Consider the following 288,358-nt stretch of genomic DNA (forward strand, 5'->3'; position numbering starts at 1 on the left):
GGCAGGTTTGTCTGATGCAGTTCCCAGCTTGAATTTTCCCTTTGGCTTAGTGATTCTGGAGTCTTGAGATTTATTTTCCTTTCATGGTTTTTCTCATTTTTTTTTTTTGTTTGCTTAAAATCATGTTTGATAGTTTTACGATTGTGGTGGTGGTTACTGTCTCAAGATTCATGAGGACTCGCAAAAGCAAATTTTAATAAATAACAACTGTTCACCCCAGATAGACTTCAATATTTTTTTGTTCACGGAGAGATTCCGATATACCTGGTTATAATCATACTGGATACGTAAATCATTTGCTTTCATGTTTAGCATCTGTCATGAGCATTTTTCACATTATTCTATGTTTACCATAACCATTTTGTTAGCTAAAAACTCATAAAGGGACAATCATTGTGTCAAACTTTTGATTTTACTGTGAGGATTAAGTGAAAAAATTATAAAAAGAGCCAAGTACAGTGTCAAATCTTAGTTTGAGTAGAGATACAATATAGTGCTTTGCTTTTTTCCATTTCTAAAAGTTTATTCAAAATTATTTACTATGATAAATGCTATGATGGACATCTTGATAGAAGAAGAAACTTTTATTATTATTATTGTGGATTAATAATAGTCCTAAAATTTAAGATTATTGTTTTTCAGGATAGATTCCTTGGCATACAATTACTGGGTCAAAGGTTATGACTAGTTTAAAATGTTTTAAATAAAATATAAAATTGCTTCCCCAAAGCATAAAAGCTATTTTAAATACTACCCCCCTTGTGTTAGAATGCCAGTTTCACTCTCCGTCATTTTTTGTTTTCTAATTTGATATATTTTTTACTTCTGTCTATTTAGCATTTTTTTTTCCCACGACAGTCTCACTCTGTCGCCCAGGCTGGAGTGCAGCGGCATGATCACAGCTCACTGCAACCTCCACCTCCCGAGGTCAAGCAATCTTCCTGCCTCAGCCTCCCCAGTAGCTGGGATTACAGGTGTCCTCCACCATGCCAGGCTAATTTTTGTATTTTTAGTAGAGATGGGGTTTCACCATGTTGGCCAGGCTAGTCTTGAACTCCTGACCTCGTGATCCACTCGCCTCAGCCTCCCAAAGTGCTGGGATTACAGGCGTGAGCCACCGTGCCCAGCCCACTTTTTACATTTCTAATGAGAAATAACAATGAAAATCTTTAAGAGCATGTTTAACCCACACAGGTTGCCTCCAAAGTCCCTGAGTTCTTGGTTACCGAGTGCTCCTGTTTTCTCTTTTGTCTTCTGCAGACCCATGTCTGTTGCTCCTTTGTCTTGCTGTAGTTTGGTGTTCTTTTTATTGGATATTGTCAAATGTGTAAAGATTAAAGATACTAGCCCTGTAGCTGTTGTTTGGATGACTCTTAAATCTTGAGACCAAATTAGTTTTCACTTTTATGCTGAATTGCTAACATTCAACGTGACCTTCCTGCCCCACCCATGAAGGAAAGGGCGCAGGAAGTGACAACCCCAGGGGCCTTCCCTCTCCCCTGTATGTCCAGAGAAGAGCATCCCCACTTCCCAGTCACTCCAGCAGGAAAGTATAAGGAAAGGGCAGAAGAAGTGAGGGGTGGACGCTGGACCGCTGGGACTAGCTCACAGGGCGTGTGGGGACTAGGTGAGTGGGAGAAGCGGATCACACTGACTCCACTGGATCCAGTGGGAGTAGCCAAAGGTGGAGTTATCATCTACATGAATATGGGGAACGAGTTACCCATTTGTTGTCCCCTACTTGAGGAGGGAATCAACCCTGAAGTCTGGGCAGTGGAAGGAACAAACTCAAGCTCCAGCCTTAAGCCTTCCCACAGGACAAAACTTTCCTTTATATGTCACAGAGAGAGCAGGGATAGCTCTTGGAGTCCTTACTCAGACTCGTGGGACAACCCCACATCAGTGGCATACCTAAGTAAGGAAACTGATGTAGTAGCAAAAGGCTGGCCTCACTGTTTACAGGTAGTTGCGGCGGTGGCCGTCTTAGTGTCAGAGGCTATCAAAATAATGCAAGGAAAGGATCTCACTGTCTGGACTACTCATGATGTAAATGGCACACTAGGTGCCAAAGGAAGTTTATGGCTATCAGACAACTGCCTACTTAGGCGCTATCAGGCGCTACTCCTTGAGGGACCAGTGCTTCAAATACGTACGTGCGTGGCCCTCAACCCTGCCACTTTTCTCCCAGAGGATGGGGAACCAATTGAGCATGACTGCCAACAAATTATAGTCCAGACTTATGCTACCCGAGGTGATCTCTTAGAAGTCCCCTTAGCTAATCCTGACCTTAACCTATACACTGAAGGAAGTTCATTTGTGGAGAACAGGATACAAAAGGCAGGTTATGCCATAGTAACAGTACTTGAAAGTAAGCCTCTTCCCCCAGGGACCAGCACCTAGTTAGCAGAACTAGTGGCACTTACCTGAGCCTTAGAACTGGGAAAGGGAAGAAGAATAAATGTGTATACAGATAGCAAGTATGCTTATCTAATCCTACATGTCCATACTGCAATATGGAAAGAAAGGGAGTTCCTAACCTCTGGGGGAACCCCCATTAAATATCACAAAGAAACCATGGAGTTAGCAGGGCAAAAACCCAAGGAGGTGGCAGTCTTACACTGCCAAAGCCATCAAAAGGGAAAGGAGAGTGGAGAACAGCAGCTTAAGCAGCTGGCAGAGGCAGCATAAAGGAAAGAGAGAAAGAGAGAGACAGACAAAGAAGAAGTCAAAGAGAAAGAGATAGAAGTAGTAAAGAAAAAACAGTGTACCCTATTCCTTTAAAAGCCAGGGTAAATTTAAAACCTATAATTGATAATTGAAGGTCTTCTCTGTAACCCTATAACACTCCAAGACAAAACCTTGTTGTCAGTGTAAACAAGGGCATAGCCCAAAAGCATTGAGGCCACTGACAACCCATAGCCATCCTACCAAAAATCCTTAACCCAGCAGGTTTCCTAACAGGGAATCTAAATCTTAATTAATTACCATACAAAGGTCTGACCAGACATAGGAGGAACTCCCTTCAGGACAGGATGACAGATGGTTCCTCCGGGCCATTAAGGAAAAAAGACACCATGGGTGTTCAGTAAGTGATAAGGAAACTCTTGTAGAAGCAGTTAGGAAAATTGCCTAATAATTGGTCTGCTCAAACACAGGAGCTGTTTGCACTCAGCCAAACCTTAAAGTACTTACAGAATCAGGAAGGAGCCATCTATACCAATTCTAAGTTAACATGGACTGAACGAGGTTTTATTAACAGCAAAGAAAAATTAAAATCCCAAACTTACAAGGTTTTCAACAAAAGTTTTGCTAAAAGTTAACAGTGTAACATGTATTATCCTAACTTCTAATTTTACAGAAATCAGACCCTATCTGTGCCCCTCAAAGCTCAAGTCCATCAGCACGGAGCCATACAGCGCAATACCCCTACTTATAGGGTTAGGAATGGCTACTGATACAGGAACCGGAATAGCCAGTTTATCTACTTCATTAGCCTACTACCACACACTCTCAAAGGATTTCTCAGACAGTTTGCAAGAAACAACAAAATCTATCCTTACTCTACAATCCCCAATAGACTCTTTGGCAGCAGTGACTCTCCAAAACTGCCGAGGCCTAGACCTCCTCACTGCTGAGAAAGGAGGACTCTGCACCTTAGGGGAAGAGTGTTGTTTTTACACTAACCAGTCAGGGATAGTATGAGATGTCGCCCGGCATTTACAGGAAAAGGCTTCTGAAATCAGACAACGCCTTTCAAACACTTATACCAACCTCTAGAGTTGGGCAACATGGCTTCTCCCCTTTCTGGGTCCCATGGCAGCCATCTTGCTATTACTCACCTTCGGGCCCTGTATTTTTAACCTCCTTGTCAAATTTGTTTCCTCTAGAATCGAGGCCACCAAGCTACAGATAGTCTTACAAATGGAACCCCAAATGAGCTCAACTAACAACTTCTACTGAGGACCCCTGGAGTGACCCACTGGCCCTTTCACCAGCCTAAAGAGTTCCCCTCTGGAGGACACTATAACTGCAGGGCCCCTTCTTCACCCCTATCCAGCAGGAAGTAGCTAGAGCGGTCATCACCCAATTCCCAACAGCAGTTGGGGTGTCCTGATTAGAGGGGGGATTGAGAGGTGAAGCCGGCTGGGGCTTCTGGGTTGGGTGGGAACTTGGAGAACTTTTCTGTCTAGCTAAAGGATTGTAAACACACCAATCGGTGTTCTGTGTCTAGCTAAAGGTTTGTAAATGCACCAATCGGCACTCTGTAAAAATGCACCAATCAGCACTCTGTGTCTAGCTAAAAGGTTTGTAAAAGCACCAATCAGCACTCTGTAAAAATGGACCAATCAGCACTCTGTAAAATGGACCAATCAGCAGAACATGGGCAGGGCCAAATAAGGGAATAAAAGCTGGCCAGGGAGCCAGCAAGGGCAACCAACTGGGGCACCCTTCCATGCTGTGGAAGGTTTGTTCTTTCGCTCTTCGCAATAAATCTTGCTGCTGCACGCTCTTTGGGTCGGTACTACCTTTATGAGCTGTAACACTCACTGAGAAGGTCTGTGGCTTCACTCCTAAAGTCAGCAAGACCACGAACCCACTGGGAGGAACGAACAACTCCGGACGTGCCACCTTTAAGGGCTATAACACTCACTGTGAAGGTCTGCGGCTTCACTCCTGAAGTCAGCAAGATCACGAACCCACCAGAAGGAAGAAACTCTGGACACATCTGAACATCTGAAGGAACAAACTCCGGACACACCATCTTTAAGAACTGTAACACTCACTGTGAGGGTCCGTGGCTTCATTCTTGAAATCAGTGAGATCAAGAACCCACCAGAAGGAACCAATACTGGACACCGGAGGAAACAGAACTGGTCTCTGGAAACTTGTCTCACACTCCCCTATGGTCTGAAAGTGTGTCTCCCCAGCATTCATATGTTAAAATCCTTGGCCAGGCATGGTGGCTCACACCTGTAATCCCAGCACTTTGGGAGGCCAAGGCGGGCAGATCACAAGGTCAGGAAATCAAGACCATCCAGGCCAACATGGGGAAACTCCATCTCTACTAAAAATACAAAAATTAGCCAGGCATGGTGGCACGTGCCTGTAATCCAGCTACTTGGGAGGCTGAGGCAGAATTGCTTGAACCAGGAAGTCAGAGATTGCAGTGAGCACAGATCGTGCCACTGCACTCCAGCCTGGCGACAGGGCGAGACTCTGTCTCACAAAAAATTCCCCAAAGGTGGGCCTTTGGGGAGTGACTGGGTCATGAAGTTGGAGCCCTTGCGAAGAGACGTGAGAGAGACCCCTTGTCCCTTCCAGCATGTGAGGACACAGCAAGAAGGCATGGTCTATGAAACAGAAAGCAGGCTCTCAAAAGACCCTAAGTCAGCTGGCATCTTGATCTTGGACTTCCCAGCATCCAGAGCTATGAGAAATAAGCTTCTGTTGTTTATGAGCTACCCAGTCTATGGTATTTTGTTATGGCAGCCTGAACAGACTAAAACGCACCCCACCCCAGGTTCCTGTCTCCTCAGCCTGTTACACAATCTACATGAGAGGTGAGGGTCCTCCAAACAGTTGCATGAGAAAACACCGTATGTGATTAGACTATTTCAAAGAGCAAATTACACATCCACACTCACACATTGCACCCTACATTTACAACCTCTCTCAAACACATGGGCATACTATCAGACACCACTACGCACACACAAACATATATACACGTACACTTTCCTTGTATTTTATCTGTGTGAAGGGAAAATAAATCTTGGGGCCCCCACATCACTAAGCTGAAGGGAAAAGTCAAGCTGGGAAGTGCTTAGGACAAACCTGCCTCCCATTCTATTCAAAGTCACCCCTCTGCTGACTCAGATAGATGCATATCTGATTGCCTCCTTTGGACAGGCTAATCAGAAATTCAAAAGAATGCAATCCTTCATCTCTCACATACCTGGGACCTGGAAGCTCCAAGCCCCCACCTGCTTGGAGTCTTCCTGCCTTTGCTTCAAGTTATCCCGCCTCTCCAAACCAAACTAATGTACTTCTTACATATATTGATTGATGTCTCATGTCTCCCTAAAATGTATAAAAGTAAGCTGTGCCCGAACCACCTTGGGCACGTGCTGTCAGGACTTCCTAAGGCTGTGTCACCGCGCGTCAACCTTGTAAAAAGTAAAGTAGAGGTTCCTCTTCAAAGACTTTCCTTCCGTCTAATTAGGAATAAACAGTAACTTCTCTTAAAAGCAAAATTTATTCAAACACCTGTGCTAACATTCTTAAATATCTGCTAACTGTAATAAAGAAATCAATATACTTTATGTTCTTAGCTCCCACAATTTAGCCTAAATATTTGCCCTGGCATGCTTATATTGGTCTAAGCAAGCATTAGGTCATAGCCTGCTCCTCTTCCTTATTTAAAAGTGTTTTTACCTTCCTCAGCATTCCACAAGTTACTTCCTCCTTCCTTTGTTCCCCTCTACCTTTGCCTCTTTTAAAAAGTTCTAAGCTGCTAGCCAATTGGGACAAATACATAATGTGAAGTGCCCATTCCAGCCAATAGAAACCAGACACAGCAGTAAAGTGGACATGTCAGGTTATAAATGACCCTGTCTTCTTTGTTCGGTGTACTCTCGTGGCAAAACTGCTGGCGAGTGTACCCTTTCTGCAGGAAGTAAAAATGGCCTTACTAAATAAAATTTATATTCAAGTACTATTTCCTTACGGCACCGAGGAACAAACGTTTCAAACAACCTTGACAAAATAAACTTTCTCAATTAACTAAGACCTGTCTCAAATTTTGGGGGTTCACATTTGTATACGTATTTTATTTGTATATATAATTCAGGGAGGAAAAAAAGGAAGTAATTACATGGTATTAAGCCCATGGAAAGAGAGCCCTGAATATAAACAACATGTTTCTTCATAGGGCACTGTGGCTATTTGATTATTTTTTCTCTACTTTAAATATATAAAAGTATTTACACTTATCTACTAAAATCTATGTTTCATATAATTTTACTTCCATTATTTCTGTTCAAAAAGTATTGACACTTTCAAAGGTTTGATGAAGATTCACTTATATTTTGTCTTTCTATAATTTGATTTTTTATCACTTTACTGTAATACATCTGGAATTTTTTGATGATGATGTTAAGGAACACCCTATGCACTGTCCCCCACAAAACTATTTTATTCGTATTTTCATTGGAAATTCATTTATTTGGTTAGAGCTAACATCTTCATGGTGTCTGTTTGTTATGCATTGAATTGTGTCCCCACCAATATGTTGAAGCCCTAACTCCCAATGTGATTGTATTTGGAGAAGGAGTCTGTCAGGCTTTCAGGGAGGTTATTAAAGTTAGATGAGGTCATGAGGGTGAGGCCCTTATCCAACTGCAATATTGTTCTTATAAGAAGAGGAAGAGACACCAGAGAGCTTGCTCTCATCACATGTACAGAGAAGAAAGGCCACGTGTGGAAACACCAAGAAGGCAGCCGTCTGCAAGCCAGGACCAGAGCCCTTACCAGACCCTAAATCCTGCCAGTACCTGGATCTTTGATTTCCCAGCCCTCAGAACTCTGAGAAAATTATTTCTGTTGTTTAAGCCACCTGGTCTTAGACTATTGTTTCTGCTTTAACAAAATACTATAGACTGGGTAGCTTATAAACAACAGAAATTTATTTCTCATAGTTGAAGGCTGGGAGGTGAAAGATCAAGGTGCCAGCAGATTTAATGTCTGGTGAGGGCCTCCTTCCCCACAGATGGTGCCTTCTCACTGCTCCTCATATGGTGGAAAGGGCAAGGCAGCTCTCTGAGGTCTCTGGTATAAAGGCATCAGTCCCCTTCATGTAGGATCCACCCTTATGACTTAATCACATCCCAAAGGCTCCACCTTCAAATATCATCAGCTTGTGGGAGAGAATTTTAACATATAAATTTGGTGGAGCAACAAACACTCAGACCATAGCATCCCCAGTTTGTGATATTTTATTATGGCCACCAGAGTAAACTAATAAACATTGTCTAGTTTCAGAGCAAACGAATAAACTTCTTTCCATTCAGGAATGTGTTCTAATTCTCCACTGATTTAGGTTTTCTTTTATATATCACAAAAAGTGTGTTTCAATCTATTTTAACGAAGTTCTAGCCATTTCTCACCAGAATTACTTCTAGAAATGGCTGTTTTGTTTTCATCACTATATATACAAAATTTTCTTTATCAGGATGTTTTCTAACAAATTGCTGATAATTAGAAAACCTGTTCCTTTTGTATGCCTTAAATATGGCCACTTGATTGAACTTATGGGAGATAATTATATAATTAAATTAATGTATACAATTGATTAATGCAAAAGCTAAAGAGGAATTGGAAACAAAGCCAGAAATAATGTTAAAGCTCATTGCTCTCTATGGGTCAATGTCATTAGAAATGGGCCTCAAATCTTCATAGTCAGTTCAAAGTGACTATAACTAGTTGCTACAGTTACTAATCCTTTCTACTTCTAAAGTCTTTCCTACAACTAAAAGCAATTTTCCTCATAAAGTTCATAAAGAGGAGACAGATTCCTCACAACAGAGATGACTGTGTTCTTTAATAAGCCATGACTTAAACACGTTGACTTTTTCAAATAAAAGGACTACAGTCTTTGTTTTCAAAGTTTCTAGCCATCTTAGAATTCCAGGCAAAAAGGAAGACTAGGAATCTTGACCCAAAAGGGAATTCACGGTAGACACGAATATTATATAGTTTTCCTGCAACAACAGGTTTTTCTGCACCTTGGGCTCACAAATATTCAACTTACTCAGACCCTAGAGAGGGAAGTTTGTAAAAATTTCAACGAATTACTGGATCAGACCAACTCATCCTTATTTTGTTTGCTTTCTTCTGTGATGATGCAGCTGATGAACATTCTATCAGCTTCCCCAAACTACAGCCATGCTCCTTCATTTTCCCAAAATAGAAAGTGCAATCCTAAATATATGGTGCTTATGGCCTGGACTCATTCAGCAGTCTTCCTCCATACAAAGTCACTATTTCATGATGGGAAACATTTCCATGGAAACCGGGAAGCACATCGGTGTGGCAGTCTTCCTACAGAGATTTCTCCAGATTTCTATCAGTCGTGGCTCCTAAAAGTGGACACAAACTGCCCCCCCGCCCCGAAAGAATGCAAGAGCTAATAGATAAGAATACACAGAAAGATCTATTGTACATCATGGTGACTGTAGCTAATAACAATATATTTTACACTCAAAAATTGCTGAATTAATTTTAAGTGTTCTCATCACCAAAAAATGACAAGTATGTGAGGTTATGCTTATGTTAATTAGCTTGATTTAGCCATTCCTTGATGTATACATGTATCAAATATGTTGTACATTATAAATATATACAGTTTTTGTCTGTTTTTAAAAAGAATACACAGCTATACAGGAGACAATAGGGAAACATGCATAACCCACTTTGTACTTCATTAAATTTACTCATCTGCATCTTACATTCACTGCCTAAAACCTAATTAATTGGTACTTTATTTATAATTCCTTATTAAAGACATACTGTTGGTTTTGTTTCTTCTTGCTACTTGTAACAGCAAACACACTATCCCATAATTTTTAAAGTAATTAATATTACAACCCATCATTATTTTAAAAAACCATTAAAACAGATGAATGCATAAACAAAACATGGTTTATCCATATAATGGAGTATACCTCAGCCATAAAAAGGGGGAAAGTTCTGATGCATGCTACAATATGGATGAACCTTTAAAACATCATGCTAAATAAAACAAGCTGGACACAAAAGGACAAATATTGTATGATTCCACTTATATAAGGTACCTTGAGTAGTGAAATTCATAGAAACAAAAAGTCTAATAGTGGTTACCAGGTGCTTGGGGGAGGAGAGAAAGGGGATTTTTGTTTAATGGGTATAGAGTTTCCGCTTGGATGATGCATATGTTCTGGAAATGGATAGTGGCAATTGTTGCAATGCTGCAAATGTACTTAATGACATTAAATTGCATTTAAAAGTGCAAAAAATGCTTAAAATGGTAACTTTTGTGTTATGTACATTTTATCACAGGAAAACAAATACAACTTAAAATACAAACACATTGCAATATACAGGGAGTCTCCTACCCTAAGCCCTTTGGCCATAATAACACCACTAAATATAGTTTTAGCCATATTCCTCTAACTAGACTATAAGAATTTTTTTTTTGAGATGGAGTCTCCCTCTGTTACCCAGGCTGGAGTGCAGTGGCACGACCTCAGCTCACTGCAACCTCCACCTCCTGGGTTCAAGCGATTCTCTTGCCTCAGCTTCCCAAGTAGCTGGGATTACAGGCACATGCCAGCACGCCCAGATAATTTTTGTATTTTTAGTAGAGATGGAGTTTTGCCATGTTGGCCAGGCTGGTTTCGAACTCCTGACCCTAGGTATCCACCCACCTCAGCCTCCCAAAGTGCTGGGATTAAAGGAGTGAGTGACCACATCCATAATATTTTGAGCAACCTTATGAATAATAATTTTTAGATGTTCTCAAACCACCACCAAGAAGTTTGTACCAGTTTACTTCTCAATGAATAGTGTTCATTTCTTCACACAATTGTTGACTTCAGTTACCACAATCTTTTAAATCTTTACCTATAAAACTTTAGTTTTATTTCCATTTCTTTGGTTATCAGTTGAGTTTGAAGACCTTTTCATACATCTGTTGGCCACAGCAGGCCACGTATCTCTGCCTACGCTGGTTCTGCTTTTCTACGTCTCACCTATCACCTCATCTAGTTGACCACCTCATCAACAGGGGAGACACTTAATCCTTATCTTTAAGCCTTCCTCCTTACTCCTTCCTGACACTGCTCTTCCACGTATTTGTTTGTTTGTTTGTGTTTGTTTGAGACAGAGTCTCACTCTGTCACCCAGGCTGGAGTGCAGTGGCATGATCTTGGCTCACTGCAACCTCCACCTCCCAGGTTCAAGATTCTCATGCCTCAGCCTCCTGAGTAGATGGGATCACAGGCCTGTTCCACCACACCCAGCTAACTTCTCTATTTTTAGCAGAGACCGAGTTTCGCCATGTTGGACAGGCTGGTCTCGAACTCCTGACCTCAAGTGATCCGCCTGCCTTGGCCTCCCAAAGTGATGAGATTACAGGTGTGAGCCACCAAGCCCGGCCTATTTTTATCTTCTGATCTTCCTTCTCCTCTGGTGTTCCTTATCTCCTTTGTAGGTTCTTCTTTCCCAATCATCAGGATTCCTTTGGGGTTTGTCCTGGACTATCTCCTCTTTTCACCACACACACTCTTTTCAGGCAAGCTTTTCCTCTCACACAGCTTCAAAAGTGGACCATATGCCAAAGGCATAAATGTAAAGCTTTGGCCCAAATCTTCTTCCTGAGCAGAAGTCTTACATGTCAAACCATGTCAACATGGGTGCCACACAGCATGCCTCGCCTGAAGTATGGTCATCACTGAATTTAACACCTGGTTCCACAAACCTGCTCTGACCTCGTGTTCACCATCGCATTGAATAGAAACATCTTCCACTCTGTTGTCCAAGAAAGGAACCTGGGGATTGTCTGTGGTTCTATCTTTTTTACTAGCTCTTTTTCTACCTCAGGTCAGTCACCTCTGCCATGTTTCATGCATCTGGCCACTGTTCTGATTTCCCACAAACACATCCCTGGTCCAGCCCACCTAACTTCTTGTCTGACTACAGCCTTCTTACTGGTATCTCCCATTCTACTCTTCCCACTCCACAATACATTCTCCTCACCGCAGCCAAGACAAACTGTGAAACACAGGACTGATCATATCACACCTTTCAAAAGTTTCCCACTGTCCTTAAGACAAATGTCAAACTTCATCATATACCTGAGAAGATCTGGACTCTTCTCACCTCTCTCCTGACTCATCACATGTTACTCCTCCAACCTGGAGCCCTCATTATCCCCGGCCACACATACATGGCATGCAACCACACCAAACATCTTTCAGTTCCACAAATAAACCATGAGAGGCCCTCTCTCATCCCTCAGCCTTTGCATTTGCAATTGCCTTGGCTCAAAACATGCTTCCTCTTCACCCAGCTTCCTGCTCATCTTTTAGAGCTCCATTGGTTGACCATGAGCAATCCCTCAGCTTCTGCACCTGAGGGTAAATCTCAGATTTTCTCTTTCAAAGCGGCCTCCCTCCCCGGCAGAAGTCCTGCTGAATAGGATCCCCTTGGAAATGACCTCAAACAGTCCTCATTTAGGTTCCACATCTGGTGGCTGAAATCCTATAACTTTGACCCCTACCAGTGCCAATTCTACTTCTTCTCAAATGCCACTCTATTCTGCTGCCACGGAAGTTTCATCCATCTACTCAAGCAATATTTTTTATGCATAACATGCCAGTCCTTTGTGTCCCCCAAACTCTAGGTGACTCATGTCAAGGCTTTTTTAGTGGGCATCTCATAGCCCCCCCCCCCCCACTAAGATTAAGAAGGTTAGAGTCCCAGCACCACCACATTTTCTAACAAAATTCTCTATCTTCTCCAAAAATCTCTTCTTAGTCTTTTCAACCACCTCTGTAGGCTGGAGGTGGGTGGTCAGCTAAGAATTCCAAAAACACTTCTTAGCCAGTTCCTTTTCAAATGCTGCATAAGAGATAGAGGTGAATTTTGGCAAGTTGGAGGAAGACAGAGGAGACCTCTGACTAAAAGGTACTAAGAAAAGAAGGGGGTGACATGTGGCATGTGGCTAGTGGGTACTGAATTGGATGGTACCATTCCATATAAGAAGATGAAAGCTTATTGCATGCTAGCTGTGTACATGGGGCCTTCTGGTAGACACTCTGCCATACATTTTGTTTGATTCTTACTACAACCATACAAGGGATTCATAGATGTTTGTTTTTTTCTTGTTATTTCCTCTATTTTTTACTTATGACTTAGTCAAAAATAATTTGCACGGTATAACCACTAAAACTCACTTCACCTCCTTCAGTTCTTACATCTTCTCAGTAAGACCTTCCATTGCCACTTCTTAAAAAACTGCAACCGGCCGGGCACAGTGGCTCACACCTGTAATTCCAGCACTTTGGGAGGCCGAGGCAGGTGGATCACGAGGTCAGGAGTTCAAGGCTAGCCTGGCCAACATAGTGAAACCCCATCTCTACTAAAAACACAAAAATTAGGCTGGGTGCAGTGGCTCACACCGATAATCCCAGCACTGTAGGGGGCCAAGGCGGGTAGATTACCTGAGGTCAGGAGTTCAAGACTGGCCTGGCCAACATGGTGAAACTCCATCTCTACTAAAAATACAAAAATTAGCCAGGTGTGGTGGTGTGCACCTGTAGTCCCAGCTACTCAGGAGGCTGAGGCAGGAAAATTGCTTGAACCTGGGAGGTGGAGACTGCAGTGAGCCAGGATCGTGCCACTGCACTCCAGCCTGGGTGACAGAGCAAGACTCCATCTCAAAAAAAAAAAAAACAAAAATTAGCCGGGTGTGGTGACACACACCTGTAGTCCCAGCTACTCAGGAGGCTGAGGCAGGAGAATCACTTGAACTCAGGAGGAGGAGGTTGCAGCGAGCTGAGACTCCAGCCTGAGCAATAGAGCAAGACTCTGTCTCAAAACAAAAAAACAAAACAAAACAAAACAAAAAATGCAAGCAATACCATTCTTTAGTACTTATTTTTCTTATGTCACTTTTCACCATCTAATACGCTATTTGCTTTATGCTTCTGTTTACTATCCATTTGTCCCAGCTAGTGGAGGCGGAGAGTTTTGTCTATTTCCTTCTCTAAGGATACGTATCCCTGGAACCCAGGACCCTAGGCATTCATAGATGTTTGTTTGTTGTTGTTGTTGTTTTGTTTTTGGATGAATGAACGAGCTGCCTTTTAGATGGGGCAGATTCTGCTCCATGAAATGCCTTCTCTGTTTTGCTGAGCCCTTGTATGGACTTATAAGTGAAGATGGTCAAAAGCCAACCTCAGAGGCTGAGACTGGGAAGAGTCAAACTGCTCCATATATTCCAGGGAGAGGAATGAGAGACTCCTGGGGACAATTAAGGAGTAGGATGGGGGAAGGAAGCCAGTGGGGCAGAATAAAGCTTGGAGACAACATGAGGTTGAGTGACAACATGAGGTTGGGCAGCCTGTGAAAATCCCCCAAAGGGAGGGAGGATCTTATGGCAGGGCTGTCTAACAACGTTCACTTTCGCGCCCTCTGCATTGCTGTGATATAAACACAGTATTTCCCAAATCTTCAACAAAGCCTGCGCTACTCATCAACGTCTAGTGCCAGAGGTATATCAACTATTCTTTCATTTATTTGTTTTTATGGAACTCGAGGAAGTGGTTGAGTTTAATGTTTCCATCACCCACGTGTAAAGCACAGAAAAAGGCAACCGAGAAACTGAACAAATTTGATGGAAGCAGGCACCTAAGACAGAGTGACCACGGGACTCTAAGCCAGTCGTGCCACTAATACTCACGTTTACACTCCAGGAATCATCCCCCAACCACTGCCTCAAATTAAAGAGGATATTCAAAAAATATGCGGTGAATTGATTTGAATTTTCACAAACTGTGAGTAGAAGTTTGAGTCAGTCTTACTTTGAACTCAAGGACCAGAAGTGCCAATACGAAAGACATACATGGAAGGAAATTCTGTCTGAGAGACATTAAGTAATTTTCCTTTGGCTATACTGTGGCTAAGCATCAAAACCAGGCTTCAAAACTTGGTCTGGGCCAGGAGCGGAGGCTCACATCTGTAATCCCAGCACTTTGGGAGGCCGAGGTGGGCGGATCACTTGAGGTCAGGAGTTTGAGACCAGCCTGGCCAACATGTGAAACCCCGTCTCTACCAAAAATACAAAAATTAGCTGGATGTGGTGGTGCACGCCTATAATCCTAGCTATTCGGGAGGCTGAGGCAGGAGAATGGCTTGAACCCAGGAGGCAGACGTTGCTGTGAGCTGTGATCGCACCACTGCACTCCAGCCTGGGCAATAAAGCGAGACTCCATCTCGAAAAAGAAAAAAAAGAACTAGGTCTGTCTCACCGCAGGTTTATGTTCTTTCTATTCCTCCCCACAGTTCCTGTACTTTCTGAAAGGGCTTGGATTTGTAACTGAGTCGTTGCCTAAATTTGTGCAATTCTTTTAGTCCTTAAGTGCATACTTCATACTCACCCTATTAAAAGTATGCTGGAAGCTGTCTGCTCTCCCAGACCCTAGTGAACACAAGTTCAGGCTATAAAGTGCTTTTACTAGCCAAATTCTCCTACCTTATCTTAGCAGCTACGTGCTCTACTCCTCATTCCTGTGTTAAACTCCATCCTTGATTCCACATTAAGGATCCCTCCCAGATGTTACTGTTTAGCTGAAACAGAGCTGTCTGAGCAGGTATCCAAAGTTCTCAGAATGGTATGGAACACTTCTTGGCCCATCAGATTTTCCACGGAAACCTGAAACACAACCCCTCAAATATCAGATGTTGAGCATAGCAGATGAGGTCTTCTAAAATCCAGAGTAAAAGCTCAAATGAGATGAAAACACGGTGTTTAAAAAAGGAATTCTTTCTTCAGAAAAGCTTATACTTAAGGTTGTAACAGTCCTGTGCCCAACAGTTAAGGCTATTATTTAAATCAAAGCAAGGAAAACATAAGCATGCTTATTTCACAAAGGAAGATTCTCTGAAATTAATAGCTCAAAGCAGAACTACTGTCAGTTTCTGAGGCGGACCAAAGAGGTATTACTTTAGAAGGCTTAAGTTAGAGTAGATATTTTCATATAGGGTGCTGGGTATTATTAACAGGATCTACTGCCAAGAGATTCATATCACATGGGAAACCTGCATATCAAGATGTATCTGGAAAATTATTTAAGTCCAGTCTCCGAAAGAAGGAAATTAACTGTTTAGAAAACAGCTGACTTTGGGGACAGTGATTAAGTATAAACTAAGAGTGGAGAAGGAAAATAGTGTCTGCTTTAGAAGATGGCTGTTTTAAAGTGAAAAGGTAATGTGCTGTCCTCAATTTTTAAATATTTTCCATGATCTTTGCATTTATACTTTAAGAATAATGTGGATCATAGAGATGCGGAAGAGGAAAAAGAAGTGTTTGCAGCTAAACACGAGGTCAGGCTTGGCTTTTAAACCTGAACCTATGTTCCCACTCGTAGTAGAGTATGCAGATGAGAGGGCAAGTTCGTGGCTTTTGTGGGAGTCTGCTTCTCTTCTGGCGTATCTTTCTCTTTCTCTTCTTGCAAGCTTCTCAAAGCCCCCACCTAGACTCTGCCTCCACATTATTCCTTTCCACATTCTTTCCTTCACTTTCTATACTCTGACCCTGGAACATGATCTTCCCTCAACCTCCTTGCTCCTTCATCCGTGCAGAGATGGAGTGTGCTGGTTGATTGATGAATCTGAACATAACTGGTTGTCCTCTGCCCTGCATGGCCATTCTTCCTCTTGGGATGTGCCTGTCTCCAAATAGCACCACTAGCACCCTACGCCTCCACACCACCATGCTGAATAGCGGAGTATAGGTGGTGCTCTGCTGCCCAGAGGAAAATCTCCCTACGTGGAAACCAAGGGTGGAAAAGTGACTTCCCTCTAACAAGAAACAACCTGATGAGGTCCACTTGCCTCATTATGGAGTTTGCACTAGGCTCTCACGCTAAGCTACTCCATTATCTGCAACTGAGGTTTTGTTCTGGTTTCCCATCTACCATTCCTTTATTTTCTCTCTCAAATTCTTCATAGTTCAGGAACTCAGGAAAAGAATATGCAATGTTCCTTTGGAAACCCAACATTTGGCAGGGCGGCATTGTATAGAGACACTGAAAAATCAAAACCAGAAGAGCAGAGTTTGGATAGTAACAGACACGTGTGATTAGGCGTCTTGTAAACCACGGGGTGCGGCAGAGGCCAGGGCATTTTACCTTCGATTGTACGTGGAGGTTTGTATTAGGCCAGGTGGGTTTTTACAGGAGTGACACTGGTCTGGGTAAGAGGTTCTAAAGCAGGCTGTGAGCATATTGATTCTAGAGGATTGTTGTGGCTTATGGTGTTTTTCCTCAGAGAATGACTTTCTGTGGAGCCCTAACTGGTCTCCTTAAGCCTTTGGAGAGGCTTGGAGCTGGTGGGGGCATCTTAAGTGAAAGGTGCAAGGACTTCAGAAGAGATATGGGGTGCCTCTCGCAAGCATGGTGCAATTCCTTCAGGGACTCAGGAGTTTAACTGGCTCAATGCCAAGAGTCCAAGTGGCTCGGCGTTCATAATGAGACACTCACAAGATTATCACAGCATTTGCATCACCTGTTTTGAAATCAGTCCAACCCCCAGCCATGAGAGCAGCTGTCCAAGAAAAGTTATGTTCTTAGAACACGGTACCTAGTGCGCCCAAAGGCTGTGGAAGGTACTCAGTGGTAACTGAGGCAAGGAAAGCCGATGGGGAAAATCCTTACATTAGCTTTCCTCTGATGTCTGTCAGTCAACACTCACTTTCTGGAATGTACTACCCAAGATCTTAAACCCAACTGGCAGAAATTCCCTCCACACTCCCCATGGACTGCAAGAGACCCTAGAAAGTGGGTGCAACATGGCATAAATTAAATGTGGGCAGCAGCCTGTGGGTCCCTCTCCATCAACAGCAACACAGCAGTTTCACAGGGAAAGGCCCAGCGCCCACAGGTGCTTGCAGGGCAGGCAGCCTCAAGATGCCACTGCTGCAGTTTCCAGGGGAAAAGCAGACCTCACAGGCCTTTTAGGTGTAGCTGGGAAAAATAATAGGTACTGATTTTCACCTATTTTCAAGGCAGCTGGGTTCCAACGTACTACAGAGTGCTTCTAAGGTTCTAGCTTCTAACTGGTAGCGCCAGGTCACTGTGGCCCTTGCTGTATCAGCCACCCCAAATTCCATTCTGCATTCAGGCGCAAGGAGGAAACCATGAAGGGAACCTGGATCCATGTGGTTCATCTATAGTTGATTCTGGACTGCTTAAATCTATGTAGATAGATTTCAGATGCCTCCTCCATCCCTAGGAGGTAACTTTCTTAGGCCTAAATATCCATTGTGGCTCAGGCCTGAAAATGCCTGTATACAGGGATGTGGGCTCAGAGCCCCTAGAGGGAGCCCTCACTCAACAGTCCCAGGTACCAGAAACCTAGCTTGTTGGAAGAGGAAATGTAAATTATGGTGTCTTGCAATGGTGGTCTTTCTCCCAGGAATGATCAGTGTATACGGCCAAAATTAAGCCCTTTTTGAGTGTCCTTCCAATAGAAATTAGGATCACAAGTTGTGAGTTACAGAACACTGGGGCATCTTTGGGGAGCTGACACCAAGAATTTTTTTTTCCACATACTATTGAGGTTCTACTATGGTCTTTGGCAGCACTAGGTACTGAGTTGTGGGAGCAGCGTTGTATGGGATGACTGCTTTAGTACCTGGGAATTAGCTTGTTTCAAAACAAGTGTGGTTGTGGGGCCAAGGCTATAATTTTGTGGTTTCTTCTTCTGACTCTAAAGCGAGCACACCAGAGACTCAGCCTCGAACCTAGTTCCTTCTGGAGCACGGCAGGAACAATCACCCTCTTAAAGACAATTTCAACTACAACCTCTTGAAAGAATCTCGACTGGACCGAGGCATCAAGAACTCCTCTGGCTAAGGCTGATCTGAATGAGAAATCTGGCAGTATAGTTTTGGGATTTATTTTTCTTAGTTTTTTACTTGGAACTCAGGTGGACAAGATAATTTGATTTGTTTTAGTTCCTTTAGACTTTAATGCCTTTAGATTTTTTTAATCCAAAGGGACTTAATCTTTGAATTTTTCTCTAAAAGTTGAATAATAAAAGTTGAACTTCCATTCAAATTTGGGTATCATTATGTTGCTACAATTTTATTCCCGGACTTTCACACATTTTCTTATGGGAATGTTCTGTTGGGATTTAATCTCAGTGCAGAGCCTCTGATATGCTATATGGGATGATGAGGTAGGAGAGAAATAGGGATGGGAAAAATGTTCAGTCTTTGGTACAGTGTAGCCTTTGAATTCACTTACTTATTAGTATACTGCTGGATCCAGAGCCTTCTTAGACCAAATGTTCACTGACAAACATTCACTGACAGCCCCAGGGAGTCACACCTGCAAAGGCTGGTGCTGGGAAGTGGCCTCAAAGGTGAGAGGAAGTCTGCCTTCTGGAACAGCTGCTCTCCTCCTCCAGGCCATCAGTCACACCCCTGGTTGAGCACTGGGGCCAATGTTTCAAGAGAACTTCAACTGGGGAGTGTGAAAGGGGAACACTCTTCTGTAAGACTTCCCTAGTTTCAATCTCCAGGGCAAGAAACACCCTCTGGCCTTTGTACTTCCACTGGCCCTGATGTAGTAGTCTCTGATTCTGATGAGTAAATTTTGAGAGCCATTAAGTCTACTTGGCTCAGCCCACCCCTTACTCGTGGAATTTGCCCCATTTATATTTTTCCACTCCTCTAAGAGCTCTGCCCCTTTTGGGGTGGGTCAAGGTGACCGGTGGATAGATTAAGTCTGCCTCATTCCAGAATGCACTTCTAGCAGGTTCACTGGGCTAAACAGCTAGAAGGCCATGGTTCCAAGCTGGGTTCCATCAGTGATATGGATTTCACCTACTCTTTAATTTCTTAAATGGTTCAAAACTCTGGCCAGGGAAAAGATGCTATTTATTGGCCTTCCTCTAAAACCTCAATACCCACTACTTATACTTCTATTGTTCTTAAAGCCCTTACAGTCTAACCTCAGACCTTTGGTAACTTAGTCAATCTGGGTAGGGCAAGATGCTGGGACACCCACTGGTGAAGAACACTCAAGTGGGGGCCTCCTCCTTCTCTCTCTCACTGTGACACAACCTCCTTCTGTTCCTTTAACACACCAGGCTTATTTGTGCCAGGTGGCCTTCTCTCCCCAGAGACCATCCTTCTCCCTATTCAGACTACCATCTTTCAAAGCTCGGTGAAATCTCACATTTCTCATCCTGTCTCCTTTGAACTCTTGCAGCCACCACACTACCTCACACAACTGAGCACTTTCTTACAAGTCATCTTGATTCCATCGTTGGTCTAGTCAGGGTTTCTCAATATCAGCCTGATCAATACCCTGGGTGGCTAACTGTTGTGAGGGCTGTCCTGGCCTCTGCCCCTAGAAGCCATATCCTATATCCTGCCCCCACGATTTCTGTCTCTGGGAACTGCCAAGTGTCCCCCGGGCAGCAAAATCATTCCCAGCTGAGAATCACAATGACTAGACCAGAAGACTTTGCCCTGGATGGCCAATACCGCTGAGCAGCTGCCCAAAGCTTGGTCAGAGGGGCCTGGTTGGAAACTGAATAGAATACAAAGAGCTGACTCAACAGATAAGTTTTTAAAACTTAATGACTGATAGAGATAATACCCCTTAAGAGTCCCTATACTTCTCTATCTAAACTAGAATTAAGTAAAATCAGAAGCAAAGCTAAAATCTGTGCTTCCTAAAACACCTGAATGCTGGAATTTTTTTTTTTTCCAGGCATGATTATCAACTAAGGAAAGATTCTCTCCTACAAATTCAGATATACTAATTACCGATCAAAAGACTAAACTGAGTAAATCCACATGAGGTGAGAAAATGAAAATAGAACGTACAATTCTATTCAATTAGAAGCAATTTTAGAGAATTTTATTTAACTGTCAATTTATCACCAACATCTAACATTTTATAGTTCAGGTACATTTGGGTAAGAACATTAGGAAGAAAATGTAAATTAAATACTATGAAAGTATGCTTTTAATGAAACGTGGTCTCAGTAAAATATGGACATAGAAGTTTAGTGGTTTTATTGCATTGTTAGAAAATTATATTATGAAAGATACAAAAAAAATCAATGTTTTTCTGCTTCTTTTATAATCAGTATGCCACCTTTTACCATTATGGCTTTAAGTTTTCATTCTACCCAACAAGTTTCAAAGAATAGTTTATTACATGCCTTAATAAAACATTTAAAATATTTACAAATTCAAAATAGATGTTTTATAACTGAAAAAAGTTCACCTGAGAATTCACTGTAACGTTGCCATTGTTTTCCCCAAGTTGTTAATGTGGCTGGGTGTCCACATGCAACCTGTATCGTCTACTGCATCTAACATACTTAATTCCTTATTTAAAATTCGTTAAGCAGTAAGCTATAGCAAACTGTTTAAAAAAATTACAGATGGAGAACCAAGACTGTATCCACATTTGTTCTGAATATGACAATTTAACAAATTATTTGCTATAATTCCAGAATGAGTAAGAAAAAAAAATAAGGTAATGTTATTTTACTGAATTCAACATAACAGCTTTTAAAAAAAATCATCAAGCATTGAGATGGCCGGTTCATAAAATAGTGAACAATGATCATGTGAATATGCAATATACAAACTGAAAACATTTCAAAATTCTGCATGAAGGAAAAGGCATACACTGTATACTCATAATCCTGTCACTTGTCTTCGGCAGCCTCAAAAAAAAATATTGCCTTGAAACATTTTCTTAGAAAAAACTTCTTTAGAAGTTAATGTTAAAATAGGCATAAATGTGTAATGCTATGCAATATACAGAAAACTTCCCCACTTATGGCCAAAAGACAAAGATAAAACCTTTTTTATCTGTCCATCTGCATTACAACTTGAAAATCATGTAGATATGAGGTAGTGTAGTTACTTGTATTACATGCTGGCTATTTAAAGTAATGCTAAATTTTAAGAAATTACACTTGGCCAATAATTATATGTCATTAATAGAAACCCTTAATGCTAAACTGTTCATAGGTAGAGAGAAATTTAAACCAAGTGCTTTACAAATTATATTTAAGATCTGGAGACAACTACGTTTTATCATAAAATAGTAATCTTTCAAAGCAAGTACAGTAGCAATTAAAGCAAAAGATTATTTGACATTTGCACATACACAAACTGATACGACCAATAGTTGAGTGTACACTGAGGTAGGAAATCAAGGGTTCCATTGGCTTAAGATTTTACATTTTGTAAAACCACAAGTTATTATATTATTTTATATTGTGAAGTTGAAATTTAAAATTACAAGTATCAAAGAAATACCTATATGGGGAGATATATATGTATGTATACACACACACATATAAACACACACACACACACAAATTCTTTTGCAGTATGGGATGCATTATTAGAATTATTCTCCCTAACAAATTCTTGAGTGTACTTATAAAAGCTACTAGAAAATAAACAAGTCCAACTAATTTTCTCTTACAGATAAGTCAATAACAGAGATAACATACAAACTACTGAAAATACACTAGCAATATCCTCCCCCTACATCCTGATCAAAAAGGGTAACATTTGACAAATCACTCCAAGACATGAAGACTGGTCCCCATATACTCTCACAGGCAAGGCCAACTTGCTTCAGATTTCATACACAGTGGGTGGTGGTTGCCCACATTAGCTAGACAAGCCCTGCACTAGGCTCAGGATGCAGTCCATAGAAGTGTCTCTTTCAGCCCTCTGATTTTGGTGAAATCAACACTATAAACTACTCCTCTGCACCATTAAAACTGGGTTCTGCCAACGTTTCTGTGAATGTGAACATACGCATTTTTTTTAATTGCTGAGAAGATCCATAGCTTTCATTTGACTCTCAAACAAATCTAACTCCAACATGACTAAAAGTCACTGCAAAATGTTTTGCGATAGGTGCTCAATTATCTATTTTGTAACAGGACTGAACAAGACTGATGTTTAAATGCCCAAGTTAAAATGATTTGTGTGTCTTTATACCACACCAAATTTGGGGAAGAGAGCAAGGATTAAACCTGGTTTTCAAATGCAAACCCACAATAGGAAAAGATTGAGTTTCATCCTATTTCACAAACCTGCAGAGTTGCTGCAAATACATTTTTATCTGTAACAATGCTTTTTACAAGTGAACCATACGACTTCAAAAACAGGATGAAAAAATGAACTGCACTCCTGGTAAATCGTAAGCAATATTCTTTCCCCATGATGTCTGCTTTTCCGGCATTGGTGACCCATGGTGGCAAAGTGGACAGCTTTACATGTTGGTAAGCTCTCCAGATTCTAGGGAGCCTGAGATAGTGCTGCCAGTATGATCACTCATGCCACTGTACTCTGAGTCCTAGTTCTTCTTCCAAAGCGACAAGAACGCCAGGAAACAGGAAGTCCATGATGGGACCAGATATGGTAAAGACTGAAGAGGGGGGAAAAAAAGAGGGAAAGTGACACTTAATCTGTTTATGCAGCCAGACTTTCTAGAGTCCATACTGAAGAGAAGAAGCCCCCATCTTAGGCCAACCACTTGCCTGTTTACGAAATCTTCCCAACGTAGCTTAAAACCTAATTTTAGGAGCCAAAGAGCAAAGCCCTAAGATTCAGGTAAGACCATCTATTTTTCACAATGCAGTTCTACAAAAATATTCCCAGTAGCTGACACCCTGTTTCAGCTGAGAACAGAACTCTATTAGCATTGCTTGGGCAGAAATTTTCTTTCAATCTAAAATATTACAAAAATGTCAAATTATTAAACTTCTGCAGGCCACTTCTTTTAGTAGGAACTATCTGTAGACGTTTCAAGCTGTTAAACTGCTGTCTGATATGCTGCAGTTTTCATTCTCCTACTTGTTCTGAATAGCAAGAAGAGTTATTACTAGAGTTATTATTCTTTAAATCATGAGTTTTAAAGGTTTACATTTTCACATGGATTTTTCTGATATCCAGGAGGCAAAATCGTTTCTTTGTCTCTTGTGGAAATCAATGAGAAATCATGGTTGACTTAAGAGAAATTCCTTTATGGCAAACTACTAAAGGGAAAAACAATATTGTTAAGCAACAGATGGTCATATTAGGCTTTCAAGACACTGCCAAAACTTCAGTAGAAAATTAGATGGTTTGAAGGAAGTGAATGCAAGTTTACTCATCAGTAGTACATTTATCAGTCATCTGCTGACAGAAGTCTGAGATTCCACCACTCTGACGACACTGTTCCGCAGGCCCGGCTTGCTCAGAGGTGGCTGTGGATGTCTGCTGGGACTCCTGCCCCCGCGTGTAGCCGGACTCACTGTTTCCTCTGGCACAAGGAGGCAGCACTGCTGGAGGTCCGTCAGATAAACTGAAAATTGATGGTAAGGCCAGTTCACCATCAGGAGTACTTTTATCTTTTTCAGAAATTAAAAATGAAAGTGGGCAATCTGAAGCTGAGTACTTGGCGAGTATCTGTATTTGTTCTTGACTCAGAGCTGCTTCTTTACAAACTTTCTGGCAAAGTCCAGTTAGGTTCTGCTTTGTCTCGCCCAGAGTTGACAAAATGTGATCTCTTTCCTTCAACAAGCTCTCCTTTTCATTTTGCTGTGAAGTGGGGAAAGAGAACACAATGGCTTGTGTTTATTAGCTCACTCAACATTTCCAAGGTGATCAAATAATATACAGTGTCTTCTCATCAAATAAGATCACATGGAGTTTATCCTTTCAATTCCATTCAGTTACACATTAAATACTAAAGGCCCAGAATGTCCCATCCAAAACTCTTGGGGCGGATGTATTTTGGCATAAAGCATTTTTCAGGTTTTAGAAAGATAGTATATATGGGTGCACACATAATTTCTCTAGCAGGTCTGGGGCAGCACTTCACTATCAACTATCTTTACATTTCTAAGTAAAACATTAAAATAGCAAATAATGAAGAAAGTAGGATAAAGACTACGCATTCTAATGTCAATCTGGGGCAGTTTTTTGGTCAAAAGAGTCTGTGACAAACTTATATGGTTTTTGGATCTTTCTGGATTTACAGACTGTACATAACAGGTATGGATGACATTTTGGATGAGATACAACAAGAAAAAAGTAAAAGTACAGTTAGCGTAACTTAACTACTGAGACTCAAAGCATTGCAAGATTCAACTAATGATCAGCATTTGTTGAGCAGATACTCTGTGCCAGATACTGTGCTAAATGTTTTCCAACATGCAATCTCAGCTATGTAATCCACACAACACCTCTCCTGACTTAAGCACATCAAACCCACTGAAGGGATGGGACTGAGTTTAACATGCCTAGAGACAGCTGCTGGGTGAGTTACTAAAGTGTGGAGAATTCGAGGGGGAATTTTGTGTTTGCTAATTACTATTTTTGTTATTATTATAATCTTATTACCCCTATAAGAAAGTCTACCACAGAATTTTTCAAAAGTTTTTCTGGGTCCTGCCTTGCTGTCCACGTCACTTATCACTGCTGATAGCACGTCTTTTCTATTATCGTCCCATCTCATCCTTCGTGTTCTAACATTTTATTGCTTCTAATCTATTATGAGCCAGGAAACCAAATAATCAAGGTATTTATAAGAAAAGAGTAAACAAACACTTGCTAGAAAGTCAAAGGTTTTTCTTGTGAAATTTATCACAACTCTCAACAAGTCAGTCTTGTTCTGCTTGCTTTCTGCTCATTGGAGGGTTCTGGAGAGTGGAGGCTGCCAGTTAACCTTGACACAAGTTAGTTCATAGTGCTAATCTAGAAGTGCCATCCTTTAATCTTGTATGACACAAAAGTCACTAAAAGAGTAAAATGAATTTTGCTTTATACAAAAGTACTGTTATGGTTTTATACAAAAGTATTACTACAAAATTATGTATGAATCCAATTATTGTTAGTTCTAAAATATTTTAAAGCCATGTAATATTTTGAGAAAATATACAATAAATACAAAATACTAAATTTTTATATGGCAAAGTATTCTCCAATCTGCTCAGATTTTTATATACAAGTTCTTTTTTTTTTTTTTTTTTAAATAGATGTAGGCCAAGAAAGAGTGTGTTAAGTATATGTAACCAAAATCAGTGTTCGGCCGGTACATTTTCTCTTATGCAAAGTTTATCAGTTGCACTCTTCTGATAAAATAAGTCTGCAGATAACGAAAGGGCAAGAATGGCACCTACTGCTTGTTCACAGAAGGAACCATTAAATGCAATCAACACCCATTTCTTTTTATGGTCTCCTGGAAGCCAATCCAAAGGAGGATGGAAACAAAGCTTCCAGAAGAAAGTGAGAAATAATCTTTTTTCAGTCACAGCAACATTCAGCCACGGATTCCTCTACCAAAGTTGGGATGAATATATTCTAAACAGCAATAGAAAAATTTCAACTGCTGGTTGGTCTTTTAAACAAAATAAGGATTACTTGAGCTTCCTCCCAGAAATTAGAACCACTACCTAACCTACAGATACTATGATTACAAATATTTTATGACTTCTGTATCTTAATATCCACATGATCTTTAAATACTCTTACTCCTCCCACCCCACTAAATTAGGGATGACATCATTCTTTAAGTATACAAGATGGCTTGCTTCTTCACAACTACAACAAATAGGTACAACCCTAGAACTCCATCAGAATTATTTCTATAAATTAAATGTTCCCATCTGTTCCCCTGCACTTTAACTCCCACACAGCTAAGCTTCTAAGCAGTTAGCTAATGTTTCCATTTCATTCTAACTTTAAAACACATCTTTACTATAATAGCAGTCAGCTTAGTAACTAAAAGTAAAATACAAGTAATTCAAGTTAATCACTTAATGACATCAGTATTTAAGATATCTCCGAAAGTCACTACTTATAGTCATGAGTGGGAGTCACTATTGGCATCCTGCTACCTATTCCTACAATATATTTCCATTTTCCTATAAAAACAACTGTATAAATCATGTTTGAAGTGCTGCACCTTTAATTACAGATCTTTTTTTTAAAAAGGAATAAAAATCGCATTCTGGTGCCATTCTGGATTTTATATCAACCAAAAACCTTTAGTAGGCTGGGCACAGTGGCTCACGCCTGTGAGGCTGAGGTGGGCAGATCATGTGAGGTCAGGAGATCGAGACCAGCCTGGCTAGCATCGTGAAACCCTGTCTCTAACAAAAATACAAAAAAAATAGCTGGCATGGTGGCACACACCTGTAATCCTAGCTACAAGGGCAGGTTGAGGCAGGGGAATCACTTGAACCTGGGAGATGGAGGTTGTGGTGAGCCAAGATTGCACCACTGCACTCCAGCCTGGGTGACAGAACAAGACTCTGTCTCAAAAAAAAAAAACAAAAAAAACAAACAAACAAACAAACAAAAACCTTTACCTCTAAATCCTTATTTTGAATAGCTAGTGGACAATATTTATTCAAATACAATTTTTTTAAAGATTATAAATACGACTCACCCAATAAAGATATGGAATAGAAGAATTTGACACCAAAAGAATGAGTGACAATTTTATGATAGGGTAAAGAGTACTCACTGTTAGAAAATGGTCACTAATAGTTCCTTAGTAAAACCTCTGAACAGACAGTTCAGAGAAATCTACAAACGGCACTGACAAATATAAGCAAAAATGCTCATTTTCACTCATAAGATAAAAATAAAAGCTACCACGAGATATCATGGTATCTCACTATCAGACTGGGAAAAAACCCAAAAGCTGACAACAAATCTTGACTGAGGGTGTGGACAGACAGACACACATATACTGCTGATGGAAGGCCAAATATTACAGTTCCTATGGAGGAGAATCTGTTAATATCTAATAAAATTATGTATGTATTTACCCTTGATAGAACAATCCCACTTCTAGGAATGTGTCCTAGAGACACAGCTCCTTAAACATGAAACAACAGTATACAGTTATTCACTGCAGGATCCCAAATGTCCACCCACAGAAGACTGGTTTGAATTGTATTACAGCCACAACTGAGTACTATGGAGCTGGAATACGAATGAAAAAATATTTCCTAGAAATCAATTCTTAAGTTTAAATAGTAAAGTACAGAACAATGCATATAAAATACTTCTATGCAGCAGGATGGATAATAAAAGTAGACATAAAATGTTAATATGCTTTTAGAAAAGAAATACAGGGGAAAAAAAATCCAGAAACTAATGAAAGTGGTTACCTGCAGGAAGCAGCTATGAATAGGATATAAGGAGAAGATGAGATCAAGATTTGGAATATATGTTTTTTAAAACATAGTTTTAACTTTTGAGCCATATAAACGTTTTACATTCAAAAATAAATAAAAAATGTAGGCCAGGCATGGTGGCTCATGCCTAAAATCTCAGCACTTCGGGAGGCCAAGGCAGGAGGATCGTTTGAGCCCAGGAGTTTTGAGCAACACAGTGAAACCTCATCTTGACAAAAAACAAAACAATTACCCGGGCATGATGGTGCGCACCTGTAGTCCTGGCCACTAAGAAGGCTGACGTGAGAGGATCACTTGATCCCAGAAGTCAAGGCTGCAGTGAGTCATTAATTGTGCCACTGCACTCCAGCCTGGGTGACAGAGTGAAACCCTGTCTCGAAAAATGTAGAGGAAATCCCAGTAATATAAATAGAAAAAAAATTAATTGTATATCAAATTGGTAACACAAATATTTCAAATAACTTTAAAGCTTCACACTGGGAAATACGTAAGCACAAAAAAAGGCAAATCTCAAATTTTGCTCCATCTGTTTACTGTTAACAGTAATACTGATTGTAATTTTTTTTACTTTTTATACAGTGTGCCTTCACTTAAAATCATTGACAGGTTCTTGGAAACTGACTTTAAGAGAAACAACCTACAGCAGGTCCTTTTGTTCAACAGCCTTTATTTTTTATTATACTTTAAGTTCTAGGGTACATGTGCACAAGGTGCAAGTTTGTTACATATGTATACATGTGCCATGTTGGTGTGCTGCACCCGTTAACTTGTCATTTTTTTTTTCTTTTTTTTTTGAGATGTAGTTTCGCTCTTGTAGCCCAGGTTGGAATGCAATGAATGGCATGATCTCGGCTCACTGCAACCTCCACCTCCTGAGTTCAAGCGATTCTCCTGCCGCAGCCTCCTGAGTAGCTGGGATTACAGGCTTATGCCACCATGCCCGGCTAATTTTTGTATTTTTAGTAGAGATGGGGTTTCACCATGTTGGCCAGGCTAGCCTTGAACTCCTGACCTAGGGCGATCCACCTGCCTCGGCCTCCCAAAGTGCTGGGATTACAGGTGTGAGCCACAGCGCCCAGCACCCGTCATTTACATTAGGTATATCTCCTAATGCTATCCCTCCCCCTCCCCTCACCCCACGACAGGCCCCAGTGTGTGATGTTTCCCACCCTGTGTCCAAGTGTTCTTTGTTCAACATCCTTTCATTATAAAGTCGATGAGGAAAAAAACTGGTTTTATTATCCATCATTTCATGTTAAGTGAAAACTTACTGTATATTATAGAATAAAGGAAACAATACGGAGCCGAAATTTTCCCTGTAAGTGATGAGAGATTAAACATAAACATATAAAAGTAGTGAAGACAAAAGCTCTATACTGTTAAATTTGGACTGGAAATACTACATAAACTCAGGATTTCTAATGTACTTTTTACTTTCATTTACTGAAGCCTGATATATGAACTCATGATATAATGAACTCTTTATTTTATACACAGACGCATATATTTCCTAGCTCTGTCCACCGAAAAAGGCCCAGAAGGAATAATGCTCCTTTAGCAGGTAGGCTTTCCAAAGCCCAACATATCTGCTAAAAAAAACAGGAGTTTTAAAGAAATGGGTGATTCCAAATCTTGAAACAACAGAGGTTAAAAAGTGAGATTATGGCAGCAGGACAAGAGCTGGCTTGAACGAGCTCTTCCTGGCCAAATCTGAAAAATGTCAACATCAAAAAGAATAATGACTATTACTTATTTTAACAAGTTGAATCAGAAAAAATTAATCCATGAGTCCACAGTGATTCCAAACAGTGGGAGGGAAGGAAAAGAGAAAAGAAGGAAAGGCCAGGCATGGTGGCTCATGTCCGTAATCCCACCACCTTAGGAAGCTGAGGCAGGCAGATCACTTGAGGTCAGGAGTTCAAGACCAGGATGGCCAACACGGTAAAAACCTATCACTAATAAAAATACAAAAATTAGCTAGGTGTGGTGGTGGGCACCTGTAGTCCTAGCTACTCGGGAGGCTGAGGCAGGAGAATCACATGAACCTGGGAGGTAGAGGTTGCAGTGAGCTGAGATCATGCCACCGCACTCCACGCTCCAGCCTGGACAACAGAGTGAGACTCTGTTCCAAAAAAAATAAAAAAATAAAAGAGAGAGAAAGGAAGAACAATCCTTTTTAATGAGGAATACTGACTAAACTAATGTAAACAGAATAAAAGAATTAGAAAAATCATGATTTCGTAATCATGGTAATCACAGTAAAGGTCATCAACGTATTCTAAAAGATGCAAGAGTACTGGGGAATAGGATAATTATAAAGTGCCCAAGTAACACATCACAGACAACTAAGCAACATAGGCTGAAAAAACACTACTTTGAAAATGGAGCAATCTGGTACTTCCACCCACCTACATGGGACAACACTGACACTGGACCTCCTGCCTCCCTAGGTGACACAGTATAAAGGACAACACCAGTGAATGTTTAAACACAGTCTCCTCAACTCAAACATTTCCAGTTTATAGGAAATAAAGGGATGGAGAAATGACTTAAAGCCACGGGGAAGCAATCAGACAAATACTTAAAGTAAGACATTTATGAGAAATCTGGCCTGGATACTTCAAAAAGTTATTGTCATTAAAACAATGACAGCACTTTAGATTAAGAGACTAAACAGGTTTAATCAAAAGCATTATATGATGACTGTGATGACTGTATCCTTATCTGAAAAAAAAAGCATCTATGAAAGATGGAAAAATCAGAGTAACTTGAATAAAAACTAGATATAATATTCAGGATGTGTTAATATTCTCAGGCATAATAAAGATATTAGTCATATCTAAGAATGCCTCTTTTTAGAAGATGCATATTTAAACATTTAAGGATGAAGTGTCATAATATGGTAGCTTTCAAACAATTCAGAAAATAAAAGGAGAGGAAGAGAGCCAGAGAGAGGAATGACAGCCAGCAAGACAGCAGGACAGGAATGACAGTGACACCAAGGGGTGAGAGACCAAGATCAACCGAGTGGGGTTAAACAAAGACCAAGACTGACAGATGGAGACAGAGATTCGAAGACTGACAAGTCAACAGGTACAGACAGATGATCTGAGGTGGAGAGACAGAGGCAGAAAGATCAAGATAGAGAAATAAAGCAAATGTGGCAAAATGTCAAAAATCAAAGAATCTACATGGAGAGTTATACAGTTATTGTACCATTCATTTAACTTTTCTGAAAGCTTGAAATTTTTAGAATGGGGTGGGAGGCGTTGACATGAAGCTCAAGAAAAAATGAACACACTTGAACTTGGCTCCCCATGAGACTGTAAGTAAGCGAGGATTATGTCTTACTCATTTCTGACGTCCTGGTACCAAGCACAACATTTAACATGTAGGGTGAACAGCAAACACTTATAGAAAGAATAGAGAACCACTTTTATGTAAAGTACAACTAATACATATTGAGTCCTGAACACATGCTGGACAGTACAAACAGCTTTCCATCCCTGATCTCATCAGATCCTTGCATCAACCCCGCGGTGGCTATTACTCTTATCCCATGTTAGTAATGGGGGAATGTGGGTACTGGAAGTTAAGCAATTGCCCCAGGCCACAAAGTTACCCAGTGGCCAGGCAAGCTTTCCAGTCGTTTGTCTCCAGAGCCTCCCTCTGACCTCAGTGCTATTGTGCAGTGAGTTCTCAGAATTTAAAATGCACATAAAACTTATCTCGGGCTTGTATAAAATGCATGGTCCAGGGCCTTGACGACAGCTCTGGGATAGACTAAGAAACGTCCACCTTTAAGGGGCACCCAAGATAACTATGATGCCAATGGGATACACACCACATTTCAAGAAATGCTACCCAAGGACAACACGGAATGACAGAGGGCAGGTTCCGGAAGGGTCACTGGGGTGCACTTTGGTAGAACAGCCAGTAAATTGGGACTAGTTGTGAACAGGTTTATTTTTAATAAAATATAATCTTCACCACAAAATGCAAATCACTAACAACAGATGAGGTCGTTTTACTTCTGTGCCATCATAACGGACAAAAGTAATGAAATAAAATGGTGTCTGAACACCTCAACCCTGAGCGTTTGTGAATATTCTGATCGCTGATCACTTATAAGTTGGTATCAAAAACAATATTTGATACTTTCTAAAAGAAATACATCTTGGTAAATATTTTCCCACAAAAAGCAAGGCTCCCTTCATTTCAGGGTTACCTCTGAGGTTAAAATGGTTATCAGAGATATGTGTATTTTCTAACTTCTGAATTAATCTTCCAGAAGAATAAACTCAAACCTTGTAAAGAAAACTACATAGACAAGAGCTTCATAAGCCAAACACATGAACAGAAGTTGAATCCAAAGACTGTAATTACTAGTTTTAAAAGTCGGCCGGGCGCGGTGGCTCATGCCTGTAATCCCAGCACTTTAGGAGGCTGAGGCAGGTGGATCATGAGGTCAGGAGATTGAGACCACCCTGGCTAACATGGTGAAACCCCATCTCTACTAAAAATACAAAAAATTGGCCAGTCATGGTGGCGGGCGCCTGTAGTACCAGTTACTGGGGAGGCTGAGGCAGGAGAATGGCGGGAACCCGGGAGGCGGAGCCTACAGGGAGCTGAGATGGCGCCACTGCACTCCAGCCTGGGCAAAATAGCGAGACTCCGCCTCAAAAAAAAAGAAAAACAAAGTCATGTTACTGGCTAATGCATTATGTACATTCAGTCCTTACTGTAAAAGCAATGCAAAATTAGTGTTTAACCTCTAACATACTATAAAATTCAAAATAAATCCTAAAGTCAATACCATCAATTTTTCCACCAAATAAATACGCACCTTTTCTTCAAAGGTTCTATTAGACTCTGATAGAACTTCTTGTTGAGAAATACATTATTTAATGAATGCTAACTCACATCTCCCTTTGTCCCAACAGAGACTATAAAAGTGTCCTTTATTCCTTTATACATGATTATAATACTAACCCACTTTGCAAACATTTTAGAATAATTATTCTACTGTAATCAAACCCCTTTTATCACATGCTGATCCATCCAGAGTCTATTATGCTATTACCCTCAGGACAAACTGCAAAAAGTTCCAAGATTTCTCTCTAGGAAAACAAACAGCCAAAAGCCAAAGACCAAACTGACTAGAATATAGGGCCCTCTGCCTGAATATTTTCAGACCAGGGCAATAAATACTGTGAATCTATTTATATGTTAAAGCCAACTAGTCATTCACTATGTGCAAATGGCTGTTTAATTATTAAACAAGCAATTTCCCTTAAATAGGTTTGTTATAATCTTTAGACTACAAAGACGAAGAATACTGCTTGTCTACTGGCCATGTTACTTTCAAAAAGTAACATCTCAATGAGATTAAAATATACACAAATACCTGTTCACATTCCGTCCTCTGTATTCTCAACTCTCCATGCTACTAAGTATAAACTTCTGACTGTAACTCTCCTAGTTTTCTGTTTACAAAAGACAAGATCCATAACATCACCCAACAACCAGGGTCCAAGTAAACTTCTTACCATAATAAATATCTTAAACGTCAAATTCTTTTACTTCTAGATGAGCCAGCTCTCTTATTCTTATTAGCTAATAAGCAGCACATCTTCTGTTTATGTTTACCTGAGAAAGACACCTACGCAGGACAGAAATTTGTAATGTACCCCTCACGCTGCAACTGGAGTTTGCCTACAGAAATCACTAGAACTGAGAGTAGTGTGGAGGACTGAGTAGGGAGTTCAAGGAAGATGAAACACAAACGAGTCAGTCTGATACAAAAACTCCAACATGACTTCTCTGCGGTTATTTTGGAAGTCAGACTGGCGCCTTTCTAGGTGCAGGAGACACTATCAGATGTCTGCTGTGCCTGCCCAGAAAGGAAGGTCTTGACTCTTCTATTTGCTCTCTAGCCACAGAGGAGGATACCTGAGTGAATTAGGCCAGTAAGATGCTCTCCTTGGGAATTCAGAACTGACGAAAACAGTAGTCTCTGACTGGATTAGTCCCTGGACAGTGAAATTATTCAGGCACTGTGCCACAGTCACCCTTCCCACGTGCACTTAGTGGCACAAAAAGCCACTCTCGGGTATAGAGCGAAGAAGGTGCAGAGAGAAGTCCCTGGGTTCCCAGGAGTCTTCCACTTTTGTTCCCTGTTATTTATGAGGCCTGGCTCCATTCTCTGGCTTCTAAATGAGAGGTACCTATCTCCCTACAACAAACTCATTCATTCATTCATTCATTCATTCATTCATTCATTCTTCACTCAGGAGTCTGTTTCTTGAAGCCAAAGAGTCCAAATTAATGTAACAGTTAAACAAGATACTGACCACTCTGATTTTGGATTTCATAAAAACTGCTGAGAAACAAATGTTACTTTGTATTGAAAATTAACCAGCAGTTATTCACTGGCCATATGAAAGAAACCTTACTATGATGACAAAAGCAATACAACAAACACAGAGTTTACAGTTTAGGCAGAGACATTAGGAAGGTCAATTAAGAAAGGGAAAATAGAGCCCAGGCGCAGTGGCTTACGTCTGTAATCCCAGCACTCTGGAAGGCTAAAGCGGGAGGATCACAAGGTCAGGAGATCGAGGCCATCCTGGCTAACACGGTGAAACCCCGTCTCTACCAAAAATACAAAAAATTAGCCGGGCGTGGTGGCGGGTGCCTGTAATCCCAGCTACTCAGGAGGCTGAGGCAGGCGAATTGCTTGAACCCGGGAGGCGGAGGTTGCAGTGAGCCGAGAACATGCCACTGTACTCCAGCCTGGGCAACAGAGCAAGACTCCATCTCAAAAAATAAATAAGTAGATAAACCAAATAAAAAAAATTTTTTAAAAAGGAGAAAATGGAAAATCAATAATACTATGTAATATTTATTGAGTAGTTACTATGTGCCAGGAATTGTTCTAAGTTCTTCAGATTAGTATTAACTCAATTAATTCCCCAAAATAAGCACCTAATCTATAAAGTAGGAACTAGTATTATCCTATTTTTTAGATGAAAAAAAAAAAGTCACAGAGAAATTAATCTGCCCAAAGTTACTAAGCATCTGATTCAGAGCCCACAATTTTAACCACTGTATCTGCCACCTCTCTCCTAAGAAGGCAGAGGGAGCAGAAAGTCCAAAGACAGCAAGGCTTCATCATCCTAGCTATCTGAAATTTAGTAAAAATATCAATAATCTAGCAAACCAATGTCTGATTTGTATCAAAAAAATAACACCTGTGAGCCAAGAAACAGAGTTGTTCTAAAGGATAATAGCTACTCTCAAACATATTTGCTTAGTATCCATTTATAAAATAAAGTTACGAAATAAACTAGAACAGTCTTGTTTCGCTTTTATTTTTATTTTTAGAGGAGTAAGAAAACTGGATAAACTCTACGAACTACTATAAATTATAACTGGCAGACGGGAAAGAGCAAGAAGCAGAACTAAGAAGTAGAACTAAGAACTCCAGTAGTACAATTTTATGTAGATTTCATTCCACTGGCTTCACATAACCTAACAGTGTAAACAGCATCTCTGTATTGCAGCACAGAATAATAACTGAAGCTCAAAATGCTATACTCCGTCTAAAGGCAGGTAAGGGTTTAATTCAAAACTGAGTAAGAAAGAACACCAGTGTTTATTAAAGGTATTACTGACATACACTCCAAAAGTACTAAGTACTATAGAATTCAAAACTTTTCCTCCTTGGTTTTAACAATTTTAACTATTCAGCAATATCATATCAGTTGTTTGTTTGTTTGTTTTAAACATCTCTCATGCCTCTATTTGTAAAACATCTGGTTTCCTCCTTTATTTTTTATTTAGTTATGCTTCATCTCTTTAATATAGTTATGATTTTTTATCTTTTTACATAAAGTATATGTACAATATATAAATAATAAATTTTTATTTTTCAACTTCTCTTGGAGGCACAATTTTTTTTCCCTAAATTGTTGCTGTTTAATTGCCATTCATAGCTAGAACGTTCATGCTTGAAAACTTGCCACAATCCCAACTTTAAACTTTCACCAATTAACAAAGACACAAAATTGAATATTCAAGCAATGCTTTTACTACTTCTAGGCTGTTTCCTTGCTATCTTTAACCATATCTTAGCTTTAGCTGGCCTGTACTATCACAGTTGTCCTCTTTCATACAATGCTTCCTTCCACCAACAGAAAAATGAAACAGAGGAGTAAACTAATCAATTTTTCAGTTAATTTGTGTCTTGACGCTAGAATAGAAAATACGATTCAGGCCAGGCATGGTGGCTCACGCCTGTAATCCCTTTGTGAGGCCGAGGCGGGCAGATCATGAGGTCAGGAGATCAAGACCATCCTGGCTCACACGGTGAAACCCCATTTCTACTAAAAATTAAAAAAAATTTTAAAAATTAGCCAGGCACAGTGGCGGGCGCCTGTAGTCCCAGCTACTCGGGAGGCTGAGGCAGGAGAATGGCATGAACCCAGGAGGCAAAGCTTGCAGTGAGCCAAGATCATACCACTGCACTCCAACCTGGGTGACAGAGTGACTCCATTTCAAAAAAGAAAAAGAAAGGAAGATTCAAAAAAAAGCACTGTTCTCACTTAGGATCTCATTAGATATTAATATTTTCAATTCATATCTTATCAGAATTTTTTCCTTAGATGAAAGATCCTGGTTGGTCTGGTTTTGGTATCAACTAAAACAAGTTATTCAGGTCCACAGTTCATTTAAATTAACATCTGTAATATTAGCTCCTATAGACACAAAACAGAGAAATTAAAGTGCTTTATAATTTCTTTATTCACAACCACTAATGATTAGGTAGACAATAAAGTCATTCTTAATTTGAAAACCTTTTTAAAAAAAAAAAAAAAAAACACATATTGTAGCATATCATGGTAAAAATGATAAAACGGTAATTGATACATATTAAAATATGTTAATGAGCATTATATTTGACCCAGAAATTTAAAAAGTATTTCCTTGACAAAAAAGAAAGTGGCAGAATTTAAATAGTAATAAGAAACTTGTACACTTACCAGCTTCTCAATTTCTGATTCAAGATTCTGTATACAGTCAAGTTTTCTCTTGCGACAGCGCTGTGCAGCAATTCTGTTTTTACTTCTTCTTCGAATATCATGGATACAATCCAGCTGTTCTGGAGTAAGCTTGTGCATTTTCAACAAGGACTGAAAATCATTTCGAGAGAGTGAAATTATCCGTTGTGCATTGAATGGCAGTTTTACCTAGAATATAAAACAAATATTACTAATTATTGCTGTATTTTATAATTATACTCAAACCTAGGAAGATGAAGGTATACATCTAGGTTTTTCAGAGAACTTACTTTACATTAAAGAAAACATAGGCTATTCCCAATTTCTATATAATCAATTATAATAAACACTGATAATCTAATTTATATTTATGGTCTATTTCAAAAGACAAATACATTAAGCAGATTTTTTTTCAGCAAATCAAACATATTAACACACATACTGACATATGTAAAATGTAAACACAATTTCATTTTACTAAATAAACATTATTTTTACTTTTTTAAATTTTACTTTATTTTTGCATGTTAATACAGACTTTTTACTCAACCCAAAAATAAAATCTATTTTATTTTTTGAATGAAATGACTATGCAGCATTGGTTTTACGTTAGTATAATTATGCTACTAATTTCTACAGCATTTCAGAAAATTTATTTTTCTATCAAGAAAATGGTAGCCTCACATAAATCACTCTAAAACATACATGTCTCTTGCCAATACAAAAAAAGTTAGAAAAGTCTTATGACTATGTTAAAGTCACTTCAACATACTTAAATTTGGAAAAAGAAAATATTTTCTAAAACAAAATTGTGTGGGTTTAATTATATTATCAAAAATGTAAATGAAACACTGGTCAGTGTGGCAACCTACTTAGTTTACCTTTTAAGCTTATAGATATTTGTTACATAAAATGTTTAAAAATTTTTTAAATGTTTTATTTTTAATATTCTTTTTGTAGTAATTCCAAATGCTACATTTATAATGTCATAAAAGTCTATATATAACCCAAACATACATACTGCTTCTTAATCACCAATCCATCTCCTTCCAAAGCCAAGATTTTTTTTTTTTTTAAAGCTTCTTTCAAAAGCCATGTCATCTAACAGCTACGAAACCAAAGAAAATGCCAAAGAATGGGATGCGGAGAAATTGGAATCGTTGTACACCTGTGGGAAAACAGTGCAGCTGCCATGGAAAATGGTATGGAGGTTCCTCAAACCATTAAAAATCATAGCACTGTATGTCCCAGCAATCTTACTCGCGGGTATTTATCCAAAAGAATTGCAATCAGCATCTCAAAGGGATATCTGCACTCATCTACACATATTCTTTTTTTTGGAGACAGGATCTCTGTCATGCAGGAGTACAGTGGTGCAATCACAGCTCACTGCAGCCTCAACCTCCTGGGCTTAAGCGATCCTCTCACCTCAGCTTCCTAAGTAGCTGGGGCTACAGGCACATGCCACCATGACTGGCTGATTTTTGTTATTTTTTGTAGAGACAGGGTTTCACCATGTTGCCCAAGCTGATCTGAAACTCCTGGGCTCAGGCAATCCACCCACCTCACCCTCCCAAGGTGAGGGGATTACAGTCATGAGCCACTGTGCCCAGTCTGCACTACCATCCATATTCATTACCGCATTATTCACAATAGCCACGATATGGAAACAACCTAAATGTCCATGGATGGATGAATGGATAAAGAAAATGTGGTGTACATACATAAAGGAATACCATTCAGCCTGATAAAAAGAAGGAAATCCTGCCATTTGCTAAAATATGGAGAACCTGGAAGGCATCATGCTAAGTGAAATAAGCCAGACACATAGGAGAGTAAATCCAACACTATTTCACTCATACAAAGTAGACAGAACAGTCAAACTCATAGAAACAGAGAGTAGAATGGTGGTTGCCAGGGTCTGGGGAGAGGGAAAAAAGGGGGAATTGCAATAGGATGGGTTAAGTTTCAGCTACAAAAGAATAAGTTACAGAGATCTGCTGTAGAATATCATGCTTATACTTAACAATACTGCATCATGCACTTAAAAATTTGTTATAAGGGTAGATTCTGTGGTAAGTACTCTTACCACAGTAAAAAAAAATAAAGCCCAAGAAAGGGGAAAAAAATGCAATGGATAAAATAGAAAAATAATTTTTAAAAAGAATGTAAATTGCGATTATAACGAGAAAAGTCAACTATTGAAAGGCAAACAAAATCATATAAAATATAAAAACAAAAAAAAAGAAAAAACATTTTAAATAATATATTTTTGGAAGGAACAGGCCCTTATCATTATCGGACTTATAAGTAATATTTTACTGAAGGGAGCTAACAAATACAAACTTTTATGTACAGAATACACAAATCAAGCTTGTTTTGATCATACCAGCTACACATAATTCATGCTAAATTAAGACATTCATCAATAGTTGAAATGGCCAAAGAAAAATTTAAAAATCAATGGCCATGAAAAACTAGATCCAATAAACTTTACTCCACTAAGAAGCCACATTCCTACAACTAATCACTGTTAAACCATTGCTCAGGGACATGTCCCAGGTCTAGAGGTTCTTGTCGGCAATGAGCAAGACTGAATATATGCTGCATTTTTCCGGGAGTTATCATGTAATGAGCACAGAATCATTATTCTTTTCCGTCTTGTGGCATGGCATTTGATTTAAACAATTAAATGGCTGACGTGTGAACACAGCCAATGTGTGAACCTACTTTATGGTTAATATATCTACTGGAAATAAATGAACACAGAAGTTCTTCAAACTTCATCTATCTCTTTTAGTATTTATCACAGTCTTTTTAAAATTGTTTTTGAGACAGAGTCTTGCTCTGTCTCCTAGGCTGGAGTGCAATGGCAAAAACCTGGCTCACTGCAACCTCTGCCTCCCACATTCAAGTGCTTCTCCTGCCTCAGCCTCCTGAGTAGCTGGGATTACAGGCACAGGCACCCGCCGCCACGTCCAGCTAATTTTTGTAGAGATGCGGTTTCGCCATGTTGGCCAGGCTGGTCTCGAACTTCTGATTTCAGGTGATTCACCCTCTCCTTGGCTTCCCAAAGTGCTGGAATTACAGTTGTGAGCCACTGCGCCCAGCCCCATCACACAGTCTTAAAATTAACTTTATATGAGTTTCCTCCCCATTCCCTGAACCTGATCATATCCCTAACGATGCAAAGGGAGCTGATCCAGAGTAAATCCCAATTAATAGTTATTAAAACAATGAATTAAGAACATACTCCTGCTCACCTCACATTCTTGTTCCCTGGCTGAACAGGATTCACTGTCTCCTTCAGTGTCCGTCTCTGAGTCGTCTCCCAAGCTAATGACACAAGCATATGGGCAAGGTTCTTGCTGGGGTTCTGAAACATAATCATCGTTTCCAATTTCCAAATTGCTTGAACAGCCTTCGGTACTCAGAGTACTTATAAAAGGGCAGTTGACAGAACTTAACGTCGTAAAAGTCCTTTGACCTGGTTCTGGGCTCTCGCTAATCCTGATACCTAACCAGGGACACTCAGACCGTTTCTGTGAGATCTGTTCTGAGCCATCTTTGGCCACAGCAGGTGATAACTGCATTTGGCAAGGAGAGTCGGTGCTGCAAATGTCACTCCAGAAGCCTTTGGCTAGGTGTTCTGCCACTTCGCGCTCCACACTACTCCTATCACTAGATGCAACACTACTATCTTCCCTGGGGCCCAAGTCGGATTTCAAAGGTAAATCCTGACTTTCGCCAAATGTTTTTTCTTGAACATCTGTACCTGACAAAGGCTTTTCTGTTAACACTGTTGTGTTTTGCATACCAGCAAAATTCAAGTCACCATATTGGTCATATGTGTGTAAAAGAGACAGAGAATAAAGTCCATGAGGGTCTATGGAAGAATTGTGGGGGAAAGGAGTCACTTCTGATTTTTCAGTTGGACACTGAGAAGCAGGCTCTTTCTTCGTTTCTTCGGGTTCCATTGCTAATTTACTTTCGTCACATTTTAACATCACCTGGAAATCTCTACACTCCGGGACTCCTCCCAGGCATTCATTTTCTGACGTTTCATTTGGCTGAACAGAAGCATGAATGTCTTTGACACTAGATTCCCCAGTACGGACTCTGTCAGTTCCAAATGCTTTTTGGAATTTTCTGTATTTGGGGCATAAAGAAGGCAAGGCCAGAGCAGCATCCTTCTCTAAGCACATGGACTCATATGTCTGACTGGCACTGTCTTGTAGAGGAGGCGAGGCTTTTGCATTTCCTTGATACCTGCGGAGTTTACATTGAGGAGTCTGAACATTCTTATTTTCCACAAATTCCTCCACTTCATCTGTTTCTAGATCCCTCTGGTCCAAAACTGACAGTTTAAGATCTGTTTTCTGACAGTGTGATGAAAAGCATTTTTTTCTTGGGCATTCTTGCTGGTCTGCAGTGGAGTCCAAAAACTTAAATTTCAGAAACTGAAAGCAGGATTCCTCAATATTGTGTACACTTAAAAACTCCACACATTTGCATACTTCATCCACATTCTCTTTACTTAAAATCAGTTTAGCAGTGTAGGCAAACTGAATTAAAGGTTCAAATCCTTTAACTGTCACCTGTTGATACACAAAATAAAAAACACATCATTTGAAAGCTGTCTAGTACATAAAAACGAGATAAGTGGAAGAGAAATAAATGTGTAACTTATTTGTGATAATTATAAAATATGTACTTTAATTTAAAGAAAAAATATTCTTCTAAGAAATGTAAAAGGAAAGGATCCTGGAAAAGCATGCTTTTCACACGGACCACACACTATTTTATAGAGTCCACTCTTAATTGCACATGAATTATGGTTTACTCACATAAGTTAAAGACATTAAGACATTATAAGTTTCCCATGACAGTGGGAAAAAAAATCATCTATGAATTAGAGCAGGACGAAGACGACCTGCCACACATACATAGTGAGTCTACTGCTGGCCCAGCTCCACATGGCCACTGTATTCCAAACAACTCCAACTGCTACCAGCTGCAAAACCAGAACTTTTAAGGATAGACAACAGTACCTGTAAAGAAGTTACAAAGTCCTGATCCATGGTAAATGCATACTAACTGGTAACTATTAACTTTACTGTCCTAACAGTAAAAGTTTTAAAGATACAGATTTTTTAAAGTGATCTAGGAGAAGTTATAGAAATCATGCCTCAGTACTGTTTCAGCAAAAATTCATGGACTCAAAGTAACAAAACTTTTAAGTAGAAACCTGCACATTTACATTAAACTTGCCTCTTAAAATGAGAGGCAAATGGAACCAGCTGAAGTACACAGAAAGTCTTATCCTGGGTTAAAAGTACAAAATTAATTTGAAACCACTGAGTTCTTATAAGAGTGGTCAAGATAATATTTGTGATCTTAAAAATCTAAACATGCTAAACCATGTTTAGGCTTTTTAAAGACTCAAATAAAAAGCAATGATACCATCAAATGCTAATGAGAATGCAGAGAAACTAAATCACTCACATATTGCTAGTGGGAATGTAAAATGGTACAGACAATTTGAAATAAACTTTCTTATAAAACTAAACATGCAACTACCATATGACTCAGCAACTGCACTCCTGGTCTTTTATCCCAAAGAAATGAAAACTTATGTTCACACAAACACCAGTACACAAATGTTTACGGCAATCTTATTTGTGATAGCCAAAAACCGGAATTAGTCTGATTTCCTTCAATAGGTGAAAAGCTATACACACACACACACACACACACACACACACACACACACGGTATATCCATACTACGGAATACTACTCAGCAATAAAAAGGAAAAAATTTCTGATACACACAAACTGGATAATCTCAGCTAAGTCAAACAACATCAATCCTAAGAGATAATATACTGCATAATTTCATTTATATAACATTTTCAGAATGACAAAACTTTAGAAAAGGAAGAAAGGTAAGTGGTTGCCATGGATTAGGGATGGAGGAAGGGGGCAAGGGAATGAGGGCATGGAGTGTAGGCAGGAGATGTCTGTGGTTATAAAAGGACAACATAAGGGATCTTTGTGTGTTGGCAAGTTCAGTCTCTTTTTTTTTTTTTTGAGGCGGAATCTCACTCTGTCACCCAGGCTAGAGTACAGTGGTGCAATCTTGGCTCACGAGTAGCTGGGATTACAGGTGCCTGCCACCACGCCTGACTAATTTTTGTATTTTTAGTAGAGACGTTTCGCCATGTTGGCCAGGCTGGTAAACTCCTGACCTCAGGTGATCTGCCTGCCTCGGCCTCCCAAAGTGCTGGGATTACAGGCGTGAGCCACTGCACCCAGCTGAGCATCTTAACTATGGTGGTGGATACACAAACCTTCACAGGGGATAAAATTATATAGAACTTAACGCGCGTGCGAGCGCGTGCACACACGCGCGCACACACACACAGAGACATTATTAGTACAAGCAAAATTGTGGCGATCTGAACCCTATGGGGGACTGTATCAATATCCTGGTTGTAATACTATACTACAACTTTGAAAAATGTTATCAATGGGGGACACTGGACAAAGTGAAAAGAAACTCTGCACTGTTTCTTATATCTGTACATGAAAACATCAATGTGATAGTTAATATTAAATGTCAACTTGACTGGATTGAAGGCTGTGAAGTCTTGTTTCTGGGTGTGTCAGGGAGGGCGCTGCTAGGGAAAATTAACATTTGAGTCAGTGGACTGGGAAAAGATGACCCACCCTCAATATGGGTGGGCACCATCCAATCGGCTACCAGCGAGGCTGGAACAAAACAGAAGGAAGAAGGTGGGATAGGTGACCTGCTGAGCCTTCTGACTTTCACCTTTCTCCCCTGCTGGATGCTTCCTGCCCTTGACATCAGACGCCAGGTTCTTTGGTCTTTGGACTCTTAGACTTACATCAGTGGTTTGCCAAAGGCTCTGGGGCCTTTGGCCACAGACTGAAGGCTACAGTGTTGGCTTCCCTATTTCTGAGGAAAATGGACTTGGACTGGGCCACTACTGGCTTTCTTCCTCCTAAGCTTGCAGGTGGCCTATCGTGTGACTTCACCTTGTGAACGTGTGAGCCAATTTCCCTTAATAAACGCCCCTTCATATATACATATATCCTATTAGTTCTGTCCCTCTGGAGAACTCTAATACACTCAATAAAAATTTCAATTAAAATTTTTAAATTAGTTAAAATAATCTAAAAAGGTCTTTAGGACAATGAGTTATAAGGTATTTTGACACTGTGACTATAATGAAACACTTCCAATATTTGAAAACTTATGATTTACACATTAGAAAGAATGAATGAATGCATACACACATGCATGTATGCACATACCTTTCCTCCTAAATCCATGAATCAAACTTTGCTTTACTTGGAAAGTCTCATTCAATAATTTGAAAATATGAACCATAATTAATATATCTCCATTATAAAATGTGTTGGTCTTTTTTTAAAACAATGGCCAGTTCACAGGTTGGCCTTTTTTACCATTTTCTTGGTATTGCACCATTGACTCTGACCTCTGCCACAAAATTGACAGACAACCTATCTGTTCCCAAAACTGTAGCTGCAGTTTCATAGAAGTAGGCATGGACAGCAACAAGCTAAACTGTAGACTTAGTTTACAGTTTATCCAACTGTATCTAACTGGGAACATCCCACACAGACCTGTCATACACAAAGAATTTCTACATTCTTTCTCCATATTCCTCCTAACTTCTATCTGTGTCCCAATGCCACAGCTTTGATACTCTGCTAACAGCAGTTACTAACTAAATAAAGCAAGGGATGCTGCTAAGAGTCAGCACAGCCAGCACATCCCCACCCAAACAAGAGTTCCTCTTAAAGGCAGGACATTAACAAGGACCCAAACATTTGTTAGCCTGAGCTCCACAACAGACCAGGGAAAAAGATATATGTAAAAATAGGGCTCTATAAAAATGACATAACACTTTATTTTTTCTAATCAACACATAAAGACAAAGTAAAGAAAGAAAGAAGGGGAGACAGAACACTTATGGAATGCCTGAAAATAGGAGAAGTCTTGGGAAAACGGACGTTTTATACAACCCTAAACATAGTGATATGGTTTGGTTGTGTCCCCACCCAAATTTAACCTTGAATTGTAGCACCCACAATTCCCATGTCATGCGAGGGACCCAATGGGAGTTCACTGAATCACGGCGGCTGGTCTTTCCCATGCTATTCTCGTAATAGTGAATAAGTCTCACGAGATGTGATGGTTTTATAAGCGGGAGCTTCGCTGCACAAGTTCTCTCTTGCCCACCACCATGTAAGTTCCTTTGCTTTTCCTTTGTCTTCCACCATGATTGTGAGGCCTCCTCAGCCATGTGCAACTGTGAGTCAATTAAACTTCTTTCCTTTAAAAAGTACCCAGTTTTCAGGTATGTCTTTACTAGCGCCGTGAAAACAGACTAACGCACCTAGCTACAGTTGCTGATCACTGGAAAGGGCCTCTAGAAGACAACGTCACACAGCATGGACTCTCAAAACCATGACTTTTCCAACTGCCTATAATCCACTGGGTGTGTACTGATTTGGTCATTTCATCAAAAAAAAACATAACAGTGGGTGTTATGTTATATCCAACTTCTCAATACTGTTAACCAACATTCAAAATTAATGATTTTACATTAAAAAAAAAAAAACTCCATAGTTTTGGAAATGCTCCACAGCCACCTGACAAGGAGACTGTGCTTTACTTTTAACATTATGAACCATAAAAAACTTAAAAGTAAATTAAAATTGCCAGAAACATGGATCTCTCACCTCTTCTGGAAGAGTAATGTTCAGCTCTCCATCAGCCTGGCCTACGATTCTCGAGTGGAAGTAACTGCTGCATGCCGCCAGCACGGACCGGTGAGCGCGGAACCGCTGACCCTCCACAAAGATGGTGATGTCGCATAGCACGTCTTTCTTCCGCTGGTCATTAAGGCTGAGCAAAACATTGGTGCTATGCACAGAAGATTCATAGGCAAAAACCGAGTTCTCACTCAGAGACATTCTGCATAACAGGTGTTGTCGGGAAGTTCAGTGGAAAGCATGCTTCTAAATGTCATCAACCTGCAAACACACATGTAAGACTTCACTTAAATAACATCTTGTTAAAAAATCAGTGTCAAATATAGATTACAATATATACTCATTAAAACAAAAATGAAAATAAAAAACCTCCAGAGGAACAACCTAGAGGCATTTATTCCATATACTTCATTTAAAATAGGTTCTTGATAGCAGTTTTCCTAATTTTAGGGAAAAGGTTCTTGGGGAGAGGGAAGGACGAATTTTTTGAACCAAGGATTTCATGGCTCTCTGAAAGTGAGACATTACACACTGAGAAACCACCTACTATGAGCAAACAGATGGGAGCAGGGAATTTCTGGTGGCATCCCAATACTATTGTTTTGAGACAGTTGAGAGACAGAGAGATGAGGAGAGACAGCCAGAGAGGTGAGAAGGAGGGTCCCCAGAGGTCACACTTTGGGATAAGACTGATAGTAAAACAGGCATGTGCTGTTCCACATTCTCCATGCCCCATTCCTCAACATCTGATAGACGGCGAGTGAATTTAGTGGTTTATAACAAAGGACACTGTTCTACAAAACGTAAAGATCCTCCAACACAAAGAAGAAAATGACTGAAATGTGTCAGGCCAGATCTTGGTAATAAGTCTTTTTATACAGTAAGATTTACTTCACATTACGAATACAGGCAGGTAAAACTACCTCATTAAAAACATGCAAAAACTAGGTTTTCTCAAAATGCTAAAAATAAGAAAGTTATAATTTTATATTTTTAAAAATATATACTAACATGTAATAGTCTCCAAATATTTTTTCATCACATACACACTTTTGGTAAAAACAAGAGTACCCCCAATACCTGTATGCTTATCTATATTTTTCAGACACGTGCTACTATTCTGATATATATGTTCTGAGAAACACAGAAGTTCAAAGTAAGAGGTTAAAAGAGAAGTTCTAATATTTTCTTCCAGCACCCTAAGGCCAGAAGGGATGATACTGTGAGGAGCTTACTGGCCTTTATCCGTGTGATGCCTCACGGTATCATCCCTGCGTCATTCACTTCTGTTCTCCTGACACCTTACTGCCTGAAACATGGGAGGCCCTCAAATGGTCAGTGAATGAGTAAATGGTACTGCTTTCAGATTTGCTACACACTCCAAACAAAAATGAAAGGAGAAATAAGGACTACTGAAGTTCAGTCCCAAGGTTAAGGATCACAACTTATTTACTGATTCAGCATACCACACGAAATCACTGGTAACTTCAAAATTGAACACTAGAACTAACTCCAGTTTTGGCCCATAAAAGAGTATAAATTAATTTTTAGCAATTAGTCTTAATACTTCAGTTATCAAAACAAGGAATTAGTGTTAAGAATAATAGGGAAAACCATCAATCAAAGTAGTTTTTGTGGGTGGCACCACACACAGACCACTGCCCTCTTCTTTCTTCAAGACTATACCCTACTCAGAGGACACTGCCCTCCCAACCAAGCCGGACTCCATGGCTGACCACCTGCCCTACTATGGCCCTGTACCCAAGCTCCCAGCCTCCTTATTCTTTCCTGGCATCTCGGATGCACACTCTTAAAAACTATACTAATCTTACTTTTGTAGCTCGTCATTCTTTTGAACACAGCACTGTAGAAACACGCAGACTGCTGTCATTATAAATTTACAATGTGCAGTCTTAGGCTCTCGGTACTGTTTACTAGTTTTTTTGGTATGTCCCTGTCTCCTGTTCTCTGTAACAGCTTTCCACCTTGCCACTTTTCTCCTCCTGATATCAGCATCTGTCCCAGTAAATCACCATAACTGGGACCCAACCCCAGAAAAAAAAGTCCTCCCACTACCTCCACTAGGTTCCCTCTTCTGTTGAAAACAATCTGTAACGTATTCCCTTAATCCCATGCCATCCCTGCTTCTCTGGGATCCAATACCTTCTCTTAACACCCTATCTCATATACATGCAACCTCTCCCTCTATGCTGGCTCCTTCCCATAGCGTTTGCTGATGAACGCGTTTAAGTCTCTCCAGAGACTATCCTAAAGATGTCAACTATCAATGGCAAGATTATTAAGCTCTAATTCTTCACCAGGCACTGAGCTAAGAGCTGGAGTTTCTCTCATTTATGCCTCAAAACAGCCCTGTGATGCTCCTCTATCATCCCAATTTTACAGATGTGGAAACCAAGGCTTAGTGAGAAGTATCTTGGACAACATCAAAAGACCAATAAGACAAAGAAGGGGAATTGCCACCAGACATTTTTAACTACTCCATCATTCTGTCTCCAGTTAGTACTCACTGAACGCACAGTATGGAGATTCACTGCAGTAATGTGGGGACCCAGATATTACTAAAAGGTTACGCTTGAGAATAAGGAAATGGACTGCACAGACAGCAAGAAAAAAAAAAACTGGACCTGTGCTTCAGAAAGAGAACGACTCCGGGCCTTAGACACTGAAATCTAAAGGTTCTTTGGATCTCAAGGTGACTCCACACAAATAATTCCTACACCTTTACCCTAGAGCTGCTAGTAGCCTAACTACAAACATCTGTGGCCCACTGCTTCTCATCCTGCCACCAGCTGGCTCTTCACCTCAAATTCCAGAGAAGTCTTTGCTCAGCATCTGTTTAGGCAGTTTTCAGTAACACATCATTTCGTGGGTTCAGAGCGAGCTTACACATTTGCCGCCCCTGGGCGAGATGCCAATCCCAAGTCCTACCAGCTGCAGCTGAGAGAAACTAGAGATTCAGATAGTAAAACAGCCATCCAGGAGGACCCCTCTAAGAAGGATCAGTCTCCCTTAAAGTGGATTGAGCACAGCATGCATCATGACTGATGCTGTTCACACAAGAAATCTGGAACTCATTCCTCATTCCTTCCTCAGCTGGGCACCTCTATTCAATCTCTTCCTGAGTCCTGCTGCCTCTGCCTCTTCACACTGAGGTCCACCTCTCTCCATCTGCATCAGCACAATTCTAATCCAAGCCATCATCAGCTCCTGCCTGGAAAAATGCTGTTTAACCTTCTGTAACAGCTCACAAGCTCACAAATACACAAGTTTAGTTATATAAAATAAAAATAAAGTTTACACGCAAGTAGTCTGATACTTTCTACTCCATTCAAATTTTTTTAAAATCGCAGTTGTGATCCACTCAATTTCAAGACCCACTAATGGCCCATCACCTACGCACTGACAAATAGAGGCCCAGTGGCAAACACCACAGGATTTAGAGTCTCAGAATTTACAATCTTACACTGTCTGGGTTCAAATCCCAGCTCTGCCACTTACTAGCTATATGACCTTGGCCAAGTTGCTTAACCTCAATGTCTTGGTTCCCTCATCTACAAAGTAGAGAAAACACCACCTCACTGAGATGTTCTGAAGTTTATATGAGATGAGGAGGGAAAAGAGTTCACAGCACAGTGCTTGGTCTACAGTAACAAATAATATTAGCTGCTATTAGTGGGTGATAATATTAACAAAAGCCTTATACCCCTAAAGCCCCTCTTGATCCCCTCCAATGTATTCTTTTCATAACAAAAACTCTATGTCACCTTCCAAATAAATGGCTTATGATCACTTCAAAATCCTTAACATGTCCTCAAGTCTTATGTAGTTGGGTTTTCCATCCACTAATCCAGACTTATCTCAAGTCGTTGCCCCCCTCTCTTGCTATTCTCTAGCCTGTCTCTTCCTTCCTGCTCCATAGGCCCCAAGCTCCTACTGATTTCAGGGCCTCCACACACACTGTGCCCACTATCTGGACTTCTACTCTTTAGCCAGCTAACGCCTCACCTTTTAGTTCTCTGTTTAAATGTCACAACTTTGTCTGATTTGTTCTCTGCCATAACCCAAGCATACCTGTTGGACCTGGTCCAACAGAGGTACATGCTGCTGAAAGAATAATTTCTTATTTTTAATACAGCAACAAAACAGAGATTATCTAGATCAGCAGTCTCCAACTTTTTGGCACCAGCGATGGGTTTCATGGAAGACAATTTTTCCCCAGATGGGTGGTGCAATGGTTTTAGGATGAAACTGTTTCAGACCATCAGGCATTAGAGTCTCACAAAGACTGTGCAACCTATATCCCTCGCATGCACAGTTCACCACAGAGTTCACACTCCTATGAGAATTTAATGCTACTGCTGATCTGACAGGAGGCAGAGCTCAGGCAGTAATGCTCACTGGGCAGCCACTCACCTCCTGCTGTGCAACCCAGAGGTTGGGGACTTCAATCTAGATCTTCTTCCAAACACAGCCCAGTCACCTATTCCAACATACGTGGAACAATGCCACTGAGCCAAGCATTCGGAGGAAATTTCTTGGACAGCTTTTCCAGAGCCTTGAGGGGCAAAAAAGAGGCCAGCTCATCCCTCTGGAATTCCAGTCAAAAACATACCTGCAACAACAGGCCAAAAAAGTGCAAGGATTGGCAACTATAAACATGGCCAATACAGACGACCTACAGTAATGAAAACACCTTGCCCTTTGCTTTCACTAGCATGAGGCATTACAGAAGAGTGTTCTGAAAATCATTTCTCCTAACCCTGGAAACCATCTAAGTGGTCAGCAATCCATTTTTACCCAATAACTTAACTATGTAACAACTACATCAGACAAGAACGGCACATTCATGTCCTCTAACATCCATCATGCACCTTCTAACATTTCTCAAATCTAAAAAGTAAAACACTCCAGCCTTTCGGAATCTAACATTCTATTAACTTATTAATACTAAATTTAGATTCCTGTTATGCCTGCATTTTTCTATATTCTTAGAAATAATACTATTGTTATCATTCAAAATAAAAGTTTGATGACCTTTGGAAGTTGCCAATTCATTCACTAGTGCTGATAAACGATGAATAAGCATTTTAAAGCTTCCTACACCTCAATTTGGAAATAACTTCTGCTCTCTGCTGAATGCACATAATTTAAGTTTTGATAGTTACTACTTGACATTTTTGCTTACAAAATCATACAGGAAACAAGATGATACGGCTTTATCAAATTATATAATTTTAAAGATAATTTATTTAAAGGAAAAAAAACTTTTAAAAACCTCAGGTGAACACCTGATCATGAAACCAGGTCTACAATAGTTCATGTAAGAGAAAGTCACAAGATAACTTTCTATAAAGTTCCACGTGTGCAAAAGAGCTGGAATTCTATCTACCTCAAGTCAATGGACTGTGTTGTGTTTTAATTCTCAATGTAAAAGGGTACAATAAATAACACCGCAAACTTTTCTTTTAAAAACAAGGCTACCACACTTTTTATCTTCACTGAACAATGACAAATGTTCTTCCTACAAGTGTTAGCTGTGCCACATGATACACTGAGTGCCATGAAAACACAAATAAAAGAATCCCTTCAAGAATATAGCCTAGATATGTTCAAAATGAGCATGACGCCTCTAGGTAAAAAAGACAATAATAATCATTATAATCAATTTACACAGGAGTGTGGATATCTGGAAAGGCATTTATTTGAAGTAAATCTTCAAACAAAAACTACTTTCCTGGTCAGTTTTCATTTAACCATAATATTCAATTAATGAGAACAATTATTTCACAAACAGTTCTCTGTTAGTCAAGGAGTGTATGTTGGGGGGGGGGGGGGCGGCCACAAGTGGTGGCCAGTGGACACCAGGAACGGTGCATATGGGCAAGTTCCAGCCTTTTTATAAAAGCAGTGCCCTGACCTGCAGCCCAGTCCATTCCTCAAAACCTGCCTTCTCCCATTTCTAGTGGCTATTGGGAATTTCCACCTTTGCCTCCTGTTTCTGCCTAACGTCACCTTCATCAACCTGTCAATTATCTTCACCTCACTCAATTTCAGGGCAGGGTCTTCAATGGCTCAGAAGACAGGCAAATTCCTCTTACTATGACATCTTTCCTAGCTCCCTAAGCCCAAGCTTCAAAATCCCCTAAGCCAGTCAGTTTCTGTTACAATATACCTAAGATACCCAAAGTTTGAGTGTTCTTCTGAAATTACGTGAACCTTCTATTCAATGTTTCAAGTGGATGGCAAAGATCCAACAGTATTCTGTGTCTACACCTTTGACTCTCCTTTAAGGGTCTTTATTTTAAAAATGATTTTAAATTTAAGGTGGAGATTTCCATAAGAAAAATTATTTCTAAAGACATGGCTCTTCATCATTCTATAATTCTGAAAAAAACCTAACATCAGAAAGTCTGTGGAAACTTAATTCAGGACAGTAATTTAAGACAACATTCTTCCCAAAGTCCCAAGACCCGACTCACCTGCCAGGAGAGCCCGGAAGAGTAACTCCGTGACCAAGTTGTTATTTTCTTTAACCGTTTACAGGCTTAAATATCATAACTGCTTAAACATCTGTGATTTGATAATCACATTTTCTAAAGTTATTTCTCTCAGCCTTAAGAAAAGCCTTAAGTATTATTGGATAAGGTACACTGACAAACATATTTTGAAAAGGCTGAATGAAAATGGGAAACAAAAAAAAGTTTTAACTAAGGTAAGTAGCAGAGGAGCTTATAGCAACACCAAAAATGATGACATTGTTAGACGAGTAAATAACCTGGCAATTTACATTAGAACTGTTACGTAACTAAAGATGCCACTGCTTTTTAAAAAATGGGGTGGGAGGCAATCACTACAACTATTGCAGCTCATGATTATTACAACATCATGTGAGGTCCCATACAGGCAATATTTTTCATTGACCTTTCCTAATATTTAAAACCATATAGTTAAGTCATGGACCTTTTGTTACAGTTGCTGGATCTAAATCCATATCTGAAATTATGAAACTAAGGTTAAGCTTAGAGGAGAAGAGCCTGAACTGTTAGAGAAGTTTGAAAAACTACTTCAGAGATCAAAAATAAACGGTATTTTCCTTCCCAAATGAACAAATTCAACTTTGATAATTCCAGGTCATAAGTTTAGAAGAGCTTGGAAGTAAACACAGGAACAAAGATGAGAAGGAACATAGGAAATCCAAGCTCCAGAACCAACACAAGACTAACAGATTCCAATGTTATACCTTTTTACTACAAAGAATTTAAGAAACAATGAAGTCTTTTATTTGCTTAACGTATTTGGCTGCTACTTGATTCTGAATAGGATTGTTATCTGTTATGAAAATGTGAACTAGTAACTAGAATTGGTCCACATCAATAAAGCTTATTCACTGAATACATATTTTCTGTCATGCATTTGTCAGTCACTATTTGTTAAGCAACTTTGGGGTATGATTTAATATAGAATAAGCCATATCTATTTAAAGCATACAATACAATAACTTTTAACAACTGTATATGTGCATAAAACCACCACCACCACTCCAACCAAGACAAAGAAATTTCCATCAGTCCTCAAAATTTCACACACCCCTTCCACCAAAGGCATTGACATGTGCCCTTCCCTGTGCTAGATTCCAGGTAACCAATAATTTGCTTTAGTGTCACTACGGATTAATGAGCATTTTCTTTTTATATAAATGGAATCACACATTATGTACTCTTCGGGTTTCTTTCACTTAATGATTCTGAGGTTCACTCATGTTGCATACCTCAGATGTTCCTTTATATTACAGAATAACACTCCATTACATGGATATGCCACAATTTGTTTATCCATTTGACTCTGATGGACTACTGTAATAAAGACGTACCCTTGCATTGTTCTCAATTTGGGATTATTGTAATAAAGCTTTGATGAACATTTGCATGGACATATATTTCGTGTTTCATTTTTCTTGGGTAAACAACTAGGAGTAAAAGAGCTGAGTCATATTATAGGCACATGTCTAACTTTTTAGAAATTGCTGAATAGTTTTCCAAAGTGACTGCATCATTTTACCTTGCTACCAGCAGTGTATGACAATTCCAATGTATGGCAATTAATGAGAACGCTCTGTCCATCTCTCTGAATGTGAGGACTGTTTTGCTTCATCTGTGGTGGTAGATAGCATGAAAATCATGCATGGACTTTTTTTTTTTTTTCTCTTTGTAGCTCGTCAGCTATCGTTGTTAGTGTATTTTATCTGTGGCCCAAGACAATTCTTCCAATGCAGCCCAAGGAAGCCAAAAGGTTGGACAGCCATGCTCTACATTCTCATTAACCCTTGGTACTGTCATCTTTTTAATCCTGCCTATCCTAATATGTATGGTGGTATCTCACTGTGGTTTTACTTTGCATTTCTTGATAAGTAATGGACGTTGACCCTCTTTACATGTGCTTATTAGCCATTTGTATATCTCCTTTTGTGAAATCTCTAATTCTTCTGGGCTTTTTAATTCTTATTAAATTCTACTGTAAGAGCTAGTTGAATTCTGATTAGGACTGCAATGAAAATATAGATCAATTTGGGGAGAACCAACATCTAAAAAACTGAGTCCTCCAGTATATAAATAGGGCATCTATCTTCATTTACTTAGGCATTCTTTATCTCAGCATTATTATGATCTTTTTAGTAAAGAGGGCTTGTGAAGCTTTTGCTAAATTTATTCCTCAGCATTTAATGTTTATAGTTACTGCAAATAGAGTTGGTTTTTTTAACTTTTTTTTTTTTTTGCTGCTATTGTGTAAAAACAAAATTATCATTTTAAATATCAACTGTGAATTCTGCAACCTTACTTAATTTGCTTACCAGTTCAGATAGCTGCTTTGTGGATTCCATAGGATTTTCTAGGCACACAATCATGTAATCCGCAAACACAGACAATTTTACTTCTTTCCCACCTTCATGTTTATTTCTTTTTCTTCCCTTATTGCAATGACTGAATAGTAAGAGTGGTGACAGTGGGTATCCTCATCTCATTCCCATATAAGGAAAGTGTTAAGTATTTCACCACTAAATATGATGTTAACTGTACGTTTTCTAAGATGAGCAACTAATGGGTAGAGAGGCGGGTGCAATTGTTACTATCCCAGTTAAGGCTCCCACAAGAAAGAGGGGAGGGGAAAAAAGCAAAGAATGAAAATTCCCCCAACACATAAAATTTCCCAACTCAGCCTCCTCCAAGGTTTGTCTACACCAGTTTCTAAATACTTACGCCTCAGATAACCCTAAAATCCCACAATCACAGGCTGAAGATAGAGAGTTGTTATCAGGGAGCACAAGTAAGGACATAAAGACTTTTCCAGAAACTGTCAAACGGCAGCTAGCTGCTCTAGGGATACCTACGGGTGGGACAGCACAAAATATTAATAGCACATTATAACTTGAGGACTCCACTGTCAGTTGAGCATGTCACTTTACATCTCTGTGACAATTTTTTTTTCTGGCAATCTAGGAACAAGAATAGTACTTTTGGGAGAGATCCAAATGAAATAATATATTTAATCTTCTTAGGACAATGTCTGGCACATAATGAGTGCTTAATAATCATCAGCAGCTATTATTTGAATTTGATGCTAGAAATGTTTTTTGAGTAGCACAGGGCAGCACTGAAACTGTAGGGAAAGAAATACAAGACTACACTACTCAGCTCAGTGCCCAGTATTAACACAGCATTGCTATAACACAAACAAAACTGGCTAACTGGTTTTCAACTTTTAGAATAGACAAATAATGGGAGATTTAATTGTAACTATAGCATAGAATGTAAATATTATTAACCTTGACAAAATAAAACAGGCTGGGAGACAGAATCAGGGAGAATGGGAATAGTATTTCCATACAACTTACAATGTGCAAAGTCAAAAGGCACTGCCTTAAATTAATGAGACAAGAAAAAGAAACAGAAAAAAAATGTTTAGAGCTGGAGTTGCAGAGGTGATCAAGAGTAGAAGTGGAATTAATAATAAGATTACAAATACACGCGGGGGATAGTAAAGGAAATCAACGTCCACAGTAAGTCAACAGATAATGTCTTAGGTTGATAAAATGAGATAACATCTTAGAAAGACAGAGGTATCCACCAAAAAAATTAAATAGCAGAAATCAGTAAACATTGCACACAACTCTGAAGCAGAATTAGGGGGTGAGGTGTAGCAGATAAGGTTGTTCTCTGTACAAAAAAAAAAACAAGAACATGTATTACTTTGACTAAAAACACAAACTTAAAATGTTTAAATAGTAAACAAAAGTAGCAAAACTTAGTTAAACGTAAATTGTTGATAACTTGGTTGCAAGTATTAGTGTAACTTTTTAGGAGTCTTCAAGTAGAAAAGGCATTTGATAGAGAAAATTTTGAACTGAAATGATTTTAACAGAACTAAGAGATGGAAAGAAAAAAAATACAGAAAGACATCTTGTTTGGGTACGATGTTATACATACTATTTAATACTGGTGAATACTAATTTAAATCAGTAAAAAATTTAAGGGTATCCTCCAGAAAAATGAGCTGTTGAACTGCCAAATCACTAAAGCACCGGTTCTCCGCCTTACAGAATCTGATGAAATCTATTGAACTTCCACCAGAAAACCAAGCAAATAATAAAATTTTGCATTTGCCTTTAATGGAACTGATGAATAATGGATCCTCTCTTAAAATTTATTGACCCTCCTTATACCCCTTGATCTGTAATTCTTTGCTATCCTGTACTGAATTTCCAAAAGGAACCATTTATACTCACACTCTCTTTCCTCTCTTCCCAATTTCATTTGAGCCCGCTCAAACAAGCCTTCCTCCACTCCATAGAAACAATTTAGTGAAGCTCAACAGCTTCCACATCACCAAATGGCAAATGTTCAGTCTTCTTACACAGCATCTCAGCAATATTTAACAGGTTGATCATTCCTTTCCTGAAACCTTGTCTTCACTTGGCTTCCAGGATACCACAATCCTCTAGTTTCTTCTTTGAACACACTCTCAAGGTGAACACATCTGGACCCACAGTGGAGACATGATTACTTCCCAGACTTCCTGAACACTCTCATATTCGTATTTGGTCCAATGTTGAGTTCTCTCTTGAATTTCATACTCATACAGCCAACTGCACACTTAAATTACTACCTGTATGTCTAACAGGCATCACAAATTCAATATGTCCAGAAATCTTGGTTGCCACCCTCATCACCATCACCATGCCTTGTTAGGATATTTATTAAAATATTAACATGGTAATATCTAGCTAATTTTTTTTTTGTTTCTGCATTCAAATTCTTAACCATAAATACATATTACTTTATAATCAGAAAAATGCTGGAAATAAATAACTATAAACAAACAAAAAATGTGCCCTGGTTAAAAAAATAGTTCACATTTATTTTGACTGAAATCTCCCAAAGATTGCCGATTACATTTTCCCCCTTTAGAGTAGATATTTCCTACAGACAATTGGTTTGTCACTACATGGTAAGGCTCTAAAACTTAATAGATTCTTCGCAATAAATTACTAAAGAATAAATTAAATTTTATAGAAACCTGAAATAAAAAGAAGACTTGGTGTTTAAAAAAAAAATGAGAGAACCCTGCTACAGGAAAATGAGGAGGAAAGACCCATCAAGGCAAGTTTAGCCACGTGAACAAGGGCAAATAGCCTAAGTAGATAGCTCCCACCCTATCTGTCTAACGAAGCTCTTTGAAAAATATGAAGTGTTGAACACACAGAATTATTAAGGACAACAGGAAATCAAGGTTTAGGTTATTTTAAGGCTACCAGCAGCCCTGAATAATCAGATTAACGCCCTACTGGTATCATCAACTGTGTGATCTTCCGTAAATTACCTGGCTTAACACTTCCTATAATAAAAATTCAGTTAAGCTTAATAAGTATCTCAAGATAAAAGGAAAATATTAAAATTGCACAAGTCTGCCCAAAATAACTGCTAATTTCACAGACCTAAAGAATTTCCAATTAAAAGAGCACATTCATCCAGGATGACCCGCTTCTGTTACAGATAAGGAAACTACAGCCTTGAGAAGCGCAATAATTTAAAGATTGGAAAGCTCTCTGCTCCTAAGTCCAAATATTACATTTCAATTCATGTTACACGACTCAAGTGGTATGTGGGGGAGGAATAGGTAAAACTGAGGAGGGATGGAAGAACAAGGAGTACAAGAAATACCCCAAGTATCCTGTGTGTGATGAGAACGAACACCATTAGACAAACAGATTAAATGGACACTTGTGGAACAACAAATTTCCCCTTATTAATCAGTATTTGGTGGCTTTTTTTTTTTTTTTTTTGAGACAGAGTCTCACTCTGTCACCCAGGCTGGAGTGCAGTGGTGCAATCTTGGCTCACTGCAATCCCTGTCTCCCAGGTTCAAGTGATTCTCATGCCTCAGCCTCTCAAATAGCTGGGATTACAGGCAAGCACCACCACACCCAGATAATTTTTTTATTTTTAGTAGAGACAGGATTTCACCATGTTGGCCAGGCTGGTCTCGAACTCCTGACCTCAGGTGATCTGCCCGCCTCGCCCTCCCAAACTGCTGGGATTACAGGCGTGAGCCACCACAGCAGGGTCTGGTGAATTAATTTCTAAATAACACTCACTAGATTATATAACCAATCTCATGCATCACTGAAAGGAACCTGACACTAAACTGTGCTCAACTTAAATCATCAAGGTCTATAGTTATACATACTACATATGGAAAACTAGAAGAAAAGAACGCTAGAAAGTATTTCACTACAAGTTACTTTCAATATAGAGGATTAAGCATCCATGTACTATTTTCATAATGAAATAAAGATTCTTCAGATGCCATCTTGTTTTTAAACTGTATAAATTATAACCATAATTCGTATTATTTAGGAGGCAAAAGCCCTAAAACTAGTTGATGGCCAAAATGACCCCCTATAGGTTTAACAGTTGACACACACAGTATGCATAGTAACTGAAAAGACAAAATAAACAAATAAAAAAAGTGCTCTTCAAATTCCTAATTATACACCAACTCACAATAAAAATGAATCAAAAAGGGGGGTGGGGGGAGGTGCTTAAGAGTATAAAAAGAATGTTAACAATTTTAATTAAATAAAGCAGAAGTTACCGTACAGCAATCAGTATATCACATGAATCACAAATCTGAAACTGTTTTATTCAAGTAGAGATATTAAATTGAAATGCCTTATTTAAAAACAACCAAATCCACTAATCCCTAACAGCCACCATAGGGCCACAGTTTCTCAATATACATAGCTAAAACTAAAAACGTAAGTCTATTTTTCACTATTTAACTTGAGAGTCAAAGTAATTATTTCCAAAATGAGGATTTCCAAGCTACAGATTTTGCACCAGTGATCTCAGTAACTACTTTTCATTATATGATAACCACAAGATTCAGCCAAATAAGGAACAATATGTGGCCTATAAATAAAGCTGAAATATATCTCGGTTTAAATAGCATTTAAGGAACTACTAAGTAGGTAAATACTATTGCATTTATCTGAGACAAAAATTACATTGGTAGCATAAGTCTTTCTAAATTCTATCCAAAAAAATAATACCAGTTCAGAAGCCTATTCTGGCCATTTATCACAGTCTATTTGTTACTCTCAAAAAGAAACAACCATTGAGCAATTACTTTGCATTTTGTAAATTTACAACACTCAAGTGTTTAGGATTTACATTATTTGTCTGCCTGTGTTTCACAGCACAGGAAGCACCCAAACCTGGGATTGAGAAGGAACAAGAATGAAATATAAAAGTTCTTTTACACAGTGACCATACTTGTAACAACATACACAGGTGTCCCCCTTATCTACAGGGGATACATTCCAAGAACCCCAGTGGATACTTGAAATTGCAGATAGTAACAAACCCTATATATACTATGCTTTTTCATCAAGTACAATAAGAGATTAATAATAATAAAACACAACTATAACCATATACTGTAATAAAAGTTATGTGAATGTGATGTTTCTCAAAATATCTACTGCATTTAATATTTTTGGACTTCATTTGACCACGGGTAACAAACTGCTGAAAGTGAAACAGTGGGTGAGGAGCCTACTGTATATCAAAATTGCTAAGAGAGTAGATTTAAAGGTTCTCACCACACACACACACAAAGGTAAGTGAGGTAATGGACATGTTAATTAGCTTGATTTAATCTTTCTACAATGTACACATACAGCAAAACAGAAAAGTTAGGAGTACTACAAGAATACTGTATAAACTTAAGGTGGCATTAATTTTGAAGTCTGAAAAGAATGACTAATAAGCTAACCACGGTACAGCTTTCCCTTCGAGGAGTGGAATGAGTGTGTAGAGAAGGGAAGATGTTCCTGTTTGTACTCCTGATTCAAGAATTTGGGTTCTGAAGAATCCTGACCCATCTAGCCAATGAATTAACCATTCTATCTGAGCCAGGTTGGCCTCAGCACTCAGTGCAAGCCATATAGACCACAGGTGGGTGTGCACTATGGACTGAGCGACAGAGTAGTCCTCTTGGTATATACATAATCAGAAACTACAAGACATAATTATATGTTCTCCTCTCCCTGAAAGAAATAAGACAATGGCAGGGAACTTTTGAAATGTTTAAAGTACTGAAAAAAATTTATTTCTTCTATATATATTTATTGGCAAAATTGGCATTTTCAATTTTTAAATAATTTTTAAATAAACCATTGATTTGATTTGATTGTAAAAGTGCTACTTGATCATAGAAGGAAATGGCATATAAAAGGAAAAAAAGTCACCTAAAATTCCACATCCAAAGACAAGCATATTTTATTTTTCTCCTCAGAAGTTTGTATCTATGAGCAGTGTTGGCTAGTAGACAAGGATGTCACCGTTAACTGTACAACACCATTCACCCCCTCACTTTCTAACCAAACCCTGATTGTGCTCACGTATCTCTCTCAACCAGAGGCCATCAACTTCCCAGTAAGCAGACCCCAGTTACAACCTAAGATGAATCACAATCCATTTATGCCAATCACAGCTGTGCTATTCCCCTTGACCTTGACTCATTTAGGCACTGGCTTGTGTGCAATGATGACCTACGAAGAGAGGAGAGAGGGATAGGGTAGCATCTACTATGAGGCTTTGGGAAAAGTTTTTCTCACTGATAGAAACAACCTAGAAAAAAAAAAAAAAAAAAAGTGTCTCTTCTTCCAGGAAACTTAGTCATATTTTCTTGTGACACTTGAACTTGTGGCAGCCATCTTGCAACCATAAGAGGAACTTGCCAAGGACAAAACAAGGACGTTGCCTTTCCATTGACTGGATTTTTAGACTTAGACACACACACACACACACACACACACACACACACACACACTTCCTGACCTAACTTCCCCCTACTAAAATCTATTTCTCTCTACTCTGATTCACAACTAAGCTTCTCAAATTGAGTTGATACAAGCTGTTTCCTCCACTAACCTATGCATTTATCATTAAACATCCCTAAGGCTTTCCTGATTTTCCAAAAACTTAGGCTTCTAATAGTCTATGGTTCCACAGCATGTTTTACTATGTTGCTACTATAGCATGCTATGGGAATGGTTTGCCTGTCTATTAGACTGTAACTTCTGAAAAGTTCATTATTGCCAATATCTGGAAAAGTTCCCAGTTTATAAAAGCCTAAATATTTGTTCCATAAGTTAAATGTAAACCAAATGCCTAACATGTAGGAATGCCAAAAATATTGAAATGAATTTAGCAACCCTATTGTCCACATACACCGAAAGTTAAATATGTGTTTGTATGAGTTTGGGGAGAACAGCAGCAGGAACAGGGAGAAATGAGAACAAAGGGCCTTAGCCTTGAAACTTAAAACACAGTTCTTCCTCACTCTTCAGAGATTAGAGAGTTGTTCCAAGCTAATTCAACAAAAAAGAAGAGGTTGTTTCCACACTGGCATGTGAGAAGCAGTGGTAGCACAGCTCTCTAGAATCTCAGCTCCTCCGCTATTTGTGACCACTGTTGCCAACCTGCTCAAAGAAGAAAAGGCGGCCCAGCCCTTCTGGGGTCTGGAAAAGACAAACTAGTCCAAAGACAGGAGGCCCTCAGAGACAAAATACACTTTAAAATACACCTACAGCTTGAATAGCACTTGTGACAGTCCTTTACCACAAAAAGACAACAAAGTAGGGAGAGTTAATCGTAATTACATGCTCATCCCCAAGTAGCATTTCCTTTGACTTCTCTGGATGACAACTGAAATTGAAGGCATGCCAGCAAAGAACCCGAGTCAGCTGGGCAAAATGCTTTTTACTTCAACAGTCTCTTGCTAATGTGAAAGAAAAAAAAAAGATTACAAGAGCCAAAAGCTTTTCTTTTCTTACCTCTTTTAACCTAAATGATGACTCTTACCTAGGTGAGTAGAGTACCCACAGCCAGGCCAAAAATATACCTCAGAAACACAGTCGGTAAAGAGACATCAGGTACACTGGAAATTGAAGAGGTCTGCGCCAAGATCAGATAACCACTGTACATTTTTAAAAATAGTATTTAAATACAAAATACACATTAATGAAATCATAACCTAATAAATCATTCAAACTTTTAGAGTCACACATTTTATAATAAACTGATGGATGAGCAACTGCACTAATTTAGCTGACTTCCAAAAGACGCTGGCACGCTTTAGGAAAGGAATAAGGCATTAAGTATATGAAGGTGTCAGTAAAGAGGAAGTTGGGTGGATAGGTCTCCCTATTTCTTCAATAGGACCCTGAGGAGTTCACCTTCTTAGGACAAAAACACCTCCCTAGGATCCTGGAAGCAGACAAGTCAATAAAAAGAAGAGATAACTGGAAAAAAGGTGTGCAGGGGGAGGGAGGGACATTTCCCTTACTACACTATTTACTCTATAGCCTTGGAGGTAGGCTATTACTAATGTCCAGGCTACAAAGGAATTGAAAGCATTTTTTAGTGTAATTCCACTTTAACAAAGGATGGGGAAGTAGAGTGCAACTGTCCACTATGACCGATCTGATCTTAAAAAATGATAAATTTAAAAAGTGAAAATAACTTTACCTGATAGAAACTGGGAATAATTAGGGGCTCATGCCTGTAATCTCAGCACTTTGGGAGGCAGAGGTCGGTGGACTGCTTGAGGTCAGGAGTTCAAGACCAGCCTGGCCAACATGGTGAAAACCATCTCTACTAAAACACAAAAATTAGCTGGGCATGGTGGGGGGGTGCCCCGTAATCCCAGCTACTACAGAGGCCGAGGCAGGAGAATTGCTTGAACCCAAGAGGCGGAGGTTGCAGTGAGCTGAGATCACACCACTGTACTCCAGCCTAGGCGATAGAGTGATACTCTATCTCAAAAAAAAAAAAAAAAAAACCAAAACACTGGGAATAGTTTGTTACAAAAATATCAGCTTGAAGGATGACTTTCCCAAGGCATTGAGAAAAGTGTTTACAATTACTTTTCAGATAACATGATCTGCACAAAATTTCAGCTGCATTAATGTAACATTTTCTAAATTGTGCCAGTACTGAGAAAGGAACCAGCTGCCAGCCAATTTCACTACATGCCCACTGTGCTCCTACACTGGTCATTAACAACCAAGATTCTGGCTACCATTATTTCTTCTTCCTCACGTTTGCTTCAAGACAGCTTTTATTTTCCTATGAATATTTTCTAAACTGTCCCTGATCCTAAATAAAACGAAGAATCTGTCCTAGAGGAGTGATGATATTCAAAGTATTAGACGTATAAGACATTTAACATCTAGAAAACCAAATTATATTGTGCTCAATTCAATTCTAAGCCAACTATGGGTAAAAATAAGTCACAAGACAAGTTTTATGTCTATCTTAGGAGATGAACTAGAATTACTTAATTCCAGCTGCTTTCTCAATAATCACACCAATGATAAAAAAACAGAAAGTAGAAAGCTAAATAATCAAAAGAATTTCAACTCAGGGTACACTTACAAGGTACAATACACGATGTTCTCTCCTTTAATCTGTTAAACATTCCCAAGTTTCAAAACCACAGAACTAGAATGAACACATATCATACCACCCAGTTCAGTAACCAACAGTTTATTAAAGAAACACAGCCAATGTATATTCAGTGTGCCATAGGAGATAAAACAGAAAGACACAGATTCTCACCATCAGGAAACTTACACTCTGGTTGAAAGAATGGTCAATAACACAACCTTTCTGAATTACTAACAGATACAAAAAGTTATATGATAAATATGTCTGTTGTATTCATATCCATTTCATGGATAATTTTTTTGTATTAGTATGGGCATATCATCTAAAGAAAATATAATACTTAGAAGAAACTAATTGGCATACAAATTTACATTCCAAATGTTTCCAACAAACTGGATAGGGCCCAGGAATATGTACTGAGAAGCTAGTTCTGTTCTGGTATTAACAAGAAGGGAGGGGTGGACAGGTTACTAAAGCTGCCAGGCCACAATGTCAACTACAACATGGAAAAGACTAGCCAAAGAATAGCAAGTGTTTTTATTTCGTAAAAGCCAGTTTCAATTAACTGGTTAGTGACTACCTCAAGCACTCCGCTGAGACTAAGATTCCTTTAAGTAAAAAGCTATGCCCTGTGTTCCTTGCCCTCAGAAGTTGAATGTATGTTTGAGATGGCGCTACAGACTTAACGTTAAGAGTGTTCCCCGAGTTGTTTTTCCAGTAGCAGCAACCTGCGCTGCACTCCTCACTCTCACTTGTGATCAATGGCGGCGAATCAGCTCTCAGCAGCTAGGAAACATTGCTGTGTAACTAAGCACTTCCCTGATTCTGAACAACAGATAGTAACACCTAACACTTATTGATGTTTCTCATACAGCTGGCACTGTTCTCAACACTTACCCCATATTAACGCATTTAATCCTCACAACAATCTCTCTGATAGAGATTCTACTATCACCATCTCTGCTTTACAGAGGAAACAATGAGGCACCAGTTACCAGGCAGAAGAGCTTGGCCCAAGGCTTTAAAGCGAGTGACACAACCAGAACCTGACCTTAAGCAGTCTGGCTCCAGATCTACTTTTAACCATTCTGCTTACTGCTGCTTTGTCAACTGTACAGTGATCAAACCCAGACTTCAGTTATGTTAGTGCACTGTGTAAGTCAGGTGCCTGGGCTTGAGGCTAGTGTAACAAGCCAATGCTTTATCTGCAGTCCTGAAATGTTTACTCCCTCCAAGGGGTGTGGATTCTGGCAAACTGCACTCAAATTACCCACACCTTGGCCATCAGTACATTACCTCATTTGACATATATTTTAAAACAAAATAATCTCAAAAATCATCGTTCCACCACATAAAATAAACCCTGTTTAGAATGCTCAGGGAATGCAGGTTTTAGGGTTAAGACAATTCTCTCATTAACAGAACGTAAGTCAGAAAATTAGAAGAGAGGTGGTGATTCCTAAAACATAAGTCATAGAGAGATCAGCACAATGAAGAGAATCTCCGACACGTAGTAATTTTAAAGGGTTTTGCAACTGTTATTCTGAGCATCATCTCTCACAGTACAGGTGTGTAGAAGGCACACGGCACATGAGATTTAACTGAATGGTAAATACCTCCCTCACCGCCGCTACCCGCCACCAGCACCAGCAGGAGGTTGATATTCAGAATAAATGCCACTTCCCAAGGGAATCTGTCGTGTTATTAATCTTCATTAAGCGAGTGTAAGCTTGGCCAAAAACAAAAACAAAAACAAAACAGACTTCGAGGAGTGACAGTACAAAGTAATTTTTACAGAATGTGTGATATACATATTACACTCCATATACATACTACACTCCAATGTGTGGATCATCTTCGAGTATTTCCATCGCACCTTTTTACATATCACTGCACTTCAGATAGCAAACATTAAACAAACCAACCAGTGAGCTTGTCTCCAAATTCAAAATACAGGTTACCAAATGAAATTCTGTACTTTTTGTATTTCCATCCCCAATACCAACAATGTAACAAGAAATTTACACTCAAACTTCTAACCTTTAAAGTAAAATATACAGACAAGAGAACTGCCTATAAAATAAAACTTAAATGGGAATACTAAGAACAGTCTGAAAGAACTCTTAGGAGGAAACCATAAGAGAACAAGCATTCCGGTTGCTGAAAGAATGTTATTGACAGTGGTTAACAGGCTATGTTCCCCTAACAACAAAGGGGTGGAGGGCATGCACGCGCATTATATAATATGAATGCGCTATTGTTAGTCTGTATTTTTAAGTTTAATGTTTTTCTTATATTAAATAAAAGGTTTTAAAAGTTTATTTAATATAGTCTTTCCAAATGAATCTCCTTGTACCCCACCTTAGAGGCCCTAATACTTACAAAATTCATGACTTCTAATCTCCTCTACTCCCAGACATAAAGGAACAAAATAAATCGTTTTTCCTAATATGTTTTAAATGAACTATCATTAATAGGAATCATCATTTTTTCCACCAAAGGGTCAAATTCCCAGCTCTACATTTCCCATTCCCAAACTTTGTTTGCAATGAGGATTCATAAATATTTGGGCTGTGTGCTCCTTTTTAAAGCAAGAAGCAATGACACCAGGTGTAAAGGCAGTAGTGTCACACAATCAAGACAATGAGACAGGTATTTATGGTTGGCCATTCATTAAACAGCTCTTTCCAGACTTGACCCAACGAGACCTGTTAATTCCACCCATACTGTGCTTACCCTCCTCTGATTCCTGAAACTTCTTGTGTATGCATGAAAAGCCAAGGGTCTTGAGAAACAGCAAGTCCCCTCTGTGTACTCATAACCAAATTTTTACGAAGCACATTAAGCTCACTGCTTGAAATTTATAGACCACATAACGAAAACCACAAAAAGGAAACTAAGTCCAGTAAGAGTAGCAAATATTTTTGTTACAATATTTTTTATTGGGTTACCCCTAGCTGCAAATTTCTTCCCCTGTTTTAGCTCTCTCCAGCGCAAATTTCTTCTCAGACAGCAGGTCACGAGACTCTGGGTTTAAACACCGTCTCAGTGCTATTGGCCACTGCCTAAGAGTGCTCTTCCACTTCACCCACTGATAACCTGGATCAAAACAACCCCCGCTGGGTCCCCTTCAGCCTCTGAAGCAACCCCTCTAGAGCGCTCCTTGGCCTTTTATAGTGGAGGCATGTGATGAGAGTATCTGCACCAGCTGTTTCTAATTACCTCTCAAGCTGGGGCGAATGACTCAGCAACCCAACTTTTTAAAGAGTCATCCTACCTTGTTAATCAACCAACATACTGAACAACAGTAAACCACTTGACAGAACCATAGGTTAAACAGCAATACAAGATTCACTACACCAAAGCCACCCTACTCCAAGCTGACTCACCAGGAGCCTTTCTTCCCTAACCTTCCTTAAGATGTCCAAAGGCAGAAGTGGCAAGTGCCTTCAAGCCAAGCCCAGCCCAGCCCTTGCACCACTACCCAAAGACCAGGAAGAAGCAAGCCTCTTCCCATTTCTCTGCTTGGCTATGTGAAGCGCTCAAGTGCTCTGCCACTAACACATCTGGGATTTCCACCCTTTATCCTTCTGAACTGCATTCAATACAAACCCTCTGATGTAAAGTGTGTTCAAATATGTGACCAAATTCCCATAGCATCCTCCATGGGTAACAGTCCATACCCCTATACAATTTTCCAAAAAGCAAAGCATCCTACAAAACATTCTTTGTTCCTCCAAGCGTGACACTGTAGCTCGTTTTCCCCATACACGTTCTTTCACAATTACTACTACACTTTACCTGGAATCAAAACAAGTTTAACGCAGAAGCCTCACTCCATAAAAGCATTCCGCACAATTCTACTCAATGACCTGAAACTGCCGTGTAAGAATGAGGAAGCAACGGCACTCGTGTTACATTACACGAGCACAAAGCTGGTGTCTCCAGAATCAACGCCCACTCTCACCATATTGTGCGAGGCTTAATTACAACGCGTGGGCAAAACTCCAACAAAGGGAGTCCTGGGATCTCCGGTCCCCAAAACCAGTCTTCGCTAAATCCATCTCAGCACGGTGGCCTTCTCTCCCCAGCCACAAACTCGGCTTTTCTTACGCGATTCCACGCGCGACAGGCACCAGGCTGAGTAGACGCGAGGCTGGGCATAGCGGTGGGAGGCGGCGGAGGACAATACGGGGCCCCAGCCGCGAGGGCGGTGCTGATGTGTCACAGCCCGGGCGGGCCGCGGGCGAGGGGCCGGGCTGGCGCCCGAGGGCGAGGAGCGGGGGTGGGGCAGGGACCCCGCGGGCCCCCAGTCCCCGCCCGCCCCGGGTAAAGTACGGCGCGCGCGGGTAAACAACAGCTCCTGCCGTGCAGGGGGTTCGGGCGCCGACGGGACGCCCCTTCCGGCGTCGCGGCCACTTTCAGAATCCCGGCCGCCAGCGCCCCCCGCGAGCCCCGCTACGTGCCCCCCGCGCCCCGCCCAGCCCAGAAAGAGCCGCCCCCGGCCCGCCCGCACCTCCCCCGGACCTGTCCGCGGGCCTCCCCTCACAGGCCCGCGGCCCTGACCGCGCCAACCCTCCCGGAGAAGGGCCGGCGGGACTGCCGAGCCACTCACCGGAGCTGAGGCGCGGCGCGGCCCGACTGACTGCAGCGAGAGCGCCTGGCGGGCGGCGAGGGCAGCGGTCAGGTGACTCACTCTTTCCGCGCGGCCAGCCGCCCCCTCCCTTCTGCGCCGCTCTGCTGCCGCCACCTCGCGGCGCCAAAACCCCGCCCGCCCGCTGGAGGCCCCGCCCCCGGCGCCGAAGCCCCGCCCCGCCGCCCTCGAAGCCTCTGGCAGCGAACTAGCTAGCGGAATAGCGCGGGCCGGGGTCGCCGCGGCCGGAAGCCCGCGCAGAGGGACTGCAGGGTCGGGTCGTAAGGGGCGGGGCGGGCCTCGGGGAGGCCGGGGTGGGGTCCCCGGACCTCCGCGCGTGGCACAGCCCGCAGCCTGAACTGACCCCCACTCCAGGACCACCTCTCCTCTCCTTTCTGAGGGCAGAACAGAAAGGCCGAGCTCCTCCTCGCCCCGGGAGCTGCAGGACGCCCTAATTCAGCCGAGTCGTCGCGTGCCCGGGTGCCCGCGGATAGCAGGAGAGAGGACGGGCGCTGGCCTCACAGGGGTCGCTTTACCCCTTGAAGAGCTCCTCGCTGCCTGCCCTGGGGGTGGCGGTTGCCCAGGTTCGCAGGGTACTTGAGCTTGCTGGTTGGGATGTATCAAGTGCGTCCAGGGTTTTGTGGAGCGCGTGTAGCAGTTGCTCTACTTCTTACTGACATGAAACAAGGGCCCCCACGACAGGTGTTCCCTTTTCGCTGTCGCTGCCAGGAAGCTTCCAGCCAGGTTCAGCGCCCAGTGGTGTCAGCCGGCCCATCTCGAGCCTTGGTTCCGCTGTCATCTTCTGGTGCTTATTCTGGTATTTATCCAACTGTCAATTTTGAAATTATGTTCCCAAGCCATTTAACACCTCTGGAGTTCAAAGCAGTGGCTGTCAGCGGAGGGATGCACGCGCAGCAGAGGGGACTGTGCACGCCAACCCCACGAGGATTCCTGCGGAGATGGCACGGACCTTGAGGTCTGTAGCCAAAGGACGATTTGTGTGAAGGGATTTTATTGTTAGCTTTGGAGCCAGTAACCAGAAGACAGCCGTGGAGTTCCCGGGGCAAAAAGGATACCAAGATAATTCAGGTATTATCGCTAACATGACTGCATTTGCACCCACAGGCTGTGGGACTTGGGGACGTTTGAGTTACATCCCAAATACATGAGAAAATCACGTAAGTGAAGTTGGATGGGAGTGCGAGGGGTGAAGTGATACATTATGACCTAGAATTAGGGGAAGCTTCCTGGAGCATTGTGTCTTAATTGGGAAGAGTGGAACCCAGCCATCTAGATAGGGTCCAGAGGTGGGAGGCACCCCGCATCCTGGGCTGCCTCAGTTCTTGGTGGGAGTGCAGATATTCAGTGAAACATGAGGAAAGGACACTTGGAAATAAACCATGAAAGAACGATTGAAGTTCTTACAGACACGTGAGAGCGCCCGAGGCTTTATTCTCCTTCCACCCTGAGCCAGTGGAATTAACAGTCTTTCTTTTTTCTACACCTATGCAGTTTTTTCTAGGGGAAGATCAGACCCTCCTCTTTGGGAGGAACTCCTTCTTTAGATAATAGCCGTGACATTTTCTAGCCTGAAAATTATGATGTATGCCCTGACATGTTTAATTATTTGAGAAGCTCTCACAAAGGTATACCAATGTGCTGAGAGTATCAAGGCAAGTGAGTGACTCTCAAGCTTCAATTTGGGTAAGAATATCTGGTTTGCTTGTAAAAATGCAGATTCCGGCCGGGAGCAGTGGCTCATGCTTGTAATCTCAGCACTTTGGGAGGCCGAGGCGGGCGGATCGCGAGATGAGATCAAGACCATCCTGGCCAACATGGTGAAACCCCGTTTCTACTAAAATACAAAAAATTAGCCGGGCGTGATGGCGCGCGCCTGTAGTCTCAGCCACTCAGGAGGCTGACACAGGGGAATCGCTTGAACCTAGTGGGTGGAGGTTGCAGTGAGCTGAGATCTGCCTGGCGACAGAGCAAGACTCCGTCTCAAAAAAAAAAATAAGTTTCCTGGGTCCCACCTCCAAAAGATTCTAATTTTGTAGATCTGAGTAGGACCTAAGGATCTGCATTTTTAATACGGAAGCATGTGGCCTTCAAGCTTGTGGCATGTAGTAGGGACAGGATGAAAAATGAAACTGGAGAATGAAATGAAACCGAGTCAGTATGAGAAGGGACTCATGCACAGCACCTGGAGTTTGGACTGTATCCCGTGGTCTGTAATAAGTGAGTAGAGGTTTTTAAGTCGTGTGGTTGTTTTTAAAAGCTAATTCTAGTATTGAGAAGGAATGGGAGTGGAAACATGGTAGGTTGAATGAAGGAATGACTGAATGATGATGCAGTAAAATAGTGAAAGATGTGGCACTTTTTGTTTTCAGTATTCCATTGCTTTGAACCAAAACCACTTAGAATATATTTCTTTTAAAACCTGAGTATCAGTGTAAATATTCACAAACAACTGTATGTTCTGACCTATGTCTTCTGGACTTCCAGAGTTAGCATTAACATTATCAGCTGCCAGGCCAACAAAACCTTGAGCAATCCTACTATACTCAGAATCAAGAAAAGTGGCTACATCATTGGTCAACTTTGAAGGACATCGGCCTCAAGATCTTTTACACTAACTCATACATTTATTGAAATATATTACTAAAACAGATTTTTAAAAATTATCTTGAGGTTATAATGAGACATAGTGCTTCTACCCAATTCCTATTGGAAAAAAAAAATGTTAAGATTTGGGGACCAAGAAAAAAAATTGATTTTTTTTTTTTTTTTGAGATAGTGTCTTTCTCTGTCACGCAGGCTGGAGTGCAGTGGCATGATTTCGTCTCACTGCAACCTCTGCCTCCCAGATTCAAGCGATTCTCCTGCCTCAGCCTCCTGAGTAGCTGGAATTACTGGCACCTGCCACCAGGCCCAGCTAATTTTTATATTTTTGGTAGAGACGGGGTTTCACCATGTTGACCAGGCTGATCTCAAACTCCCGACCTCAAATGATCCACCTGCCTTGGCCTCCCAAAGTGCTGGGATTACAGGCATGAGCTACTACTCCCAGCTGATTGCTTTCAATTGGTATTGATAATAGTTTGAAACTGGGACAAGTAGCCTAGTGTTGTGGTCTTTCTGCTCCTTAGCTCAGGTAGGTCCAAGTTCTTGTCTCACAGCTAGGAAAAATTAGGCACACAGACACTGGAGAGTGAGTGGAGTGGAATTGATTAAGGGAAAGGAAAGTTCTCAGCAAAGAGGGAATGCTGGGATTGGTTCCCTTACTCAAAAGTGGGAAAATCACCTCTCGTGTGACTGAGCCTGGGGCTTTTATCCACTCAGAATGGGGAGTGCATACTGATTGGTTTGTGAGTTTGCAAAAAAAGGTTTAAGCAAAGACACCACTCAAAGGCAGGCACAACAGTGTAGAAAACCAATTAGAAAGGGTAGGTATATGTAAAATAGGTGAAGGTGGGGGTCAGAGGAAAGCGTGCCAAACAGGAAGACAAGTTCTCAATCTGGTCTGAGAATTTAACTTGTAGCTTGGCTTTCAGGCTTTAAACTGTCTTTACCTTGGATGTGAGGTTTCACCGGGGACCTGCCTCTATCTGCCTAGGTATTTGACTGTCTCCTGTTGCTATCACTAGTAGCACAACATAAAGATTTTTGCTACTGTTTCACAGTGATTTGCAATTAGTGCTTTTTTTTGGTCATGTAGTTTTGTTTTTAGTGCATTATTCTTTAGGAAAATTTATCCATGAAGCTTGGGCATCACAGCTTACTGCTATGTCCTTGATTTATACTTCTCATTGACTGTGAGAAGTGATGGCTAGTTTTTCTGCTGTGAGCAGGTTTTGTGATATACAATACTGTTCGCAAGATGTTATATATGTGCATTGTCACATTTCTTTCAAAAATGATATTTCCGATTTTTCCAAACATACATATCTTCTTTCTGGCCATCATACTGATTTTGTTACCAAAATAAAATCTTATTAATTTAACTCTGAAAACAATTTAAATAACTATAAGCCACCGGTAGGGAATGATTTTTAATAAAACCTAGATATACACACCATCATTTTCTCCTCTAATAACAGGTTGCCTTGCCTGACCCTCAAAAATAAGGGAGTTAAATCATACAAATAGGTGACGTGTTCATGGCTATAAGGAACACCATAGCATAATATTTGGACAATAAAACATAATACATATCCTGGAAAAACTTTGATGTGTAGTCAGTGTAACCCTTATCCCGTCCTCCTCCCTAACCTCAGGAAACATCCACATTTATTCCCTACCCACCTTTGGTTCTGAATCCTCATTTCCACAGATGCAACATGATATCTATAACCCCTACAAATCTGCATACCCCTCCAGCCTTCCCAGAACTTCACTCCCTCCATCTTCATTGCCTTAGCTCCTTTTGTCTTTAAGTATTCACTCGCTAAGTCAAGAAAATTATCGGAGGGGAGCAGGGCAAAAAAAACTAGGCTTTAAACTGTGGGGGATTACCCAGATAAAACAAACACAAGTCTCCCCACTTGAAAAACTGCTGTTTGACACCTGTACCCTAAGATGTGATTATGGATTAAAGTCATAGCACTCCTGCCCCCAGGTTGGACGGTTTTATGGAAAATGAACGTATTTTATTAGAAGACAATGAGAACTTCCTGGAGCAGATGAGTAAACACACCCTCGTGTTTACCTGATAACTGAAATCAAAGATGAGGTGTAGCCTCTGGTTTGAAATGTTACAAAGTCTAAGATCAAGATAAAGGCAGAAAAATGGAAAGGAAATAGCCAGTTTTGAAGCAGAAGAGCTCAGTGGGACAAGGGCCAAATCAGTGAAAGAGGTGCTGCTCAGATACCAGATATCATGACAACCAAAGTGGCCCAAACACCCAAAAAAAATTGTGCTTCTGAAAACCAGCAGGAGGTTGCAGTGGACTAAAGATGGCCACAAAATTTTTATCATTTTTCCCATCGAGAATGGGAGTTTATTTTTCTTCGTCTTGAATCTGGCCCTGTGACTGCATAGCCAAGAAGGCAGAAGTGATGCTCTGCCAGTTCTGGTTCTAGTCTTGTAGAAGACTGTCAGCCTTCACTTCCTCTTTCTCCAAATGAGCTCTCTTGGGACACCCTCTCTCAGAACCAAACCACCAGGCATGGGGCATGTGTGGCCTCTTCACTCAGGAGCCCCAGCAGAGCAACCAGCCAGTACTGAGCATCGCGTGCCAGTCACATGAATGAGCCGTCTACGATGTTCTCTGGTCAAGTCTCTACAAAAGAACTTTCCAGTTGAGCCCAGCCAACACATAGAATTATGAAATAATAAAATGATTATTGTTGAAAGTCATGAAATTTTGCAGTGTTTTTTTCATATAGCAATAGATAACCAAAATCAAGATTAAATAAAATATCAGATTATTAAAATGGAGCATGAAAATGGAGTTAAATTTGTAAGAACCACAACCTCAATGATCATGACTTACAGGAAAGTTCAGTAAATAAAAAAGAAAATACGTGAGAAAGGCTGTTTCAGTTTAAACCTGTGTCAAGCTCCTAGACCTAAAATGACACTTGAAATTTTCCTCCATTAGAAATTCATTGTGCTACAAATTTTCTCTCATTCTGTTACATATATTTATATAATGAAGTAGAGAAATTATTCTCTCATAAGCTAATGCTGCAAAATATTTTTATAGATATGTATATGTACATACATATATTTTAAATATTAACATATATAATAGTTTATAATATTTAAATGTTTAAGTGTTTTATATATTTATACATTTATCACCATATATAGACACACACACATATGTATACACACACATACACATATACATACATATAAATGCCTGGGGATAGAAAGAATCTTGGATGTAGCCTGACTGCTCTGCACCCAACTGGGGAGGAGTGAGGGGAGAAGAAAGTTGAGTTCCAGCCAGAAAGGTGACAGAAGACTGCCCAAAGCTTCATGTAATCAATCCCTCAAGCCTGTAGAAAAGTTACTAAACGTTTGGTGCCAGTGCCTTCCTCCAGAGTCAGTGATGTTTATGCTCGGTACTGAATCAGAGACAGCACCTACAGCACCTTCTGCCATAGTCACACATCTGCAAAGGACAGAAAAATCCAACCTGATAGCTTTGTTCTACGTATTTGTTGGTGTTTACACCCAGGATTGTCGCCTGCAGCTCTTGATCTTTTATTCTGAAAAGTTGTGGTAGTAGTAAAGGCTACTCTATAACATACTTGTTTTAATAAATGTATTCTCAATTTTTTAATGCAAAACTGGCACGACCAAGAGAGGTGCCAATTTTGACTCATGTTTTTACTTCACCTCTTCATATACCACTTCACTGAGTGTCCTCAATCAGGTTCTCATTCAGGTTCTCAATAGAGGCAAATTTTGCCCCCGCCCCCGCAACCCCTGCCAGGAGATACCGTTATGGGGTGGGTGGTACTAGCCTCTAGCGGGTAGAGGCCAGAGATGCTGCAAAACATTCTTCAACGCACAGGACAGTGCCCATGAATAAAATACTTTGTGAATAAGGATACGTTATTTGCCATTCAGAACAAAGAATTATCTGGCCCAAGTTTCCACAGAGCCAAGGCTGAGAAACCCTGACCTAGAGATATTCATGCCCCAATATGAGAAATGTGTGTATACATTAAAAGAAAGTGTAAAGGAATAAAGGAACAAAGTGGAAAGAAAAAAATGGAGCCAGGAAAGAAACTAAAACATACATATTGCAAAACATGTGTCTTTGATAAAGATGAACTACAGATTTATCTGTAGCTCCTGGCATCCAGGTAAAAAGATAAACCAGATAATTGAATCGTGAGCTAACTGAGGGCTGAGTGGCCACCGTGAGAAGTACTGAACTCCTAGAGGAGAGACCGTAGACACAGGTTGTCATCACAACAGTCTATTCCCTGGACTGAGATGCCATACATAGGGAGCACTTTGGAAAGGGAGGAAAATGATTGATCCTTGAATAAGAACTACTGGGTCAGAGGAGAGAGATGGATATTAGCATGAAAAGATAGAACAGTCAATTGATTAGGGATGCTGGGTTTTCAGCCTTGATCGCTCCAGATTCCCTTTCCAGCCTCCTCCACACTGCTCTGTACCCTAGGAGGCAGGCCTCTTAGGATGGTATTCATGGATTCCCCCATGCTCCCTCACTTCTGGTTGATACGGATAATGGCAGATGTCTACAGGAACTCAGCCGTCTACCTGCCAGGCCATGGGTTGGCTATGGCTATATTCCTCTACCAAAGTCTCCAGCTCCTGCCAGGCCCCCCTCACCTACAGCTAAAGTCAAAGCAACATCACTCTAAGGGTGGTGACATTTCCCTACTTTGGTTAGCTCTAGAGTGCATCACCCCTTTGGTGGGTTCCCTGCCCTCATCCTTGTAAATGGTTCCATCTGTTTCCTGTCAGTTCCCTGACTGATTCACCAGATTAAGACTTGAGGGTAAGGAGAGTGACTATATTAACACATCAAAGGAAACAATGTGAATGTAGTAAAGAGCAGTTAACTCCTAAAGCCAGTAAAGGGAAAGCTAGAGGTACAAATAGGAGCATCATATCCCTTGCCCTGCCTGGGACACAGTATTTTACTCCTGGGCCCTGTTAACCTGCAGGACAGGAGAAGGATGGAAGCACAGGCTACCATGGTTTGGTTCTACTAGATTAGCTACCAAGGTCTTCCAACTTGGATTTCTCTTTGATTTCTAATAATTATTTGCCTGTACATGTACATTTACCTACTGGAAGAGATGGGTTGGTTAGTAAGCATCAGTATTTGAAACGCTTGTTAGCTATATCCTCATTGTAAATTAATAAAGTATCTTTCCAGTGTTCCCCCTGCCTCTGCAGCTTCAGGTGAACGTGCATCCTAAAGCTGGTATCACCACTAATGTGTCTATAGTTCAGGTTTCTGCATCAGCAAGTTCAAAATAATGGTGAGATGACAATCCTGCAGTGACCTGGTTCAGGTGTTTTCCTACTTCATGGAAACACCCTCTTTATTCATCACAGTAGCTTCAGGACTGACCTTTAGATCAGGGATGCTTTATTTTCCATACACTTACCTTGCCTTAAATCCCTCTGTGACAGACACTGCTTTGCCTACCCAGTATCCCTTCCTTTCTAACATAATCCTGAATAAATGTGCAATGTACCAACTTAAAACATGCCTTTCCAGATTGCCTTAGCTATGTGACCTAGTCCTTCTCAACTACATACAAGCAAATATGGACTCAATACAATTTCCAGGAAAGTTTTTACTTTCCTGATAACAAAAGACTAAATCAGCTGTGCTTATGCCCTCTGCCCACCTTCCCTTGAATGACTGGAGGAGGAGCTCTTTTCTCTCAATCATGAGGGTGAAAACTACAGGCTAATGATAGCAGAGCAGGAAGCTAGGAAGAAGCTCAGGTGCTTGATGACTTTCTTGAGCAGCTGATTAGCCCTGGTTACTGAGTTTACTCTTCTTTTAAAAGCAGAGAAAGAAAACCCTATTCAGATAAGCTTCTAGAGTTGAGTTTCTATAACATGAAGCCAAATGCAGTCTTAACTGATACCCCTTCTTAATCTCAAGTCCCTCATGTCATTCTGTATAAACATACATACATGCTAAGAACCTGAAGTCATGCATCCTCTGTTGTATGGGAGTCAGTAGGTTGTTATAAAAATATTCAGTGCAATAAATGGAATGTTTATGTCTCACCAAAATTCTTATGTTGAAATCCTAACCCCCATTGTAATGTTATTATGGGGTCAGGCCTTTGGAAGGTGATTAGTTCTTGAGAATGGAACCCTCATAAATGGAATTAGTGCCCTTGTAAAAGGAACCCCATAAAGCTCCCTCCCCCATCCCACCATGTGAAAACACAGCAAGAAGGTGACATCTGCAACCCAAAAGAGAGCCTTCAGCAGAACCTGACCAAGCTGAACCGTGATCTTGGACTTCCAGCCTCCAGAACTGTAAGAAATGAGTGCTTGTTGTACAAGCCACTATGGTATTCTGTTAAAGCAGCACAAATTGACCCAGACACTCAACCTACACCTATGATCCTGGAAAATGGCAAATGAATAGCACTGAATGACAGTATAATGGTGTTGACAGGCCGGGCACGGTGGCTCACGCCTGTAATCCCAGCACTTTGGGAGGCCAAGGTGGGCGGATCACGAGGTCAGGAGATCGAAACCATCCTGGCTAACATGGTGAAACCCTGTATCAACTAAAAATATAAAAAATTAGCCAGGCGCAGTGACAGGTGCCTGTAGTCCCAACTACTCGGGAGGCTGGGGTAGGAGAAGGGCGTGAACCCGGGAGGCGGAGCTTGCAGTGAGCCGAGATAGCGCCACTGCACTCCAGCTTGGGTGACAGAGCGAGACTTCCATCTCAAAAAAAAAAAAAAAAAAAAAAAGTGTTGACAGAAATAAAAGAACAAAAGATGTATGTTATTATGAAATTATGAAGAATATTATTGACTTCAGTATTGCTACCTCCCCTTGGATATAATAAGGTCACATATAAGAAAACACAGATATAGATAAGCCAGTAAAAACAGTCTGACAAAGTTCCAGGAAATGGCTCTTTCGAAACATGAGACAGCTGCCAAACAAAAAAAAAAAAAGGAAATTAAAATCCTTCAAAACAATTTTATGGATTTAAGCTCTGCAAAAACATTGGGGGAGCATGTGAAATTACATGGAATTATTCTGATACTCAGCCTCTTATTGTGCACTTTATGAAAGAATAATCAATAAAACATCTGTCATAATTACATAAAATTTAAAAAGCAGATCCACTTAACGTGGCCAAAATAAACTAAATGTATTTTAAATCCATGTCTCTGAACTGAAGCTACAGGAGTGAGGAGATGTTGAATCCCATTTAATAAAAGGAAATATCTTTTTATACTAGCAATTTGAGAATTTTACCTAAGTAAAAAGAGACTCTAGAATGAATATTAAGCTTACAGTTCTAAAAGCATCAATTTAAATTGATTAGAACACTGGGAAATTACCCACTGGCTAAGTAAGATTTCCAGAAGGAATACTATTGAAAATGTTTTTTACATCCCTTAGGAAAAACAGGGAAAATAAACAGAGGGCATATCTCTAATTAACTACATGTACCCCTTGGGTTTCCAAAAACAAGCTCTAATATAATTTGATTCTTTATCCTTACCAATGGGAAGTCAAGCGTAAAACCATGTGCAAGCACCGCATGATGTGGCATAGGAAAGAAAACATTAATCATAGACATTTCTATCACTTTTTGATAGACGAAAATCCATGTTTCTATTAGCAGATACAAATAGATCAGTCTGTGCCCTTATTACTTTTCTAGTTGGTGCCCAAAATCCCTTAAAGATGGACTATTTGGGGTGAAGGTTTTGCGTATTCAGAAGCTCTCTGTTAAAATACAAATTCTTTCAGAGGGCAAACATTAAGCCACATTCAAGGACAGTCGTAATCACTCTAGTGAGAAGCAGCTCATAAAAATACTCATGGCGACTGGGATTTAAATGCATTTTGACAGGAAAGTGGAAGAAAGCATCAAGAGCAGAATCCATGCCACTGTCACAACCTGAGAGAAATTTGGTGGAGTCGAGGAGGGCGGTAGAGGACACTGAATGCTAAGTAGCAGGAGGATGACAGAGACTAATTCTGAATCATTGACAGGTGAGCATAGCTTTTGGAAACAAGTGTTACCTATTCAGTAAGATTTTTATTAAAAATCCAGCTTTAAGATATCAAAAATAAGGCCCTGAGATACTGTAAATTCATCATGATTAGTAGAAAAATAAAGAACGGAATATGTTATGAAAGTGCAAAAAGCAGGAAAGATTTAAATACATCTATCTACATTCAATATTCAAAATGTATTTTTGTGAATCCAGTATTTCATAGATTTTGTTTCATTTGATACACCAGGAATATCTCAAATGAAAGTATATAAAACAGGAATTATCTCAAATGAAGAAGTTGAGTTTTCAGGCCAAAAGCTGGCAAAGGTTGCCATGCAGTCTTCAGGATCATTCACCAAGAGCCCTTTCCTCCACCTGAAACATTCCCTGAAGATCCTGTAAATAAATACAGGTAAATAAACTTGACTGTATGAACTTCATAAGTGTCTTCTTATATCAATTTATATGCATGTTTTAAAGTTTTATATTGTACAGTGTGCAGTTATATCCTTTTTAAGTATGATGTGTAATCATTTAATAAAATGTCTATTAATTCCCTATTATGTCATATGATTTGTAGGAGGTATTTTGATCAATTTTATTTATAATGGTCAAAAGTGGCAAAATCCTGGCCTCTGTGGAGTCCTGCTGGGACAGAATATGAAGCAAGCCACGGATGGCTTAGAATAGAAACTGGAAGGAAGCTACATTGGGCTTCCTGCTATCTGAATCACCAAGTTCAGGAACTAAGTATTTACTAGTCTTGAGTACTTATTAGTTCAATTCAGACTAACAGGAAGTCATTGATGAGAAAGTAGATGGAACAGAAATCAATGTAGGCTGCTTTTGGAGGGACTTTCATCCCTCGTGGAGAGGCATTTCAGCATAATGATTACAAACATGGACTTCAGTTAGAGCCAGAGTGTTTGAAACCCACTTCTACTACTTACCCATTTGTGCCTGTTTCTTCAACCATAAATAGGGATTATGCTGGTACTTATTTGTTGCAAATATTAAATGAGTTAACATACAAAGAGCATTTAGACCAGCACATAGGCATAATCGTGTATTAGCTTTATTATTATAGAAGCCGAGAATATTTTAGACAAAAGCAAGGGTGAAGCAGAGATCAGGTCGTGCCCAAGCCTAATTTGCTGATTCTGAGAAGGGACTAGATAGCATCAAGAAACATGAAGATGGTGGCACTGAGGATTTTTTAGCTTTGAAGTTATGTAAGAGGAATACTAATCATTCCTTAATGTGGAACTATCCAAGAGATATTACCCTAATTTAAATTTCAGTTACAAACTGGTTTGATGATGGCCTTTGGAATAGAGGACGTGTGTGCGTGCGCATATTGAAATAAGCATCTTCTACGTGAAAACAAAACTGTGAAAACAGCCTCCCAGGGAGTAGGCTGGAGTTGAAGTGCACAGTGTTAGTGATCCACTGAGACCCTTCAGATCCCTTTTACCATTTTTGTGCACCTCTCTGCTCTTGCTCCCAATGGCCAGCCCTTCTTTAGAAGACTTCCCTCAGTCTAATGAAGCTGCTTCCCACACCCATCCCTTGCACATGTTGATTCAGAAATGCTTGCAACTTTACCTCTCTCTAGATGGTGCTTAGCTGCTGCGCAGAGGAGTATGAAAGCCAAGCTCCCCTGCCTCACATTATTCTCTAAGTTCCCCTGTGAGATAAGGCCACGCCTATCTTCTGCAGGACTTTTGTCCAATATTGCACCTTGTTTGACATCCTCTCCTTCCCTATTCTTCCTTCGTTTCCTTACTGATTTCCCTTGGGAGGAAAATAATAAATAACAAATCACTTGCACATGAATCCTTGTCTCAGGGTCTGCTTCTGGGGAACCCAGCTGCTATGATCTGAATGTTTGTATTCCCTCAAGATCCGTATGTGAAAATCCTACCCCCAAGGTGATGGTTTTAGAAAATGGGGCTTTTAGGAAGTGATTAATGCACTTAGTATACTTATAAAAGAGACCCCAGAGAGCTGGCTAACTTCGTCTATGTGAGAACACGGCAAGGCGGCACCATCCGTGAACCAGGAAGTGGGCCCTCTCTAGACACAGAATCTGCCCGTTTCTGGATCTCAGACTTCCCAGCCTCCAGAACTGTGAAAAATAAAATTCCGTTTTTATAAGCCTCCCAGTTTATGGTATTTTGTTATAGCAGCCCAAACAGACTAACACACTGACAAGACAGAAGTGAAGATACTTTTTGTCTTATTTTATAATAAGTGATTAGTAATTAAGGCACACTCTGGGGTCAGGAAATCTGAATTCAAATCTTGCCCTTAGCTGTGCTAACTTCTATGAGCCTGCTTCCTATCTTTGAATGTTTTCAGTTTAAGTAGTATTTTATTTCTTATTAATACAACCAATACAACCAAGAACTGTCTTAGATTGTGTGTTACCTAGGTAGAAGAATGAGCCAACATCTGCCAAATACTGGGCACAGAGCTAGGTTCCACTGATGTGTGATCGTCTAATCTTCACAACAACCAGAAGGAACATGTGTGCCCATCCCTGTTTCACAGCGAGGAGTTTGAGGATCAGCGAAGTAATTTATCCAATACTAAACCGAATGAGTATTTAAATGCAGCGAGGCTTACATAGAACATAGAATTATAAGAAAGAATCACAAAAAAGGTAAAAATTCCATTATATGTAACTTCATTATATAAAGATAATCTCTATGCAAATTTGCAAAGTTGACTGCAATTAAAAGTTGAGGAAGTGCAAAGATATATGAAGGATATAGGATGTCTCACTAAACGTCCTACAATTCAAGATTGCAAGGAAGAGAGAGGAAAAAAAGGGAGCAGATGAAGAATGAATTACTAAATATAGGCGGCTGGAAGGAAAATCAAAAAAGGGTGACGGGAGGTAACCCTCACTGTTAAAATAAGGTGGGAAGTCAAATGAATGAAGTCAAGGAACCATTGGAGGAATGAAGAGAAACTTCTAAGGAAAATAGTGGTGAACATAATTTTCCCAAGATAGGGACCAGAAAAAACCCTTTGCAAGTTCCAATTAGCATGATTGCCAAGGTAAACTGAACAAGAACTCAAGTGTGTTAGTCCAGGTCCTCTAACAAGCCAACACCTAGAACAGGATTAAACGTGCAAGGAATTGATTAGAAGGAATGCCTGTGTAAAAGGAAATAGTGGGTAGAGCAATAAGACTCCATCGCAAGCCTAATCTCAAGCAAAGAGAGAAGATTGCATGGAAGCATCACAGAAATACAATGCAGTCTAACGAAGGTTCAACAAAGTTAGCAGAAAGTCCTTGAGCCTAAGTGGACACTGGTAGGAGTCCCATGGCTCTAAGAATACGTCTGCCTTTGTATCCCCACTACACTGCATCTCTGGCAAGGAGCAGCCCATGGGAGGTATAGCCTCAAGCCTCGGCAGATGTACCCATGCATTTCAAAACTTAGTAGCTGGTGCCATAGACCAATTACAAATGGCCTTCTACTGTGCCCTGTTATGTCTGGGAGGTGCATTCTCATGGCTTCTTTATCAAGTTTCCAAAAAGTCTTTGTTTGAAAGCTACAAGGCAACATCCCTTTTATTCTCAATGTTTCACAGAAAAATAATGCATCTAGTCACCTTTTATTGAGCACTCATGTGCAGCAATCACTGTGCTAAGCACTTTATATATTTTTTCTTTTACAGTCCTCACAGCACATGAGGAAGATATTATTCCCACTTTACAAATGAAGAGTCCAAAGCTTGAAGAGGTTAAAGAACTTCCTCAATAATGCAAAGATAGTAAGGGGTAATGCCAGGATTCAAGTCAGACACACTGACTGCTGTTGCAGATCTCCATGTTGTAACTCATAACAATAACACCAGCTATGCTATTGGGTAGGATTGTTGTGAATATTCATTGAAATCGTTCATATAAAGGCCCATCACACCTTGCCTGGCCAGGTAGTAAGAGCTCAAGGAATGTTATGATTATTCAGCAGTTGTGCCAAGATGCAGATCCAGCTCTGATTGATGCCAGTATCTGTGCTCTTGGCCACTGATGCTGAACAGCCTCAGTGTAACTTCAGTGTTTCCATCAGACAGTATTAGGAACAGCTGAAAGGCATTAAAAACGAAAGAGGAGGACTGGAACTAAACATTTTTTCAAGAATTAGTTTCAGTCACACACATAGAATTCAATGATAGGAGATAATTGAAATGTAAGGAATGACTTCCTTTGATTCCCTGAGGAAGGAAGTCACACAGGTGTGACCCATTTACTACCTCTTCATAAACAGAAATCTGTCAGATTTATAAGACTAAGTGCCAATGGGAGAAAACAGAAAAAATGTGTTTGCAGAACACATCTGGATTTCTGCTTATGACTAAGATAGGGTAACAGAAACAAGGTTTATCCTCTGATATGGTTTGGCTCTGCATCTCCGTCCAAATCTCATGTCAAATTATAATCTCCAGTGTTGGAAGAGGGGCCTGATGGGAGGTGACTGGATCATGGAGGTGGATTTCTCCCTTGCTATTCTTGTAATAGTGAGTTCTTATGAGATCTGGTTGTTAAGTGCGTAGCACCTCCCCCTTCTTTCCCTTCCTCCTGCTGTGAACATATCAAGACATGCCTGCTTCCCCTTCCCCTTCCACCATGATTGTAAGTTTCCTGAGGCCTCCCCAGCTATGCTTCCTGTACAGCCTGTGGAACTGTGAGCTAATTAAACTTTTCTTTATAAATTACTCAGTTTTATATATTTATTTATAGCAGTGCAAGAACTAATACACCCTCCCACTAGAAACAACTAAAAAATCAGAAAAAAAAGAAAATGAAACAATGGTTTTTCGATTGGATTCTAGCAACACAGGACAGTGTTCCCTGAGAGTGGGAAAACAAATAAAATGAGTCCTATGGGTGCCCCAGATTACTGCCTGAAGAGAGGAAACCCAAGTGGAGCCTCATGGTCAACCAGAGTTAAGAAACTGGAGTTGGTCATCTGGAAAAACCAAGGCAGCCGGAATTTGCAGAGAAGAATGCTGAAGAAAGGGAGCTTCAATAGAGAACTCCAGTGATCTGCAGACAGTCCCCCTCATGTCTCCAGCTTAATAATGTTCACTGCATGCTTGTGAGGCAAAGGTTGATGGATAGGCAAAGAACCACCTAAAAGGAACAAAGGAAGGAAATACTGGAGCTCAAACAAGACAGGGAATAGTTCAGGTGTCTTCCAGCCACAGTGGAAAACCTCATTCATGAAGCATTGGATAGAGTACTCAGAAGAGTATTGTTTCAGTAATGGGGCAAAATTAGCCCTAAACTAAATGCTGCTCTCCTCCCAAATCACAAAAGCTTAAAAGTTTGAAAGGCTCAAACTATTTTCATAACCGCATCCCAGTAAAACTCAAATATTTACAGGAATACAAAAATATCAATAACCCCAACAAGATAAAATTTACGATGAACAACATCCAATCAAATATTACCAGGTACACAAAGAAGCAGAGAAATATGACAACACACAAAGAAAGAAAAAAATTAATCAATAGAAATTGATCCAGAAATGATGGATCTACAACTGATAGAATTAGTAGACAAGGACATTAAAACTATATTGTAACTCTATTTCCATTGTAACTATATTCCATATGTACAAGGAGGCAGGAGAAAGATGAAACATTTTTAGTAGAGACTTGGATATATTAAAGTGACCCAAATCCAACTTCTAGAAATAAAAAGTACAATGTCTTAAATAAAAATTCCATCTGTTGTACGAGATTAACAGCACATTAGACACTATATGGATTCAAAACTATGGATTTTAAAGTATGGATTCACCCACATTATTGTGTGTATTGTGTGTTCATTCATTTTATTGCTGAGAAGTATCAATTTGTGACTGTACCACAAAAGAAAAGACTAATGTGAAGACACAGCAATAGAAACTCTCCAAAACGAAATTGAATAAACAACTGAAAAAAAATGAACAGAGCATCACTTAACTGTGAGACAATCTCAGGCAGCCTAACATACATGTAATTGGAGTTCCCAAAGGATGGGAGAGAACATAAAAAAACATTTAAAGAAATAATGGCTGAAGAATTTTTCCAAATGTGATGAAATCCATAAACATATATAGCCAAGAAACTCAACAAACCTTGATATGGTTTGGCTATGTCCCCACCCAAATCTCACCTTGAATTGTAATAACCCCCACGTGTAGTGGGAAGGACCTGGTAGGAGGTAACTGAATCATGAGGGTGGGTTTTTTCCCTTGATGTTGTTGTGATAGTGAATAAGTCTCATGAGATCTGATGGTTTTGTAAAGGGGAGTTCCCCGGTACATGCTCTTCTGCCTATGCGGTGTAAGATGTGCCTTTGCTCCTCCTTTGCTTTCCACCATGATTGTGAAGCCTCACCAGCCATGTGGAATTTTAAGTTAATTAAACCTCTTTTCTTTATAAATTACCCATTCTTGGGTATGTTTTTTGGTTTTTTTTTTTTTTTTTTTTGAGACAGAGTCTCACATTGTCACCCAGGCTGGAATGCAGTGGTGTGATCTCGGCTCACTGCAAGCTCTGCCTCCCAGGTTCACGCCATTCTCCTGCCTCAGCCTCCCGAGTAGCTGGGACCACAGGCGCCTGCCACCGCGCCCAGCTAATTTTTTTTTTTTTTTTGTATTTTTTTTTAGTAGAGACGGGGTTTCACCATGTTAGCCAGGATAGTCTCGATCTCCTGACCTCGTGATCCACCCACCTCGGCCTCCCAAAGCGCTGGGATTGCAGGTGTGAGCCACCATGCCCGGCCACTCAGGTGTGTCTTTATTAGCAGTGTGAGAATGGACTAATACAAACCCCAAGCATGGAAAAAAGCATCTTATAGTACAATGCAAACAAATTTAGAATGGAATGATTACACAACCACAAACGTTACTTAGATTTTCAGTCTCCATTGATGATATCACCCTCTCCATCACGTTAGCTTGTTCTCATCTCTGTTTCATCTGGATTCCTCAAAACCAATCAATCACTAAATCCTATGGAATTTACTTCTGAAATATCCTTAAAATCGGGCACTTTTCTCCCCTTCTATTAACATTATTTCGGGCCTTCATTATTTCTTTCACTTTAATATAAATCTTTTATTAAAATGAAACATGCATATAGAAAGATACATAAATTGTAAGTATAAAACTTAATTTTTTTTTACAAAGTGAATACACCTATGTAAACACCACCTAATCAATATGTAGAACTTTTCTCTTATCCCAGATGACTCCCTGGTGTCACTTACCAATAATTACCTGTGTCCCCAAAAGATAACCATTATTCAGCAACCAAACACCACAGATTAGTTTTGCCAGCTTTTTGAACTTCATGTAAGTTTAAATTAATTTTGAAGTCAAATTATACAATATATAATCTTGTGTCTGGCTTAACATTTTTTGCAAAATTTATCCCTGTTATTAGTAGTAACAATATCCATATTTCTTTGCTGTGTATGAATGTACCACAGTGCATGTATCCATGGTACGGTTGGTAGGCATGTTTGAGGCCATCATGAATAAAGTTGCTGTGAACATACTTGCAAATGTTTCTTGGTACATTTATATTCGCATTTGTTTTGGGTATAAAACTAGGAATGGGATTACTAGATCAAAGGGTGTGCAGAGGATCAGCATTCACAGATGCTGCCCAACAACTTTCCTAAACGGCTCTTCAATTAACATTCCAGCGAGTGGTGCATGAGAGTTCCAAGTATTTCACATCCACTAGGACACCTGACACTGTCCGTTTTTGAAGTTTTACCCATTCTGGTTGTTGGGTAATGATATTCATTGTGGTTTTAATTTGCATTTCCAGGATGTTAAGCCACATTTCTTTAAATTTATTGACCATTTTGAAAACCCTGATGTGTGAGGTCTTGCTCAAGTCATTTGACTTTTTTTCATTGGACTGTCTGTATTTTTCTTAATGAGTTCTAGGAAGATTTTGAAAATATATAACTTAGGGATATATGTCTTTTAGATTTTTTTCTCATTCTGTGGCTTTTTCAATCTCTTAATTGGGTTAGTCAGTGTAAAATTTATTACACTACTAACTGCACAAATTTTAAGTGTACAGTTCTGTGAGCTGACAAATGTAGATACATGTGCAACCCCAATCATGAGATAGAACATTCTCATCATGTCAGAAAATTCTCTCATGCCCCTTTACCATGATTTATCCTCCCTCTCCTCCAAGCAACACCTGATCCGATTTCTTTGACCCTGGCTTAATTTTTGCTGTTCTCAAGCCTCAATTAAAAGAATTGGAAAGTATGGATTCACTCACATCATTGTGTGTATCAACAGTTCATTCATTTTATTGATGAGAAATATTCATTTGTTTGACTGTACCATAAATTTGTTTATCCATTCACCTACTGAAGGACATGTGGGTTGTTTCAGGTTTAGACTATTACAGATAAAACTGTTATATTCATATATAATATTTTTTTGTGAATATTTGTTTTTATTTCCCTCATTTCCCTAGAAGTGGGATTGCTGGACATAGCCCTCACCCCTTTCTTTTTGTGATGGAGTCTTGCTCTGTCATCCAGGCTAGAGTACAGTGGCATGATCTCGGCTCACTGCAACCTCCACCTCCCAGGTTCAAGCAATTCTAGTGCCTTAGCCTCCCAAGTAGCTGGGATTACAGGCACGTGCCACCATGCCCAGCTAATTTTTGTATTTTTAGTAGAGACGGGGTTTCACCATGCTGGTCCAGGCTGGTCTCAAACTCCTGACCTCAGGCAATCCGCCCGCCTCCGCCTCCCAAAGTGCTGAGATTAAAGGCATCAGTCACCACACCGGCCAATAGGTGTATTTATAACTTTATGAGAAATCCCAAACTGTTTTCTAAAGTTTTGTAACAGTTTACACTCCCATCAGCAATGTGTGAGCTCCATATTCCCTGCACCTCTTATGTTGTCCATTTTTGAAACACTAGTCATTCTAGTGGGTATGACATGTTCTCAGTCAGGTGTGGTGGCTCACACCTGTAGTTCCAGTACTTTGGGAGGCCAAGGCAGGAGGATTGCTTATGCCCAGGAGTTCGAGACCATCCTGCAAAATGACAAAACCCTGTCTCTACAAAAAATACAAAAATTAGCCAGGCTGTAGTTTCAGCTTCTTAGGAGGCTGATGCAAAAGGACTGATTGAGCTCTGGAGGTCTAGGTTGCACTAAGCCGGAACAAGACCGTGTCTCAAAAAAAGAAAGAAATGTAGTCTCATGGAGATGTAGTTCCATTTCACTGACAACCAATGGTGTTGAACACCTTGTTACCTTTTTGTGTATTTATTGGCCATTCCTATATTTTCTTTTGTGCAGTATCTATTGAGTCTTTGCCTATGTGTTACTGCCTGTTTATACTTTTATTCTTGATTTTTAAGAGTTCTTTATGTATTCTGGATTCAGGATGCACACGCTTGCACATACACATGTGCACACACACAAAGAGAGAGCAAGAGAGATAATATTTTATTCTTGTTTATTCTGCCTTTTAATTATCTTAGGGATGTATTGTTCTGAAGTCCCACTTATCAGTTTTTCTTTTTATAGGTAGTGTTTGTGTCCTAGCCTAAAAATCGACGGCAGTGGCAAGAGCACAAAGACGTTCTCCTATGCTTCTGGAAGTTTAACATTTTAGCTTTTACACTGAGGTCTACTTCCCATCTTAAAAAATGTTGTGGATGGTGCGAGGCGGAGGTCAGGGTTAATTTATTTTCCCATGCAGATATACAGATGTTCCATATCATGTGTTGAAATTGTTCTTTTCCCATTGATTTACTTTGGCACTTTGCCAAAAATTGATTACCGTGTAACTATGGAACAACTTCTAGATCCTATTTTTTTTCTTGGATCTAATTGTCTCTCCTTTTACTAATGCCATATTGTCTCAATTATAGAAACTTTAAAGTATACCTTGAAATCAGGTGTGTGAATTCTCTAATAAATTTTTTTTTCAGAATATGCACATTCTGGGTCTTCAGCAATCCATAAATATATTAGAATTGGCTTCTAGATTTTTTTTAAAGTATGCTTGAGATTTTATTTGGAATAGTGTTAAATTTATATTTGGGAAAGAATAGATGTCCTAACAGTCTTGAATCTGCCAATGTATAAACATGGTATATTGCAATACTTATTTAAATATATTTTATATTAGATATATTTTACTTATTCTCTGCAACGTTTTGTAGTTTGTGCTATACTGGAGGTAATAGCCAGTTCAATAAGGCAAAAATATGTAAATAAATAAAAAAGTGGACAGAAGACTTCATATTAATAGTTGATATGTTCTTTTATGTAGAAAAATCATAAGAAAAAATTTTAACTTACTAGAATTAATAAGTGAATTTAATGAGGTCAGAGAATACAAAGCTGATATACAAAAATTGCCTACCACACATTTGGTTGAATTTATTCTTAATATGGTATGATGGTTGATGGTATTGTAACTGGTACTGTTTTGAAATTTTATTTTTTCAGTTGTCTGTTGCTTTACAGAGAAAATTAGCTCTGTACTTTTTCACCTGCTGTCATCTCATCCTGAATGGAATTGTACCCAAAGTCACCCACCTCACCTCTTTTTTACTCATTACTTGCTTTCGAGAACAGCTCAAAATTCATCTCCTGATTGGAACCTTCTCCAATCTTCCTAACAGCTCTATGCTACATGCTTACGAAAATATCCAACATGAGAAATAAATGAATAGGAGTCAGTCAATAGGCAACACTTAGTATATACTTAAGTCACATTTAAGATTTGCTATTTGTCATTACCGTAAACTCAGTAAGGAAAAACTGAAGAGAATAAGATACATTTAACACTGCCCGTAAGGAAAGTGATAAAGATGTTGGAGAAAGCTGGAATCTGTTTTTCGTTTAAATTTTCACTCTCCTGATTTTTATTAAAATCATGTTAACAGGCTCAGTCTTTAAAAAGTATATCATGACTGTCAGTGAATTATAACATTCAACACAGAGTTATATCTTTCTTTAAAAAGTAGAAGTATTTGGGCCGGGCGCGGTGGCTCACGCCTGTAATCCCAGCACTTTGGGAGGCTGAGGCGGGTGGATCACGAACTCAGGAGATCGAGACCATCCTGGCCAACACGGTGAAACCCTGTCTCTACTAAAAATTACAAAAAATTAGCTGGGCGAGGTGGCGGGCGCCTGTAGTCCCAGCTACTGGGGAGGCTGAGGCAGGAGAATGGCGTGAACCCGGGAGGCGGAGCTTGCAGTGAGCCGAGATCTGGTCCCTGCACTCCAGCCTGGGCGGCAGAGCAAGACTCTGCCTCAAAAAAAAAAAAAAAAAAAAAAAAGGTAGAAGTATTCAGTTGGGAAAAATACAAGTACTTATGAGGAATAAAACTTAGTACCTCAAAGTTTAAGAGATAAATTAATATTTTATACTTATGTATTTCCATAATAAAGTACTTCCATAATAAAGTAATCACCAAGCTCTAGTTATACTATCTACTATGCTAAAAACTTAAGCTTTCACTGTATATTAAAGATTAGCATTTTAAAAGGTAATATTTTAAATTTAAACTATAAATTCTTAATGAAGATGAAATGCATTTTAAATTGAATGAAATTGCAGCTAAATGACAAAATGTTTATGTGTTTCAATTAAGAAAAATACAATATAAAAAGAAATATATTTTAATGAAGCAGTATGAATGCTCTTCCAAGAACCACGGAAAACATGTCATTATATATTTGTCCAAACTCATGGAATGCAGAACACCAACAGTGAACCTGAATGTAAACTATGGACTCTGGGTGACATAATGATGTGTCAATCGGGTTTATTGACTGCAACAAATGCACCACTCTGGTGGGGATGTCAGTAATGGTGGAGGCTATGCATGTGTGGGGTGAGGATACATGGGGAATCTCTGTACCTTCCTCTCAATGTTGCAGTGAACCTAAAACTGCTCTAAAAAAAAAAAAGTCAAAAAACACAAGGAAAATAAATAACATCATTTTATCTTTCCTTTCTCATTCCTACTTTATGGATAACACCTCTTCCTGGTGATTGCCTTCCTTTCTGTGGTGATTGCCTTCCTTTCTCTTCTAACTCTTCTAATTACATGAGGAAATGAATATAAAGTCCTTAGCACAATCTCTACCCCTGATAAGTACTCAAAAATGGCAGCTATTATTCATTATATAAATAATTTCTAGGCACCAGGACTTCTGGTAAGACACTCATGGATAATATAGAGGTTTTAATTTAATCAATGGGGGGAAAGGAAAACTAGAAAAGTCTATAGGAAAATTCACTGAAAACATAAAATCCATAATTTGCTATATCCATTCTAACACAATGTTTAAATCTTTCTTTTTAGTAAAAGTTTTAATATGCCTAAAAAAAAGCTATTTGTGTTACAAGTTCAATATTTAAGTTAACCCTTTCATTTCTATTATGTGACCTGCCAAAACTGCAAAACTCAGTGACACATTAAGATATAGGGACCAGCATTTATATTATGTAACGGTAGTATGCTATAGATAATGTCCTGATAACTGTTTTCCATTGGATAGTATATTAAGTTGATGCAAAAGTAATTACAGTTTTCATTATTGCTTTTAATAGAAAAAAACACAGTTACTTTTGCACCAACCTAATATTTGTAAGATTTATCCAATTGTGAGTGTTGTAGTGTCTTATTAGGTAAGAATGCTATGTAATATTTCACTGTGTGATTACACAACAATTCTTGAATCCACACTCCTGTTGATGTGCATTTGAGTTCTTTCCAGATTTTTGCTTTTACGAACAGTATTGCTGTGAACAGTCTTAAACATGTGCAAGAGCTTCTAATATATACCTAAGAATAAAACTGCTAACTCACCTGGTATATGAATATCCATCTGTTTTCCAAAGTTATTGCACCTGTTTACCTCCCCACTAAAACTTCAAAAGATTTTCAACTTTTAACTTTTATTACTTAAAAACCGTAATTACCTTATATTATCCTGAAAAGTAATTAAGAAATATAACCCTGTCCTGGAGAACATAATCTAAAATAAAAGAAAAATTGTATCTAAAACAAATAGGCAACAGACAATTCCAAGACATTACATATGTAAGGATAGCTCCTTATAGAATGATAGTACATCTCAAACAAGCTTTTCTGGGAAGGTACCCCTAGTGACAGAGAAACATGAACATGCAGTTTGTCTCACCTTATACTTATTCCCACGTCTCCTCACCAAGTCTGAAGATACGGCAAAAACTTCAGAATTCATTTGAAGTTTCATGTTTCATTGTAAATGTTGCTTTTTCATTTTTGCCTATTACTCCAACATATAACTATTTTGTGTCAATATATTTTATTATGAATCTTTGAGTATAATTGATAACCTAAAAATATGTGGCATGTTTATCTCACGTTCATCTACTGTTCCTTGGCCAGGCACTGTGGTGCATGCCTGTATTCCCAGCACTTTGTGAGGCCAAGGTGGGCAGATCGTTTGAGACCAGCCTGGCCAACATGGCAAAACCCCGTCTCTACTAAGAAATACAAAAATTAGTCGAGTGTGGTGGCATGTGCATGTAGTCCCAGTTACTCAGGAGACTGAGGCACAAGAATCGCTTGAATTCAGTAGGTGGAGGTTGCAGTGAGGTGAGATTGTGCCACTGCACTGCAGCCTGGGCAACACAGCGAGACTCTGTCTCAAAAAATAAAAAAAAAACTACTGTTCCTGGCATACTCACAAGTACATATACATCCATTTAAAAAGTACAACTCTAAGTGGTGGGAATGTCTTGAATTTTCTTGCATCATCCCAATATCCTTTAAAAAAGAATTCCTAGAGACAGGGTCGTCTCACTTTGTTGCCCAGGCTGGAGTACAGTGGCTCAATCATTCCTCCCTGCAACCTCAAACTCCTGGGATCAAGCTATCCTTCCACCTCAGCCTCCTGAATAGCTGGGACTACAGGCATGCACCACATGCCTGGTGAATTTTTAAAATTTTTAGTAGAGATGGGGGCCTCTCTGTGTTGCCCAGGCTGATCTGAAACTCCTGGCCTTAAGCAATCCTCCTGCCTAGGCCTTCCAAAGTGCTGGCATTACAGGATTAATGAACATCCATTTTTAAAATAGAATAAGTTCACATTGGAAATATTTTCAAACTATTTTGAAAGGCTTTTTGTATACCACAATTTTCTTTTGAAAAATGAGTGCTTTCTTACACATTGTTGAAATGTCATATTTACTTTGAAAGGACACGCTGTGTTTATTTGGTCAAAATATTTGCTCCATAACATGATTCTAACACCCATTTATCTTTACAGAAGAAGACAGCAAATTTGGATTGTTTGTATCACGCATGCCATCTTTTAATACATCTTTTAAATGCTTTGCCAGAAATTGAGCTAGGAACTTCTGGGTTACAACACATTTTAATGGTTTACTAGTTCCACCTCTGTGATTGCTTACAAAGTAGCCATAAATTCTACCCATTTCTGCAGTGTGATTTTGCAGACCCTCCAAGAAAAAGGCAGAGTATTTTTCTCTAACATTTGAACCTGGGCTTGGCCATGTGGCTTGCCTTAGCCAATGAGACATTAGCAAAAGTGATACAAGCAAAGGCTTGAAAAGGGCCTGTGCTTCCTCTCTTTCTGCTGTTTGCTCTTCATTAATCACCAAGTGAAGAAACCCAGACTAGGCCAGGTGTGGTGGCTCATGCCTGTAACCCCAACACTTTGGGAGGCCAAGGCGGACAGATCACCCGAGGTCAGGAAATCGAGACCAGCCTGGCTGACGTGGTAAAACCCCATCTCTATTTAAAAAAACACAAAAATTAGCTGGACATGGTGGTGCGCCCCTGTAATCCCACCTACTTAGGAGGCTAAGACAGAAGAATTGCTTGAGCCTGGGAAGCAGAGGTTGCAGTGAGCAGAGATTGCGGCACTGCACTCCAGCCTGGGTGACAGAGTAAGACTCCATCTCAAAAAGAAAAAAAGAATAAAAGAAATGTAGACTAGTCTGGTAGAGGATGAGAGACCAGTTGGCACAGGGGATTGTCCCAGCACTCCCAGCCCACCATACTTACTAATAAAGTAATATAGTCATCCTAGATTAACCCACCTCAAACAAGGACATCAGAAGAACCACTCAAATTTCGTTCAGGCTTCACACAGAATCATGAGAAAGAGTAAAAGTTGGCAGGGTATGTTGGCTCACGCTTGTAATCCTAGCACTTTTGGGAGGCCGAGGCAGGTGGATCACCTGAGGTTGGGAGTTCAAGACCAGCCTGATCAACATGGAGAAACCCTGTCTCTACTAAAAATTTAAAACATTAGTCGGGCGTGGTGGTGCATGCCTGTAATCCCAGCTGCTCGGGAGGCTGAGGCAGAAGAATCACTTGAACCCAGGAGGCAGAGGTTGCGGTGAGCCAAGATGGTACCATTGCACTCCAGCCTGGGCAACAAGAGTGAAACTCCATCTCAAAAAAAAAAAAAAAAAGAATAAAAGTTGTTATTTCAAACCACTGAGTTTTCAAGTGCTTTGTTACACAGTAAAAGCCGATGAATACACTCCCTCAAAAAGGATCACATATTCAAAGGTCTCATTTTTATAAATTAACACAAAGATGACCTCCTATAGTATGTCACTGATAATACAGCCTAAGAGTCTCAGAAATAAACCAATGGCAGAAGGAACCGATGTCACCCCATCCTCCCTCCAGAACTATGCATTCTGACTTACTGGTCCGCTGAAGACATTAGTATCAATCTGTATATTACACATCAGGAAAGTATAATTTCTATTATTCAGTTTAAGGAACATTAAATCATTAAAAATAGAATTGTTAATATTGGCTTCATTTACCTCCATTTTGGAGCTCAGTGGTCTAGTGAATTATAAAGGCAATGTCTATTTTTCTGCTTTCTCCCGAACAGGCTAAACACAATATTAAGAAAGGGAAGACAAAAGCAATGGCAATTTCTGTTTTTCTTTTTACCAAACACATGTTCTATTCATTTGATACTATTAAATTAACGTTCGATACTCTTTGGTGTTGAGTTTTAATATTTTGGGAGGATTTTCTTTGCAAGCAGCAAAATAAAACCCAATATTGTGTCACAATTCTGTGAAACCCATTTTTGAAAATTAATCTTTAGTGACTATATTAGTCTGTTTTCATACTGCTATAAAGAACGGCCTGAGATTGGGTAATTTATAAAGGAAGGAGGTTTAATTGACTCACAGTTCAGGATGGCTGGAGAGGCCTCAGGAAACTTACAATCATGGCAGAAGGTGAAGGCGAAGCAAGGTACCTTCTTCACAAGGTTGCAGGAAGGAGAAGTGCTGAGCAAAGGGGAAAGAGCCGCTTATAAAACCATCAGATCTTGTGAGAACTCACTATCGCGAGAACAGAATGAGGGAGACCACCCCCATGATCCCTCCGCCTAGTCTCCCCTTTGCCACATGGGGATAATGGGAATCACAATTCAAGATGAGATTTGGGTGGGGATAGAAAGCCCAACCATTCCAGTTTTCCAGGAACTGAGAGGGTTCCTGGGAATTGAGACTTTCAGTGCTAAAACCAGGAAAGTACTAGGCAAACTGGGATTATTGTTTGAGATGATGATTGTTCAGCTGGCTTTTTTTTGAGTCCTTTGGTAGTTCTTTTTTTTTTTCTTCTTCCCCCAGTGGCTTCTGTTTGACCTTTGCTATACAAAATCCGAGGCAACTGAAAAGGCTGGACAGTGCCAAGTAGGGATATTTTGGGTAGTTTCTATTTTCTAAGTGTTTTTAGTAAGAAAAGTGCCACCAACCTTTGCTGAAATAATACCTCAGAACTCTGAGTAGTAGTTTCTGAAAACTCTAAGATAATCAGGATGATTCTGAGTGTTACTTGTCCTCAGAGAAAAAGGTTGTATGTGTTTAATTAAAACTAGATGTTTTTTAAATGTGGCCTGGACAACAGACAGACAAATGTCACATGTTCTCACTTATTTGTGGGATCTGAAAATAAAAACAATTGAACTCATGGACAGAGAGAGCAGAAAAATGGCTACCAGAGGCTAGAAAGGGTAATGGCGGGTGGGGGAGGTAGAGATAGTTAATGGGTACAAATAAAGTAGTGGGAATAAAACCTACTATTTGATAGCACAACAGGTGACTATAGTCAATAATAACTTAGTTGTACATTTTAAAATAACTAAGAGTTTAAGTGGATTGTTTGTAACTGAAAGGATAAATGTTTGAGGGGATAGATCCTGCGTTCTCCATGATGTGATTATTTCACATTGGATGCCTGTATGAAAACACCTCATGAACCCCATAAATATAAACACCTATGTATCCGAAATATTAAAAATTTAATAAAAATAATAAATGAGTAAAAGTGGCCTGGAAAATTATGAATTTTCTCATCAAAATGCAAATATAGTCATTTAATTGTTTAAATAATGCTTATAATTGGTATCCTAATTTAAAGCAAATTTACACTGGAGTCATATTTATATACTATATATCTTTTTTTATAGCAAATTGAAGTTCTGTATATTTACAGTGTATTTTTTACTCATTTTATTTTTATACATTTAATTTATATATTTATATATTTAATTTATATATTTATATATGTATATATTTATTTATTTAAATTTACAATGTATCTTTTACTCATTTTATTGGAGTTGAAGCATTAAATTTTGTATTTTAAAAGGATATATAGAAATTTTACTTAGTTTTTCTTTTATGTTCTTTTTAGTCAGCACTATGAATTATTTCATGTTGAATCAGCAATATAACCCCCAATTATATCATTAGTCTAATGACAACATACTGTTTTTAAATGATGAAGTTTCTGAGAATACACTGCAAATAAACTTAGGAAATTTTTGTTTATTTTTGAGACAGAGTCTCACTGTGTCACCCAGGCTGGAGTGCAGTGGTGTGATCTCAGGTCACTGCAACCTCTGCCTCCCAAGTTCAAGTGATTCTCCTGCCTTGGCCTCCTGAGCTGGGACTACAGGTGCTCACCACCACACCCAGCTAATTTTTGTATTTTTAGTAGAGATGGGGTATCACCATATTGGCCAGGCTGATCTCAAACTCCTGACCTTGTGATCCACCCGCCTCGGCCTCCCAAAGTGCTGGGATTACAGGTATGAGCCACCACGCCTGGCCAGGAATGTTCTTATGTTACAGTATAATATTTCAAAATGCAAAGTCCATATTTTTTATTTATGTACATATATTGTGTATGTGTTTGTGTGTGTGTGTCTGAATGGGCGGGGGAGAGAAAGAATGAATCTTGGCTGCTAGCAACAGAAACGTGCCCTCTGCTGTTCAGTGCCCCTCACATTTCAATGTGCACATGAATCACTTGGGAAGCTTCTTAAAATGCAGATTCTGATTCTGGGGTAGGTCTCGTGGTTCCCGAGATTCTTTATTTCTAACAACCTTTCATATGACACCTATCCTCCCCGGCTGCCGGCCACCCTTTGAGCGGCAAGATTCTAGCAAGCCTGCAGGAAGTAAGATGCACCGTCATCCTGCTAACTCCTGTGGCTTCACCCTGTCATATGTTCTGCATTGCACTTCCCTTTCTGCATCATCTTATTTCCTTATTTGTTTACAGGTGTGTTGTCTGTCTTCCTCACATGGTGTTAACTCCAGTATCTCCAGTATCTGCCACTAATGAATAATGAGCCACCAGTACTAAAGATCTATTGGTTAAATAATGTATATGCACAAAGACACGGTGTATGTGTGGTGCAGGCTACCAGACAGAATCCTTGTATATATTAATACAAGGCAAAGTGTTACCAGTTAAGAACATGGGTACATAAGTGCATTCCCCAGCTGTGACTGGCAGGCAAATTAAAGCCTCATGCTTCTGTGTCCTCATCCATAAAATGGGAGTGATAATAACTGCGGGCACAGTACTGTTGTGAGACCGAACAAGTCACTACATGTGACATAGAAAGGTGACTGCAACGTAATAACCACATTGTAAATGTGAGCTCATACGTTATGTTTTTTAACACTAACAGGTGTTTTATTTATAAAACCTGGAAGTGGCTGGGGGTGGTAGCTCACGCCTGTAATCCCAGCACTTTGGGAGGCCGAGGTTGGGGGATCACAAGGTCAGGAGTTCAAGACCAGCCTGGCCAATATGGTGAAACCCCATCTCTACTAAAAATACAAAAATCAGCTGAGCGTGGCGGCAGGCACCTGTAGTCTCAGCAAAATTAGCTGGGTATGATGGCGGGCGCCTGTAGTCTCAGCTACTCCGGCGGCCGCCTGGGCGACAGAGTGAGACTCCATCTCAAAAAACATAAGAAAAAAAAAAAAAAAAAACCTAGAAGCTTCTTAAGGTGGCAGACATATCCTGTGCTGTATCTGAAAGGGATCAAGACTAGATGGGTAGTTTCCAAACTCTCCTTTGCAGAGATGCAGAGGGTCTGTGGAAATCTCTAAGGACTATCTCTGAGGGAACAGCGGACAGAAAGGTGGACAGAACCCAGCAATCAGGGCTCTAGCCCCACCACCAATACCGCACAAAGTAGCCCCACCCTCTCTTTTATTACTTGCTGACATTTCAAATAAGCTTCCCAAATAAAGAGATGTGTCACTCTACATGAAATTAACTTGAGAAGCACAGGACAAGGTAATTTTAAAATCTTTGTTCAACTCTATAATCTTATCAATTCCTAGAGACTCAGGCATTCAATAGCCCTTCTTATGACCCACTGCAGTCTTCAGGTAGGTCTTCAATATACATTAATGTTGTGTATTAGTTATAAATTACACATTAAGGTATAGTAAATGAATTACTGATTGAGGCTTGGTAAGATCAGTTTCAGCAGGATGGAGATCATAACTGTTGGTTGAGATGGATTAAGAAGTGGAAGAAATAGAAACTTTGAGCAGCCTCTCCTCGTTAGAGACAAGTAGGTCTGGAGAAGGAGATAGCATCTGAGGAAGGCTAAAGACCAAAGGAAGATTCTTTCATGGGTGCTGGGTGCTGTGCAGATGAGGGCATTGATTTTTTTTTTTTTTTTTTTTTTTTTGAGATAGAGTCACTCTGTCATCCCAGCTAGAGCACAGTGGTATGATCTTGGCTCACTGCAACCTCTGCCTCCCAGGTTCAAGCAATTCTCCTGCCTCAGCCTCCTGAGAAGTTGGGACTACGGGTGTCCACCACCACACCCAGCTAATTTTTGTATTTTTAGTAGAGACAACAGGTTTAGTAGTTCCACCATGTTGGCCAGGCTGGTCTTGAACTCCTGATCTCAAGCGATCAACCCACCTCTGCTTCCTGAAGTGCTGGGATTACTGACACAAGCCACCGCGCCCAACCAAGGGCATTGGTTTTAAAGTACTGAGTACTTAATCCGTTTCAGCAAGTATTTATTATCGCATTCAATTAGGTGCTTCTACTTTTTTAGGCCAGTGATTCCCAGCCCTGATGACCCATTAGAATCACCTGGGGAGGTTTCACACAGCATCAACTCCCCCATCAGTTAAAACACCATCTTTGTGGCTGAGTCCCAGGCATGGAATGGTGGTGATGGCTGTTGTCCCCATAGCCCCAGAGCTGCCAGGCAAATCTAACATGCAGTCAGGTTTGAAAATGGAAGTTTCATTTCAAATCAAAATGTCTAGGATTTACATCAGTGAGCTTTTAATATGTTGTATTAGTCCATTCTCATGCTGCTAATAAAGACATACCTAAGACTGGATAATTTATAAAGCAAAGAGGTTTAATTGACTCACAGTTCTATATTGCTGGAGAAGCTCACAATTATGGCAGAAGGGTGGAGGAGGAGCAAAGTCACATCTTACATGGCAGCAGACAAGAGGGCATGTGCAGGGGAACTTCCCTTTATAAAACCATCAGATCTGGTGAGATTTATTCCCTACCACAAGAACATCCTGGGGGAAACCCGTCCCCACGATTCAATTATCTTCACCTGGCCTGGCCTTGGCACATGAGGATTATTACAAATCAAGGGGAGATCTGGATGAGGACACAGCTAAACCATAACACATGTTAATCAAAAAGTATTACATTTACCTCTTTTTTTTTTCTTTTGAGGCAGAGTCTCACTCTGTCACCCAGGCTGGCGCAATCTCAGCTCACTGCAACCTCTGCTTCGTGGGTTCAAGTGATTCTCCTGCCTCACCCTCCTGAGTAGCTGGGATTACAGGCACCTGCCACCATGCCCGGCTAATTTTTGAATTTTTAGTAGAGATGGGGTTTCACCATGTTGACCAGGCTGGTCTCGAACTCTTGACCTCAAGTGATCCACCCATCTTAGCCTCCCAAAGTGTTGCTATTACAGGCACCAGTCACCACACCGGTCTAAATTTACCTCTTAAATAGTTCTTGTTTACAGGTTTGTTGCTGTTTACATGTAATGTGTTAAATCTTGTGATCAAAGAATATTTAATAAACACATTTATAATGAAATTATAGGAAAAATACATGTGGAAAGTTAAGTATATGTTTTTCTTTCATTGGGAAAAGATGTATACATATAAATATATATTTGTAACTATATACAATATGAATTCCAGTATATTAATCACATTTTTCAATCCACAACCTGGTAACTGGAGAACGAACTGGAGAATATCTTTCTATGCACACACCCTACCCCTCCCAACTGTACTAACCTGTGCTTGGTCTTTGGCAATACAGAAATCATCACTGAGGAGTGGAAGTACTTCAAAATTGGATCAATCTGGCTTAAATGCTGGCTCTGTCCCCCACTCTCTAGGACAAATTCTGAACTTCTCTGAGCCGTTTCTTCATCTAGAAATGGAAATGATGTCACCTATTTCCCTTGGTTCTTTTGAGGAGTAGATGTGATAACTATAAACGACCCAGCAAAGCATCCAGCATACTTCAAAGACAGGTACCTCTTCCACTAACAACAGTACGAGCAGATAATGTCCACTGATCATTTTCTATGTGCCACCACCAGGCTATGTACTCTTTATACATCAATTCATTTTATTGTAATGCAGTGTAATGCTTCTTTTAAAGTAGGAGATGGAAAGAAGAATGGAATTATAAAGTGAGGTCAAGTTTATTTCATACCCCTTGGCATAGCAAGGTCAGGGAACCTTATTGCGTGTTGTGAAACTACGATATTTGTAACATAAAACACAATCTCAAAAATAAATATCTAAATAGTCACATGCAATGTAAACTCTCATTAGCTATGAAAGTATCTGTCATGAATTGTGATATTTATAAAACAGAATATGTTTTCTTACCAGAGAAGCTTGGCTTAATAAATGTAGTACATATAAGAGAAGGTAAAAATGTCCTTCAAACTACAGGCATGTCTTGTTTTCTTGCACTTCGCTTTATTGTGCTTCGCAGATACTACGCTTTTTACAAATTAAAGGTTTGTGGCAACCCTGTGTTGAGCAAGTCTGTCAGTGCTATTACTCCAACAGCATGTACTCACTTTTTGCCTCTGTGTCACATTTTGGTAATTCTAGCAATATTTCAAACTTTTTCATTTTTATTACATCTGTTATGGTGATCTGTGAGCAGTTATCTTTGATGTTACTATTGTAATTGTTTGGGGATGCCACAAACCCTGCCCATATAAGAAGGCAAACTTAATCAATACATGTTTGTGTTCTAACTGTTCCATCAACTGGCTGTTTCCCATCTCTCTCTCCCTCTTTTCAGGCCTCCCTGTTCCTTGAGACTCAATATTGAAATTAAGCCAATTGATAACCCTACAATGGCCTCAAAGTGTTCAAGTGAACACTTGTTCAACACTCAAGTGTTCAGGTGAAAGGAAGAGTCACACATCTCACACTTTAAAAACTAGAAATTATTAATAAGCTTAGTGAGAAAGTCATGTTGAAAGTCAAGATAGGCCAAAAGCTAGGTTTCTGCACCAAACAGCCAAGTTGTGAATGCAAAGGGAAAATTCTTGAAGAAAATTAAAAGTGCTATTCCAGTGAACACAAGAATGATCAGAGAGCAAAACAGATGTATCATTGACATGGAGAACATTTTAATAGTCTGGATAGATCAAACCAGTCACAACACGCCCTCAGGCCAAAGTTTAATCCAGAGAGAGACCCTAACTCTCTTTGATTTTATGAAAACTGAGAGCAATAAGGAGGCGGTACAAGAAAGGTTTGAAGTTAGTAGAGATTGGTTCATGATTTTTAAAGAAAGAAACCATCTTTATAATATAAAGTACAAGGTGAAGCAGTGAGTGCTAATGTAGAAGTTGTAGCCAGTTAACCAGGAGATCTAGCTAAGATCATTGATGAAGGTGGCTACACTAAACAACAGATTCTCAATGTAGGCGAAACATTCTTCTACTGGAAGAAGATGCCATCTAGGACTTCTAAAGAGAAGTCAGTGCCTGGCTTCAAAAATTCAAAGGACAGGCTGACTTTTTTGTCAGAGGCTAATGCAGTTGGTGACTCATGTTAAAACCAATGCTCATTTACCATTCTGAAAATCCTACAGCCTTTAAGAATTACGTTACATCGCCGGGCGCGGTGGCTCAAGCCTGTAATCCCAGCACTTTGGGAGGCCGAGACGGGCGGATCACGAGGTCAGGAGATCGAGACCATCCTGGCTAACACGGTGAAACCCCGTCTCTACTAAAAATACAAAAAACTAGCCGGGCGTGGTGGCGGGCGCCTGTAGTCCCAGCTACTCCGGAGGCTGAGGCAGGAGAATGGCGGGAACCCGGGAGGCGGAGCTTGCAGTGAGCTGAGATCCGGCCACTGCACTCCAGTCCGGGCTACAGAGCAAGACTCCGTCTCAAAAAAAAAAATAAAAATAAAAAATAAAAAAATAAAAAAAAGAATTACGTTACATCTACTCTGCCTATGCTCTATAAATGGAACAACAAAGCCTGGATAACAGCACATTTGGTAAACCATGGTTTATCAAATATTTTAAGCCCACAACTCACTGTTGAGACCTACTGCTCAAAAAAGGGATTCTTTTAAAAGCTTTACTGCTTATTGACAATGAATCCAGTCACCCAAGAGCTCTGATGGAGATGTACAGGAGAGTCATGTTTTTATGCTGCTGACACCACATCATTCTGCAGCCCGTGGATGAAGGAATAATTGTAATCTTCAAGTCTTTTTATTTCAGAAATACATTTCATCAGGGCATAGTGGCCATAGATAGTGATTCCTGATAGGTCTGGACAAAGTAAATTGACTATCTTCTGGAGAAAAAAAAAATCTTCATTTTAAGTGCCATGAAGAACATTCATGATTCATGGGAGAAGGTCAAAATATCAACATTAATAGGAGTTTGGAAGTTGATTCTAACCCTCATGCATGACTTTGAGAAGTTCAAGACTTCAGAGGAAGAAGTCACTGCCAATGTGGTAGAAATAAGAGAACTAGAATTAGAGGTGGAGGTTAAAGATGTGACCACATTGCTGCAATCTCATTGTAAAACCTAAATGGATAAGGAGTTACTTCTTATGGATGAGCAAAGTGGTTTCCGGTGGAATCTAATCCTGGTGAGGATGCTGTGAACATTATTGAAATGGCAACAAATGACTTAGAATATTACATAAATGTAGTTGATAAAGCAGTGACGAAGTTTGAGAGGATTGACTAATTTTGAAATAAGTTCTACTGTGGGTAAAATGCTATCAAACAGCATTTTCTACAGATAAATCTCTCGTGAAAGGAAGAGTAAACTGATGAGGCCAACTTCAGTTGTCTTATTTTAAGAGTCAGCAACCACCACCCTGATCAACATTCCACCAGCAAAAAGATTACAACTTGCTGAAGGCTCAGGTGATTGTTAGCCTTGTTAAGCAATAAAATACTTTTAAAATAAGGTATGTACATTTTTAGACAATGCTACTGCACACCTAATAGACTTTAATATATCGTAAACATAACTTTTATATGCTCTGGAAAATGGAAAAATTTATGTGACTTGCTTGTGATATTTGCTTTATTATGGTGGTCTGGAACCAAACCTGCAATATCTTCGAGGTATGCCTGTATTGACTTGCAGTAGAACCCAGACACAGGCCTTCTGACTCAAGCTACACTGCCTCAAGGCAAGGGCAGGAACTCTTGTTTATTCCTGTAGACAATGTTACACTGAACACTGCCTCTCAATCCAAAAAGCTGTTTGCTATGGGCAGAAGTAACTAAAATGAAGAAAATAAAATACAGTATGGTTTCCATTTAGTTAATGCTATTTTTCCAAAATAACAAAAACATAAATCCTAAAGAAGATGACACTCAAACATTCAATATCGTTTATATTAGTACCTACATAGGGTTGTCTCAGTTACTAACTGTGAACATTTCTGAATCACTGCTTAACCTAATCCTGGTTTTTCCCCTGGTTCAAGTAAATCTAATTCATGCTGAATCTTGTAATTTGAAGACTGAGCTTCCCAAAGCTTATCTGGTTTCTCACCATCTTTATATCCAAAGACACTGCAAGCACTTTTATCCCACCTTTGATTCCTTAAAAAGTGTGATTGATAGCTACTCCTTATAATTTGTGATGGAAAATATTCCTTCCAAGTTTCTCTCTCTCTCTCTCTCTCTCTCTCTCTCTCTCCCTCCCTCCTTCTCTTCTTCTCTCCGCCTTCATTTCTGGACCCAGAAAAAAAAAGTGTTAATTACACCATCGCTGTTTAAGTGAAACACGATTTTTCTCTAATTTATGACCTTTCCGACAACTTTCTTCTAAGTTTTAATCAGTATTTTCTATTTGAAAAATTCTACAGTTTCCTCTACCCAATTTCTGATCAGTATCTTATAGTTTTTAGAGAACATTATTTAACATGGATTTCTGTCTGTCGTCAAGACTCTGTTAACTGAAAATTCGGCCCATAATAGATCCTAATTCCTTAAAACATACTTATCCAGCACATATTAAAAACCTTCAAGCAATGATGTGAGTTGTCTTCTCCATAACTGTAATATTAAATTATAATATAGGATACCTTTTAAAATCATTTACAACATTGTTGTAGAAATCCAGCATTTTTAAAAAATCAATTATTGTGAATCCCTCATGTAGCTAAGAGTGGATGATTCCGCATAAACCGTGCCAGGTGCTATGACTCCACTTTGGCTATTAAGTTGAATATTTAGGCAATAATAATAATAATAATACTAGCTAACACCTGAAACTGTATTCTGTGCAAGCACCATTCTGTTTATATCTATTAACATTTAATCAAAATAATTCAATGAGATGTTTCCTGTTATAATATCCATGTTACTGGTTAAGAAACTGAGAGGCAATAATTTGCCAGAAGTCACACAGTTAGTTAGGCGTAGAGCCAGGATCCAAACCGAGACCACCTCACTCCAGCTTCCTTAACCTTTGAGCAACACTGCCCTCAAGGCAATGTCTTCATTCATTCACTCACTCAGTTAGCAAATATTTATTGAGTGCATACCTCATCAGGCCAGGGCCCTGCCCTAATGCGGCAGTCAAATAATTTGAGAAGAGTATGATATCATGATAGGCATAGAAAATTGGAGAGATAAAAGAGCACAAAATTAGTCTAGGGACATTAGAGAAGGCTCCCAGAAAGAAGTCATCCCTAAGTTGGGTCTTGCTATGGTTGGAATATTTACCCCCTCCAAAACTCATGTTGAAATTTAACTGCCATTTTAGCAGTATTAAGAGGGGGACCATTAAAACGTGATTAGGCATGAGAGCTCTACCCTCATCAATGGATTAGTGAGTGCCATGTTGCTGGAGTGTGATTGTTATAGAAGGGCGAGTTCAGGTCTCTCTCTCTCTCTCTCTCTCTCTCTCTGCCTGGGCCTCACTATTGTGAAGACACAGCAAGAAGAACTTCAATCAGATGCAAGCACTTGATCTTGGACTTCCCAGCCTCCAGATATGTGAGAAATAAATTTCTGTTCATTTAAACATTATCCCATCTATGGTATTCTGTTAGAGCAGCACAAAACAAAGACAGGTCCTAAACAATGAGTGGGAATTAAACAGGCCAAAAGTAGCTACAGGGTGAAGATAAGCTTCCGAAGGCAGAGATCATAACAAGTGCAGGGGGTAGGAGGGGAGAAAGAGGAAAACATTCTTCAGGTAACTCTTAAGTCAGCATTATGGCCAGGCATAGAGTGGGGTGGGAGTGCATGAGATGGGCTGGAGAGATAGGTAGGGGCCAGATCATGCTTCCCTGAGTCTAATGACCCTATTGAAAGATACTAAGCAGATGTGATCAGGTTTTCTCTTCAGAAGATGACTTGTCTGGCTTCACTGTGTGCAAGATGGGAAGGTGAGCAAATCCAGGACCAGGAAGACTAGACAGGAGGCTGACCTGGTAACTGAAGCAAGAGATTACACTGATCTGAACTGAGCTGACCATCCCTTGAGCAGTGAAGCTAGCCAGATGATGCAGATTATTATCTTATGATATAAAGCTGTGATGCAGAAAAATAATGATGCACAAATACTATATGTCTGATGAAATATATATTATATGTAAATAATATATGTGTTTGCATATACAAAAGATATATATGGAAGATACCTTCTTAAATAAAGTACTTTGGAGAGGTTTTGGAAAAAAGATATACAAGCTGCCGGTAGGTATTTTTCAAAAATTATACAAAACACCCAAGAGAGAAGCAGTCAAAACAAAAGGCATTTAAGAATGAAAAATAAAAAAGAGGATACATCAGGAAGAAATCCTCCAGAATTCACTAAATTGTAGTTTACTGTAAATAATCATGTCCCAGAGAAAATCTCAAGGGATAATATTTTCCTGCCAGAGATAAAGGGAAGGAAATCCTAACAAAAACAAACCAGAAAGGATTGCACAATTTTCTATAATAAAAAAAGAGAGAGCTGACTGATGTGAGGTATGCAACAGGCAAAAGTCACGTAGGCACAGCCCTCAGAAATTGGAAGAACAGGATGAGCACGTGCCAGGAGGCTGCACCCAAATTCCAATCTCCTTTTCCATGAATTTTCTTCCCCCTCCCTTGGCTCATTCCAACAGAAAGAAATCAGAATTCTTGCAATTGATCACAAGTCGTAGGTTTGTCCCATTCTCTATCATCTATGTATCTTCTTGCCCCTTCTCTCCTAAACTTTTGGAATTGTATTTTAAATACTCACTAAGCATATTGATTTGGGGTGTCCTGTGTTTGTGAGTACCATTGCACAGCATCGCTTTATGTATAACTGATCAAATTACCTCAAAACAGGGCTAGCTCTTAGCATTTTTCCTGTGTGATTCATACTCAGCCTCACTTGAATGTCTAAGAGTCAGTAAAATAATTGTGGCTGCAATAGGCAAAGAAGGACTAACATTTACTGGATTTCTCTTGTGAACTAGGCTCCAAGACAGATGCTTATCATGTTTGATCATACTGTATTAAGTCTCATATCCCATAAAGGTGGTGGTATTATTTTCATTTTACAGTTAAGGGCACTATTTTGGTGGGAGGTGGGGGGAGGTAGAGTCTCACTCTGTTGCCCAGGCTGGAGTGCAATGGCACACTCTCAGCTCACTGCAACCTCTGCCTCCCGAGTTCAAGAGAATCTCCTGCCCCAGTCTCCCAAGTAACTGGGACTACAGGCTCATGCCACCACACCCAGCCAATTTTTGTATTTTTAGTAGAGAAAGGGTTTCACCATGTTGGCCAGGCTGATCTTGAACTCCTGACCTCAAGTGATCTACCTGCCTTGGCCTCCTGAAGTGTTGGGATTACAGGCATGAGCCACTGCACCCGACCAAAGAGCACTATTTAGGAAGTTTCCTGAAAGTACTCAGACTTTTAGCATCTGTCAGGATGAGAGCTTCTGTCTGACTCCAAAGTCTATACTTTTTCTACTATGCTACATTCTGAAGATCTTTAGTCTAATGTCCTTGGAAAAAAGAATGATATTTTCCTCCTTCATACTTCATAAGGACATTGTGAGGATTAAACAGGAGTTTAAAATAAATTTACCCCAAGAAAAGTGGCAAAATAGGAAACCTGAAGGTCACTTCCTTGGAAAATTCCAGCAACTCTGACTTTTGTCCACTTTACAGTTTAAGTAATAAGATATTATTAAAAACTCGATTTGAGAATTACATGTTAACATTCTTGAACAAAGAGGCAGGTGGTATAGAGAAATGACAATGGGTTCCATGGTCAGACAGAAATCCTGCAGTCCTGACCTCACCACTCAGGCAAGTTATGCAACCTCCCAGACTCTCAGTGTCCTGCTCTGAAAGAGATAGGTAATAGAAGTTGCTTTATATAAATGTTATGAAGATTAAATAATGAAGGTAAAAGGCCTACCATAGCATCCAGGACATTATAGGTGTTCATAAATTATGGGCATAAGTTAAATCACTGGGTTTTTTAAAACCACAGATGATTTTTATGGTAGCTGTATTAGTCAGGGTTCTCTAGAGGGACAGAACTAATAGGAAATATATATATAAAATATATTAAGGATTAACTTACACAATCACCAGGTCCCACCATAGGCTATCTGCAGGCTGAGGAGCAAGGAGAGCCAGTCTGAGTCCCAAAACTGAAGCACTTGGAGTCTGATGTTCAGGGGCAGGAAGCATCCAGCATAGGAGAAAGATGTAGGCTGGGAGGCTAGGCCAGTCTCTCCTGTTCACTTTTTTCAGCCTGCTTTATATTCACTGGCAACTGATTAGATTGTGTCCACAAGATTAAGGGTGGATCTGTCATCCCTAGCCCACTGACTCAAATGTTCATCTCTTTTGGCAATAACCTCACAGACACACCCAGGATCAATACTTTGTATCCTTCAATCCAATCAAGTTGACATTCAGTATTAACCATCGCTGTAGCCAAGTTTAAAAAATGGTAGCCATGCTCAGTGGTTTTAAAAAATAGGCCGGGCACGGTGGCTCAAGCCTGTAATCCCAGCACTTTGGGAGGCCGAGATGGGCGGATCACGAGGTCAGGAGATCGAGACCGTCCTGGCTAACCCGGTGAAACCCCGTCTCTACTAAAAAAGAAAATACAAAAAAAAACTAGCCGGGCGAGGTGGTGGGCGCCTGTAGTCCCAGCTACTCGGGAGGCTGAGGCAGGAGAATGGCATGAACCTGGGAGGCAGAGCTTGCAGTGAGCTGAGATCCGGCCACTGCACTCCAGCTTGGGCGACACAGCGAGACTCCGTCTCAAAAAAAAAAAAAAAAAAAAAAAATACTGATGCCTGGTGCACCCCTCTCCATCAGAAATTCTGATGTAATTGTTCTGCAAAGCTGAGGATCTCTGGGCTGGAACACCGGTCGTGGTAGCAGAGGAAGGCATGAAGTCTCTGCCCCAGTTTTCCTAACAGCCTCAGCACCTCATGGAGAGGCAGCAAGTGATTATCTGTCACACAGGAGGCATTGCTAATTGGTCAGTGTTGGCCGAGTAACTGTATCAACCAAACAAAGGGAGAGTTGCAGCTACTCGAATACCGAGAGGTGTAAAGAGACCCCTCATTCCTTGCTGGCCAGTATGAGAGAGAAGTACAGGGTAGCAGGAATGTAGAAATGTGTGGAGAGAAGACCATGTCCCCATTTCTCCCTCCATGCCACAGAGAAATCAAAGGTTTAGCCAGAGCCAAGGAAAAGGGATGAGATAATCTTTGCATCAAAATTGAAATTTTAAAATGAGTAGGGCTGTGTTTTATATACTATTCTGACATCGATTGCTATGTAACATATCACTCGAAAATGTAGTGGCATAAATTAATAACCATTTTGATATGTTTGCCTCTGTGGGTCAAGAATTCAGACAAGCATAGCAGGGATGATCCTCTACTCCACAATGTTTAGGGCCTCAGTTGGAAAACCTGGAGAAGTGGAGGCTGGAACATCTGAAGACTTTTCTCACTGACATATCTGCTACCTGGCCTGGGATGATTTAATGGCTTGACTTTCAACCAGTGATTACACATGGTCTTTCTGTGTTACTTGAGCTTCCTGACAGCATGGCATCCTCCAGCTAGTCAAACTTATTACATGGTTCAGGACTCCGAGAACAAATGTCACCAAGTATATTGTGATCTTACCTTAGAAGTCACACAGTATCACTTCTGTGTTTCTCTGACGATTAAAGCAGCCCCAAATTCACCCAGACTCAAGGAGAGAAAACCTAAACTACCTCTCAGTGGTAAAACAGTCTCAGATAATTTGCAAGCACCTAAGTAGGTCAAGCTAATACCTAGAGTGATAGGAAGTTAGAAAATCTGACCGAGATGTTGTTAAGAGTGAATATATACAACAAGAAAGGAGATGATAAATAGAGTGCAGTTGGGGAGAAAGAAGTCATTGAAACAAAAGTTTTCTGTTTATACCATATCATGTTGAGAATTCTCAATAAACCATTTACAACAATTTACACCATATGCAAGAAGCAGCCAGAGTCTATGCACTTATGTGAAAGCCAAAACCAAAAATTTTATCATTCAAAAATGACCTGTTGGTCACATCCTTGCCTCTTTGCTTAAGATTCTAATGTTTTTGAACATGTAATAAGTAAAAATATTTTGAATTTGGTATCTTTTCTACATAGAAGGCATATATATAATGGTAAGGATTTTTTATTGGCTAGTCTCTTTACAAATCTTGTTAGTACCTAATCCTACAAACATGCCATGATGTGTTAGCATAATTGGCCCCATTTCACAGATTTTTAACAAGGAGATTTAGGGAAATATGTTACTCACTGAAGATCACAAGATGAACTTATGCAACACTCATATGTCAGCATATGGCTCAAGGCTGCTAAGGCAAATGCTGCTTAGAGAGCAATGGTTACTTCCTGAAATAATATATCTTGTTAAAAATAATTTCAAAGCGTCCTTGGTCACTAGAATGGATAGGGAAGATAAGTGACTAGATGCCCTCCCCATACAGCTGGTAGCTCCGATCTGCTGAACTTTTTATTTTCCTAGAGGGATGATGACTGTGAATCATATGAGCTCTTGCTTTGAAAATAGTCCACAGACAACGGGAGTGGATGGGGTTTTTGGCAGCAGTACCCCTCTTCTCCATCTGCCACAGGTGAGTAGCAGGCCACTTTCTTACATAAGCCCCGATGGCTACTTCAAGTACTAGCAGATGACAAACATCATAGCCAACTTAGGACAGCATAAGATATACATTTTAAGGAGGGAGACAGTCCTTGGACTTAGAAGAATTGACACATACTAGAAAACGGTAACCAGTTCCAGTGTCATAAATTGTGCCAAGTTTTTATCATTGCATATTATCTAGGAAGTAAGTGGCGAACCTTTCCTTCAGAAAAGTAAACATTACAAATGACATAGTCAGATTTTGAAGTATTGCGGTAGCAGAAAACAGTGTAGTGCAAAAAAAGGAGGAACATGAAAAAAACACTGAATGAAAGAGCTAATAGGCCAAACCAATTTCAGCCAAGTGTGTGGGAAGATCTGCAACCCATAGGCAAGTGAATGTGAACTCCCCCTAAACACCAAGCCCCAGTGCAGGATAGAGTAGGCAATTGTAACTACATGCCATGTAGTGTGTGCACACAGTAGGTTGAGGACCAGAGTTGGGGAAAGCAGAAGGAGGAGGAATCATTGCTCATTGGATACAGCACGCATCGCTTAAACGACCTCTGGAGAATGTAAGGAAAATGAAAATTCACACATGCCAGTCAGAATGTAAAATGGTTCAGTCACTTTGGAAAACAATTTTGCAGTTTTTTAAAAAGTTAAACATATACTTACGGAAGGCCCAGCAATTTCACTCTAAGTATTTACTCAAGAGAAACGAATGTGAACGTTCATAGCAGAATTACTCAGAATAGTCTGAAATTGGAAACAACCTAAATCTCCTCAAAATGGTAAATGAGTAAACAAAATTTGGTACATTGATACAATGGAATACTACTCAGCAATAAAAGGAATGGACTACTGATTCTTGAAAAATCATGGCTGACCCTCAATATTACGCTAAGTAAAAAAAGCTAGACACAAATGACTATATATATATTGTTGTTGTTGTTGTTTTTGAGACACAGTCTTGCTCTGTCGCCTAGGCTGGAGTGCAGTGGCATGATCCCGGCTCACTGCAACCTCCGCCTCCCAGGCTCAAGCGATTCTCCTGCCTCAGCTTCCCAAGTAGCTGGGATTACAGATGTGTGCCACTACGCCCAGTTAATTTTTGTATTTTTAGTAGAGGTGGGGTTTCACCATGTTGGCCGTGCTGAACTCCTGACCTCGTGATCCACCCGCCTCAGCCTCCCAAACTGCTGGGATTACAGGCATAAGCCACCACGCCCAGTCACAAATGACGATATATTATATGATTTCATTTTATATGAAATCTGTAGTACAGGCAAAGTTATAGAAACAGAAAGTAGACCAGTGGCTGCCTGGGGCTAGGCACAAAAGTGGGAAATGACTATAAATAGGTAGCAGTGAAATTTTTGTTGTTTTTTGATGAAAGTGTTCTGAGTATCCAGATTTTAATCAAAAAGTACTAGTCACACAAAAAACCAGGAAAGCCTTGAGCTGAATGAAAAATGCAAGCAATAGATGACAGCACTGAGATGACAGAGTCTGAAAAGAATTACTTAAAAATTTTAATAGTACTTTATATATTTTTACAAACAAAATTTAATAGGACAGTGGTTATGAGAATTTAGAAGTCAAGACATTCCAGTATTGATGTAAGCAAAGACATGTTGTACACTAACTTATTTACCCAAGAGAAATAACATGTCCACAAAACAGGTGTACAAATGTTCACAACAGCTATATTTATAATAGCTAAAAATGAAAAACCAACAAAATGTCCATTTATAGGTGAATAGATAAACTAATTGTGGTAAATCCATACAATGGCATACTACTTAGCAAGGAACAGGAACAAACTAATGATATATGCAATAACATGAGTGAATCTGAAAAACATTATACTGAGCAAAACAAGTTAGATGTAAAAGAAGACTTAGAATGTGATTCTATTTATAGGAAAGTCCAAGGAAACTAATCTATAGAGATAAGTAAACATCAGTGATTGCCTGGAGCTAGGCAGGATAGGAAACTGAATGCATAAATGCTGGAAGACAGTTTTTGGTGTGAAGGAAATGTTCTATATTTTGACTGTGGTAGTGACCATTGTCTAGTTTGTAACAAGGCCCAGTCTACCTGATTTGTATGTTGGTTCTGACACTTACTTGGTGATATGGTTTGGCTCTGTGTCCCCACCCAAATCTCATCTTGGACTCCCACAATTCTCACATGTTGTGGGAGGGAACCAGTGGGACATAATTTGAATCATGGATGTGGTTTCCCCATACTGTTCTTGTGGTAGTAAGTCTCATGAGATCTGATGGGTTTATCGAGGTCTCTACTTTTGCATCTTCCTCATTTTTCTTTTGCCGCCACCATGTAAGAAGTGCCTTTTGCCTCCCACCATGATTCTGAGGCTTCCCTAGCCATGTGGAACTGTAAGTCCAATTAAACCTCTTTTTCTTCACAGTCTCAGGTATGTCTTTATCAGCAGTGTGAAAATGGACTAATACAGTAAGTTGGTACCAGCAGTAGGGTGTTGCTGGAAAGATACCCAAAAATGTGGAAGCAACTTTGGAACTAGGTAACAGGCAGAGTTTGGAACAGTTTAGAGGGCTCAGAAGAAGACAGGAAAATGTAGGAAAGTTTGGGACCTCCTAGAGATTTGTTGAATGGCTTGTGACAAAAAATGCTGATAGTGATATGAACAATAAGGCCCAGGCTGAGGTGACCTCAGATGGAGATGAAGAACTTGTTAGGAACTGGAGTAAAAGTAACTCTTGTTATGTTTTATCAAAGAGACTATGGCATTTTGCCCCTGCCCTAAAGATTTGTGGAACTTTGAACTTGAGAGAGATGATTTAGAGTATCTGGTGGAAGAAATTTCTAAGCAGAAAAGCATTCAAGAGGTGACTTGGGTGCTGTTAAAAGCATTCAATTTTAAAAGGGAAACAGAGCATAAAAGCTCAGAAAATTTGCAGCCTGATGACGCAATAGAAAAGAAAAACCCATTTTTTTAGGAGAAATTCAACCTGGCTGCAGAAATTTGCCTAAGTAACAAAAAGTTGAATGTTAATCCCCAAGACAATGGGGAAAATGTCTCCAAGGCATGTCATAGGTTTTCAAGGCAGCCCCTCCCATAACAGACCCAGAAGCATAGGAGGAAAAAATGGTTTCATGGGCTGGGCCCAGGGTCCTCATGCTGTGTGCAGCATAGGGACTTGGTGCCCTGTGTCCCAGCTGCTCCAGCCATTGCTAAAAGGGGCCAATGTACAGCTTGGCCCATGGTTTCAGAGGGTGCAAACCTTGGCAGTTTACACATGGTGTTGAGCCTGCAGTTGCACAGAAGTCAAGAATTGAGGTTTGGGAACCTCCTCCTAGATTTCAGAAGATGTATGGAAATGCCTGGATGCCCAGGCAAAAGTTTGCTACACAGGCAGGGCAAACTTTGGAGAACCTCTGCTAGGGCAGTACAGAAGGGAAATGTGGGGTCAGAGCCCCCACACAGAGTCCCTACTGGTGTACCACCTAGTGGAGCTGTGAGAAGAGGGTTACTGTCCTCCAGATCCCAAAATGGTAGATCCAACGACAGCCTGCACTGTACACCTGGAAAGGCCACAGACACTCAATGCTAGCCCATGAAAGCAACCAGGAGGGGGGCCATACCCTGCAAAGCCACAAGAGCAGAGCTGCCCAAGACTATGGGAACCTATCTCTTGCATCAGCATGACCTGGATGTGAGATATGGAATCAAAGGAGATCATTTTGGAGCTTTAAAATTTGACTTCCCTGCTGGATTTCAGACTTGCATGGGCCCTGTAACCCCTTTGTTCTGGCCAATTTCTCCCATTGGAATGGCTGTATTTACCCAATATCTGTATCCCATTGTATCTAGGAAGTAACTACCTTGCTTTTGACTTTACAGGCTCATAGGTGGAAGAGACTTGCCTTGTATCAGATGAGTTGGACTGTGGACTTTCGAGTTAATGCTGAAATGACTTAAGACTTTGAGGGACTGTTGGGAAGGCATGGTTGGTTTTGAAATGTGAGGATGAGATTTGAAGAGGCCAGGGGTGGAATGATATGGTTCGACTCTGTGTCCCCACCCAAATCTCATCTTGAATTGGACTCCCATAATTCTCACATGTTGTGGGAGGGACTCAGTGGGAGATAATTTGAATAATGGGAACAGTCCCCCCTTACTGTTCTCACGGTAGTGAATAAGTCTCACGAGATCTGATGGTTATATCAGAGGTTTTCGCTTTTGCATCCTCCTCATTTTTCTCTTGCCTCCACCATGTAAGAAGTGCCTTTCACCTCCTGCCATGATTCTGAGGCCGCCCCAGCCATGTGGAACTATAAGTCCAATTAAATATCTTTTTCTTCCCAGTCTCGGGTATGTCTTTATCAGCAGTGTGAAAATGGACTAATACACTTGGGCAAGTTATTTAACTCCTCTGTGCCTCAGTTATCTCATCTGTAAAATGGATATCATAATACCAATTTCATAAGGTGACTGCAATTGTTAAAAAATGAGTTAGTAAATAGAAAGATTGTAAATAAAGTACCTGAGATACAGATATTTCCATGTATTATCCATTACAATTTTTAACAAAGGATAAAGTTATCTATGTAAATATGTTTGTCAAATAGGTGTTTACAAAAGCAAAAACTGGCTTGCATAGATATACAAGCTATAATGCTTTTCACCTGGTGAAATATTATATAGTTGCTACATTGGTGAACATTAGAGAATCTATTATATAACTTCTAGTTTTAGTAGTTCACATAAAAAATCAGGTAAATATCTCAATAAATGCAGAAATGACATAAAATACAACACCCATTTCTGACACAAAGCAAAATAGATCAATTCTTATACTTAATCACATCAAAAGCTAGCAACAAATTTAACAGTAAACTTTCAATTTTCCATTCAAATTTCACAAACAAAACAATAGTGCTATCACAATTATTGCCCATTGTTCTGGAAGTAAAATTTAATGCAAGCAAATAAATAAGGAGAATATATGTACTAGAAAAGAAGAGGCATAATTGTCATAATTTGGAAATTACAGGACTGCATAAAAGGATTAAATAATGTGGCTGGTTAAAAATGTTATTTATTTACAAAAATGAGTAGTTTACCTATCTACAAAATCATAATAAGAAAAAAAGGATTAAACAAAACCTCATAATAACAAGACAAAAACAAATAATTAGAAACCATCTTAGCAGTTGACATACAGGACAAATAAAAAGAAAATATTACAACTTTACTGAAAAAGACATAAAAGGAGAATTGAGTAAATGTCCCTATGTAGAAAAACTCAAAACTCTAAAATTATCAAATCAACCTTCAAAAATTCAATTTAAAAAGCAACAGGAATTCGGGAGGTATTTGAAAAAACTGTAATAAGTTCACCTGGAAGATGAAACGGGAAAAAATTTGGAAAAAATAAGATGAGGCAGAACTATTTTTATCAAATACTAAAGCATATAAGACTACAGGAACTGAAGCATTTTATGGCAGGATTAGTGTGTTAGTTAATTATTGCTGCATAACAAATTTCCCCAAAACATATTGACTTAAAATAACACACACCTATTATCTCATAGTTTTGTGGGTCAGGAATCAGAGCATGATTACCTGAGTTCTCTAACTATGGGTGTCTCACAAGGCTGCAATCAACGTGTCTACTGGGGCCACAGTCATCTCAAGGCTCAACTAGGGTAAGACCTGCTTCCAAGCTCACTCACTTGGTTGTTGGAAGGATTCAGTTCCTTGCAGGCTGTTGGACTGATGGCCTTGATTCCTCCCTCAGCTGTTGGCTAGCGATCTTGCTCATTCCCTTGCCACATGGGTTTCTCCACAGGGCAACTCACAACATGGCAGGTGGCTTTAGCAGAGCAAGCAAGTGAGAGAATGAGAGAGAGCAACAGAGTACCAGTAAGATGGAGGTCTCAGTTTTTGTAATCTAATTGCAAAAGTGACATCCCATCACTTTTTCAGTATTCAGTTCATTAGAAGCAAGTCACTGGGTCCAACTCACATTCAAGGGGAGGGGATTACACACAGGTATAAATACCAGCAGGCAGGGATCATCATACAAATCTGCCTGCTACTACTAGAGAGATAAACCAATAGAAGAAAACAAAGTATAGAAATAGACCCAAATTCCTTTGAGAATGTAGTATATCATAAAGATAGCATTCTAAATTAATTATGACAAGCTCTATGAATTATGCCATTGCCAAATCAAATCATGTCCAAATCATACTTTCAAATAATTAGCTAGGCATCTTTAAAAAACCATCTGGGCACCTGTCTCTTTCCCAGAGATATACTACTGACATAATAATTCTATGGAAACTACATATAAAATTAAGGCATGGAAAAATACATATATAGTATAATTATCAAAATGTTTTAAAAATATATATACAAGGAAGCAAAAGAAACTACCAGTAAACAGACACCCTACAGAATGGGAGAAAATATTTGCTAACTGTGCATCCAGCAAAAGTCTAACATCCAAAATCACTTAGGAACTTAAATCAACAAGAAAAAAATTCCATTAAAAAACTGGCAAAGGAGATGAACAGATACTTCTCAAAAGAAGATATATAAGCAGCCAACAAACTATGAAAAAAATACTCATCATCACAGATCATCAGATAAATGCAAATCAAAACCACAGTGAAATATCATCACACACCAGTCAGAAGGCTATTACTAAAAAGTCAAAAACAGAAAATTTGAAGGCTGCAGAGAGAAAAGAACACATACACTGTTGGTGGAACTGAAAACTAGTTAAGCCACTACAGAAAGCAGTTCAGAGATTTCACTAAGAACTTAAAACAGAGCTACCATTCAACCTAGCAATCCCATTACTGGGTATATACCTAAAGGAAAATAAGATCATTATATTCAAAAGACACATGCACTCATATGTTCATCACCACACTATTCACAATAGCAAAGACATGGAATCAACCTAGATGCCCATCAGTGGTGGATTAGACAAAGAAAATGCAACACTGACATACCATGGAATACTATGCAGCCATAAAAAAGAATGACATCACATCTTTCACAGGAACATGGATGGAGTTGGAAGCCATAATCCTAAGCAAACTAATGCAGGAACAGAAAACCAAATACCACATGCTCTCACTTATAAGTGGGAGCTAAACATTGAGCACACATGGACATAAACATGGAAAAAAGAGACACTGTGAACTACTAGAGATGGAGAGGGAGGGAGGGAGTGTGGATTGAAAAACTACCTATTAGGTACTATGCTTATTACCTGGATGAAATATAGCCATGTAACAAACCTGCACATGTACCCCCGTATCTAAAATAAAAGTTGAAGTTTAACCAATCAATAAATAAAAACATATAGAGGGGAGAAAATGTTTAAGAAAAGAAAAAGAAATACCACACATCAATAGTGACTGTGTATAGCTGGGATTATTGGCATGTTTTAAGTCTTTTATATGTTCTAAATATTAATAAAAATGTGGTACTTTTATAATGGAAAAATAAAGTTTTCTAAGTGATGGTTTCAAATTTTTAAAGAAGTGGGAATCTCTTTCAAATGATTTTACACAGAATCATAATCATAAAGAAGACATGTAAATAATTTCTGAATGAATTTTGAAGGTTTAAACATATTTGAGAATATCTAATACGGTAAGATATTAAAACCTCTTCAATGTCTCTACAGTAAAATAGATATCACTATCAATCATTACTGAATTTTGTTTAAAGTACATACTCCTACTTAATGCCTTTTAAAAACAAAGTTCTGGCTTCTTATTTTTATTCTTCACCAAAGAATCAGGTTATAGGAAAAACAAATTTGAAAGCTGGAACGGTTTACTTTAAATGTGAAAATAAATAAAAATTTTAGTTCTAGCTCAAGCTGAACAAGTCTTGTTCTAAAAATCTCTGCATATAGCCGTCTTATCAGGAAGGCAGAGATGGATACAAATTACACGATTTTAGGAGCTCAGATGGAACTCCAGATTTCTAGAATCTGGAACAGGAGAATAAAGGAGTGTTTGTCTTTTTAAAAATAAATAAATATATATTGCTAACACCCACCCACACAGCTCTCCACACAGAATGAAAGCTATGTTATAATAAATTCTGTTTCTCATTTATGACTCAATGAAACATTAGAACACTTGATGTACAATATAACTTTTAAAGGAAGGTTGACCAATTTTCTTCTTGGAAGAAGAAATGAAATCATCCAAAAAAAGCACTTTGGGAACTATGACAAAAATGAGGAAATAAGCTCTTCCTCTTATGAATGAAGATTCAGTGTCAGTGTATCTAATAGTGAATAGACTGAAAATAGGAGACGTTCACTAGGGAGCTTAATGTCTGTTACTAAAATAGTAGATAAAAATTAAAAATTAAAGATAAATAAAAATTAAATTATCTGGAAACTCAAAATAGAAGTTCATGTAACCAAAAGACAGAAGTTTGGCCGGGCCTGGTGGCTCACACCTGTAATCTAGCACTTTGGGAGGCCGAGGCCAGTGGATCACCTGAGGTCAGGAGTTCAAGACCAGCCTGGGCCACATGGTGAAACCCTGTCACCACAGAAATACAAAAATGAGCCGGGCATGGCGGCACATGCCTACAATCCCAGCTACTTGGGAGGCTGAGGCACAAGAATCACTTGAATCCAGGAGGCGGAGGCTGCAGTGAGCCGAGATTGCACCACTGCACTCCAGCCTGGGCAACAGAGTGAGACTATGTATCAAAAAAAAAAGAAAAAAAATTTCTATTAGAAAAAAAAAAATCATTAAACAATATGTATCCCACTTTTTGCTATTTTCCATATGTGAACAAAAATCATTATACAGTCAATGGGAAATAGTAATTGAATACTGCATGAAATAACATTGGACAATTTTTATTTTCGATTAACTCAAGAAATATAGTGTTATAAGGAATTGAAATTAGGACATAAACCAGTTTCCCAGTTTGGAAAATGTTGAAATACGCTTTGTTACCAGAGGTGAAATCAAAGCTTACTAGCTACATTTCCTCACCTTTATCATAAAAATTTTAAAGTATGAGAAATCTTCATATGGGCATTCTTAAGACAAGTGAAGAAATATTTCCCATTTTTACCTTGTACAATCAATTTAAATACGATTTTAAATTTAAAATGTGTTACTATAATTTCCTGTGTTATTTGTTGATGGGAAAAAATATCCCTCAGAAGCACATCCAAGTTCTTCTCTGCAGAAGCATAGCCTTGGGAGTGGCCCACCTCAGATTCATTTCCCTGATTAAATTTTGCAAAGCTGCCAGGTGGAGAAATTTTTCCTTTAGAAGAGAACCTAGGGTTTGCTGAAACCAGCAAATGGCTTACTATCAGAAAACCTGAAATCATCATGTCAAAAAGATACTTGCACTTGTATGTTTATGGAAGCACTAGTCACAATATCAAGGATATGAAATCAACCTATATGTCCATCAAAGGATGACTGGATAAAGAAAATGTTATACACACACACACACACACACACACACACACACAGAGCATGGGATACTATTCAGCCATAAAAAAGAATGAAATCATGTCTTTTGCAGCAACATGGATGGAACTGGAGTCTATTATCTTAAGTGAAATAACTCAAAGTCAAATACTGCATGTTTTCACTTACAAGTGAGGCCTAAATGATGTGTATACATGAACATAAAGAATAGTAGACATTGCAGACTCAGAAAGGTGGAAGAGTGGGAAGGGGGTGAGGGATGAAAATTACTTAATGGGTACAATGTACAGAATTCAGGTGATGGTTACACTAAAAGCTCAGACTTCACCACCATAAACTATATAGATGTGACATAATGGCATTGTATCTCCTAAATCTGTAAAAAGTAAAATAAAGAAAAATAAAAGAAAATCTAGGTTTCAGACTCAGCTTATCCTTAAAAGCTTGAGCAAGACATAACTTCACTTGGCTCCAGTTGCTTCATTTGTAAAATCGACAGCCTGTCAAACAGCTGTCACATCCTACAATTCCCACTGGACATCATTATATAATCATTCATCCGAACAAATCCAGGCTCAAGAGAAGATTGCTCTGTAACCTGGCTCTTTGTTGTCAATCTCCTCTCAAGATCATTTATGTAAATATTTTAGTTTACTCAAGATCATGGCCATTGATAAACCTATACAATAATTATTTCCTCAAAACTGAACATTCCAATGAATAGATACTCTTTAGCAAAGTAGTCTGCACACAACTAGTTCTTAACATATGTTTGAAAAATGTATTTAAGATTATAGTCTGGGCTGGTTGTGGTTGCTCAGGCCTGTAATCCCAGGAGTTTGAGACCAGCCTAGTCAACAGAGCAAGACCCCGCCTCTACAAAAAAATTAAAAATTAGCCAGGCATAGTGGCATGCACCTGTAGTCCCAGCTACTCAGAAGGCTGTGGTGGGAGGATCACTTGAGCCCAGGAGGTCAAGGCTGCATGTAGTGAGCCATGATGGCACTACAGCCTGGGAGACAGAGCAACACCCTGTCTCAAAACAAAACAAGACAAACAAAAGAAAAAGAAAAAAAATCTAAGAGTATAATCTGTACTTTTTCTCATCAGTTTTTTCTTCATAATTGCTAAAAAGCATCAAATAAAAATATGTGGTATATTTTCTCTTAACGTATTTATCATGAATACAAAATTGTAATTGGTTAGAAATCATGAATTTTAGAAATACTCATTGAACACTTCTCAAAACATTTTAGCATACCCTTTTAGCATACAGTCACTCAGACGTAGTAATAGAACCTTCAATAGTAGTAGTCTTCTTATGAAACTTAAGTAAATTAATATTGACAAGACAGCTCAAAATCCCAGGATGAAAATAAAACATATATGGAAATATATTTTGGGGCTCGTTTTTAACATTTGACTGATAGTGTAGTGGAATGAAAAGGTAACGAATTCAGGGGCCAGTTCTGTCACTGTAAGCTATAACTTTGGGCAACTGATTTTAACTTGGCTTTCTTATCTGTCAATGGCCATCACGCCCTTCTTTTTTTTTTTTTTTTTTTTTCCTATGTCTTTCTTATTCTGTTTTCTTTTATTATTATTATACTTTAAGTTCTAGGGTACATGTGCATAACGCGCAGGTTTGTTACATATGTATACTTGTGCCATGTTGGCGTGCTGCACCCACATCACGCCCTTCTATCCACCTCATAGTCTGATGTGTGGATAGTGGGGAAAATCTATACAATGCCCACTTGACACCGCAAATATTAATGCTGATGGCACAAGGAGCTTGTTCATTTGTTCCAGCCTGAGAGACACAGCTTGGGAATGGCGTTGAACCATTGAAATTCGTTCTGTTGTTACAGTGGTGGAGTGGTTGTGGTTTCAGTGACCGAGTCTGGAGAGAGTGGGAAGAGAGTGGGAAGTTCACTGCAATGTATCTGACCAAGATCTGCTGGAAGGTGAAAGTGTGTAGCTTCTTGGTGCAGCTGTGTTGCAAAAGGGAGACCATTTGCAGAGACATAGTTGAGTCAGGTCTATGCTTAGGAGAGTGGATCTTTCAGTTGTTTACAGCAACGTGCCTCAAATGAGCTCACCCTCTTCAGCTGACAAGATGAATGTCCCTGTGGAGCAGGTCTGAGCTGTTTTTTAGGGGCATGGCACAGGCAAGCTGCTGAGAAATGTGGCCTGGTGTGCACAGGATTCCCGGCATAGGCAATTAAGGCTGATGGTCCAGCTTCCAGAACTGTCCAAAATTACAGAGGAGGCTCATGTGAGGTCTGGGCTTGCCTGGCTCTGTCATCATTGCTTCCTGTCTCTCTGGTCAAGGGCCTGGGCAGACACTTGCCACGATGGGCACAGGGAGAGACCAACTTACCTTCATAGTTGGAGGAGGAGAAACAAACTCAGATGCCTAAATTTTAACCTCATGTATTTCCCAACTACACTTGGGGAGAGTAAATAAACCATTACTATTTTAATCATTTGACTACGAAAATATTATTTCTGGCTTTCCAGCTGGATAGAGGATGCATCCAAACAGTGCCCTCTGCCTCACGCTCTGTTTGTGAGCAGTGGGTGACCACAGACTTATTTTGCGGTCTCCTAGGGTGACTTCTTAAAATTTACAGATATCCATTTGAAGCTTCCTGAGGAACATGTTAAAATACATGAAATCTTCTGGACCTCATCTTCCTACTCTCTAACGCACCACTTTTAACAAAACTGATTTATATTTTTCAACTACGAAAGTATAAAAATGCAATGCTTGTGAAGTCTGAGAAGCATCCTTCCTGAAAGTGCTTACTTTAAAAAATTATGGGTATATAGTAGGTGTACATATTTATGGGGTACATGAGATATTTTGATACAGGCATATAATGTGTAATAATCACAGAGTAATCCGAGTATCCATCACCTCAAGCATTTATCATTTATGTTACAAACATATTTCATTTATACTCTTTTAATTATTTTTAAATGCATAAGTTATTGTTGGTTGTAATCACCCTGTTGTGGTATTAAATATTAGATCTTATTCAAGCGGAGAAAAAGGAACCCTTGTATGCTGTTGGTGGGAATGTAAATTAGTACTAAATTAGAATGTAAATTATTCTCCATAGCCAGTATAAGAATAGTATGGAAGCTCCTCAAACAATTAAAAATAGAACTAGAACATGATCCAGCAATCCCACTGCTAGGTGTTTACCCAAAAGGAAGGAAGTCAGTTTACCGAGGAGATATCCACTCCCATGTTCCCGTGGCACTACACGTAATCGCCAAGATTTGGAAGCTTCCCATTTTTTTTTTTTTTAGTAAATTATTCAAGAATAAATACATGCCATGGAATCCTAAATAACAAGTAATGGGATACTACCCTTGTTTGCCGCACAATTGTGTATCTTTTGCTCCTTCCTACAATTAACTGCCAATTGTTTAAGGGGAGAGTCACTGGGTTGAACAGCCTGGCCAACATGGTGAAACCCTATCTCTACTAAAAATACAAAAATTAGCTCTGCAACGTGGTGCCTGCCTGTAATCCCAGCTACTCAGGAGGCTGAGGCAGAAGAATTGCTTGAACCTGGGAGATGGAAGTCGCAGTGAACTGAGATCATGCCACTGCTGGGCAACAGAGCAAGGCTCCTTCTCAAAAAAGAAAAAATAGAAAGAAAAAAGAAAAAGAAACATAGGATAAATCCATCTTTCAAACAGTGTGTCACTTATGTTTGCTACAGTTTGGGTGTTTGTCTCCCCAAACCCCACATTGAACTTTGATCCCCAGTGCTGGAGATAAGGCCTAAGGGGAGGTGTTTAGGCCATGGGAGTGAATTTCTCAAGAATGGCTTGGTACTATCCTTATGGTAATGAGTTCTTGCTCTATCAGTTCCTGCGAGAGCTGATTGTTGAAAAGAGCCTGGCACCTCCTGTCTCTCTTGCTGAATCATTTCTGAACACACTGGCTTCCCTTCACCTTCCATCATGAGTGAAAGCAGCCTGAGATCCTCACCAGATTCAGATGTTGGTGTCATGCTTCTTGTACAGGCTACAGAAGTGTGAGCCAAATAAACCTCTTTTCTTTATAAATTACCCAGTCACAGATATTCCTTTATAGCAACACAAATGGACTCAGATAATTTTCAAAAAACATAATCTGCATTTCTTCAACTTCCACTCCCCTTCAAAAATATAATGAATATACTAAGTTTCCTATGCTGTCAGAATTTTTGGACAGTCAATAATGTTTTATAAGTTATTTTTTTCTAGATCAGCAATTAGGCCCATTATTTTAAATCTAGAGCAAACCCGCTTCACCTGAAGGCATATTATTTGAAGATAACTAACATACTGTTTTAAGAAAAGTTTATTTTGTTTCCTGACTTTGCATATATATCTTATAGAATGGGGACTGGAAGACAAACAGCAATAAATTATTTGTCAAGAAATGTAGTACATTAATAATGTAAACTGTAAGTGTGTAAGGTCTTTTGAAAGATGCTTAATACATAAATCTATACTCTGATAATTTTTTTTTTTTTTTTTTTTTTGAGACAGAGTCTCACTCCATCACCCAGGCTGGAGAGCAATGGCTAGATCTCAGCTCACTGCAACCTCTGGCTTCCGAGTTCAAGCCATTCTCCTGCCTTAACCTCCCAAGTAGCTGGGATTACAGGGGCCCGCCACCACGCCCAGATAATATTTGTATTTTTAATAGGGGCTGGGTTTCACCACATTGGCCAGGCTTGTACCAAACTCCAGACCTCAGGTGATCTGCCCACCTCGGCCTCCCAGAGTGTTGGGATTACAGGCATGAGCCACCACGCCTGGTCAACACTCTGATAACTCTGAGCTCTTTAATCCTTAAAAATTACCAGCCTCATTTGCCAGAATGTGTTGTTTGGAGGCCTCATGCCAGAGTGTAAGCTCCCTAAGGGTAGTAATATATGTAGGATTTGTTCACCAGGAATTTCCAGTACTTGGAAATGGGCCTGGCACATAGAAAGCATTCAACAAATAATTTTAAATAAATGCTGCCATACATGGAAAGAGGATTAACATGATTTAGCTACTTAAACAATCAGCAACTCATCTGAATATTACAGGTTGGGCAAAGTCCCCAGAGCCTCTTGCTCAGGGGTAGCTTGCATAATGAGAATCTCTCTGACCATGAAAATTATTTGGGAATTCTTCCAAATATGTCAGCTTAACAAAGAGACATCAGTGAGTTATCTTGAACATTCATCATTTTCTTTATGTCTAAGGAAATACAGCACATTTTGACAGAAAGCCACCATTTATGATTTCATGACATAACTGACATAATTACAGTGCTTAATATAAGATTTTCCTGCTTTGGGATAGGTCTTCTCATGCTCAGTATATTTTTTAAGAAGTTATAAACAGTGAAAAATTCATTGCAATTATATAAAGTATGTTAGCATGGTTCTTTTTAGAGAAAAACATCCTCATTAGAAGTATGTTGCTGTAAATGTATATTTATATTGTAAAACCCTAATTCTAAGACACTACTCCTTTTGCTGGTGGAGTAGAATAAGACACTAAAGTGATCTGCCCACCTCGGCCTCCCGAAGTGATAGGATTACAGGTGTGAACCACCGCACCAGGCCTTTTGTGGCATTTGTATTGAATAGAATGAATAACTAAGCCAATGAATGAGCAAAATACACAATCTTGTTCCAGAAAAGAAAAGAACAATAAATGCAGACCAGGCAATAGATAGGGGAATGCCTCCCCGGGTTCCCAACCTTCTTTCCTTGGCTTTGGGAGGCCAAAGTGGGCAGATCACTTGAGGTCAGGAGTTCAAGACAAGCCCGGCCAACATGGCAAAACCTCATCTCTACTAAAAATACGAAAATTAGCTGGGGGTGGTGGCAGATGCCTGTAATCCCAGCAACTTGGGAGGCTGAGGTAGGAGAATCGCTTGAACCCTGGAAGCAGAGGTTGCAGTGAGCTGAGATCGCACCACTGCACTCCAGCCTGCATGACAGAGGGAGACTCTGTCTCAAAAAAAAAAAAAAAAAAAAAAAAAAAGACCCAAAAACAAAACCAAAAAATGCCACAAAAGGCACTGTGTAAAATGTGGAGAGAGAACAGAAAACGGCTGGAAATTAAACTTCTCTCAAATCTCAAGTCCCTGTAGGAGATCAAACAAGGAAACTGACAAATGCAAAACGGGATGGTGAAGGGAAGGGGTTTAAGCAGATGTTCCCATGCAATTCTTTTTCCAATAAAAGACCACTGCTTTGGGTGCCAATAACCACGTACACGTGGAAAAATGTTTAATGACATTATATATTATAAATATCTATTCTTTTACAAACAAACTAATAATAATTACTGGAGGGTTTGTATTACTTTATTAGCAAAGGTTGTTTTATATATGCTGGAAATAATTTTGATTTCTGCAAAGAGGAGGAAATTTTCTGATTATTCTATACTGCAATCAGATTTTTTTCCTATTTCAAGTTATCATAAAAAGTTCATGGTTGTCGCAGATCAGAAACACCCATCCTCTTTGACTTTCCAGAAAGTCTAAAAGTCAAGAAAAATAATTTCACCATCTAAGCTATATGTTCCATGAGAAAGACACTGCTAAAACAGCAAAATGGTCCAAAAAAAAAATTCACCTGTGGAAAGTGAAGAAAAAAATGTTAACTTTTATAGTCCCTCTTAAAACAAGGAAATAAATGCATTTATTCCTACATCTAGCTCTTCTCCCATAATCTTCTACTTCTTGAATCTGCCTGGGACCAAGAAGGCCAGATCTTTGCTGATACTGATTCCTACATCTTCTGGTCTGGTGCCAAACCACAGTGATTTTGCATCTGCAAGAGCACATTTGAGAGTCAGCTGAAAGAAGAGCAAAACATTTATTAACGCCAAAGCCATCAACCGCAATCAAAAGATCAATCCAAACAAATTGAGCAATTTGCAGAAGAGTAGACATGGTCTAAGGCAGGAATAAGTGAACCTCAAGGGTGTTAGAATAAAAACAGACCCCATCTCATAAAAGGAATCTTGGCGCAAGCCTTCCCAAATATAAAAATCAAAGAGCTATTCTCCCCTGTCTTCCTTATATAACAGCACTCAAGGATAGGAAAGACAGATTTATGGATCAGAGGCTTCTGTCCAGAGCATGGCCTTTCTCATGAAGTTACCTGTCCAGCATGTGAAACCGATGATCGATGGGACTGTTATTCCCCATACTGGCTTTCTTCCCTGTAAGTGATTACACATCCAACCCATTTCCGAATGACTTGCAGTGCCTCTCCATACGTGGAGAATATTTCTCTGCCATGTTTTCAGGCTTGGCAACATGATGTGTCTGGGCCAATGAAATGTAAGCAGAGGTGGCAGTGTGCCAGTTCAAGCAAACACTTTGAAGCATGACATTTTCCAGCCAATTCTCTTGTTTTTCTCTCTGCCACAGAAACAGCAGTCTCAAAGCCAGGCACAGAAAGATAAATTTTACAGGTTCTCACTCATATGTGAGACTTAGGAATCAAAACAATTGAACTCATGGAGGTAAAGAGTAAAATGATGGTTACTAGAAGCTGGGAAGAGGACAGGGAAGGGGATGGAGTGCAGACAGCTACTGGGTGCAAAAATGCAGTTAGGAAACAGAAATAGCAGGTCCCAAATATACATGGCTATATTTCTGATTCCAGGAAAGAGAAGACACTGGGAGCAGAATTGTGGCAATCAATGCACGACCATCACTGTGTAATGCAAGTGGAAAATGAAAATTTGTTGGTGTGAGCCCCTGAGATTTGGAGACTATATATTATTGCAGTGAAACTAACTAATATATATGACACCACGAAGCAGTAACTCACAACTGCACTGAAATAAGCATTCCATCTCTAAGGGCATCCCATTCCATGAGAGGCTTGACTTTTATTCTAAAAATAAGCTAAAAGAGATTAGATAGGATTGGTTCAAGCACTATGTCACCTGTAGTCAGAAGGTACCAGGGATAAAGGTACCATTTTCTATCCTAGATGAACTATGTTGCTGTAAGATAAGCCATAGTTATCCTGGAGGTCACCTGTTCCACAATTCTGGAAGTAGCCATGAAATAGATCAGCCTTGAAGGAGTGGGGCACAGCATAGGTTTATACTTGCCCCACAGCAAACATTTCTTTGAACACATAGTAAGTTCACTTGTTCTCCAGCTCAGGAGTCCAGGGAATAGCCACACACAGTCAGGGCTATCAGCGTCACTAAACAGAAAGTGCTTCTTTTGGCTTCTAGTTCTGCAACTGCTTTTACGGCTCCACCTCTTCCTTTTAATTTGCTTATTAATGGCTCTTTGACAACCCTACTGCTAAGTCAGTGGCCTTGGGGGTATAATTACAAATACTTTAAAACTCAAAGTTAGCATGTTTTTCCAATCAATTAAAAGTACTTAAAAATATCTACAGAAGCCAAAAGCAACCTAGGTCCTAACCACATGCACCAGGCCACAGGAACTCAACAAGGCCTGACAAATTCAGTCTTGCCAGGACCAGCAGGGAGGAGACAAGAACTGTGAGATTCAGAAAATGAGTTGGAAGGCAGCGACGCATGGCTGAGCAAAGGGGATTTGTTCCTAGAATGCTGCTGCCTAATCCAGGAAGGACAGACAGGGCTGGGAAGCAGATCTGAAGCAGAGCTATGGAAGGAACACCCCATTCCTTGGCAAGCTTAGATCTGGTGGTGGGGCTTGGGGCTCATAAGGACAGCCAGCCACATGCTCACTGGCTTAATCAGAGGTGGTTCCTCCTGCCTCTGGAGTGAGTTATTCTTCAGAAGTTTAGGAGCAAAGAGGATTCATTCTTTGGCTAGCCCAGCTTGATTCGCTCTTTGGCTAGACTCACCCTGGGTCTTACAGAATCTACAAAAGGATGAGAAGGAACTCACTGGCAAATAAAACTTAATGGGAACAAAACAAGCATTGTCCAACAAGGACGACCTATCACAAGGATGCTAGAACTCCTGACAGGCCAGTCTTCTTTTAAGGGTAGGGAAACTGAGCCCAGAGATGCAAAATGACCCACCTAAGGCCAAAGTCAATGACAGTATGGCAGAGGGAGGGCTCAGGGCCTGACTGATGAATTCCTGACTGATGCTGAGAGCTCTTCTTTAAGTCTCTACGCTAGCCTATTCTGAAATAAATACAAGGACTTTGTAGGGGCCCCTAAAGTCAGAGAGAAGGTGTGACTACAACAGGAAGGGCTTATGAATCTGCAACACTGTTGTTATTGACAATTGATCCACCTAAGACGTTGACTTTTCCACATAATGTTTTCACAAAGAATAGGGGCATGAGATACTGTTGTGTGGACATTATCCACATGTGGGAGGAAAGAAAGTCAACCACGTGATGTACAAGCCATTGAAACTTCATATTTGAGAATTCTGCAAGTCAACTATTATTGCCAATTGTCAGGATCCTCCCTAATGAGAATTTCATAAAGTGTAAGTATAATACATCACACTCCATTAGGGGCTGGGGGTGGGGAACTGCAGGAGGTTGAAAAGGAGGGGCTCAGAGAGGAAGGAAGATGAGGGAAGTGATTAAGAAAAACACTGACAAATACTGAAAACAAAACTTGCCTGGTGTGGATGCAGCTAAATTAAGTTTTCCTATGAGAAACAAGGTAAAGGACTCATTTAAAATGCCTGCAGGTAGACTGAAAGTTGTTTCCAAATACCAGATTGACAAAACGATCTTAGAAATAGACAGAAAATGCCAATGCCTGTAGCTGTTTCCGACCCTTGCCAGTGGTCATGCTTTCCTTTCCTCCCAAATCAGATCCTAAGTACCTATTCAGCAAAATAGAATACATGAAATCACAGACAGACACTTTCAACCACCAGAAACACAATTTCACTTAATTCTACAAATATCATCAAACATCAGTGGGAGATGTTCTTTCCCCTGGCATTTGGTTGCATTTGACTTTCACAAAATAGTGAACTTATCAAGAGGAAATGTTTCTCTAGAGCTTGCTGGATTCATTTAGTCACTTCTCCCGACTGCCCCTCAGGGTCCCCGTTATTGCTACTTGGGGTAGACTATGACCAGTTTCTCTTAGCATAAACCGCACAATAACCATGACCTTAGCATAGCTTTGAGGGTTTACTAACCTGTGACACACTCAAACCAGGCAAGCTAAAGGGTTTCAAAAATCCTGAAGCACCTGAAATGCTTCTGAAAATGATTCTATGACCTGGCTGTTAATAGGGATGAAAACAAGTTTGAAAATTAAGAGACAATGAGAAGCTAGATAGGAAGTGCAATTGCATGCAACTTGGGTTCTTTCTCTGAAAAGTAAGGCAAAGCAGACACAAGAGAGGACTTGAGCTTACACTCATTTTGGAGGAAAATTCCTTGTGATGCCACCCTCCCCACATCCCTGGAGCCCCCACCCCAGACCATAAACCTGATCCTTGAAGTAATTAAAACCCACTTCTACAAAAGGGAAAATACTAAGTAGATTGATTTTAAACCTTCCACAATAATGCAGTATGTATCAGGGCAACAGTGGTGTTAGATTGATATTAGGACAGAAATTCAGTCTTTGCCAGAGCAGTGACTTTATAGCCAACTCCTGATCATGTCAACCTGAAATAATCAAAAGGGTCATGTTCCAATTTTAGAGAGTTTATTCAAGCAAAAAGCTGGGAATGGCCATTTCTGGATGTTCCATCCCAGAGAAATGGGGGTAGTGCTCTGAAGTTAAAAGCTAAATTCTCTTTTATATAGGAAAAAGCAAAGAAATTTAACAAGATTACAACATTTTCAATACAGGGCTGGTTTATGAGTTACACCAAATTAATCAGTTACAGTGTGTTTTCTTTTCCATGCAGCTTGTTTTCTTTTCTTTATCGCTCGTTTTCATTTCCTTTTCATTTTAGAAGAGTGTGCTTAGCATTCCATCTTGAGGCATTGAGATGGCCATAAAGTTTTTGTGTGAGAAGAAAGAGGTTAATCTATAATGAAAGTCAACAGTAAGAGGGAAGGGGTCTCCCCTGGCATCCTTCACCGATATGGACAGGAGACAGGGAAATACTGGGTAGAAGAGGGCGGTTCCCCAGCAAAGGGCCCACCCTCAAGCCTGAAGACCCACAGCCCTAAAAGAGGACAGGCATTTCTGTTTTCAGGGCCAAATTTTGCCTTTTGGCCTGCCACGCGCCCCCCATCCTGCCCCCACATAAACCCAAGACCTTAGAGGGCACACACACAAGAAGCTGGACATCAAGACCAGCAGACCAGTGAACCAGCAGACCAGTGACAGTGGAACAATGCAGCAGGGAAAGTGAGAAAAGGAAGGATGTCTAGAATCCTAGAGGAGCTCAGCCAGGGGTGGTTGGAGAAGAGTTAGGCCACTGGATGCCCGACTCCAGGGAAAGACCACCTTCCCACTCCAACCCCACTTCTGGCTCCCCATCCATCTCACGGACTGCCACTCCATAAAACCTTGCACTCACCCTTCAAGCCCGTGTGTGATCTGATTCTTCCAGGACACTGGACAAGAGCTTGGGGTACAGAAAGTTGTCACACTGGCCCCCTGCCCTTACAATAACGCAGAGGGTCCATTAAGCTGATTAACACACAAGCTGTCTGCAGACAACGAATCTGAAAGAGCTTTGTAATACATGCCCACATGGGTTTCGGGAGTCACAGAGAGCCAACCCCTAGACTCTGCCGTGGGACAGGAGCCCAAAAGTGCTTATGCTGGCCTCTGCACCTGCCTATCTGCATGCTCCCCCTTGGGATTTGAGCTTTGGGGCAACCAAGCAGGCAAGCTACACCTGTCGCACGTCCTACAACCATTTACAACATTTTACAAAATAATGTAGGTAAGGGAAAAGACAATTCAGACAACCAAAAATATTACAAAAAGTTCACAGCTGCCTAGTTTACACTGCCTGTCTTGTGACTGAGGCTCCATAATTCACATTTCCTTATGGCTCAAAATAATTGAGAGTTCTAACAGCTTAGATTTTGAATCACTCCTTTTCACAATCACAAAGCGTAGTAGGAGTGCCAGAGAGAGAGCATAGCTCACACATAATCCAAAAGTCTTTTCTAGCCCGTAGTTTCAAAATCACTCTCCCAAAGAAAGGTGAGGAAAGCTAGTATCATAGAAACCAAATGGGCCCGTCCGAGTTTCATTTCCCGCCACCTGAGAGGCAGTGATGACACACCACACAAGTACTGCTTTGAAAAGCACCTGGATTCCCCAGGTTCTTTCAGACTACCTCATGGGAAATAAAACAGAAACAAATTTAAAACTATAACTGGGTTGGTTTTTTGTTTGTTTACCAGTTTATGGGCTGAATTGTCTTCCTGCAACCTCCCCCCAAATGTATATGTTCAACTCCAAACCTCTAGTACCTCAGAATGTTCCTGTTTTGGGACATGATAAAAGAAAAACTGTAGCCGATTTAAATTTAAAGGAGTTTAGTTGAGCAACGAACGTTTCGCGAATCAGATAGCCCCCAAATCACAGCAGATCCACAAAGACTCCAGCGCAGCCATGTGGTGGAAGAAGATTTATAGACCAAAAAAAAAAAAAAGAGAGAGAGAGAGAGAAATGACGTACAGATTTTGGAAGTGAGGTAGAGAATGGCTGGATTGGTTACAGGTTGGTGTTTGCCTTATTTGAACACAGTTTAAACACTAAGCAGTATATGAATGGTTGAAGTATGGCTGCTGGGATTGGCCAGGACTTAGTTATTGTCATAGGTGCATACTACTAAGTTAGGTTTTCAGTTTTGTCTGCCTATTAATTTGGGTTATGGTTCATCCACAAGGACTCAAATATAGAAGTAGGGAATCTTTCTCAGGTTGTATTTAGTTTGCTTTCACAGACATAAAGCCTTTAAAGAGGTAATTAAGGTAAAATGAGGTTATTGGCATGGGTCCTAATGTAATCTGACTGGTGTCCTTACAAGATTAGGACACAGACACCCAGAGGGAAGACAATCTGAAGTCACAGACCTACAAGCCAGAGAGAGGGGCCTCAGAAGTCAACCTGCTGACACCGTGATCTCAGATTCACAGCCTCCAGAACTGTGAGAAAACAAATGTTCGTTTTCTGAGTCACCTAGTGTCCTTCTGGCACTTCATTCTGGCAGCCCTAGTGAACTAATACAGTATATTAGCTTCCCCACAGTTTTAGTGCATATTTAAAACTCCACCCTCAGGGAGTTGCTTACTCTTACTAAGCTTACGTTGCTTACTGATCTGTCTCTCACTTTTAATGCTTTGTTGACGTCCACATTGCATTAGAGCCATGTCAGAATAACTGAAATAATGGCACAGCCAGTCTGGAGGTTTTGGCTGTCAGATTCACAACACTTGGTCCAACTCTGTGGACATCATTGACATTTACAGTTTGTTACGATCTCCATTTTACGGATATGAAAAATGGGACTTGAAGAGGCTAAACAACTTGTTCGAGTTCAGCATCTGGCGAAGGGAAGGGCTAGGATTTGAACCTAGATGGCTTGAGTCAGAGGGTGTGCTCTTAATAATTATGGGATACTGCTTCCCCAAGCAGGGAGAAGAGGAACTGTGATATTGAAACTGCCTTTGCAAAATTATGACTGAGACAGTGAAAGAGATCTGACATAACCAACTTCATCTTCCTTCTAACCTTTAAGCTGTCCTTATTCCTTCCTGGGCATAGGGTGAACTAACTTTGGGAGGAACTTAGTTTATAGTTTACAACAAAGACCATAACAGCCCTTTCCCAAAACAAACCTCCTTCTTGCCTGGGGACTAGACCGTCTTTATAGGATCAATTAGCCACGATATTTGAAATTATGTTTTAGGACTTATGCAGCTGGAGGCTACAGGATTCTGACCCTCCCTAAACTGCTCGTAGGATTAGTGCTTGAGATATTTTGCAGACATTTTGATGGATCAGCTGGCAGCACCCAGACTGATGAACTGGCTCATCTGATCTTGTGGCCTCCCACCCAGGAATTGACACAGCACAAGAGGACAGCTTCAACTTGCCATGATTTCATCTCTCACCCAGCCAGTCAGCACTCTCAATTCACTGGCCTTCCCCCACCCACCAAATTATTCTTAAACACTCTGGGCCAGGCCCAGTGGCTCAAGCCTGTAATCCAAGCACTCTGGGAGGTCGAGACAGGTGGATCACAAGGTCAAGAGATCGAGACCATCCTGGCCAACATGGTGAAACCCCATCTCTACTAGAAATAAAAAAATTAGCTGGGCGTGGTGGCAGGCATCTGCAGTCCCAGCTACTGGAGAGGCTGAGGCAGGAGAATCACTTGAACCTGGGAGGCAGAGGTTGCAGTGAGCTGAGATCGCACCACTGCACTCCAGCCTGGCAACAGAACGAGACTCCATCTCAAAAACAAACAAACAAAAAAACTCTGATCCCCAAATGCTCAGGGAGACCGAGTAATAATGAAACTCTGGTCCCCCACACAGCTGGCTCTGTGTAAATTATTCTTTCTCTATTGCAATTCCCCTGTCTTGATAGACTCTGTCTAGGTAGCAGGCAAGGTGAACCCATCGGGTGGTTACAATATATCTGAGATTTAGTGACTGAGAGAAAGGTTGAATCACTGGCAGAAACAGAGAAGATCCCAAAGTCTTCTTGTGAGGAGAAACATGATGAGGTGGATGTTAGACCTGTTAATTTCGATGGAGAGCCTTCACACAGAGCTGGGAGATTGATGGCAGGGCCATGGGTGAAGAACTGGGGCTTCTCCATTTAAGGCATAGAAGCAGAGGAGACCTCTAAGCAGAAAATTGCAAAGAAGAGAATTACAAATCCTTCCTTTGGGTGTGGCCACAGTTAAGACGAGAATGAGGGAGAGGCAGCTGCGAAGAAGCCAGAGAGGCCGAGCATAGCCAGAAAACACAGAGTCCTGGGATTCCAGGGTAAAATATGTCAGGGATGTGGTAGTAAACACTCAGAATAGCAAACTGCTGACTGGTGCTGTTAGCAAGCTGAAATAAGCGCTGCATTGAGGGCAGGCAATTGGTTTAACTCCAACATACTCAACTTTTCATTATTGAGATATTCTGGGCACCATCTAATAAAAACAAGCATTTTCCAAAAAACTTAATTCTCAGCATTCACTTACATACTGAAAAAAATTGTAAAATACACAGAAACAGAAACATATGATTGGTTTTGCAAATAATCGTAATGATCTGAATACTTGAGAATACTGTAAAATCACTTCTTAAATTCAGAAAATATTCAAGCATTTTAAAAACCAACAGAGATAACTACATGTTGACAGAATAATGGATATTAGTAATGTAATTGTCTAGTGACCTCTAACAAACTGTAAAAAACAAAACTGTCATATAGTAAAAAAGAATTCAAAATCCCATTGTTTGGCTTAATCTGTGAAAAGATATTTTAGTAGTGTTGTTGAAAATGAAAAAAGTGCATATAGCCCAGATATTTATTGTTTTACAAAAAAGTAGACTAACTCTTACTACCCAATATAGAATCTTTGAGTTGGAAAGGCCATCCAAGCTAAATCACTACACTAAATATATAGATAGAAATGTTCCCTACAACATGCCTAATGTCTGGTCATGCAATAGTCCTGATATGGCTTGGCTCTGTGCCCCCTCAACCCAAATCTCATCTCAAATTGTAATCCCTACGTGTCAGGAGAGGAACCTGGTGGGAAGTGGTTGGATCATGGGGGTGGGTTTCCCTCTGCTATTTTCATGACAGTGAGTTCTCACGAGATCTGATGGTTTAAAGTGTGGCACTTCCCATCTTATTCTCTCTCCTGCTGCCTTGTGAAGAAGGTGCTTGCTTCTCCTTTACCTTCTGCCACGATTATAAGTTTCCTGAGGCCTCCCCAGCTATGTGGAAGTGTAAGTCAATTAAAACTGCTTTCTTTATAAATTACCCAATCTCAGGTAGCTCTTTATAGCTGTATGAAAACAAACTAATACAAGTCTATATCATTGTCTTTTATTAATTATAGAAAGCTCTTCTTGAGTTTAAACCTTCCTCCCTATAACAGCAGAATACTTCCCTTGGGACAGAATAAGACAGTCTATTATAATAAAATAGCCTCTCTCTTATTAACCTTCTCTTCTGTACACACCTAATTCTTCCATTGGACTTCCTAGTATGTGGTTTTTAGACCCTCCCTGCTGATCTATCATTATTTGTGTGCACTCCACATTAACAACTGACCATTAAAGTGTAACAGACAAATTTTAATACTCCTGCAAAGACCTGATCATTATAATTGCTACTGAACAAATAATAATTAAGAATCTACCAAGCACAATACATTGAGCTGAACACTGGAGATAAAACATGTAGTTTATGGAATGCAGATCTTCAATATCTGCAGTGACTGTCTCAGCTTTTGGGGACCATGTGGTATTTCAGTCTTAAAGCAAATTCATAATTAATTGATTTGTTTATGTCTTATTTTTGTTTTTACAAAAGCTGCTGCCACAAAGATCTTCAGATCTTATATCTTATCATTGTAGAACTGCTCTTTTCCAGCTGACAATAGTAACTTACATATTTCATGCCATTTCATAGCCAGTTATCCAACCTGGTAAGATTACTTAGAATTTTTCATCTTCAACCAGAAGGAGGAAAAAAAAAAGTTCTTTTGGCTAAGCTGGCAGCTTTTTGCATTATACATTTTTAAATTTGATAAATGTGGCTTTTATGTTTATATTCAAGTCTCTGATAACATTTTTCACAGAAGTCCAAGAAAAAAAGAACTAAAGAAACTTCTTTTAAGATTGACCTCCCTTGGTTTATGCCCTTTTTGTGTGATTGTCCAACTACTTAAAAAGTCATCTGGAGCATCAAATGTAGCCATCCCACACGCTTTTATCTTGCTCATAAGATTATTAAAATAGGCTTTATTCAGGTATAATACAATAATAAAGGTTGCCAGGGGTTCCTTTGTGCTGTTTATTGTTACTTTTACGGAAAGAAGAAAATGAAGAACTGCACAGATATCTAAAGGATAAGAAGGCCAAAGGAGGAACCAACCACAAAAACAACAGCAGAAACTGTCTGTAAGGAAACCACAAGACCCAGATAGTGGGACACACCACCAAATCATGTGCAAAAGGTCATGACAATGAAGAAATCCTTATCCCTTATCCCTTCGAAAACTCCCATGTTTCTAGGTAAGATGCCTCTTCACTCTGCTAGGATATTGTGGAAATGTTTAGGGTGCATGGAAGGATAAGTACATTATAGGATGTGGTAGACACCATACAATGATAATAGAGATGGAGGCCGCCCACTTGGATCATGGAAGATGAAGCATTTGAGGACTTAGAGTTGAGATCTGACCATTCTTTTTGTAGACAGTCTTGAGACTGGTCCTTGCTAATTCATTTGAATTTGTTGGTTACTTTATCTTATTCCATGTGGATTTTGGCCCAATGATGACAACTGGTGGGTGGGGAAGGGGTGGTCCCAGAACAAATAAGTGAACATTTTGTCTGCTACTTTATTGCAATCAGACAATCTAGGAAACTTAGAATAGAAAGAAAATCAGCGTTTACTTTACCTGATCTATTTGAAGGAAATATATGTCAGTCCTGATTGATTGTCATCTTCTATTCCAAATGTTCAACAATGATCTAGCTAATAAAAAATTCTGAGAAAAGGATTTCTCAGACACACTTTTTAAATATTTGCACATTTCCAGGCTTCTTTCATCCCTGCAGTTCCCTACTGTCTCTGACAACACATCCAGGAGACCTTTATACCCTGAAAAGTAATTTACCTAATACTGGGGGTATGAGCACATTTAAAATGTCTTCAGGTTCTCTTACTCTTTATTCTCCAATACTGAGCTTGATGTTAGAGTGGGAAGAAAACAGCTTTAAATTAAGACAACCACATACCAGACTCCTGGTTCAGCCACTTATTAGCTGAGTTACTTTAGGAAAATTATCAACCCTCCCAAGCCTCATTTTGTTTCTCTATTAAGTTGAGGATTCCTGTTAATTCACAGAGTTACTATAAGGGCAAAATGAAAATATGCAATCAAACAAAATTAATTGAAGATATTATTCTCACATTACAATTTTTAACTTTTCCAGTTGGAATATCATATCCCTTAATGCAGAAGATTTCATCTTCACTCCATAATTATTGAGTACTTACTATGTGCCAAGAAAAATATGGAAAAGATACAGTCTCTGCCTGAAGCAGGCTTAGACAAGTAAAATATAAGAAGTGTCAAACAGTGTACACAGGATATTTTGAGAGTACACAGGGGACTGAGATGAGGAAGGTCAGAGAGGCCACCAAAGGAGCTTACTCTTCAATCTTTTAAGCATGTCTTGCTCAGGAGAGGAACTGTGACAAGGGAGAGTACCCTGAGCATAAAGAACAATTTGTGCAAAGGCACAGAGATGAATAGAGTCTTGGTGAAATAAACGCAATGGGTCAGTATGGCTGGAGTACAAAAACAAGAGAGTGGCAAGATATGAAAATAGACACTGGCAGGGGTCTGATCACAAACAAACAAACAAACAACAGTAACAGCAATGTGCCTGGGAGTTGATTCTCTATCTCAACTACTGCAGAAGGCCTCTGCTATGCTCTGTTTCCCCCAAAATTCATATGGTGAAATCCTAACCCCCAACATGATGGTATTAGGAAGTGTGACCTTTTGTGGAGTGATTAGGTCATGAGGGTAGACTTCATTATGGGATGAATGCCCTTGTAAAAGAGGCTTCAGAGAGTTAGCATGAGCCTTCCACCATGTGAGGACACAGCTAGAGGACGTCTTCTGTGAACCAGAAACAGACCCTCACCAGACACTGAATGTGTTGGCATCTTGATCGTAGACTTCTCAGGCTCCAGAACTGTGTGAAACAAATGTTTGTTGTTTATAAGCCACCTAGTTTATGGATTTTTGTTATAGCAGCCTAAAAGACTAAGGCAAACTCTAAAGGATTTTCATGAGAGTGAGGGGAAGATAATATTCCTAGAATCATACTTTTAAAATATGGCTTGGCTACAACACAGAGAATACTTTAGAAGGAAGCTAAAGCCAAAGGCAGAAAAATCATTTAGAGGTTTCTGAAATAATCCTGGACAGAAGTAAAGGGAATCTGAACCAGTGCAGTGCAGACAGGCTGGAGAAAATGGAATGCCTCCTAGAGATATTAAAAAGGCAAAGTTACAAAACTAAGGCACCAGTTGGGGGATTAGGGAAAGGGGGTAGTGACGTACCCCAGTTTTTGTCTTGGATAAGTGACATTTGAAAAAGAATGGTATGTAACAGGAAAAGGAATTGGAAGACAGATGATGAAATTCCTTTTGAACATATTAATTTGAGATACATCGATTTCAAGATCTAGAGGTCTTATTGTATTATCTTGAGATAAAATTTAATTTTCTTGGAATTCTATCAACTGAAAATTTCTATTATTTGGGGCTGACTTGATTTACCAAGATCAGGAATGAAAGAATACATGACTACAAACCCCATGGATGTGAAAAAAAGATAATATGTAAAGGCTACAAATAACTCTATACACATACATTTGACAACTGAGATAAAATGGAACAATTTCTCCAAAATCAATAAATACCAAAGCTTACCTAAGATGAAATAGATAACCTGGATAGTCCTAAAGCTATTAAAGAAATTGAATTGATAGTTTAAAACATCTGTAAAAGATATCTCCTGGACAAATTATTTCACCAATCAGTTCTACCAAACATTTAAAAAAGAAATAGCACAAATTCTACATAAACTCTTCCTTAGAAGAGAAAGAAACTTCCCACTCTATTTTACAAGACCAACATTAGCTAGATACCAAATAAACAACCTAATCTTAAGGGGAAAAAAACTAATGCAAACAAGAAGCAGAAGGAACGTTTTCTTTAGTTATCTTTTTTTTAAAAAAAAAATTTATATTTTTGTTGTTTATTCTTTTATATGACTCAACTGCAGTAAAGAAGGAACATTTTCAAAAGGGCTTTGAGTAATAGGACAAGCTTACAATAGCCACTCGAATTTGACAAAATGAGAGCACAAAAATTAGAATATAAAGAATGCTGTAGTATGAAACAGGAAAACACTATACTTAGAAAACAAAATAAGAACCAAAATAATGTCATCAAAAATAAGCAAGCTAAAATCACAAGTTAAAAATGAATAAGATCAAAAGAGCAGAAAACAAAATCAATATACTTACACTTAGAAAAAAGACTGTGATAATTACACAGTAATGCAAATAAACACAAGGTGCTTAAAGAATCATAGAGAAATTGCTAGATATGGAGGACAAAAATAGAGAGCCCAACAAATGTTAATTGATGTCTCAGAAGAAAAAAATAACTCACCAGTGGAATAAGTATTACAAAGATATATCACAAAATAAATAACAGTCCTGAAATGAGAACTCAATTGGCACAGTGAAAGAACATGAAAATTAAGTATGGAATGCTTTACATTTATACGTATCTTTGTTAAGTTATTGAATTATAAGAATGAAAAAACAATTGTTCAGGTATCAGAAAGCTAATCACCTACAAGGAGAAAAAAAAAAAAAAACATGCAGACCTCAGACTCCTGCAAAGCCAAATGCCCAACTATAAACGAGAACTATCTGCAGTGTATTGTTGAATATGACAGCTAAATCTGTGCTTCTGAGCACTTGAAATGTGACCGGTTCAAACTGAGATTTGTTCTGAGCATAAAATACATCCTGAATTTTGAAGACATTATGAATAAAAAGGTAAAAATCTCATCAACATTTTATGTTGATTACATGATGAAACATATATATTGGGTTAAATAAAATATATCAGTAAAATTAATCCAATTTAGAAATGGGCAAAGGACAAGATTAGATTATTTTCTATGCCACAGTATTAACAATATGACTTAACTGTTGCTCTTTAACCTTTTATAACCATATACCACAAAATTGGCAAGATTGCTTTTCTTTAAAATAGTCATTGAAAAATATTCTTACCCAGCAAGATTTCATTTAGAACTGAAAATTTTCAGGGTATAAAATAAGCAATTGTGTTACAATTATGATCTGCCATATGAGGTTCGAGCTTCTCCAGATTTTGACCCTGTTCGTGCTATCTCTGCCTTTTCTCCAAGTTACCTACTGCTTTCCTCTACAGCATTAGCTATTTTAAAAAATGAGCTACTATTTTTGTTTTTCAGCTTAGGCTCTTTGGTCAACTATCCTGATACCATGAGATCCCCATTTATATCATCTCACCCTAAAAATATATCCCTCCAAAGTCAAAGGATGTCTTTTTCTTTCTGAGTCATTGTATATTAGTCCGTTCTCACAGTGCTACAAAGACACTACCTGAGACTGGGTAATTTATAAGCAAAAGAGGTTGAATTGACTCACAGTTCCGCATGGTTGGGAAGGCCTCAGGAAACTTACAATCATGGCAGAAGGGGAAGTGGAAGCAAGATATGTATTACATGGTAGTAGGAAAGAGAGGAGCACGCAGGGGATATTGCCACTTATAAAACCATCAGATCTCATGAGAACTCACTATCATGAGTACAGCACAGTGGAAACCACCCTCATAATCCAATCATCTCCCACTAGCTCCCTCCTTCAACACGTGGGGATTACAATTCAGATTATAATTCAAGGTAAGGTTCGTGTGGGGACACAGATCCAAGCCATGTCACATTGTGATAAGTATCTGACTCTTGAAGAATTGTAACTACTAGAATTTCAGGCAGTAAGAAAGCACTGGGGTGAGAAAATCCTTTTGTCAAAGTACATGTATTTCTTGCTATTTCTGCTTCAGTTTTTCTCCCGTGGTTAGAAAAGAGATTTTCCAGTCTTTGAGGTAGAAAGCTGTCCACAGAACACAACAAAATTGAAAGGGGCTTCCCAGTTGTCTGAGAAAAGCTTTATAAGAAAGTGCCAGTAACTCACAAACAACTCAAATATTTTTTACAAAGGAGCTTAATTTCCAAAATGATAAATCCACTGCCTGATACTGATTCACATATGAACACAAACCATCTTAACTCTTTATTAAATACTATCTTTCAGTATAATTTATTTTCTTTTTTTGGATACAGGAGACTTTATTGATGGTACACAAGGTGGGGCTCCCTAGACCCCTCCCACTTCAGGGTGTTTGCCATGGAACCAGTGAGGAGGGGAGATTCTCACTGTGGTGGGGGACTGAGTGTGGCATGGACTCCCCAGCAGCTGAGGGCCTCTCTTTTCCCTCTTATGCCCTCACTGGGGCTGGCAGTCTGGGTGCCTTACTCCTTTGAGGCCTACCACCCTATTGCTGTAGCCAAATTCATTGTCATATCAGGATATGAGCTTGACAAAGTGGTTCTTGGGTGCAATGCTGATCCAGCATGGAAAGTGGAAGAATAAGTGTCACTGTTAAAGATGGAGAAGAGACCCTGGTGCTCAGTATAGCCCAAGATGCCCTTGAAGGGGCCCTCCAATGCTTGCATCACCACCTTCTGGATGTCATCATATTTGGCAGGTTTCTCCAGATAGAAGGTCAGGTCCATGATCGACACATTGGTGGTGGGGACACAGAAGGACATGCCAGTGAGCTTCCTGTTCAGCTTGGTAGATGCAGCACCAGTAGATGCACAGATGATGTTCTGGAGAGTCCCATGGCTGTCACACCACTGTTTCCCAGAGGGACCATTCCCTGGTCTTGTAGGTGATAGTGATGGCATGGACTGTGGTCATGAGTCCCTCCATGATGCCAAAGTTGGCATGGATGACCTTGGCTAGGGGGGCGAAGAAGTTGGTGGTACAGGAGGCATTGCTGATGATCTTGAGGCTGTTTTTGAACTTCTCATGGTTCACCCCCATCATGAACATGGGGTCATCAACAGAGAGGGCAGAGATGATGACCATTTAGACTCCCCACTCTCAGTACGCCCCAGCCTTCTCCATGGCAGTGGGAGTAAGATGCTAGTGGGCTCTACAATATAATGAGCACTGGCATCACCACATTTGCTTTTGGTGGGATCTTCCTCCAGGAACATGGTAATAAGATTTCCACTGATGACAAGTTTCCCATTCTCAGCCTTGACAATGCCATGGAATCATACTGGAATATGCAGAGCACGTAGTTGAGGTCAATGAAAGGGTCGTTGATGACAATAACTACTTCCCAAAGTTAAAAGCAGCCTTGGTGACCAGGCACTCAATATGGCCAAATCCATTTAGTCTGACCTGCACTTCCACCATGGTGTCTCAGGGACATGGCTGACACTGCATGAGAAAATATGGCTGTCAAACCGGAGGAGCAGAGAGCCTAATTTCCTTTTAAATACCTGCGTGGCTAAGATACCTTAAGCAGGGTTGCCAATCATTCATTAAATGACAAACATTTCAGTTTTACTACTTTTAATAAGTTCTGCCATGTGTTTAAATATTGATCTAAATATAGTACTTTGGGCTTAAAAAGAAAAAAAACACAATCTTTTTCACCTGAATGATCTACACTATGCTTCACAAGTAATCTCATGTCAATAACCATCTGTTTTCTGAAACTCACTAACACTGTAATGGAGTCAGTTTATTGCCAAAAAGGAAAAGAAAAAATGAAGCCCTTTGTACTCTAACAATTATATCAATTTTCTTCCAATCTCAGCATGGCTCTTAGGCTGTGCTGTCTTGGTGGCATGGTAAATTATTGGATATTTTCATGACAGATACATTTTACTCAAAGTCCATTCAAACATTAAAAAACTAATTTTCTCTTGAAGAGAAAAATCTATTCTGGACCTCAGATAGGATAAATCTCCAGCTTTCCTTAAATAGTAAGATGCGTCATCAAACCCAAAACGCCACACACTCAGGGTCCCTACAGAAATAGTCATTTTGTTTGTTCAGCTGCACATAACCCCACATATCTCAGCCCCATGCATGCTTGGTATATTTAGTAACCGTTCAAGTTGCTTATCTTTCTTTAGCATATTCTTTAATAATCCTAAGTAAAAAGCTTCTGCTGCTCCAAAAACACATTCCCATTTTGCTCATGGTCAATGAGTCTTGTGGTTTGAGATTCTTTCACCCACTCTTACATTCAGGGAAGATTACCACTTCCCCACAAAATTCCAATACAGGAGCTTTGATAAGAGATGAGATCATATTTGCAATGCAGGAATCACTGGGCCTCTGCATCCACAAGTATAAGCATTGTGGTTACCACCCGCAGAAGGTATGACAGTCAAAACGACTGGGCAGATGGAGCCTGTTGTTTTGTTCCATCCAGTATGTCTTGATTCTTACTTCTTGGTTGGTGATAAGGAGAATGAATGAGCAGGGTGACTTTGTATCAGTATATCCAAAATGGCCTGGCCCAGTGGCTCACGCCTGCAATCCCAGCACTTATGGAGACCCAGGCAGGCAGAGCACTTGAGGTCAGGAGTTCAAGACTGCCCTGACCAACATGGTGAAACCTTGCCTCTACTAAAAATACAAAAATTAGCTGGGCATGGTGGCGGGCGCCTGTAGTCCCAGCTACTTGGGAGGCTGAGGTGAGATAATTGCTTGAACATGAGAGGTGGAGGTTGCAGTGAGCCAAGATCATGCCACTGCACTCCAGCCTGGGTGACAGAGTGAGATTACATCCCAAAAATAAAATAAAATAAATTCAAAATATTGGTGGTGCTTTCCAGATTTTAAGGAAAAGGGATGTATACCAAATGATTTCTAATAAAGCCTCAACTTATATTTCTAGGAAGACCAGAAGGAGGTGGCTGTATTTGTTTTGTTTTTTTTCTGTGAATAAGGAAGGAAAACAGAAAGAAAGGTGTTTAAATAACAACATCTAATGTGCAAGAATCACAAGCATTCTTATACACCAGTAACAGACAAACAGAGAGCCAAATCATGAATGAACTTCCATTCACAATTGCTTCAAAGAGAATAAAATACCTAGGAATCCAACTTACAAGGGATGTAAAGGACCTCTTCAAGGAGAACTACAAACCACTGCTCAGTGAAATAAAAGAGGACACAAACAAATGGAAGAACATACCATGCTCATGGATAGGAAGACTCAATATCGTGAAAATGGCCATACTGCCCAAGGTTATTTATAGATTCAATGCCATCCCCATCAAGCTACCAATGAGTTTCTTCACAGAATTGGAAAAAACTGCTTTAAAGTTCATATGGAACCAAAAAAGAGCCCGCATTGCCAAGACAATCCTAAGTCAAAGGAACAAAGCTGGAGGCATCACGCTACCTGACTTCAAACTACACTACAAGGCTACAGTAACCAAAACAGCATGGTACGGTACCAAAACAGAGATATAGACCAAGGGAACAGAACAGAGTCCTCAGAAATAATACCACACATCTACAGCCATCTGATCTTTGACAAACCTGAGAGAAACAAGAAATGGGGAAAGGATTCCCTATTTAATAAATGGTGCTGGGAAAATTGGCTAGCCATAAGTAGAAAGCTGAAACTGGATCCTTTCCTTACTCCTTATACGAAAATTAATTCAAGATGGATTAGAGACTTAAATGTTAGACCTAATACCATAAAAATCCTAGAGGAAAACCTAGGTAATACCATTCAGGACATAGGCATGGGCAAAGACTTCATGTCTAAAACACCAAAAGCAACGGCAGCAAAAGCCAAAATTGACAAATGGGATCTCATTAAACTAAAGAGCTTCTGCACAGCAAAAGAAACTACCATCAGAGTGAACAGGCAACCTACAGAATGGGAGAAAATTTTTGCAATCTACTCCTCTGACAAAGGGCTAATATCCAGAACCTACAAAGAACTCAAACAAATTTACAAGAAAAAAAAAAAACAACCCCATCAAAAAGTGGGCAAAGGATATGAACAGACATTTCTCAAAAGAAGACATTCATACAGCCAACAGACACATGAAAAAATGCTCATCATCACTGGCCATCAGAGAAATGCAAATCAAAACCACAATGAGATACCATCTCACACCAGTTAGAATGGCAATCATTAAAAAGTCAGGAAACAACAGGTGCTGGAGAGGATGTGGAGAAATAGAAACACTTTTACACTGTTGGTGGGATTGTAAACTAGTTCAACCATTATGGAAAACAGTATGGCGATTCCTCAAGGATCTAGAACTAGATGTACCATATGACCCAGACATCCCATTACTGGGTATATGCCCAAAGGATTATAAATCATGCTGCTATAAAGACACATGCACACGTATGTTTATTGCGGCACTATTCACAATAGCAAAGACTTGGAATCAACCCAAATGTGCATCAGTGACAGACTGGATTAAGAAAATGTGGCACATATACACCATGGAATACTATGCAGCCATAAAAAAGGATGAGTTTGTGTCCTTTGTAGGGACATGGATGCAGCTGGAAACCATCCTTCTTAGCAAACTATCACAAGAACAGAAAACCAAACACCGCATGTTCTCACTCATAGGTGGAAACTGAACAATGAGATCACTTGGACTTGGGAAGGGGAACATCACACACCGGGGCCTATCATGGGGAGGGGAGAGGAGGGAGGGATTGCACTGGGAGTTATACCTGATGTAAATGACGAGTTGATGGGTGCTGACGAGTTGATGGCTGCAGCACACCAACATGGCACAAGTATACATGTGTAACAAACCTGCACGTTATGCACATGTACCCTAGAACTCAAAGTATAATAATAATAAATAAATAAATAAAATAAATTTAAAAAACAATAAAAATAACTTTTCCCTAAAATATAAAGAATAAAAAGATTAATAGCATCCAAAAAAAAATAACATCTGAGATCTAGATTCAATTCTGGAAGGATTTTTAGACCTATCAGTTAAATTTAGAGGTATTTTACTGAGTGAGACTTTTATCTTCCCACATGGCAGGGTTCTAAGAAGAACCTGAGTATTCATTAGAAAATAATGATTTACTTTAAACTCACAAATAATTGCTTTAAAAAAATGGACCCAGAAACTTCCATCTGTCTCCTTCATTAGTATTGATAGGTTATCTAATATTATGGTTAAAAATACAGACTCTAGAGCCAAACTACCTGAGCTCAAATCCTAGCTCGACCAGTTTTGAGTTTGGTCAAGTTATTCAACCTTTCGGTGACTCAATTACCTCATGTGTAAAAAGAATATTCATAGCACCTACATCAAAAGGTTGCTGTAAAAAGTAGATGTGTGAATTTAATGTGCCTGGCACATGGGGGGCACAAGATGTGATTGCTGCTAGTTTCAATAAACATCTTACATTTCACTTCTTATCAGGATATTTGTTTAAATTTGACTTTCTTAATTTATTTATAGATGTGGCCTAGAAACACGGCATAAAGACAGAGAGAGAGGAACTTTTCTTTTTTTCAGGTCTTACTCTGTTGTCAGGCTGGAGTGCAGTGGCGTAATCACACTTTATTCCAGGCTGGCACTCCTGGGTGCATGTGATTCTCCTGCCTCAGCGTACTGGGTGGCAAGGACTACAGGTGCATACCACCATGCCTGACCCAGGGGAACTGTGAAATTCTATTATTCCTACTATTATGGTATTTCTTATTATCCACCCATTTTATGTATTCACTCATTCATTCATTATTTGGCTTGTATTAAATGCCTGTTATGGACCCTACAAAGTGCAGGACCCTAAGGATGCAAAGATAAAATATAATCTTCAAGAAGGAAAAAGGACTCATGAACACAATGTAAGCACACTAGTGTCACGGGTCTTATGGTTTAAAACTAAAGAGTGTGTGGAAGTACCAGTGAGGGAGAGACTAATTCTAATCTGGAGAAAGATTTTTAAAAGTTCAATAGAGAAGGGGATGCTTGGCTGAGTATGAAAGATGAGATGAGCAAGGTTGCCCTGCAGTGACGACAGAGTGTTCCATGTAAAGGAGGACATGGGTATAACCACAGCAGGTAACACAGAGGCCCTCCAACAACCTATTGGACTACACTGACACCAATTCTCCCATGTGCTAGATAAAACAGCATAAGGAAAAATGGTTGAGCTTGAAAAAAGAAAATGGAAACAAACCCATAGGTTTAAGCAAGGAAGAGGGAAATTAAATACATGCTAGTAAATGGAGCTGGTGTAGCAGCCTCTCACAGGGTTGTCAGGCCTCCTTAGCAATACAGCTGAGTTTTCATGTCCCGGCAGGAAGAGGGTAAGGACACTGACCCACGTGAGATGTGAAGTGGAGAGCTAGAGCTGAAACCTCTACATTTAGCCAGGCCCATCTGTGAAAAGGGAACTAGAAATACTCCACCCAAAAGCCTAGAGAAGTAGCAAGGAAGTTTGCCATCTACTCGCGACTCAGTGGGAAAAAATGAGAAATTCCAAACCTAAGGCACACAAGCATGTAAGGCTCCAATTTACATTGTCCCCATGCTATCAAAATCCCAAGTTGGGACATTAACATAGAGTTTGTCTAGGACCCATAAAGCCACTAGGAAACTAGCAAAACTGGTACTTCTACTACCTGGGAATGGGAAGCGAATCAACCCCTGCTGAAAATGATCTCACAATAAAATAAGCAAATAAAACAAAACTCACCCACACACAGGCACACTAGGAAAAAATCCATCTCTACCACCATGAGAGTCAGTAAATGTTAACAAGTGGAGAATTCACCTGACAGTAAAATATGGTTTAAAAACTCAGGGAGATGAAAAAAGAAAATAGAAACAATGAAAGAACAGGATGATGATGGAAAATGGCTACAGAAGTTCCTGCAGTGTGGTCCATTTAGATAATTACTTGTAATTCAGCATCTATAAAGCAGGTACGTGGGGTGGAAAGTGCAGGGGTATGGGGTAGTCGTGTGTATTGGTGGTGGACTGAGGGGAGAATGGAGAAGACGCATCAAGAGATAAGTCATAGAAGGCCAAAAGGATCAAGTTAAGTAAGGTCTTGGATGCCATCCTAAAAAAATTTTAATCCCTTAGCAAGGGGAAGACTTTGAAGACTTTTAATTAAGAAAGTAATAAACAGATTTGTTTTGGAACATTTTCTTTGGCAGGAATTGGAGAATGATTGAAAGGAAACATGAATGGAGGAATAGAGACCATTCAGAAGATTTTTATAGTAGACCATATGTCTTTAGTTCCAAGCCACATTTATAGGCCCAAGAAATAGTCGAATATATTTATTAGAGTTCCAAACTTGGGTTTCACTGAGAACATCAGCAAAACCCCAAAGCCGAAGGTCTATTCTCAACTTTACAGTTAGGAAATATTGAATATACATGGAGCATTTATGCTGTCAGCTGGTGCACACGTCGGGCATACAGACATGAATAAAATATGGGTTGTGTGTTTTCTCGTCTCCAAGTGCTCACAAACTAGCAGGATAATCAGACATGTAAATAAACAATCATTACACAATGTGATGTGGATAGGAGAATTATGAGCAGAACAGTGGGGAGACTGGAGGAAGTGGGATGTTGACAAAGGCGTTACAGAGAAGGCATTTGAACTGAATCATGAAGGGAAAATAACAACATTCAATGTAGGAGGAATTTTGTAATTGCAAAGACGCATAACTGTGTCATCAATATGATGTAATTCCAGGAAAATCTCATAAACCATATCTTGATGATATGCTGTCATATGAGTCATTATGTGAAATGAGAGGAGTCCAAAACTTGATCCTCAGGGAACTTTTAACATATAACAATTCTTTATTTTGGAATATCATAATAATTTCAGAGGCATTTCACATATGCTTTTTTTTTTTTTTTTTTTTTTGAGACAGAGTCTTACTCTGTTACCCAGGCTGGAGAGCAATGGCTCAATCTTGGCTCACTGCAGCCTCTGCCTTCTAGGTTCAAACGATTCCCCTGCCTTAGCCTCCCGAATAGCTGGGATTATTGGCGTGCACCACCATGCCCAGCTAATTTTTGTATTTTTAGTAGAGACAAGGTTTCGCCATGTTGGCCAGGCTGGTCTCAAACTCCTGACCTCAAGGGCTCCACCCCGTCAGCCTCCCAAAGTACTGGGATTACAGACATGAGCCCACTGCGCCCGGCCCACACGTCCTCTTATTTAATCCCCACAATAACTCCGTGAGGTTGATCTTATTCTATCCACTTTGAGAGGAAGGAATTTCTTCATAAAATAGTAACTAAAAACAAGACTAACCCATGAGAAATAACAACCATTAGAGGTGAAGCAGTGTGTGTAACAGCAGTGGTAGGTCCAGAGTTGTTCAATCGCACAGGGAAATTCCCAGCTGTTCCAATCAGTTGCATCTAGGCCAGGACACCATGTTTTTCTTTCACGCTTTCTGCCCTGACAAGGCAACCAAGAAGCCTACCTTCTGTTCGGGGGACAAATAAGGACCCAACACTTTTAGATGGTGTGTTGTCCACGGGCATTGAGTCACTGAGGGCAAGTTGATTTCAAGCACAGTGTGGCATTGACTCCTTCCACTTCCTGGCCCTCCTTCCACTTCCTGGCCCTCCTTCCACTTCCTGGCCCTCCTTCCACTTCCTGGCCCTCCTTCCACTTCCTGGCCCTCCTTTCATTTCCTGGTCCTACTTCTACTTCCTGGTCCTCCTTCCACTTCCTGGCTTCACTCTGAAAAATCTGTTGCCTCCACACTTTTCTCTCATATCCCAATCACCCCCCTTCCATCTTCTCATGGTCTCAGCCTCAGGTTCAGGTAGTCTTTACAAGCAAGCATCTGAAATGCTTAGATCAATGTGTAATTAGTCTACGGGTACCCCTGGGTTCACTGAAGGTAAGAAACAGAAGGAGAGGGAATTACACAGAGAACAGATTAATAGCCAAGATAATCTTGCCATATGTACTCCAGCAACTTGAGGTCAGAGAAGAAAGAGCTAATTTAAACTTAGAAAATGTTCCAAGTCAGAAGGGGCTTGCATGGAAAAGATGCATTTGAAAGGAGATAAAAGCTAATAAATTTGAGGACTGCTTGGGACCTTGGAGATCTTGGAATCTATCCTCTAACACCCCTACATCCTTTTGGGAAGAGCAATATACGCAAAGATCCAGCCCGGACCACATGGAGCCCTGTGAGGAGATAGACCTACCAGAGGAAGTCTTTAATGCCAAGAAATGGTGGGGAAACAGGCGTCAACTCAGGTGGAGGCTGATAAATATACACCTGTGAATAATGAACACTTCATTTGACAGGCAGAGCCAATATTACCATTTTATTGAGCACATAATTCTTGTCCATTAAAGAGTCCATTCTCTTGATGACCTAGGAGGCCATGGGGAACAGATTGTTCTTAAGCATGCACTATTTTGTTGAACAGCTGATATTCATTGTATCTTCCCACTCACAAGTATATTAGAATTAGAGAGGCTTAACTTGCTTCCTCTTAGTAGTAAATTACACATCTTTGAACATCAGATCTGTAGACCACTAGCAAACTGTTGAGAAGATTACTATTCCACCACAATATACTATCATTCAACTATGTAAAAAGACTTTGAGTTCTGCCATACACAAATACACTCTAGATGTGAAACTAAGTCAGTAAATCACTCTTAGTTTAGTACAGGAGAAGCTGCAAACTAGAACCCTAGACACAAATCTGTGTGCCATCTGTTTTTGTAAATAAAGTTTCATTGGAACGCAGCCACACCCAGTCATTTACAGATTGTCTATGGCTGCTGTCCCGCTACAACAGCAGAGTTAAGTAATTGTGAAAGAGTCCAGATGGCCAAAAAAGCATAAAATATTTTCTCTCTGGCCCTTTACTGAAATAGTTTGCCCATTCCTGGATAGCGTTAGTTTTCTTGCCTGTAAAATGTGATCAGAAATAGATCCTAATCTTACCTATTTCTCTCTATTCAATAAACATTTATTGAGCACCTACTATGTAACAGGCACTTTGGAAGAGGGGTAACAAAGATGAATAAGACATAGTTTCTTCCGAGAACATTGTAAGGACTAAGAGGTAACATGGATAATTTCAAGGTGCAGATGAAGTACTGAGATAAGGGTATGCATTAACACTATCAAGTCAAAATATGAGAACTTAGTAGAAACTGGCAAAGGTATTATGGAGAGATGAGACCAGAGCCAAGTGATAAAGAATGAGTGGTATTTTTTTATGTTGCATAACCTAACAATATTGTATTGTATACTTACAAACCTACTAAGTAGATTTCATGTTAAGGATTCTTATCACCAAAAATACAATAAATGAAGAGGATAGATGGAAACTTTCGGAGGTGATGAATAGGTTTGTGCCATAGACTGTGGTGATGGTTTCATGGGTATATACTAATCTCCAAACTCATTAAGTTGTACATATTAATTAGGTATGGCTTTTTGTATAGCAGTCTTACCTCAATTAAGTGATTTTTTTTTTTAATGAGTAGAAATTAACCAATGAAAGTGCTGAACAAAAATTGGGAGGATTCAAGGGACTTTTTTGCAGCCTAAGGCCAAAAGTTGACTCTTTTTGCATTTCTGCTGAAACAATCTTTATGGATGCCCCCGGCTGCAAGGGAGTGGGAGGAGTGTCTTGTATATTACACGCTTCGCATAGTTTAGTTTATAATGAGGACTTGCTGCTTAAAGACTAATGAAGACAAAGAAAATAATGAAAACCTTCAAAATTAAACTTGTGTGAAAGCTTTAGTCTCCATGAAACTCTCGTCATTTTTAAAAAGCCACATAGGACTTACTGATAAATAATTCTACTTGCAAATAGTAGAAACATCATATATTAAATCTGGACAGTATCTACTATGTAATAGGGTGTGAAAATTTTTCCGTTACCTTATTTTGGGCTGAACCCCCAAAACTAATTCAGTAGATGTCAAATAACCTCCTAGAAGGAATTCTTTATAAGCTTGTCTATGTGGTGTGAACTGAAGAGAGCAAAGAAGGTTCTGACATTCCCTAAGTACCTCTTCTATGGTCATTAGAGGCAATCTTGTGGATTCACACAGTAAATTTCCAAAGGCCACTTGCCTGTCAGGTGTACATTTGGTGCCTGAGAGATATCACATAAGAATGTCTTTTTTTTCCGCCACCAAGAACACTATCGGGAATTTTTCTTGGCAGTGAGTAGAAAGTAAAGCCCAAAGGCCTGGGACGAAAGACACACAAATGTTGTCAGGATATACAAGGCACGGGAGATCCAGAACATGGTAAATGGCATTGGAAGATTGAAATGGAGCATATGGTATAGAAGGAGGATCACAGGACAAATAGGAAGTGGAAAGACTAAGGGCTTGTTTTCCCATACACAGGTGTGTCTAAGTATCTGTGTGTGTGTGCCTGATGTGTATGTGTGTCTGTGTGTATACATGTGTCTGTATGTGTCTGTGTATATGTCTATGTGTCTGTCTGTTTCTGTATGTCTGTGAGCACATATCTATGCCTCCATGTGTGGCAGGAGCAAGAATGCAGAAGGTTGCAGGGGAAAGGTAGTTGGGATATTGCCAAAAAAAGGAGATCAACTTTTGCATGAGTGCATGAGAGATCAACTTTTCCACATTTCAATGTCTCTTATCTGTTTTCCAAAATCATCTTAATTCTATAATTGAAATGTAAATATATCTAAATCCCATGAAGGTATTTCCACATATTAGTGTGCATCATGGGCTATTCTGAGGTGATTCATGCTTAAGAGAAGATGAATATTCGTATTTTTTTTTTGCATTTTAGTACAGAGAGTTAGGAAAAATATTTTAAATGTATTTATATTCCTTGTTCTTTCTAAATCATGTACCTCACAATTTTGAGATTTCTCCAACCAGAGACAATTAATTAGTTCGGTGGAATTATCATGGTGTACCATGTTTCAAAACCTAAAGAGAGTGTTAGAATATCTGTGCATGATTTGCTAAGAGGTGACTTGAACCTCATCTACTTCACCTTCCTTCAGTTTCCATTCAGGAGGAGTACAAAGATTAATAGGGATTTATTTGTATGTTTGTTTCCCTGCCCTGGGAGAGCAGCTGGAGCACTTCTCTCCCATTCTTATATTGCCTTAGTTAGTTCAGACTGCTATAACAAAAATATCATTGGCTGAGTGGCTTAAGCAACAAATGTATTTCTTCCAGTTCTGGAGGCTGGAAGTGCAAGACCCAGGTGCAGGCTGAGTCAGTTCTTGGTTATGTCCTCACATGGTGGAGAGAGAGGAAACAAGCTCTCTGGTGTCTCTTAAAAGGGCACCAGTCCCATCATGAGGGCTCCACCTAATTACCTCCCAAAGCCTCCACCTCCTAATACCATCATCTTAGGGATTACAGTTTCAGCATATGAATGTAGGTGGGGCGGGGGACACGAATTCAGTCCATAGTGCATGCCAAATGAGAGTCTTCAGAATAACTGCTTATAGAGATTGGGGTGTCTGGCAGGAAGGGAGTAAGACAGATTAGCACTTTCACACCCTTCCCATCATCCCCTACACCTAGCCAGCTGGTGCCAGCTAAATTGGAGCAGGTTCTGGGCCTCAGCAACAGCATGGGCCCTGAGAGGAACTCAAGTTTCCTGGACTTACAGGGACACAGGACAGGTGCCTGATTCTCACCTGACGAAGTGTAGTGAGAGGCTGGCTAGAGCTCCCTTCTAAGCAAAGTGAAGAGAAGCTGCCTACACCCTCAGACTCTGTCTGAGGCCAGGTGCTGAGTGCTCTATGGGTTAAATGGAGACTATGGAAGGTAACCACGTTGGGAAGACTTGAAAGGACCATATAGAAGGCATCTGCCTGACAGGGCAAAGCAACCCCTAAAGGAGAGGCTATAGGAGACTCGCCATCAGATGAGGTCGCTAAGCAAAGCTCATAAGCAGTCATCTGATCACATAGCTTACTCAAGCGATATCTCCTTTTAGTTTTGATTTGTATCTCTCTAGTGACTGGTAACGTTGAACACCTTTTCACATGCTTATTGACCATTTATATATCTTCTTTGAAGAAATGCCTGTTCAAGTTCTTTGCCCATTTGAATCAGGTCATTTGTTGTTGAGTTTTAGGAGTTCTCTATATATTCTGGATACTGATCAATCCCTTCTATGAGTGCAAATGTTTTCTCCCATTCCGTGGGGTGTCTTTTTAGCCAGTTGATATTTTCTTTGATGTCCAATTTTAAAATTTTTTCATGAAGCCCAATTTGTTTATTTCTTCTTTTACGGCCTTTGCCTTAAGTATAATAGGTACCAAAAGATCATTTTCAAATCCAATGTTTTGAAACTTTTGCCCTCTGTTTTTTCTAAGATTTACATAATTTTAGGTTTTACATATGGATCTGTGATCCACTTTGAGTTAATTTTTATATACGATGTTAGGTAAAGATCCAACTTCATTATTTTACATGTGAATATTGTTCCCATGGGCTGGACTGTTTAATATCTGAAAATGGGATCTTTAAGATGAATTTATCCATAGACATGAAAGAGAAATCTGAAAGGGGGTTTGAAAGAACAAGACTGATTTCTACTTGGCCTCCTAAGTCCAGCCCATTCAAAAAATTGGTTATATAACCAAAGCACAATTATCAAGTAATGAAACTGGTTTCTTGTGTGGTATATAAACCAATCCTGAAGGAAATACTTCAAGAAAAAATAGTTTTAAGAAACTCCATTAGCAAGACATTTAAAAAATAAAGAAAGAGCTCAAAGGGAGTATTGTGGAGGCTATCACATGTACTAGTTCATTGTCTAAAGGCTTGGCCAGTGGTATGATGACAGGTAGGCAGCGTGTGCCTCAAAAAACTGGGTCTCCTTAGACTAATCTCAGATTTTAAACATCAGAAAAGGATAAAATATTTCATCTTTTTATTTATCACAAAATAAATCAAAGGACTCAGTTAAAGTCATTTAGAAAGAACATAAATCACAATAGAAGAGAAGATCTAGACGTACGGCACCAGCAATGATTTCACCTCCTTCCCTGTGCTCATAATTTCCTCCATCTTTTTTCTATATAGAAACCTGCCTCACAGACCACATGTGTGAGGATATTTTGGACTTTATATCAAGCATTTCTATGACTCATATAACATCATCTAATGGACCACTTACATCATTATTTCCGAGAAAATAATCTCTAAGGAATGGCACTAAAAATTCGTTCTCATCTAAGGTATTAAAGGGTTTTTTTCTATATATATAAACTAGAAAATAGTATTAAGACATAAAAATAATGCTTTAAATTTTATGTTAACACCATAAAGAAAATATTCCTAAGGTTGCATTATCCAACCGTGTAGCCACTGGCCACATGTAGCTATTTAAATTTAAATTTTAATTAATTAAAGTTTTAAAAAAATAAACATTCATTTGGTAGTGACCACCACATTGGACAGCATATACATAGAAAACGTTCATCATTAAAGTTTTTTTTTTTTTTTTTTTTTTTTTTTGAGACAGAGTCTCACTCTGTTGCCTAGACTGGAGTGCAGTTTCATAATCTTGGCTCACTGCAACTTCTGCCTCCTGAGTTCAAGCGATTCTCCTGCTTCAGCCTCCCGAATAGTTAGAACTACAGGGATACACCACCAACCCCAGTTAATATTTGTATTTTTAGTAGAGATGGGGTTTCCCCATGTTGGCCAGGCTGGTCTCGAACTCCTGACCTCAGGTGATCCACCCATCTTGGCCTCCCAAAGTGCTGGGATTACAAGCATGAGCCACTGTGCCCAGCCTATTACAGAAAGTTGTTTTGGAGAATGCTGTTCTGGAGTTTCACAGCCAATCACTTTAGAAAATTAGAAAATAACTCATGTTTTCTGTGCATGACTAGGTTCTTAATATCTTAATGCTCAGTGAATTTGAGCTTTTGTAAAGTAAGAAGATATGTGATGTCACAGGCTTGTAAAGGCAGAATATTATTCCTCAATTTAGAGGCAGGCTGAGTTCCCTTGATACTTTATTTTTAAATTGCTGTATTAAGGCCAAGAGACAGGCAAAAATTCAAAGTTGCAAAACTTCTTCCTAGAAGCCTGAATGCCCTTCAGATTGCTTGCAAACCATGAAAATTCAGCACTGAGGGATTTAAAATGTTGAGTTAGTGATCTCATGCACTTAGTTTTTTCACAGAAGTTTTCATGGTTTCTCCACTAAACACATAATGCACTTCTTTATATCACATTTTTCCCCATATTTGTCATTTTCACTTCCCTTTTACATGATTCATCTTTTAATGTATTAAGGCTACATTATTTACTGGCCATGCACAGATATTTGTGACAGTATAGAAGAAGGGAAAACTTACAGGAACTTTTTTTGAATTCTGTTATCTAGAAACTCATTATTTACTTGGAACAAGGAAAATTATGAGTTTTGAATCATTGAAATTTTATCATTCAGCTCCCCTTTCCCACCAAAGAACAAGTTGAATAAATCTTTGTCAGAATTTAAATTTGTCTTTAACTGCTTCCTCCAGAAACATGCAGAATATTAGATCAAAAATTACATTCATTTGTCTAAAGAAAGCATGTTCAAATCTCAGAAGTTTTATGTAATGTCTAACCAGAATACGTGATTTCATCTACCTACAGTGGAAAAATCTATATGTAGCCTAAAATTTCTCATTATGATATTCTTAAAACTTTATCATAGGGAGACTGGAAGGAGCAGGTACAGTGTCTTTACAAGCAATGTGGCTACCAAACCCCAGCAACACCTCAACCCCATCCTGGAGCAGTGACACCGTTAAGGAAGCGTCTTTGCTAGAGAAATCTGTACATGGGGTCTTTGGTGCTTATTTCGGTTATCACTGTATGGTTCTGACAGTCTGATATCGGAAACTATTGTGTCTACAGCCACACCACTCTGCACGTGCCCAATCTCATCCGAAATTAAACTATTGTGATAATGAATGTTATTTTTTGTATAGGCAGAACTTAGATTTTTAACTCTTAGAAACTTTATTAAATGGAAAGGGATTATTAACACACCCAGCCCCATACCCTGTCCCTTCCTATAACTAAAGAAAGACCTAGAGAGACTGACTTTGGAAAACTAATTGACAGTTCCTTTGTTTTGAATGTCCCCACAAAGACTCATGTTGAAATTTAATTGCCATTGCAAGGGTATTGGAAGATGGAGCCTTTATTTGAGAAGTTAACACTATAAAGAAAATATAAGGGCTCTGCCATCATGAATGGATTAATGCCAGTATATTGGAAGTGGGTCAATTATCACAAGAGTGGGCTTCTGATAAAAGCCTAAGTTCGGCCCCTATTTCTGTCTCTATCTCATGGGCTCAATCCTACCTTCCACCCTTCCACCATGGGATGCCACTTGCCAGATGCCAGTGCCATTTGGACTTCCTAACCTCCGGAACCATGATCTAAATAAACTTTTCTTTATAAATTATCCATTTTGTTACAGCAGGAAACAGACGAAAACAACCGTGTTGAACAATTTATGGAATTTTTAAATTTTTCTAAAGTTTACTGTGGTCTTCTGAGAAATTTCCAAGGTCCAGGCATAATATTGGCATAAAATAAACCGCATATAATGTTAGAATTCAGAGAAGGAAAAGAGGAACAAAATTTCGATGGAAGTGAATGGTAAAGATTATGAATTTTCAGGAAGAGAAGTATTGCAAAGAATTCCAGTTGGGGTAGGCAGCAAGAGAAAGCAGGTAGAAGAAATGAGCTTAAGATGTGTCAAGAAGAGGAAGAATACAAAAGGCTCCAATCAATGCTTTTCAGACTTGAACCTGCAGAGGAATCACATTTTGCTACAATGCAGCTTTAGATCAAATGAATCTGGATTAGGGCCTGAGACTGCATTTCTAACAGGCACTCAGGTGATTGCAATGCTCTGCTTTCACGGGCCACATTTTGAGTAACAAAGCTGCAGTCAACTTGGTTGCCATAATCACTGAATAACTCGCATTTGTGTTGCTCCTTTGTTGCATAGGACGGTCCCTCACATAATTTACCTCTTTCGATCACTAGATGAGTAAAACAGGATTCTGTGAAATGTCCAGTCTTATTTTATCTATGTTATGGAAATACAGGGAGGCTTTGAGGACTCAGCATCACACCACATTCCTGGATTTTTAAGAAATCCTCCTTTTAACAAGTTCTAAAGATCATCTCAAATGTTCTACACTTGCCTTTCCCCAAACTGGATGTGATTAGATATGCCAATGATAAAAATGTTTCATGCTCAAATAAGTTTGAAAATGTGAGTTAAACACAGTTAGATGTTTCTTTACTATAAGACTCTCAGAGTGTTTGATAGGAATGTACATCAGAAGTCTTTGAGAGATTTGACCACAGACATAATGCTTTCTTTGTAGTAAACCGATTAACACCTGCTGGAGAAACTTCCCTACATTGTGAACAGTGATGTTTTGACTACTAGTTCTGAGGTCTCATTGTTCTTAACTTCATAGATACTACTTTGACCCATGTAATCAGTGACCTATGCTTAAATATAAGTCATTGCTAAGAGAGTTTTCAAAGCTGGCCAGGGCATCCAGTTAGAAACAGTGATCACCTTTGCACCAGTCGATTAGATGGGCTTGAGCAAACAGCTACTGTAGAAAATGCTGGAAAAAGCGTCATGCTGAGAATGTACAAAGGACATATAATACAATTAGGATATTGAAAACTATCATTTTAAATGGTGCACCATAGCTGTAAACCGTAAGAAAATGATATTGACAAACAGGACCAGTCTACTCTGCACCAAACAAACGGAATAGCTCATCATAAGCAAGCAGAGAAGTGCCCAACCCAAGACTGAGGTTTATACAGAAGATTTCCAAGCACAACCTGTAGTGTGTCCTGTAATGACTGCCTTTGTGAGTGAAGAGAAAGACCAAAAACTTTCCAGCACAAGACTTCGGACGTCTGACCTCGCCCTTCCCCACTATGATGACTAGGAGAAAAGTTTCTAACTATATAAAATATATAAAACTCAAAGCTACAAAAAATACCTCTCTGACCTTTCTTTGGACTGGTTATGTTAAAATAAAGTGTGAATTAAGGTTTTGCCTACAACAAATGGACATAGAGCAATGACAAGCTACTCTCTATAATGAATTCTGAGTAAGCAGAAATGAACTCCTTTTTTTTTTTTTTTTAATTTTGTTTTTTTTGAGACGGAGTCTCGCTCTGTCCGCCAGGCTGGAGAGCAGGGGCGCAATCTCGGCTCACTGCAAGCTCCGCCTCCCGGGTTCACTCCATTCTCCTGCCTCAGCCTCCTGAGTAGCTGGGACTACAGGCGCCCGCCACCGCGCCTGGCTAATTTTTTGTATTTTTAGTAGACACGGGGTTTCACCGTGTTAGTCAGGATGGTCTCGATCTCCTGATCTCGTGATCCACCCTCCTTGGCCTCCCAGAGTGCTGGGATTACAGGCGTGAGCCACTGCTCCTGGCCGAACTCCTTTTTTAATATAAAAAATAAAAAGAGTTTTAACCAAACTTTCTCCTTTTACACACAGAAATAATTGATGCTTTCAAAGTTTAGGAGAAAATTCTAAATATGCTGTCATGATAGCTAATGAGTTTCCTTGATATCTGTATTAGTCTATTCCACGCTGCTAATAAAGAGGTACACGACACTGGGCAATTTAAAAAGGAAAGAGGCTTAATTGACTCACAGTTCCACGTGGCTAGGGAGGTCTCACAATCACGGTGGAAGGCCAGTGAGGAGCAAAGTCACATCTTACACGGCGACAGGCAGGGCAGCTTGTGCAGAGAAACTCCCATTTATAAAACCGTCAGATCTCGTGAGACTTACTCACTACCGCAAGTACAGTAGCAGGGAAACTGGCCCTATGATTCAACTATCTCCACCTGGCACCTGGCAAGGGTTCTTACAATTTAAGGTGAGAGTTGAGTGGGAACACAGCTGAACCATCTCATATCAATATCAACGTTCCATCTCATAGAAAATTGGTATGCAATGGTTCTCAAAATTCAACTGCATCAAAATCACCTAGAGAGCTTCCTGGGATCTACCCTGGAGTTTCTGATTCAGTAAAACTAGAATGGGGCCTAAAGATCTGCATTTCTAACAAGTCTCAGGTGATACTGATGCTGCAGGTCTGAGGGCCACAATTGAATACAGCTGGAATGGGATGAGCCTTAGCAATCAGCTGTTCCATATCTTTACCTTACAGATGAGGAAGCAGGGCATAGAGAAGAATTTATCACTGAAGGCAAGGCCGGCAACAGCTACTTTGAACACCCCTGCACTCTTCTCTGTCCTTTTCCACTGTTTCAGTCACGTGTCCAGGGTCTCAAAATGTTATACTGCTTCTCCCTACACTCTCCTCTCCATTCCCTTATCAGGAAGAACTGTGAAAACTTTACTGCGGTCAAAAAGATTACCAGGACTCTGTCTATCTATCCTTCTAGTGTATCTTTGTCTTTTACTCTTTCAGCTACTTCACTACTCTATATTGTCAGAAACTGATAATAACACAAATGATGCTTGCCTGAAGAAATGAAAGTGAATTGGGCCCTGTGAAATACTATTGATTATTGGGCTGTAGGTATTAACCCAATATGCCTGTAAAATGATTTCAGCATTCTCAATTCCCTCTGTGTGTATGTGCATTTAATTCTCTTTTGAATGTGTAATATCTTAATATGTTTCACAATAAATAAAGAGTTAAATAAAGTCTTTGGCGTGTGTTCATTTACTATTTTTATAACTTTTGTATCATGGTTTATGTTTTTTAAAAAACTTATCTTTTAATATCCTAAAAAAGGGAGTACTTCTTGAATGGTACAATAAGGACCATCAAAAATCTGCTCATCCATAAAAGTAATGAAATCAGTGGCACAAATTGTCAGAATTAACTTTTTCAGAATTCTGGAAGTTAACTAAAAGATTGCAAAATGTCAAGGAGTGTTTAGTCAGGAAAAATGGCTAAATCTTGGTAAGACCAGTGAGCTGTTTTGTGGCATTTTAACTTGACCATTCCCACTCCCCCACCCCAATGCCATGGCAGCACTTTGGGAGGCCGAGGCGGGCGGATCACAAGGTCAGGAGATCGAGATCATGGTGAAATCCCGTCTCTACTAAAAATAGAAAAAATTAGCCGGGCGCAGTGGCGGGCGCCTGTAGTCCCAGCTACTGGGGAGGCTGAGGTAGGAGAATGGCGTGAACCCGGGAGGCGGAGCTTGCAGTGAGCCGAGATTGCGCCACTGCACTCCAGCCTGGGCGACAGAGCGAGACTCCGTCTCAAAAAAAAAAAAAAAAAAAAAAAAAAAGAAAACCAACAGCCTTGCAACTATGGTAGCTATGAAAACCAGCAGGCTGGCAGCCACTGGAGAGGGTCAAATGGATATGGATATAAAACTTCCCCCAAATCTCATAATTGTTAAGACTTGACCTGTGTGGCAATTCACTGAAAATATCCATTCTCTGGGCTTTTCTATGTTTGACCTAACCCAGAATTTGCTCTGTGCCAACAGCCCTATCCCTAGGGCATTTGTTTAAAAAAAAAAGGGGGGGGCCCAATTATTTCACATTGCAGCTGCCTGAGACAATGTTACTGGTTGGAACTAACAGGAAACTGACCAAAATACAACAACCAAGAAATTAAGATGTCCATAAACGACTTTGGAAAGCAAACACATATTCCTGCAAATACAGAAGATCACTCACATGTGCAGGGCTATGTGTCTGCACAGGAAAGACCTGAGAAGATCCTAATTCCTCACCTCTGTCTTACCTTAAGATTCCACACAAACAGGAAGAAAGCTTAAGGCAAAGTTGTAAACTGCCTGTAGGAATATTAAAGATATACCCCAACCCACACATGTATCCCATCACCCAAAACTGCGAAACTTATTGGTTCAAGGAATATAAGGAAATCTCTGTCTAATCGTTAGCTGACTACCAATCTAACCAGGCAGAGACTTCAATGGCTGCACATGAAAGAAGAATATAGACTTTACAGAATTAGTGCAGGAAAGTCACTAAACAAATGAATAAAAAATAATAATAGTAAGAAAAAATAGCAACAATAACAACAAACTTTGGGGAGAAGAGAGCATCTGATTTCCCAAGTAGACATATTATTTAAAATGTCCAGTTTTTAACAAACACACACACACACACACACACACACACATACACAAAGAATGTCCCATGCAATAGAAAACAAGCAGTAAATTCTCCTTGACAAAGTCCAGACTTTGGATTTAACAAACAAAGATTTTTATTTTGCTTTTTGTTTTATAATTTGATGTTTTATTTTAGATTCAATGGGTACACGTGCAATTTTGTTGCATGGGTATACTGTGTGACACTGAGGTTTGGGGTATGAATGATCCTGTAACCCAGATAGTGAGTACAGTCACCCAATAGTTGTTTTTTTAACCCTTGCCCCCTCCCTCCCTTCCTCTTCTAGTAGTCCCCAGTGTCTATTATTGCCATATGTGTGTCCATGAGTACTCAATAAACAATGACTTTTAATCATCTAATGAACTAAAGGAAATAACATCTAAAGAATTAAAGCAAAGTGTGAGAACAATGTCCCCTCAAACAAAACTATCTATAAAAGGATATAAATTATTGTTTTAAGAGAACAGAAATTCTGAAGTTGAAAAGTATAACTGAAATTAAAATTCACTAGATGAGATTAACAACAAATTTGAACTCATAGAAGAAAGAATCAGTGAACTTGAAGATAGACCAATTGTGATTATCCAGGACCAGAAAGAAAAAAGATTTAAAAAAATAATAACAAGCTTCAGAAACCTGTGGGACACTATCAAGTATACCAACATATGGCAGTCCGAGAGGAGAAAAGATTGATAAAAAAGACAGAAATATCATTTGAAAAAATAATGGCCAAAAATTTTCCAAATTTGGTCAAACATATACATAGTCAAGAATCTAAATAAATTCAAGTAGGATAAACTCAAAGAGATCCACAGTCAGTTACATTGCAATCTGACTGTAAAAAGACAAAGACAAAGCAAGAATCTTGAAAGCAGCAAGAGAGAAACGGCTTACCACATACAAAGGATTCTTAGTAAGATTAACTGTTGGCTTTTCATCAGAAACCATTGAGATCAGAAGGAAATGGGAGTTAATATATTCAAAGTGCTGAAAGAAAAAGATTATCAGTCGAGAATTCTATATTAAGCAAAAATGTCTTTCAAAAATGAAGGAAAAAGTAAGATATTCCCAGATAAACAAAAACTAAAATAATTCATCACTAGCAGACATGCCATATAAGAAATACAAATCACTCCAATTACTGAAATCAGAAATGATAAAGAACAACATTAGGATGTTTAAAGAAATACAAGGATTATAAGAAAATACTACAAACAATTTTGTGTTAACAAATTAAATAACCCAGATGACGTAGCCAAATTCCTAGAAAGAAACAAACTACCAAAACTGACTCAAAAAGAAACTGAATATCCAAATGGACCTATACTAAGTAAAGAGATTGAATTAGTAATCCAAAAACTTATCACAAAAAGTCCAGGCTCAAGTGATTTCAATGATGAATTCCACTGAATAATTTAGAAAGAATGAAGATCACTCACAGACTTTTCTGAAAAAGTGGAAGAGAAAGGAGCATTTCCCAATTAATTCTATGGAGGCCATATCACCATAATACCATAATCAGATATAGATATGAAAAAAGAAAAACCACAGACTAATATATCTTATAAATATAGATGCAAAAATCCTCAACAAAAGTGTAGCAGGCCATAATGAACAACATATAAAATGGATTATACACCATGACTAAGTAAGATTATCCCAGGAATGCAGGGTTGGCTCAATATAAGAAACTATCAATGTAATATACCATATTAGTAGAATTAAAGATAAACCCACATAATCATCTCAATAGATTTTCTTAAAGCAATTGATGAAATCCACCCCCCACTCCCACAGCAAACTAAGCATAGAAGAGAAGTTTCTCAACCCAATAAAGGGCATCTATGAAAAACCTCTAGCTAACATCATGTTTAATAGTGAAAGACAGTTCAGCAACAAGATAAGGATGTCTGCTCTCACCACTTCTAGTCAACATCATATTGAAGGTCTAGCCAGAGCAGCTAAGCAGAAAGAAAGAAAGAAAAGGTAAGCACACACGTATCGCATCAGCAAAGACTGGGAAACTTAGTAGTTCAAAGCATTTAAGAAAATCTCTGTCTAATAATTAGCTGACTGCTAATCAGATCAGGCAGACACTTCAGTGGCTGCACATAAAAAAGAACACAGACTTGACAGATTACAAAGGAAGAGGTAAAATTATTTCTATTTGCAGATGATGTAATCTTGTATATATAAAATCCTAAGGAAAATCTACCAAAAAACTATGAGATTCTAATAAACAAGCATAATAAGGTTGCAGAACACAAGATCAATATATGGAAATGAATTTTATTTCTATAAAATAGCAATAAACAATAAAAAAACAATAAAAAATTTTGTTTGCAAAAGTATAAAAGAAAACCTCAGGAGTAATTTTTTTAAAGTAAAAGACTTGTACAGTGAAAATCTATAAAAGATAATTGAAAGAAATTAAAGAAGATCTAAATAAATGGGAAGATACCTCATGTTCATGGATGAGAAGACTTACTTGTGTTAAGGTGGCAATATTTCACAAATTAATCCACAGATTCAACTCAGTCCTTCTCAAAATCTCAGCTAGGTATTTTCAAAATTTGACAAGCCAATCCTAAAATTTGTATGAAAACTCAAAGGAACCACAATAACCAAAACAACCTTGAATTGTAGGACTTAGGCTTATCAGTTTCAAAACTTATTACAAAACTGCAGTGATTAAGACAATGTAGTACTGGCATAAGTATAGACATATAGATCAACAGAATAGAATTGGATTCAGAAATAAACTCTTACATTTATAGGTCAAATTATTTTTCAGCAAAGATGTCAAGAAAATTTAATGAAGAAACAGTAGTCTTTTCAACAAATGGTACTGGGACAACTAAATATCCATATGCAAAAGAATAAAGTAAGCCCTACTTCACACCATATACAAAAATTCATAGACCTAAACATAAGCGGTAAAACTATAAAAGTCAGCCATAGACGTAAATACAATAGGTAAAACTATAAAAGTCTTAGAAGAGGCTGGGAGCGGTGGTTCACGCCTGTAATCCCAACACTTTGGGAAGCCAAGGCGAGTGGATCACCTAAGGTCAGGAGTTCAAGACCAGCCTGGCCAACATGGTGAAACCCCTTCTTTACTAAAAATATAAAAACTAGCCAGGCGTGGTGGCGGGCACCTGTAATCCCAACTACTCAATAGGCTGAGGCAGGGGAATTGCTTGAACTCAGGAGATGGAAGTTCCAGTGAGCCGACACGGTGCCACCGCACTCCAGCCTGGGTGACAGAGTGAGACTCTGTCTCAAAAAAATAGTCTTAGCAGAAAGCATAAGAGTAAATCTTCATGACATTGGGTTAGGCAATAGTTTCTTAGATTTGTGAATCCAAAGGTACCTGAGACAGGTCTCAATCAATTTAGGAAGTTGATTTTGCCAAGGTTGAGGATGCACCCATGACACAGCCTCAGGAGGTCCTGATGGCATGTGCTCAAGGTGGTCGAGTACAGCTTGCTTTTATACATTTTAGGGAGACATAATATATCAATAAATACATGTAAGATGTACATTGTTTCCATCTAGAAAGGCAGGACAACTTGAAGTGGGGCTTCCAGCTCACAGGTAGATTTTAAAGATTTTCTGACTGGCAATTGATTGAAAGAGTTATTATCTAAAGACCTGAAATCAGTAGAATGGAATGTCTGAGTTAAGATAAGGGGTTGTGGAGACCACAGTTTTATCTTGCAGATGAAACCTCCAGTTAGGAGGCTTCAGAGAGAATAGATTGTAAATGTTTCTTATAAGACTTAAGGTCTGTGTTGATGTTAATGCTGGAAGGCTTTTCCTGAATTCCAAAAGGGAAGAAGATATAATGAGGCACTTCTGACTCTCCCTTCCCATCATGCCCTGAACTAGTTTTTCAGGTTAACTTTGGAATGCCCTTGGCCAAGAAGAGGGATTCATTCAGATGGTTGAAGGGCTTAGAATTTTATTTTTGGTTTACAGACTGATACTGTTTGGCTGTGTCGCCAGCCAAATCTCATCTTGAATTGCAGCTCCCATAATTCCGTTGTGTTGTGGGAGGGACCCAGTGGGAGACAACTGAATCATGGGGGGAGTTTCCCCATACTGTTCTCACAGTAGTGAATAAGTCTCATGAGAGCTGATGATTCTGTAAGGGGAAACCCCTTTTGCTTGGAAACCCCTTTTGCTTGGCTCTCACTCTTGTCTGCCACCATGTGAGATGTGACTTTCACCTTCTACAATAATTGTAAGGCCTCCCTAGCCACATGGAACTTTTGAGTCCAATAAACCTCTTTCTTTTGTAAATTGCCAGGTCTCAGGTATGTCTTTTTTGTTTTGTTTTGTTTTGTTTTTGTTTGTTTTTTGAGATGGAGTCTAGCTCTGTTGCCCAGGCTGGAATGCAGTGGTGCAATCTCAGCTCACTACAACCTCCACCTCCTAGGTTCAAGCTATTCTCCTGGCTCAGCCTTCCAAGTAACTGGGATTACAGGCATGCACCACAATGCCCAGCTAATTTTGCGTGTTTGTGTGTATTTTTAGTAGAGACGGGGTTTCACCATCTAGGTCAGGCTGGTATTGAACTCCTGATCTCAGATGATTCATACACCCTTGGCCTCCTAAAGTGCTGGGATTATAGGTGCAAGCTACCATGCCCGGTCATGGGTATGTCTTTATCAGTGGTATGAAAAGAGACTAATACACAGATATAACACCAAATGTATAAACAACAAAAGAAAAAGTAGATAAATTGGATTTCATAGAAATTTAAAACCCCATTTCGTTTGTTTGTTTGTTTGTTTTTGTTTGTTTTTGTTTTTTGAGACAGAGTCTTGCTTTGTTGCCCAGGCTGGAGTGCAGTGGCATAATGTCTGCTCACTGCAAGCTCCGCCCCCCTGGGTTCACGCCATTCTCCTGCCTCAGCCTCCTGAGTAGCTGGGACTACAGGTGCCTACCACGCCCGGCTAATTTTTTTGTATTTTTAGTAGAGATGGGGTTTCACCGTGTTAGCCAGGATGGTCTCGATCACCTGACCTCATGATCCACCCGCCTCGGCCTCCCAAAGGGCGGAGATTACAGGTGTGACCCACTGCACCTGGCTTAAAAACCCCATTTCTAAGGACATAATCAATAAAACAAAAAGACAACCGAAGAATGGGAAAAATATATTTGCAAATCATATATGTAATAAAAGACTGAACACACAATGCAGAATAGATGAAGAACACTTAGAGATCAACAATAAAAAGACAACCCAATTAAGAAATGAAGAATTTGATAGACATTTCTTCAAATATGTCCAAATGGCCAATGAGTACATAAAAAAATGCTCATCATTAGTCATTAGGGAAATACAAATAAAAACCACAATGCGACACCACTTGACACCCACAAGTGAGGACAGCAACCAGTCCTCACTCTCCTAGGAGGTATGACTTTTCATTCTGTTCCTCACCAAGATTATCACTTCCCACTGCCCCACATTTTCCCCTGCCTCTCCTCTGTTTTCCCATCCCTGGTGATAGAAATGACCCAGGCAGTTGCTGGAAATTGAAACGGGAAAGTTTCCTGATCCCCCTTGCAGGACATGCAACAGAGGTGTGGCTCGCCTGTTCAGTCGACACCACTGCTCAAAACCCTGATGGGAGGGGAAACACACAGACTGACAGGTGTAGGAGCCGGGGCAAGTAATTTGGGCTCCAGCCTCCCGGTGGTATCTAGGCGTGGGTCCCTGCGGCCCCTTTCTGCAAGGGCAGAGGACCACTATGGCAGCTTTCTGTATCAGAGCTCTTGCTCAGCATCCCAGAAGAATCAGGTGACACATGGGCTTGAAGGATGAATGTGGGGTTTTATTGAGTGATGGAGGTGGCTCTCAGCAGGATGGATGGGGAGCTGGGAGGGGGATGGACTGGGAAGATGATCTTTCCTGGAGTTTGGCCGTCCAGCAGCCGAACTCCCCTCTAACCACCCCCAGCTGAGCTCCTCTCGGTATTCAGATGTTCCTTCTCTTCTGTCTTTCTCTGTTGCGCTGTTTGTCTGCTTGTCTCTTCATCTGCTCATCTGCTTCTGGAGCCTGGGCTTCAGGGTTTATATGAGTACAGGATAGGGGGGCACAGTGAGCCAAAAGGCAACTTTTGGGGCACGTAATCCCTGTTCCCACTTAGGGCCACGGGTCTCCAGGCTTGAGGGTGAGGACTTTGCTGGGGAACCACCCTCTTCTACCCAGTATTTCCCTGTCTTCTTCCCATATCAAAATCATCTTCTCTCCTCCACAACAGAAATCAGGGTTTTCCCCTCTTCCTTCCCAGACTTATCTCTGCAGCAAGTATTTTTGTCTCCAGAAGTCCTATTCTCATTGCCCAGCCAAATGGCTAAAGGAACATCACCCCACCAGCTGTTAGAACCCTAGTGAAGGATGGGAAAACATGTCCCTGGTAACCAAATGGGAAAGTCAGCTGAACCTTCCCCACAGAAACAATATTACGCACACCTCAGCCATTTGGGTGTAGGATATGCTTGAGTGGAGAGTCTAGCAGTCCTAACAATCATCGAGGATGTATACGTAAAAAATGGAAACAGTTTCACTTTCAAACAACCAGCTCATAAATGAATGTTTGGATCAGACCCATTCTTCTGTTTTTCAGTCAAATAATTTTTTATTTTTTATTTCTTGGTATCTAACCTTGTTTCTATTCTTGTTGTTGTCAATCAAATCAACGCTGCATTCCTCCAGAAACCGGTGAGTATGTTTTGAAAACTTCGCTCCTGTGACCCAGGACCTTGGCTAGAAAGAGTCATCGTAGCACAAGAGGAAGATGGAGCAGGGGTTTTCCTGAGGGTGTGGCAATAGCAATGACTCATGCTACTTCCTTTTTCTAACCCCTTCCATTAGTGGGGTGGGGGAAGTCACAGTCAGACCTGGGGAAAGCCATCTTTATTTAGAGGATGCCCCTAGTGTAGTGATGGCTTTTTGTTTTCTTTTTGCCACAATGCAAAGCAGGGAAATAAAAACGCACAGCAAGAGAGCGAGAGTTTAGAACTCTAACTATAGGACAGCCAAAAAAAAGTCATTTATAAAATAATGCAACATACACTAACATTAGTTCCCTAGTGTATGCAAAAAAGAAAGTCAAATTCAGCACATTTCTTTTTGTGTAGTCAGGTACTAAATGACTCTTGCAGCATATGAAATGGATAAAGAGAACAAAGACAAAGAAGAAGAAAGAAGAGAGGGGAGTGCAAAGAAGAAAATAAGTGTAGACATAAATTAGCTTTTCAGTGGGGTAGTCTAGATACTATCTTAGTTCCCCAAACAATGTTTGCTTTGTGATTTCATTGCATGACTCTTTCAGATGTTTTCTCTCTAAACAGCTAGAAATCAACAGTTCTAGACCCTAACTCTATAAAAGCAAAGGACTCAAGTCCTCTTCAAGTCTTTCCACCTATAAAAAGGGGAATAAATGAGAGTTTTATACCTTGTGAGCTTTTTAAAGCATTTCACAGAAATTGAACATCAGTGATTACATAAAGCTACCTATTAGTTTTCAAACTGAGGGGAAAGAAGTCAAGTTATTGAGGAAACCATAGCCAAAGAAGGACAGCTGTTTAGTTCCCTGAACCATGCTTTTGAAATACTATAATTGAGATCATTCAGTGAAACTTGTTCGCTTAATTTTTTTTTTCTTATTGAAAAGAGGGGCTGAGAGGAAGAAAGGCATGAACTGCTATTTCACAAATTAGCATAATTATATCCACTATATGTGGTATTATGAAAATTAAATTTAAGAAATTATAGTTAAAACACCTAGCACAGTGTCTGGCATCTGTTAAGGGATTAAAAAAAAGACTCAGGTGTCACAGTTTTTATTATTATTGCTGTTATTATCATTGTGATTATTATAGAGGGGGATCTGTGAGTTATAAGGAGATTGCTGGTAGTTGGATAATTTACCCAAATCATTCCAAATGCTTATATTGTATTTTATGGACCATGTACAGAAAATAGAATGACAGTACCGTTTTTGTGTCAAATTGTAATTAGTTAATGCCATGCCCTCAAAAGAAACCTTGATTTTTATGTTATTATCCAAAATGAATTTCATTCCCAAACTCTTGAATCTTTGACCTGTAGGAGATAAAAATATGCCTGTTTGGCATAAAGATTATTTTGAGCTGATGATTTTGAGAAACTGCAGACATAGGAGAAGCTCTGAAAACAGAGTAAAAGTTACCCTTATGTGAGAAAAATTTATATCTGTAAAGGAAATCTCCATTTGTAAGCGTCTTCCTCTCTGTACCAGGATGAGAAGGATGACTAAATCATCAGAGACTCAGTGGAGAAGGCACCAATTTAGATCTGCATAACAAACTTTACCTTTGCTTACTGTGTTCTCCTGGGCATCCCACCATAACTGACCTTCCCCTCACCCTTCTGTCTTTGTTTCAGTGGAAGCTAGAATTTAAACCTGAATTCCAAGCCATATCTTTGAGATTTGCTCATTTCTCTAAGCTTCTCCCAGGTATACAGAAGATATACATGTTATAAAACATCGGTTTTTCCCTTGTTAATCAGTCTTTTGTTGCAGGAATCTGCCCCAGCTAGAAGATAAGCAGGGAGAAATGTTTTCCCCCTACAACCCCCAGTACTTAATTTTATTCACTAATTTCTGGATCTTGATTTATTAATCATTAAAAAGGTGCCAGATTCACCAAAATCACTCTGATAAAAAAACAACCTGTAGAGAAAAAGGGTGAAAGACTTTGTCTCGCTCATCCATCTGGGTTATCTGCGCCTTTGTTTGCCTCTGACTGGTCTATTTCACAACTCGTTAGACACAGAAGTTACGTTGGAGAAAATTGATTGGAATGCAAATAATCTCTGTCCATGAAAATGCAAATTGGGTTTGTGTGGATATTGACCAGTTTTGCCAGTTTTGCATTTGTTTGTAAATGTATTTCACATTCCTTATTTGACCATAAATGTGTGGTTCTCTTTTGAACTCCTTGCAACATCTATTTATCACCGTATTAATTCCTGTGTTAAATAAAATCTTTGACACATGTTTATTTTATATTGCAAGAAAGTTGTAATTTTATCCTCATTTAAAATGTATTCTTTAATGAATATAAACAGCAAACTTACGTGATTCATTGAGGAACACATCTGAAATTCAAACATATTCCTTTCCTTGCAAGTTTTCTCTCCAAGGCCAGAATTGCATCCTTCCTGTGTCATCCATATAGTCATTGTCAAAGAATCAGTCAAAGATGGCTTTGTAAGCTTGCTGAGTAAATAACAGAGTCCTGGACATTTTTGAATAGCTTTTTCTGTTCAGCAAAAAACGACTTGCAAGCCTAGGCACGATGGCTCACGTCTGTAATCTCAGCACTTTGGGAGGCTAAGGTGGGCGGATTGCTTCACCTCAAGAGTTCAAGACCAGCTGGGAACATGGTGAAACCCCAACTCTACCAAAAATACAAAATAAAAATAAAAATTAGCCGAGTGTGGTGATGCACGCCTGCAGTCCCAGGTCCTCAGGAGGCTGAGGTGGGAGGATCACTTGAGCCCGGGAGGCAGAGGTTGCAGAGAGTCGAGATTGCACCTCTGCACTCCAGCCTGGGCGACAAAGTGAGACCCCGTATCAAAAACAAAAAAACAAAAACAACCTGCCAAGCTTCTAAGGCAACCTATTGTTCCCTGTGGTTACTCCGATTTACTGGTGGTGAATCCATAGGCGTCTGCAGCAACTTCAATTCTTGCCTCCTCAGAAGAAAGAATTCGACTGAGGGGCATAAAGCAGAAAAATAGACCAAGGCAAGTTTCAGCACAGGAGTGGAAGTTTATTTAAAAGGCTTTAACCCCGTCTCTACTAAGAAATACAAAAAACTAGCCGGGCGAGGTGGCGGGCGCCTGTAGTCCCAGCTACTTGGGAGGCTGAGGCCGGAGAATGGCGTGATCCCAGGAGGCGGAGCTTGCAGTGAGCTGAGATCCGGCCACTGCACTCCAGCCTGGGCTACAGAGCAAGACTCCGTCTCAAAAAAAAAAAAAAAAAAAACAGAAGAGAAAGTTCACTTGTAAAAGACCCAAGAGGGTGCCTGAAGGTCAAAAAGAGAGCTTTAACCTTGATCCTAGAGCTTTACAGGCTTGCCTCTTTCCCGTAATTCTTCCCTTCGGGTGGGCTTCCCGCATGCGCAGTGCCCTCCTTACGTCTGGGAACTGAGCGCACAGGGAGTTTAGGAAGTTGTATCCAGGCCCTTCTGATCCTGCCTTCCCTTTTTTCCGGTGGAGTGTCCCCAGAAGGTCATACTCCGCCAACTTGTCTCTTTGTGTACAGGCCCAGGAAGCTGCTTTCCCTGGCATCTGCATTCAATTAACACTTTAATGTTAACAGCTGTGGATCATCAGGAGCTTGTCCCTCCCTGGCACTGGCTGCTGAATTATCATTGCTAGAGAGTCAGTGTGATAATTGTCAAACCATCCCCGGACATTCCTAGTGGGTGGGGGAAGAGCCCTCTCCTGCCCCACTCATGCCTATCTAACTACCTGTAACAATACAAGTAAGTTGCTAACACTTCGTAAGTAAGCATTACCAAAAGGAAAGTGAGATCTGTTTAGGGGGCTTCTTGGAGAGAAGACTTGCGAACAAAATTTGGTTTAAAATTTGGTTTAGTTCACCTCATCGGAGTGTATGCAAAACCAACTCTTCAATGTTTTTATTAAAATTTGACTAATGTCTTTTGAGACAGCAAAATTTTGAAAAATTTTGTTTTTAGTTTTTATTTTTACAATTGTATTTTTAAAATTATAGGAACACAACTGTTCAGCAGCTTTTCTCTAGAGAGTATGTTGCTAACATTTTAGGCCTTTCTTTTGACTGAATTTAATTTTATGTAATTACAGACTTTAGTATTTTATAGCTATAATACCATTCCAGTTATGTAAGTAATATTTTATGTAATTGAAATAATTATGTGGGAGGAATTTAATCAACTCAACTGTATAACCATTCGTGTAGTTTATAGAATTATAAAAAAAGTTTTAGACGTATTTCTATGTGAATGTGTAGTGTTTTGGCAAAAACAGCACCAAACTATAATCATGTAAGTAGCTGAAGGTTTTAATGATTTAATGAAGATTTAATTATTTAATTTAATTTAATAAATAATCACCATTTAATAAATATGACTAATGATGTTTGTGGTAGCAAGTATAAGAATTTGTGTTTGTTGGCCGGGTGCGGTGGCTCACGCCTATAATCCCAGCACTTTGGGAGGCCGAGGTGGGTGGATCACCTGAGGTCAGGAGTTCGAGACAAGCCTGACCAACATGGAGAAACCCCGTCTCTACTAAAAATACAAAATTAGCCGGGCGTGGTGGTGCATACCTATAATCCCCGCTACTCAGGAGGCTGAGGCAGGAGAATCGCTTGAACCCAGGAGGCAGAGGTTGCTGTGAGCCAAGATGGTGCCATTGCACTCCAGCCTGGACAACAAGGGCAAAACTCCGTCTCAAAAAAAAAAAAAAAAATTTGTTTGTTATCAATGTGATTAGTGTGGAACATTTAATGAAAGGTTACAGAAACCTAATGAGAGCTTATTAGGATGAAATACATGTGTTTTACAAACCATTAATATTTATCTTACTTGTGAATATGTTTCATGCATTGCCTGTTATTAACCTTATTAGAAAATGAGATCATTTTCATCAATCACCACTCAAGCATCTTCTCCTTCCAAAACCACCCTTGATGTCCACAAGACAGAATTAGATGCTCCCTCCTGTCTGTTCCCACAGTGAATCTGCCATAACTGCATCATAACTATTGTTTATCTGTGAGTACCTATCTTTAGGTGTGGTAAATGGAAACAAAATAGATGTTGAAGTCAAACCAGATTTGAATTTCAAAATAACCAATTGCTAGTTGAGTGATCATAGATGAGCAAATAAACATTGTGAAATTCAGCAAGATGCACATTAAAATCATCATGGCATATACCATAGTATTATAGTATTGTTGTGAAAATTAAGAGAAATAACATATGTTGCCACCTGGAACACTGTAGGTGCCCAACTTTATTATATAAACATTTCCCCCTCTTCTTAGATTACAAATAAGCTATTTATATCTGTTTTATTCCATATTTACTATATAATGCTAAACATATGTTATAACAGAAGAGAAAGATGAAAATTACAAATGCTGTAGAAGTTAACAACATTTCCCACACCATCACATCTTGTTTTGATAAGTCATCATCAGTTTTCACTTTTCCCTCAACTTTGCTAGACATGCTGTTTTGACACCAGTGTTTTTTTAAAAAATGCAAACATTGAGCAATGTATGACCCTTGCAAAATGCTCCTGGTGTTTCTTCTTCACTATTTCCAGAGAGAGACTAATGTTCAAGCCTAATTAACTAGGTAAGGATAAAACATTGGCCCAGGCAGAAAGATCCAGTTCTGCTTGTTCACAAAGTGTGGCCAAGGCGAAGGGGGCAGGGTGCCCAGGAGACTGAGGCTTTGGAACATATGGAGTCACCAAGCCCTGCCCAACCCTCTAGTTGGGTTTCTCACCACCCTTTCACACTCTGGCCAAACCAAACATCAGCCAGTCTCTGATCCTGCCACAGTCTCACGTTTTCATTTGAGGTTTCTTCTACCAGAACTGCACCTCCTCACATTTTGTCTTGTGATCTTTGCAACTCAACTCAGTTCCTATCTTTTCCAGAAAACATTTCCCAAACCATTTACCTTTCTGTAATACCTCCATTCCATCCCTGAAAAAATGAAAAAACCAAAATAAAAGCAATCTCTTACGGCCCCAGTTCTTCTCATTTAGGGTTGATAAAATACAGGATATCCAATCAAATTTGAATTTTAATAAGCAATGAATATTTTTTAGTATTAGTATCTCCCAAATAGTCCATGAGATATATACATACTATTTGTTGTGTGTTCTGCCTGAAATTCAAATTTAACTGGGCATCCTGTATTTTTATTTGCTAAATATGGCAATCCTATTCTCTTGTCTTGTGTTGTAGTACTCTATTATGTCACACATCTTGTATTACACCGTTATTCACAATTGTTACTAGACTACACGTTCTCTGAAGCCAGGAACAGTGTTCAATTTTTTGGTTTCACCACAACCTCTACCTCACCCTTCGTGATGCCGCCTTACCGAATACTCAGCTCACTGTCTTAAATGTTGTTGGGAGTACAGGAATCAAGTCCTCATTCATTCTTTCATTCTCTCTTTCACGTAGCAAATATCTGCTAAGCTTGTAGTTTCTGGGGATATGACTTTAAACAAGAAACAGCTATTGTCATGAAGGAGCTCCCAACTCATTCAGGAAAACAGACACGTCAGAAAGCAATTTCGTTCTATGGAGCCTCACTCTGTCACCCAGGCTGGAGTGCAATGGCATGATCTTGGCTGGCTGCAACCTCCGCCTCCTGGGTTCAAGCGATTCTCCTGCCTCAGCCTCCCAAGTAGCTGGAACTACAGGCCCCCACCATCATGCCCGGCTAATTTTTGTATTTTAAGTAGAGACGGGGGTTTCACCATTTTGGTCAGGCTGGTCTCGAACTCCTGACCTCGTGATGCACCCGCGTCGGCCTCCTAAAGTGCTGGGATTACAGGTGTCAGCCACCGCGCCTGACCAGAAAGCAATTTAAATCAGTGACATAAGTTCTAGAGTAGGGTGACATGAGAACACAGGGGAAAGGCACCAAGCCCAGTCTTTAGGTGTTAAAGGAGACTTCTGGGGAGGAAGTAACAGCAAGACGGAGACCTAAGAGTTAACAGGAGTTATTAACAATAAGGTGATGGCAGAGAGCGAAGACATTCCACGCAGAATAGTTGGGAAAAAAACACTTGAAATAGAAAATGTGGCATTAATATTTGATTCATTAATCACATCTTCCTTTTAGCTCAAGCTTGTTCTGACTCATGCATGCCACGTCTTTGAGGCCACAAGCCTCTTCTTCACATTTTTTTCTCAAGGAATTCAGCAACGACAGTTCTTATTTCCCTTGCCACATCTACCTTCTCTAAGCTCTAAGCTGGTTTTTATCCCCCATCCTTGGTGTAGTCTAAACTACTTCTTCAAGAATTTAGAGCTGAATATGACCAGCTGTCTGGGCCCACCTCACCCTTCTCCTATTCAGTCTCACTCTGTCTGCTCCATCCAGTATTCTTCTGATTTTTTCCTCAGTTTACTCCTTCCAACTCCTGTTGCCTCACTGAGGCTGATGTCTATGACCATTGCTGCTTTCTGATCCACTTTTGTGTAATTCCACTCACTCAGTCTTCTGCATTTCCTACATGACCAAACCATATTCCACATAGTAGTGCTGATGGCATTCATAGGCTTCCAACTTTAAAAGTGCAATCACAAGAGAAAATAAATCACATCTCTGACAAGAAGGACTAAAAGTATAGGAAGAAACTCTCAGTTGAAATCCACTTTTAAAAGCTGCTTCTAAACCAATGTCCCGCCAGGTGCAGTGGCTCACACCTGTAATCCCAACACTTTGGTGGGTTGAGGCGGGTGGATCACCTGAGGTCAGGAGTTCAAGACCAGCCTGACCAATATGTTGAAACCCTGTCTCTGCTAAAAATACAAACTAATAGCTGGGCATGGTGGTGAGTGCCTGTAATCCCAGCTACTAGAAAGCTGAGGCAGGAAACTCACTTGAACCGGGAGGCAGAGGTTGCAGTGAGCCAAGATCGCGCCATTGCACTCCAGCCGGGGCAATAAGAGCAAAACTCCATTTCAAAAAAATAATAAAAATAAAAATAAAATTACTATAATGTTCTTTGTAGTAATCAGCCATTTGTAGTCATCTTTGCAGTCCTAACCTGTACCTAGCATGAAGCAACCACCTAATGCAAGAATTTACATCTAATTAAATCTTTCGTTCTAATCAAACTTTGTTCTAGTTAATCTTAAGTTATGGCCAGGTGTAGAATTAAACAAATGATGAACAGTAGCTAACTTTCTGTACCAAGTATGAAACCAGAAATTTTAAGTGCTATGCAGAGTTGTGACAACAGGAGATCTGTGATACCTTAATTTCATGTGTCAACTTGACTGGGCCACGGGGTCCCCAGGTATTCGGTCAAATATTGTGGGTGTTTCTTGGGGGTATTGTTGAGTGAGATTGGCATTTAAACAGGCAGACCGAATAAAACAGATTGCCTTTTCCAGCGTGGGCGGGCCTCATCCAATCATTTGAAGGCCTGAATAAAACAAAAAGACTACTGTCCCCTAAGTAAGAGAGAATTCTGGCGCCTGGCTACCTTCAAATTGGGACATCAGCTCCTCCTCGGTCTTGAGCCTGCCAGCCTGGGTCTCTAGCCAGGCTTGCTGACTCACCTCCAGATCTTTGAACTTGCCCACTTTCACAATCATGGGAGCCAGTTCCTCACATGTCATTCCACTCACTCATCCTTCTGCATTTCCTACATAACCAAACCATATTCTATGTAGGAAATTTATATACCTCCTATTGATTTTGTTTCTCTGGAGAACCCTGACACTGATAATAGAGTAATGCAGGAAATAAAGCAATCAGAAGGTACTTTGAGTCAAATACATGCCTTTAATTTGCCTTATAAATCTTTTACGATGCAGATATATGCCATCTCCTTGGTAATTAGTTCATCTGTGCTACATGTGAATGACTTAATTCTTACAGGTCATTTTTTCATATTCAATCTTAGGATCTTTGAAGAATACTCTCAATTTATTGACACTAATCCATTGGCTGCAAATAGCCACACAAATGTTCACCACATGCATATACAGGACTATGAAGCTTTGTATGATATGGGGTTGTATTAGGTTAAGTCAGAAAATAGGGAAAGGGGCTGTGAGTGCTGATATTCAGAAATAAAAATGAAAAAAACTTAGGTTAAAGCCAGTTAATTCTTTCTCATCAGACCCTGTCATGTTTCATAGTGTTGTACATAAGTAAAGTTTTGGAAAAAAACAGAAGATTTGGGGACTCGGGTGGGGAGGGGAGGAGGTAAGAGTTTTGTAAGGAATTCAGGGACATCAAAGTACTAAATGTATAATGTTGAGCGGCGTCTGCGTCCTAGCTCTGTTACCTGTGCAGTTACACAGAGTCCTGCACTCAGGAGGACCCTGAATTGGCCTTAAAGCTCTGTCATTATCTTGAGATTCTGAATATTTTTCGAAACAAGGGACCCCAAATTTTCACATTGCACTGGGCCCCGCAAATTATGTAGTTGGTCTTGCTGCTAAGTAAAACTTTCTTAAGTTTAGTAACCAATTAAAAGTCAAAAGTAAATGTTTATTCAACTTTCTACCTAATGATTACTTTGATGTCCTAACAATAGCAAACCAGACTGAGGCTCCATACTCCCATGCTCTTCCTGCACATGGAAAGAAGAGTTGGCAAGAGATGGCTGAGCAATAACCATCAAGAGCTTTGGATAAGTGGTTCTTGTACAGAACTTGAGAGCACTTGAGAAGACAAGCAAGTTCCTATCATCAGTTCTTATAAGAGCTTGGATAGCTGCTTCTGAAATCAAGGACTAGACCTCTTATATTATAGTGACATTGCCCCTAGATTGAAAATCCCCGATCTAGGAACTGAGGAAGGTAATTTGGCACTATTGTCAAAACTTTTCTTTATCATCCTTCACCCTTGACTCTGTCTAGTATAAGAAAAAGGAAATGCCAACAATTTGGGAGTTTATTACTTGCTGTACAAAAGTAATCATCATTACTCCAGGGATTAAGGTAGACCAAATAGCCTATTTCCATGTTTTGCACATGTGCGCGCACACACACACACAATCATATAAACACAAACATATATCAATGGACAAAGTGCTATTTATAGAGATATTGTATTTAAAATAATCTGGATAGATAGTAAAAATGAAGGAATTTGGAAATGATTAGTATCTTTCATAAGTTTTCATCTGATAGGACAGAGGAAGGCACTATACTCAATTTGATAAATGGAAGACCTAAACTGCTAAAATGACAATACTCTTGATCAGCTCCTGAAATAAAATACTGCACCAACATTATTGCTGACTCACAACTGCCCTGAATGACTTGAACTCCACTCCTGCAGCAAAGTCTTCTAGCTCCACTCCCATACATTTCACCCTGTATACTCACTCTCTTTCTTCCATACTAAGTTCCAGACAATAGGATTGTATTAGTCAGTGTTGTCCAGAGAAACAGAACCAACAGATAGAGAGGTGACTGATGACTGACTGATATAGATAGACAGATTAGATAGATAGGTAGGTAGGTAGATAGATAGATAGATAGATAGATAGATAGATAGATAGATATCAATATATAACAAGGAATTGACTCATGAGATTATGAAGGCTGACAAGTACCAAAATCTGCAGCCAGCAAGCAGGAGACCCAGAAGAGCCATGGTATAGTTCCAATCCAAAGGCTGGCAGGCTCAAGATCCAGGAGGAGACCAATATTTTAGTTTGGGACAGAAGGCAAGAAAGAGTCCATGTCACAGGGTCAAGGCAGTCAGGCAGGAAGAGTTCTCTCTTACTTATAGGAGGGTCAACCTTTTGTTCTCTTCAGGTCTTCAGTAGATGGGATGAGGCCCACCCACATTAGGATGTAAAATATGCTTTTCTCAGTCTGCCAATTCAATTGTTATTCGCATCTAAAAATACTCTCACAGACACATGCAGAATACTGGTTGACCAAATATCTGGGCATCCTGTGTCCCGGTCAAGTTAATACATAAAATTAACCATTTCAAGTATGTAACTGAAAGTATCTTGTGCCAGCTTCCAAGACAGACAGCCACCCCACTGCTTCAGCCCCTTCTTTGTTCCTTCCTCCTCCCGTTGCCTGGAACATATATGCCGCCATCTTGGACCATGAGATTATGAAACATTGCTCAATCATGGCAAAGAAGTTTGAGGCCCTGGAGATTTTATGGAGAAGAGCCTCTATTTCAGCCCAGGACTATACATCCCAGTCTTTTGCATGAGAGAAAAGGAACTTCCACCTTGTTTAAGCCACCATTATTTGGCAGGTTTCTGTCCTTCACAAGTAATTCTAATCTTAACTCATGTAACTCCCTTTCACTCCCACTGCACACAACAGGGTGGAATTACAGACTGCACAATAAATTAGATAAAATACCTATGACCAGAAAGGGAGAAAATTGTGAAAAGCCCATCAACTCTACAGGGAGGGTAATTTGTATAGTCACGGTAATATTTGCACAGTCTTTCACAACATTACTTAATTTCTCGCCAAAAATAACCTTGAGAAGCAGACAGAGCTAATGTTTTTATCCTCATTTTCTCTCTGAATAATCTAGGATTGTCCCTGCTTAGATGATAATTTGGTTTTAACTGATTCTTCATATTAAGCTAAGCAAAACCAGTATCAAGTGAACAATGTAACAGCTTATTAAATACAATGCTATTACTTTGTAAACATTTATAGAGAGCTTTAAAACATCTTTGTAAATATAAATTTAGTCGTAAAGCAAGATTATGAAGTAATAGCAAAATTTCACTTTAACATGATAGACACCAAAATGACTTTTTAAAATTTAAACTGCATTTCAATGGAAATTTATGGTCACAGTGAAACAGAATATTGGGCCGTTTCTTTGTTGTGACGGTTTTTAAATAAAGCAAGGAGAAACACTATTATTGTTGTCACAATGCATGTTAGCATTAAGTCCCAGGAGAAATCCTAAAGCTGTGAGAACTATTTAGCTTTCTTTTAATCCAGTGTTTTTTAAACTTCTTTGACTATGAAACAGTGTTTATCTTTGTTTGTTTGTTTGGAAATACTTAACACTTCAAACATTTGTGTTGAAAGAACAAGGTTTCAGAAATGCTATACTATATTCAAATTCTAATTCTAATATCTTTAGTGAGAAGGAATTACCGTATCTATAAAAATACGGGTTGCCCAGTTAAAACTGAATTTCAAATGAACAACAACTCTTTAAGCATAAGTATATCCTGTGCAATATTTGGGATATACTTATACTTAAAGAATCATTGTTCTTTATATTCCAAATATTGCATGGGCTATACTTATACTAAAAAAAAAAGGTTTGTCTAACTTCTGAAATTCAATTTTAACTGGGTGCCTGTCTTTTCCCTGGCAACCCTACTGCCTTAGTCCATTTTGTCCTGCTATGATAGAATACATGAGACTGGGTAATTTACAAAAGAAAGAAGTGTATTTAGTCCACAGTTCTACAGGGTGGGAAGTTCAAAAGTATGGCCATGGCTTCTGGTGAGGGTGTTCTTCTGTGTCGTAACATTGCAGGACAGAGAAGGTCAAAGGGGAAGCAGACAAGTGAGAAGAGAGAGGATCAAACAAGAACAGGAACCTTGCTTTATAATAACTCACACTTTAGGGAACTAATCCATTCCCACAAGAACTAATGCAGTCTCATGAGAGCAAGAACCCACTACCTAGAAAACTGCATTATTCATAAGGCCATGCCCCTGGCCCAAACACCTCCCACTAGGCCCCGCCTCTCACCACCACCATATTCGTGATCGAATTTCAACATGAGTTTTGGTGAGGACAGACAAGCCATATCCATAGGACCTACCTTTGATCCATTCCTAGGGACAAACAGTTGCTAGTCCTTCTGATTCAGATTTCCAGACATTTAATGGGGCTTTACCACTAGACAAGATCCCATTATTAACATCACAGGCCTGGCCAGGTGCAGTGGTTCACACCTGTAATCCCAACACTTTGGGAGGCCGAGGTGGGTGGATCATCTGAGGTCAGGAGTTCAAGACCAGCCTGGCCAACATGGTGAAACCCCCATCTCTACTAGAAAGAAAATACAAAAAGTTATCTGGGCATGATGGTGCACGCCTGTAATCCCAGCTACTAGGGAGGCTAAGGCAGGAGAATTGCTTGGACCCAGGAGGTTGCAGTGAGCCAACACTGCGCCAGTGCATTCCAACCTGGGTGACAGAGCAAGACTCCATCTCCAAAAAAAAAAAAAAAGTCACCGACCTGGCCATCCTGCTTTCTTTTCTGAAGCATTTCCATCTCTTTCGTTTGTCTGTGGTCTGTGCCCAACACTATCCATGTTCCCCTGCGGATCCATTCTCCACCCTTTCACTCTACTCTGTACTCTGAAAGACTGGTTGTATGGACCCCAGCAACCAAGCTCCCTTGCTCTCTAGTTTGTAGTTGGGCTTGGCCAGTGGGAGCCACCAGGAGAGGATGGAAGGACAGAAGGAGAGAGAAATTTTCTGCTAAGCCCTAGGTCAGCTGTGGCCCAGCTCCCTCACCAAAATACAAGTTTGTGAGGACGTCAGTGGTCCTTTGCTTGCCCTTGAAAGCCTAGGGAAGACTTCCTGAAGTAGTCACCCCAAGGACCTCATCAACCCTTCTTATTTCCCTTAACTCTTCCTCTAACTTTATAATAATCCCTTCATTACGTTCTCTTTTCATCACCCCTTCTTAAGGGTGCTCCTCTTTCCTCCCAAGACCCTGACTAATACAGCGTAAGACTGAGATGCAGGGTAAATGGAGATTCCCTACTTGAACCTTAATCCTGAATCTCAAACTCACACCTAGTTTTGACAAACAGCCCTACTTGGGGAGTTTTAACACTTTACTAATAATAAAGAGGTCGTTCGTTTCCCATTTCTAGATAGGCTACTTAAAGATCAACAAAAGCCATTCAGTAGGCTTAATATAAATTATTGTTATTACCAGCACTTGTGTTATTTGGAGGTGGGAGTCAGCATACTTAAGTGCTGTCAACACTTACCTCTCTCTGCTTTATAGAAAAGGAGATCATATAACCAAATCCATATTTGCCCGCAGATCACAGTGACTCTATGGTGAGCCTTGTGTCTGGCTGTCTTTTGTTTCTCGTTTTTTGGGTTTCTTTGCCTGGGATCTGAGATCTGACTAGCACGTTCATACTGTTAGTCTCCAGCACTCACAAATCCCTAAGATTTATTTGGCAAACTAGATGTTGTCAGAATACTTAGGGTGAGATACAATAACCATTTAAATGATAAACAAAAACAAACAAAAAAGAATCCATCCTAACTTACCCAGGACCAATTTCTTGCTGTTATTTTCCCAGCTATTTTTAAATAATCAAATCACTGTAGTATCTATGGCATTTTAGAGATTGCAAGGTCTGTGAGTCATATCCTTATTTACAGGAATGATGGGAGAAAGTCAGCTTGTTCAGCATTTACTCCATTTATGAGAAATGTGCAGGCAAAGAAGAAGCTGGGGGAAATGCTGTTTCGTGTATCATTTCACCTTGTCCTACAATCTCTTTCCCTTTCACTTTTCAGGACTCAGACCTGAGAGAACAGTCACTGCCCAGACATGTTCAGTGACAGAGAAAACAGTAAAACATTTTGCAAAAGCAAATTCCTCCTCTTTTGCTGTAGAGAAACTTGGTTTCTCCTTCATACACACTGAGTCGTTCTGCTCATAATGCTGGTCCTAAACGCCTTAATCCAAAAGCAGCCAATAAGAAGTTTTTAAAAGTCCATCTCCTTAGGGAAAAACTTTGTTTTCCAGTTTGTGTGACTCAGATCATCAGCTCATGGTCCTTGTCACAGCCCCAGTCATCTACGTGTCAGCACCACCCCTTTTATCTCTCTGTCTTCAGCACTGCCTGAGAAGTACACACAAAGGACTGAGCAGAGACATTTTCCAAGTTTCAGAGAAAAATGAAAAGATACGATTTTAACACTGGAACTGAATACTCTCTTAAGCATGAATTTCTCTTCTAAGGAGGATTTGTTTGTAATTATGAGAAATGAAGGAATATATTCCCAGTGAATTAAAACACAGGAGATTAGAACTGGAAGGGTATTCAGGGAATCTAGAAGTTCATACTATCTGCTTTGTGAGTGATTTCATCTCCCACTTTGTACATTTCCTTTTCTATGTTCGTGTTTGATGCGAGCTGCATTCCCAGCTCCGATTATTCTCATTCTTTAAAAATAAGAGGTGCTGGGCGCGGTGGCTCACACCTGTAATCCCAGCCCTTTGGGAGGCCGAGGCGGGCAGATCACCAGAGGTGGGGAGTTCAAGACCAGACTGACCAACATGGAGAAACCCTGTCTCTACTAAAACTACAACAAACTAACCGGGCATGGTGGTGTGTGTCTGTAATCCCAGCTACTCGGGAGGCTGAGGCAGGAGAATTGCTTGAACCCGGGAGGGGGAGGTTGCAGTGAGCTGAGAACGTGCCATTGCACTCCAGCCTGCACGACAGAGGGAGACTCTGTCTCAAATTAAAAAAATAAAAAATAAGAAAATAATAATGACAGGCCAGGTGTGGTGGCTCATGCCTATAATTCCAGCACTTTGGAAGGATAAGGCGGGAGTATTGCTTGAGCCCAGGAGTTCAAGACCAGCCTGGGCCAACAAAGTGAGACCCCCATCTTTACAAAATATTTTTTAAAATAACTGGGCCTGGTGGTGCATTCCTGCAATCTGAGCTACTTGGGAGGATAGCTAGAGCCCAGGAGGCCGAGGCTGCAGAGAGCTGGGATCACACGACTGCACTCCAGCCTGGGTGACAGAGCAAGACCCTGTCTCAATAAATAGATAAATACATAAATAATACAGAGAGGTGAAAAATACAGTTTTAAGAGTTCTGTTTAAGAGTATTCTGTTCCCATATGGAGTTTGTCAACTCTAAAGTGGTAAAAACCAAGACGGATTGTAGACATTTTCATAAAAGGCAGGATGATTTGGTGTCACCCAATTAAATATGTTAATGGTCACAGTGGAGGCCGACTCAATCTGCCTTTTATTCTGCCAAGCTATTTGATACTGCTGAGGGCTTACCTATTTCCTGAGGAGAAAAATAGTCATTAAAATGACCTTACAAAGACAATGCTTGCAGGGATCATTTCTATAGCCCACTGCTAGAGAAGTTTCCCTGAACATGTGGAACACCAGGAACCACAGGCGGCAGCGCGGTGCTCTCTCCGGAGGCTGACACTGGCTCTGGGTGCTGCTTCACTGCAACTCCATTTGCCATTGAGAACCGTTTCGCTCTTCCTCTGGGAAAGTAAGAGAGAGAGGATGCAGTCTGAGGGGGTTCCCTTCTTGTAATACAAAATAATAACAACCATTGAGGACATCGCAAGTAAAATGTGTGTAACAACCCCATTTAAACAACCCTGTCATCTTTCTACTATCCGTCTACCTAAATATGTATAGTATAAATAACCCTAGATAGCACTCTAATCAACTTAAGTTAGGTAACTTAGAAAACCCTTTTTTTTTTTTTTTTTTTTCGTTTTGAGACTGAGTCTTACTCTATCGTGCCCAGGCTGAAGTGCAGCGGCGTGCTGTCGACTCACTGCAACCTCCACCTCCTGGGTTCAAGTGATTCTCCCATCTCAGTCTCCCAAGTAGCTGGGATTACAGGCATGCCACCATGCCTGGCTACATTTTTTTTTTTTTTTTTTTTTTTTAGTAGAGATGAGGTTTCACCATATTGGCCAGGCTGGTCTCAAACTCCTGACCTCAGGTGATCCATGCACCTCGGCCTCATGAAGTGCTGGGATTACAGGTGTGAGCCACTGCGCCCAGCCAGAAAACTCTTAAAACATGCTATCCTAGCAAAAAACATGTTACCCCTGTAATATGCTTAAAATTCTCCAATGGCTTCTCTTTGCTTTTAGGCCAACATTCTTAATGTGATCTTCAAGTTCTTGCCCTATTCTACAACTGTACCTTATACTACATTCTCCCTACCACTTCATGCTCAGCCATCCTGGCCTTCCTTCAGGTCTTTGAGCATGCCCCAGGGCCTTTGCACGTGTTTTCACTCTGTCTACGTTGTCTTCTCCACCTGCCTTCTTTGCCTCTTTAGTTCTTACTCATCCATTAGATCTTAGCTCAGTAGACGCTACATTAAGAAGCCATCCCAGACTCCCTCATCTCAGTAAGATTCCGTGTTTGTTTGTTTGTTTGTTTGAGATGAAGTTTCACTCTTTTTGCCCAGGCTGGAGTGCAATGGTGTGATCTCGGCTCACTGCAACCTCTGCCTCCCGGGTTCAACCGATTCTCCTGCCTCAGCCTCCCAAGTAGCTGGGATTACAGGCCCACCACCATGCCCGGCTAATTTTTGTATATTTAGTAGAGACAGGGTTTCACCATGTTGGCCAGGCCGGTCTTGAACTCCTGACCTCAGGTGATGCACCTGCCTCAGCCTCCCAAAGTGCTGGGATTACAGACGTGAGCCATCGCGCCTGGCAAGATTCTGTTTTTAAGGTGCATTCATCAACTACATTTTGTCACTTATCTCACTTATGTGCTTGTCTTCATTATCTCTTCCTGCAAAACAAATCACCCCAAACTTAGCAGCTTAAAACCAGTATTATTGCCTCAAAGTTCCTGAGAATCGGGAACCAGGGGCAGTTTAGCTGGGTGGTTCTGACTCAGAGACTTTCATGAGGCTGTACTCAAGATGTCAGCCAGACTGCACGTTTGAAGTCTTGCCTGAGACTGGCAGATCTGCTTCCAAGTTCACTTATGTGGCTGTTGGCCGAAGGTGTCAGTTCCTTACCCTGTGGGCTTCTCCGTGGCAGCGGGCTCACCCCACAGCAAGTGATCCAAGAGAGAACAGGTGGGAAGGAAGCTCCAATGTCTTTCATGACCTGGACTCAGAAGTCACATGTTGTCACTGCTGCTTTACTCTATTTGTCAAAAACATGTCTTTAAGTCCAACTGACATTAAAGGGGAAAGAAATGAGGTTCTACCTCTTATGGGAATTTTTTGATATGTTTTAAAACTACCCCATTTGGGTATTTAGATAAATAGCTACCTCGCTTGCTAGACTAAGGGTTCCTTGAGAACCGAACAGAACTGTTTCTAGTGTTCACTTTTGTGTCCCTGGTATATTCCAGGATGCCTGGCAGAGTGTGGACATTCAATAAATATTGACTATATGAATTAATGAATGAATGAAACTTTGCACTTGAATCCCAGCTCTGAGAACTTTCTACAAATTATACAACATTAGTTTCTGGTTTTGGAGAAAAGGAATAATCACAGCTGTCTCTCGGGTGGTTAAAATAATACAGCCTGTACAAAGCACCTAGTATAGTCTGGCACAGAAGGGGGTCATTCTTTCTCTTCCTCTTCCTTGCCTCAATCACACATGCAATCCATCCGAAGCCCTGCGGAGCCTACTTTCCCTTACGTCTTTCCCATCCCTCTTAGTCTGTTACTCCCTTTCAACTGCTGCTGCTCTTAGACTTGCCTTGCACATGCTTTTCTATTAGCCTTCTATCAGTTGCCTGTGCCTCTATTCTCTGTCTGGTGCAATCCATCCCTAAATGTGCTAGGACCACATCATCTTTGTCATTTTTACATCTTCTATTGCTGTTGCTCTGCCCCGCATTAGCTAAGTGTACAATAAATTTTTGTTGAATCGAATTTCAGTTCCACATCTCTTTTATTTAGTTCCTTACTTGCACTGAGTTAATCATACACTCAAACCCAGGTACCAGGATGAGATAGAGATACACGCCCTGCCCATACCAAAGGTTATAAATTTTCTAGCTACGTGTAACCACATTCTTCTCATGTCTACACAAAATAAATGGCCCATAAATGGCAAATTCTTTAGTAGATCGATTACAAAATATAATGTGAGTTACATTTTCTCTCTTTTTTTTTTTTTTTTTTTTTTTTGAGACGGAGTCTTGCTCTGTGCCCCAGGCTGGAGTGCAGTGGCGCGATCTCAGCTCACTGCAAGCTCCGCCTCCCGGGTTTACGCCATTCTCCTGCCTCAGCCTCCCGAGTAGCTGGGACTACAGGCGCCCGCCACTGCGCCCGGCTAATTTTTTGTATTTTTAGTAGAGACGGGGTTTCACTGTGTTAGCCAGGATGGTCTCGATCTCCTGACCTCGTGATCCGCCCGTCTCGGCCTCCCAAAGTGCTGGGATTACAGGCTTGAGCCACCGCGCCCGGCTCATTTTCTCTTAATTCTATCTCTAAAGCAAGCACTTTCATCCTAATACTACACTACTACTAACACCATAGTACTTCTGTGCTCGTTTTTATGCTCTATAATATTGTCATTATTGCTAATAGCAAGAATATCGCAAATATAATTGAAGATAGAAAATTCTCAAATGGTCTGCATTATATAGATAATATGCAGTGGTAAATAAGATTAGTGGAAATTTGTCAAATTAATGAAAAAAAAAAGACAGATAACATAAGAAATTCCACCTTCTGACATAAGATTTCTCTGACATGCTACAAAAGCAGATGATATTTTCATGTTCCAATGAATAAAAATCTGCTTAAAATATATACACCTAGGGAAATGCTTGCTTTCGGGTCACAAAAACATGTATCTTTTGGAAACAGTAAAAAGGCAAGCTAACACCAGCAAAAATAAGAAAACTATCAGTGACTCCTTAATGTAATAATAGTTGTGCTCAAATATTTTTACTTTGTTAAACTATTTTCATTCTGGTAAAGCAAAGAGATTTTGGAGCCATATTTCCTGGCTTCCCATTTTCTAGAAGGGACTGTGACTGCTTGAATTCTGTAAATATATGCCACTGTCTTCAGATGAGCAGTGTCCAAAAACTAATCTTATGTTAAAGATGAGTAATTTACCTTTCTTTCTCCCATTCTGCTAACTTTGTATTTGTATTAACTTAGTGAACAAATCCTCCCTTATACTGGTGTTTATTAGCATTATACTAAAAAGAAGAGGCAGGTTACTGAAACAGAAGATTCTTCCAGAATAGCAGAGACTTCCACCTTTGGTCAAATGTTAAAGCAGCATAAGGGTGAATAGGCTCACATAACCTGAAAACTTTGCGGTCTATCAAAAAGCTTCATTTCACAAATGAGGAAATTGAAGATCAACATGCATAAGGGCCTCCCAGCTCTGCACCACGTGGCAAAAAACCTGTGGCCCTGCACCGTGCCTCCCTTCACATTTGACCAAACTGTCCCGAGACTTGTCTATCCCAGAGCACATCAATCTCAGCACTATTGTCACATTGAGGCGTGCAACTCTTTGTTGCAGGTGCTGTTCTGGGCAGGATGGTTAGCAGTATCCTGGACTCGGTCCTCTAGATACCGGTAGCATCCCCTCATGCTAGCTGTGGCAACAAAAACTTTTTTCCAGACACTGTCAAAGGTCCCCTGGGGGCAAAATCACCTCGTCTGAAAACCATTGGTTTATCTAAGGTCATCCTGTTTTAATGAATTATTCCTTTTTTCTGTTTTTTGGGCAAGTATCGCAAGATACAAATGCATCACATTCAGTATTGAAGCTCTGAGTTATTTATATGAGAAATCACAGTCTTTCTAAGAAATGGGACTTTAGGCCAGGTACGGTGGCTCACGCCTGGAGTCCCAGCACTTTGGGAGGCCGAGGTGGGCAGATCATCCAAGATCAGGAGTTCGAGACCAGCCTGGCCAACATGGTGAAATCCCATCTCTACCACAAATACAAAAATTAGCCAGGCGTGGTGGCGGCGGGCACCCGTAATCCCAGCTAATTGGGAGGCTGAGGCAGGAGAATTGCTTGAACCTGGGAGGGAGAGGTTGCAGTGAGCTGAGATCTTGCCACTGCACTCCAGCCTGGGCGACAGAGCGAGACTCCATGAAAGAAAGAAAGAAAAGAATGAAAAGAAAGAAGGAAGGAAGGAAAGAAGGAAGGAAGGAAGGAAGGAAGGAAGGGAGGAAGGGAGGGAGGGAGGGAGGGAGGGAGGGAAGGAAGGAAGAAATGGAACTTCGCTTCTTTTTTTTGGTATATGCAAATACAGCTAAGAACCAGCTTCGGACCAGGGCTAGGTCATCCCAACGTCTAGCACAAAGGAGGTGAAGAAAAGAGCAAACTAGAAACTGTCAGTTTTGATCCATGTTTAATGAAAAAGAAGTTGCATGAATAGAAATGGACATAAAACAAAGAATTCAATTTGAGAAAATGTGGTGATAGGTAGAACAAGGAGAAATCATTTTAATTCTGAATTTACTCGCATATTCCTATTAGCTGTTACTGATCTAAAACATCTCCTTAAATCCAAAACAATAGTTACAAGTTCACTGATGTTTTCATGGGCACTCACCCAAATAATGTCCAAACAATCTTTTTCCATGTCCCCCCTCCCCCCAGAACACACACAGGCAAAGGCAGAGATGTTTACTGTAAGGTCACATGGCGTGAAGCAAATGCAACCTTATCTGTCTATTATTACAACAGCTAGTTAGCATTGGCAAATGTGCTTTGGTTACAAACACAGTTTCTGCTAATAATTTCATCAAGAAGCTTTTAGGATATATGACCATTTATTCTTAGTACAATCAATCATTGAAGAATAAAAATCAGAGTATAAAAGCTTATACTCTGGTGAATATAAATACATGCAGAGAAGTTTCTGAGAGTTTAAATTTGAGCATATTTGAAATATTAAAGGCATGAAATTTTAAAAATACACATGTGAAACTACAGTGAACATGTTACGGGTTTGTTGTGTGGCTTAACTCTGCTCAGCCCATGATTCTTAGCTGGGTCAGTCAATATTCTATTTTTATCGTTTTCTACCCTGTTGTACGGCATGATCATATCTTCCTAAAAAAGAAAAAAATATATATCTTTGGAAAAGAATTCTGATCTCCAAAAACATGTACTAGTAATAGTTTCACATTAATTATCTCATTTAAAATATCCCTTCTCTCAAGCTAGAAGCTGGCAAGCAGTAAATTCATCATAGACAGTTGCCATGTGGGTAATACAGAGAAGCAATAGATCTGACTCGTTATTCGTTTACAATAAAAATCTTTTGGCCAGCACAGGGCAGGCATCAATCTCGTATGCTCACACTGAAAAATTTAAAGTTAGGATGAGCCCTGCCTCTTCTGATACTGTATTCGAAGTTTCTCCAGTTGTTCCACACATTGAGACTGGGCCAACCTCAACGTCCGATTCTCCTCCGTCAGAGCCTCGAATTCCCGAACCAGCTCAGCAGCATCCACCTTCTCCTTTTCTGCCTGATCCAACTTGGCAATGAGCTCCTTCCTGAAGATTCAGGGTACAGGGCAGGAAGAAGCACAGAATTCAACGCAAACAAATTAAATTACTCAGTAATAGCATGACGGAAGTAGAATGATTCATTCTGTTCTTCTGAATTGTTTCCCATCCTTACTTGCCTCCAATGACATTTATTTGTCCAGCTTTGCAAGTTTTATGTCCCATTTATTCTAGTATCTCTACTAGACACTTTCAAAATACTAACTATACACCAAAAGTCCTATAGGTTAATAGTCAAAAACATGATCATTTTAAGAATACAAAAAAATTGTAAAAATAATCATTTAGAAAAAAATCTGTGTATAATTTTTCATAATTTAAGATGCTGCCTATTGTCTCGTAGGGAGGACAACTATAGTTTTCTCTCAGCTGAGTCTTTGTCCCCCAAATTCGTTGTTATCTTCCTTTGTTTCCTATATCGGAGTTGAACAAATCTCCAATAGACTACTTTGAACTACAGAATCCCAACTCTGTCCTTGTAGATATTACCTCCTATGTCTTTCCCTAATCCTTACACACATGTTGCAGCCCAAATTAACAAAACGATGTGTCCACATTTGACGCTGGCCTGACTCTAGAATTGAGGAAGCAGGCTGAAGGTACTGTAGGAAAACTGTAATGACAACACTTTAAAGAAACTCAGTTCTTAGTTAATATTTGTAAATAATTCATTGATGTAAATACACACAATAAGGAACTAAAAGGCTGGGCACAGCGGTTCATGTCTGTAATCCCAGCACTTTGAGAGACCTAGGCAAACGGATCGCTTGAGTCCCGGAGTTTGAGACCATCCTTGGCAACATAGCGAGACACCGTCTCTACAAAAAATTAGGAAATCAGCTGGGTATGATGGCTGACAACCGTAGGTCCAGCTATTTGGGAGGCTGTGGCAGGAGGATCACTTGAGCCTGGGAGGTTGAGGCTGCAGTGAGCTATAATTGTGCCACTATACTCCAGCCTGGGCAAAAGAGTGAGATCCTGTCTCAAAAAAGTAAATAAATAAGCAAAGTAATGAGTTAAAGATCTTCAGTCTGTGTGTAGATTTAATAAACATGACAACCCAAAGGATACCAGGTCTGTCTCCCTTATGGAGGTCAGGTAATCCTAACCTAGACAAAATCTAACTGAATTCTCCTTTGCCTCATATTTCTTCCTCCTCTTTAGGGCAAAAAACAGTTGGTAAATGTCCTTCAGATACAGAGTTTTCTAGATGGGTTTTCCAAAGGGAAGGCTTTGCACTGCTGGTGTTAACGTTAGATGACTGTAGGTTGCACTGAAAGCTTTATTAGATTTTTTAATTAAATTAAATAAATGTGTATTTTTAAATACAAACCAACACATCTAACCCATGATTTCAAAGATCTTGTGCCCTAAAAGGAGGCTAATTAGAAGAAGATCTATGTAAAGATGACTCACAAAAAAAGTTGGAGTCAATAATAATGTAGATGTGGAAGTATCTGGAAGTTACTTCATGATCATTCACAGAAGTTGTACCCAAATGACCAAAGCTTGGGACACACTGCCACCAGTCTCAGTCCCAAGCCTTCTCCTCCTAGGCTCCCCCTACCCTGCAAAGCTCCTGAGGTTTTACGGTTGTGTTCCTAGGAAATGGTTTTGAACCCTTGTTTTAAAGTAGTAATAACATTGCCTTAGCATAAAATACATGCAAATACTATCTTCCTTACATTCTTTCATCACTACAGTTGGCCACATTTCTAAAAGCCTCTCCTCTTCCTTCTTCCACTGATCAGATACTGATCTGACACAACATAATATGAAAAGAAGAAAGGAAAGTACATACATTCCTGAAAAGCAATAATATTCAAGTTTATATTGGAAATAAGCCTGTGGCCACTGGGAACAAGGGGCAGTGGGGGTTGCTCATCAAAACACAGCCTGTAATGTTTCAATAATCCAAAGCTAGAAAACAGCCTGACCATCGCATTCAATTCGGTTTCCAAACATGTTTTATTATATAATACTATTCGTTAAAAAAAAAAAATTGAACACAAACCCAGACTACTTCTACATATGTCTGCATATTCATTCATAAATTATATACCTGCCAATATATTACATACATTATAAAGCATACCCAAATATGGATATATAACAGGATAAGACTGGATGCTAAACCTAGGGGGTGAAAGTCTGATGAGGAACAAAATATTTACATAACCTCAGCGTATCCCACAAATTACTTAATTGAAAAGTGAAATCAGTGACAAAAAATGGAAGGCCACTTTCATCAAATGACCAAAGTTGACACTGCTAGTCATGAGATAATAGACATCACACGCACACTGTGAAACACACATCATTTCTGTGGTATTCCTGCCAAAAATGTACAATCTATATCTAATCATACAGACAAAATTAAATTCAGGGAAATTCTACAAAATTGCTAACCTGTATCTTAAAAAATGTTAAGAACTCCTCCGTATTTAAAGAAACCAAAAACAAATGACAACACAGGCAATGTGCTATTCTGAACTGAAAAAAAAATAGTTTTGAAGAACATTATTGGGAAACTGATGTAATTTGAATATGAACTGTGAATTACATAATAATACTGTATCAGTGCTAAATTTCTTGATTTTAATTATTATACCATGGTTAAAAGAGAGAATGTTATTGTTTCAGAATATACTTACTGAAGTGTTTAGGGCAATGTGGAACATGATGGTGTGTATATGTACGCATATGTATATACACATATATATGCATACGCATACATACATGTATTTGCACACATGTACACATATGTATATATGCATGTGTGTGTATATGAGAGACAGAGAGAGAGAAAGAAAGAAAACCCCAGTACTGTCGTGAGGAAGAATAAGGCACAATTGGGGAAAGTTTTAGTAACTGTTGAATCCAGTGAAGGATATATGGGAGTGTGTTTTTTTGTTTTGTTTCGTTTTTGTTTCATTTTTTTTGAGATGGAGTCTCGCTCTGTCACCCAGGCCGGAGTGCAGTGGTGTGATCTTGGCTCACTGCAACTTCTGCCTCCTGGGATCAAGCGATTCTCCTGCCTCAGCCTCCCAAGTAGCTGGGACTGCAGGTGTGTGCCACCACGCTTGGCTCATTTTTGTATTTTTAGTATAGACGGGGTTTTACCACGTTGACTGGGCTGGTCCTGACCTCAGGTGATCTGCCTGCCTCAGCCTCCCAAAGTACGGGGTTTATAGGCGTGAGCCACTGTGCCCAGCCGGGAGTTCTTTATACTACTTTTGCAATTTTTCTCTAGGTTTGAAACTATCAAAATGCAGTTATCCTGAAAAAATGACAAGGAGTAAATAAGGATAAAAGTTCTAGTATTTTCTTCCTGTGCCCAGTGGCCTGCCTTGGATACCCACTTTGGTGTCCACTGAGCAAAACCAGACATTAGAAAGTGTCCAATCAGGGAAAACTGGAAGATAATGTACATCACTGATACGCATATAAACAAAGTTCCTTTGGGCTCTTACTGATTTTTGAATCTTCCACACTATTTAGAATAAAATAGGCTCACAATAAATACTTACTGAATAAATAATTGAAGAAAAATGTAGCTCAGAGATAAATACAGTAATTTATGTTTTAAAAATGAGGAAATAGAAACTGAAAGTGTTCCATTTAATGGAAAAAGTCACACAGCTAATAAGAAAGAGCCAGAAATCAAGCCTATCTTCTGATTAAATGTTTAGTTTTGTGTCCCTAAGCATAGCTTAGGTAGTAAATGTCAATAATTAAATATTGATTAGTAAAATTCCTCATGTAATTATTTTTAAAACATTAATGAGTAAAACCTATTTAAAAAAAAAAAAAAAAAAAAAAAAAAGAGGCCAGGCTCAGAGGCTCACACCTGTAATCCCAGCACTTTGAGAGGCCAAGGCGGGTGGATCAAATGAGGTCAGGAGTTTGAGACCAGCCTGGCCAACATGGTGAAACCCTGTGTCTACTGAAAATACAAAAATTAGCCAGGCATGGTGGTGTGTGCCTGTAATTCCAGCTACTCGGGAGGCTGAGGCAGGAGAATCGCTGGAACCTGGGAGGTGGAGATGCAGTGAGCCGAGATCGCATCGCTGTACTCCTCCCTGGGCAACAGAGTGAGACTCCATCTCAAAAAAAAGAAAAAGAAAAAGAAAAAAGAGAGAGAGAGACATGCTTTAAATCCCCTATCTATCAAACAGATCATCTATTCCTGTTCTATTTTTCCCTTCAAATTGCTTGTATCATATAAACGATTTAGGTGAAAATACAGTTTTGCTTTCAAATCACGATCTGGGAGGTGGTGCTAATGGGGATAACAATGGCTATTTCCCTGGCTCCATATCTAACCCCATGTAAAACTCCTGAAGCTACCTGTCATTAATTTTGACTGACAGAGGTAATAAATCACAAAATCATAGATTTTTACAATTTGAAAGAATAGTCTAAATTGTCTAGTCTGATCTTCTTGCATTGGAGAAAGTCAATAATAATAATTTCTTCTTTACTGGAACCCAGAAGACTCAGTGGATATGTTTCTAAATTAGTTTCATGTATTTGATAAGCAATTATACAGACATCAATGAAAACTGTCAAAACGTCTATTGCTTCCTGTTCAGGACCTATTTATATAGACATATTTATGCTCATCCATTAGCAATTCATAATTAAACCTTGGCACATCAAGCTACAAAAACAATCTTATAAACAGATGATCTGAAGAACAAATCAATATTTATTATAGGCTAGAATGTGGTTCTGCCTTTGATTTATTGGTTCTATTAGTATCGTTTCCTTGAATGTAATGTGATATGGGGGTAGAAGACAATAGTTAGAGAGATCTTATTTCTGCAGCCACGAATCCGTAACATAGCTTTCCACATGATGCCATTCAATAGCCTCAAAGGTTATAACTTTGGAGTCCACCATAGCTCATCTGTTGTCCCCATCCTAAGCCACATGCCTGGAAAGGTTTTTAGTTGCTAAAACAAACAGGGGAAGAGAAAGTCCAAGTGAATTGGTTAAGAAAACTTTCAAACTTTGTGGAAATCAATTCCAAAATTAAGGAGATTCTTTATGTTGCAAGAGTTTGAGATGTGGATTCATCACTGGGAGAAATATTTCTCTGTGCTAAGGAGACCACTACTAGGGATCTTGGCACTGTCAAAGTTAACTAAGGACTTTTATTTGGGAAAGGCAAAATTCTAGACAGTTTGGCCCCAGTGAGCTAAAGAATTTGGGGCAATAATATAATAAAAGATCTTTATCATAGGGAGAATTTTATTTTTAAATAGGGATTTAGACTGTACTGTTGGTGGATCTTGAGAGATTTATGTCCAAGTAAAAGCATTCATACACAGGAGAGAAGGAGTCAGTGCCTCAAGATGACAGAAAGGATGCCAAAGTCGACCTTCATTTTATCCAGGTGGAGGAATAATAAATGATATTGAACTGAGATTTCCAAAGCTCAGTCTAGACTATGTTGTTGAAGCCATACAAATGCTTAATGCATGAACAAATGTACTAATATCTATTGGGAAGCAAAGGGCAATACAGCACCCTTGCAGGAGGAAGTCAGACTTGCTCCAAGGCAGGATTTCTCATCCTTGGTACAACTGACATTGTGGGCCAGGCAATTCTTTGTTGTTGGGCACTGTGTATACAATGGCATTGTAGGAAGTCTAGCAGTAACCTTGGCCTCTACTCACTAGATGTCAATAGCAAACCCACCCTCACCCCCAGTCATTCCAGCCAAAAATGTCTCTAAGTATTGCCAATGTAGGGTGGGGCAGGTGTGGAGAATTTCCCGGTGAAGAACCACCGCTCTAAAGGAAATGGAGATTCCCACTATCAATCACCCTAAAAAGAATTAATCCTGGGACAGGAAGAAAGTGGATGGCAAAAGGTTTCCTCACTCTGCTTCCCCAGACATTGGATTGGAGCCTCTTTCCTCAGCAAGGGAAACCTACTTAAAGGAGCTCTTACTGAGAAGAGTAAATATGCTGCCCCTTTTAACCCACCTAATGCCTGAGGTTGCAATTTTTTGAATTGGAAAAATCAGACCTTGGCAATGACCTTGAGCAGTAAGATATAAATGACTCGCACATTTAGTGTTCCAATAATGGAACACTAGGCATAAGTTTAATATAGTTTCGGGCAGACAATCAGGTGTAGAAATACTTGGGAATGAAATACCCATTAAATGACTGGGCTGCACGTAATTATGCGGTGTAAAATACCCAAATCATTATGAGTGGGGCATTAACAGCGTAATCTCACAGCCTGATGGCATCTGGGATATTGAAATTTCACAAAAAAATAAATACTAAAATGAAAGAATACCTTTGGCTACATCTCTGTCTCCATAAACAAAGTAAAGAACCGAGGCAGTCCTTTACTCTTCTACTCATTTGCTCAGCAAGTATTTATTGAAAGTCTGTTACAAGCCAGCCACTGTCTTCTATTCTTGCTAGCTAGCCAAGTCAGTCTTGGGAAGCGCATCTCCACAGCTGGAAAATGAACTCAAATCTCATATCTTACCCAGAAGGCATCTTACTCGTATCAGACATCATAGGAAAGAGAAGATAGAACTTTTCTCCACATTACTATATATCCTGCAAACACTCGTGGAGAAATATCTCCGTGTACCTTATATTTATGATAACGAAAATGTAACTTCTGCAGGCTGAGTAAATATTTAAGAAAAATATCTTAGGTATATAAAAGTGAGGTTTGGTTTTCAGTGTCACCTTCCTGTGGAATCCTTTTTCAAAGAAAGTCATACCCTGAAGGGATGCAAATAAAACAGATAAAATTGGTCCTTCTCTGGTTGATCTGGGTACAGTCCCCTGCCTGACACGCTCTCCCTCCTGAATCTGTGAGGGACTCCTCAGAACACACTCTAAAAGCTTCTGCCTTTGGGAATATCCTTAAGAAATAAATGCTTCTGGTTAAACATTTAAAAAAACGTTAAAATCTCCTGTTATTAGAAATCTCAGATAAATATCATGACTAAAAACAAATCAAAATTCCACGAATTTTAGTTTATGCCTTTGCAAATTACACATGCACCCTTTTGCCCCATCTTGATATGCTCCCCTAGATGAGATGTTACTCCCCAATCATCATTTTATTCTTTTAAAAAGACATGAGAATATAAGTCACACATTGATTTTGATGGCCTCATATGAAAACCCCTTTCTAATATTTTGCCTGAACACACTAAAATTACGTAACATTTTTCACCTCAGAAACAAAAAGACAACCAAATTAAAAAAACAGGCAAAAGATCTTTAGAGTTATTTCTCCAAGAAGACATAGAAACGGCCAATGAAGCACAGGAGAACCCGTGCAACATCATTAGCCATCAGACAACTGTAAATCAAAACCACAATGGCACATTGTTTCACACCCACTAGAGATGGCTAGAATCTAAAAGGCACAGGAAGTGTTGGCAAAGATGTGGAAAAATTGGAACCTTGATACACTGCTGGCAAGAATATAAAATGTCAACCCCTTTGAAAACAGTCTGGCAGTTTCTCAAAAGGTTACACATGGAGTTATCATATAAGCCAACAATTCTACTGCTAGGAACCTATTCAAGAGAATTGAAAACATATGTCTACCTCAAAAATTGCACACAAAGGTTCATAGCAGCATTATTCACGATAGCCAAGAAGTGCAAACCAACCCATTAAATGTCCATTAGCCTATAAAAGAATAAAATATTGTATATTCATACAATGGAATACTATTCAGCAATAAAAGAATAAAGTACTGATGCATGACACAATGTGGGTGAACCTTAAAAACATTATGCTAAGTGAAAAAAGCCAATCACAAAAGATTGCATATTATATGATTCCATTTGTATGAAATGTCCAGAATAAGCAAATCCATAGAGACAGAAAGTAGATTATTGGTTGCCAAAGTCCAGAAATCAAGGGTCAATGGGGAGTAACTGCCAAAGGATGCCAGATTTATTTCTGCAGTGAAGGAAATGTTGTAAAGTTGGTGATGGTTGCACAACTCTGTGAATATACTGAAAACCACTGAATTGTAATAGCCAGGATATAGGATCAACCTAAGTGTCCAAGTGTCCATCAGTAGAAGAATAGATTTTTTTAATGTGATATATCTATACAATGGAATACTATTCAGCCATTTTAAAAAATGAAATCTTGTCATTTGCAACAACATGGATGAACCTGGAGGACATTATGTTAAATGAAATAAGCCAGGCACAGAAGGACAAAGACCACACGACCTCACTTCTATGTGGAATCTAAAAAAGTTGATCTGATCTCATTGATGTAGAGAGTAGAATAGTGATTACCAGAGGCTGGGGAGGGTGGTAGGGAGAGGGGCATGGGATGGGGTTATTCAATGGGTACACAGTTACAGTTAAACAGGAGGAATAACGTCTGGTGTTCTCCTGTACAGTAGGGTGACTGTAGTTAACAATGATGTACACTTCAAAACAGCTAAAAGAGAGGATTTTGAATGTTCTCATCACAAAGAAATGACAAATGTTTGAGGTGATGAATATGCTAATCACACTGGTTTGATCATTACACAATGTATGAAAACATTACACTCGACCCCATAACTAAGTACAATTACTACGTGTCAATTAAAAACAAAATAAAACTGGCCAGGCGCATGGTTCATGCCTCTAATTCCAGCACTTTAGGAGGCCGATCACTTGAGGCCAGGAGTTTGAGAGCAGCCTGGCCAACATGGTGAAACCCTGACTCTACTAAAAATATAAAAATTAGCCCAGAGATGGGACACACACCTGTAATCCTAGCTATTCAGGGGGCTGAGGTGGGAGGATCGCTTGAACCTGGGAGGCAGAGGTTGCAGTGAGCCAAGATGGCACCACTGCACTCCAGCCTGGGCGACTGAGCAAGACTCTGTCTCAGAAAAATAAAATAAAATAAAATAGTTTATAAAAAATACATAACATGAGGATACAAAGACATAAGGATGATACAATTGACTTTAGGGACTCGGGAAAGGGTGGGAGAGGGGTGGGGAATAAAAGATTACACATTGGGTGACAGGTGCACCAAAATCTCAGAAATCATCACTAAAGAACTTACTCATGTAACCAATCACCACCTGTGCCCCAAAAACATATTGAAATAAAAAAATCAAAATGAATACATAAAACATTCTTCAATCTGACTTTTCTGAGAGTCTGTCTCTTTTTTTGACATTTAAGTTAATCTTCTAAACACCAAAGTACCCAATACAATATTTCATACCAAAAAAAATAAATAAATAAGTGGTTTCTCTACTGGACAAGATAAAATGCTTTATCTGGAACAAAGCAAACTTAACAGTTGATTGTAGTTTAATAATATACTTTAAAATTTTTCTGTCAAACAATTTGGTAATAGATTTCATTTTTTAATTTTTTTTCTAAATTTGGTGATAGATTTCAAAAACCATAAAATGTCTATATCTCACTTCAATGAGTTTCATATTACATACACAAAAAGCTATGTATGTTGTAGAAAAATGCTTATAATATTTACAGGAAAAAAATCATTTTATACATTCCATGTTAGTATATATGCAATTATATTAAAATGTCTCAACATGCAAAAGGCCTAGAAATAATTAGATTAAAATGATGGAGTTCTTTAAAGATATCAGAATTCTTGGTAATTTTTCAAAGCTTTCAAGAAAGTCTTTCCCACCTTTTATTACACTGAGAAGAAAAAATATCAGTAAAAATATAACAAACCTCTCATACATCATTGGCCATAAGCCAGAAGTGATTCTTTAAATTGGATTCAGCCAATGCTGAGTTTATAATCCTAGAAAATGTTTGGCTCTCTTTCTCCATCCAACAGATATGATTTAAAATAACAGTTTCAGCAACTCTTCTCATCACGCCTCTTCAAATTCTCTCAAACTTGATCCAGGGAGACCTCCTCTGGAGATGAGAGAGAAGTTCAGTTTGGAGTTCAAACCTTAAGCAGTGTCTAAATGACTCCAATAAAGAAAAACTCTCTCTTAAAATATCTTAGTTAGCGTCTCTTTGCATCTAGCTTATGCCAGCCAAGGTAGAGGCAACACAATCAGCTACACTTTATGAAATGATGGGAAAGAAATTCTCAACAGAATCATCAAAAAATGGAGAGCTAACTACTTGGGTCAAATTCTTTTGGCCCAACATATCTTGCTTGAAAATAAAGACTGTTCAGGAAAAGATCTGTTTGAAAATGAATTTCCACTTCAGTAAAGTCTTAACAAAAATAACGATCATTAATAATCTTTGGAAAACCAAGCTCTTGTATTTATAAATATAAGATATTACCATATTTCCCAATTTAACAATTTATCCTAGCTGTTCTTTTTTTTTTTTTTTTTTTTTTTTTTTTTTTTTTTTTTGAGATGGAGTCTCACACTGTCGCCCGGGCTGGAATGCAATGGTGTGATCTAGGCTCACTGCAACCTCCACCTCCCGGGTTCGAGCAATTTTCCTCCTAGCAGTCCTTCATTGACTCTGTAATACCAGCACTTTGGGTGGCTGAGGTGGAAGGATTGCTGTAGGTCAGGAGTTTGAGACCAGCCTGGGGAACACAGCAAGACGCCATCTCTTTAAAAAAAAATTTTTTTTAATTAACTGGGCATGCTTGCATGTGCCTGTGGTCCCAGCTATTCAGGAGGCTGAGGTAGGAGAGTTGCTGGAGCTCAGGAGGTTGAGGCTGCAGTGAGCTATGATTGCAGCACTGCACTCCAGCCTGGGTGACAGGGCAAGCCTTTGTCTCAAAAAAAAAAAAAAAAAAGGAAGAAAGGGCCTTGTTAGGTTAGCTCAAGAGCTTGGTGTGAACAGGGGCTCAGTGACTGGAGGACCCACCTCCTGCCCCGGGAGAAGTGAGGAGGCCAATATAGCTGAAGTTGAGGGATGAGATTGGAAGTTCTACAGAGGTTCCAAGGCATCCCCAGGTAGGTCTTGAAATCTAGCCCAGAACTGGCTGTCATTTTCTAGCAACAAGAAACCCTAGGCAGGGAAACTAGTTACAATATTGCATCAACCAAGATCTCAAGTAATAAGTCCCAAGCCCAAATGGTAGAAGTGAGAATGAAGAAAAAGGAACTAGAAACTTTATGAAAAAGAAAATATATATATAACGAAAGAATTTGGCCTTGGCCCTATATCTAGCCAATTATTTAGGGAGAAACTTCAAGTACTTTGGGGAAGGGAACAAGATGAGTTCTACAGAAACACACATGGGCATATAAGTAATTAACGAGGGGGTCTGGCCCACTTGTGTGTGGTCTGGAAGGTTGTATAAAACACCTCCACTAGCCTGCTAGCCATGTTATTTCTAGAAGTTGACTTTTCATTTTTTTATTTTTTGTTTTTATTTTTTTGAGACAGAGTCTCACTCCGTCACCCAGGCTGGAATGCAGTGGCATGATCTTGGCTCACTGCAACCTCCGCCTACTGGCTTGAAGCAATTCTCGTGACTCAGCTTCCTGAGTGGCTGGGATTACAGGCGTGTGCTACCTACCACTTTCAACTAATTTTTTGGTATTTTTAGTAGAGATGGGGTTTCACCATGTTGGCCAGGCTGGTCTCGAACTCCTGACCTCAGGTGATCCGCCTGCCTTGCCTCCCAAAGTGCTGGGATTACAGGTGTGAGCCTCTGTTCCTGGCCCCTTTCTTCATTTTAATATTGTTGTAGTGGTACCCAGAGTTATCATTGCTTTCAATGCAAACGGCAAGGATGTGTTTCAAACATTAGATAGGAGTCACTCACGTGTCATTATCCTACCATATCTTTTTATTTTGTTTTGAGATGGAGTTTTGCTCTTACTGCCCAGGCTGGAGTGCAATGGCGCAATCTCAGCTCACCGTAACCTCCACCTCCTGGGTTCAAGTGATTCTCCTGCCTCAGCCTCCCGAGTAGCTGGGATTATATGCACCTGCCACCACACCGGGCTGATTTTTGTATTTTTAGTAGAGACAGGGTTTTGTCATGTTGGCCAGGCTGGTCTCGAACTCCTGACGTCAGGTGATGTACCTGCCTCAGCCTCCCAAAGTGCTGGGATTACAGGTGTGAGTCACCGCGTCTGGTCCCTACCATATTTTTTTTAATGCAACATAAAAAAACTTACAGAGCATGTAATTTAGGGGATGAGTATTGTATTTCCAAAAAAAGAAAAAAAGCTGCACATAAATTTAATTTAAATAACAAAGTCCTCCAGTACCTTCAGTCTGAAGAGTTTACAAATAGAGACATAATTACTGGAGATTTTTCTATCATACCACCACACTTCACACACACAAACCAGAAGATACGTTTACAGGCTATTTGTCATACAACTAGTCTTCTTTGACTTCAATACAGGTCACGTGATTAATAATCTTCAATTCCTTCATGAAATTTTTTGTAGGACTCCAACCATGTGCTACCATGCAATCTGAGTATTCCAAACAACTTTATCAAAACTCTTAGAAGAAAAAGAAAATAGTCAGACATAGGAGAGAAAAGTTTTATTTGTGACCTCCTAATAAACATCTTTTAACCCCCTATAGCCGAAAGTTTAGATATGATTTTATGTTTGAAGCATGGCAAAGCAAGGAAGGAAGGAAGGGTTTGTAAGGTACTAACTGAGGTCTTACAGAAGTCTGGCTCCAAAACTCATACTGTCCACCATCATGCTATACTGTCTGACCACCATTCTGGGAGTCTCAAAAATTCTAAGGAGTTCACAAACTTCTCAACACAGAATATATTTCATTCACTTTCTTGTAAAAATTAAATTTTGTGTGTGTGTGTGTATTTTTATTATACCACCACACTTCACATACACACACCAGAAGATACATTTATTTACAGGCTATTGATCATATAACTCTTCCTTTGACTTCAATACTGGTCACATTACTAATAATCTTCAATTCCTTTATGAAATTTCATATCTATATTAATGAAAATAATAATCATTAATAACCTTGGAAAACCAAGCTCATGTATTTATAAATATAAGATATAACCATATTTCCTAATTTAACAATTCATCTTAGCAGCCTTTTATTGCTGATATTGACTCTGTAATCCCAGCACTTTGGGAGGCCAAAGTGGGAGGATTGCCTGAGGCCAGAAGTTTGAGACAAGCCTGGGCAAGATAACAAGACCCCATCTATAAAACAACAAAAAATTTTTTTGAGATAGAGCCTCACTCTATTGCCCAGGCTGAAGTATACTGGCACGTGATCTCAGCTCACTGCAATCTCTGCCTCCCAGGTTCAAGTGATTCTCTTGCCTCAGTTTCCCAAGTAGCTGGGATTACAGGTGCCCGCCACCATGCCTGGCTAATTTTTGTATTTTTAGTAGAGACGGGGTTTCACCACGTTGGTCAGGCTGGTCTCGAATTCCTGACCTCAAGTGATCTACCTGCCTCAGCCTCCCAAAGTGCTGGGATTACAGGCGTGGACCTCTGTGCCCGGCCCCCACAAAATATTTTTTAATTAGCTGAACATGGTAGCATGTTTATTTCTTCTCCCCCTCCTTTTATTGGGGTGACACGTGATATATAAGAAATAAGCAATCACAATATGTTTGTGTTCCGTTTCACACATTCAACAATAATTTACTCAGCCTCTAGGTGCCACATATCATACCAGGCTCCAGGAATCTGATGGTGACAACAACTGACTATCTGTGTTTCATGGCACTTACCACCTAGTAAGAGATGTAGTCAAAAGGAGATCTAATCAAAAGATCCTAGTAATCAAAATATCTCATTAATAAATGGGAAATCCCAACCAGCCAGTACTGTGAAGGAAAGGTGTCTACTCTGACGCTTTGGAAGTATAAAAGAATGGGATTCACTGGGGTAGGCACTGGCGGAATCAAGTGTAGTTAAAAAGAAGGATTCGGAAACAAACAGTTATGAGTGAGTAAAATCAGAGTGCTTTAATTAATAGAACTGTATAATTCCCTACAGCAGAACTGTAATAGTAATAAAAGCTATCAAGATAAAAACTTACCCAACTATAAAATGTAGTCAGTCAACTAATACATTCACGTCATTTCGAAGAGCTGGCCCAGTGGCTTCTTCGCGTGATGTGGGAACACCATCATTTAAGCAGAAATTAAAATTTACACCAAGCCACAGTGTTCTGCGGCCTCTGGGCACATTTACGGAAAACATAGTGTGGTTTTGGGTGGTATTTTGGCATTTTTAATTTCCTGAACTAATATTTCTTATTTAAAAATTTAAGTTTTGAGTAGGAAGCATTCCTGGTATTCCTTTTGCTACTCCATAAAGTAAAGCACTTAATCTCCAATAGCACCACTTGAATCATTGCTATAACCCCCTTGCCTCTGTCTCATCCTCACACTCAGCCTGTCCCCTGCCCACCACCCTTGGTCCTTGCCCAGTAGGCAGGACCTACTCAGATGTAGAGTGTGGGGAGTGGGGGTAGGTACTTACTTTCTTTGCTCAAGCAGGGCGATTTCCTTTTTGACCTCATGGTATTCTTCTGCTATTTGGCAGTGCTGTTTGAACACCTCCATGGATTCCGCGGAGTCATGACAAGGTGGCAGGGGCTTCACAAACAAGAAGAAGAAATTAGTCCATTTCTTTGCATCAGGATAAATTACCAACCATTTTGCTCTGCTGATGTTCTTTAAAGGAAGGTTTTCTCTTTCTTTCTTTCTTTTTTTTTTTTTAACATGAGAACAGCATTGTTAGTCACCATTCAACAGAGTTCAGCTGATTCTATTTGACTGAAAATACAGAGGTGGACAGATAGTCTCCACATTCGTCTTCCAGTGTCATTCATGGACATCTCTGGCCTAAGCCAGAGCCCTGAAATCCATTACATGTCAGTTACCTGCCACGTGATGGAGTAAAAATAAGTCTCTCAAGGATTCTACAGTACTCCCTGGAAATCTTAGACTCTGCTTTAGAGAAGAGCAGTGGTGGGGAAACAGTTCAGTTGTCTGTTCAATTATCCCTTGCTTTCTGTTCCTGTAGTCAGGAGGTATAATCTCATCTTGCAGAGTAGAGAAGAAAAGCTCTCTTCTGAGAAATGCATCTGACCTAAAGAAAGATGCTGAGCCAGAAATAATGCTTGCAAGGATTAACAAACCTGTAGGAAAGGCCAGATCTCCCTCCCCCTAAAAAAAAAACCATCCGTGTAAGATTCATGCCTCTCTTTTTCTCCCATCCATGAAAGAAACAAAGGCCAGCGTGGCAAACCTTTCTGACTGCAACATGGTGAAAACCCTACTTCTAGGAATTATTTTTAAAGAATGAGTTTCCCCCAAGTGTATTATTCTAATTTCTTGTTTAGCAATGCGTGATTAAAAGTACTACTTTTAGGCCAGGTGGATTGCTTGAGGCCAGGTATTCAAGACCAGCCTGGCCAACATGATGAAAACCGATCTCTACTAAAAATACAAAAATTAGCCAGGCATGGCGGCATGCACCTGTAGTCCCAGCTACTTGGAGGACTGAGGCAGGAGAATTGCTTGAACCCAGGAGGTGGAGGTTGCAGTAAGCCGAGATCATGCCACTGCATCCAGCCTGGGTGACAGAGTAAGACTCCATCCCAAAAGGAAAAAAAAAAAGTACTACTTTTAGGAATACTAGTTAAGAGTTTTTTTAAATCACCCTTTTCAATTATATGTAGAAAAAAATGTATATAAAATCTGAGAAATAGCCGGGCGCGGTGGCTCAAGCCTGTAATCCCAGCACTTTGGGAGGCCGAGACGGGCGGATCACGAGGTCAGGAGATCGAGCCCATCCTGGCTAACACGGTGAAACCCCGTCTCTACTAAAAAATACAAAAAACTAGCCAGGCGTGGTGGCGGCGCCTGTAGTCCCAGCTACTCGGGAGGCTGAGGTAGGAGAATGGCGTAAACCCGGGAGGCGGAGCTTGCGGTGAGCTGAGATCCGGCCACTGCACTCCAGCCTGGGCGACAGAGCCAGACTCCGTCTCAAAAAAAAAAAAAAAAAAAAAAAAACAAAATCTGAGAAATATCAGTTTATTGTGAAATAGGTTCTTCAATCGTATCCTTTTTTCAAAATGGTATATATATATATATATATATATATATATGTAGTATCTGACAAGGTCATATTGTCACTAATTTTATATAAGGAAATTGAGAACTAATGAAGTTTTTACTATTTGTTCCTCTCATTATATTCTTCAAGGACACAGATTTCTGTGGGTGTCATATTTAGTGATCCTTCCCACGATATAATAGAAATTCAATAAACCTTACTGTCTGATTGATAGATAAGATGACCTTCCCTATTTATCATGAGGCCTCTGAGTAGAGATGTTTAAAGGAAATAAAATTCTAAATAGATTTTGATCAAATTTACCATCACGTGGAACATCTGTTACATCCTAGTTCATGGAAAATCTAATAGTAATCATATTAGGTAGCATCTTTCTCTACTGCCCATGAACACATTCACAGGATAAACTCAGCCTGTTGGAACCATTATCCATTTCTATACGGGATTAAATTGGAAAATAATGCACAGTAGTACTACAGCATAACTCTCCCCATGAGATAAAGCTGTTGCCAAAGGAATTCAGAACTCCTGGCTCCTCCAGTCTGTGCCCCAGAAATCGCTACCCACTCATCAATTTTCACCTGTTACACTGGCAACTTACCAGGTATAACAGTAAGGGGAATGAAAGCAATTTATTCTGGGCACCATAGCCAAGCTGTTAAATCATCTGTGCCCTGTTAAAGGATTTGTCTCCTGGAAGGTCCTAAGACTACACATCAGATCCTGTCCTTACAAACACCACACGGGGCTATACTCAGTTGAAACAAGAGCTCAGTACATGTAGGTACCTGAACCATGAATTCAGTACAGTTAACTATGTGACAGCCAAAAAGTTCTAGAACTCTGCATGAAGGATTCACAGCTTTAAGAGAACATAGAGAATAGCCATGTAAAGGGAGGTATGTCTTTTGCTGCTATAATTTAAAAGGAAAACTGAAAAGTACATTAATAACTTTCTTAAGAAGACAGAGGCCTTCCCTTCCTCACCCCCAGCTTGCCACCTGCAATGCTTTTCACTAAGTGGGAAATGTTGTCATTTGTTCTTTTTTTTATTATTGGCACCTCTTAATTGTAGGAAATTCAAAGATGTTATTATCTGTAGGTAGCGTGATCATGCCACTAACGGTATGTAATGATACATATTTCAAGATACTCACATGTGCTTTCAGCAGCACGATTATGCTATCTATACATAATAATATTTTCAAGACTTCCCATCATAAAGAAGGGACGATCAAAAAAGAATAAGCCTAAAATACTTTGTATCCAGTTTTCAGAGAGTACAAAGATTCCAGGGTTCATTTCAGCCTCTGGATCCTGAAAACTAAGCCTTCAACTTGACATATAACTCAGCAACACTTGAAATGTTCCCAGTTTGTATGAAAACATTAAAGAGTAATATCGATTTCTCTTTTTTAAGCAAAGAGGAAGGTTATATTGCATAACTCACCAAAACATTGTAAAATTCTCTCATTAGTTGCCAGAGGAAGAGGGAAATAAGGAATTGTTGTTTAATGGGAACAGACTTTCTATTTTGCAAGATGAAAAAGTTCTGGAGATTGGTGGCACAACAGTGTGAATATACTCAACACTACCAAACTGTACACTTAGAAACGGTTAAGATGGTAAATTTTATCATATGCATTTTTACCCACAATAAGAAAAAAATTAATGCAAAAAATTATTTCATTAAACCTTTCTGCTGTCTCTAGCCCATCATCTTCTAAGCAGTGCTGCCAGGGTTACCTAGGATAATCTGACTCCACTTGTACTCAATCTTTCTCACTTTCCCAAATTTCTCCGCAGAGAACTTCAAATTTCTCACCCCTTTATAATCTCAAGCCATTCACTGGTAACCCCAAACATGTTTTTTGCTGCTGGGATATTGGATATTCCAGCAGCCAAATAATAATGGATATTATTGCCATTGTTTGGCAAATCAAAGTGCTCTCAGGTCAACAGAATCCACTGTTCTTAGAAGGCAGTTGACATCATTAGCCATTTACCCCAGCCCAGGAAACTGACCAAAGAATTTGCTTAAATATATATGGTTCTCGTCCCACCAGGCTAGTGAATACAAGTATCAAGATAGTCAGGTTTTATACTTAATATAAAAAGTGGCACTGTAGAATAATGTGATGTGTTGTTCTGTGGGGGACAGAGTAACTCTCATTGCTTTGTGATATAATGTGTGTATGTGTGTTGTATCATCAGGTCCTGACTGAGGGCAATCCTCTCTTACCTTACCTTTTGAGAGGTAATCCCTCAAAATAAGAGACAATATATGGTCAACAGTATTAATCAAACATAAACTTCTGCCTGAGGAAATCGATTCCTAGAATTCAAGAACCAGGTTTTTAGTTTAAAAATGGAGGACCAGTACGCTTAAGTAACATGACATGTAAAACACTGGCACTCATGAATTAATTGACTGTACGTGGGTTTATGTAACACATGCTCAAATTAAAAACTGAAAAATAACTTAAAAGAATACCTGTGGGTAACTAGATGAAAAAACATCTATTAACTTCTTGGAATAAAAGTGACACTATTTCAGTTCTCATTGCTTGATTTTGACTGTTCTTTTCAGAGAGATTTTCATAGCTATAAGCCCATGCTGGGAACGGATGTACGATAAATAAACTCTTAATGTTGTTAAATAATTTTTTTTCAGATCTGGAGGAAAAAAATTCCCTTGTTATTCTCTCCATAATGATGCTACATCCTCCCATTTTGGATACACTTAGCCCACCTTCCTGCTTAAAGAATGAAATATTGCACTTCAAAGAAAAGGAATCCAAAAATAGTTCAGTTGACAAGTTGAAGAAAAAGATACTACTGATGTACTAGAGCACAAATTCTGTGTGGTCACAGCAGCAGCTTTTCAGATGCACTCACTGCCATCGTATCTGGTTTACTAAACACCACAGCCAGTTCTAAGGAGGTGAAATTAAGACATTCTCCTAACAGTGCCTCAAGCCAACTTTGAAACACACGTTTCCAAGACACAGATTGGGGCTAGGGTGAGGTCACAGCCCAGAAGGAGATACTTCCTCCTCACCCCCTTTTCCTCCATCTCCGCCTCCTCCCGCTGCCGCCTGAGGACGGAACTCGCAAGGGCTTAATATTTCATGGCAGTGCAGTGTGAAGGAGCTGCTACTATCTCTGGTATCCGCCCCAATTATCAGGACCGATTTAACAAGATGAAGTAAGAGAGAAACCGCAGGGTCCCGTTCCAAGAATGCCGGCTTGAGCCACAAGGTGCTATTCTGCTCTCTGCCTGAGCCGCGGGTTCACAGCAAGCTTCTCCCGAAGTGGATTCCACTCCCTGGAACAGGCCCCATGGGGAAGGACGCAGCCAAGCCACCCTGGGCTAGGAGCAAAGCCGGCTCAGGCGTTTCCGTTTTCTACTTGGCTTCTGCGAATGCTACTGGCCCCATCCTCTTCAAAAATGTAAGAATTTAATTTTCCTATCCCAGCTTCCCACACAGGAGACATATTTAGGAAGCTAAACATTCTACACTCACTGAACAGTCTTTGTATTTATTCCTTGATTCTCAGGGTTACCTACTTTGGGGAAAGATGGGGGTGTCTGATTTAAATTTACATTACATTGTAATGTCTTACAATTAACAAGCATCGTTTGTTAAAACTGAGAGGAAAAACACAGTCCATGCTGATTTCGATATTTAAGAACTCTATTATCTTAGAACTTTAAATATTTTAAGAACTGACATTTATATAGTATCTACATTACAGTACAAGTTAAGCACTATCAATTATACTACAGAACTTACATATCATGTTACATTGGAGTAAAGAATATTTACATCATTTCTGTTGACATAATATCAAAAGGAGAAAGAACACAAGAGTAGCAAACTTTTTGAACAAGCCGTACCCAAATGACAACTGAGCTTCTCAAAACAAACAAACAAAAAAATTAAAAGCATTATTGAAAAGCTCCAACGTATCTATATATGTTTTCTGTGTAGACACAGCAGTCAAAGAAAAATTGCAGTATAAGATACTTTTCAATGTGTGTATGACAGAAAATGTCAGCTATGTCGGATGCTTTCTATGAGAATACATCCTAACCACATTTCCAGATGGACGTTAAAGACCAGTATAGCAGAATCCTGGAAGGCTAGACTTCTTCATTTTCTATCATTTTCATTTCCCAGATGTCAAGCGATATATTGATGCAAAACCTAAAAGAAGTTTCCGGAGAGGCTGCTCGGATAACAGGATATTATGGTACACAACTGAAGCTACGAAATTGTTTATTTGTGGAGGTGACATCAGTTTCTGAACTTATCAGACTCTGTTAGTTCAGTGTGTACCACAGAGACACCTGTCACTGTCAGATTAGATAGGAGGACTTTAAGGAGGGATTGAAGCTATTGCTCAATTTGGTTAAAAAAAGTCTTATTGTTTTCAAAGCACCTTGGCTTAATGAAAAGAAGAGGTATCAGAACTTCTATCCCTAACTTAAAATCCCAAGGAGATGCTTTTATTTCATTTTACATGAATAAAAATAAATTACTTATTCTTAAGTATTTCATTCAATAAATAATTTCACCAGAGAATGAAATTTACATTAATTGAGCAATGATTTTGTCAAGGTCTGTGCTAGATCTACTCATTACCATATTTAATTCCCACAACAATGTGAGATTGATATCATTATCTCCACTTTGCAGTTGAGAAGTGAGCTTTCAAGAGAGTAAATAACAAGCCAGAAATCACAAATTTAGCTGAGATCCAAATCCAGGCCAACCCAATGCTAATGCCCATGCTTTGGTCATTGTCATTCTCATTAGGATGTTTTTAATTACAATCTACTAGTCATCATGTCCTCTACCTGACAATAGAACATATTTCTCATTTCAATGCAGTTAAGACCACGTTGTGGCATAGTTTTGGATCATGTGTAAGTCAAATCATGGTTCCAAAAACATAACACGCTTAAGCAGTAAGACAGGCTTGGTCTTGACCCAAACCCTGGGACCATGAAAGGATTCCACCATCTTTTAGAACAGAGAGAGACAGGTCAGACAGAAAGAAGCTGAGACCTGAAGAAAAGTAATGGCTAGGTGCGTTGGTTCACATCTGTAATCTCAGCACTTTGGGAGCCTGAGGTGGGTAGATCCCTTGAGCCCAGGAGTTTGAGACCAATCTGGGCAACATGGCAAAACCCTATCTCTATGAAAAATACAAAAATTAGCCAGGTGTGGTGGCATGCACCTGTGGTCCCAGCTACTCAGGAGGTTAGGGTGGAAAGATCACCTGAGCTCAGGGAAGTCAAGGCTGCAGTGAGCCATGATCATGCCACTGCACTCCAGCCTAGGTGACAGAGCAAGACTTTGTCTCAAAAAATAAAAACGAAAGAGAATAGTGATTTTTCATTCATTCTTAGAAATGGACATAGAATTGGGCCTCCTTTCTTCTGACTATATCATCTACACTAGCTCTACTCAAATACTGCCCCTGATGGCCATGGGAAATTTAGAAATCTAGTCCCAAGAAAGGAATCTGCACAAATAGAATTGACCTTCCACCTACCCCTGGATGGAGGCCCAAGGCCCACAAATGAACATTATAAAGAGATGTTCATTTTAACACCTACCTTCTCCTGCAGTCTCTTGCTCAATATTTTGCATTAATAGAGACATCAAGAGAAATGTTTGTCACTGCTATTCTTGCACAAGGCTTTTTTTGGCTTCTGTGAAAATAGCAGCACTGCGAATTACATGCTCAAACATGTCCACATTCTTGGCAAAACAACAGAAAAATGCTGGGGGTCAAATTAGTGATCGAGTATCTACCAAATAGCTATTTTATAGCAGCATTTTATAAACTAGCAACGCATGTGTAATGGATATCAGAAAGTCAGAACAGATTTTACAAGGTTATTCTATAACAACATTATGGCAACCTTGCAAAACAGAAACAAACAAACAAAAAAAGTTTCCACCTATCAAAGTAATTTAAGCAGCCTGTATGTTCCTTAAAAAGCGTGAGGGAAAAAAGGGAATAGTAAATGTATTTAGACCAAAATTTGGCCTCAAGTTTCTCATCTGTAAAGCAGAGACATAATAGTTAGCTTACTGATTAACGTAAGGATCAAATGAGATCATATGTAGGGAAACATCCCTTGCCTAATAGGTACTCAGTGTGCTTTGGTGGGATTTAAATCTGAGGTTTTGCAGAGAATGGGGCTGGCAATACCTGGCATCATTTATTTTCCACCAAGAAAATGTTTAAATCTCTGATAGAGGTCATGAAGACTCAGTTCATTCTTAAGCAAATAGTTGCAACCACAAAGCACTTCATATGCCTCTGTAATCCAACTTTTACTCTTCCATAGTAGATGATGATAGTCGACAAAATTCCAAGAGCCATTACTGTGTGATGAAAGCACACGAGACTGACTGTAAAGGTGGCCCGCTCTGTGTAATAGATTGTTCTTTTTGTACATGAAGCATTTGCATTGCTTTCAATACAGAGACTTCCTGCTACAGAAGGCTTAAATGTATATGCTTATGCTAAGCACAGAAATAAACATTTGCTTTCAGATGTCATTTTCTGTTAGATTTCTCCTCCCAACCATCACCGTCTTGCTCTTTAGTCACTCACGCCCTGGAGTACAGAATAAAGATAACAGGCAACAGCTCTAGACAGAGGCAACCCTACCCAAATGCCTTGACAACTGGTAAATGTTTGTAACACTCACTCCTATCCTTCACTCAACAAACAAGCACTTACTGAAATGTGTTTAGTTGTACTGCTGGTAACGCTCTCTCCATTCACAAAGAGATAAAGCACTATCATACTTTAAGGGGAGAAAAATCAAAACCCTGAGCCAGAAACTACCCTCTCAACTGCCTAATTCATTAAAGATCAATGAAGATGAAATAGTTTCATTGGAGTAAAATAATTAAATAGACTTAATTTCTCATATATGTCAAGTGGAATTAAAGCTATAAAATTCAAATGGACCTGGCAATGCTTTAACAGAAAAAATTATCTGGATAATTGCCAGGGCTACTGTGAGTCTTGTGGAGAATGATCCATGAGCCAGAGAAGACCATTAAAGTTCCCAAAGGAAAAAATTTTGTTCCAACACAAAAAAGTAGAATTAATGATCTATAATTTGAGGAGAGAACAAGAACCTGAATATGCTTTTAGTGTTTTATTTTCAAAACATGTTTACTCCTTATTTTCACCTAATTTCCATGATAATAAAATGATGTGATCATAGAATAAAGAGGAAAAAATGTGACTAGGGGAAAAAATAGCTGTTAGGTTGGTGCAAAAGAAGTTGTAGTTTTTGCCATTACTTTCTTTTTTATTTTTTTGAGACGGAGTCTTGCTCTGTTGCCCAGGCTGGAGTGCAGTGGTACAATCTTGGCTCACAGCAACCTTCAGCTCACTGCAACCTCCGCCTCCCAGTTTCAAGTGATTCTCCTGCCTCAGCCTCCCTAGTAGCTGTGACTATAGGCGCGTGCCACCACACCTGGCTACTTTTTGTATTTTTAGTAGAGATGGGGTTTCACCATATTGACCAGGTTGGTCTTATCCGCCTGCCTCAGCCTCCCAAAGTGCTGGGATTACAGGCGTGACGCACGGCACCTGGCCAATGGCATTACTTTCAATGGCAATCCCAATTACATCACCAGCAGCACATAGACAGCCCCTGTGTAAGAACAGAACCTAAGCAAGAACCATCATTTGCAATGTAAGCACATCAGAAGAAAATGCAGGCCAGGCGCGGTGGCTCACGCCTGCAATCCCAGCACTTTGGGAGGCTGAGGCGGGCGGATTGCTTGAGGTCAGGAGTTTGAGACCAGTCTGGCCAACATGGCAAAATCCCATCTCTACTAAAAATACAAAAATTAGCCAGGTGTGGTGGCACACGCCTGTAATTCCAGCTACTAGGGAGGCTGAGATGGGAGAATTGCTTGAACCCAAGAGATGGAGTTTGCCGTGAGCTGAGATCACCCCACTGTACTCCAGCCTAGGTGACAGAGGGAGACTCTGTCTCAAAGGAAAGGCAGAGGGAGGTCTGAATTGTTCTTCTTCATGCTGAAAAGAAGAGATATTGGTGGGGGCAGGGGAGGGAGAGACTATAGTTAGATATTAGAAGCCAGGAGAGCTGGGTTGAGAACCCTGCATAGAGGACAGAGAAAAAGGAGACATGATGGCTGATAGCTAGAGAGGAGATTTTAGGGATGACAGAGCTCTTTTGACAGCTGTGTAGTGATCAGCGTAACCCTCCGACCTCCTATACTATTTTCAGTAATACCTACATAGCTATACTGCTCTGTTGAGCAGCTTTCTGTTGGAAAGCTGAGACAATACCCAGGACTGCTACAAAGGTGAGAATGAGGACTCCTCCCAGCGGCCAGGTCACACCTGAGTCGCCCTCAGTTGGTTTTTAGAGACCACCCTGGCAGTAGAACACCAGCTTTTCAAACCTGACCCAGGTTTTTAACACAGTGCCTGTGTACTGAGGTAACAACAGAAGCAAACAAAAGGGAACACTATCTTGGCTTGTGGAAGGGCTCATTCTCGGTTCTTCTTCCACCTCTGTTGAGGGCTGTCCAGGAATAAGAATCCCAAACTCAAATGACCTTAGGACACAAGGCACACCCACAAATGGGAAAAGCTGCTGTGTATAAGATAATAGGGTATGTCAGGGCCTGTTGGGAACTGGAGGTTACAAATCCCTTCTAAAGGCTTTCAAAAATCAATATTTAGGAGAAAAAAGTGGCGATCAAGAAATGTCTGTGTACAGGATTCAAGACCCCTACTGGACTTGTCTAAATGTGACTACAAAGTTAAGTATTCAAGCCAATGGCTGGCCCAAGGCCAGTATCCAGGTATTTTAGACAGAACCTCTTCCGAAAGCCATTTTTGTCTGGAATCACCATGGATAATCTAAAGAAAATTAAAATGTGATAAATGAGCTCCTTTCAAATAATTCTGGTGTATTAAAATATCTTTTGACAGATCACTCAGAAACTACATATACAAAATAATTTTTCATGGGTCCAACAAGTCAAGTTTCAGAAGGTTTAAGTTAAAATAATTATATTCCATTAAAAGTTGTCAGAGAACTGGGGAAGGGGCAGGGAATGGAGAAAGGAAGGTTATTCCAAAGTCTTGGCAAACATGGTAAGTTTTCTCTGCGGAGTTTATCACTAAACCACTAACCCCAAACACAGCCAAAACTGCAATGGCATAGAGACAGCCATACCAAAGTAGAGCAGGGACCAATCCTTTTCCCAGGCTCCAGAACTCCTTAAAAATAGGAGGCAATTTACACTATAAGCACTTGATGTCCTGGTGCCATAGCCAGATAACCAGACGGGGCATTCCACGAGGGCTTCAGCCTGACTTTGGAGCTCTAGAAATGTAATCCTTGATGACTTCAAAGCCCCACATTCTGTGTCCAAGTGAGTCTCCCCTAGTCAGGCCACACTCTGCCCAGCTCGCTATACTTTGACACTAAGGAGGAAAGAAGAGAGACTTTAGAAAAATCCTTACCTGTAGCTGCTGGTCTAATTCTGGAAATTCCAAAGGAATGGAGTCTTCAGGGGGTGTATCATCTAAAACAAGAACATGAAATGATTCTTCACTATGGAGCTCTTGCTTGTAGGAGAGGTGCCCTGTTGGGACCGTCCTTGGACTCCCCCATAGTTAGACCATTAGTGTACACTGTTTCAGTCATTTTCATCGCTTCAGTTGGGGACAGACAGAATGTAAAGGACAATTTTGCTCGTTTTCTGTACACACAGATGCATGGAGAGCTTAGTTGGCCCGAACAAAATTTTTCAAGCAAATATCAGAATCCTCAAATGTCCAGGCTGGTAGCTCTCCAATTAAGAAGGACTGCTTGTCTTTCAATACTCTTACATTGGCCAAAACCAAAAAATATGATATGAAACAAAATGCTTTAATAAGGTGCTAATGAGGTGGCCAGAAGGACTTTAATGGGACAGGAGAACATGTTAGTGAAAAGTAGAGGCGTTCGTTCTGCTCTGAATGACTCCAAGTGCCACAAGCTGTGACAGTATTGCTGTCTGCTCCTACCACAAACCACACTAACAGGCAGTTAACCAGAAACTCGTTCTGGGTTACAGTGAGAAACAGGCAGCAACCCAAATGGGGCGTTTCTTTCCAATACACCAGGCAGCACTCCTACCCTGCGGCAGAATTCACAGCTTTGTTAGAGAGTGCCAGAGCCCAGAGAGTCCCAAAAGACCTCCTAACTCATGCTTACGTTGACTGGTTGGCAATAAGCAGCTGTTGCTGGATCGGAAGATGAAGTTCTAAGAAGCATTTGAGGAAATCTGAACAAAATATAGGTCAGAATATCCAAGTCACCCCCAAATCTCTTCAAGAACATAGTGCTGACCCAGCCTTGGTGCTAGAAAGCAGAACCTCTGGTATCTCCAGGTACTCTCCAGCTCTAAGGGTTCATTGGCCACTCATTTCCAATCCCTACCCCAGTATATATACAGTACACATATACATATAGTACAGGTACAATAGATACATATACAGTACACATACACATACAATACAGATACACATACACATGCATATATAATAGATACAGTACAGATACATACAGAGTACACATATACATACAGTACAGGTACAATACAGATACATATACAGTACACATATATAATACAGATATAGTACACATATACAATACAGATATAGTACACATATACACACACAAATAGAGATACAGTACAGATACATATGCAGTACACATATATACAATACACAGTTAGATATATATAGTACACATACAGATACAGTACAGATATATACATACACAGTACACATACATATACACATACAGTACACATACATATATAATAGAGACAGTACAGATACATCTATAGTACACATATGTACAGTACAGGTATAGTACAGATACACATGCAGTACACATACACATACATATAATAGAGATACAGTACAGATACACATACAGTACACATGTATACAGTACAGATACAGTAAGATATACACAGTACACACAGATACAGTACAGATACATATGCAGTACATATACATATATAGTACACATACATATGTGCAGTACAGTACATATACCTATACAGTAAATACACACAGTACACATATACAGTGCAGATACATATACAGTACAGATACAGTGCATATACTACATATACAGTACACTTATACATATAGTACACATACATATACAGTACATATACATATATAGTACATATGCATATATACATATACAGTGTACATACACATATACAGTATACATACATCTACATATACAGTACATATACGGTATGTATACAAAATATAAGGTGAAAAAATAATTTAAAAACCAAAGCTATTTTAAATTATAATAAAGCAAGAAAAGATAATAGTTTTTATGTTTTCATAGTCATCACCAAATTTCTTGATTAAAAACTGGTTGATGTTCTTTTTGAACTAGAGGGAGTGGTATGGGCCACACACAACATAGAAACAAGTATCCTCTCCCAATGCGCTGATAGTACAGTCCAGAATAAAATGTAGTACACAAGGCATTTCTGGCATCTAAGGCATTGAAAGCATTGAAGATAATCACCAGAAAGATAATTTAAACAAGCATGGTATTCATTTTGACCAAAGCCCTCAAGGCTCATATCACTTAATAGTCTCTGGTATATTTTAGTCAAGAGTCGTATAACAATACTTCCATTTAAAAGTAGTTTAAAATAATGACAGTGCATCACCACATTTGAATCTGTTTTGTATCTGCACCTATGCTAGACAATGGCTGTCCTCAGATTCAGTGATATCACTTAACTTTAGCTCACAGAACAAGTAGAAACTGAGAAATTTCCCAAGCCCCTTGCTGCAGGTTAGAAGACAGTCTTCAGAGGAATTGAGATTCAGTCCCCAGGCCCTTTGAATGCTCTACTTAGACTAGAAGTGACAAATTCTGCCCATTACTGTGCCTTGTTAAATCCACCCCAACATTTGCAAAGAATTGGACAAAAGGCAGAAATAATGCACTTGTCACCACTGACCCTTTAGAGGTAGGCTTCATTATAAAACCTATGCTTTGTGAAACTGATTTTGGTCTTAACTGCATTTACATCCACTGCAGTACAAGTTTAATAACCTAGACATCACAATCATTTTAGCTCACTGGGTCCAAGGCCAGAATGATTTGGCAAAGGTAAATGGGAACATACTATACTTGTGCATCCCAACCCTAATAATCATAGACAAGCAGGCACTTGTTGGAAAGAGAAACCACTTCTGTAAAGTATGAGAGCAGCTAAGACATTCTAGAATTCTAGAAGACAGCCAGGAATGAACCTCAAGGCTTCCTGAGACTTAATCCGCCTTGCCCCCTGTGAAGTCACACTCCTTCCTGCTTAATTAATTATTAAAAAAAAAAAAAATTCTTCATTTACTTTACTACAGTAATGTAAATAGCAAACACCTGGTATCAACAGAATTAATGAGGCCCACTGTGGAAATCTACATCCTTATTTATAGTCACACCATGTCCAGTCAAACATATGTGACCATACTGATAATTTTACAGATAAATAAAGTAGCTTCAAATTGGACTCCTTGAGTTGAAATAAAAGTCTAATTGATTAACATAGAAATCAACATACAATGGATGTTTTAGAGAGTCGAGCAAAATAAAAAGTAAGACTTTTGTCAAAGAATGGATCAAGCTGGATTAACCCAAGCAGGAAATAGCAGCGGAAACAAGAAGACCAAAGACAGATGTACGAAGCCTACCAAGTCTGAAAGCCAGGCCTGTATTTCACTGTTTGATGCCATCTGGTTTAGCTGGCATCCCTAGCAGCCAGAAATTTCAGGGCTTGCGAAGCTGCTTACAAAGCTGCCCCAAGTTGATGTGTGGTGTGTTTACTTTTAAACAGTGGCTGCCTTCTTTGACTGGTTTTAAAAATAGGCAAATATTCTAAAAGCAGGATGATGAATCACTGGATTGGGCCAAAAGGAAAGAAGGAAAATGACTCAGGCTGACTAGTAGCACAGCTGTTCCAAAAACATTTGGCCGAATCGTTGTAAAACATTTTGACAGTGATACCGGATCGGAGTTCCTGACAGCAGTTAAGTTTGTTTTGACAATTCCAGAAGCATAAAGTAGACTGTACAGTAGCTGTACAAGAGACCCTCCAGCAAATTTAGCTTTTTTCAAAAGAAAATAGTTGCTAGATATGTTTATAATGGGACAAAATCACAGCACAAGTACATTTTTATTAAAATCTATTTACCAAATATTTATTGTGCAAGACTGGGGCTGAGACTTATGCAAAATGGGCAAATCACTTTATCATATTTTTAATGCATTAAGGAAGTAATTTGAAGGCTTCCTCTTCAAAATGGCACTGTAGACTTACTAGACCAAGCAAAATGTATCCTAAGAAAGTTTTTAAAGGATGAAATATAAAGGAGAGAAGAGGAAAATTTTTTATATAAACAGATGTTCACTGCTTGTTTGGCAAATACAATGTGACGAAGCCAATGTCCTTAAGATAGAACTTTCCTATGGACCGCCCAACCGTTGTGATGTACCATGGTACATTTGACGATGGGCTCTTTTCAACATCTATTGAGCAGCTGTTGCGTTGGTTTCAGGATTCTTTTGTTTGTAGATTCCCTTCAATTGTCTTCTCTGTGTTTCTCCATAACTTGAACAAATAGGACACATTGGGTCTGTAATCCAAATCCTCCCTGTTATTTAGCAATGAGAGCTAGCAATCAGTTAGCAGAGAATATTGAAACTGGAAAGGACTAGGCAACCATCTGGTCCAGCCCCCTCAGAGTAGAGCTAAAGACAAGGACCCCAAAAAGGGAAAGAAGCGACCCAAGACTCCGTGATTCGTGGCCATGTAAGATTAAGGGGTGTCCCCCAGCCCTGGGCTCTTTCCACCATCCCACCCCGCTCTTCCGCACTTGCTAGTTCATAGGTTCTCAGACTTGTATTTCATGAGCCAGTAAAATTTTCCCTAAAATATTCTGGCCGGGCACAGTGACTCATACTTGTAATCCTAGCACTTTGAGAGGCCCAGGCAGGAGGATCACTTCAGGTCAGGAGTTCGAGACCAGCCTGGCCAACACAGTGAAAGCCCATCTCCACTAAAAATACAAAAATTAGCCTGGCATGGTGGTGTGTGCCTGTAGTCCCAGCTACTTGGGAGGCTGAGACAGGAGAATCACTTGAACCCAGGACGCTGCAGTGAGAACCGGAGGTTACAGTGAGCCAAGATCAAGCCCCCGCACTCCAGCCTGGGCAACAGAGCTAGACTCCATGTAAAAAAAAAAAAAAATCCCTGAAATATTGGGAATTATGTCTTAAGAGCATCCAACTATTTCTTTGGCTAGTGAAGATGATTCAAAAATGACCACCGAATATCATTAGTATCCCTTTATGACAGAGACAACATTTCAACACCAAAATCATAAGGCAATCATAGAGTAAAGGAGTGGCCATTATATTAGATAAATTTAGCTTTACAGATAAAAATAAACATATACCCAAAACACCTCACTGTCATACCCTTCTTTCTTTCTTTATATCAGAGGGGTGAAAACTTCATCAAAGCCAGACTGGGTTTTGAGAACACTGTTCTAAACAACATCTTCACTGTGTTTTGCAATCAATCATCTCTCCTTCCCACTGTGCTCACCATCGTAGACATAACTGGGGTGTAAGTTGAGAAGCCCTAAATCCTTGTTAAAAAGTGTTTAGGTTGCCACATGGAGAAGACCTCAGGAGAGGGGAAGCCATGCCCAGAGGACATTCCTAAGCCCACTGCACTCCCCAAGCAGAACACAAGGGGAAGCCTTGCCCAGGATCCACTGAATTTGTTGACATTTCTTGCAGTTACAGCTGGCTTCATGGGCACTGGACCTATGTGATCACACAGAGCCCTCCCTCCAGATGGGCCCCACGCTTAATGTAATACTCTGCTAGAGTGTCTTGAATTTCTTAATAATTTTTGAATGAGGAACGCTGCATTTTCATTTTGCACCATGCCCTGTAAATTATGAAGTCAATTCTACCTGCAGTATGACCTCTGAGTGCTGGTGTTCTGTAAATTGTCCTGCAGGTCACCAGGGACAAACTGACACTTACAAGGCAGGTGAATCTGGGTAGTGGCTTAAGTGCTGAGGCTCATACAGAAACTTTCCTGGGAACTGTTTGCCTACGAAGGCTCCTAACCACTAAGAACACAGCAGGTCAGTACAATGTTCAGTAGGACACAGACTTGAATTTGAATCTCAGTTTGGCCACTTTTTAATTGGTGAATGTAAACAATTGGCATAATCTTCTTGAGACTCAGTTTCCTGCTCTACAAAATGGCAAGGGTATTACCTGTCTCTGAAACTTGCTATTGATAAAGGAATGTGTATGTCAATCACTATCCTAAAGCTCAGCACCCAGAAAATAACCAGTAATAATAATGAATGCTTAATATAATTAAGTTCACTTTTCATTCTTTTTCACCATCAACCTGACCAAAGGGGTAATGTGGAGACAGGGCAGCTGTGTGTGTAGATATGTGAGTAGTGGCAGGAGATGGGAAATTATTATTCTTCATCATCTGAATAATATAAAAGCAACACACAGGGTTAAGGTCACTGACTCTAATTACTGAGTTCTCCCTCTACCACTTAAGGGAGATATCCCTGATGCAGCTATAACCTCAGGTCTTGTGGATTTACTCTCTTCATTTAAATGTGAATTTAAGGATCTCCTGTCTAGGCACAGTGGCTCATGCCTGTAATTCCAGCACTTTGGGAGGCTGAGGTGAGAGGATTGCTCCAGTTCAAGAGTTTGAGACCAGCCTAGGTAACACGGCAAAACCCCATCTCTATAAAAAATACAAAACAATTAGCCAGGCGTGGTGGCACACACCTGAAGTCCCAGCTACTTGGGAGGCTGAGGCAGGACGATTGCTTGAGAATGGGAGGTGAAGGATGCAGTGAGCAGAGGTCATGCTACTACACTCGGGCCTGAGTGACAGAGTAAGACCTTGTCTCAAAAAAAAAGAATTTACTTACAAACACTTTTCATATGAAAGACTGTAAAAAAAAAAAAAATTTATGTATGAAAGGTCTTTGAGTACTGTCATTTTAAATCTAAATGTAAATTAATATTTTATTTTTAGGAATAAAATATGTGACAAAAGGTAACCAATGCACATTCCTAATATATCCAAAAAATTTAATTTCTAGATACCTAAGTCCTTGTTAGAGTATCACATAGTTTTAAGACACATCAAAAGCTTTTTAAAACTTTGCTTCCTGCTTATTAAATGCTAGAGATGTGAATTCTTTAATATACATCGGATTTTCAGGACCCATAAAATTACAAGTATAGCTACAGAGATGAATGTGAATATTAACGCAGATATGGATAAAGGTAGAGATTTGGTATGGCAAAGCAGATTTTCAGTTATTTATAAGTTAATAAACATGATGGTATCTTAACCAGTACCTAAAATTGTCAGACTAATAAGACCATGCATCAGTAGACTGGTTTTGCTCAGCAAAAAGAGACTTGATTTAGTTAAGGACAATTTCTTTTTGGTTTTTTTTTTTTTTTTTTTTTTTTTTTTTGAGACAGAGTCTCTCTGTCACCCAGGCTGGAGTGCAGTGATGCGATCTCGGCTCCCTGCAACCTCCGCCTCCCAGGTTCAAGCGATCCTCCTGCCTCAGCCTCCCAAGTAGCTGGGACTACAGGCACCTGCCACCATGCCCAGCTAATTTTTTGTATTTTTAGTAGATACAGGGTTTCACCATGTTAGCCAGGATGGTCTCCATCTCCTGACCTCGTGATCCCCCCACCTCCGCCTCCCAAAGTGCTGGGATTACAAGCGTGAGCCACCGCGCCCAGCCAAGGACAAATTTTATGTTTCTTGGAAACACCTATTCACAATTATTGTAGCTATCATTTTGTGAATGTCATTGATTTATCCTGTTGTTAGACTATTTTGACGGCTTAGGTTATAACATACTCACTGTCTGAAAAGCACCTGCCTCAAGAAGAGCTTATCGGGGCCAGGTTCAGTGGCTTATGCCTGTAATCGCAGTACTTTGGGAGGCGGACATGAGTGGATTGCTTGAACTCAGGAGTCCAAGCCTAGCCTGAGCAACGTGGTGAGATGCTGTCTCGACAAAAAATAAACAAGAAACTGGGTATCGTGGTGCATGCCTATAGTCCTAGCTACTTGGGAGGCTGAAGTGGGGGGATAGCTTGAGACCAGGAGGTTGAGGCTGCAGTGAGCCAAGACTGCACCACTGCACTCCAGCCTGGGCAACAAAGTGAGACCGTGCCTAAATAAAGAAATAAATAAGCAAACAAACAAGTGCCTACTGGAAGTATATTTATCCTTCAGCACACCACCAAATAAAATTTACCCCTTTTTTTCTTCTCTCCTACCACAACATACCAGAAGTAACCTTCCTCCATCAACCCCATGGACCTTGGGAAGCTATTTGTTGTCAGGAAGCTTTGAGCTTTCTCTCATAACATGAACTCTGCCTCTAAATGGGCAATTAAGTTACAGTCCTGAGGACCTGGCTTTGAACCCTCCTTCTATTTATTAATTACATGATTTGAAGCAAGTCACTTCATCTCACTTAGCAAACATTTATTTCCACTTCTGTGAAAATGAGTGGAATAGCACCTTCCTGTGGGGCTGCAGCCAACATTAAATTGATGAGAAGATGCCAGTAAAAGCACTACTCCTAAGTATTCAGTAAACATTCACCTCTTTTCTGGCCTTTCTTCACAACTTTAAGTAACACATTCCAACCAATAAATCCCATAGGATCTCAGACTTTTCATCAGACACCAGGATAATGAACCCCAAGTGGTTACAGATAGTGCATTACTGATTTCATAAGTGTTTGATAATTACGTTTCTACTACAGTTCTCAACTCTGCGCGCCATCAGAAATGTAAATATAGAAGACACCCACCTTCCACCCTGCCCTTAAGGCACTTTTGACTGAATGTTGTCACTGCATGCTGAGACAGCTTTAAATGTAAGCTCATGTTGGGACAGAAGGTGATTCGAGAGAGTTCATAATGACTGTCTGAGCCTCGGTTTCCTGCAAATTCCTGGTTCCTGGTGTCTAAAATCCTAGTGGAAACTTTACCCCTTGACTTCCTATAGAGTTCCCTGTGAATATGAAAAAAAAAAAAAGCCAGAGAGGGGGCCTGGGCGCCGTGGCTCACGCCTGTAAGCCCAGCACTTTGGGAGGCCAAGACGGGCGGTCACCTGAGGTCAGGAGTTTGAGACCAGACTGGCCAACATGGGGAAACCCCATCTCTATTAAAAATACAAAAATTAGCTGGGCGTGGTAGCGGGCACCTGTAATCCCAACTACTCAGGAGGCTGAGGCAGGAGAGTGGCTTGAACCCAGGAGGTGAAGGTTGCAGTGAGCCAAGATCACACCACTGCACTCCAGCCTGGGTGACAGAGCGAGACTCCGTCTCAAAAACAAAAACAACTAAATGTCATACAATTAATTCATATCCAGATATAAAAAATTTCTAATAGCCTGAAAGAATTGTTTTTGAAATAGGGTCTTGCTCTGTCACCCAGGCTGGAGTGCAGTGGTGGAATCATGGCTCATTGCAGCCTCAATCCCCCAGACTCAAGCAAGTGCCCCTGTAGTTGGGACTGCAGACATGCACCACCATGCCCGGCTTATTTTTTTATTTTTTTACAGAGATAGGTCCCATTATGTTGCCCAGGCTGGTCTTGCCTGGCCTCAAGTGATCCTCCTGGCTCAGCTTCCCAAAGTGTTGGGATTATAGGCATGAGCCACTGTGCCTGGCCAGAAAGAATTTTAAAAACAAAATATTGAAAGCTACCAGTTTGAGCTGAAACTAGTATTCTTGACTCTTTCTAAATAAAATAAAAAACTGCTCTAAAAAATGCAAAAGACAGAGAGAATTCCAAAGCCAAGGTCTAAATTTACAAGGAGCATGACAGATTTTAGCTTAGCTGAAGATGAAGAAAAGTCTCAAATAATTAACATGAAATCCTAATGTCTGTCCAACTCTAAATTCCCTCTTGCTGGGGAAGGGCCAGTGATTCTTGAATAACCCAAGAGGTAGGATTCATACTTTTCTTCTGCACTTTTTTCTGTTAAGAAAATTAATTCCATGAAGTTTCCAGTTTAGGAAGTTTTAACTCTTTGAAGTTCCCAGTTTAGAAATAATACTGATTATCATTAATATCATTAGCTCATTAAAGACAGGCATCACTGCCTCTGGAAATTACCATTAGCTAAGTATTACTTTAAAAAGTTATATATATATACACACATATTATATATATACACTTGACTAGCCATATAGATATAAAATATATATATTCGTGCTCCAAAACCTTGCTTCCTTTATTTAAGGACCCCTGGAGGTCCATGTTCTATTCAAAGTCTTATGGCTCATTCTGCTATCACTGAACAATGACCAAGTCCTCATCTACCAGGGCCAGTCTGTCACCAAGTCCTTTCAACCCTTCTTTCAAAATGGACTCTGAATTCAGTCATTCCATTACATTATCTAATGCAGGCTCTCATCACTTGGTACTATTATAAAAAGCCTCTTCCATTCTCCCATCTCTCCACATTCCAGACTATTCCACCAAACTTTTACCATTTTCATCATATTATTCCCTTTTCTAAGGACTTTTGACATTTCATTGCTTTTGATCAAGTCCAACCCTTTTGCTGAACTTTGAAGATTGACTTGGTAACCCTAGTCTATTGCTATTTAAACAGGTACCCTATGTAAGTATCTAAAACAATGCCCGGCTCAAGCAGGGCACGTAGACATGTTACTCTTCCACAGTTCAGACCTCTCCTCCAAACGACTAGTTTTAGTCTTTTTTGAACACACCATGTTCTTCCTGACTCTTCAGTTTTGCTCCTGCTTTCTGTTTAGAGGGAAAAGAAAGAAAACTGGTTACAAGATATGTAGCCCCCTTTTTGTATCTAGTACCCAGGAATGGCATCCGTCCTGTACTGCTCCTCTATACTCTACCTGCCCTCAAGCCCAGTTTGACTATCACCTCTTCCAAGAAGCTATTACTGACTGCTCTGGGTGACACAGACTTTTCTCCAAATACCTCTGCCTTCCAAAGTCCATGGGAGGTCATGCTGTTCTCTTTTGCACATCCCACTCACCTTTGGAAGAGTGCTGGAAACACTGAAACCAAATAAATTCAGCTAATTAACCAGAGGAAAAATAGGATATGAACAATCTACTAACTGCATAACTAGTCCCCAAATAACTGCCAGTCAATAATGCTATAAAATCTACCTTGACGTCAAGTAGAAGTGTGATATGTAGGTGAGACACAACTGCTCAGTGGTATACATTTCCCTTGATACTCCACAGTCAGTTATAATTTCAGCGATAAGTTGAATGCTTAATGTGTATCAAGCACTCTGCTAAATACCTTACTTATAAGGTATCATTGGCTTCTTATTACAACCCTGTGAATTAATACTACTATTCGCATCTTATAGGAAACTGAATTTCAGCAAGGTGGAATGATCATACAAATAGTGTTGGAGGTAGGTCTAGAAATCATGCCTCTCTGGCTGTAAAGCCTATGTCCTTAACCTCTACACTAAATCATCTCAGGAATATATAGTCCTGAAATGACCAGATGAAATGAGCACTAGACTAGGCTTATCAGAAATCAACATGTCGGGCCGGGCGCAGTGGCTCATGCCTATAATCCCAGCACTTTGGGAGGCTGAGGCGGGCAGATCGACTGAGGTCAGGAGTTCGAGACCAGCCTGGCCAATGTGGTGAAACCCCGTCTCTACTAAAAACACAAAAATTAGGCAGGCGTGGTGGCGGGTGCGTGTAATCCCAGCTACTCGTGAGGCTGAGGCAGGAGAATTGCCTCAGGGAGGCGGAGGTCACAGTGAGCCAGTATCACACCACTGCACGCCAGCCTGGGCAACAGAAAGAGACTTTCTCTCAAAAAAAAAAAAAAAAAAGAAAAGAAAAGAAAGAAATGAACGTGTCAATATTCACAAGCAAAGATGTCTCCTTTTCTCATGGACTCTGCTTATTCATCAACAATAAATCCAACAAAATAGAATTACTCCCAAAAAGTCCACCTAGTGCCCTCATTTACTATGAAAGTCTAGGGGGTTTTCCTTTGTTTCCCCCTAAATGTGTGGTCTGCAGGCCACATGCACTGGAATTCAAAAGGCATGCACAGCTCGCTTGATGGCAAGTGTTTTCCTGTGTGACACTCCACATGTTCCTTATTCAAGAATTCAAAGGGAGTGTCCCAAATATCTGCAAAGCATCTTTTCGGGCACTCAGAGCCGCATGTATGTGCAAGAATACAGAGTCCTTGGCCCTGACTATTCTTTGAAATCTTGCATTTGTGACATGCATACAACATAGGAGGGGGTTTTCTTTTCCTTCTTACAACAATAATGGGTCTCCTGAGTCAGAATATATAGGAGTGGGGCCTTAGAACATGTGTTTTCAATGAGTGCTCTCAGGCGATGATTTTAATCAGGTAAGGTTGAGAAACACTGAACCTCAGCTCCTGCCCTAGGTTCTCCAGGTAGGTGCCCTTTCTAGAGATATGGGGACACACTGACCATAAGATTAAAATACTTAATTTGGGGAGTTTTTTTCATAAGCATCTTTTGGTGGGGCTTGAGGGTAGGAATTATTTAAAATAAATTATTATCCCTTTTGGAGGCTACCTATTAAAAACCATGAATTTTGAAAGTGGGCATTCTGGAGTCATTTGAAAGAGAAAAGAAAGAGACTGGAACAAACCAATATAAATTGATGGATGAAAAACATCTGCGAGCTCCTAGTCAGAGACCAAGAGAGTTCCAACAATGGTGACAAATTAATTGCAAGTTGTACATCTTGTACTTCAAGATAGAGGTTATTCAGGCAAACCAAAGATGGAGATTTCACCTCTCCATGGCTCTTTTCTGTAAATAAATTAAATTTTGTTACAATGTTGACAAGGGAACAGTACATTTGGTCCAAAATTATAATGTAATAATACTGCTTGAGATAAATAAGCTTTATATACTGAAATTTTCTTTGTGAGGCTGTTGATTGTAACAGGGCTTGTTCTGCTCACATGCAGCGTGACCGAAAAAGAAAGGAAATTATACATTTTCTTTCCCTCTGGATTTTGGGTTTGCATGTGTGTGTCTTGAGAGCTAGCCACTCAAGATGCCATGAAAAGCACGGACTATTCCTTGAAATCTTGCGTTTATGAAATGCATAAAAACAGAAAGGGCTTTCATTTTTCCTTTTGGAGAAGCAGCATGGAAAAACAGAAAGTTCAGACTTCAAGCCTAGGGCCCTGAGTTCAGAACATAACTCCATTACTTACAGTGTGGTCTCTGGGCGGCAATCTCTGTCTCTGTACATAAGGAATACTAATACTAATGCCTATGTGGCATGGTTTTTTTTTTGTTTTTTTTTTTGTTTGTTTGTTTGTTTTTGAGACGGAGTCCTGCTCTGTCACCCAGGCTGGAGTACAGTGGCATGATCTCCACTCACTGCAAGCTCCACCTCCCGGGTTCACACCATTCTCCTGCCTCAGCTTCCCAAGTAGCTGGGACTACAGGTGCCCGCCACCATGCCCAGCTAATTTTTTTTGTAGTTTTAGTAGAGACAGGGTTTCACCATGTTAGCCAGGATGGTCTTGATCTCCTGACCTCGTGATCCACCTGTCTCGACCTCCCAAAGTGCTGGGATTATAGGCGTGAGCCACTGTGCCCGGCAGCATGGTTGTTTTAAGGATGAGAGATAATATAGGTGAATGCTTATTATGACAGAGAAGTATAGTTAATGGCAATTGTCATTTCTATGTTGGGGTGGATTGATTTGCCTGTTGGATTTCTTCTTACCACTGTCTTTCAGAGTGACCCTGAGTGAGGACACAGTATAATGGCAGATCATGGAAAGACGTTTAGAAAAATAGATTTCTATGAAGAGTCAAGCCTTCACCTCTTCCTACTATGGAATACATCTCCATTGGAGGCTAACAGTCTAGGAAACACCAGGTTAAATGTGTCGCCTGGCATAGTAACCCCAAGCCTGCAATGGTTGTGTGACATCAGATTTCACAGAGCTCCTTACTTTGCATTATTTTGGAGTGATCCTGTCCCTTTTCAATTATTACTTTTTTTAAATAGAAATGAGGTCTCCCTGTGTTGCCCAGGCTGGTCTCAAAACTCCTGGGTTCCAGGGATCCTCCTGCCTTGGCCTCCCAAAGTGCTGGGATTACAGTCGTTAGCCACCGTGCTCGGCCAATCATTACTTTTTAAAGCATCATCCCTACATGGGCGTTATAGGAACAGAGAGAGAGACAGAGTCCCCAAAGTTTAAATGGTAATGTTGTTTAAGCATGTGATTTTAGCAGATGACATTATGCTGAGAGCAATGGTGGGCGCCAGTGGAAGAGAGCCAAGCCTTCCTTTCCTGAGCACTGTGACCTCCCGCCACATGAGGTCCTTTGTTCAAAAGTGGTGCAATTCAATATGTGTGTTAAGAGGTCACTGAGGGGAGTCATGACGAAGGGCTCTAAGTATGGCAGTTTCACCTCAGACCTTACTATTTAGAGAGGCTCCTCCTCACCTGTCCCATTCATCATTCCTGCTGAAGTCTGTTGATTTAGCCAGAAGTGTGGGAGCACCAGTGAGAAACCAGCATTTCAAACTTAGGCTTCAGCAAATGTTGCTGGAAATGGAACAGTGATATTTTCATATTACCTAACCAACTGCCAGCTCCTAATAAATGTTTCCTCATGCAGTTTTAACAATAACACTCTTTGCTATTGTTAGAAATTGTTATAGCTCAATGAATTTTATTCTAAAAGAAAGCTAGCATGAGGAGGGAGGAGAAAAAAAAATGAGTTTAAATGACCCAAGGATTCAAGATGGAGGAAAGCATCACTAGAGGCATTTCTGGAAGCCACCATCTAACGACGCATGATGAAATATCACATTCCCCATCATCAGGTCATGCGAGCATGCAACTTTAAATTTCCCACAGAGGCGTGGTATTGGAAAAGATTTTGGAAAGGCGGGGTACGAGGGAGATAAAGCTTCTTCCAGAGCAGAGTATACCTGAGGCGTCATTGAGGCTAAAGGCGATGCGTACAGGCTTGTCGGCAGGTACCCTGGCTGTGCTGATCATGTGGGCACCTGAGCCTCTGCCTTCTCCTGGGTCTTCCAGCTGTGACAGCAAGAGAGAGACATTGTCACTTTATCCAGCATCATCCCCCTAAATACTCAGAGGTCCTTGGAAATTACAGGCGAAGTTATTAAGCTTAGTAAGCATTATCTGCTGATTCTAAAGATACTCCTAGTTTTGAGCTTTCTTTTTCTACGTCAAAAATATTTGCCTGCCCCATTTAAATCTTTTTTTTTTTCTTGGCTCAAGAAAAAATTGCTTTTGCAATATACATCTAGAATGAATGAAATATTGGAAATATCTCTACCTGTCTTACTTGCTCAGAATCCTTTCACACTGACCAGTTCAATCCTGCCCCATTAAGGTCATATAAAGTATTTTACTTTCAACTGAGGAGGATAAAAAGAGATATAGTCTTAATAAGGTATCAGATGGCTTCAAATTAGACTAGCTTTTCATGTTCAAAAGCCCAGATTAAATCTGAATTATTAATCTGAGAGTGGTAAAGAATGAGTTCATTTAAAAAATACCAAAAGTCGCTGGGTGTGGTGTCTCACGCCTGTAATCCCAACACTTTGGGAGGCCGAGGCAGGAGGATCACTTGAGGTCAGGAGTTCAAGACCCACTTGGCCAACATGAGGAAACCCCATCTCTACTAAAAATATAAAAATTAGTGGGGCGTGGTGGCAGGCACCTGTAATCCCAGCTACTTGGGAGGTTGAAGCAAGAAAATCGGTTGAACCCGGCAGGCAGAGGTTGCAGTTAACCAAGATCACACCACTGCACTCCTGCCTGGGTGACAGAGTGAGACTTGTCTAAAAAAAATAAATAAGTAAATAAAGAATACCAAAAGCCACTTTAAAATATCTGTTATATTACGAATATCATGCGCTTTAAATATCTGATTACCTGTAAGTCTATCAAACATTTCTAAGGTTGCACATCTTAATCTATAAAAGCAAAAGACAAGACTCAAAAATATCCTATAGATATTCTACTCCATCTATCAAATCATTATTTAATTAATTAATTAAGGTAGAATGAAGGGAAAAAAACATCCTGCAGATAAAATGGAATAGGCAAAAACACATGAATATTTCTGATTATAATCAGAGAATTTAGCCCAAATATATTTTAACCAAGATATTTGATAATTTGATGTCTACAGGGAACTAGGAAAAGATAGTTATAAATACATGATATCTCTGTTATTTAAAAACATATATTTAACTTTTCTATTTTTAGTCCTGCCTCCCCTAAACCTTCTACTTTCCTTCTCATGTAGACAGTAAACCAAAAAACCTGAATGATATTTTAAGGGAAATATCTCTAAAAATGGCAAAGTATAAATAATCTCTTTAGCCATCCTTAAAGAGATTCTGGGAAATGCTTAGCAGGACATTTTCTCACAGCATGGTTTCTGACTTTTTCCCATAACTTTCCTCTATCTAAAAATAGTGTCCAGAACACTGAATTTTGTTTTTAAAAGTATTTATAGAGCCAAAGCCAATGCATATATATATACATGTATATTTAGACATACATACATATGGAATCATCTTACCCAGCATATGAAAAAAGATCAGGCGTATATTAAAACCCTAGTATAGCTTTGGAGAAAAACCAGCAACTGTTTATCATCTAGTTAGAATCACAATTTGACCCATTTATTTAGCACTACAAGTAGCAATGCACCAAAAAGCTCTCCACTGTTTATCATGTAATTCTAAGTTAGAAAGAAATAGTAACATGAAACATCTAATTTTTAAAAAGGGTAATATAAAATATCTGTTATTTGATTCAGGATTTGTTTTATCTTAACTCTGCCACTCTTCTGTCCAGTCTTATCTGCTTAGAATCAAGCATTTTGTTAGCCACTTAGGGAATGGCATGGATTATCTCAAATTCAGCAGAAGAAACCATTAAAATTCCCTAAACATTTTAGCTAAAAAGAAAAGTTTTACTGTTATGCGTTGTACAATCACCGAATCACTTTAGCATAACATCTAAGGATGGAAAGTTGTATTCCTCTTTAGGCTAAATCTCCCAACACTTTCCCGCACCAAGAAATCAAGCACAAGAGGTAGAAATTTACCTCAAGGATTTTGTAAATAGTCCTCTGGTATGGTTTCCAGCTACAGGAAATGGAATTAATAAACACAGCTAATTAGAGTCCCTCCCGTCTGCTCAATGGAGAACATCTGTCTACCTGTGAAAGGATGGTGGCAAGACTGAGTAGACTTTGAGTTCCACACAACATTGACCACAAGAACCCCTACACCAACTTGCCTTTTCATCACACCGTCTGGGGAAATGAACCACAGGTTCCTTCTCTCGGCTACAAGCTGTAACAGAGCTTTGGTTAAGTTGCTGGTGATCCGAGCATTTAGTTCAGTTTTCACACCTGTTGGCTTACCTCACTTAGTTGAGTGTCTGCACTTGTGTAACCCAGAGCCAGCCACTGCCTTGGCCAGTCGTTGCCTTTGTGGAGTAGAGACTCAGTGAGAGACCAGGCTGCACCTGCTGCATAGCAGCCACTGACAATCTGAGGAGTGGAGACAGCTGTCAGGGCAGCACGCTGCTACCTGCTCTGCCCTAGACCCCAGCGTCCCACGGGACCTCCCTTCCCTTCCCTTCTGCTTCCCTCCACAACCCCTCTCTCCTTTCCTTGCCTCTCTAACAGCCAGGATGTTGTCATGTTTCTAGAAAAAGCAAGAGCAAAAGAAAACCCTCCTCCTGTCAGAGGCATTGATAAACAGCAAGTTGTGGAGAGTCCAAATGTTTTAATTCATTAGTCCTGGCAAACTTAAAATACAAACAGACTTGCTTCACAAGACAGGAATGTCTTCAGCGTGACCCAATCGGTGTCTGTGTCTATTCCAGCAAACTGGCAAAGATAGCATGACTCCAGTCAGCAAAAATGTCGGCCGCTCCAATCAGCTCAGCCAGATCCAGCCAACTTGGACAGGCCACAAGCTGACTCTCAGATGATAGCAGCGATGATCCTGGTTAAGAATGTGAGGTTTGAGGTTGAGCCCGTGTTGGGCTTGATGACTTGATTCATTCTTCAAATGCAACCAACCACAAAAGGAGTCAATGGTAAATAAGAATGGAGCATTAGGATTTGTCAACGTTTTTAAAAACTGTAAACCTGGATGTCATTGGTACTTAAAAATAATTGGATTGTGATTTTGAGGTTAAATAAGATAAATATTAGGAGAAGGCAAAGACAGCCACAGACTGGAAGAAAATCTGCAAAACACATATCAGATGAAGGACTGGCATCCAAAATATACAATGAACTCTTAAAATTCAACAACAGAAAAACAACTCAATCAAAAAATGGGCAAAAGATCTGAAAGATATCTCACTACAGAAAATATACAGATGGCAAGTAAGCATATGAAAAGATGATCAACATCATATGTCATTAGGGAATTGCAAACTAAGACAACAATGAAATACCACTATACACCTATTAGAATAACCCAAATTCAAAATACTGACAACATCAAATGTTGGTGAGGCTGTGGAGCAACAGGAACTTTCATTCCATGCTGGTGGGAATGAAACCATAAGAGTACATCCCACTTTAGTAAACAGTTGGGCAGCTTCTTACAAAGGCAAACATACTTTTACCACGTGACTCACAAATCACACTCCTTGTTATTACCCCCAAAACCCGCATACAGATGTTTATAGCAGGTTTATCCATAATTGCCAAAACTTAGAAGCAACCAAGTTATTCTTCAATAGGTAAATAAATCCCGGCATATCCTGACAATGGAATATCATTCAGGGATAAAAAGAAAAACTATCAAGCCACAAAAAGATATGGAAGTATCTTATGTGCATATTACTAAATGAAAGAAGCTAATCTTAAAAGGCTACATGCTGTATAATTCCAACAACACGACATTCTAGAAAAGGCAAAATTGTGGATACTGTAAAAAGATCAGTGGTTGCCAGGGATTCAGGAAGAGAAAAAGGAAGGATAAATAGGTGGAGCTTGGGGATTTTTAGGGCAATGAAACTATTCTGTATGAGACTGTAACAGTAGATACACATCATTACACAATTGTCAAAACTCATAGAATGTACAACACAGAGTGAACCCTAATGCAAACTATGGACTAATAATGAATAATAATGTATCAATATTGGTTCATTAATTGTAGCAAAGATGTTAATTAGGGCTTAGAGGGATGAGGAAATACATGGGAATTCCGTACATTTCACTCTGTTTTTTTCTGTAAATCTAAAACTGCTCAAAAGGTATTAAATACACAAGTAAAAGGACTCAGCAGATTTTCTTAATCTAATGAATGGAAGGCTAATTTGTTATGATATATAAACAATACAGCTGTATAGACTCGGACAATTAAAACATTCACATACAAGATTATTCTTTTCAGGAATTAATATTACTGTTTTAATATTATTTTATGGTTATAATAAAACTTACTAATGCATTATAATTTATCAAAGTGAATTTCTTATTCACGATCTCATTTTAATCTTCCAGAAGATCCTACACAATAGTCATGGTCAGTATTGCTATCCCAATTTGACAGATGAACAAACTGAGGTGCAGACAATTCAAATAACAGGCTTCAGGATGAATGACCATAATAGAATTAAGAACCCAGATACGATCCAGATTTTCTAATTATTAGTTCAAGCTGCTTCCACTACACCAGGATGCACTCTATATCAAAGATTTAATTGGCTGGGCGTGGTGGCTCACACCTGTAATCCCAGCACTTTGGGAGGCCAAGGCAGGCAGATCACGAGGTCAGGAGATCGAGACTATACTAGCTAACACGGTGAAACCCAGTCTCTACTAAAAATACAAAAAATTAGCTGGGCATGGTGGCGGGTGCCTGTAGTCCCAGTTACTTGAGAGGCTGAGACAAGAGAATGGCGTGAACCGGGGAGGCGGAGCTTGCAGTGAGCCGAGATTAGGCCACTGCACTCTAGCCTAGGCGACAGAGTGAGACTCCGTCTCAAAAAAAAAAAAAAAAAAAAAAACAAACAAAAAAAAATTTAATTGAAATTTTTAGTTAAGAATAAGTCCGACTCTCAGCTTTTGTTTGGAGGAGACAAAAGTATCACTTTCTTCAGAGGTCCAGCATCCAGGTTCATCTGACACTAGCCATCTTTATCATGACATCCAAGTTCCACCCCAAGAAAATCAAAGTTCTGCATCTTATGTGTGCCAATGGGAAAGCAGGTCTCTCAAATTGGCCCCCCGGGTCTGCCTTCAGAAAAGCTTGTGGTGACACTGACATTGCCAAAGCAATCGGTGACTGGAAGTGGCTGAATTCTAGTGAAACTGACAGTTCAGAAAGGACAGACCTAGGATGAAGTAGCACCTTCCTTTTCTGCACTGACCATCAGGCTCTGAAGGAACCATATAGAGATAGAAAGAGACAGTTACATGTTAAACACAATGGAAATACTGCCTTCTATGATACTGTCAACAGCTCCTGACCAACACAGCATAGATCTTTATCCACAGAACTCTCTGGAATCATTAAAGTGAACCTTGGGATTGCCCACTGTGCGAGCTGCAGCATTGACAGCTACATCCTCATGACATTAAAAATGACATCAAGAGAGGTGTGGTAGATGCCCAGTTGGTAAAGCGCTACAAAGACAAAGATTTCATTAAAAGATAATTTGGCAACAATGAGAAAGGAACAAAAAGAATATGTCTAAATTGTCTAAATGTTCTCTTTCTGAATCTGATAACATAAATTCAAGGTTTTCACAGTCACAATTAATATTTACCACCTCCTCTGTTCCCATATGAGCAACGATGTGTTTCTTGGCTCTTTATCCAAACACTTTCAAGAGAGTAACAAATCTGAAATCCAAGTGAAATGCCTTCCCATAACTAAACCCAAAATAACTACATGGTATTTTAAGAATTTAATAGAATTATATAAATTCAATCCAGAAAGGATGTGTTTCTGCATCAATATATAAACAGATTAACGGTATGTTTCTTGGGGGTGGCAATAATGTATAATTTTTATTTTATTCTTTTCAGCAACAAATGTGTTTTTACAGTTATTTGGAAAGTTATTTTCAATAATATTCAAGGAGTTTTCCACATACTGAGCTCTAGCCTTGCTTCTGAATTATGATCAGTAATACACTCCTACCACAGACTATTGTCAAAATTATGTAATACTGATTTCTCAGTACAACTCAATATGTATGTTGTGAAGGCTTGGTATGTTCCAGGCTAGTGTTTCTCCAAAGTACCTGATTACTAGGTACCTTTAAAAAATACCCATTCCCAGGCTTTGCCATAGTGACTCAGTAGTCTGGGTAGACTCTCATTCTGGAAATTTTAAAAAAGAAACTTTAATGGCTATTCATAGCATTTAGAGAATAGTTGAGAAGACATTTTCCCCAACATTTTAAAGTCAGTTCTGTATTGCTATGTGACATATGCAGCCGGTAGTCTCCAACAAAGAAATATTCCATGATGGCAAATCAGTCTTCCATTATATCCGGAAGTCAGCAAAATTTTTCTCTAAAGGGCCATATTAGAAATATTTTACACTTGTGAGCCAGGCGTGGTGGCTCACATCTGTAATCCCAGCATTTTGGGAGGCCAAGGTGGGTGGATCACCTAAGGTCAGGAATTTGAGACCAGCCTGGCCAACATGGTAAGACCCCATCTCTACTAAAAATACAAAAATTAGCCAGGCATGGTGGCAGGCGCCTGTAATCCCAGCTACTCCGGAGGCTGAGGCAGGAGAATCACATAAACCCGGAAGGTGGAGGTTGGAGTGAGCCGAGACCGCACCATTGTACTCCAGCCAGGGCAACAAGAGCAAAACGCCATCTCAAAAAAAAAAAAAAAAAAAAAAAAAGAAAGAAATATTTTACACTTGTGAGGTCTTAAGGATCTCTGTCACAACTACTCATCTCTGCCTCTGTAGCATAAAGGCAGCCATAGATAACATGTATAGGAATGGATGGGCTCTGACTTTATTGACAAAAACAGGAAACAAATGTACATGGCTGTGTTCCAAAAACACTTTATTTACAAAGAGAGAGCAGCCTGGATTTGGCCTGCAGACTATAATTTGCCAGCCCCTCCTGATTGAACATCCAGTGGACAGTCTTATCCTGATTGAACATCCAGTGGACAGCCTTATCCTGATTGAACATCCAGTGGACAGCCTTATCCTGATTGAACATCCAGTGGACAGCCTTATCCTGATTGAACATCCAGTGGACAGCCTTATCCTGATTGAACATCCAGTGGACAGCCTTATCCTGATTGAACATCCAGTGGACAGCCTTATCCTGATTGAACATCCAGTGGACAGCCTTATCCTGATTGAACATCCAGTGGACAGCCTTATCCTGATTGAACATCCAGTGGACAGCCTTATCCTGATTGAACATCCAGTGGACAGCTTTATCCTGATTGAATGTCCATTGGACAGCCAAGGCGCAGCTCCCCGCACAGTGCCGTATGGCACGGGCAGAGTCTTCTGGGAGAAAAGTAACTCTTCTTTTGCTGCCACTTTCTTCAATTCATTCTTCCCAACTCCATCCCCATTAAAAAATGTTGTCAGGTTTCTCAGTTAGTAAAGCAAAAGTCCCAAAGTTACGTATTAACCCTGCTTTTCTATAAAGCACTGATACATCTGTTTGGAAAAAAAACAGTGAATAAACACCTCCTCCAATTGGTTCATGAGACTGCATGTGCAGGCCACGGTGAGAAAGTGCCACAGGGACCTGTTGCATATTGTGAAGCCTTCTTGCAGTGCTAACTTGCAGTAATGTTGTTACTCCTTCTCGAACCTTCTTGTAGGGCAATGCAATGAAAAACTAGAAAGCAAGGATCGAGGCTCAATGACAAAAACAAGACAGCACCTCCCCCAGGAACTTTTTATTTTAATTGACAAATAAAAATTGTATGTTTCTAGTGTCAGGATTTCTGATCATATACTGTCACAATCTTTGATTTGATTTGACTGGGATCCACTTTTCCTAATCCAAGTTCACTTCAGGCTTAAGATAGCAGAATGATCAACTCTGTATCATTGTGCCCCCAAAGCTCAAGAGAGGAATGACAGGGGTTAGAACCACTGAACCACTCAATAGTTTCTCTTTCACTAGCTTTGTGGCTCCCTTACTGAAGGAGACAGAGCGGTGTGCCACATTTAAGTCAGGCCACCTGGGTCTCCAACCCAGCTCTGTCTCTTACTCATATATGACTTTGGTTAAATTCCTTAATAAATTATATGCCACAACTTCCCCACATATAAAATGGGGGATAATTATAGTACCTGTCCTACAGGTTGTTATGACAATTAAAAGAATAATACAAGTATGTGCAACAATGCCAGAAATAAAACAGGCACTATGTAAATAGAAATCATTTTTTCAAGGGGCAAAAACATAGGGAAAAAACCACACCCAAAGAGTACCTAGATTTAGAAGACCTAGGTTTGCATGGTGATGCTGCCTTCAAAATCTGTGGAAGTTTAGATCAGACACTTCATACCTCCAGGACTCAGTTTTTTCATCAAGGTTAACAAACTTTTTTTGTAGAGGGCCAGGAGATAAATATTTTAGGGTTTTCAGGCCATACACTTTCTGTTACAATTACTCATCTCTGCTGTTCTAAGCTGAAAGTAGCCATAGACAATATGCAAATGATGGATGACTCCAATAAAACTTTATTTACAAAAACAGTAAATAAATGTGCATAGCTGTATTCCAGTAAAACTACAGACACTGATATTAGAATTTCATATGATTTCCAAATGTCGCCGAAGATTATTCTCCTTTTGATATTTGTCAAATATTTTAAAATATTAAAACCATTCTTAGCTCCTGGGCCATACCAAAACAGGCTGTGAGACAGATTTTACCTGATGCCCAGAGTTTTTGGACCCTTGATTTGGATAGCCAGTAAGCAGGTATGGACTAACTCAGAGTTTCCCCAGATGGGAATAACGTGATGTGTGTGTAGCCACTGTTTTGTCTTTTTAACTTGATTTAGCTATCTATTTATCTAAATGGATTAATCTTTTATCTAAATATTTTATTCATAAAAACTTAAATGGTTTTATACTATTTGAGTTTACCATTTAAAGTTAATTAAATATGACATATGTGTTTGTATGTTTGTTTGTTTGAGACAGAGTCTCACTCTGTTGCCCAGGCTAGAGTGCAGTGGTGCGATATTGGCTCACCGCAACTTCCGCCTCCCAGGTTCAAGTGATTCTCCTGCCTCAGCCTCCTGAGTAGCTGGGATTACAGGTGCCTGCCACCACACCCGGCTAATTTATATATTTTTTAGTAGAGATGGGGTTTCACCACTTTCGCCAGGTGGGTCTTGAACTCCTGACCTCATGATCCACCCACCTCAGCCTCCCGAAGTGCTGGGATTATAGGTGTGAGCCACTGCTCCTGGCTTGTGTTCCTTTTTCTATAAATACCTAGACAGAAGACTCTTGGAGAAAGAATAAATTTCCTTTAATGTTTTTGACTGTATGAGAAAATAACGTTTATCTTATATTGTAGTATTTATATCTTTTCCAAGAATATAACCTAGAAAGACAAACAGCACCAAATTTTAAAGCTTGTTATTATGGTATAGATAGATTTACTTTACCTTCTTAATGTCATCCTAAGGAAAACATAAATTTCTCATCATCTGTAAATATCCCAGTGTGTACCCCAAAAAGGAAGGGCACTCTCTTCTTTAACACAACCAAATAGCACCATCACACCAACCACCACCACCACAATAATTCCCCAACGTTACCCATCATCAGACAGCATTCAAACCTCCAGTTTTATCACAAACATTTTCAATTGTTTCTCCATTAATTTTTAAATGTTTAATCAAGATCCAAAGTCTGGACACATGATGGACTGCTAAGTTTTTATATTTATAAATCTATAATTACTCTTCCTCCCTCTTTTTTTGCAAATTTATTTGTTAAAGAAACTATAGAGTTCCCAAAGTTGCACCTCTATAACGTTTTTTAATATGCTTCTCTGTTATCTTTGTCCATCATAAATTAGCCATTGGATCTAGAAACTTGGTCAGATTCAGAAGTGACTATTTTTTTGTATTTTTTATTTTTGCAGGACTACCTCAAAGACAGTGAATAACATTTATTTAAAATATCGGTCAGGTGTGGTGGCTCACACCTGTAATCCCAGGACTTTGGGAGGCCGAGGCAGGTGGATCACCTGAGGTCAGGAGTTTGAGACCAGCCTGGCCAACATGGTGAAACCTCATCTCTATTAAAAATACACAAAACTAGCCAGGCGTGGTGGTGGGCACCTGTAATCCCAGCTGCTCCAGAGGCTGGGGCAGGGGAATCGCTTGTACCCGGGAGGCAGAGGTTGCAGTGAGCCAAGATCATGCCATTGCACTCCAGCCTGGGCAACAAGAGCAAAACTCTATTTCAAAAAAAAAAAAAAAAAAAGATAAAATATTCTCCAGTATTGACTTCATTTTGAAAATAACATTACTTAAGTATAAGCATAAAACTACATATAATCTTTTTATAAAACTCTTATAAAATCAAATCTACAAAGCTCTTATAAACCAATTTTATAATTTAAATTCAAATGAAGTGACAAATTTAAAATACAATTGATAAGGACAGGAGGCAGGAAAATACTGGGTAGAAGAGGGCAGTCCCCAGTGAGGGTCCCACCCTCAAGCCTGGACCCATGGCCCAAAGTAAGAACACGCATTCATTCCTCTTTTCCTACTTGAATGTTGCCTTTTCCAAAATCACCCTGACCTGCCCTGTACCCCATCCTGTACCCAGAAAAACCCCAGCCTCCGCTGGCAGCAGAGTGGCAGAGAAGTGAGAAAAGAAGAAGCAGCTGGACATCAGTGAAAAGCAGCTTAACTTAAGAGGGACGGCTTCATGGTGGGACCTTGAAGAAGAGTTCAGCAGTGGATGGCCAAACTCCGGGGGAGACTACCTTCCCACTCCATCCCCTTTCCAGCTCTCTATTCCACTAAGAGCCCGTTTCATTGGAAAGAAAATCACCCATATTTATCATCTTCAATTCGTTCATACAACCTGATTCTTCCTGAACACTGAATGAGAGCTCAGGATACAGAGGGCTGTCACATTGAGCTGTTAAACACTTAAGTCATCCGTGCACAGCAAAGCTAAGACTGCAGTGTAACACATGCCCTCTAGGGCTCCAGGGGTCATGGGTACCCCCCCAGATGCTGCCACAGGGCAGCACAAAATTCTGCTCCTGCTGACACCGAGAAGCACTCATCCTGGCACCTGTACCCACTTACCTGCATGCTCCCTGTCCTATGAGGGGTTGAGTGCTGTGGGCTAAGTAAACAAGCCACCCCTTTCACAAATCCCACTAAGGGGTCAAGGAAGATTTGCTGTTTTACAACTCAACTACATAAATTTAACATGAGGGAGCACTTTCCAGAAACAAAACAGGTGAGCAAACGTGAACATGGGACACATTCTGTAGTGTACATTTGGTTTGAGTTCCTCCTCCCCATGCTGATGACTGAGTCCTTGTAGGACTTTCCCTCTGTGGCCTGCTTTGCAACTCAAATTTGACTGGTGCCTGTGACATCCTTGGTCTTCATGCAGCAAGAACACATTGTGAGGAAAGCGCTGAGTGCCTGGTGTTCGTAAATGTTGGTCTCTCTTTTTTTCCCCAACCACAGCTACATTTACCCATGAACACAAGCCTCTTAAAATCACAAGGCCTACGAGATGTAGCCTAAGTACACTTCAGACATTTCTCAAATAAGCTTCAGTGTTAAGGTCATATATTCACTGAAATTATAAAGGAAACTCATTGAAGTATTTCTAAAAATCCCAAACACTGAACTGCATGGCTTATTAAAGATCTGGTTCACTACCTTTTCGGTTTATGTCTTTACTTGGAAACCCTCCTACTGCAAGAAAGGACCAAATGCCAACAAACCTCCCATGTGAATGTGAGAAAAGAAAAAAGAAGTTTAGCTCTGAATGAACCTATATTCTTTTAGTTGCAGGAGTCAAGAACCAACTTAACATTAGCTTGAATACCAACAGGTAATTATTGGTTCACAAAACTAGGAAATCCAGGGGCCTATTTTTTTTAGACATTGATTTACCCAAAGGCACAACTGATAGCGATAGGGAACTAACTTACTCCACTTCATGGTCAGCTTTCTTTACATTAGCTTCATTCTCAGATGGAGTTTTCCCATGAGTTGGCCACCAGCTGCCTACATTTACGTCCTACCAGCTTTACAAACCCATGAAGAGAAGACCTTTTCCCTCAGAATTCCCAGGGAAGACAGTCATTGCCCAAACGGGAGTGCCATTTCCCTCCCCGTAGATAATGGGTAGTACTTGAACAGGTGAAGCCTGCAATAGGGGCTCATGAATGAAGTTGTGTAGGGAAGGCATTATTCCTCATATATATATGATAGCTACTGAATTTACACAGGAACTAACTGAGACTTATAAAGTTTCAATGATTTGCCCAAAAAAAAAAAATATATATATATGTGTGTGTATATATATATTTTTTTTTGATACAGGGTCTGACTCTGTTGCCCAGGCTGAAGTGCAGTGGCACAATCACAGCTCACTAATGCCTCAACCTCCCAGGCTCAAGTGATTTTCCCACCTCAGACTCCCAAGTAGCCGGAACTACAGGTGTATGTCACCATGCCCAGCTAATTTTTGTATTTTTTGTAGAAATGGGGTTTCACCATGTTGCCCAGGCTGGTCTCGAACTCCTGGGCTAAAGCAATCCACCCACCTTGGCCTCTCAAAGTGCTGGGATTACAGGCATGAGCCATTATGCCCAGCCTATTTCTTAAATTGATTAAAGAAAGAAAAGGAAGGAAGGAAGGAAGGAAGGAAGGAAGGAAGGAAGGAAGGAAGGAAGGAAAAGAGGGAGAGAGAGAGAGAAAGAAAGAAAAGAAAGAGAAAGAAAGAAAGAAAGAAAGAAAGAAAGAAAGAAAGAAAGAAAGAAAGAAAGAAAGAAAGAAAGAAAGAAAGAGAAAGAAAGAAAGAAAGAAAGAAAGAAAGAAAAGAAAGAAAAAGAAAGAAAGAAAAGAGAGAAAGAGAGAGAAAGAAAGAAAGGGAGGGAGGGAGGGAAGGAAGGAAGGGAAAAGAAAAGGAAGGAAGGAAGAAAAAGAAAGAAAGAAAAGAAAGAGAAAGAAAGAAAGAAAGAGAGAGAGAGAAAGAAAGAAAGGGAGGGAGGGAGGGAAGGAAGGAAGGGAAAAGAAAAGGAAGGAAGGAAGAAAAGAAAGAAAGAAAGAAAGAGAAAGAAAGAAGACTCAAACATTCTATGCTAATACCTTCATGAATAGAATATGTCAAAGTCCCATGAAATATTCTCATTTTAAGGTGATGAGAAATGAATTATGTGGGGCAAATACTATGTGCCAGACACTCAGCTAAGCCCTTTTCATACCCATGTTGTAATTTAATGCACAAAACACCCCTTTAAGATAGCTACTGTAATTCCTGCTTTATACAGGAACTGAGACTTATAAAGTTTCAATGATTTGCCCAAAGTTCCAGAGCTCATAAAGTGTAAGAGCCAATTTGTTTGCCAAAATTAAATCTCTTCATTGACACACCAAAATCCTGTTTATGGTATGTGGCTCAAATTGCTTTGTAGGAGATACCTTTTCATTGGTGCCAAAGATACAAATATACAACGATACAAATACGCAAATAAACAAAGATACAAAGATACTAATAGATTGGGAGACTCCATCTCAAAAAAAAAAAGAAAATCCCCAAACTGGAAACAAAAGATCAAGCTTCCAAGGAGGAAAAACATAAGCTCTCATAAAAAAAATCAGTTACCAGAAATGTTTTCATATTTCTCCATAACAATGCTGGAAACCAGTAGGAAATGGAACTAATCTTCAATATGCTAAAGGAAAAAGTATTTCCAACCTAAAGTTCCATATCTGACCAAACTATCAATCAAGTTTTAAGATTAAAGTCCAGGCATGGTGGCTCATGCCTGTAATCCCAGCACTCTGGGATTCCGAGGCAAGTGGATGACCTAAGGTCAGAAGTTCAAGACCAGCCTGGCCAACATGGTGAAACCCCATCTCTATTAAAAATACAAAAAAAATTAGCCAGGGATGGCAGGTGCCTGTGATCCCAGCTACTTAAAAGGCTGAGGCAGGAGAATCCCTTGAACCCGGAAGGCAGAGGTTGCAGTGAGCCGAGATCACGTCACTGCACTCCAGCCTGGGCAACAAAAGTGAAACTTCCATCTCAAAAAAGAAAAAAGTTTTAGGATTAAGGTCTTCAACAAAATTTTTATATCCCATGCACGTTTTTCAAAAACCTACTGGCGTAAACAAGGAAAGAGAAAGCCTGGAACACAGGAAACACAAAGGCCCAACACCACACTGGGTAAAATGGCCCTTTGGGACGGCAATAAAAGGGAATCACAGTGACCCTGTGTGCCAGACCTCACAGAAGCAGGTCTGAAAGCCACAGGAATGGCTCCATTAGGAATAGGAAATGGTTAGACTACTTGATTGATGCCATATTGAGAAGACATTTAGACAACTGGCAGAAGCCTAAAGACCTTTAGGGTTGAATCAGTGATGAGTACATGGAATAAAAAGGCAAGCAAACAAACAAACAAAAAATTTAGCCTGCCCTCCAGGGACAGGGCTGAAACTGTACTGTAAAGTAAAAATAACCACTGTTGACTATTTGCCTCAGCTGTGAATACATTTACAGCAGCCTAATATTGTCAATATTGAATGTTGATCTAACAAAAATTACACTGTGGAAAGGAGGTGGCAGAGAAAGGGTGTTTGTGTGTGCGGTGGTGTGGGGATGCAGGGAGAGAGCCAGATCCTCAGCCTGCATGGGGAGAAGCCAGTAGATAATGGCCGAGACTGGAAAAAGCAAGAAATAGTCATGCAAACACATGTCATAGAAGTGGGAGGTAAAGACCAGCACCATCATCTAGACAATGTTTACCTCTGGAATGGGGAAAACAGGAAGAAGGAGGGCTGAGCCCTCTTGGGTTTTTTGTAATAAATCTTGCAGAACTATTTGACTCTTTAACATATGTGCATGCAAAACCTAAACAAAAATTAAAACGTTTAAAGATCCATTTGTTGGCTCACTCTTGCCTAAAGAATCATGTCTTTAGTTTGGCATCCAAAGCCGTTCATAATTTGTCCTCCTTTCCTCCATACCCATCTCATGCTCCCACCCTCCCTACAATGGGGTCACACTGAACTTCTCTCAGTGTTTTCAGATACTATGGCCTCATTGTCAACTTTGTGCCTTCACAGATCAAGGCCCTCACTCCTGTCACCTCCTCTGTGTAGTCATTTCAACCCTTGTCCTCCCAAAACCCTTTGATCATTCTCCTGCTAATACACTGAGTACCACATTGTGTTGCTTCCATTTACCCACCCCACTATCACCCCCAATTCAACCAAAGACACATGGTCAGTGCCTTGCCCTTAGCAGGGCCTCAATAAATATTTCTGGAACTAAGTTGAACCTGGGATGCAAATGCCTAATAGTGAAGGAACCCATAAGATCAGGGAAACATAGAGAAAAGTTAAGACACATGGAGAAAAATTAAGACACTTTGGGAGGCCAAGGCAGGCAGATCACCTGAGGTGAGGAGTTCAAGACCAGCCTGGTCCACTTGGTGAAACGCTGTCTCTACTAAAAATACAAAAATTAGCCAAGTGTGGGGGTGCACACCTGTAATCCCAGCTACTCAGGGGATTGAGGCAGGAGAATCGCTTGAACCCAGTAGGCAGATGTTGCAGTGAGCCAAGATCGCACCACTGCACTCCAGCCTGAGCAACACAGAGAGACTCTATTTCAAAAAATAAGAAAAGAAAAGTTTAGAGATCCTGGTTTACTTTGGCAATATCTGTAGTTTTGTCTACTGCCAGACCAGGTCCAAGTTAACCTTTTAACTTTAGATCTATTTTTGTGAAGAATCAATATCCCAAACCCACAGGTATGGCCAAGTGAATTGAGGCATCCTCGCCCCCAAAAGGCATGTAATAAGAACACGCATGCTCATAGTTTACCACAGGCTATTGTTTTGCTGGTGGGAGGTGGGGGAACATATATTCTTCAGGCCACAGCCAAGTGGCTACAGATAATAAAGGGGATTTTAAAAGCTATGTGAGGTGGCCAGGCGTGGTGGCTCACGCCTGTAATCCCAGCACTTTGGGAGGCAGAGGTGGGCAGATCCCAAGGTTAGGAGATCGAGACCATCCTGGCTAACACGGTGAAACCTCATCTCTACTAAAAATACAAAAAATTAGCCAGGTGTGGTGGCGGGTGCCTGTAATCCCAGCTGCTTGGGAGGCTGAGGCAGGAGAATGGTGTGAACCCGGGAGGGGGAGGTTGCAGTGATCTGAGATCATGCCACTGCACTCCAGCCTGGGCGACAGCACTCAAAAAAATTTTTTTTAATTTAAAAAATCAAATTAAATTAATACTCTCTAAAGTTTCCTATAATCCTAAATTCCTTAATTTTAGTAGGTGGAGCCAGCCCCTGAATAAAAAAATAATTATCCACAGAATTTCTTCTCTGGTTTCGATTCTGTAAAGATTCAACTGGTTTGTAACCAACCAAAAATACATTTTACAGCAGTAGTCAAGAAAAGAACAGAATAAAGATAATCTCTTCCTCTCCCTGTGGAAGGCAGTTACCAACACAACCCTCAATTTTACTGCCAAACCCATTTAGTCATCAGATATTTGGTACCCGAGTAAAATCCATTCAGTCCCTGATCACACTGTGAAACCTGAGGACATTCAGAAAAGTGACGAGAAAGAGATCATGTTTTGTTCATAAAAACATTTTTCAAATTAAGCCATCACATCCTAAAATAGTAGATTAAAATCATCCAGGAGGACTTCTTCCTGAAAGCATGCAAATGCACAATCCTTGTTTAGAAGTGAGTGTCAATTACTTGTGCAGACACAAAAATGACTAATCACTGGGGCCTAATAAGACACCTGTCAATTTTCCTTTTTTTAGCTTAGCTAGTTTCAATTCATAGGAGTTGTCCAATACAAACAGCATTTTGCTGACAGTTTTGTGTGTTCTTCAGTGGTGATAGCATTCAGACTAAAATGGAGCATCAGATATTTCTATCCACTTCTTAAAAATACATTTTAAGAATTACAGTATTAACCACGAATGAATGACTGCCCAGCCTCACAAATGAGACACAGAAATAGCATTGTTAAGTCCATCAGAGAAGGAATAGCTTTCCATCACTGCTCCGGCTAAATGGGAATGAAGATTTCCTAGAAGAGTCCACAAATAGAATATGACATTTTCCTAGAACAGAAAAATTCTAGTGAAGGACAGAAGATTATCTTCTTTTGAGATTTTAGGATCTTATAATTTACATTAATTAAATTATGTCAAATAGAATAAATATATTGATAGTTAAGACAGATTTCACAGATGCTTTTGTGTCTGAAATAAGAGTATGCATTATTAAACCACAAAAAGCCTTACTCAAGGTGAGCATGACAATATTAGAATCAAAGTGATATTTCACAGGTTGCCAAATTAATCTGAACAATTCAAATTAGACAAGTGTGTTCTGCAGGGCCCTTTATGGCCTGAGTACCATGAAAATGGAAGCTATTTATATATCAGGAAATCATTCCTGAACATGAAAAAGTATATTGCTTTAAAAAGCTTTTCGGACTAACTATAGCTGATTCACACCCTGAATGATAAAATTATTTATATATTCAAATTTTTAAAGAACTCTTTGAAGAGCCTAATTAGCATGCCTTTAGTATTCTTTTTCCAAATTTAGATTCTGAAATTCAGAATGAACAAGAATGACATTCCCTGTTTATCAAGAAAAAGTAAATGAAAATGAATCAGAATACAGACAGAAGTTTGTACTCTCTTTGGGTTTCTTAAAGGAAGACTTTAGGAAAATTTTCTCTGCCATTGACCAGAGATATTTTTAATAATTTTCTTTAAGGACACATTAGGAACAAAAAAAGTAGTCATTTTAACGAGATATTTCCATTTGTGGCTACATGGGCAGTAGGAAAGAATTGAGGCTCATGTGATTCTGTTACTAATGTTAGAGCTAGAAGACTTCTTTCAGATCATCTAAATCATCCTCTGATTTTACACGAGAAAGCTCATCCATCATTTATATTTACATTTATATTTTTTAAATATTTGTACTTACAAGTTTTCTTCATGTGTTGATACCAAGATCCCGGATGTCATTTACTTGACTCTTCTAAATTCATGTGACTTAATAAGGTAAGAATCTCATGGCTCGTTCAGTGACAAAGTTAGTATAGCTTAAGATTTATTCTAGCCTGCTACAGCACTGGAAATACAAAGAAATAACAAATAAAAACAAAACTCATGAACTACCCATTGCCACTGTTTACTGTTGCACATGGGATATAGAAAAGCATTCAAAAATGCTGATTGAAAGAAAGAGCTTCACTGAAGAAACCACTAGAGTATACGTAAATAAACTACGCAGAAAGCCATGGAACAGATGGAATCCAAGGCTTCCTTTACCACCAATTCACTGTGTTATACTCTGAGCTAGTAACAATTTCTCTGCTTCCCAGATTACTCCTCTGTCATTTTTTAGATTTCATTAATGTTTACATAGATTGCATATGTGCCAGGCAGTACATTAAGGGCTTTCAATACAATAATTAATTTAGTTCTCACAATGATTCTGTGAGCAGGGCCAGAGTCCTGGCAAGTGTCACAGGGCCCACGCTCAGAGGGGTCCCACACTTGGTATGATGTTATGCTGCTGCCATCTTGAAAGCTGAACAAGGGGCCTAGCATTTTCATTTCATTGAAATTCGAACAAGAGTCTCTGGAAGCTATGTAACCAGTCCCACCTATGAGGCAAGAACTATTATCACCCCAGTTTTACAGATGGGGAAATGGAGGTAAAGGGAGGTCAAATAACCTGCCTAAGGTCAAAATGCTAGTCATTTTTGAAGTCAAGTTTCACATCCAGGCCATGGCTGTGACCACTCTGGCCCCCTGCACTCAGGGATAACTCTGGAGGCCTTTATTGCTAAGTTCCCTGATATTTCTGCAATTCCAACGAAGGCCCTCTATTACAAAGCATGTTGATTTCACTCTTTCCATCAAAGCTTTTTATAGATGCAGAATTGCAGTGAATAGAGAAAAACACAAACAAGCCAAATTTGAAAAAAGAACTGCTTAGCTAAATGAAAGGTGAGATGATTTTAAATGGTCATGGCAGGGGCTTAGCTATTTAAATGACAAGCTAAACAGGATACCTTTTGGGCTATTTCAGACTCTGATCCTCAAATTAGAGTTTTTAGGAGTGGGATCCAGAGCCCTACATGGGGAAGACCAAGTTAGCCCAGCATGGTGAGGCCACAGCAGAGGCGGGACACATCAAAGGAAGCACTCTGCACTGCCTTTTATAGATGTGAAAACAGCCCAATTCCCCTGCTGTCCAATGGGCAAACATAAATAAATGGCTTGCATCAGCTGAGGATCAAATACTAAAGAAAACAGTCAGGATTTCCTCAGGGCTCTGTGTCACAGGTCAAGTCTCCTGTAGAGAGAAGCATCTGGCCTCCTGTGGCTCCTAGATTTTCTTGTCCAAATCTTTCCACACCCACCTTCTATCGAAAGTAACCTTGGGTGACTCACTTTGACTAGAATATTTGAGCTCAAGGGGATGGAATGTAGACATTCCCATTAATCCAGGGCCTAGTCTACACCATACAGTCTCTGAGAGTTTATTATTATTATTATTATTTGCTGTCATTTAGGGTCCCATCTACACTCTGCTTTTGAATTTTAAAAATCATAGCCAGGTGCAGTGGCTCATGCCTGTAATCCCAACACTTTGGGAAGCCAAGGCAGGTGGATCTTCTTAGCCCAGAAGTTTGAGACCAGCCTGGGCAACATAGCAAGAACCTGTCTCTACAAAAAATACACAGCTTAGCAAGGTGTGGTGGCTCACACCTGTAGACTCAGCTACTTGAGTAGCCTCAGCTACTTGAGAGGCTGAGGTGGGAGGATCAATTGAGTTTGGGAGGCCGAGGTTGCAGTAAGCCATGACTGCACCACTGCGCTCCAGCGTGGGTGGCAGAGCAAGACACTGTCTCAAACATAAATAAATAAATAAATAAATAAATAAATAAATAAATAAACAAAATAAGGCCTGGCACAGTCGCACACACCTGTAATCCCAGTACTTTGGGAGGCCAAGGCAGGCAGATCAATTTTGACCAAGAGTTCGAGACCAACCTGATCAACATGGCGAAACCCTGTCTACTAATAATACAAAATTTAGCTAGGCATGGTGATGCACGCCTGTAGTCCCAGCTACTTGGGAGGCTGAGACATGAGAATCTCTTGAACCCAGGAGGCAGAGGTGGCAAAGAGCTGAGATTGTGCCACTGCACCCCAGCCTGGGCGACAGAGTGAGACTCTCTCAAAAATAAATAAATTAATTTAATTAAATTAATTAGAATAAAACTCTCCTTTTATTTGAGTTAACTCCCAAATATAGATCAATGAAAAGGCGCCCCAGATTTGGGCAGAAATGATGCCTCTAAAAAGAACCAGAGAAGCTGCTATTCTAAACCAAGCACACTCCTTCCTCATTGCCAAATGCCCTTGCCCAGTGCAGACCAGAACCATGTAAGCAACACTGAACAGGCCAGCAATTGATGCTTAAGTAGGCATTATATGGCCAGGTGTGGTGGCCAAGGTGGGCGGATCATCACCTGAGGTCAGGAGATCAAGACCACCCTGACCAACATGGTGAAACCTCATCTCTACTCAAACTACAAAAATCAGCTGGGCTTCATGGCACATCTGTAATCCCCGCTACAGGGGAGGCTGAGGCAGGAGAATTGCTTGAACCCGGGAGGCAGAGGTTGCAGTGAGCCGAGACCGTGCCATTGCACTCCAGCCTGGGCAACAAGAGCGAAACGCCATCTCAAAAAAAAAAAAAAAAAAGATACAGATAGATGGATACATCAATAGATAATATATATGCACAGAGATACATAAATATATCTTAATAATATATCATAGAATGATATAATATTTATGAATGTGTTTTAAAATGTTAATAAGTTAACACTTATTGAACTGTGAACTAAGTACTGTTTTAAATATTTTTCATAAAGCGACTAATTTAACTCTCGCGAAATTCCTGTCAGGCGCCAGGTGTGGTGGCTTGCACCTATAATCCCAGCACTTTGGGAGGCCGAGGCAGCCAGATCACTTGAGCCCAGGAGTTTGAGACCAGCTTGGGCAACATGGCAAAACCCTGTCTCTATAAAAATTACAAAAAATTATCTAGGTGTGGTAGTGTGTACCTGTAGTCCCAGCTACTTGGGAGGCTGAAGTGGGAGGATCACTTGAGCCCAGAAGATTGAGGCTTTAGTGAGCCGTGATCATATGAGCGAGACCCTGTCTCAAATAAATAAATAAATAAATAAATATTCTATGAAGATGGTACTAGTGTTAACTCCATTTCCCCAAGGTGAAAACGGAGGCGCACAGTGATTAAATAACTGATCCATCGTCACAAAATCAGGAAATGGCAGAGTCAGGATTCAAATCCAAGCAGTCTGGTTCCAGATACAAAGTTTCTAAACACACTATCCAAGGATTATTTTCAAATAGGAACCCTTAAAGAAGAAGCATCCCAGAAGAAGAAATTCTAATGAGAGTACAGGATCGAATGCTCTCAACTATTTTGTCAAGGTATTGGAGATGACAGTTGAATGTAGGGGTGAGAAAGATGTAGCATAAAAGTTCCAAAGGTGGCTCACGCCTGTAATCCCAGCACTTTGGGAGGCTGAGGCGGGTGGATCACAAAGTCAGGAGATAGAGACCATCCTGGCTAACACGATGAAACCCTGTCTCTACTAAAAATACAAAAAATTGGCCAGGCATGGTGGCGGCGCTTGTAGTCCCAGTTATTTGGGAGGCTGAGGCAGGAGAATCGCTTGAGCCTGGGAGGCGGAGGTTGAGCTAAGATTCTGCCACTGCACTCTAGCCTGAGAGACAGAGAGAGACTCTGTCTCAAAAAAAAAAAGTTCCAAAGGCCTCGTTTGCTGGGAGGGAAGGCGGAAGAACGAGGAAATGTATTCTGACGGAGGGAGAAAGCATGAAGTTTAAAGGACATCTGGATTAGGAAAATAATTGGAATCTTGTTTTCAAAAATCATAAAGAAATATCTATGTAATTATGAGAGACAGGAAGGAAACACAGAATGGAAAAACATAGTAATTACCAAGGGAAAAGAAACCAATTGAACTTGATCAAACCTACCAAACAAAGGGAAAAAAGAAAATAGCATACAAAAATGTATAAAATAAATAGCAAATATAAAGATATATGAAAAAATCTAATACATCAATCATTAAACTAGAAAGCAGAGACTGGGTTTTAAAAAAAATCCTAGGTTAATACTAATTGCAAGGAAGACACATAAAACAAAATGATAAAGAAAAATTTGCTGCTATAAGGATTGAAGAGTGCATGTAATTTCAATCCTTCCAAAAACTATAATGAAAGATTTTTTTATGTTTTATTTTATTTTATTTTATTTTTTTGAGACACAGTCTTGCTCTGTTGCCAGGCTGGAGTGCAGTGGCATGATCTCAGCTCACTGCAACCTCTGCCTCATGGGTTCAAGTGATTCCCCTGCCTCAGTCTCCCGAGTAGCTGGGACTACAGGTGCCCACCACCACGCCCAGCTAATTTTTTGTATTTTAGTAGAGATGGGGTTTCACTATGTTGACCAGGATGGTCTCGATCTCCTGACCTCAGGTGATCCTCCCGCCTCGGCCTCCCAAAGTGCTGGGATTACAGGTGTGAGCCACCGCACCAGACCTAACAAAAGATTTTGCAATGAAAGAAGACAGAGCTTTAAGGACATGGAGAATTGGAGAGGAGGCAACACAAAGTCAGGGTCTGGAAAGCAGGCATGAGAACGAGAGCTGGCTTAGCACATCAGAGGGTTTAAGTCATCCATGGGAAAGGTGAAGAATCAGCTTGATTTGCAACACAGTATTCTCCAAAAGCTCAGGAATGGGAGGCACTAGGAACCTCTGCAAGTGGGGGCAAAGTGAGAAACTAAAATAAGAATGGGTTGAAATCTGTGTAAGACACAGTCAGATTCTTCAATCCCTTTCTACTCCACACTCCTTTCCTCACCCCAGAGTTAGGCTTTATTCTTTGGGGAAGGGGGAAGAAAGGCTGTCTCCCTACACCAGCCTGGACTTAAATGGGACTAAGTGAAAACACATAGACTTCCAGTCCTTCTCAACATCCACAATTCAAACAGTCAAGCTCTTACCCTCCAGGCAAGAGACTGAAGATTCTTCTCAGGGGACTTGGACAAGAAGATAGATCTAAACATGTGGATGTGGTGCGGTGGGAGGGGGACAGTGGAGGGGTAGGGAATAGAGCTCCTCACAAATCCGAACAGTGGGGTCGCTCTGCACTCCACAAGCCCACCTAACACACCCAGAACACCAGCCAGCCTCTTAGCTCCCCACTCTCAAATAAGAACAGACAACTAAGATGACGAGACATCCAACGAACGTTTTTTGTTTGTGTTTTGCTTTTTTTGTTTGTTTTGTTTTTGTTTTTGTTTTGAGAAGGAGCCTCACTCTGTCCTTCAGGCTGGAGTGCAGTGGTGTGGTCTCAGCTCACTGCAACCTCCAACTTCTGGGTTCAAGCAATTCCCCTGCCTCAGCCTCCCGAGTAGCTGGGACTACAGGTGCCCGCCACCACGCCCGGCTAAGTTTTTGTATTTTTAGTAGAGACAGGGTCTCACCATGTTAGCCAGGATGGTCTTGATCTCCTGGCCTCATGATCCGCCCGCCTCGGCCTCCCAAAGTGCTGAGATTACAGCCGTGAGCCACCGTGCCCAGCCCCCAAGGAACGTTTCTCACATGGAAGACAGGGACCAAAAACAGCAATCAGAGAGATTGCTGAGAGTAAGAGAACTCTTTTTAAAATATATACATTGAGATTTAAGATATTGCATCCATGAAATAAGAATAGAATAGCATTTTTAAAAGAAACATTCAGAGAACAAAAAGAAGTTCTTCACAATTAAGAACATGAAAGCAGAAACTAAAAATTCAATAGAAGGGGTGGGACATGAAGTTTAGGAGCTACTAGCAAATAGAACAAAAAGGTACAGAGATGGCCGAGCGTGGTGGCTCATGCCTGTAATCCCAGCACTCTGGGAGACTGAGGGGGAGTGGATCATTTGAGGTCAGGAGTTTGAGACCAGCCTGGCCAACATGGCAAAATTCCATCTGTACTAAAAATACAAGAATTAGCTGGGCCTAGGGGCACACACCTGTAATCCCAGCTACTGGGGAGACTGAGGCAAGAGGATCACTTGAACTGGGGAGGTGGAGGTTGCATTGAGCCGAGATCATGCCACTGCACTGTAGCCTGGGCAACAGAGACCTTGTCTCAAAAAAAAAAAACAACAAAAAAAAAAGATACAGAGATAAAAAAATGGAGCAACAGGATGATAAGAACTTTAGACCATTAGTCCCCCAAGCATCTGAATATAGAAATTCCAGAAAGTGAAAAAGTAGATGTACCTCAAAGTTAATGACTTTAGTCAAAATTATAATTGATGTGAGTGATGAAGGGATATAGTGGCAAAGAAATATGAATATATGTTATGATAGTGGATGTGTTTTTTATTTATGGAAAATAGATTAATTTCGTGTTTAAAGTAAAATGGCTGGTTGCTGTAAGATGTAATGGAAGATAGTAAAGGAAAAAACATGAATGGTTAAAAGTTATACAAGGCTTGAAGTAAAAATAGGCTCAAATTTACTAATAGTCAAAGAAATGCAAGTAAGTACACAATATCATATCACTTTATATAGCATTGTACTCATAACCTTCTAAAGATAGATAGCATCTCTTGTTGGCGGGTTTGCAGGAGAAACTTACTACACATTGCTAGATCGCTAGATTAATGTCTTCTTGGAGAACAATCTGACAATAATAGAAGACAAATTTGACATACCTTTTGACCCAGAAATCCCACTCCTGGGAGTCTACACTATTTTAAAAAAAGAAGCAGCAGCAGCAGCAGCAGCAGAACATAAGATATAAGTAAAAGACAATTTATTAGACCATTTTATAATTTTGCCTAGGGTCAGCTCGAGATATAACTGTTTGTATAAGGTTTGTATAAGGTTGCAGTGAGCCGAGATCATGCAGAGAACCCTAAATGCAGAGTAATCATCACTTATAGACAATCATTACTATATCAGCTCTGTGACAGGGGGAATAATGTGCTATTTACGTTAAATGTGCAGTTTATAAATCAAAAAATGGATTTCAATAGAGTAAAATACTTACGGAATTGCTGGTCAAAAGTTATTCCTGTATCTATGTCAACAACTCTTAACAAAGACAACAATTGAATGCTGAGATGGGGGTTTTGCCAGAAGTCTCACACTTAGTGAAACACTTAACACCTCCTGGCTGAGCATTTTTTAAAGCTCTCTCTGATTTCAAGGAGTTGGTCTATTTTTCCACTACTAATGAAAATCAAATTAATTACTAGAAGCAATAGCGATCATGGCATTAATTAAATGGGCATAAAATAAGCATTACCCACATATGCACTATCTGGTTGTACATACGGAACTTCTTCTTCCTTGGAGCTCATAGCACTTAACACTTACCCACCCTGCGCTGTGTCCATACCTGCAGTCCACACTGGTGGAAAGGGCATTAGGGAAGAGGAAGAAACAAGCATCTCCACTCAGGCCCAGATGGTCTTCATAATTTGGAAATGAAATGATGAATGAGGTTTCTCTGATAGGATCCAGGAAGGTTAAGAATGTCAACCTAGTGGGAAGATAATTCTGCAATGAGGAAAGGGAAGTGCATAGACTCTTTGGAGCTACTTTTCTAGAATCAGAACATTACTTGGGTCCAGCCGACATTGAATTCGGATTCAAGTTGACCTTCGAGACTGTAACCAAAGCATTCATGCATTTCTCAGTTTGACTAATTTTCACACCGTTGGAGTTGACTGAACACTGCAAAATTATTTTTGACTGTTTCATTTGACCTCCTAAACATTCTACAGTTTATTCTACTGAGGCAGTGAGATGAATAACACCACCACCCATACTTATGTTTTCCTTTACAGTTTGTAAAACATCTTCTCATACTTCATCTCATTGGAACTCCCAACAGTGCTGTGAGATGGCACCAACAAGACAGGGATTATCATGATGCAAATTTGACAAATGAGGATACTGGGACTCAGAGAGGGGAGTGGTTTGCCCAAGTATACCCAATGTTGTAAGGTATACTGCAATTTAAATTCAGTTCCTCTAAGGTTACATTCAGTGCTGGTATAAGCACAGGGAAATATGTATTTTTTATATGCTACTGGTGGGAGTGCCACAGGTATAATGTTTCTGGAGGACAATTTGGCAGTGGGTATCAAAAGCCTTTTAGTCAGCTTAGGCTGCCACAAGAAAATACTATAGATTAGAGGGCTTAAACAACAGGAATTTATTTATTTCTCACAGTTCTAGGCTGGGAAGTCCAAGATCACGGTGCTAGCTGATTCCATTCCTGGTGAGAGCTCTCTTCGTAACTTGCAGACAACCACCTTCTTGCTATGTCCTCACATGACCTCTTTTTTGTGTGCGCATGGAGACGGGGCTATCTGGTATCTCTTCTTACAAGGACACTAATCCTATCTGATCAGGACCTCACTCTTACAACTTTACTTAATTAGGTCCTAAAGATCTTGTCTCAAAATACAGTTACAATGAGGGTAAGAACTTCAATATATGAATTCTGGAGGGAGACAGACATTTAATCAATAACAACATGCATACTCTTTAAACTAGTAGTTTCTCTCCTAAGAAATTAACTCAAGAAAATAATTAATCCCATTTATCAAAATATATGTAAACAAGTATGTTCCTTGCAATGTTTTTGGGCAAAACACTTTACATTTCTGAACTTCGGTTTACTCATATACAAAAAGAGAGATAACAGGAATATATATTGCATAGAGTTGTCATGAATATTATGAAGGTGCAGCACAATGCCTAGCAAACAACAATTTCCATATCAGTTATTTTCACTAACCGTTAATAGAATACTCAACAACAATAGTTTAACCAATGGACATTTATCCTCTCACATAACAAGAAGTCCAGAGACAGGATTTATTAATGTAGCAGTTCAATAAAGTCAACATTTTGTTTTAGTGTCCCTATTTTTTCATAACTTCATTTGCTCATGGTCTCAACATGGCTGCTGCAGCTCCAGGTATCACATCCCCACGTGACAACTTCCAAAGGCAGGTGGGGGTGGCGAGGGAAGAAAATCTTTCCCAGAAGCTCTCATCAGACTTCCCCATAACTAGGGCACAGGCCTACCCTAAATCACTGCAGAAAGAAATAGGATTATCATGATTCACTTACACCACTTTCCCTACTGAAACAAAACAGGAACACAAAAGGGAAATCACTCTTGGGTGGGCTGCCAGCAGTCTCCATACTGTCGCTTTCTGTTCCTGAGAGTTCATCCTCCATCTTAGAACAATTTTCTCTATAAGTCAGACTTTTTTTTTTTCTTTCTTTCTTTCTTTTAGATGGAGTCTCGCTTTGTCACCCAGGCTAGAGTATAGTGGCGAGATCTTGGCTCACTGCAACCTTCGCCTCGTAGGTTCAGGCAATTCTCTGCCTCAGCCTCCCGAGTAGCTGGGATTACAGGCGTCCACCACCATGCCTGGCTAATTTTTGTATTTTTAGTAGAGACGGGGATTCACCATCTTGGCCAGGTTGGTCTTGAACTCCTGACCTTGTGATCCACCCGCCTCGGCCTCCCAAAGTTCTGAGATTACAGGCGTGAGCCACAGCGCCTGGCCCAAGTCAGACTTTAATACACCCCAGGCTTTGAATGCAAGCTATCTTTCTTCTCTTAGCAGTCAGCCCTAAAGCTCTACACAGGCCTGCCTTCTTTCTTCCCCAACAAAAGAACTGGACAGAATTGCAGCTTGGACAGAATTGGACAAAGCTATCAGAAAGGGCAAGATCCTGTGCTTAAAGGACTGGCAGAATAGACAAGTTTTCGTGATGGTGCTCAGGGGTGGAGAGTAGGGCAGAGCCCTGCTCCAACAGCTTGGCCACATGATGCTCTGTGCTCAGAACCACAAGGCAGAAACTAATCTGGGACGCAGAGATAAAGCCCACTGCTCAGAGCTGGGACATCAGGCCAGAGAGGGACTAGTGGCAGCAGTGACTCAATTCTAAGCCTTGCAATACTGAACTCATGTCTGATCCTTAAAACTCTCTGCCCAGAGGTCATGTTCCCGAGCTGCCACACGTGGTTGTACAGATTGTGATCAGTGCAAGGGCCCCAGACTGAGAGAAGTGGATGGGAATAAAACCCAGCTCAGTAATGCTCTCCAAGCCATAACCCCATTAGTGGATTCCATCTTCCTAAAGAAGTGGGTGCCTCTTTCTTCAGAAGTGCTGCCTTTTTTGGGTGGATCACCTGAGGTCAGGGGTTCGAGACCAGCCTGGCCAACATGTGAAATTCTGTCTCTACTAAAAATACAAAATTAGCCGGGTGTGGTGGTGCACGCCTATAGTCCCAGCTACTCCGGAGGCTGAGGCAGAATAGCTTGAACCGGGGAGGCAGAGGTTGTGAGCTGAGATCATGCTGCTGCACTCCAGCCTGGGCAATAGAGCAACACTCCGTCTCAAAAAAAAAAAAAAAAAAAAAAAAAAAAGTGCTGTTTTCTTAGTACTCTCAAAGGAGCCTTATCCTTACCATGCCCTGGACCACATAGAAGATGTCTTTTCCTGATTTGTGTGGAAATTCCATATAAGTTACTTACACCCCAGTCTGGCTTGATCTTAGAGCCTGGGGATTAGTGTGAGCCTACAGATGAGAAGACAAGGAGGTTCATGGGGTCTCAATTTTGCGAAGAAAAGGCCAGGAACCACACAAGACCTGGCCAGGGCTTAATTTTGTAGAGCTACCTTCAGCAACATTTTAAGAAAAAGAATTCATAAGGAGTAGAACTTTTTTCTGTCTCCCTCTATGTAGCCCTCTTCCAACACTCAGAGTACAGGACCATATGCATTTTTTTTTTTTTTTTATCCAAGCAGCAACTCCAGACAGGACCACCTTAGTCCCATGCAATGTGGGGAGGAGATTTAAAACGCTCTTGAATGTCACTGTCCTTCCTCCCCCACTGGCCCTTCCACACAGAGCTTCTAGGATGAGATTTATGAAAAGACCGTTTCTCTGAAGAAACTGCTTATAAGCTCTTCTCCATATGGTTTCATGGCCCTGTGCCTCTATCTGGTATGTTTTTTCCTACTGCCTAGAATCTCTTGCCCCCATCCCACTTCTCTAGATAAATAATTACACACTCCTTCCTCAAGGATCCCATGGCTCTTGAATGTCCTTTAGATCATTAATCACACAGTACTAGGATTATTCCTTTATAGGTATAACTGGATAACTAATCAGAAAGCTCCTCCCCGAGGCCAAAGACCTCATTCTTATCATCTTGGTTTTCAGTTCAGAGCTCGAGAGGCTCAGGGGAATGAGGAACAGGATGAAGGCAGGGCAGAATCAGATCTGTTGAAGGTTAATCATCAGCATGGCATGCGAAAGGGGAGGAAGAGAATGAACGATCACCTGTAGGAGGACTGAGAAAGATCAGAGAGCAAGGTCTTCCTTCAACATAGCATTCCCCAGGGCAAGCTCCACTTCCAATGATGAGGTCATTGTAGATGGAAAGCAAAAAATGAGGAATTGCCCAGAAAATGATCAGTGATCAGTGATTCGGTCCCACCACTAACTCAGAGCTGGATTCTTGGGTGGAAATCAGATAGTTCCTGTCATTTGAATGTTAGGGGGCTTCCAATGAGACTTTCTTCCCTTCTTAGGAAAGTCTTACCCGTGGCTTATCTCCAGTTCCCTATGCATGGTTCTTCAATAATTAGAACCCTGAGTTTCTCCAGGAGAGCTGGTGATTCATGAAAAACTATCGAATGGATCTGGTGGGGACAAAGCTGGCCTGTGTGTCCAGAGTCTTAGGCCAAGGCATGAAAAGACTGCAGGAAGGATACCATCTCGAAAAGAGGGTACATGTAGAAAGAGAATCCACCTCAGCTAATGAGGATTAGCCGAAGGACATGCTGCGGTTCATAGCAAGCGCACTTTTGGGGTGATGCTTCCTGGAGTGCTGTAACTGGAGACAACCGCACACACATTCTGCCGTTCAGGCAGGTCAGCAAACACGCAGCCTTTCCTGTGTGTGATTCCAAATACTCCAGCTCAGGACAGTGTCAGGTTTCTATGGAGGACTTTTCTAATCCAGACAAGCTTTCCCGGCTTCGGCAAAAGAGGTTCTCAAATTCACAGCATGTGCGTAAGGCTGGTTAGCGCAGAATTGAAAACAGCAAAGCTTGCCTCCACGTGGAGGATTTGCTTATTGTTCTGTCCACCATGCAACTGGAAATGAAACGACTACTGCAGGCATCACCAACCCAGGCCACGAACTATGGGATGAGAAGTCAACTCATTTCAAGGTAGGGAAAGTGATTTTTTTTCTGCAGAGACAGCAGTAGTTTACATGTAAACCACAGCTCTTGCTGAGAGGAGAAATGGAGAATAGTTTTGAAATGAGAACAGAAAAAACCCCGAGAAAAAAAGAAATGTCTGTTGTTTTTAGAGGGTTGTCTGTGCTGGTGCTGATGCTGCTGGGACCAAGGACCACCCTTGGAGCAGCAGAGCCTCACAGGACACAAGGGCTGATACTGATTTGCAAAAACTCAATCAAACAAAAAACACACAAACTACAACAAAACAAATATGTATCAAGAAGGGGAAAAAGTAAACAACATCATGGCAAGAGTTGGTGTTACTTGGTGCTCTGAACACAAATTAAACCATTGTCAGCTTCCTCCATATTAAATATCTACTGCTGTGCAAGGGAAAAAAAAATTACTCCAAAAGCTTAAAACAGGAATTGCCAAACTTTTTATTTTAGTTTAGTTTAGTTTTGAGACAGGGTCTCAGTCTGTCACCCTGGCTGGAGTGCAGTGGAGCAATCACAGCGTGGCTCACTGCAGCCTCAACCTTCTGGGCTCAAGTGATCCTCCCACCTTAGCCTCCCTGAGTAGCTGGGACTACAGGTGCATACTACCATGCCTGGCTAATTTTTTTTTTTTTTTTTTTTTTTTTTTTGAGACAAAGTCTCACTCTGTCACCCAGGCTGCAGTGCAGTGGCATGATCCTGGCTCACTGTAACCTCCGCCTCCCAGGTTCAAGCAACTCTCCTGCCAGCCTCCCAAGTAGCTTGGACTACAGGATCATGCCACCACGCCTGGCTAATTCTTTTGTACTTTTAGTAGAGATTACAGGTTTCAGCACGTTGGCCAGGCTGGTCTCGAACTCCTGACCTCAAGTGATCTGCCCGCTTCGGCCTCCCAGAGTGCTGGGATTACAGACGTGAGCCACCATGCCCAGCCACAAACTTTCCTTCTGTAACATACGGCCAAATGGTAAACATTTTCAGCTTTGTGGGTCACATAGCTGCGATCACAATTACTCAACTGTGCTGTTGTAATGGGAAAGTAGCCACAGACACTATATAAACCAACAGACATGGCTTTGTTCCAATAAAACATTATTTACAAAAACAGGCTGCAGACTGGACTTGGCCTTGGAGCAGTACTTTGCCAACCCCTGGCTTAAAATAACAAATACCTATTACCTCTCACAGTTTCTATGGGTCAAGAATGTGGGAGCAGCTTAGCTAGGTGGTTCTGGCTCAGAGTCTGTCCTGCAGTTGCAATAGATCTGTTAGCTGGGGGCAGCAGTCCTCTGAAGGCTTGACCAAGGCTGGAGGATCTGCTTCTGAGATGACTCACTTTTACGGCTGTTAGTAGGAGACCTCAGTTCCTCATTACATGGACCCCTCTATAGGGCTGCTTGAATGCCCTTACCACATGGCAGATTCCCCCAGAGTACATAATCCAAGAGAGAATAAGAAAGAAGCCATGAAGCATTTTATGACCGACTCATACCTATTCCGTCATATCTTATTCTTTAGAACTGAGTCATTTATCCAGCCCACACTTTAAAAAAGGGAACTTAGTCTCCCCGCTTTTGGGCCTAAAAAGATGAAAACAAGAAGGTCATGGAATCAATTCAATTTCAGCCAGGCACAGTGGCTCACGGCTATAATCCCAGTACTTTGAGAGGCCAAGTAGGGAGTATCTCTTGAACTCAGGAGTTCCAGACCAGCCTGGGCAACATAGCAAGACCCTGTCTCTTAAAAAAAAAAAAAGAGAGAGAGAGAGAGAATCAAGTCAATCTTGATGTCTTGACCAAATGTGTGATCTATGTCTTAAAAAGCTGAGATTTAGCCTTATTTCTGAGGCTTGTTTCCACCATATACTTAATTTTTCTGTTTCTTGAGCCTTGGTTAAGTCAACTGACTTGAAATTCCAAAAAACGGCCTCTTTGTTAATGGGAAGCCACAAGTCTGCTATGGATTGTTGTACCTTTTGTGCACTGCACAAGAAGAGGCACAGATGAGAAGTGACTAAAATCCAACCTGCACTCAGCTCACCACACTCTGTTCCCAAAAGAAGGAGATAATCTTTGTCTTTGTCTTTTTTTTTTTTTGAGATGGAGTCTCACTCTGTCGCCCAGGCTGGAGTACAGTGGCGCCATCTCGGCTGACTGCAACCTCTGCCTCCCAGGTTCAAGCAATTCTCCTGCCTCAGCCTCCTAAGTAGCTGGGATTACTGGCGCCTGCCACCACGCCCAGCTAATTTTTGTATTTTTAGTAGAGATGGGTTTTCACCATGTTGGTCAGGCTGGTCTCAAACCCCTGACCTCATGATCCACCCGCCTCTGCCTCCCAAAGTGCTGGGATTACAGGCGTGAGCCACTGTGCCCAGCTAATCTTTGTCTTTCTTCTGCCCAGAGAGGGCGCCTCTGCAAGGATCCCCACAATGTGATTCACGTGCCAGCAATGCCCCTGGGATGTTGATTGTTTACATGATTTAGCCCCAGTCTTGGTACTTTTTTTAGACCCTGACTGTGACATCCACCACATTCTCCATCTCTCAGTCACTTTCTCTGTTGGTGGGTTTTGCACACCCAGAGAGTATATAAGAATCCTTTGGGGTTCAGATGAAAAAATAATGGAACTTCTATTTGTAATTTTTTAGATCTAAAGCAGGAATGAAAGTAAGCCTCACTATTAGTTAATAGATTAACACTGGCATATGTGTTAATTTATAAATAAATATATATATTTGAAGTGAACACTTAGAAGTTTTTACTGACACATAATCAAGAAATATTAGAGACTATCATTTTATATCATCATCTAAGTCACTGATAAAAATGTTAAATGTGGGCCAGGCGCGGTGGCTCAAGCCTGTAATCCCAGCACTTTGGGAGGCCGAGACGGGCGGATCACGAGGTCAGGAGATCGAGACCATCCTGGCTAACCCGGTGAAACCCCGTCTCTACTAAAAAATACAAAAATGTAGCCGGGCGAGGTGGCGGGCACCTGTAGTCCCAGCTACTCGGGAGTCTCGAGGCAGGAGAATGGCGTGAACCCGGGAGGCGGAGCTTGCAGTGAGCTGAGATCCGGCCACTGCACTCCAGCTTGGGCGACAGAGCGAAACTCCGCCTCAAAAAAAAAAAAAAAAAAAAAAAGTTAAATGTGGCCGGGCGCGGTGGCTCAAGCCTGTAATCCCAGCACTTTGGGAGGTCGAGGCAGGCGGATCACAAGGTCAGGATATTGAGACCATCCTGGCTAACACGGTGAAACCCCGTCTCTACTAAAAACACAAAAACAAAATTAGCCAGGTGTGGTGGCGGCGCCTGTAGTCCCAGCTACTCGGGAGGCTGAGGCAGGAGAATGGCGGGAACCCGGGAGGCGGAGCTTGCAGTGAGCCGAGATCGCGCCACTGCACTCCAGCCTGGGCGACAGAGCAAGACTCCGTCTCAAAAAGCAACAAAAATGTTAAATGAGACCAGGCTGAGAACAGAGCTTTCAGGTGAACACTGATCCAATAATCTGTTTTGGTGACATTACCACTTGACCCAGTATCTAATCCCAAATCAATCATTATGGAGCAGATACTCTGTGCTAGGCAGCCTGGAAAATGGTCCCCAATGATTCCACCTCCTACTTTTCACACCCACGTAAATGGCATTTTGCATGACCTATCATGCAGCTTTGTAGTAGATCCTGAGTCTGAGGTATCCAGCTAAACCACACCCAGATTCCTGACCCACAGAAATCGTGAGATAAAAAATGTTCGCGGCTGGGCGCGGTGGCTCACGCCTGTAATCCCAGCACTTTGGGAGGCCGAGGCGGGCAGATCACGAGGTCGGGAGATGGAGACCATCCTGGCTACGCGGTGAAACCCCGTCTCTACTAAAAATACAAAAAATTAGCCGGGCGTGGTGACAGGCGCCTGTAGTCCCAGCTACTCGGGAATAGCGTGAACCCGGGAGGTGGAACTTGGCAGTGAGCCGAGATCGCGCCACTGCACTCCCCCATGGGCGACAAGAGCAAGAGACTCCGTCTCAAAAAAAAAAAAAAAAAAAAAAAGTTTGCTGTTGTAAGCTGCTAATGTTGGGGTTATCTGTAACACTGTAATAGATAACTACTACACTGTTCCAGGTGAGGCCTAATCGATTGCAATAACCAACAACTCTGTGATCTAACTACTATCAACTTCATTTTACAGAGAAAACAGAGACTCGGAATATTTACACGACTTTCCCAAATTCAAAACAGCTAGTAAATGACAGCACTGGAATTTAAATCCAGTGTAGCTCTGAAATCCACACTCTAACTAGCTATATGACTTTGGGCAAGTCACTGCAACCTCTTGGTAGTCAGTTTCCTCCTCAGTAAAATTAGGGACTGAAACAAAGTATTCATCTCTATTTTTCTAAAATTTCATACTCCTCCTCTGCTTTATCCACAGCCCAAGAAGTGAACTGAAATGGTATTTATACTAAAAAATGTGGAGTGGGGAAACAAGGATTTGAAGATTACTCAACTGAGATGAAGAAATGCGGCCGTGCAGAAAACCCGTGAGGCTTGTGACTCTCCAGGGCATATATGGCTGATGCTGACAGCTGCCTATTAATCCTGGGGATGCCACTCAGAGGATAAAGGTGGGAGGAGGAGATCCATTTCTTTTTTTTTTTTTTAATTAATCTGTCACAGAAGATGGAGATCTGTTTCTTAAGAGGAAAGGAAGAAGAGGTTTCTAATCTACTCTGACCAACTGTTATGCTGCAATATCTTCACAGAGATCCTTCCAGCTGCAATAAACGTACTAAAAAGAATACAACATACTTTAGCTACAACTCAGTACAGAGACTCTTAAATACAGTGAGGCCAGGCAGATGGAACATGCGGAGCAAAGCAGGGAAAGGGCGTAATAACCACCATGATAACTGTGGCTGTACTCATATATATTGAGATGTTTTATTTTATTATAATTTGTTATTATTATACTGGCTTTTTGTGTGTAAGCTGTTTTGAATCTTTCAACTCCTTTAAATGCTTTCAAAAACTAGTATTTTAGCTGGGTGCAGTGGCTCATGCCTGTAATCTCAGCACTTTGGGCGACTAAGGTGGGAAAATGGCTTGAACCCGGAAGTTCAAGACCAGCTTGGGCAACATGGCAAGATCCCGTCTCTACAAAAAAAAAAAAAAAAATTAGCTGGTAACTGGGTACAGTGGTGCACACATGTAGTCCCAGCTACTTGGGAAGCTGGGGTAGGAGGATTGCCTGAGCCCAGAAAGTCGAAGCTGCCATGAGCCGTGATTATACCACTGGACTCCAGCCTGGGCCAAAGAGCAGGCCCTGTCTCAAAAAAAAAAGAAAGAAAGAAAGAAAAGAAAGCTAGTATTTTAAACTGTGCCTCAGATCTAAAAATGAGTGAACCACTGCCCTAAATCGTGGAATAGCAAGCCCAACTTGGTTGGGAGGAGACCCTTTCCATATGGGGTCAAAACTCTACCTGCCACTTTGGCACCTTTCGGAATTAAAAGAATAGAGACCTTCAACTTCACCCTGAGGGGACTGCTATACTCATAACTGAGGAGGCAAAGTCCAGATAAATGAGCAGATAAGGTAGAGAAAGATACAATGAATTTCTCTCTTCCTCAAAGGAAAGAAGCCCAGTAACAAATCTCCTTCGGTGCTTAATAATGTTTGGCGAGTAGACTAGTTGAAAGCTTAGGACTTGGCTGTTTAATCATCCATTCATTTCTTCAAAGGGTTTGCCACTTACTAGCTAGGTGAACACAGGCTAGTTATTTGCCCTCTCTGAGTCTTAATTTCCACCTTTGCAAAAAGGAATGATAATACCTTCATTTTCCTTTATTATTGTAAGGATTAAAGAAGATCACTTCTTTGAAAGAACGGTGCACAGTGGCGCAAATAATAGAAATTCAAAAAATATTGTGTCCTTCTTTCACATTCCTTTTTTTTTCTCAAGAAATTTAAAACCAGTATATGTTTTTAAAAAAGTCATTCTAGCTGCTCCATGGAGATCATATATAAATTGAAAGAATGGAAATAGAGAGGTGAGTCAGGAGACTATTGAAGTCCAGATGGGAAATAAAAATGGCTCAGGCTCAGAGAGTAACAGTAGAAAAAAAGAGAAGTGAGGAGATTTGGGATGTATCTTAAAGATAGAGTTGACCGTGCTCACTGTGGAGCACATGGAGAGAAAAATCCCTCTTAAAAATTTTATTTAGCTTATTTCATTCCAAAGAAAGAGGACTGACTTACTGGTGCTGTGTAGATTGCTGCTCTCCAACAGAACTTTTTGTGATAATGGAAATGTCCTAGATGGTTGTTGTCTAATATGGTAGACCTGAGCCTCCTGTGCCTCTTGGCACTTGAAGTATGGCTAGTATGACCAAGAAACTAAATTTTTTATTTTATTTCATTATAATTAATTCAAAGTCATATAGCTATCATATTAGACAGTGCAAATCTAGGTAACATACAACCTAAATTTTTTTCCCTGTAATTCCTTCAAATGATACAGACACAACAGTTTATAGAATGTACAGTGTGCTCCCACATACATTTTTTATGATGTTGTCCAACCTTAACTGTTCAACCAGTTTATGTTAATTGAGCTAAAATCTGGGTGAGGGGGAGAAATCAACATTCTTTCTACTTCTATTAATCCCAATATTATAACATTAATCAGTAAGCCATTTTTGACCAATTAAAAACATCATATAAATTATATCTTTGCATGTTTTCATTATGTTGCTCCTTGGCCTAATTTATGTGAAATCAATTGCTGTGATAACTACATATCGTATTATTTGACCATAATGTCTACAGGGGAAATGACTAATTAAAAAAAAAAAACTTACAAGGAAGACTATGTAGCAAATCTGACTATCTATTAGCCTAGGAACTGAAGTAGTCATTACACCTTAGATATTTAAAAGGCATATCAAGGTTGACGTAAGGGGAATTGCAGTGACAAAAATAAAATTTAAAATAAATTTTCATTTTGTTCTACCTCCTATGTTTTATGAACAATAGTAATATTTTTAATTTATAAAAGTTCTTTTCTCTTTTCTTCCTCTCTCTTCTTATTTTCCTTTAGATAATAAGTTCTAAATATCTATCTGCTACCCTATAGTTTATAGATATTTCATCAGTGTCTTTAAAACTAAACTTACCATCTATGCTGCAGTTAGGAAAAACCATGCTTACCATAGTATGCATACTCCCTCCAAATTCCTACTAGATACTCTGAGTGAATATTTTTGGGTTCTGCCTGCCCAGTATTATGTGTCCCTCTTTTCCTGATAACTGCAACCCCTTTCCCCAGAAGGTAGTATCTTTTACCCCTACTTGTGATTTTGGTGGGACAGCCAATCACAATACTCCTCTCATCCCCCAGCCACAATCGTTAGCCTGGGATTAAACGTGGTGCCCTTCCAAGTTCCTATCAGAGTTCTTAGCCGAGATTTTATACCTATTCTGAAAGAAAGGTGACCTTTTTTCTTTTCAGTTGCTAAACTGGGTTGCTGTAAACCTTGAGCTATCTGTAATCATACTCTGTCATTTCCCAACCATATGAAGGAAGCACTCCTGAAATGGGGAAGAATAAGAGCTGCACATGGAGGGAAGTAGAAGAGAGGAAGAGAGCAAAGAGATGATCGGATGATTTCATTTCTCTGCCTGAGGCCAGCTCCACCCAATGGACTTCCCAGTTCAGCAAACCAACAATTTCCCTTTTATACATAAGCTTCTATGAGTCGGCTTCTGGCATCTGTAATCAAATGTGTCCTGTTGAAAATAGTGCCTCTCCAAACTCATAGCCATGCTCCCCTTCACTCTCCATGCTCAGCCATACTTGAATACTCTCTGGTCACTGTGCTCTTTCATGCCTGGGCCTTGGAATATATCATCTCTCTGCCTGGAGCCACAGGCTTCAGATCTCAGCTGAAATATCACTGTCTTAAGGAGGGCCTACCTGACTTTTAAATGTAGGTCATTCACCCGCTATAAACTCTTTGTGCACTTTGTGCTTTCCCTATCATCAACCTCACTGTAGTTATTATTACTGCCTCTTTGATGTTTCTCTTTACCACTAGACTCTGAGCTTTGTGAGATCAGGGAACTGCATCTATCTTATTCACTGATATATTCACCAGCACCTAGAATAGTGCTTGGCCCAAAGTACACACCTAAGGAATACATGAATGGTGTTTTCTATGCATATCGTTAATATATTTTCAAAACTTAGTATACATTTTCTTTTTTTTTTTCTTTTCTTTTTTTGTTGTTGAGACAGAGTCTTGCTCTGTCACCCAGGCTGGAGTGCAGTGGTGTGATCTCGGCTCACTGCAACCTCCACTTCCTGGTTCAAGCAATTCTCCTGCCTTAGCCTCCTGAGTAGCTGGGACTACAGGCGCCTGCCACCACACCAGGCTAATTTTTGTATTTTTAGTAGAGACAGGGTTTCACCATATTGGCCAGGGTGGTCTTGAACTCCTGACCTTGTGATCCACCAGCCTTGGCCTCCCAAAGTGCTGGGATTACAGGTGTGAGTCACCACGCCCGGCCTACTATACGTTTTCAACCCTACTTCCTAGCAGAACTAAGCTATAGACACTAAATTTCCTAAGATCCCACAGCTCAGAAGGCCAATTACCAGGCTGAAAATATGACTTTCAACTCTTAATCCAGCCTACTTCTCACTATAAACATCTACTTCTAAAAATATTTTTCACACAAAAAATAAATAATAAGCTTCTCAGTTGCAGCCAGGGTTAAGTACCACTGTTTCAAAATCACCTTATTTTTCCTCTTTGAAACTGCTGATACTATCAAGTGGTATTGCCCTAATCACTTTGTGTTTCTCTGTATAGTAATTCTAATTCTTTTAATGAAATCGTTAATTCCTTGACACTTTAGTCTTGCTACTCAAAGTGTGGTCCCTGGACCAGTAAAATCAATATCCCTCCAGGAGCTTTTCAGACATGCAGAATCTCAAGCCCCATCCCAGAACCTATAGAATTAGAAACATTTTAACAAGATCCCCAGATAATACCATGTACAGTTCTCAATCACTGCTCTGGAATAGTCAGTCACAGCAGATGTTTTTGTGCCATACCATTTGTATTCATAGCACATAGGTTGGGAGACTGCAGGTGAAGGAAAATACTTAATACCAGCTTTTGAGGAATCAGATGTTGAGGTGGTCAGTTAATTCAATGAGCCAAACTGAGAGTAACAATCATACCTTTATTCTCTACTACAACAGTGTGGGCAAGAGGCAAAAAAGGACGGCTCCAGCTCCCCCACGTTCCCCTTATCCCCATGGAACAGCTCTAGGTGAGGATCAGATGACGTGGAGAACAGACAAGAAAAATGAGCCCCGGCCCCACACGAAAGGCTCCTGCCTCTTTATAGCTCACAGGCTGGGAAAGGGGAAAGGGCTAGGAGTAGAAAGGTGCGGAGTCAAAGTGGAGGAAAGTGCCTGAGCCAAGGCCCCCAACAGACAGCCTCTGAATAGAGACACCTGGGCTAGGCATACAGACATGCACACATGCGGTGCAGGGGTGTGAGGGAGGGGTGGTGGAACTGAATCTTTTTTTTTTTTATTTAATGTATGAGCCTAACCTTCCCTTCTGCTCCCCTCCCCTCTCCTCTGCTCCATTCCCCTCCCCTTCCCTTTCCTTTCATTTTTGAGACAGGGTCTGGCTCTATCACCCAGGCTGGAGTACGGTGGCGAAATCTCAGCTCACTGCAACCTCCACCTCCCAGGCTCAAACCATCCTCCCACATCAGCCTCCCAAGTAGCTGGGACTGCAGGTGCATGTATTTGTATTTTTGGTAGAGATGGGGTTTTGCCACGTTGCCCAGGCTGGTCTTGAACTCCTGGGCTCAAGCAATGCTCCCGCCTCGGCCTCCCAGAGTGCTGGGATTACAGGTGTGAGAAGAAAGATACCTGCCTGAATCCTTGAATGCAACTCCCTAGAGGAAACTGTAAGGCACTGGCTGTGCACTGAGTCTGGTGTGCAAAGGGCAGCTTCTTCCCTCCATGCAGTTTGCCAGGCAAAGCCTTGTCATTATCTCAAATCACACATCGATCACACAAAGGATTTTGGCCTAGAGTCAAACTTCTCAACTAGTTGATATAAATTTTAAATTTTGCACCATTTAATAAGATACTACTTTGCTCAGTAGGCTAAGCAAAGTAGTCTATCAAAGCGACCCATGCGTATTGAAGGATTTGTCTCCAGAAATGGTTCTCAAAGGGCAATGTCTGGACCAGCAACATTAGCATCACCTGGGAACTTCCTAAAACTTCAAATTCTTGAGCCCCACCCTAGACTTTCTGAATCAGAAAATGTCGGGATGGAGTCCAGCCATCTGTGTTTCGATACTTCCCCCCGGTGACTCTGACAGATTCTAACATTTGAGAACCCACCGCTCTGTAGCAGGGTTTCTCAAATTCAGCACTATGGACATTTGAGGCCAGATAATTGTTGTTGCGGGAAGCTGTTCTGTGGATTGTGGGATGTTTAGACAAGCCTTTGGCCTCTAGCTACTAGATTCTTGTACCATATCCCTGGTTGTGACACCCAAAATATCTCCAGCCATTGCCAAATATGCCCTGGGGGACAAAATTGCCCCCAGTTGAGAACCACTGCCCTCGAGTAATAACTATGACCTAGATTGGTCCAAGCCTAAAGCATAACATAAAAACATACAAAAATGATAACATACATGCACTTAAGTATTCACAGATACATGACAATGTGACATAAACTAACCTCTAAATAGTTTACAGTTTACAAAGCACTTTCACATCTAGGTCATTTGTTCCCCACAGTAATCCTAGAAGGAGGGTGATTAACATCATTCTCATCTTAGTGGTAAGGAAACTGAGATTCATACAAGTTACTTGATATGACCAAGGTTACTGCCTGCTAAGTGGCAGAGAGGGAACTTAAACTTAGGTCTTTCTTTTTCATAAAGAGAATTACCTTATTAAATGAGTTATGGAGGGGTTATTTCTAGTCTTTAACAATATTATTGCTCTTGGAAAAAATTCAGTATTAGCTGAGAAATAATAGTTGTAGGGATACTCTAACAGATTATTCAATATGAAAAACGGATTGTGCATCCAAAATAAGGGAAGCCTATCTATAGATATTTACACAAGTTATTATGTGAGCTATCATTTGGAAATAGAAGTCTTATGATAGTCAGCTGGGTGCAGGGGCTCACGCCTGTAGTCCCAGCATTTTGGGAGGAGGAGGCGGGCGGATCACTTGAAGTCAGGAGTTTGAGACTAGCCTGGCCAACATGGTGAAACCCCATCTCTACTAAAAATACAAAACATAGCTGGGCATGATGGTGCATGCCTGTAATCCCAGCTACTCAGGAGGCTGAGGCAGGAGAATCGCTTGAACCCAGGAGGTGGAGGTTGCAGTGAGCTGAGATGGTGCCACTGCACTCCAGCCTGGGTGACAGAGCGAGACTCCTTCTCAAAAACAAAAACAAAAAAGTCAATAGTGAGCCTCAGTCAGAGATGTTGGAGATATTTTTAATCAGTTAAGAGGAGTAAAAAAACAGTACAATCACACAAATTCAGGAATAGTCTTTCTCCTGTAAACTGCAGCCCCTGCCTGGTGAGAAAGTGAAATCACAATCCTAGCACACTGGCTGAAGGAGATAGAAGAACACCCAGCACATCATAGAGCCATTGTCCTGCTCTGACCAGGATCCCTGCAGAATGAGGTGCTGCTCAACCAGCCTTAGGCTCCCATGGAGCAGTGTGTAAAAAGCCTTCAGAGCCTGAGACTTCCAGAATGTGGATGGAATACTCACCCAGAGGTGAGCTGGGGATTTCCCAGGGCACAGTAATAGACTTTGGCTTCAGAGTGAGCATCCAATCGCCTGTAGCCAACTTGCTGACCTTTGGATGGTCCTCCAACATGGCCAAACTTGTTGCAGAGCATAAAACTGAAATACTAAATAAAGATCAAGGCCAAATCAAAGTCATGATGAGACAAATGACCCCATACAGACCTTTTGATGTCAGTTCTTTTTTTCCCTGAGAAGAACTTGAAACCTCTTGCCTCCTCTTTAGAGAGGGTTGTTAATGGTCCTATAAACTGGAGTTTAAATCTGGAAACGTTTCTCATCAGGGAAAGAGCACTGGGCTTGGACTCAGAATCCTGGGTTCCAGTCCTGGATGTTCAACAAAGAAACCACTCAACCTCACTCTGCCTCATATTTTTCTTATAAAAACAAAGAGAGCTGATTACAAGAACTCTAGGATTTGTACCACTTCTAGAATTCTACCCTTTACCAACATCTGAAATTTGCATTTAATATACTCCCCACTTGGGAGACACCATGCATAAAATTACAGAAGGCAGGATTTGGAGTCATCCAGGCCCAGCTTGCAATCCCAGCTCTGCGGTATTCTAGCTGGATCATGTTAGACAACTCCCCTAGCCCTCCCATGCTAGTTTCTTCATCTTTAAAACACAGGTGATAACAACAGTATTCAACTCAAAAGGACTTTTGTGAATATTAAATGGAAGTATATGTATAAACAATACACAGTACCTGGTACATAGGAAGTACTCAGTAGATGGGAGTTACCAATATGTATTTGAGAGTGGACAGGCCAGGTGCAGTGGCTCATATTTGTAATCCAAGCGCTTCAAAAAGCCAAGGCAGGAGGACTGCTTGAGGCCAGGTGTTGAAGACCAACCTGGGCAAAATAGCGAGACTCCATCTCAAAGAAGGAAGGAAGGAAGGAAGGAAGGAAGGAAGGAAGGAAGGAAGGAAGGAAGGAAGGAAACAAACAAAGACTTAGCTGGATGTGGTGGTGCATGCCTGTGTTCCCAGCTACTTGAGAGGCTGAGGTGGGACAATCACCTGGGCCCAGGAGGTCAGGGCTGCAGGCTGCAGTAAGCCATGATTGCAACACTGCACTCCAGCCTGGGTGACAGAGTAAGGGGCTATCTTGAAAAAATTAAAAAATAAAAAAAAGAAAGAAAAGAAAATGTACACTCAGGAAAATAAAATTGAAGGACTTTTATTAAGACCTATACCTCATTTTGTGATGGAGGGAGCCAGAGTGACTTAAAAATCAACTGGCTAAAAACATTCTATTTTTTTAAATCTCAAAACTGGTAAACGACAGTCTCTGAGAAGGAACACAGGCCACGTCTCATGTTTCCTGCATGATTCAAATTGGTGGATAATTAGTCATAAAGATTTTCTGAGTAAACAGCACCATTTTGTAATACACTGTTTTCTGCTAGTTTGGTTAGGGATGGACAAACTGTGAATGAAAAAGGAAGGTATATAGATGTGTTGTCCAGCACAGTAGCCACTGGTACCATGTGGCTATTCATAGCTTAAAATGTGACCAGTTCAAGCTGAGATGTGCTGTAAATACAAAATTCACAGCAGATTTCAAAGATTTGGTACCAAAAAAAGTAAAATATTCAATAATATGTTTACATTGATTATATGGTGAAATGATAAAATTGGTAAGTTGGAGTAAATAAAATATTTTTAAATGAATTTTACCTCCTTTTTAGTTTTTAAATGTGACTATTAAGCAATTTTAAATCACATATATGGCATGCATTATATTTCTACTGACCAATGCAGTATAGAGAGGAAAAACAAGAACACACACACACAAAGAGCAAGAAAAAAAGGAAGTCCCAGGGATGTAGCAATTTAAAAAAAAAAAAGTGAAGAAGGCCACAGGCTTGATGATCCTTGTTCCATGCAAAGAAAGCCACAAAATTGATTTTTCTATTAACAAAGAAGCTAATCGAGATTGCATTCCCTGTGCCTTTTCCGTATTTCATTTTGTAACATTTGGTAGAGGAAAGAAAAGAGAAGTTGTGCCTTCCTCACCTCTTTCATTGAATAATCTCTTTTAATCTTATAAAACACTGGGCCCTCTTTTGGTCATAAGTGGGTAGAAAGACATAAAAATAAGGAAAGTGCACCCTCTGCAGGCTACTTAGTAATACAGAAATATTGAACAGTGAAGTTCTGCAAAAAATACTGCAGAATGAATAAATGAATGGATGAGTTACATTTCACATGACTGCATCTACTGCTGTCATCATTGATTCAATAATGATGAAAATAAAGGCAAGGAAATGGGTTGGCTAGTATGAAAATTATTATTAGGTTATGTCAACCCTTTCTTTTTTCCTTCCCTTCTACCTTCTTTCCTTCCTTCCTGTCTTTCCTCCTTCTTTCTTATTCTCCTTACTCCCTCCCTTTCTTCTTTTCTTCCCCCTCCCTCCCTCTCATCCCTCCCTCTTTCCTTCTTCCCTCCCTTCCTCCCTTCCTCCCTCCCTCCCTTCCTTCCTTCCTCTTTTTTCTTGCTTTCACTCTTTGAACAGCTTAGACACATCTTTTTTTTTCATGTTTCTAAATCCAATCTGGCAGACAAAGTAAGAGATAACAAGGCCACGAACATCACCAGTCACAAACTTAATGGTGTCAAGTATGTGATTCTAAGCAGCACCTAACTTAGGAAAGGGTTACCTTCCCAAAGGCAGTTTATATTTTGGTTGTTTGGAATGAGAAATCTTTTTCTCATTTTTTCTGGGCCAGTTCACAAGGACACAAATACATATTAACCTATAATGTATCTGAGATAGATAATAATAACAACATTATTTTTACTTTATCAAATAGTAATATATAACAGTATTTTTATGGAAAAAGACAAATATAAAGCCCCCTTTGGACTCTCAGGAGATCATCCATCTTTCTCCAGGTGGTATGAGCAGTCTTCCCCATTTCTTGATTTAGAGATGCGGGTTACCTCTGGGAGATCCATGCCAGACAACCACAAGACCAGGGTCTTTTTTTTTTTTTTTTGAGACGGAGTCTTGCTCTGTCGCCAGGCTGGAGTATAGTGGTACAATCTCGGCTCACTGCAACCTCTGCCTCCCAGGTACAAGTGATTCCTGCCTCAGCCTCCTGGGTAGCTGGGACTACAGGTGCCCGCCACCACACTCGGCTAATTTTTGTATTTTTAATAGAGACAGGGTTTCACCATGTTGGCCAGGCTGGTCTCGAACTCCCGACCTCGTGATCCACCCACCTCGGCCTCCCAAAGTGCTGGGATTACAGGCGTGAGCCACCGCTCCCGGCCAGTATCTTGTTAGCACTCTTTAGTGCAAAACAAGGAAGCTAACTCACTGGTACGGTCACACCCCAAGATTTCTGAACTGGAGAACAAAGAAAAATTAATATCATCATCAGAGAAAGCAACACCCAAAAGGCGAATTCCCTCTGCTTTCTTCAACACTTTCCTGTGTCACCAACACTCATTTCATAGATTAGTCATCTGTAGGTTAAGACTGCCTGTAATGATAACCAGGCTTCAATAGCCTTAAGAAATATGGCACTAGTGTTATGGAATATATTTCCTATTAGCATTTTTTTTATTCACAGTATAATTTATTTTAAGACCAATTTAATTCCTTTTAACCTATTAAACAAAACTAGCATGGTGAAATTAAACTTTGCAGTATGTGAAATAACTTAAGGAGAGCTTATGAAAGGGAATTTGGAATAACCCAGAAATTATATTTATTGCTTACACATAATTCAAAACAGTGCGAAAATGTAATGCAATCTGTAAACTTGTGTTTTTGTCAGATTATATATTTTAAAATAAACACTTGCAGGAAAACACAAAAAAAGGTGACAGCATTTATTATTTGCTTTTTCTTATGCTTATATAATTTAAATTTTTTAATCCAGAATATATATAACAGCCTAAATTGTGTGCCTACTAAAGCTTCACCTCTCATAGTTAAAATGCTGAAAAAAAAAATAAAAGCATCTGTCTTGATCAGAGTTATGAGAAAACAAGTGAAATGTTTTTGCAGCTCTGCTCTCTCTTGAGTGCAGAGAAATAAAATTTGGAGCTTTTGAGAAATATGGTCCCTATCTAATGCACAGTGGTTCAATGAAGAAGCTCTTACTTAACTTAGTGAGTAGATTAAAATACAATCAGAATTTCCTCTTTGGGAAGCTAAATTTAGTTTTCAGCTATAATCTTTATGTGACTCCAGGTGTGATGTATAGAAATCTCATAGTATTGTATAGCATGATCATTAAAATGAGCACGGTTGGGTGCGGTGGCTCACGCCTGTAATCCCAGTACTTTAGGAGGCCGAGGCAGGTGGATCATGAGGTCAGGAGATCCAGAACATCCTGGCTAACTCAGTGAAATCCCGTCTCTACTAAAAACACAAAAATTAGCCGGGCGTGGTGGTGGGCACCTGTGGTCCCAGCTACTGGGGAGGCTGAGGCAGGAGAATCCTTTGAACCCTGGAGGTGGAGCTTGCAGTGAGCTGAGATCACACCACTGCACTTCAGCCTGGGAGACAATGCAAGACTCCATTTCAAAAAAAAAAGAAAAAGAAAAAGAAAATGAGCATTAGATTTACAGTTAAATCCTGCATAAACCATTTAGGAGATATATGACCTAAGACATAGCTTAACCTCTCTGTTCTTTAGCTTCTTCATCCAAAAACTGGGGTTCATTCATTTATTGAATACTTTAACATGTGCCAAGCACTGTTCTGAGAACTGAGAACATAATTAAAGAACATATTTGGTCCAAATTCTCAGGAAGATTGCATCCAAATTGGCAGAGATAGAGAGTTTTTTTAATTAATTAATGTGAAAATGTTTAGGAAGTATTAGCTCTTAGGATAAAAATGAAATAGGGTGACGTAAAAGGAATATTGAGGAAGTTCCTGAAGACAGAGTTGTCAAGGAAACCCTCTCTAGGGAGATGAGATTTAATCTGGGGCCTGAATGACAAGGAGGTGTCATCTACACTAAGGTCTGGGAGAAGAGAGATCCAGGCAGAGGGAAAAGCTGGTGAAAAAGTCCAACAGAGAGATTGAGTGTGGCATGTCACAAGAACAAAAAGAAGGTAGTGTGGCTGGGGCACAGCGAGTGGAAAAGATGCAGGACATGAAGTAGGCAGGGGCTAGATCAGGACACTCCTTAGAGGAACTGGTTTAGAGTTTGGTTTTTATTTTAAGTACAGTTCAAAGGCATTAGAGGGCTTTCATCAGGATGGTCGTGAAGACTTATGAGATAACACGCATAAGGCACTCAGCACAACGTGCAGAGTGAACACTCAGGAAAGGGGGACGTCATCATAATCATTGTTGATATATGATAAAACCCTAATATACAATACGTGAAGTCCAAAATATGTATTATTTTAAAACTCAGGGTCAAGTTATTGCAAGATTAATGAAGAAAGAACAGAGCCTAAGCAGAGGATAGGAGTCTATTGCCAATCACTACTTGGCCGAATTCTCGCTATTGTGGGGCAGGCTTTACTATACTTCTTGTCATCATTATCATTTTCACCATCAGCTTTATTATCAATGCAACTGAAGTAAAATCTTAGGCCAGCACTGTTCATCACTGAAGTGAAATGTTGATCAGCCTACAGCAAAATGAATCTGAAGGAGCAATACTCAATGCTGTGGTCACTATGAAATGACACCAACATTCCTTAATTTCCCCCCAGAGTATCATCAGGTAAGCAGACTTTCTGTTTTCCAAGCTGGGTGGGAATCCTTCCACCCATTTTCCAGAGCTGGTGGGCAGCAAACACGGGGCTGTGAACCTCGAGAAGGTCATTTCAAGCTGGAACTCACATAGATGTGCCAAGGATTTTTCCTGGCCATGTTTTATCATCTGTGCCTGCTCTTTCTCTAAGAACACCAAATAAAGCAGTCCTTACTCCATGGATCATTTAGTTTACTAAATCATGGTTTATTTTTTCCGCAAGATATCACCTGCTATTTTAGAATCAGTTTTCAAAAGGTCTTAAATGACTTGGCTCAAAATTGGTTTTGTATTAAGGGAAAGAACCGGTGTCCCAGAGTTTCAATCAGCACTTTAACAAATAGGCTGCCGACCTCCCACAGATTGCCAACAGTAATGGTTAGCTGAGACTTCCAAGGTCCATTTCTCTCTGCTTCTGTCCTACATTTTTCCAACCCTGTTTTCACTGAAAACAGGATTATAGTCGACAGTTTTACAGGAAGGGGTTGGGGGAAGGCGGACATAACTTAAGATCCGCTGCCTCATTCCACATAACTTCTAAAGGTGCAATCAGCTGAAACCATCTAGTCGCTTCGCAAGACGGTAGTAATTACTCAAGTTGTCTTTCACCTGGGGGGGATAGAGAGTTATGATTCTGCATCAAAGTCATCGCAACATTCCTTCAAACACACTAACCATGCCATGGACATTCAATTAATGTTAAATACAGTAATATTTCATTCACACATAATATTGGGGAGAATGAGGTTTTCTACACAAATGAATTTTGCAGACAAGTAAAGCTCACTCCAACAAGAACCGAAAGATATCAGTAAATTTTGAAACATTTTTGATAGAATTTAAATGCCCTTTTAATGCCCAACGACCACTTAAATAAGGCGCAGGGATCTTTGTTTTGTTTATTCATAGCCAATGATCACTTTAAGTGTAATACATGGCTACATGCAATGCAGTGGTTTCGCCTAAAAGCTTCAGTTATGTTTCTCAAGTTCTGGTGAGCAACTCTCCTTGAAGCACGTCAAGCCCTTGTTGGTCTCGCTGTCGCTTTTGCTACTATTAGCAGGTTTGACTGCTCTTGGCTTGAGCACTCCTACCCCATTCACATTTGCTCTGTGTGAGAAACAAGATTACAAAACTTACGAACCTGAGCAGTATCACTTTACAACAATTCTCAGTCCAGAGGACCCCAGGAAGAGCTTAAGAGTTATTCCATACCTCGGCTGGGCGCGGTGGCTCATGCCTGTAATCCCAGCACTTTGGGAGGCCGAGGTGGGCGGATCACGAAGTCAGGAGATGGAGACCATCCTGGCTAACATGGTGAGACCCTGTCCCTACTAAAAATACAAAAATTAGCCGTACGTGGTGGCAGGCGCCTGTAGTCCCAGCTACTCAGGAAGCTGAGGCGGGAGAATGGCGTGAACCTGGGAGGAAGAGGCTGCAGTGAGCCGAGATTGCACCACTGCACTCCAGCCTGGGCGACAGAGTGAGACTCCATTTCAAAAAAAAAAAAAAAAGCGTTATTCCATACCTCAAATGAGAGAAAATATGGGCTTAGATACAGGCATTTTCCTTGCTGACTGTTTTTTTCCTTTGTGATTTTTTGGCAAAGTTTGAGAATCATCTTGAGATAAGTCACTGTGTATTATTACATTTCCTAAACATATTCTCTTCTAATTCTCATTTCTCACTTCCATTTCCTAAATAAACTTTCTTATTCATCTCAGAAAGTTAATTTATAATTGCTCTTAGACTATGTTTGCCTAAGTTGTCAAAAATCGCTATGTGATGATGTCAGGGAATGAAAAGATCTTTTGGAAGGGATTTTTGGTAACCATTACCCTCCTTCTTCATTGAGATTCCTGACATGATTTAACTTTCACCTCGGTGGTGCATTTGGCATGGAGTCAGAAGAGTCTGAATATCTGGTGAGAAAGAAAACAGCCTAATCAAATAGCAATGAGAAAATGTAATTTCCCTAGCAGACTGCTACATAAATAGACACATAGATCCTTTCTTGATTTTATTCCCCTGAGGCTAATGACTGACCCTAATGAAAATCCCAGAGGAAATCATTGTAATAAAAATAGCCAAAACATTAAGAACAGGGCAAGTGAGAATGATGATGGCTGATACGCATTTGAACCATCAAGCATCTTTACTAATCCCACTACAAAAATAAATACTGTCTCATGGGCTAAGTACCTAAAAGAAATCAGGGACCATCTTATATGAATCAATTAGTGTGTAGACCTTAAGAAAAAATATTCTACAATGACCCTCTAGTTCCCATTATTATTTTTAATAGAATCTATATATAGTAATGTAAAAAGGTCTCAAGATTGCTTTTTATGCTTTAGTGTTGTGCTACTTATGATGTGGTAGTGTTTCTAGTTTAAGCCACAAATTATAAATTCTTCCTTCTAAGTAAAAAACAAAATCATTCTAAAGTGAAACTGCTAATCCTTTTAGTCATCCCCAAAGGATCTCTGAATTAGTAAACTAGCAATTTTGGAAAACAAAACATACATATTATACATGTATATATACATACAATATATAATTACATTACATATATTATATATCATATAAAATATATATATTATACATGTGTATATACATGTTATATATAATTATATATTATATGTTATAATAGTAAATGATTATTTCAGAATGAGTAAAACAGAGACGTATATGTTACATATACAGAGATGTAATATTATATATTATATATATTACATACACACACACACACACATACACACACACCCCAGCTGGTTCCATAAATAACTTGATGTGGCTTATAAAAACAAATAAGATCACTAAGGATTTTTTTAAGTTGAGATAGTCTGAGCAAAAAAGAAAGAACAATCAGGAAAAGAGTAAAACCAAATGTTAAGAGTAGTAGACAGAAATGTTGCACCAGAGCCCCGTAGAGTTGGTAGAGATGGGTTACACATTCGGCTCTAAGTTTCCAGCAGTTAAAGAGAGAAACAAAAACAGTGGAAGATTCATAGCGGCCATAAAATAAAAACCAGGTTGAACGCTGGGATAAATTTTTCCCACAGGTCATATAAAAAGGATACCATGTAATGAAATGATTGACAGCCATTAAAAACAGGCATCGAGTAGAGATAACAGTCTATGATAGTTGGCCTTTCCTTTTAATTTTCCTTATTATAAGACAATGGCATGATACCAAAATGCAATTTATCAAACTCAGTTCTCCAAAGGACTAAAACTTTAATGGTCTGGCTTCATCCAAGGGCAAAATTAATTATCTAAATGAGAATGTACTGCATGGCATTGAGGGAATTTTGCTCAAACGTAAATTTTTGCAATTAGGCATTTGAGAAGGATTGGATAAAGAATGTTTAGAAATTATCTTCTCAAACTAGAGTCCAGGGTGCAGACTTCTGTGTAATAGAGTAAGGCAAAGAAAATTGAGGTACTGCCCAAGGCAAACACCCAAGTACCATTAGAAAGGATCAATATCATGCCCTCCAAACATTTCTGAATTCATTTCAAAATATAATTAAATGGGAAAGTAAGACACCAATGTTCTATGACACAAAGAGTGATGACACTAATGTTTAGCCAGAGCTTTTTCAATACAGATATTAATAGTCACCTGCTGTGGTGGCTCAAGAAAAAAACAAGCTCAGTAAAACATCAAAATGACATCTTAATTTAAGCAATATTGCTTTCTAGTGAATCCTGCAAGGTAAACTGATTCCAATATTTTCTTTTTTCTTTTTTTTTTTTTTTTTGAGATGGAGTCTTGCTCTGTCACCCAGGCTGAAGTGCAGTGGCGCGATCTCGGTTCACTACAAGCTCTGCCTCCCGGGTTCCCGCCATTCTCCTGCCTCAGCCTCCCAAGTAGCTGGGACTAGAGGTGCCCGCCACCACACCCGGCTAATTTTTTTGTATTTTAAGTAGAGACGGGGTTTTGCTGAGTTAGCCAGGATGGTCTCCATCTCCTGACCTCATGATCCACCCGCCTCGGCCTCCCAAAGTGCTGGGATTACAGGCGTGAGCCACCAAGCCCGGCCGATCCCAATATTTTCTTAAGAAACTTGTTGAATGAAGTTGTTGAACACAAAGTAAATGAACGTTGGAAAACTCTTGCCAAAAACAGGGGCTGGGGTTTTAGAGTGGCCGTGGTAGATTGACTGCACTATTGTCCTCAACTTACATGCCTCCATGTATCTACAGTCTTTGATACTGCCCTGCCACACTGAGCCCGGGTGTGGCCACGTGACCTACTTCAGCCAATTGGCTAGTAGCAAATTTAACAAGGTGCTTACACATTTCTGCTTGCTCCCTTGGCTCCTTCTACTTTCATGAGAACAAGCCCAGGTAACCTACTGGAGGCTGAGACCACGTGAGGCACAGCTGAATTGTTCCAGCTGAGACTTCCAAGCCTGCCAACACTGCTCCCCAGCCCCAAGCCCACCCACCAGCTGACTGCAGATACATAAGCAATCCCTGCCTAATACAGTAAAGCTTGGTCAGATCAGCCAAACCGCCCAACCAGTCCTAGGCATGGGAGAAATAATAAGTAGCTGTTGTTTTAAGCCACTGAGATTTGGAGTGGTTTGTTACACAACAATCGCTAACTAATGCAGGGCCTGAACTTAAGCCATTTCTTCATGTAATATTAGGAAATAGGACCAAGAGCTGCTAGAGTCATCTATGGAACTTAAAAATATTAGTAGATAATACTTATTACTTTTACTCTCAGTGGAAAGAGGGACAGATTCAGTTAGTTCATCCAAAAGTAATATTATATTATGAAACAAAAAGAAACAAGGTACTCAAAACATCCCTGTTTTATTCATTTTGAAATAATCATTTAACTTATCAGGAGACTGTTCTTCCAAACCCAGGTCTTCGCACCGGTGTTAAGATGCAAATTCTATATAAGAATCAGGACTGGGTTCAATATTGTACTTAGGCAGGCTCGCCTACAACTGGTTCCTATGCACAGAATCAAATATTGAGTAAAGATCAATAAAAGCTGCAAACAATCTTATCTTGTTATTGAAAGATTTCTGCATAAAATATACAGAAAGGAAAAATAATTTGATGTGGAAGAAACTTGCCAAAAGCCTGCCTCTTGCATAGAACCATGGTCTGAGAAGCCCAAACTTGCAATCTGTGGTGGGAAACTGGCTAAAATATAAAGAAAGAATAACCAGCAAACTGATTAATTCATAATTTTTTAAAAAAGTAAATTTACTTTTCTTTACAAAGGGAGAGATGGGAAATATACTATATTTTGGTCCATCAGAACCAAGTTGGGAGGGCCAGATACTAACAGACCACAAACAATTTTAATAGCAGAAAACCTCCTCCAAGTAATTTATATAATTTGGCCTTTTCAATCAGCAAAACTATGAAATGAAATGTTCCCTGCATGTACTAAAAAGAGGAAATTTATCTCAAAGTATAAGCCTGAGAAAAGAGGCCCTCTTGTATTTCTAGATATTGTGACTACTTCAACCTTCCTCCTCAAGTTTGTCTTAAAACCATTCCTGATACTCAATTCTAACTGCCAGGTCTGGGCAGTTAAATTTAATTTATTTAATAAATGTAATTAATTTAAAATTAATTTTAAAAAGTAAAATATTTTTAAATCGTGGGTAAAACCTGAATTTGATAAGATTCTGAATGACTTCTGAATTTCATTTCCAATGTGAGCTCACAAGCCTGGCCGTGGCTGTTTTTAGCTCTGTAACAATCATAAACACAGGAATTATGTCATACAGCATGTAGGAAACAAAACCACTCAAGCAGAAGGGCTTTAATACAGGAATCAGATCCTTCAAAAAACTCTTGATGGGCTGGAGAAGCAAGCTCTAAAATGGGCTTCCAAGAATAGGTCCCAGATGTAACAGAGTGACTCACCTTGGGAGCTACACTACGAATGACCAGCAAGGTAGGAGGAATCAAACAATGCCACTGGATGGACTGAGATCAAGAACACACCACCAGGACTGTGACCCAGAAAGCGGGAAGCCAGGATTACGAAGCTGTCGCCAGCCCCACAGCTGCCCTTGCACATCTGTAAGCCTGGAGAGCAAAGTGTATTTTTGGCAAAGAGGTGCCAAAAATGCATCATCTCATCACATTCTTTACACCAAGGTTACAAAAGACCCTGGCCCCTGGACACCCATGAATGCACCAGGAATTCTTGTTTAAACCACAGCAGCCATGGGGGCTTATGGCAGAAATGTCAAAGCAGCATGAAAATAGACTTTGTTTTCCTACCACCTTCCAATCCTGGCATGAAGGCATCTAATTGGTGGAGGCTTATTTGTATCCACAGCCGTAACTGCAACAGAATCCAAGAAACACAGTTTCTGCTTTCCAGCCTTGCAGTACAAGACCCCATGTGTGCCAGTCTAGCACACTGATCAGGGGAATCATGACAGTAATATCTATCTTTGCTGAAAGACTGATAAACACAGTTTTAGTTCATCAATAGTCGATTCATAAAAGCTCAAGAGAACCTTCTCTCTCAAGTCACCTGAAATAAAGATTTCATCTCTAGATATCTAAGGTATCACCAACAGGATTTAAATGCATCTCACTCCATTTCACCCTTCTCATTCCCATTAATCTAACCAGCTCAATCACACCTAGGCACAAAAGACACCAGGACAGCTAAACCAACATTTAAACTAAGAAAAGAAGACAGCTAAACCAACATTTAAACTAAGAAAAGAATCAATCACTTTCATCCAGTTCAAGATCTTCCCTCTTAGAA

At 40.0% G+C, this 288,358-nt stretch overlaps 2 protein-coding genes, 1 long non-coding RNA gene, 1 other non-coding gene and 1 pseudogene across 10 annotated transcripts; 2 read left to right on the forward strand and 3 right to left on the reverse strand.

The window, feature by feature from the left end:
• Positions 1 to 20,671: 20,671 nt before the first annotated feature.
• Positions 20,672 to 173,060, reverse strand: BACH1 (BTB domain and CNC homolog 1). 6 transcript variants are annotated; one of them, XM_073009911.1, is made up of 5 exons: positions 173,041 to 173,060; positions 45,866 to 46,159; positions 40,334 to 41,668; positions 37,053 to 37,259; positions 20,672 to 24,397 (listed from the first exon to the last, which is right to left on the reverse strand). In XM_073009911.1, the coding sequence occupies exons 2-5, from the start codon at positions 46,097 to 46,099 to the stop codon at positions 23,963 to 23,965; spliced, it is 2,211 nt and encodes a 736-aa protein (XP_072866012.1). In that variant the 5' UTR covers positions 46,100 to 46,159; positions 173,041 to 173,060; the 3' UTR covers positions 20,672 to 23,962. The 6 variants fall into 6 exon arrangements, with proteins under 6 accessions (XP_072866012.1, XP_007963742.1, XP_007963736.1 ...); XM_007965551.3 differs by lacking the exon at positions 173,041 to 173,060 and adding an exon at positions 68,546 to 68,649; XM_007965545.3 differs by lacking the exon at positions 173,041 to 173,060 and adding an exon at positions 67,898 to 68,201.
• On the forward strand, positions 68,685 to 73,927 carry LOC140709840 (uncharacterized). Its single transcript, XR_012090602.1, has 2 exons — positions 68,685 to 69,652; positions 70,301 to 73,927. It is a non-coding gene; the product is annotated as an uncharacterized lncRNA (long non-coding RNA).
• LOC103217449 (glyceraldehyde-3-phosphate dehydrogenase pseudogene) lies at positions 143,014 to 144,110 on the reverse strand (annotated as a pseudogene).
• A 13,736-nt stretch (positions 173,061 to 186,796) lies between the features above and the next one.
• On the forward strand, positions 186,797 to 187,010 carry LOC119621519 (small nucleolar RNA U3). Its single transcript, XR_005238076.1, has one exon. It is a non-coding gene; the product is annotated as a small nucleolar RNA U3 (small nucleolar RNA).
• A 4,791-nt stretch (positions 187,011 to 191,801) lies between these two features.
• On the reverse strand, positions 191,802 to 235,990 carry MAP3K7CL (MAP3K7 C-terminal like). Of its 2 annotated transcripts, XM_007965644.3 has the most exons (5): positions 235,710 to 235,990; positions 233,227 to 233,335; positions 218,578 to 218,639; positions 207,424 to 207,539; positions 191,802 to 192,972 (listed from the first exon to the last, which is right to left on the reverse strand). In XM_007965644.3, the coding sequence occupies exons 2-5, from the start codon at positions 233,294 to 233,296 to the stop codon at positions 192,792 to 192,794; spliced, it is 429 nt and encodes a 142-aa protein (XP_007963835.1). In that variant the 5' UTR covers positions 233,297 to 233,335; positions 235,710 to 235,990; the 3' UTR covers positions 191,802 to 192,791. The 2 variants fall into 2 exon arrangements, with proteins under 2 accessions (XP_007963835.1, XP_007963845.1); XM_007965654.3 differs by lacking the exons at positions 233,227 to 233,335; positions 235,710 to 235,990 and adding an exon at positions 221,839 to 221,971.
• Positions 235,991 to 288,358: the final 52,368 nt, after the last annotated feature.

Source organism: Chlorocebus sabaeus, chromosome 2 (assembly GCF_047675955.1).
Source record: "Chlorocebus sabaeus isolate Y175 chromosome 2, mChlSab1.0.hap1, whole genome shotgun sequence".
Lineage (NCBI taxonomy): Eukaryota > Metazoa > Chordata > Mammalia > Primates > Cercopithecidae > Chlorocebus > Chlorocebus sabaeus.

What these genes read in the sequence shown, in the direction of transcription:
- MAP3K7CL (XM_007965644.3), bottom strand. Translation starts at nt 233,296, where the DNA reads ATGATCAGCACAGCCAGGGTACCTGCCGACAAGCCTGTACGCATCGCC. An exon ending in AATTAGACCAGCAGCTACAG is followed by an intron (nt 207,540 to 218,577) that starts GTAAGGATTTTT and finishes TTGTTTGTGAAG; the next exon opens with CCCCTGCCACCTTGTCATGA. An exon ending in GCCCTGCTTGAGCAAAGAAA is followed by an intron (nt 192,973 to 207,423) that starts GTAAGTACCTAC and finishes CTGAATCTTCAG; the next exon opens with GAAGGAGCTCATTGCCAAGT.
- BACH1 (XM_073009911.1), bottom strand. Translation starts at nt 46,099, where the DNA reads ATGTCTCTGAGTGAGAACTCGGTTTTTGCCTATGAATCTTCTGTGCAT. An exon ending in CCAGGGAACAAGAATGTGAG is followed by an intron (nt 37,260 to 40,333) that starts GTGAGCAGGAGT and finishes TTTATATTCTAG; the next exon opens with GTAAAACTGCCATTCAATGC. An exon ending in AATCAGAAATTGAGAAGCTG is followed by an intron (nt 24,398 to 37,052) that starts GTAAGTGTACAA and finishes CCCACTTCACAG; the next exon opens with CAAAATGAAAAGGAGAGCTT.